The following is a 247,217-nucleotide window of genomic DNA, read 5'->3' on the forward strand; positions in this document are numbered from 1 at the left end:
CGGACATTGTAGGTCAAATATCAAACGCAGAGTGAATTCTACGTTAATAATACTTCATGTTAAAGTGACGTCGTGACGTCACACGTCGCTGATACACACGTATCATCGCGTAGAGTTCTGTGTCATTTTCGGTTGCGATACATATTTGAATTGACAGAAAAGCGATCATGACTTCGCTCCTCGCTCCAGAAATTCCAGCTCCAGGCTTTTCCTTCGATCTCTGCCAAAGGTGAAAATTTTATTCTGCTTCATAAATTCAATTGTTCTTATTTCTCGTGATAGTTGTTAGGAGCTAACCTATATGTCGATATTGCTGTGTCACACAACCCTACCAAACAATTTTCTTTTAAAATAGATTATAAATTTTTATAATATTAAAATATGTACATATATATCTCTAAGTGCTTTTATTAATCTGTGTAATAAAAGAAACAAAGCAAAATTTCAATAGAATAGAATTTTGATATAAACATCAAATTAATTTCTTCATATTATCGCTATGTCATAATATTTTAATTATTTGATTATAGTGAAACAAATCATGTTAGTTATTATAATTCTTAATTAATTATTGATTAATACTTATTATAAAGAGAAAATAATGAATGATAAATTAATCAGTAACTTTTTTAGTTACAATTTTAAAATATCTTAAAACAATACATTTTTATACACAAGGCTAGAACTTTAATGTTATTAATATTCACTTTAAAAAATATTTGGATTTATACATGTGTAATCAGAAATATATATATATATTATGTTATATATTAAATCATATATTTTTAAATTAATAGGGACAATTGCTTCTATTAATATTTATTTATTTTGTACAGGAACAATGCCTTGATCAAAAAAGGCTTTGCTGCTCCGAAAGCAGTCAAGACCGGTACTACTATTGCTGGTATAGTATACAAGGATGGCGTTATTCTTGGTGGTGATACGCGAGCCACAGAGGACACCATTGTTGCGGACAAATATAGTTTGAAAATTCACTATCTTGCTCCCAATATGTAGTGAGTGTCAACCTCTCTATGATCAATTAATGTCATAAACGATGCATTTAAATTTATTCAAATTTATTAATTGTTCAAATTTTTTATAGTTGTTGCGGAGCTGGCACAGCAGCCGACACTGAGATGACCACTGAGATGATAGCCAGCCAATTGGAGTTGCATCGCCTAAATACCGGCCGTATCGTGCCTGTGTGCACCGCGAACACACTGATTAAGCAAATGCTGTTTCGTTATCAGGGCCACATTGGTGCCGCGCTTATCCTAGGTGGTCACGATCTCGATGGACCGCAATTGTATTGCATTTATCCACATGGTTCCACCGAGAAATTGAAATACACCACTATGGGATCAGGCTCGTTGGCTGCAATGGCAGTCTTTGAAAGCAGATGGAGGCCTGATTTACCGGTAAGTGCTTTGAATTACATATGTATAATAGAATAATTTAAATCTAGAGTATAATCATTGTCATCTTAAAATTTTTAATCAGGAGGAAACTGGATTAGTGAACTTAGAGTCAAAAAATATTTATTATTAATATAATTTTATATTACATATAAGTAATTTATCATTATTATTTATTATTAAATGTATTGTGACTCGTGTTAAATATTTATATAACTTTTATATAAATTTTTTATTGTGTACGCTCTCCCCTCTTTTTATATTAAATAGCATATTAAAATTGTTCGTTATTAAAAATTCTATTTTCGAATTAAAAAATGACTGTCATCACGTTTAGGAGGAGGAGGCGAAGCAATTGGTAGCGGATGGAATTCGCGCTGGCGTGTTTAACGATTTAGCGTCAGGATCCAATGTGGATCTTTGCGTCATTCGTAAGACCGGCGTTGAATATCTGCGACCATATGACAAAGCCAGCGTGAAGGGCGAGCGACAAATCAGTTATCGTTACAAGCCCGGCACCACCGCGGTGCTTACAAAGATGGTGACGCCGATCATCGTAGAGGAGGAGACTGTGCGCACGATTCAACACGAGACGATGGACACGTCGGCATGAAATTAATTAATTTAGCGTTCTATATAAACTTAAGTTATAGTGAACTTCTTTCAAACAGTAAGTGTTGACTATAAAATCTAATCTTTAAATATTTGTAATAAAAATATTACCGGGTGTGCGCAAACAAAGAATACAATTTCTAAATGCTGGCTCGTAAAAAAAAAAAGAAAAAAGATGCTTAAACTTTTTTTAAGTGGGCTTATGTATACCCCCGCGATACTAGCAGCTTAATAAAATATTTATCATCTATACAAAGTTATAATGTTGAGTAAAGTAACAAAATAATTTGTTAAGAAAGATTGCCTTCAAGTTTATCTTGTGATCAGAAAAAGAATCAGTATAAATTTAGAATATATCCTGTACACGAGGGGCGATTTATAAATATTAGAAGAGTCCAGCAGCCTGCTTGAGCCGCTGCCTCTTCCAGGCGGGCAATTTCTCGAATTCCGCGGGTTCCATTTTGAAAATTGCAATGAAATTGTCATAGGTTAGATGCATCTCTTTGCGTCTGACGTCGACGCCGGCTGGCAGGTTCTCTGGCTCGCTCTTCAGCATTGCCGGCGGGTACTTGATGTAATTATCGAAATCCGTGGTAGCCTTCGAGGCCATCTGCGTTCTCGTTGATTGATCGCTGTCCTCTAGCGGGGCGCAGAAGACCTCGAATGACTTGTAATCCCTTAATAGATTATGATTCCAGTTCTCGAACAATCCAATAAAGGTGGCCGGTTCCAAACCTGAAAAGCGACAAAAATAAAGTACAAAATTGAATGGAGAGTTTAAGAAAGAAAGATTAAAAGTATTACTCTCTAAATATTGTTCAAAAAGGACATTTGTTAGTTATATCAAGATATTTTTGCTTTATTTTTTATCATTCGAGATTCACCTTGCTTGATCATCGAAATGGTCGTATTGCGATTTCGACCTGCGGGATGTGTGTAGAGATATATAGTAGCGTCCTCGATACACTCTTGCAATGTCTTGGCAACGGAAAATTTGCCTATCCACACCCAGATCACGCTACCGGCATCCAGCAGCCAGACGGCTTCTGGTATCAGAGAGTTCTGTCGAAATCCGAGAACTTCCTCACCCACGAAGAGTCCGTTCTCGGTGCAGCACTGAAAAAGGTGTTTGTCCAGTTCCTCACCAACTTCCTCGGTTTCCGTGCCATAAGTGCCTCTTCCTGGAGAAAAAAAAATGAAATATGAATTAATGATTTTGTGGAAACGCTCGAGAGGTATCTCTTTATACATATATGTCTCTCTCTTTTTTTGTAATTTACCTCCAAGTTCGATCCAGAAGTCATCACCCTCCTTACCCTCAGCAACGAGGGGTGCATTTCTAGGTGCAAGACGTCGTGACGCCTGTCGAGCATCGCCCGTGCTCTTGCTGCCGCACCAGACGATTGGCATCCCGGAGAAGAGGATGAACACTGCGCTGGAATCCAAGCTACTCGCCCGCAACGGACGTTCCACCGCCTTTGAAGTGTATGGCGTCGAGCCGAACACTCTGACCAGATATTTCTTTGGCGCTACGAATCAAGAAGCTTTTTAATTTAAACAATAGTTTTTAAACTTTTGTTTAAATAATAGTTTAATCAATATGGGAACTTACGCGAATCACGGTGACGTCCAGCAAGTATCTTCAGTTTGCCATCATAGATCTGCAATAGATGAGTTGGTTCTCTACCTTGGGATGCCTTCACTAATTGCGCGTTTGTCTCTTCGGATAAATGACAAGCTGCCGTCAACGCTGCATCACGATCCACCTTGATAGAATGGACACCTTCCCAACAATAAATCTGAAGAAAATATTTCATAAGTATATCCACTTTTAACAATTTGTTACAAATTATTTTGTTTTCAATTTTTAGACATTTCTCTGTCTCTCATACATATAAGATCACATAAATTAAAAGGAAATCTCAGAAAAGGGTAGGTTTTTAGCAGGATAGTTTAAAAGAAAAATTATAAACGACACGCTTAACAAAAAAATTTAATTATTTAAAATACGAAATGCGAATGATTATAATCATAGGTTTTTTTTAAAAATAATTAATTTAAAAGAATCGATAAATGTCTACGTACAATACTTCGACATCTTCGTCCCTGGCCGTACTTATACAACATCACGTAGCAGGCTTCAGCATAATAAATCCCCCTGTCGTCTTCTATCTGGACCATGCCCTCTTTCTGCTCGACCCTCCACAAGGTCCGCTCGCCGGACCCGTCGTCCACTAGTTGACACTCAGCCGCCATTCTGGGTCTTTCATTCATGTAGTCAGATTCGAAACTCACCGGCAAAGTCAGTGGTCTAGTCTTAGAAGGTTCCCAGCCTCTCAATAACGCTTTCATTTCCGCCGGTTCGTGACCTTGTATTTCGTTTTATTCATTTTATTTTTATTCAACATTGCGCGTCATTAGTCTAATCTTTGACAAAAATTTCTTGCAACTTCTATCCATTATATTTCATTGATCTTTGTTTTAAAGCAGTCATTAATTAATTTGTATCAAACAAAGCTCGTCTTATATGTGAGATTGCTAATATAAATTTTTTTATCACAATTAAGAATGTGTAAATACTTGAAAGATTGTTTTCTTCTATTTTTAGCTGAATAATAAATTTGTCTTGCATACTCTACCTTCTGTTGCTCTGGCCACCGGCATGCCGTCGCTATAATTCTTCTTCTTGACGAAACCACGCGCGTTCCTAACAGCTTCCAGTCTCTCTCTGGCGTTGACGTCGCGGCCTACCCAGGCCCAAACTCCTGCCTCGCCCCGGTCCACCAGGTATACGGAATTGGAAGTTAGATCGTCGCAAAGGATCGGTCCGGACTTCAATTCGGCGACCTTGTACTTGCCCGATTGCTCGCTGCACTTGTACAGCTTGATGGGACTCGGTGGGTTGATGCGGTGCTGACGATCAGGCGCTACCACCCTCATCGAGGGATCTAGCACGCTGCTGAATAGCTGTTTGTCCTCTTCGGGCAACGTTTGCTCGTAGCCGTCCTCAACTACCACTACGCGGCCGTTATTATTCTCTTTTCGGGACTCTAGGAGACTAGCAGCATGACGTTTGTGCAGTGGATCTGATAGAGATCCTAGCCACAGGAAGATGACACCTCTAAGAAGGTAAAAAAAATTTCTTATTTAATTGTAGCAAATTTTTGTGATTATATTCAAAGAATTGTTTTTTAAAGTTTGTCATTCTTTGTGTCTTAATTGTGAAATGACGGATTAAATTTTATTTAATATAGCGTTAAAAGGATCAAATCTGTTACTCTACTTGGAAGACGTATACTTTTTGCACACAAAAACTTTTAGTAGAGATTTCCACATATCTTTTGATAGGAAGCGAAATTATTGCTGTTACATAATTGTTTTGAATGTGTACAGAACTTCTAATGACATACTTTGTGCGAATATCCACTAGGATGACATCGCGACAACTAAAATGCTCCCAGCGGACTCCCATCAGCTCCGTTAGAATTGGCACGGCCACCCCGGAGACTCGATGAAGAGTGCAGATGGGCGGATCGTCGAAGTGCAGGTTCTCGATGATCAATCGCTGTCGGAAGTAAGCGAGGAATCGGGGACTCTCGCGGCCTTGCGCTTCCCGCATCAGGATCATCGCCGAGGCTTGCGAGTCCAACTCGGCGGCGCGAAGCGCCGCAGCACCGGATACTGTTGAATCGCAGTTGACACCAATCCAGAAGTGGATGGCACGCACCACCGAGGTATCCTTCAGCTCCTTGATCTACAAAGATTACAAGTCCTAACAATTTTATACTGGATATATTGGCCTGACAAAATTATTTTCTGAATATTAATTTATTTTTCGAGGCCAAACACTATTAATCACTTTAAATAAAAAATCGTGTACGTGTGTATGAGAAGAGAGATGAGAGTAATTTGGGTGTGTTCCATATTGAAAGTATGTTTTTTTATCTCTCTAAATATTGCAAAACTCTTTCAAAAAATAATCAAGAACTATAAAACTATTAAACTATTAAACAATTTAAATTTACCCAACTCACGGTTGCTCCTTTGTTGCCCGATGCCTCCACGGGCCTCCTTCTCGTAGAAGTTTCGAAACACTTGCACTCGCGTTACTTTTTTTCGTTCGCGACGTGCGGCGATGCCCGGGTTTTAGCTATCACAATCTTCGACGCGTTTCGGTAAAACGCGAGACTCGCGAGAGCTTATTCGCGCGCGAATAAAACCAAAGCTCCATTTTCGCGTCGCCGCTTTTTCCAAGACCCACTTTTCGCAGGGGCTTATCGAACTTGGCCGCGACGCACTGAAGTCGCCGAAGGATGCAGCGAGACGAACATTGAGCGCGATTCATCACGATCGACGAGATCAATTTCACGTGTGCGATCGCGATTACGATGTCGGTACGTGCGACGCGATCGGATTTATACGATAATTAACCGCCAAAGACGCTAATTAATACACTCGTCCTTTCGCGGACCGGCAAGAAGCACGCAACCGTTGATCACGAACAACTGAAGAATATGACTGGAGGAGCTAAACTGGCACTGCCAGGTTCGGAACGCGCAACGACCAACGACATGTCGCGACAAGTCGCAGTGATGGGGCATTGTCCACCAGGTCGTAGTGGGGGTATGTAGTCGCGACGTGATTCGCTGAACCTCGCACGTACGTTGCGTCGCGAGCTCTACAATGCCCCACCACTACGACTTGTCGCGCCGTGTCGTTGGTCGTTGCGCGTTCCGAACCTGGCAGTGCCAGTAGTAGTGAGGGTATGTAATCGCGACGTGATTCGCTGAAACCTTGGACGTACGTTGCGTCGCGAGCCCTACAATGCCCCACCACTACGACTTGTCGCGACGTGTCGTTGGTCGTTGCGCGTTCCGAACCTGGCAGTGCCAGTAGTAGTGGGGATATGTAGTCGCGACGTGATTCGCTGAACCTCGCACGTACGTTGCGTCGCGAGCTCTACAATGCCCCACCACTACGACTTGTCGCGAGGTGTCGTTGGTCGTTGCGCGTTCCGAACCTGGCAGTGCCAGTAGTGGTGAGGGTATGTAGTCGCGACGTGATTCGCTGAACCTTGGACGTACGTTGCGTCGCGAGCCCTACAATGCCCCACCACTACGACTTGTCGCGACGTGTCGTTGGTCGTTGCGCGTTCCGAACCTGGCAGTGCCAGTAGTAGTAGGGGTATGTAGTCGTGACGTGATTCGCCGAGCTCCCACGTCGCGATCCCTACAATGCCCCACCACTACGACTCGGCGCGACGTATCGTTGCGCGTTCCGAACCTGGCAGTGCCAGTCTAGCTCCACCTCCAGTGCTCTTCTTCGATTGTTCGTGATCGCGCGCTTCTTGCCGGTCCGCGAAAGGACGAGTGTATTAATTAGCGTCTTTGGCGGTTAATTATCGTATAAATCCGATTGCGTCGCACGTACCGACATCGTAATCGCGATCGCACACGTGAAGTTGATTTCGTCGATCGTGAATCTCGCTGCATCCTTCGGCGACTTCAGTGCGTCTAAAGTCGCTCTCTTGATCATCTTCGTTCGATAAGCCCCTGCGAAAAGTGGGTCTTGGAAAAAGCGGCGACGCGAAAATGAAGCTTCGGTTTTATTCGTGTGCGAATAAGCTCTCGCGAGTCTCGCGTTTTACCGAAACGCGTCGAAGATTGTGATAGCCCGGGTTTGGGCGTCGCCGCGCGTCGCGAACGAAAAAAAATAACGCGAGTGCAAGTGTTTCAAAACTTCTACGAGGAGGAGGCATCGGGCAACAAAGGAGCAACCGTGAGGTGAGTAAATTTAAATTGTTTAAGTTACATAGTTCCTGATTATTTTTTGAAAGAGTTTTGCAATTTTTATAGAGATAAAAAAACATACTTTCAATATCGAAGATATTTCTAAAATATCCTATGGTTCTAAATAACTCAGAACTCTTAACAGAACTATGATAGTATAACATAGGGGTGCCAACTTCACACACCCGAGTAATTTAAATAGATTTTATATAATTTTTAAAATTAAATAAAATATTCCTTAATTTTTAATAAAAATTTTCAAATATTAAATTATCTTTTTAAATTAAATTACTAAGCATTCATTTTCCTTTTGTTTGTTTTGTAACAAGTTCTGCAAACTGGAAGAGTTAATTTTAATGAAGAAGATAGTTTCGGAAGAATCGGAAACATGGATTTCGCGTACGAGGCATTGTTCGCGTTTGTGGTTTCTTTTGCAACGATGCAACACAATAGAAGTAAAAGTACCGGCATGCTTGGGTAAGGGAGAGGCCCGTCCTTCGCGGATACAGCATAGACGATGTAAGCCGATTCGGAGAGGAAGAGCCCCATGTTGCTGCTGGTTACGGCTGTTGCGCGCAAACCCTGCCCGACAGATATGTAAGTATGAGATGTCAAATAAAAATAATATAAATGATTAAGAATTAAATTAATTAGAATATGAAAGATAAAAGGAAAATTTATTTTAATAACAACTTTAATATTTGTTCTATAAATCCTTCAAAGTATAATAACTATCCATAAATAATTAAATAATTATCTTAAAAATATAGGTATTATAATAAAATATGATAAATTTGTTTATGTATTTTTTTAAATAAAAACATTTTAATATAATATATTTTATGTGTATTATACACATTATGGAATGTTTTATTTTAGAAAATAAATATTAAATAAATATTTTGTTAATAATAGAGTTCTTACTTCAATCTTCCAGACGCGAAAAATGCTGCTGTTCTTCGGGATGTTCCTGAAGACTTCGCCACCTGAATCATCACTGCGGTAGCTCTTGTCATCCTGCGGGATGATATTCAAATCTTCATATAGCACGTTCGTCATGTTTATCACTAACAATTCCAATTTCCTCAAAGATTTCTCTTTAAAAAAAAAATTGTCTATTCGCACTTTATTTTTCATATAAAAATCGATATTACATCATAAAATAACGATAAATCGACTCGATTTAGTAATCTTGTATCAAGAATAAAGTCAGAGAACTCGAGTACTCGAGCGAGTTCTCGAAACTGCTGCGAAAGAAATGCTGAAAAAGTGGAAATAACTCTCGAAACGGGAATTTTTCAGGATTAAACGTCGAACATCGCACGCAACAAAGTAATTAACGATAACTAATTCCGGCACGGTAACATTGTCGGGATGTTTCGCGCGGGCGAGTTCACAGGCAAACGAGCGAAGAGTTTCGCAACGGAGAAACTGCGCTCACGCTCTTCGCGAGCGGACTGAAAGCTGAAATACCAGAGCTCGCGAGGATCTTCTCTACCTTGCAGGTGCACACGAGTGCGTGTTTGACGCGCTTGTGCACGTGCTTAGAAAATAATTTGATATTAATTTAATTCAGGTATGATCTCTATATGATTTGTTTCAATGTCGTAATCTATATTTTAATATATTTATATTTATTATAATTAATTTTAATTTTAATAATTATTATTTCCTTATTACTTTAATATCTATTTAGTTATTAATTATTAAGTTAGTTATTTAACAATTAAAACTCAGCAAAATAGCTCGTTTTTTTTTCGTTTTCAATATGACGTTTATAAAAAAAAATTGTATCATAGAAAGTTCACTCAAGTGATACAGGAATCTAATTGTAAAAGGTAAATATGTAAACGAGATTTCAAAATGTATAATTATTGAACTTTTTTTTCCAATATCTGCAAATACTTGTGGATAAATTGTAAATAAGGATAAATTTTTGAAATATTTTTTTTATCGCGGATTATAATTACTATTATTTAATTTAAGTGGCAGTATAATTTTAATTTGCGATTTTTTAATTTTATCATCCTGTCTAAATAAGAAACTTTATTATGTCGCTTGTCTTTGTCTCGAGTTGATTGACCTGTAACCACATCGGATCCCGGTAAGATGGGGCCCATTACGTCGCGGCATTGTGCCGGTTTTGTTCTCTGCTGTGTATGTATGTGTGTGTGTGTGTGTGTGTGCGTTCGTGTGTGTATATATATCTATGTGTTTCATTTATACTCACGCCTTTTATACTTTTACGCACGTACGTACGCACACGCGTGACTTGGGCATCATCCGCGACGATTACCGTCACTGCGAGACAGGAAATCGCAACTGCCACCCGCATGCTCATTTTTACACGAGAATTGCGTCAAAAGGTGAAAATTCGCTGTCATTTAATCGCAAATAGTTGCGAAAATCTTCACATAAGAAGGATGAATTTTTTAGCATTTATTTAATAATATAATAGATATAAAGAAAGAGCTGACATATAATATATATCTGAATATTTAGACATAATAAGTATAAGTATATTTAAATATATATATTTATATAAAAGATTGAATTTATAAGTTAATTAAATATAATTCTCCAAAAAAAGTAATCAAAATTTATATCAGAAATTTTATTTTATTTTGTATTAGTAAAGTATATGTATATCTTGTTATTTTTTATAATTATTTTAATTTAGTCCACAGTTAAGTTAATTATCTTTAATATTATACTTGAAATCTCGTTAACACCATTTATACATATTTTTTTCTTTCTTTCTTTATTATTATTTCTATCAATTTTCCACCGTTTTTTATAGGCTTCTGTCCTCCTCTTTCATAATAGTGTTATTTGATTCTGAGTCTAGTTTCCTACTTAATTAATTATGATTATGCGAGCATTAAACAGAGCAGAAATATATGGGGAAAAGAAGGGGAAGAAATGTTTTCATAATTCTTTAATTAAATCTTTAAAAAAGAATTGAAGACACTTTCCAAAAATGGAAAAGCTTTTAAAAAACTTGAGAAATATATATTCTTCACTCGAAAACTTGTAACATCTATTGTATTTGCAGCTGATAGAAATTCAACGCAAGCGCAAGATTTATCCCTTTTCATCGGAAAACTTTCTGAAAGCTTCGCACTCACGTTCCTCTCACCATGCATCATCAAACTCGCTTTGGATGATCACTCACCCGCCTGGGGAAATCCATTGTTCTCGCTATCGCGGACATCATCGGCAATCGGGGTCCATTTAAACGCCACCTCTACCTCGCGGGGGACACGCGCGAAGGAGCAAGGATACACTTGGTTCTTCGTGTATGATGTATGATGCGTGTACGACGGCTAACTGTATATGCGAACAACTGATACTTCTTCCCGACTGAAAAGGAGACCGTACCGGTGCTGGGTCCGGAAGTGGGCCCCGGAACTCCAGCCGGCCAGCCGTGACCGGCAACAGCAGCCGCGCCGGGCCCTGGCGATCTCACCTGAGCCTGAGCACGCAACACGCACGCACACCTGTTCTCGAGCCTCCGCTGATGCCTTTCCAACGTTACTTCGCCACGGATAGATAGAGCACAAGCGGTTTTATTACACGTCCTAGAACATGTAATGAGCCCCTCGCTCGCGCGGTTTGTTCCGCTCGTTTCGTCCTATGTTAAATGCGTTTTTTATAAACACGCGAAAGATTATTAAACAGAATCGAAATAACAAGAAGTAAGAGGTTTTAAAGGGTTACCGTGCAAATTAAAATTTCGTATATGGAATATAAAGTTGATTATAAATACGAATCTAGAAGCGAAATTAAGATTTAAAAAAATGAGGATGGAAAATAATTGTAAAAAATAAAAATAGATTGTATCGTACTTATTGTATTTATCAAAACTGTTTCTCAATTGAGATACAATATTGTTTTTAGCAAGAATGAGAAATTCTTGTTTTGTTTAATGCTTCATTGTTAATATTATATATGTTAAAATATAAATTAAATAGAAGCATACATAAAGATTGTATCTCGATAGAGAAACAGTTTTAATAAATATACAATCTATTTTGTTCTCGAACGAAAAAAGAAATACTTATTAATTAAAATTTATGAAAAAGAAATTAAAAACTTACACTCTATAATTAAAACTTATACAATAAAAGGAATAAATTATATAGATATTTTTATAAAATAACATTTTTTAAGCTTTTTAATAAGATAAAACAAGAACGTATAATTTTCAAAAAAACACTTAAATTGTATATTTTAAAATATACAATTGTATAAAGTATTCTTCACTTTAATATGTAAAATTAGAAGAATTCTCTTCTTCTATAACGATTACATTTGATATAATTAAAGGCTTCTTTTAATCAGATATCGAAGATCTTAAAGATTTATTATACATATCAATGCGATTCTTGAAACAAAGTGCGCTCGGCGCACATTTTTCAATGACAGGAGACGGCGACAAAGGGATGAGGGCTTCGTCGACAAATGTCAGAGAGGTGTCTCCGTCTTCCCACCCCTCGACGACGCGGAGATCCTTCGATGGATTGGCAAAACGAGGAGTCGGATCAGTCGAGCGGTATATCGAGGTAGAAAGATGCTTCTTGCGAGAACCCCCTTTATAACGTACAACGTGCACTTTCTTTCTGGATAGTCGAGAATCTGAAGTGGGATGAGAATGATCATCCCGCGGCCAGGACGAAGGATGCTGCAGCCGCTGTCGCTCTGGACCGCAACGTTTGCTCTCAAGAAATTCAGGTAAAATTACGAAAAAAAAATTATAATTATAATAAACTTCCGAAAACATATTAAGAAACTAACTGTTTTCATAAATCATTTTTTAATTGATTAGTATAAAATGCATGAAATTATAAAATTATGCGTTTTTAATAGGTTTATCTTTTTTAGGTTGAGATTGGATCTTGCAAGAATATTAAAAACTTTACGTCCGCTTTGAAGAATCTAGAACTTGAGACGAACGACAAGGAGCTTCCAGAACTTAGGACGAGCGACGCACAAACGGATTACTTTAATGACTCTGAACCAGAGGACAACGTCCCGGTTTTCAAGACGAGGGAAATATCAACTTTTCAATTGGTGATCCAGGGAATGGAAATTTTAAATTTCCAGGTAAGGACATCCTGATTTATATCCATGATTAATTCTCAATTAATTTTTTTTAAATATTAGTACTCAAATAGTAAAGAGAATTTTAAAAATAAATAATTTATATTTAGGGTATTACAAATAATAAATAAGTATACAGGATAAAAATCAGAAAATTAAAAGAGAATTAATTTTTAATAACTCCTAAAATTATTCAATTTTACAACAGATTTATATATATTTTATTTATATTTATATGCAATGTAATTATGCTATATAAAAAGATTACTGTACAAAAAAAATTTATTCTGCAGGGTACGAGACATTCTCCAGCGGAAATCGCGCCCTACTGGAAGAAGGATTCTCGGATGTGGCTGTGGAAATCAGTGAGGCTTGCGAGAAGAATAAGAAGAACCAAAGCGAATCAAGCTGTCGCTCCTGCCAACACTTTGTATCGTGAAGATCTTTCGTAGTATATATTTTTTTATTCGATAATGTACACATAAATTTTCAGATTGTTTTTTTTTTTTTATACAAATATATTTGAATACTCTTATGCAGTTAATTTTGGTAATATCAATTAATGAAATAATACATATCAATAAAAATACAAATATTAAAACGAATTAATAATTTAAGCCACGTTAATATTTAAAGTGTAATTGAAATTCGGAAATTGTATATTAAAAGTTTTAATTTACGTTTAATTTAGTTTTAATTAATTAATTAATTTTGTTAAGTTTATTTTAATATAAAGTAAAAGATGATATAAATAATAATAATATATTTTACGCTTTACGAGTTATTTATTTTATTACACATGATACACTGTACATAGCAATAAGATTTGACATTTCTATTCTTTCTTTTTATTATCGAAGATCTAAGACAAAATTATGCAAGTTTTTTGGATAACTGTCCTTTGTTTCGATTTTATAATAAAAATAATAACTGTCATCATCATCACGTATTATCATAAAAATTATTACTAATGGAAAATAATCGAAAAAAAAAAAAAAAAAAAACGCATAATGATTCTCCATAAAGATTGAAATTGATTTCAGCCGCAAGTTTGAATGTTTTCTATCGTTAGCTCTTCCTCGAAATTCTCACCAACCTCGAAGCGCGCAAAATCGACGATCTCAGTTTCCGTCTCCACTAGCAATTGTTGTACGGAGAGAGAGGGATCAAGCAGGAATTCTTGATAGATCATGCAGGGTTCTTCGTCCACATTGTTATGCGGCTCGTCCACTTGTGGATTCCCAATCTTTTGCGGATCCATACCTATCAGGAAAAATAATCACAAGAATATTTTTTCCTTTTCTTTCTCTCCAGTTCAACTCTTTTCGATTACCTTTGCGATAAGTGAAACTTACCAATGATATGCTGACAGAGTTGTGTACTCAATTGCAGTACATTCTTCTCATTCTTGTGTTTAATAGCGACAAGAGCACCATACTTGCCAAAGGATACAGGTATGGGATTCATGGTGTTTGGATGGGTGCAACCAAACACCGTCACGTTTGGCGAATCCACACTAATGGCCAGAGCGCGTCTCAGATTGATATTCTCGCCCACATCGCCAATGGTTAGGGCGGAATGATCGCCGAGGCTCTTGCCATCCGGAGCTATCAAAGCTTTGAGATTGTCTCCGTAGAATACACTTCGCTGCACCTCATTCAAAATTCCATAGGATTTTACATGATTCAGTACAGTGGCAACTACTCTCTCTGCGAGACCATGGAATTTCTCGTTCTGTGCCACAAAGTCAGTCTCACAGTTAATTTCTGCCAATGCAGCGTATCGTTTGTCAACGATCACTGTGATAAGGCCCTGACAAGTATTGCGGCCTTCCAATTTGGCCGCCTGTGTCCAGCCATGCTGTTGCGCTTGTTCCTTCAGCCATTGTTCAGCCTAAAGCAAGAAAGGACTAAGAGATTCCATCATTTAGTCAATTAAAATTATAAAATACATGCGTAAATAATCTTATGCCTATTACCTTCATTATATCATTCTCATACAATTGCAGAGCTTTCTTGCAATTTTGCAAGGTATAACCAGTCTTTTTGCGCAGTTTTTGTAGCGGAGATTTCTTTGCCTGCCAGAGCAAGCTATTTCTGTGAAGCAAGCGGAATATCTGGGTTGGAACCATCTAGAATATATTATCAACATTATATTAATTACAGATAGTAAGTTATTTAAAGAAGTAACAATGTATTAATTTGCAATATCTTAAAGTTATAAGTGCTAATTATCATTTGAAAGTGTGAAACACAAATAAAATGTTATGCCATGAAAAAAATTTAAATTTAATCTTCTTTCGTAAAATATGCACTGTAAAAATTACAAAGTTACATGGGTTGTCTAATTTCAGGCTGCAATGATAATTAGAATGTAAATGATTTCTCCATCTAGAACATAACCTAAAAATCACATGCAAAACCTAAGATTACCTTTGACTAAAAAGTAAAGGGGAGCGAGAGGAGAGAGACGCGAAAGCAAATTATTTTAATTAGGACATTCACGAGATTCAATTACATTGAATCGATCAATCACGTTGCCTAGAAACTGCAATCGTAGCGTAAATGCAGTTTGCGATTACCGCAGATTCTGGAACGCGATTGACAAGCGAACAGAAGACACGTGTAGTCTCGTGTAAACTCAAGTTGATTTGGAAAGTAACTTTGTGAGATGTAAATACCTCAATATTTACGAGAAATTGCGCTTATTTTCCAATGTATCGCGAATATTTAGTGATGCGAACACTCACCGTGTACGGAGGTTAGAGTGACAATACAGATACAGATGGTAGCCCTGTAGTCGTTACGTCATTAGGCGGGCTATTCAAGAGTCCTTAATCGATGCAAATTTACTGTGTTTATTTCATCAAAATATTATTGCAATATTCTTAAAAATAATTGTTATAATAACACATTTAAATATATAAAATGTTATATAATATATTATTATATTTATATTATATTATATATGTTATTTATATTATATTATATTTATAATATATTATTATTTTATTTTAAAACATTATTCTTTATCATAAAAATAAAATTGAAAATTATTTAAGATCAAGATAATTAAAGATTGTGTAGTTTATAAATACAAAAACAAATTAACAAAATATAAAATTATTATATGCCCCTAAATACATTTTATAAATATTTAACTTTAAAGAAAAATTCTTGTATTTTATATATGTGTAGATTTCTATGCATTAATATGTATATAGATTTTATATTTTATTATTCAAAAATAATTAATTATTATTGTAATAAAATATCTTATGAAAAAAAAACAAACATAAATAAAATTGCCCACATTTTTATAATTTAATGATTTTATTATGCATTTTCCAGAGTTATTAAAAATCTAATAAGTATATCATTTTGCGACATTAATTGTCCTAATTACGATTAAATATGGAAAGCTCTCACGGGAAGAAAACGAAAATGCGAAAATGCCAATCCGAGGATACGATTGAAATACCAAAGATCCTTGATACAAAAGTGGAACCACTATTTTCCTTGCCATCCGATCTGATGAGTCCTAAAAGATGTAAAAGAAAAAGAGAAGAATTAATCAGGATGAAAGGAAAGGTGCAAAAATTTCATGAGAGTTCTTACATCGCAAAACGTCTTCGCGAAGAGAAGTTTCGCAGGTATAAAAAGAAGAAGAAAAAAATTTAACTTAAAATTCTTATAAATTTATATTTTCAAAAAATTCTAAAAAATTGTATTTTTATATAACACAATTGAAGTTATCTATTAAATTGAAGTTATCTATTAAAGTTATCTATTAAAGTTATTAAATTAAAATAAATTTAAAAATTTCTCTCTCTAATAAATTTTTATTAGCATTTCATTCATTTGTATTATTTTACGATAAATATTAATAATAAAATTATAGTGGAATAATATGCATTTGCAACAAAGCGATTTGAATGTATTAAGTAATGTGCATTTTTTCTGGGAAAGAGTTCGACATTTTAAACAAATCTGCTTTAGATTTATGGTAGGTTTGATAGTAAAACCAGAGTTGCCGGCAAAGGACATAGATCTAGGCGACGATAAGGATGTCAATAGATATTATTATTACATTTGCAACGGAGTTGATACGATTCATACGGCAAGCATCGAGCAGATCTTCGTCGAAGCAATACTCGACCTGGTTCCCAGCAACTTGCGCGATCAATTCCCTGATTTTGCCAATAATCTGATGATCGAAATTAAGGAAGACTTTATAAAAAACATCAAGAGGGCCATCATCGAATTTGCACTTACTGATCCTTCCGAAGAATATTCTTCAGTGGTTGGTTATTATACAAAAATCGAATATTATATTAAAAATAAGAAATTTGACTTGTTGATTTATGAAAATTATAAAAATAACTGAGAACAAATTTAATATTTTATTAATAATATTGTATTTCGCCTAAGAAAAGTAAAATGAGAAGTATAATATAAAATATTAAGCTTTCTGTACGTAGAATTTATTTTACATTTTTTTGACAAGATCTCTTATATCCTAGAATATAATTTAACCAATTACAACAAGAGTATTGTATTAATTATTTGATTAATTTAATATGTTGAATGTCGATTGAGCAAAAATTAAATTTCTTAAAAAATTTCATAAAAATTGCATTGCTAATCCTTTCAATTAATATTATAGTTTGATGCGATCGTGGAAGATCAACGATACGTTCAGCTGGATTTTCCGAAACATATAGAGCACTGTCGTGAAATTTTGCGCCTCGATTTGTATTTAATAAATCCGTGTATGCGGATGACTCTGGATCTCTGGGTTCGTGATTACAGGTATCTAATTATGTATGCAACTCGTTGTTGCGCGAGCTGTCGCTATCACATTATTTTAGCGAGAGATATCACATTTTTCAGCAAATTCCGATTAATCGATTTAGAGCATATCGTCGCTCGCAGAGAAAGTTGGGATTTAGTAAATTTTCACACCTTAATTGCACATCAGATCATTGCCAATAGACGGATTTTGAGGAAAGACTGGTACAGCGGAATTCAAGAAATATTTCTCGTGGTAATAAGATCGAGAAAAGTTTATGTTAATAACGCAACAAAAATTTATGTTAATTAATAATTTATTTTATTCGCAATTCTTATTTTTTATTCTCTTATCGTCTGTACGTAATTTAAGCTTTTATTTATTTTTAAAATTTATTTAAGTAATTATTTATCTATTAATTTGTGATTCGATAGTTGAAAGTGCTGGAAAATATAAAAAAAAACCAAATTAACAATTTATCTTAATCAGCTTCAACTCTTTCTATTCTCTCTCTCTGTCTATTTATTTAGAAACTTCACTGGAAATTATTACGACAAATAAATCCGTTTAAAGACGAGATGCATTATCAAGGACGAGAAATATATTTTCTCATCCGACTCTATCTCTTCTCTTTATCTTAATTCTATTCCTTTGCAGAACAATAGGAAGAAACTGGTGCCCAGCCCGTTACGTCGTAAGCAATTCAAACAGTTCTTCGATTGCGCCTGCAAGTTGATGGAGTCGCATCTTTTAAAAGCTTGCAAGCACTCTCTGCGGGATTTCATTAATTACGTTGTGGACGGCAAGGTGAATATACATACCTACCGCGATCGATGGACGCGAAATCATTGCCAGATGAGGAAAACGGCACGTCCGCTGTTTCCTTCCTCCGTTTATCCTGTCGTGCGCTATTGGAACATTCTGTTATTGGACACAATTTCCATCAATTTCTGTTTATCGATGCTTTCCAAGATTTGCTCGTCCGTTCTCAGCTTTGAGCTTCATATCACGCGTATAACACCTAGATGATTTCAATTAATTAAATATTTCAAAATATTAAGTTTTTACATTATTATAAGTTTCGTATTTATAAAATTATTATCATAAAAATGATTTTCTTCTTCTAAAATAAAAATGCTTTGGGAAGATTGTAGATTTTTTCGATAAATAATATATTTAAGAATATATTCAAATTAGTACTCATACATATAGAAAAGCTAGAAACTCTAAAAAGCTTTTAAAATCTTATGCAATTTTTAGGATGTAACAAGTATTTTATTCTGTAAATAAAAACTAATATTACATAGAAAATTTCATTACATAGAATAACTTCTACAATTTATAGACATTTTTATATACTTTTATTTTTAGTTTGACCTTACTCTTATAGATAAACAAGCATAAAAAATAAATATTTTTTTAGAGATTTCAATTTTTATTCTTCTATTTCAAATTGTATGTAAAGTCTTTAAAAATTAATACTTCATGAAAATGCACTCTATTTTTCATGTTTCTCCACAGCCTGTAGCTTGTCGCTTTAAGGTGAGCATTGCCATCGTCTCCAATGAGCTCGTCTTCGAGCCGTCCTTCGATAAATTTAAGGAATCGCTTTGCGACATTCTCGAGGCGATATGCAACGCTGTGAGGAATTTCGAAAAGTTGGAGACGCAACTCTACCTCGACTGGGCGGGACCTCAAGAATTCCTCAAGGTTTCACATTATTAAATCTAGAGAACCGAGTGAAAAAATAATTCCTCATTTTGAAAATTTGATCGTAAAAGATAAAAATTATAAAATAAAAGATATATTACTTTTCTCTATAAAAAATTATAATAAAAAAATTATTATAATTATTTAAAATAACGATGCAATCTATATGATAATTTGTAAATTCATAAAGTATTATATGATTGTCATTTAAACTTTTATTATAAACAGTTATGCGATTTACACAGCCGCAGATATCGCAGCCCATCGTTAACCAGCTCAAGAAACAAATAAATCAGCTGATCGATCGCGAAAGAGTCATCCCGGAGCAGAAGATGGCAGAATTGAAAAAGTGCTTATCGACTCTATTGCAAATGATTGCGATAAAACGTCTGATGACATAATTCCTGCTTTTTATTACAGATACGCACACCTTTACAACAACGAAGAACTTGGTCAGGCGGAAGCTTTCTTACGGGATGAGAACAAGAAACTGAAGGAATACGAGATGAAAATTAATTATTATCACGATCTAGCCGGAAGAATCCCGATCGAAGTCGAAAGAACGATTTTCGCGGGATTCTTCGAAGTTTCCCGTGCTCCTTTTGTCAGGACTGTCGTAGAAAACATTGAACACTTCAAAGGACTTTTAATCTGCCATCTTGTCGATAAATATCAAAATATGACCAAGAAGTAAATATTAGAAATAGATATTAAAAATTTTAATTAATTTGTCTTTTTTTCACTTGTTATATATAATTTATTATTAATTTATAATTTATGTTATACAACAGAGATTTATGTATAGCGCAGTTTCCAAAAATTATTTAATGATTAATTAATATTATATATCTTATAACGAAATTTTGTATTTGCTATCTTCTCAAGATAAAATTGGAACAGCTCAGCAAAATTTGAATTTAATATTTTATTGGTTATTGATATTTAAATATACAGAATCAGTTTTTTGAGATTGTGTCTGTATCTAGTATCATAGCGGAATATGAAGCTATCTCCAAACGAGCTCTGACCCCACCTCCCAACACTGCGGCTTTGATGGAACTCATCAAGTTCATCCGAATTACCAGTGATGTCACTATAAAAAGTCTGGAGCACAAACTGCTGAATGTGACCGAGCATATCGTGTTTCTATCCGATTACTGGTTACTCATGGAAAGCGAAATAAATAATAACAGTATGGCCTTTCAGTGGTATCACAAGATACCTCAGATCTTCGAGGATAACCGGGTGATTATCGAGAACAAGACACAGGAATATCAAGAAGCGTTGAAAGGTTGATACTCATAACAATTATTATATTATTTTTGTTGACACAATTTTATTTTAATATCTAATTAATTAAATTATTTTTATAATTAAAATTTTATTAGAAATAATTTATCTCTTCTTATTAACGATATCAATCGCGAAAAAATGTAATGCTTGACATTTTTTATTTCCATTTATGCTCACATGTTTGTAATAAATTTTATAACATTTATAACTTATACACAATTTTGTAATGCTATTTATATTTGTATACACATAATAAATTTTTGTTTTTTCTTACAGTCAGATATATAAAATTCGAAGAGGAGCTGGACTCATACGCAAAACAAGTAGAAGAAGTACAATATTGGGGAGACATTGAGGAGGTGTACCGATATCAGCGCAAGGTGCAACATCTGGAAAATCGACTGATTATGGCGATGGACAAGATCGACAAATTCAACGAGGAAGAGGGTTCCTTTGGCTGGGAGATTACACAATATCCTCTGCGAAAACGAATCGCCGACCGCCTACAACCCTTCAAGAAGCTTTTCGACAGCACTTGCGAGTATTTGACTAAATACGATAAATGGATAAACAGCACAATTGGCATCTGTAATCCTGAAGAAATTGACAACGACGTAGCACAGTATTACAGGTTAATATGAAAAAAACTATATGAATAGTATAATGATATTGCAGAAAGAGGAGAAAGAGAAAGAAAGGATAAATTATATGATAAAATTATAATTAAAGATTTTATATAGGTATATTAAAACAAAATAGAAGATAAAATGTAACAACTTTCGATGATAAAATGAAACTCATGTTTTAGGACAATTTACAAGCTGGAGAAGGCGTTCCAGGAACCGGATGTGCGGGATTTGGCGGCTACGGTTCGCGAGAGGATCGAGGACTTCAAAGAACGAATGCCGGTGGTGATGACTCTTGGAAACCCGGGAATGAAGCCACGGCACTGGGACCAAATCTCGGAGATTGTGGGCATTCCCATCAAGTTCGATCCTGATCTGACCTTGGGCAAGGTTTTGGCAATGGGATTGGACTCTTATATCGCGCAGTTTGAAAGCATCTCCGAGGCCGCCACGAAGGAGAACACTCTAGAGATGGGTATGGATAAAATGCAACGAGATTGGACCGATTTGGCCTTCACGGTAAATCCTTACAAGGACACCGGCACTTATGTTATCGCGGGTGTCGACGAGATACAGCTCCTGCTCGACGATCATATTACGAAGGCTGTCACCATCAAAAACTCGCCGTACATCAAGCCTTTCGAAACCAGGATAATGTGAGTTTAATTACAAAAAATTTTTATATTGAAGACATAATGAATTAACATATACAAAATTTTTTATATTTTATTTATATTAGTTTATTCTATTTTATTTTATCATAATTTGATTTTTCATTTATATATTATAATACTTATTTATAATAATATAATTTTAATTTATATTTCTTGTCTTGATTCGCGTTGTGCGTTATATTCGAAGCATCGAGAGACTGTCATCGCGAGGGTTATCAGTGTTACAGTTTATTCAAAATAAAATAAAATAAAATAATAATATATGTTTTAAATAATATATTATAAAACTTTCAACTCAATTAAAATTCTTAAGCCGCGGATCCCCTACGGCGCACAATTATATTACGTATGTTATATCAAGAAGTTTGTAGGCTGGTATGCTGATGGTACCATCATAATGTACATATAATGTACTGTTGATATATATGAAAGAATAATTTTTGGCGCGTTTTAAAATATTGAAAATTAAAACTTTTAAGCCGCGATTCCCATACGGCGCACAATTATATTACGTATATTATATCAAAAAGTTTGTAGGCTTGTATGCTGATGGTACCATCATTATGTGTAGATAATGTACTGTTAAAATATATAAAAGAATAATTTTTGGCGCGTTTTAAAATATTGAAAATTAAAACCTTTAAGCCGCGATTACCATACGGCGCACAATTATATTACGTGTATTATACCAAAAAGTTTATACGCTGGTATGCTGATGGTACCATCATAATGTGCATATAATGTACTTTTTAAATATATAAAAGATTAATTTTTGGCTCTTTTTAAAATATTGAAAATAAAAACTTTTTAGCCGCGATTCCCATACGGCGCACAATTATATTACGTGTATTACACTAAAAAGTTTGTACGCTGGTATGCTGATGGTACCATCATAATGTGCATATAATGTACAGTTGAAATATATAAAAGATTAATTTTTGGCTCGTTTTAAAATATTGAAAATTAAAACTTTTAAGCCGCGATTCCCATACGGCGCACAATTATATTACGTATATTATATCAAAAAGTTTATAGGCTGGTATGCTGATGGTACCATCATAATGTGCATATAATGTACTTTTGAAATATATAAAAGATTACTTTTTGGCTCGTTTTAAAATATTGAAAATAAAAACTTTTTAGCCGCGATTCCGATACGGCGCACAATTATATTACGTGTATTATACTAAAAAGTTTGTACGCTGGTATGCTGATGGTACCATCATAATGTGCATATAATGTACTTTTGAAATATATAAAAGATTAATTTTTGGCTCGTTTTAAAATACTAGTACAACACAAGCGCGCCCTACGCGCGCGCCATTCTCCGGTTTTATGTCTATTAAAAAATAATATAAAATTTGTTTAAACTCGATTAATATTTTTTCATAGAAAACAACTGATTAAAGCGTTAATTTGGTAATTAACTTTTAAAATAATATGTTAAAATATTAAAATAGTAAAATGTTGTAAAATTGTAAATAATATGTTATAATATCTTATTCTCGATTAATATTTTTTTATGGAAATCAGCTGATAACTTTCAAAAATATTAATCCAGTTTAAAGTATTATAACATATTATTAAAAACAAATATTATTATTTTTTAAATTTTATTTTAATAGTACATTGATTACAGAATTATTTGGTACCAAGCAGACACCAGCGTACAAATTTTTTAATATGATATACATAAAATAAGGATGCGTCGCACAGAGTCCGCGTCAAAAAAGTTTCAATTTCTAATATTTTAAGACGAGCCAAAAATTCATCGATTATACATTTTAATAGTACATTGATTACAGAATTATTTGGTACCAAGCAGACACCAGCGTACAAATTTTTTAATACGATAAACATAAAATAAGGATGCGTCGCACTGGGTCCGCGTCAAAAAAGTATCAATTTCTAATATTTTAAGTCGAGCCAAAAATTCATCGAATATACATTTTAATAGTACATTGATTACAGAATCTTTTGGTACCATGCAGACACCAGCGTACAAATTTTTTAATACGATAAACATAAAATAATGTTGCGTCGCACAGGGTCCGCGTCAAAAAAGTATGGATTTCTAATATTTTAAGACGAGCCAAAAATTCATCGATTACACATTTTAATAGTAAATTGATTACAGAATCATTTGGTACCATGCAGACACCAGCGTACAAATATTTTAATACGATAAACATAAAATAAGGATGCGTCGCACAGGGTCCGCGTCAAAAAAGTTTCAATTTCTAATATTTTAAGACGAGCCAAAAATTCATCGATTATACATTTTAATAGTACATTTATTACAGAATCTTTTGGTACCATGCAGACACCAGCGTACATATTTTTCAATACGATAAACTTAAAATAAGGATGCGTCATTCAGGGTCCGCGTCAAAAAAGTATCGATTTCTAATATTTTAAGACGAGCCAAAAATTCATCGATTATACATTTTAATAGTACATTTATTACAGAATCTTTTGGTACCAAACAGACACCAGCGTACAAATTTTTTAACTTGATATACATAAAATAAAGTTGCGCGCATAGGGTCAGCGGTAAAAAAGTATCGGTTTCTAATATTTTAAGACGAGCCAAAAATTCATCGATTATACATTTTAATAGTACATTGATTACAGAATCTTTTGGTACCATGCAGACACCAGCGTACAAATTGTTTAATACGATAAACATAATATAAGGATGCGTCGCACAGGGTCCGCGTCAAAAAAGTTTCAATTTCTAATATTTTAAGACGAGCCAAAAATTCATCGATTATACATTTTAATAGTACATTGATTATAGAATCATTTGGTACCAAACAGACACCAGCGTACAAATTTTTTAACTTGATATACATAAAATAAGGTTGCGCGCACAGGGTCAGCGGTAAAAAAGTATCGGTTTCTAATATTTTAAGACGAGCCAAAAATTCATCGATTATACATTTTAATAGTACATTGATTATAGAATCTTTTGGTACCATGCAGACACCAGCGTACAAATTTTTTAATACAATAAACATAATGTAAGGATGCGTCGCACAGGGTCCGCGTCAAAAAAGTATCGATTTCTAATATTTTAAGACGAGCCAAAAATTCATCGATTATACATTTTAATAGTACATTTATTACAGAATCTTTTGGTACCATGCAGACACCAGCGTAAAATTTTTTAATACGATAAACTTAAAATAAAGATGCGTCACACAGGGTCCGCGTCAAAAAAGTATCGATTTCTAATATTTTAAGACGAGCCAAAAATTCATCGATTATACATTTTAATAGTACATTGATTATAGAATCATTTGGTACCATGCAGACACCAGCGTACAAATATTTTAATACGTTAAACATAAATTAAGGATGCGTCGCACAGGGTCCGCGTCAAAAAAGTTTCAATTTCTAATATTTTAAGACGAGCCAAAAATTCATCGATTATACATTTTAATAGTACATTGATTATAGAATCATTTGTTACCAAACAGACACCAGCGTACAAATTTTTTAACTTGATATACATACAATAATGTTGCGTCGCATAGGATCAGCGGTAAAAAAGTACCGATTTCTAATATTTTAAGACGAGCCAAAAATTCATCGATTATACATTTTAATAGTACATTTATTACAGAATCTTTTGGTACCATGCAGACACCAGCGTACATATTTTTCAATACGATAAACTTAAAATAAGGATGCGTCACACAGGGTCCGCGTCAAAAAAGTATCGATTTCTAATATTTCAAAACGAGCCAAAAATTCATCGATTATACATTTTAATAGTACATTTATTACAGAATCTTTTGGTACCAAACAGACACCAGCGTACAAATTTTTTAACTTGATATACATAAAATAAGGTTGCGCGCACAGGGTCAGCGGTAAAAAAGTATCGGTTTCTAATATTTTTAGACGAACCAAAAATTCATCGATTATACATTTTAATAGTACATTGATTATAGAATCTTTTGGTACCATGCAGACACCAGCGTACAAATTTTTTAATACGATAAACATAATATAAGGATGCGTCGCACAGAGTCCGCGTCAAAAAAGTATCGAATTCTAATATTTTAAGACGAGCCAAAAATTCATCGATTATACATTTTAATAGTACATTTATTACAGAATCTTTTGGTACCATGCAGACACCAGCGTACAAATTTTTTAATACGATAAACTTAAAATAAAGATGCGTCACACAGGGTCCGCGTCAAAAAAGTATCGATTTCTAATATTTTAAGACGAGCCAAAAATTCATCGATTATACATTTTAATAGTACATTGATTATAGAATCATTTGGTACCAAACAGACACCAGCGTACAAATTTTTTAACTTGATATACATAAAATAAGGTTGCGCGCACAGGGTCAGCGGTAAAAAAGTATCGGTTTCTAATATTTTAAGACGAGCCAAAAATTCATCGATTATACATTTTAATAGTACATTGATTATAGAATCTTTTGGTACCATGCAGACACCAGCGTACAAATTTTTTAATACGATAAACATAATGTAAGGATGCGTCGCACAGGGTCCGCGTCAAAAAAGTATCGATTTCTAATATTTTAAGACGAGCCAAAAATTCATCGATTATACATTTTAATAGTACATTTATTACAGAATCTTTTGGTACCATGCAGACACCAGCGTACAAATTTTTTAATACGATAAACTTAAAATAAAGATGCGTCACACAGGGTCCGCGTCAAAAAAGTATCGATTTCTAATATTTTAAGACGAGCCAAAAATTCATCGATTATACATTTTAATAGTACATTGATTATAGAATCATTTGGTACCATGCAGACACCAGCGTACAAATATTTTAATACGATAAACATAAAATAAGGATGCGTCGCACAGGGTCCGCGTCAAAAAAGTTTCAATTTCTAATATTTCAAGACGAGCCAAAAATTCATCGATTATACATTTTAATAGTACATTGATTATAGAATCATTTGTTACCAAACAGACACCAGCGTACAAATTTTTTAACTTGATATACATACAATAATGTTGCGTCGCATAGGATCAGCGGTAAAAAAGTATCGATTTCTAATATTTTAAGACGAGCCAAAAAATCATCGATTATACATTTTAATAGTACATTTATTACAGAATCTTTTGGTACCATGCAGACACCAGCGTACATATTTTTCAATACGATAAACTTAAAATAAGGATGCGTCATTCAGGGTCCGCGTCAAAAAAGTATAGATTTCTAATATTTTAAGACGAGCCAAAAATTCATCGATTATACATTTTAATAGTACATTTATTACAGAATCTTTTGGTACCAAACAGACACCAGCGTACAAATTTTTTAACTTGATATACATAAAATAAAGTTGCGCGCATAGGGTCAGCGGTAAAAAAGTATCGGTTTCTAATATTTTAAGACGAGCCAAAAATTCATCGATTATACATTTTAATAGTACATTGATTACAGAATCTTTTGGTACCATGCAGACACCAGCGTACAAATTGTTTAATACGATAAACATAATATAAGGATGCGTCGCACAGGGTCCGCGTCAAAAAAGTTTCAATTTCTAATATTTTAAGACGAGCCAAAAATTCATCGATTATACATTTTAATAGTACATTGATTATAGAATCATTTGGTACCAAACAGACACCAGCGTACAAATTTTTTAACTTGATATACATAAAATAAGGTTGCGCGCACAGGGTCAGCGGTAAAAAAGTATCGGTTTCTAATATTTTAAGACGAGCCAAAAATTCATCGATTATACATTTTAATAGTACATTGATTATAGAATCATTTGGTACCAAACAGACACCAGCGTACAAATTTTTTAACTTGATGTACATAAAATAAGGTTGCGCGCACAGGGTCAGCGGTAAAAAAGTATCGGTTTCTAATATTTTAAGACGAGCCAAAAATTCATCGATTATACATTTTAATAGTACATTGATTATAGAATCTTTTGGTACCATGCAGACACCAGCGTACAAATTTTTTAATACGATAAACATAATATAATGATGCGTCGCACAGGCTCCGCGTCAAAAAAGTATCGATTTCTAATATTTTAAGACGAGCCAAAAATTCATCGATTATACATTTTAATAGTACATTGATTACAGAATCTTTTGGTACCATGCAGGCACCAGCGTACAAATTTTTTAATACGATAAACTTAAAATAAGGATGCGTCACACAGGGTCCGCGTCAAAAAATTATCGATTTCTAATATTTTAAGACGAGCCAAAAATTCATCGATTATACATTTGAATAGTACATTGATTACAGAATCTTTTGGTACCATGCAGACACCAGCGTACAAATTTTTTAATACGATATACATAAAATAAGGTTGCGTTCCATAGGGTCAGCGGTAAAAAAGTATCGATTTCTATTATTTTAAGACGAGCCAAAAATTCATCGATTATACATTTTAATAGTACATTGATTACAGAATCTTTTGGTACCATGTAGACACCAGCGTACAAATTTTTTAATATGATAAACATAAAATAAAAATGCGTCGCACAGGGTCCGCATCAAAAAAGTTTCGATTTCTAATATTTTAAGACGAGCCACAAATTCATCGATTATACATTTTAATAGTACATTTATTACAGAATCTTTTGGTACCATGCAGACACCAGCGTACAAATTTTTTAATACGATAAATTTAAAATAAGGATGCGTCACACAGGGTCCGCGTCAAAAAAGTATCGATTTCTAATATTTTAAGACGAGCCAAAAATTCATCGATTATACATTTTAATAGTACATTTATTACAGAATCTTTTGGTACCAAACAGACACCAGCGTACAAATTTTTTAACTTGATATACATAAAATAAAGTTGCGCGCATAGGGTCAGCGGTAAAAAAGTATCGGTTTCTAATATTTTAAGACGAGCCAAAAATTCATCGATTATACATTTTAATAGTACATTGATTATAGAATCATTTGTTACCAAACAGACACCAGCGTACAAATTTTTTAACTTGATATACATACAATAATGTTGCATCGCATAGGATCAGCGGTAAAAAAGTATCGATTTCTAATATTTTAAGACGAGCCAAAAATTCATCGATAATACATTTTAATAGTACATTTATTACAGAATCTTTTGGTACCAAACAGACACCAGCGTACAAATTTTTTAACTTGATATACATAAAATAATGTTGCGCGCATAGGGTCAGCGGTAAAAAAGTATCGGTTTCTAATATTTTAAGACGAGCCAAAAATTCATCGATTATACATTTTAATAGTACATTGATTACAGAATCTTTTGGTACCATGCAGACACCAGCGTACAAATTGTTTAATACGATAAACATAATATAAGGATGCGTCGCACAGGGTCCGCGTCAAAAAAGTTTCAATTTCTAATATTTTAAGACGAGCCAAAAATTCATCGATTATACATTTTAATAGTACATTGATTATAGAATCATTTGGTACCAAACAGACACCAGCGTACAAATTTTTTAACTTGATATACATAAAATAAGGATGCGTCACACAGGGTCCGCGTCAAAAAAGTATCGATTTCTAATATTTTAAGACGAGCCAAAAATTCATCGCTTATGCATTTTAATAGTACATTGATTATAGAATCATTTGGTACCAAACAGACACCAGCGTACAAATTTTTTAACTTGATGTACATAAAATAAGGATGCGTCACACAGGGTCCGCGTCAAAAAAGTATCGATTTCTAATATTTTAAGACGAGCCAAAAATTCATCGATTATACATTTTAATAGTACATTTATTACAGAATCTTTTGGTACCATGCAGACACCAGCGTACAAATTTTTTAATACGATAAACTTAAAATAAGGATGCGTCGCACAGGGTCCGCGTCAAAAAAGTTTCAATTTCTAATATTTTAAGACGAGCCAAAAATTCATCGATTATACATTTTAATAGTACATTGATTATAGAATCATTTGTTACCAAACAGACACCAGCGTACAAATTTTTTAACTTGATATACATAAAATAAGGTTGCGCGCACAGGGTCAGCGGTAAAAAAGTATCGGTTTCTAATATTTTAAGACGAGCCAAAAATTCATCGATTATACATTTGAATAGTACATTGATTACAGAATCTTTTGGTACCATGCAGACACCAGCGTACAAATTTTTTAATACGATAAACATAATATAATGATGCGTCGCACAGGGTCCGCGTCAAAAAAGTATCGATTTCTAATATTTTAAGACGAGCCAAAAATTCATCGATTATACATTTTAATAGTACATTGATTACAGAATCTTTTGGTACCATGCAGGCACCAGCGTACAAATTTTTTAATACGATAAACTTAAAATAAGTATGCGTCACACAGAGTCCGCGTCAAAAAAGTATCGATTTCTAATATTTTAAGACGAGCCAAAAATTCATCGATTATACATTTTAATAGTACATTGATTATAGAATCATTTGGTACCATGCAGACACCAGCGTACAAATATTTTAATACGATAAACATAAAATAAGGATGCGTCGCACAGGGTCCGCGTCAAAAAAGTTTCAATTTCTAATATTTTAAGACGAGCCAAAAATTCATCGATTATACATTTTAATAGTACATTGATTATAGAATCATTTGTTACCAAACAGACACCAGCGTACAAATTTTTTAACTTGATATACATACAATAATGTTGCGTCGCATAGGATCAGCGGTAAAAAAGTATCGATTTCTAATATTTTAAGACGAGCCAAAAATTCATCGATTATACATTTTAATAGTACATTTATTACAGAATCTTTTGGTACCATGCAGACACCAGCGTACATATTTTTCAATACGATAAACTTAAAATAAGGATGCGTCACACAGGGTCCGCGTCAAAAAAGTTTCAATTTCTAATATTTTAAGACGAGCCAAAAATTCATCGATTATACATTTTAATAGTACATTGATTATAGAATCATTTGTTACCAAACAGACACCAGCGTACAAATTTTTTAACTTGATATACATACAATAATGTTGCGTCGCATAGGATCAGCGGTAAAAAAGTATCGATTTCTAATATTTTAAGACGAGCCAAAAATTCATCGATTATACATTTTAATAGTACATTTATTACAGAATCTTTTGGTAACATGCAGACACCAGCGTACATATTTTTCAATACGATAAACTTAAAATAAGGATGCGTCATTCAGGTTCCGCGTCAAAAAAGGATCGATTTCTAATATTTTAAGACGAGCCAAAAATTCATCGATTATACATTTGAATAGTACATTTATTACAGAATCTTTTGGTACCAAACAGACACCAGCGTACAAATTTTTTAACTTGATATACATAAAATAAAGTTGCGCGCATAGGGCCAGCGGTAAAAAAGTATCGGTTTCTAATATTTTAAGACGAGCCAAAAATTCATCGATTATACATTTTAATAGTACATTGATTACAGAATCTTTTGGTACCATGCAGACACCAGCGTACAAATTGTTTAATACGAAAAACATAATATAAGGATGCGTCGCACAGGGTCCGCGTCAAAAAAGTTTCAATTTCTAATATTTTAAGACGAGCCAAAAATTCATCGATTATACATTTTAATAGTACATTTATTACAGAATCTTTTGGTACCATGCAGACACCAGCGTACAAATTTTTTAATACGATAAATTTAAAATAAGGATGCGTCACACAGGGTCCGCGTCAAAAAAGTATCGATTTCTAATATTTTAAGACGAGCCAAAAATTCATCGCTTATGCATTTTAATAGTACATTGATTATAGAATCATTTGGTACCAAACAGACACCAGCGTACAAATTTTTTAACTTGATGTACATAAAATAAGGTTGCGCGCACAGGGTCAGCGGTAAAAAAGTATCGGTTTCTAATATTTTAAGACGAGCCAAAAATTCATCGATTATACATTTTAATAGTACATTGATTATAGAATCTTTTGGTACCATGCAGACACCAGCGTACAAATTTTTTAACTTGATATACATACAATAATGTTGCGTCGCATAGGATCAGCGGTAAAAAAGTATCGATTTCTAATATTTTAAGACGAGCCAAAAATTCATCGATTATACATTTTAATAGTACATTTATTACAGAATCTTTTGGTACCATGCAGACACCAGCGTACATATTTTTCAATACGATAAACTTAAAATAAGGCTGCGTCACACAGGGTCCGCGTCAAAAAAGTATCGAATTCTAATATTTGAAGACGAGCCAAAAATTCATCGATTATACATTTTAATAGTACATTTATTACAGAATCTTTTGGTACCATGCAGACACCAGCGTACAAATTTTTTAATATGGTAAACATAAAATAAAAATGCGTCGCACAGGGTCCGCGTCAAAAAAGTTTCGATTTCTAATATTTTAAGACGAGCCAAAAATTCATCGATTATACATTTTAATAGTACATTTATTACAGAATCTTTTGGTACCATGCAGACACCAGCGTACAAATTTTTTAATACGATATACATAAAATAAGGTTGCGTCCCATAGGGTCAGCGGTAAAAAAGTATCGATTTCTATTATTTTAAGACGAGCCAAAAATTCATCGATTATACATTTTATTAGTACATTGATTACAGAATCTTTTGGTACCATGTAGACTCCAGCGTACAAATTTTTTAATATGATAAACATAAAATAATAATGCGTCGCACAGGGTCCGCGTCAAAAAAGTATCGATTTCTAATATTTTAAGACGAGCCAAAAATTCATCGATTATACATTTTAATAGTACATTGATTACAGAATTATTTGGTACCAAGCAGACACCAGCGTACAAATTTTTTAACTTGATATACATAAAATAAGGTTGCGCGCACAGGGTCAGCGGTAAAAAAGTATCGGTTTCTAATATTTTAAGACGAGCCAAAAATTCATCGATTATACATTTTAATAGTACATTGATTATAGAATCTTTTGGTACCATGCAGACACCAGCGTACAAATTTTTTAATACAATAAACATAATGTAAGGATGCGTCGCACAGGGTCCGCGTCAAAAAAGTATCGATTTCTAATATTTTAAGACGAGCCAAAAATTCATCGATTATACATTTTAATAGTACATTTATTACAGAATCTTTTGGTACCATGCAGACACCAGCGTACAAATTTTTTAATACGATAAACTTAAAATAAAGATGCGTCACACAGGGTCCGCGTCAAAAAAGTATCGATTTCTAATATTTTAAGACGAGCCAAAAATTCATCGATTATACATTTTAATAGTACATTGATTATAGAATCATTTGGTACCATGCAGACACCAGCGTACAAATATTTTAATACGATAAACATAAATTAAGGATGCGTCGCACAGGGTCCGCGTCAAAAAAGTTTCAATTTCTAATATTTTAAGACGAGCCAAAAATTCATCGATTATACATTTTAATAGTACATTGATTATAGAATCATTTGTTACCAAACAGACACCAGCGTACAAATTTTTTAACTTGATATACATACAATAATGTTGCGTCGCATAGGATCAGCGGTAAAAAAGTATCGATTTCTAATATTTTAAGACGAGCCAAAAATTCATCGATTATACATTTTAATAGTACATTTATTACAGAATCTTTTGGTACCATGCAGACACCAGCGTACATATTTTTCAATACGATAAACTTAAAATAAGGATGCGTCACACAGGGTCCGCGTCAAAAAAGTATCGATTTCTAATATTTCAAAACGAGCCAAAAATTCATCGATTATACATTTTAATAGTACATTGATTATAGAATCATTTGTTACCAAACAGACACCAGCGTACAAATTTTTTAACTTGATATACATACAATAATGTTGCGTCGCATAGGATCAGCGGTAAAAAAGTATCGATTTCTAATATTTTAAGACGAGCCAAAAATTCATCGATTATACATTTTAATAGTACATTTATTACAGAATCTTTTGGTACCATGCAGACACCAGCGTACATATTTTTCAATACGATAAACTTAAAATAAGGATGCGTCACACAGTGTCCGCGTCAAAAAAGTATCGATTTCTAATATTTCAAAACGAGCCAAAAATTCATCGATTATACATTTTAATAGTACATTTATTACAGAATCTTTTGGTACCAAACAGACACCAGCGTACAAATTTTTTAACATGATATACATAAAATAAGGTTGCGCGCACAGGGTCAGCGGTAAAAAAGTATCGGTTTCTAATATTTTTAGACGAACCAAAAATTCATCGATTATACATTTTAATAGTACATTGATTATAGAATCTTTTGGTAACATGCAGACACCAGCGTACAAATTTTTTAATACGATAAACATAATATAAGGATGCGTCGCACAGAGTCCGCGTCAAAAAAGTATCGAATTCTAATATTTTAAGACGAGCCAAAAATTCATCGATTATACATTTTAATAGTACATTTATTACAGAATCTTTTGGTACCATGCAGACACCAGCGTACAAATTTTTTAATACGATAAACTTAAAATAAAGATGCGTCACACAGGGTCCGCGTCAAAAAAGTATCGATTTCTAATATTTTAAGACGAGCCAAAAATTCATCGATTATACATTTTAATAGTACATTTATTACAGAATCTTTTGGTACCATGCAGACACCAGCGTACATATTTTTCAATACAATAAACTTAAAATAAGGATGCGTCATTCAGGGTCCGCGTCAAAAAAGTATCGATTTCTAATAATTTAATACGAGCCAAAAATTCATCGATTATACATTTTAATAGTACATTGATTATAGAATCATTTGGTACCAAACAGACACCAGCGTACAAATTTTTTAACTTGATATACATAAAATAAGGTTGCGCGCACAGGGTCAGCGGTAAAAAAGTATCGGTTTCTAATATTTTAAGACGAGCCAAAAATTCATCGATTATACATTTGAATAGTACATTGATTACAGAATCTTTTGGTACCATGCAGACACCAGCGTACAAATTTTTTAATACGATAAACATAATATAATGATGCGTCGCACAGGGTCCGCGTCAAAAAAGTATCGATTTCTAATATTTTAAGACGAGCCAAAAATTCATCGATTATACATTTTAATAGTACATTGATTACAGAATCATTTGTTACCAAACAGACACCAGCGTACAAATTTTTTAACTTGATATACATACAATAATGTTGCGTCGCATAGGATCAGCGGTAAAAAAGTATCGATTTCTAATATTTTAAGACGAGCCAAAAATTCATCGATTATACATTTTAATAGTACATTTATTACAGAATCTTTTGGTACCATGCAGACACCAGCGTACATATTTTTCAATACGATAAACTTAAAATAAGGATGCGTCATTCAGGTTCCGCGTCAAAAAAGTATCGATTTCTAATATTTTAAGACGAGCCAAAAATTCATCGATTATACATTTTAATAGTACATTTATTACAGAATCTTTTGGTACCAAACAGACACCAGCGTACAAATTTTTTAACTTGATATACATAAAATAAAGTTGCGCGCATAGGGTCAGCGGTAAAAAAGTATCGGTTTCTAATATTTTAAGACGAGCCAAAAATTCATCGATTATACATTTTAATAGTACATTGATTACAGAATCTTTTGGTACCATGCAGACACCAGCGTACAAATTGTTTAATACGATAAACATAATATAAGGATGCGTCGCACAGGGTCCGCGTCAAAAAAGTTTCAATTTCTAATATTTTAAGACGAGCCAAAAATTCATCGATTATACATTTTAATAGTACATTGATTATAGAATCATTTGGTACCAAACAGACACCAGCGTACAAATTTTTTAACTTGATATACATAAAATAAGGTTGCGCGCACAGGGTCAGCGGTAAAAAAGTATCGGTTTCTAATATTTTAAGACGAGCCAAAAATTCATCGAATATACATTTGAATAGTACATTGATTACAGAATCTTTTGGTACCATGCAGACACCAGCGTACAAATTTTTTAATACGATATACATAAAATAAGGTTGCGTTCCATAGGGTCAGCGGTAAAAAAGTATCGATTTCTATTATTTTAAGACGAGCCAAAAATTCATCGATTATACATTTTAATAGTACATTGATTACAGAATCTTTTGGTACCATGTAGACATCAGCGTACAAATTTTATAATATGATAAACATAAAATAAAAATGCGTCGCACAGGGTCCGCGTCAAAAAAGTTTCGATTTCTAATATTTTAAGACGAGCCAAAAATTCATCGATTATACATTTTAATAGTACATTTATTACAGAATCTTTTGGTACCATGCAGACACCAGCGTACAAATTTTTTAATACGATAAATTTAAAATAATGATGCGTCACACAGGGTCCGCGTCAAAAAAGTATCGATTTCTAATATTTTAAGACGAGCCAAAAATTCATCGCTTATGCATTTTAATAGTACATTGATTATAGAATCATTTGGTACCAAACAGACACCAGCGTACAAATTTTTTAACTTGATGTACATAAAATAAGGTTGCGCGCACAGGAGCAGCGGTAAAAAAGTATCGGTTTCTAATATTTTAAGACGAGCCAAAAATTCATCGATTATACATTTTAATAGTACATTGATTATAGAATCTTTTGGTACCATGCAGACACCAGCGTACAAATTTTTTAATACGATAAACATAATATAATGATGCGTCGCACAGGGTCCGCGTCAAAAAAGTATCGATTTCTAATATTTTAAGACGAGCCAAAAATTCATCGATTATACATTTTAATAGTACATTGATTACAGAATCTTTTGGTACCATGCAGGCACCAGCGTACAAATTTTTTAATACAATAAACATAATGTAAGTATGCGTCGCACAGGGTCCGCGTCAAAAAAGTAACGATTTCTAATATTTTAAGACGAGCCAAAAATTCATCGATTATACATTTTAATAGTACATTTATTACAGAATCTTTTGGTACCATGCAGACACCAGCGTACAAATTTTTTAATACAATAAACTTAAAATAAAGATGCGTCACACAGGGTCCGCGTCAAAAAAGTATCGATTTCTAATATTTCAAGACGAGCCAAAAATTCATCGATTATACATTTTAATAGTACATTTATTACAGAATCTTTTGGTACCAAACAGACACCAGCGTACAAATTTTTTAACTTGATATACATAAAATAAGGTTGCGCGCACAGGGTCAGCGGTAAAAAAGTATCGGTTTCTAATATTTTTAGACGAACCAAAAATTCATCGATTATACATTTTAATAGTACATTGATTATAGAATCTTTTGGTACCATGCAGACACCAGCGTACAAATTTTTTAATACGATAAACATAATATAAGGATGCGTCGCACAGAGTCCGCGTCAAAAAAGTATCGAATTCTAATATTTTAAGACGAGCCAAAAATTCATCGATTATACATTTTAATAGTACATTTATTACAGAATCTTTTGGTACCATGCAGACACCAGCGTACAAATTTTTTAATACGATAAACTTAAAATAAAGATGCGTCACACAGGGTCCGCGTCAAAAAAGTATCGATTTCTAATATTTCAAGACGAGCCAAAAATTCATCGATTATACATTTTAATAGTACATTTATTACAGAATCTTTTGGTACCAAACAGACACCAGCGTACAAATTTTTTAACTTGATATACATAAAATAAGGTTGCGCGCACAGGGTCAGCGGTAAAAAAGTATCGGTTTCTAATATTTTTAGACGAGCCAAAAATTCATCGATTATACATTTTAATAGTACATTGATTATAGAATCATTTGTTACCAAACAGACACCAGCGTACAAATTTTTTAACTTGATATACATACAATAATGTTGCGTCGCATAGGATCAGCGGTAAAAAAGTATCGATTTCTAATATTTTAAGACGAGCCAAAAATTCATCGATTATACATTTTAATAGTACATTTATTACAGAATCTTTTGGTACCATGCAGACACCAGCGTACATATTTTTCAATACGATAAACTTAAAATAAGGATGCGTCACACAGGGTCCGCGTCAAAAAAGTATCGAATTCTAATATTTTAAGACGAGCCAAAAATTCATCGATTATACATTTTAATAATACATTTATTACAGAATCTTTTGGTACCATGCAGACACCAGCGTACAAATTTTTTAATACGATAAACATAATATAAGGATGCGTCGCACAGGGTCCGCGTCAAAAAAGTATCGATTTCTAATATTTTAAGACGAGCCAAAAATTCATCGATTATACATTTTAATAGTACATTTATTACAGAATCTTTTGGTACCATGCAGACACCAGCGTACAAATTTTTTAATACGATAAACTTAAAATAAAGATGCGTCACACAGGGTCCGCGTCAAAAAAGTATCGATTTCTAATATTTTAAGACGAGCCAAAAATTCATCGATTATACATTTTAGTAGTACATTTATTACAGAATCTTTTGGTACCATGCAGACACCAGCGTACAAATTTTTTAATACGATAACCTTAAAATAAAGATGCGTCACACAGGGTCCGCGTCAAAAAAGTATCGATTTCTAATATTTTAAGACGAGCCAAAAATTCATCGATTATACATTTTAATAGTACATTGATTATAGAATCATTTGGTACCAAACAGACACCAGCGTACAAATTTTTTAACTTGATATACATAAAATAAGGTTGCGCGCACAGGGTCAGCGGTAAAAAAGTATCGGTTTCTAATATTTTAAGACGAGCCAAAAATTCATCGATTATACATTTTAATAGTACATTGATTATAGAATCTTTTGGTACCATGCAGACACCAGCGTACAAATTTTTTAATACGATAAACATAATGTAAGGATGCGTCGCACAGGGTCCGCGTCAAAAAAGTATCGATTTCTAATATTTTAAGACGAGCCAAAAATTCATCGATTATACATTTTAATAGTACATTTATTACAGAATCTTTTGGTACCATGCAGACACCAGCGTACAAATTTTTTAATACGATAAACTTAAAATAAAGATGCGTCACACAGGGTCCGCGTCAAAAAAGTATCGATTTCTAATATTTTAAGACGAGCCAAAAATTCATCGATTATACATTTTAATAGTACATTGATTATAGAATCATTTGGTACCATGCAGACACCAGCGTACAAGTATTTTAATACGATAAACATAAAATAAGGATGCGTCGCACAGGGTCCGCGTCAAAAAAGTATCGATTTCTAATATTTTAAGACGAGCCAAAAATTCATCGATTATACATTTTAATAGTACATTTATTACAGAATCTTTTGGTACCAAACAGACACCAGCGTACAAATTTTTTAACTTGATATACATAAAATAAAGTTGCGCGCATAGGGTCAGCGGTAAAAAAGTATCGGTTTCTAATATTTTAAGACGAGCCAAAAATTCATCGATTATACATTTTAATAGTACATTGATTATAGAATCATTTGTTACCAAACAGACACCAGCGTACAAATTTTTTAACTTGATATACATACAATAATGTTGCATCGCATAGGATCAGCGGTAAAAAAGTATCGATTTCTAATATTTTAAGACGAGCCAAAAATTCATCGATAATACATTTTAATAGTACATTTATTACAGAATCTTTTGGTACCAAACAGACACCAGCGTACAAATTTTTTAACTTGATATACATAAAATAATGTTGCGCGCATAGGGTCAGCGGTAAAAAAGTATCGGTTTCTAATATTTTAAGACGAGCCAAAAATTCATCGATTATACATTTTAATAGTACATTGATTACAGAATCTTTTGGTACCATGCAGACACCAGCGTACAAATTGTTTAATACGATAAACATAATATAAGGATGCGTCGCACAGGGTCCGCGTCAAAAAAGTTTCAATTTCTAATATTTTAAGACGAGCCAAAAATTCATCGATTATACATTTTAATAGTACATTGATTATAGAATCATTTGGTACCAAACAGACACCAGCGTACAAATTTTTTAACTTGATATACATAAAATAAGGTTGCGCGCACAGGGTCAGCGGTAAAAAAGTATCGGTTTCTAATATTTTAAGACGAGCCAAAAATTCATCGATTATACATTTTAATAGTACATTGATTATAGAATCATTTGGTACCAAACAGACACCAGCGTACAAATTTTTTAACTTGATATACATAAAATAAGGTTGCGCGCACAGGGTCAGCGGTAAAAAAGTATCGGTTTCTAATATTTTAAGACGAGCCAAAAATTCATCGATTATACATTTGAATAGTACATTGATTACAGAATCTTTTGGTACCATGCAGACACCAGCGTACAAATTTTTTAATACGATATACATAAAATAAGGTTGCGTTTCATAGGGTCAGCGGTAAAAAAGTATCGATTTCTATTATTTTAAGACGAGCCAAAAATTCATCGATTATACATTTTAATAGTACATTGATTACAGAATCTTTTGGTACCATGTAGACACCAGCGTACAAATTTTTTAATATGATAAACATAAAATAAAAATGCGTCGCACAGGGTCCGCGTCAAAAAAGTTTCGATTTCTAATATTTTAAGACGAGCCAAAAATTCATCGATTATACATTTTAATAGTACATTTATTACAGAATCTTTTGGTACCATGCAGACACCAGCGTACAAATTTTTTAATACGATAAATTTAAAATAAGGATGCGTCACACAGGGTCCGCGTCAAAAAAGTATCGATTTCTAATATTTTAAGACGAGCCAAAAATTCATCGCTTATGCATTTTAATAGTACATTGATTATAGAATCATTTGGTACCAAACAGACACCAGCGTACAAATTTTTTAACTTGATGTACATAAAATAAGGATGCGTCACACAGGGTCCGCGTCAAAAAAGTATCGATTTCTAATATTTTAAGACGAGCCAAAAATTCATCGATTATACATTTTAATAGTACATTTATTACAGAATCTTTTGGTACCATGCAGACACCAGCGTACAAATTTTTTAATACGATAAACTTAAAATAAGGATGCGTCGCACAGGGTCCGCGTCAAAAAAGTTTCAATTTCTAATATTTTAAGACGAGCCAAAAATTCATCGATTATACATTTTAATAGTACATTGATTATAGAATCATTTGTTACCAAACAGACACCAGCGTACAAATTTTTTAACTTGATATACATAAAATAAGGTTGCGCGCACAGGGTCAGCGGTAAAAAAGTATCGGTTTCTAATATTTTAAGACGAGCCAAAAATTCATCGATTATACATTTGAATAGTACATTGATTACAGAATCTTTTGGTACCATGCAGACACCAGCGTACAAATATTTTAATACGATAAACATAAAATAAGGATGCGTCGCACAGGGTCCGCGTCAAAAAAGTTTCAATTTCTAATATTTCAAGACGAGCCAAAAATTCATCGATTATACATTTTAATAGTACATTGATTATAGAATCATTTGTTACCAAACAGACACCAGCGTACAAATTTTTTAACTTGATATACATACAATAATGTTGCGTCGCATAGGATCAGCGGTAAAAAAGTATCGATTTCTAATATTTTAAGACGAGCCAAAAAATCATCGATTATACATTTTAATAGTACATTTATTACAGAATCTTTTGGTACCATGCAGACACCAGCGTACATATTTTTCAATACGATAAACTTAAAATAAGGATGCGTCATTCAGGGTCCGCGTCAAAAAAGTATAGATTTCTAATATTTTAAGACGAGCCAAAAATTCATCGATTATACATTTTAATAGTACATTTATTACAGAATCTTTTGGTACCAAACAGACACCAGCGTACAAATTTTTTAACTTGATATACATAAAATAAAGTTGCGCGCATAGGGTCAGCGGTAAAAAAGTATCGGTTTCTAATATTTTAAGACGAGCCAAAAATTCATCGATTATACATTTTAATAGTACATTGATTACAGAATCTTTTGGTACCATGCAGACACCAGCGTACAAATTGTTTAATACGATAAACATAATATAAGGATGCGTCGCACAGGGTCCGCGTCAAAAAAGTTTCAATTTCTAATATTTTAAGACGAGCCAAAAATTCATCGATTATACATTTTAATAGTACATTGATTATAGAATCATTTGGTACCAAACAGACACCAGCGTACAAATTTTTTAACTTGATATACATAAAATAAGGTTGCGCGCACAGGGTCAGCGGTAAAAAAGTATCGGTTTCTAATATTTTAAGACGAGCCAAAAATTCATCGATTATACATTTTAATAGTACATTGATTATAGAATCATTTGGTACCAAACAGACACCAGCGTACAAATTTTTTAACTTGATGTACATAAAATAAGGTTGCGCGCACAGGGTCAGCGGTAAAAAAGTATCGGTTTCTAATATTTTAAGACGAGCCAAAAATTCATCGATTATACATTTTAATAGTACATTGATTATAGAATCTTTTGGTACCATGCAGACACCAGCGTACAAATTTTTTAATACGATAAACATAATATAATGATGCGTCGCACAGGCTCCGCGTCAAAAAAGTATCGATTTCTAATATTTTAAGACGAGCCAAAAATTCATCGATTATACATTTTAATAGTACATTGATTACAGAATCTTTTGGTACCATGCAGGCACCAGCGTACAAATTTTTTAATACGATAAACTTAAAATAAGGATGCGTCACACAGGGTCCGCGTCAAAAAATTATCGATTTCTAATATTTTAAGACGAGCCAAAAATTCATCGATTATACATTTGAATAGTACATTGATTACAGAATCTTTTGGTACCATGCAGACACCAGCGTACAAATTTTTTAATACGATATACATAAAATAAGGTTGCGTTCCATAGGGTCAGCGGTAAAAAAGTATCGATTTCTATTATTTTAAGACGAGCCAAAAATTCATCGATTATACATTTTAATAGTACATTGATTACAGAATCTTTTGGTACCATGTAGACACCAGCGTACAAATTTTTTAATATGATAAACATAAAATAAAAATGCGTCGCACAGGGTCCGCATAAAAAAAGTTTCGATTTCTAATATTTTAAGACGAGCCACAAATTCATCGATTATACATTTTAATAGTACATTTATTACAGAATCTTTTGGTACCATGCAGACACCAGCGTACAAATTTTTTAATACGATAAATTTAAAATAAGGATGCGTCACACAGGGTCCGCGTCAAAAAAGTATCGATTTCTAATATTTTAAGACGAGCCAAAAATTCATCGATTATACATTTTAATAGTACATTTATTACAGAATCTTTTGGTACCAAACAGACACCAGCGTACAAATTTTTTAACTTGATATACATAAAATAAAGTTGCGCGCATAGGGTCAGCGGTAAAAAAGTATCGGTTTCTAATATTTTAAGACGAGCCAAAAATTCATCGATTATACATTTTAATAGTACATTGATTATAGAATCATTTGTTACCAAACAGACACCAGCGTACAAATTTTTTAACTTGATATACATACAATAATGTTGCATCGCATAGGATCAGCGGTAAAAAAGTATCGATTTCTAATATTTTAAGACGAGCCAAAAATTCATCGATAATACATTTTAATAGTACATTTATTACAGAATCTTTTGGTACCAAACAGACACCAGCGTACAAATTTTTTAACTTGATATACATAAAATAATGTTGCGCGCATAGGGTCAGCGGTAAAAAAGTATCGGTTTCTAATATTTTAAGACGAGCCAAAAATTCATCGATTATACATTTTAATAGTACATTGATTACAGAATCTTTTGGTACCATGCAGACACCAGCGTACAAATTGTTTAATACGATAAACATAATATAAGGATGCGTCGCACAGGTTCCGCGTCAAAAAAGTTTCAATTTCTAATATTTTAAGACGAGCCAAAAATTCATCGATTATACATTTTAATAGTACATTGATTATAGAATCATTTGGTACCAAACAGACACCAGCGTACAAATTTTTTAACTTGATATACATAAAATAAGGATGCGTCACACAGGGTCCGCGTCAAAAAAGTATCGATTTCTAATATTTTAAGACGAGCCAAAAATTCATCGCTTATGCATTTTAATAGTACATTGATTATAGAATCATTTGGTACCAAACAGACACCAGCGTACAAATTTTTTAACTTGATGTACATAAAATAAGGATGCGTCACACAGGGTCCGCGTCAAAAAAGTATCGATTTCTAATATTTTAAGACGAGCCAAAAATTCATCGATTATACATTTTAATAGTACATTTATTACAGAATCTTTTGGTACCATGCAGACACCAGCGTACAAATTTTTTAATACGATAAACTTAAAATAAGGATGCGTCGCACAGGGTCCGCGTCAAAAAAGTTTCAATTTCTAATATTTTAAGACGAGCCAAAAATTCATCGATTATACATTTTAATAGTACATTGATTATAGAATCATTTGTTACCAAACAGACACCAGCGTACAAATTTTTTAACTTGATATACATAAAATAAGGTTGCGCGCACAGGGTCAGCGGTAAAAAAGTATCGGTTTCTAATATTTTAAGACGAGCCAAAAATTCATCGATTATACATTTGAATAGTACATTGATTACAGAATCTTTTGGTACCATGCAGACACCAGCGTACAAATTTTTTAATACGATAAACATAATATAATGATGCGTCGCACAGGGTCCGCGTCAAAAAAGTATCGATTTCTAATATTTTAAGACGAGCCAAAAATTCATCGATTATACATTTTAATAGTACATTGATTACAGAATCTTTTGGTACCATGCAGGCACCAGCGTACAAATTTTTTAATACGATAAACTTAAAATAAGTATGCGTCACACAGAGTCCGCGTCAAAAAAGTATCGATTTCTAATATTTTAAGACGAGCCAAAAATTCATCGATTATACATTTTAATAGTACATTGATTATAGAATCATTTGGTACCATGCAGACACCAGCGTACAAATATTTTAATACGATAAACATAAAATAAGGATGCGTCGCACAGGGTCCGCGTCAAAAAAGTTTCAATTTCTAATATTTTAAGACGAGCCAAAAATTCATCGATTATACATTTTAATAGTACATTGATTATAGAATCATTTGTTACCAAACAGACACCAGCGTACAAATTTTTTAACTTGATATACATACAATAATGTTGCGTCGCATAGGATCAGCGGTAAAAAAGTATCGATTTCTAATATTTTAAGACGAGCCAAAAATTCATCGATTATACATTTTAATAGTACATTTATTACAGAATCTTTTGGTACCATGCAGACACCAGCGTACATATTTTTCAATACGATAAACTTAAAATAAGGATGCGTCACACAGGGTCCGCGTCAAAAAAGTTTCAATTTCTAATATTTTAAGAGCCAAAAATTCATCGATTATACATTTTAATAGTACATTGATTATAGAATCATTTGTTACCAAACAGACACCAGCGTACAAATTTTTTAACTTGATATACATACAATAATGTTGCGTCGCATAGGATCAGCGGTAAAAAAGTATCGATTTCTAATATTTTAAGACGAGCCAAAAATTCATCGATTATACATTTTAATAGTACATTTATTACAGAATCTTTTGGTAACATGCAGACACCAGCGTACATATTTTTCAATACGATAAACTTAAAATAAGGATGCGTCATTCAGGTTCCGCGTCAAAAAAGGATCGATTTCTAATATTTTAAGACGAGCCAAAAATTCATCGATTATACATTTGAATAGTACATTTATTACAGAATCTTTTGGTACCAAACAGACACCAGCGTACAAATTTTTTAACTTGATATACATAAAATAAAGTTGCGCGCATAGGGCCAGCGGTAAAAAAGTATCGGTTTCTAATATTTTAAGACGAGCCAAAAATTCATCGATTATACATTTTAATAGTACATTGATTACAGAATCTTTTGGTACCATGCAGACACCAGCGTACAAATTGTTTAATACGAAAAACATAATATAAGGATGCGTCGCACAGGGTCCGCGTCAAAAAAGTTTCAATTTCTAATATTTTAAGACGAGCCAAAAATTCATCGATTATACATTTTAATAGTACATTTATTACAGAATCTTTTGGTACCATGCAGACACCAGCGTACAAATTTTTTAATACGATAAATTTAAAATAAGGATGCGTCACACAGGGTCCGCGTCAAAAAAGTATCGAATTCTAATATTTGAAGACGAGCCAAAAATTCATCGATTATACATTTTAATAGTACATTTATTACAGAATCTTTTGGTACCATGCAGACACCAGCGTACAAATTTTTTAATATGGTAAACATAAAATAAAAATGCGTCGCACAGGGTCCGCGTCAAAAAAGTTTCGATTTCTAATATTTTAAGACGAGCCAAAAATTCATCGATTATACATTTTAATAGTACATTTATTACAGAATCTTTTGGTACCATGCAGACACCAGCGTACAAATTTTTTAATACGATATACATAAAATAAGGTTGCGTCCCATAGGGTCAGCGGTAAAAAAGTATCGATTTCTATTATTTTAAGACGAGCCAAAAATTCATCGATTATACATTTTATTAGTACATTGATTACAGAATCTTTTGGTACCATGTAGACTCCAGCGTACAAATTTTTTAATATGATAAACATAAAATAATAATGCGTCGCACAGGGTCCGCGTCAAAAAAGTATCGATTTCTAATATTTTAAGACGAGCCAAAAATTCATCGATTATACATTTTAATAGTACATTGATTACAGAATTATTTGGTACCAAGCAGACACCAGCGTACAAATTTTTTAACTTGATATACATAAAATAAGGTTGCGCGCACAGGGTCAGCGGTAAAAAAGTATCGGTTTCTAATATTTTAAGACGAGCCAAAAATTCATCGATTATACATTTTAATAGTACATTGATTATAGAATCTTTTGGTACCATGCAGACACCAGCGTACAAATTTTTTAATACAATAAACATAATGTAAGGATGCGTCGCACAGGGTCCGCGTCAAAAAAGTATCGATTTCTAATATTTTAAGACGAGCCAAAAATTCATCGATTATACATTTTAATAGTACATTTATTACAGAATCTTTTGGTACCATGCAGACACCAGCGTACAAATTTTTTAATACGATAAACTTAAAATAAAGATGCGTCACACAGGGTCCGCGTCAAAAAAGTATCGATTTCTAATATTTTAAGACGAGCCAAAAATTCATCGATTATACATTTTAATAGTACATTGATTATAGAATCATTTGGTACCATGCAGACACCAGCGTACAAATATTTTAATACGATAAACATAAATTAAGGATGCGTCGCACAGGGTCCGCGTCAAAAAAGTTTCAATTTCTAATATTTTAAGACGAGCCAAAAATTCATCGATTATACATTTTAATAGTACATTGATTATAGAATCATTTGTTACCAAACAGACACCAGCGTACAAATTTTTTAACTTGATATACATACAATAATGTTGCGTCGCATAGGATCAGCGGTAAAAAAGTATCGATTTCTAATATTTTAAGACGAGCCAAAAATTCATCGATTATACATTTTAATAGTACATTTATTACAGAATCTTTTGGTACCATGCAGACACCAGCGTACATATTTTTCAATACGATAAACTTAAAATAAGGATGCGTCACACAGGGTCCGCGTCAAAAAAGTATCGATTTCTAATATTTCAAAACGAGCCAAAAATTCATCGATTATACATTTTAATAGTACATTGATTATAGAATCATTTGTTACCAAACAGACACCAGCGTACAAATTTTTTAACTTGATATACATACAATAATGTTGCGTCGCATAGGATCAGCGGTAAAAAAGTATCGATTTCTAATATTTTAAGACGAGCCAAAAATTCATCGATTATACATTTTAATAGTACATTTATTACAGAATCTTTTGGTACCATGCAGACACCAGCGTACATATTTTTCAATACGATAAACTTAAAATAAGGATGCGTCACACAGTGTCCGCGTCAAAAAAGTATCGATTTCTAATATTTCAAAACGAGCCAAAAATTCATCGATTATACATTTTAATAGTACATTTATTACAGAATCTTTTGGTACCAAACAGACACCAGCGTACAAATTTTTTAACTTGATATACATAAAATAAGGTTGCGCGCACAGGGTCAGCGGTAAAAAAGTATCGGTTTCTAATATTTTTAGACGAACCAAAAATTCATCGATTATACATTTTAATAGTACATTGATTATAGAATCTTTTGGTAACATGCAGACACCAGCGTACAAATTTTTTAATACGATAAACATAATATAAGGATGCGTCGCACAGAGTCCGCGTCAAAAAAGTATCGAATTCTAATATTTTAAGACGAGCCAAAAATTCATCGATTATACATTTTAATAGTACATTTATTACAGAATCTTTTGGTACCATGCAGACACCAGCGTACAAATTTTTTAATACGATAAACTTAAAATAAAGATGCGTCACACAGGGTCCGCGTCAAAAAAGTATCGATTTCTAATATTTTAAGACGAGCCAAAAATTCATCGATTATACATTTTAATAGTACATTTATTACAGAATCTTTTGGTACCATGCAGACACCAGCGTACATATTTTTCAATACAATAAACTTAAAATAAGGATGCGTCATTCAGGGTCCGCGTCAAAAAAGTATCGATTTCTAATAATTTAATACGAGCCAAAAATTCATCGATTATACATTTTAATAGTACATTGATTATAGAATCATTTGGTACCAAACAGACACCAGCGTACAAATTTTTTAACTTGATATACATAAAATAAGGTTGCGCGCACAGGGTCAGCGGTAAAAAAGTATCGGTTTCTAATATTTTAAGACGAGCCAAAAATTCATCGATTATACATTTGAATAGTACATTGATTACAGAATCTTTTGGTACCATGCAGACACCAGCGTACAAATTTTTTAATACGATAAACATAATATAATGATGCGTCGCACAGGGTCCGCGTCAAAAAAGTATCGATTTCTAATATTTTAAGACGAGCCAAAAATTCATCGATTATACATTTTAATAGTACATTGATTACAGAATCATTTGTTACCAAACAGACACCAGCGTACAAATTTTTTAACTTGATATACATACAATAATGTTGCGTCGCATAGGATCAGCGGTAAAAAAGTATCGATTTCTAATATTTTAAGACGAGCCAAAAATTCATCGATTATACATTTTAATAGTACATTTATTACAGAATCTTTTGGTACCATGCAGACACCAGCGTACATATTTTTCAATACGATAAACTTAAAATAAGGATGCGTCATTCAGGTTCCGCGTCAAAAAAGTATCGATTTCTAATATTTTAAGACGAGCCAAAAATTCATCGATTATACATTTTAATAGTACATTTATTACAGAATCTTTTGGTACCAAACAGACACCAGCGTACAAATTTTTTAACTTGATATACATAAAATAAAGTTGCGCGCATAGGGTCAGCGGTAAAAAAGTATCGGTTTCTAATATTTTAAGACGAGCCAAAAATTCATCGATTATACATTTTAATAGTACATTGATTACAGAATCTTTTGGTACCATGCAGACACCAGCGTACAAATTGTTTAATACGATAAACATAATATAAGGATGCGTCGCACAGGGTCCGCGTCAAAAAGTTTCAATTTCTAATATTTTAAGACGAGCCAAAAATTCATCGATTATACATTTTAATAGTACATTGATTATAGAATCATTTGGTACCAAACAGACACCAGCGTACAAATTTTTTAACTTGATATACATAAAATAAGGTTGCGCGCACAGGGTCAGCGGTAAAAAAGTATCGGTTTCTAATATTTTAAGACGAGCCAAAAATTCATCGAATATACATTTGAATAGTACATTGATTACAGAATCTTTTGGTACCATGCAGACACCAGCGTACAAATTTTTTAATACGATATACATAAAATAAGGTTGCGTTCCATAGGGTCAGCGGTAAAAAAGTATCGATTTCTATTATTTTAAGACGAGCCAAAAATTCATCGATTATACATTTTAATAGTACATTGATTACAGAATCTTTTGGTACCATGTAGACATCAGCGTACAAATTTTATAATATGATAAACATAAAATAAAAATGCGTCGCACAGGGTCCGCGTCAAAAAAGTTTCGATTTCTAATATTTTAAGACGAGCCAAAAATTCATCGATTATACATTTTAATAGTACATTTATTACAGAATCTTTTGGTACCATGCAGACACCAGCGTACAAATTTTTTAATACGATAAATTTAAAATAATGATGCGTCACACAGGGTCCGCGTCAAAAAAGTATCGATTTCTAATATTTTAAGACGAGCCAAAAATTCATCGCTTATGCATTTTAATAGTACATTGATTATAGAATCATTTGGTACCAAACAGACACCAGCGTACAAATTTTTTAACTTGATGTACATAAAATAAGGTTGCGCACACAGGAGCAGCGGTAAAAAAGTATCGGTTTCTAATATTTTAAGACGAGCCAAAAATTCATCGATTATACATTTTAATAGTACATTGATTATAGAATCTTTTGGTACCATGCAGACACCAGCGTACAAATTTTTTAATACGATAAACATAATATAATGATGCGTCGCACAGGGTCCGCGTCAAAAAAGTATCGATTTCTAATATTTTAAGACGAGCCAAAAATTCATCGATTATACATTTTAATAGTACATTGATTACAGAATCTTTTGGTACCATGCAGGCACCAGCGTACAAATTTTTTAATACAATAAACATAATGTAAGTATGCGTCGCACAGGGTCCGCGTCAAAAAAGTAACGATTTCTAATATTTTAAGACGAGCCAAAAATTCATCGATTATACATTTTAATAGTACATTTATTACAGAATCTTTTGGTACCATGCAGACACCAGCGTACAAATTTTTTAATACAATAAACTTAAAATAAAGATGCGTCACACAGGGTCCGCGTCAAAAAAGTATCGATTTCTAATATTTCAAGACGAGCCAAAAATTCATCGATTATACATTTTAATAGTACATTTATTACAGAATCTTTTGGTACCAAACAGACACCAGCGTACAAATTTTTTAACTTGATATACATAAAATAAGGTTGCGCGCACAGGGTCAGCGGTAAAAAAGTATCGGTTTCTAATATTTTTAGACGAACCAAAAATTCATCGATTATACATTTTAATAGTACATTGATTATAGAATCTTTTGGTACCATGCAGACACCAGCGTACAAATTTTTTAATACGATAAACATAATATAAGGATGCGTCGCACAGAGTCCGCGTCAAAAAAGTATCGAATTCTAATATTTTAAGACGAGCCAAAAATTCATCGATTATACATTTTAATAGTACATTTATTACAGAATCTTTTGGTACCATGCAGACACCAGCGTACAAATTTTTTAATACGATAAACTTAAAATAAAGATGCGTCACACAGGGTCCGCGTCAAAAAAGTATCGATTTCTAATATTTCAAGACGAGCCAAAAATTCATCGATTATACATTTTAATAGTACATTTATTACAGAATCTTTTGGTACCAAACAGACACCAGCGTACAAATTTTTTAACTTGATATACATAAAATAAGGTTGCGCGCACAGGGTCAGCGGTAAAAAAGTATCGGTTTCTAATATTTTTAGACGAGCCAAAAATTCATCGATTATACATTTTAATAGTACATTGATTATAGAATCATTTGTTACCAAACAGACACCAGCGTACAAATTTTTTAACTTGATATACATACAATAATGTTGCGTCGCATAGGATCAGCGGTAAAAAAGTATCGATTTCTAATATTTTAAGACGAGCCAAAAATTCATCGATTATACATTTTAATAGTACATTTATTACAGAATCTTTTGGTACCATGCAGACACCAGCGTACATATTTTTCAATACGATAAACTTAAAATAAGGATGCGTCACACAGGGTCCGCGTCAAAAAAGTATCGAATTCTAATATTTTAAGACGAGCCAAAAATTCATCGATTATACATTTTAATAATACATTTATTACAGAATCTTTTGGTACCATGCAGACACCAGCGTACAAATTTTTTAATACGATAAACATAATATAAGGATGCGTCGCAAAGGGTCCGCGTCAAAAAAGTATCGATTTCTAATATTTTAAGACGAGCCAAAAATTCATCGATTATACATTTTAATAGTACATTTATTACAGAATCTTTTGGTACCATGCAGACACCAGCGTACAAATTTTTTAATACGATAAACTTAAAATAAAGATGCGTCACACAGGGTCCGCGTCAAAAAAGTATCGATTTCTAATATTTTAAGACGAGCCAAAAATTCATCGATTATACATTTTAGTAGTACATTTATTACAGAATCTTTTGGTACCATGCAGACACCAGCGTACAAATTTTTTAATACGATAACCTTAAAATAAAGATGCGTCACACAGGGTCCGCGTCAAAAAAGTATCGATTTCTAATATTTTAAGACGAGCCAAAAATTCATCGATTATACATTTTAATAGTACATTGATTATAGAATCATTTGGTACCAAACAGACACCAGCGTACAAATTTTTTAACTTGATATACATAAAATAAGGTTGCGCGCACAGGGTCAGCGGTAAAAAAGTATCGGTTTCTAATATTTTAAGACGAGCCAAAAATTCATCGATTATACATTTTAATAGTACATTGATTATAGAATCTTTTGGTACCATGCAGACACCAGCGTACAAATTTTTTAATACGATAAACATAATGTAAGGATGCGTCGCACAGGGTCCGCGTCAAAAAAGTATCGATTTCTAATATTTTAAGACGAGCCAAAAATTCATCGATTATACATTTTAATAGTACATTTATTACAGAATCTTTTGGTACCATGCAGACACCAGCGTACAAATTTTTTAATACGATAAACTTAAAATAAAGATGCGTCACACAGGGTCCGCGTCAAAAAAGTATCGATTTCTAATATTTTAAGACGAGCCAAAAATTCATCGATTATACATTTTAATAGTACATTGATTATAGAATCATTTGGTACCATGCAGACACCAGCGTACAAGTATTTTAATACGATAAACATAAAATAAGGATGCGTCGCACAGGGTCCGCGTCAAAAAAGTTTCAATTTCTAATATTTTAAGACGAGCCAAAAATTCATCGATTATACATTTTAATAGTACATTGATTATAGAATCATTTGTTACCAAACAGACACCAGCGTACAAATTTTTTAACTTGATATACATACAATAATGTTGCGTCGCATAGGATCAGCGGTAAAAAAGTATCGATTTCTAATATTTTAAGACGAGCCAAAAATTCATCGATTATACATTTTAATAGTACATTTATTACAGAATCTTTTGGTACCATGCAGACACCAGCGTACATATTTTTCAATACGATAAACTTAAAATAAGGATGCGTCACACAGGGTCCGCGTCAAAAAAGTATCGATTTCTAATATTTCAAGACGAGCCAAAAATTCATCGATTATACATTTTAATAGTACATTTATTACAGAATCTTTTGGTACCATGCAGACACCAGCGTACATATTTTTCAATACGATAAACTTAAAATAAGGATGCGTCATTCAGGGTCCGCGTCAAAAAAGTATAGATTTCTAATATTTTAAGACGAGCCAAAAATTCATCGATTATACATTTTAATAGTACATTTATTACAGAATCTTTTGGTACCAAACAGACACCAGCGTACAAATTTTTTAACTTGATATACATAAAATAAAGTTGCGCGCATAGGGTCAGCGGTAAAAAAGTATCGGTTTCTAATATTTTAAGACGAGCCAAAAATTCATCGATTATACATTTTAATAGTACATTGATTACAGAATCTTTTGGTACCATGCAGACACCAGCGTACAAATTGTTTAATACGATAAACATAATATAAGGATGCGTCGCACAGGGTCCGCGTCAAAAAAGTTTCAATTTCTAATATTTTAAGACGAGCCAAAAATTCATCGATTATACATTTTAATAGTACATTGATTATAGAATCATTTGGTACCAAACAGACACCAGCGTACAAATTTTTTAACTTGATATACATAAAATAAGGTTGCGCGCACAGGGTCAGCGGTAAAAAAGTATCGGTTTCTAATATTTTAAGACGAGCCAAAAATTCATCGATTATACATTTTAATAGTACATTGATTATAGAATCATTTGGTACCAAACAGACACCAGCGTACAAATTTTTTAACTTGATGTACATAAAATAAGGTTGCGCGCACAGGGTCAGCGGTAAAAAAGTATCGGTTTCTAATATTTTAAGACGAGCCAAAAATTCATCGATTATACATTTTAATAGTACATTGATTATAGAATCTTTTGGTACCATGCAGACACCAGCGTACAAATTTTTTAATACGATAAACATAATATAATGATGCGTCGCACAGGCTCCGCGTCAAAAAAGTATCGATTTCTAATATTTTAAGACGAGCCAAAAATTCATCGATTATACATTTTAATAGTACATTGATTACAGAATCTTTTGGTACCATGCAGGCACCAGCGTACAAATTTTTTAATACGATAAACTTAAAATAAGGATGCGTCACACAGGGTCCGCGTCAAAAAATTATCGATTTCTAATATTTTAAGACGAGCCAAAAATTCATCGATTATACATTTGAATAGTACATTGATTACAGAATCTTTTGGTACCATGCAGACACCAGCGTACAAATTTTTTAATACGATATACATAAAATAAGGTTGCGTTCCATAGGGTCAGCGGTAAAAAAGTATCGATTTCTATTATTTTAAGACGAGCCAAAACTTCATCGATTATACATTTTAATAGTACATTGATTACAGAATCTTTTGGTACCATGTAGACACCAGCGTACAAATTTTTTAATATGATAAACATAAAATAAAAATGCGTCGCACAGGGTCCGCATCAAAAAAGTTTCGATTTCTAATATTTTAAGACGAGCCACAAATTCATCGATTATACATTTTAATAGTACATTTATTACAGAATCTTTTGGTACCATGCAGACACCAGCGTACAAATTTTTTAATACGATAAATTTAAAATAAGGATGCGTCACACAGGGTCCGCGTCAAAAAAGTATCGATTTCTAATATTTTAAGACGAGCCAAAAATTCATCGATTATACATTTTAATAGTACATTTATTACAGAATCTTTTGGTACCAAACAGACACCAGCGTACAAATTTTTTAACTTGATATACATAAAATAAAGTTGCGCGCATAGGGTCAGCGGTAAAAAAGTATCGGTTTCTAATATTTTAAGACGAGCCAAAAATTCATCGATTATACATTTTAATAGTACATTGATTATAGAATCATTTGTTACCAAACAGACACCAGCGTACAAATTTTTTAACTTGATATACATACAATAATGTTGCATCGCATAGGATCAGCGGTAAAAAAGTATCGATTTCTAATATTTTAAGACGAGCCAAAAATTCATCGATAATACATTTTAATAGTACATTTATTACAGAATCTTTTGGTACCAAACAGACACCAGCGTACAAATTTTTTAACTTGATATACATAAAATAATGTTGCGCGCATAGGGTCAGCGGTAAAAAAGTATCGGTTTCTAATATTTTAAGACGAGCCAAAAATTCATCGATTATACATTTTAATAGTACATTGATTACAGAATCTTTTGGTACCATGCAGACACCAGCGTACAAATTGTTTAATACGATAAACATAATATAAGGATGCGTCGCACAGGGTCCGCGTCAAAAAAGTTTCAATTTCTAATATTTTAAGACGAGCCAAAAATTCATCGATTATACATTTTAATAGTACATTGATTATAGAATCATTTGGTACCAAACAGACACCAGCGTACAAATTTTTTAACTTGATATACATAAAATAAGGTTGCGCGCACAGGGTCAGCGGTAAAAAAGTATCGGTTTCTAATATTTTAAGACGAGCCAAAAATTCATCGATTATACATTTTAATAGTACATTGATTATAGAATCATTTGGTACCAAACAGACACCAGCGTACAAATTTTTTAACTTGATATACATAAAATAAGGTTGCGCGCACAGGGTCAGCGGTAAAAAAGTATCGGTTTCTAATATTTTAAGACGAGCCAAAAATTCATCGATTATACATTTGAATAGTACATTGATTACAGAATCTTTTGGTACCATGCAGACACCAGCGTACAAATTTTTTAATACGATATACATAAAATAAGGTTGCGTTTCATAGGGTCAGCGGTAAAAAAGTATCGATTTCTATTATTTTAAGACGAGCCAAAAATTCATCGATTATACATTTTAATAGTACATTGATTACAGAATCTTTTGGTACCATGTAGACACCAGCGTACAAATTTTTTAATATGATAAACATAAAATAAAAATGCGTCGCACAGGGTCCGCGTCAAAAAAGTTTCGATTTCTAATATTTTAAGACGAGCCAAAAATTCATCGATTATACATTTTAATAGTACATTTATTACAGAATCTTTTGGTACCATGCAGACACCAGCGTACAAATTTTTTAATACGATAAATTTAAAATAAGGATGCGTCACACAGGGTCCGCGTCAAAAAAGTATCGATTTCTAATATTTTAAGACGAGCCAAAAATTCATCGCTTATGCATTTTAATAGTACATTGATTATAGAATCATTTGGTACCAAACAGACACCAGCGTACAAATTTTTTAACTTGATGTACATAAAATAAGGATGCGTCACACAGGGTCCGCGTCAAAAAAGTATCGATTTCTAATATTTTAAGACGAGCCAAAAATTCATCGATTATACATTTTAATAGTACATTTATTACAGAATCTTTTGGTACCATGCAGACACCAGCGTACAAATTTTTTAATACGATAAACTTAAAATAAGGATGCGTCGCACAGGGTCCGCGTCAAAAAAGTTTCAATTTCTAATATTTTAAGACGAGCCAAAAATTCATCGATTATACATTTTAATAGTACATTGATTATAGAATCATTTGTTACCAAACAGACACCAGCGTACAAATTTTTTAACTTGATATACATAAAATAAGGTTGCGCGCACAGGGTCAGCGGTAAAAAAGTATCGGTTTCTAATATTTTAAGACGAGCCAAAAATTCATCGATTATACATTTGAATAGTACATTGATTACAGAATCTTTTGGTACCATGCAGACACCAGCGTACAAATTTTTTAATACGATAAACATAATATAATGATGCGTCGCACAGGGTCCGCGTCAAAAAAGTATCGATTTCTAATATTTTAAGACGAGCCAAAAATTCATCGATTATACATTTTAATAGTACATTGATTACAGAATCTTTTGGTACCATGCAGGCACCAGCGTACAAATTTTTTAATACGATAAACTTAAAATAAGTATGCGTCACACAGAGTCCGCGTCAAAAAAGTATCGATTTCTAATATTTTAAGACGAGCCAAAAATTCATCGATTATACATTTTAATAGTACATTGATTATAGAATCATTTGGTACCATGCAGACACCAGCGTACAAATATTTTAATACGATAAACATAAAATAAGGATGCGTCGCACAGGGTCCGCGTCAAAAAAGTTTCAATTTCTAATATTTTAAGACGAGCCAAAAATTCATCGATTATACATTTTAATAGTACATTGATTATAGAATCATTTGTTACCAAACAGACACCAGCGTACAAATTTTTTAACTTGATATACATACAATAATGTTGCGTCGCATAGGATCAGCGGTAAAAAAGTATCGATTTCTAATATTTTAAGACGAGCCAAAAATTCATCGATTATACATTTTAATAGTACATTTATTACAGAATCTTTTGGTACCATGCAGACACCAGCGTACATATTTTTCAATACGATAAACTTAAAATAAGGATGCGTCACACAGGGTCCGCGTCAAAAAAGTTTCAATTTCTAATATTTTAAGACGAGCCAAAAATTCATCGATTATACATTTTAATAGTACATTGATTATAGAATCATTTGTTACCAAACAGACACCAGCGTACAAATTTTTTAACTTGATATACATACAATAATGTTGCGTCGCATAGGATCAGCGGTAAAAAAGTATCGATTTCTAATATTTTAAGACGAGCCAAAAATTCATCGATTATACATTTTAATAGTACATTTATTACAGAATCTTTTGGTAACATGCAGACACCAGCGTACATATTTTTCAATACGATAAACTTAAAATAAGGATGCGTCATTCAGGTTCCGCGTCAAAAAAGGATCGATTTCTAATATTTTAAGACGAGCCAAAAATTCATCGATTATACATTTGAATAGTACATTTATTACAGAATCTTTTGGTACCAAACAGACACCAGCGTACAAATTTTTTAACTTGATATACATAAAATAAAGTTGCGCGCATAGGGCCAGCGGTAAAAAAGTATCGGTTTCTAATATTTTAAGACGAGCCAAAAATTCATCGATTATACATTTTAATAGTACATTGATTACAGAATCTTTTGGTACCATGCAGACACCAGCGTACAAATTGTTTAATACGAAAAACATAATATAAGGATGCGTCGCACAGGGTCCGCGTCAAAAAAGTTTCAATTTCTAATATTTTAAGACGAGCCAAAAATTCATCGATTATACATTTTAATAGTACATTTATTACAGAATCTTTTGGTACCATGCAGACACCAGCGTACAAATTTTTTAATACGATAAATTTAAAATAAGGATGCGTCACACAGGGTCCGCGTCAAAAAAGTATCGATTTCTAATATTTTAAGACGAGCCAAAAATTCATCGCTTATGCATTTTAATAGTACATTGATTATAGAATCATTTGGTACCAAACAGACACCAGCGTACAAATTTTTTAACTTGATGTACATAAAATAAGGTTGCGCGCACAGGGTCAGCGGTAAAAAAGTATCGGTTTCTAATATTTTAAGACGAGCCAAAAATTCATCGATTATACATTTTAATAGTACATTGATTATAGAATCTTTTGGTACCATGCAGACACCAGCGTACAAATTTTTTAATACGATAAACATAATGTAAGGATGCGTCGCACAGGGTCCGCGTCAAAAAAGTATCGATTTCTAATATTTTAAGACGAGCCAAAAATTCATCGATTATACATTTTAATAGTACATTTATTACAGAATCTTTTGGTACCATGCAGACACCAGCGTACAAATTTTTTAATACGATAAACATAAAATAAGGATGCGTCGCACAGGGTCCGCGTCAAAAAAGTTTTAATTTCTAATATTTTAAGACGAGCCAAAAATTCATCGATTATACATTTTAATAGTACATTGATTATAGAATCATTTGTTACCAAACAGACACCAGCGTACAAATTTTTTAACTTGATATACATACAATAATGTTGCGTCGCATAGGATCAGCGGTAAAAAAGTATCGATTTCTAATATTTTAAGACGAGCCAAAAATTCATCGATTATACATTTTAATAGTACATTTATTACAGAATCTTTTGGTACCATGCAGACACCAGCGTACATTTTTTTCAATACGATAAACTTAATATAAGGATGCGTCACACAGGGTCCGCGTCAAAAAAGTATCGATTTCTAATATTTCAAGACGAGCCAAAAATTCATCGATTATACATTTTAATAGTACATTTATTACAGAATCTTTTGGTACCAAACAGACACCAGCGTACAAATTTTTTAACTTGATATACATAAAATAAGGTTGCGCGCACAGGGTCAGCGGTAAAAAAGTATCGGTTTCTAATATTTTTAGACGAGCCAAAAATTCATCGATTATACATTTTAATAGTACATTGATTATAGAATCATTTGTTACCAAACAGACACCAGCGTACAAATTTTTTAACTTGATATACATACAATAATGTTGCGTCGCATAGGATCAGCGGTAAAAAAGTATCGATTTCTAATATTTTAAGACGAGCCAAAAATTCATCGATTATACATTTTAATAGTACATTTATTACAGAATCTTTTGGTACCATGCAGACACCAGCGTACAAATTTTTTAATACGATATACATAAAATAAGGTTGCGTCCCATAGGGTCAGCGGTAAAAAAGTATCGATTTCTATTATTTTAAGACGAGCCAAAAATTCATCGATTATACATTTTATTAGTACATTGATTACAGAATCTTTTGGTACCATGTAGACACCAGCGTACAAATTTTTTAATATGATAAACATAAAATAATAATGCGTCGCACAGGGTCCGCGTCAAAAAAGTTTCGATTTCTAATATTTTAAGACGAGCCAAAAATTCATCGATTATACATTTTAATAGTACATTTATTACAGAATCTTTTGGTACCATGCAGACACCAGCGTACAAATTTTTTAATACGATAAATTTAAAATAAGTATGCGTCACACAGGGTCCGCGTCAAAAAAGTATCGATTTCTAATATTTTAAGACAGGCCAAAAATTCATCGATTATACATTTTAATAGTACATTGATTATAGAATCATTTGGTACCAAACAGACCCCAGCGTACAAATTTTTTAACTTGATATACATAAAATAAGGTTGCGCGCACAGGGTCAGCGGTAAAAAAGTATCGGTTTCTAATATTTTAAGACGAGCCAAAAATTCATCGATTATACATTTTAATAGTACATTTATTACAGAATCTTTTGGTACCATGCAGACACCAGCGTACAAATTTTTCAATACGATAAACTTAAAATAAAGATGCGTCACACAGGGTCCGCGTCAAAAAAATATCGATTTCTAATATTTTAAGACGAGCCAAAAATTCATCGATTATACATTTTAATAGTACATTGATTACAGAATTATTTGGTACCAAGCAGACACCAGCGTACAAATTTTTTAACTTGATATACATAAAATATGGTTGCGCGCATAGGGTCAGCGGTAAATAAGTATCGGTTTCTAATATTTTAAGACGAGCCAAAAATTCATCGATTATACATTTTAATAGTACATTGATTACAGAATCTTTTGGTACCATGCAGACACCAGCGTACAAATTTTTTAATACGATAAACATAATATAAGTATGCGTCGCACAGGGTCCGCGTCAAAAAATTATCGATTTCTAATATTTTAAGACGAGCCAAAAATTCATCGATTATACATTTGAATAGTACATTGATTACAGAATCTTTTGGTACCATGCAGACACCAGCGTACAAATTTTTTAATACGATATACATAAAATAAGGTTGCGTTCCATAGGGTCAGCGGTAAAAAAGTATCGATTTCTATTATTTTAAGACGAGCCAAAAATTCATCGATTATACATTTTAATAGTACATTGATTACAGAATCTTTTGGTACCATGTAGACACCAGCGTACAAATTTTTTAATATGATAAACATAAAATAAAAATGCGTCGCACAGGGTCCGCGTCAAAAATTTTCGATTTCTAATATTTTAAGACGAGCCAAAAATTCATCGATTATACATTTTGATAGTACATTTATTACAGAATCTTTTGGTACCATGCAGACACCAGCGTACAAATTTTTTAATACGATAAATTTAAAATAAGGATGCGTCACACAGGGTCCGCGTCAAAAAAGTATCGATTTCTAATATTTTAAGACGAGCCAAAAATTCATCGCTTATGCATTTTAATAGTACATTGATTATAGAATCATTTGGTACCAAACAGACACCAGCGTACAAATTTTTTAACTTGATGTACATAAAATAAGGTTGCGCGCACAGTGTCAGCGGTAAAAAAGTATCGGTTTCTAATATTTTAAAACGAGCCAAAAATTCATCGATTATACATTTTAATAGTACATTGATTATAGAATCTTTTGGTACCATGCAGACACCAGCGTACAAATTTTTTAATACGATAAACATAATATAATGATGCGTCGCACAGGGTCCGCGTCAAAAAAGTATCGATTTCTAATATTTTAAGACGAGCCAAAAATTCATCGATTATACATTTTAATAGTACATTGATTACAGAATCTTTTGGTACCATGCAGGCACCAGCGTACAAATTTTTTAATACGATAAACTTAAAATAAGGATGCGTCACACAGGGTCCGCGTCAAAAAAGTATCGATTTCTAATATTTTATGACGAGCCAAAAATTCATCGATTATACATTTTAATAGTACATTGATTATAGAATCATTTGGTACCAAACAGACACCAGCGTACAAATTTTTTAACTTGATATACATAAAATAAGTTTGCGTCCTATAGGGTCAGCGGTAAAAAAGTATCGATTTCTAATATTTTAAGACGAGCCAAAAATTCATCGATTATACATTTTAATAGTACATTGATTACAGAATCTTTTGGTACCATGCAGACACCAGCGTACAAATTTTTTAATACGATAAACATAAAATAAGGATGCGTCGCACAGGGTCCGCGTCAAAAAAGTATCGGTTTCTAATATTTTAATTTTTGGCTCGTTTTAAAATATTGAAAATAAAGACTTTTTAGCCGCGATTCCCATACGGCGCACAATTATATTACGTGTATTATACCAAAAATTTGTACGCTAGTATGCTGATGGTACCATCATAATGTGCATATAATGTACTTTTGAAATATATAAAAGATTAATTTTTGGCTCGTTTTAAAATATTGAAAATAAAATCTTTTTAGCCGCGATTCCCATACGACGCACAATTATATTACGTGTATTATACTAAAAAGTTTGTACGCTGGTATGCTGATGGTACCATCATAATGTGCATATAATGTACAGTTGAAATATATAAAATATTAATTTTTGGCTCGTTTTAAAATATTGAAAATAAAAACTTTTTATCCGCGATTCCCATACGGCGCACAATTTTATTACGTGTATTATACTAAATAGTTTGTACGCTGGTATGCTGATGGTACCATCATAATGTGCATATAATGTACAGTTGAAATATATAAAAGATTAATTTTTGGCTCGTTTTAAAATATTGAAAATTTAAACTTTTAAGCCGCGATTCCCATACGGCGCACAATTATATTACATGTATTATACCAAAAAGTTTGTACGCTGGTATGCTGATGGTACCATCATAATGTGCATATAATGTACTTTTGAAATATATAAAAGATTAATTTTTGGCTCGTTTTAAAATATTGAAAATAAAATCTTTTTAGCCGCGATTCCCATACGGCGCACAATTATATTACGTGTATTATACCAAAAAGTTTGTACGCTGGTATGCTGATGGTACCATCATAATGTGCATATAATGTACTATTGAAATATATAAAAGATTAATTTTTGGCTCGTTTTAAAATATTGAAAATAAAAACTTTTTAGCCGCGATTCCCATACGGCGCACAATTATATTACGTGTATTAAACCAAAAAGTTTGTACGCTGGTATGCTGATGGTACCATCATAATGTGCATATAATGTACTTTTGAAGTATATAATTCATTAATTTTTGGCTCGTTTTAAAATATTGAAAATTAAAACTTTTAAGCCGCGATTTCCATACGGCGCACAATTATATTACGTATAAATTTCACATTTTTTAAAAATTTTTTATCGAATTTTTATTCTGATATAATGATAGAAGAATAAAAGATTCTTCTCTAATGATATATATACGAGGACAAGACGGCAAAATTCAGCTTTTTACAAAGTAAAGAAAATATTGTCCTATATATATAGTGTTATAAAAATTAAAATTATAATACATTTTAAATAATATTTTATAATGGGTACTTTATTAATATTTTTTGACAGAAATCAGCTGATTAAAACATCAATTTGCTAATTAAATTTTAAAATATTATGTTTCAAAAATTAAATAATAATGTTTTAAATAATATGTTATAGTTCTTTAAACTCAATATGTTATAGTTCTTTAAACTCAATTACTATTTTTTGACAGTTATCAGTTGATATCTGTTAAATATATTATTCGAATTTAAAGTATTATGACATATTATTTACGGCGTTATTATTTTAATTCTTGTAACATATTTTTATTCTAAAATTTAATTTTAAAATTTGCGCTTTAATAAGCTGATTTGTGTAAAAAAATATTATTCGAGTCTAAATAAACTTTATATAATTTTTTAAAAAATATTATTTTTTTAAATTTAAAATTGAAGAATGGCACGGACCTAGCGCGTGTTGTTCTAGTATATAAAAAAAGAAAAATATAACAGCTTTTGTAATTTATAATAACAGTTTAACACTTTTGAATTTAATACGTTTTTATTGTAGCAAATGGGAGAAGACATTGCATTTGCTAGAAGATATCCTGGATCAATGGCTAAAAGTACAAGGTACGTGGATGTACCTGGAACCGATTTTCACCTCGCCTGACATCCAACAACAGATGCCGGAAGAAGGAAGAAAATTCGCACAAGTCGACAAGATATGGCGGGACATCATGAAGAATGTTTACAGTGATTCTCATGTTCTTGTCGTTGTTGAAATCGATAAAATGCTGGAACGACTGAAGAAAAGTTACGCATTATTGGAGCTTATTCAGAAAGGATTAAATGAATATTTAGAGAAGAAGAGACTATTTTTCCCGAGATTTTTCTTCCTCTCTAACGACGAGTTACTGGAAATTCTTTCCGAGACAAAGGATCCTACGCGGTAATATATTGATAATTATAAATAAATAGTAAATGTAGCAATTTAGCAATAATTATAAAATTAACAAACAACTTTTTAGTTTCTATTCTTAACCGTATCTATAATAATTTAAATTTTATATAACAAAATATTTTACATGTTCAATTTTTTGATTTCTATTTTAATTTTAATTTAAATTTTAATTTTAATAGTAGAGAGAGAAAAATTTCTTCTCTTTAATTTTTCTATACACAATGCAATTTTAATGTAAATAAAATGAGTTTATCTAAATCTGATATTTAATTCTAATGATTTCGACAATATAAAAACTATATATATAAAGATAAATTATTATGTTATTTTTCAGGGTGCAGCCACATCTGAAAAAGTGTTTCGAGGGTATAGCCCGATTAAAGTTCAACGAGGACCTGGAGATACTGGCGATGCGATCCGCGGAAGGCGAGGAGGTCGAGATTTTGATAATAATATCCACCTCTGCTGCCAGAGGACAAGTTGAGAAATGGCTAATCGAGTTAGAGGCGGAGATGCGAAAGAGCGTCCATCACATGGTGCACCAAGCGATCCTGGCGTATCATATCAAGAAAAGAACGGCCTGGGTCCTCGAATGGCCCGGTCAGACCGTCCTTTGTGTAGGTCAGACATATTGGACGCAACAAGTCGAGGAGGCTATGCTGAAAGGAGTGAACGGTTTGAAAATATATTTGGACCAGAGCCAGGAGGAGTTAAACGATATCATCCTGCTGATCAGAGGCACTCTCTCCAAGCAGAATCGTATCACATTAGGTATCACGAAATTTTCTAAAAATTTGAGAAAAAATATGTCAAAAAATATTTTTTTTAATAAGAAGAAAACATAAAGAAATAAGAATCTCTTAATATTATGGATGCTAATGGTTTTTTAGAGGCTCTGGTTACCCTGGATGTTCACAGCAAGGATGTTCTCGCGGAATTGTACAAGGAGCAAGTGATAAAAAATACCGACTTTAGATGGTTGTGTCAACTTAGATACTATTGGCTGGTGCGAACACATAATATTAAATAAATAAATATCCAATTATTTTTTAAATAACATTTCAGTAATTTAAATCTAATTTTAGGAAGACAACATGTGGGCATACATGATCAACTCGTACATACGTTATGGCTGCGAGTATCTCGGTAATACGTCTCGTTTAGTGATCACTCCCCTAACAGATCGATGCTATCGCACTCTCTTCGGTGCCCTGAGTCTTCATCTGGGCGGTGCACCTGAGGGACCAGCTGGTACCGGCAAAACGGAGACCACGAAGGACCTAGCGAAGGCGGTGGCGAAGCAGTGCGTGGTCTTCAACTGTTCCGAGGGCCTCGACTACATCGCGCTAGGCAAATTCTTTAAAGGTCTCGCTTCGTGTGGCGCCTGGTCCTGCTTCGACGAGTTTAATCGCATCGACCTGGAGGTCCTGTCGGTCGTGGCGCAACAGATCCTGACGATCCAGTGCGCCATCAACGCTGGCGCCGAAAAGATGATCTTCGAGGGTACCGAAATCTACCTCGACCCCACCTGTGCCATCTTCATCACCATGAATCCCGGCTATGCTGGCAGAACTGAGCTACCTGACAATCTCAAAGCCCTCTTTCGACCCGTTGCCATGATGGTGCCCGATTATGCCCTTATCGCGGAAAACACTCTATATTCTTATGGTTTCTATAACGGCCGACCCTTGGCCGTGAAAATCGTTACCGCTTATAAACTTTGCTCGGAGCAGCTCAGCAGTCAGCATCACTATGATTACGGTATGAGGGCCGTTAAGTCCGTGCTAATCGCCGCTGGCAACCTGAAACTTCGCTACCCCGAAGAGTCCGAGGACATTTTAATGCTAAGAAGTATTCTGGACGTTAATCTGCCGAAGTTTTTGGTCCATGATTTGCCGCTCTTCGAAGGTAAGAATTTTGCTAATTTAATGCGTGTATTATATATGTTTATTTCAGATTTAAGAAATAAAATATCGTATCATTTTTATAAACTTTACATCTTTAATATAAAATTAATCTTTTGCGGTATCAGGAATAGCCTCGGACTTATTTCCGGGTGTCATGCTACCAACGCCAGATTACACGCACATAAATGCGTGCACGCGTGATGCCTGTGCCGCAGCAAATCTGCAATGCACGAATCACTTCCTTGAGAAGATCCATCAGATTTACGAAATGATGATCGTGCGCCATGGCTTCATGATCGTCGGCTTGCCATTCGGAGGTAAAACTTCGGCCTATCGGATGCTGGCTGATTGTCTCGGTCTTCTGGAGGACAGAGGATTGATGGATGAACATCGCGTGGAGATCACCGTTATTAATCCCAAAGCTATTACGATGGGCCAGCTGTATGGACAATTCGATCCTGCCTCGCACGAATGGAGCGATGGTGTCTTGGCGGTATTCTATCGCGCCTTTGCTACTTCCGTTAATATCAACAGAAAATGGCTGGTATTCGACGGACCAGTGGACGCTCTCTGGATCGAGAACATGAACACCGTGCTAGACGACAATAAAAAACTCTGCCTCACTTCCGGAGAGATCATCATGCTCGCACCTACGACAAACCTGATTTTCGAACCTATGGATTTGGAGGTTTCATTTAATAATCATAGTTTATTAAATAAGTCTCTGTGTGAGAAATAATTATTCGTGTGGAATCTTGGTTTGTATCTGCAGAGAGTAATGCAAGTTATAAAATATAACAAACAATTAAAAATTTTATTTCTTAAAATTTAAAACTACGACACTTTTTTTAAAATGCATTATTAATACTCTTCTCATCAGGTTGCATCGCCTGCCACGGTTTCTCGATGTGGCATGATTTATATGGAGCCGGTGAGTCTGGGCTGGACGCCGCTTTTGATCTCATGGCTTAACACATTACCACCATCATTCACCGAACACATTAAGAGTCATTTGAAGGACATGTATCTACGATTTTGCCCGCCTCTGTTGCATCTGATTCGCCGTTGGGGTGCAAAAGTAAATGTCATTAAATTTATTCCCCGATATATTTAAAGCATTCAGATTTCTCTACTTGAATGCTTTAAATAGTATTTTAAAAGTTTTTATGCGTAAAAGAGAAAAAATATCGATTATTAAAAAAATATATAAAATTCGCGTGAATTAAACTTCTGGAAGAAATTTATTTTAGTTCTGCCGGAAGTTAAATTATTATAATTTTTCGTTCCTAGGAAATGATAACGATGCCGGATGCTAATCTAACACGCTCGGTTATGAATTTGTATGATTGTTTTCTCGATGATTTTTACGACGAAAAATACGTGAACACTCTTTCAGACTTGGACAGGAAAGCGCAAGTGGAGGTGAGTCTAAATTATATAATTTTCCATAAAATTATTTATTTATATTTAAATTTATTTATTCTTAATTTAATCACAATTATAAAAAATTAGTTTTATTATAATACTTCATTAAATAACATAATTAATTACGTTAATAAAGTAATAATCAACACACATTTATTGAGTTCAATTTTATTATTTATATCTCCATCTAATCTCCATGACATTTCTATCGTTTTCAAAAATTACATATGAAAAGATCTTTAAGGCAAATTGTTCGACAGGGCATTTTCTTCTTCTCGTGCATCTGGGCGATGGGCGTGACGTTGATGGTCAACTACCGCGAGTGGTTCAGTGCGCTCTTCAGGGCGTTAGTGGACCGCGAATTTCCGGAGGAAGTGCGGCAACGCTTCGGCATCTCGCCGGAAATTGGCAATCCAGAGAAACCATACGTAGTGCCTTTACCGAGCACCGGTTCGGTCTTTGATTACAAATACATCAAGGAGGGTAGGGGTAGGTGGCAACCTTGGCTAGAGGATCTGAAGGACGTTCCGCCGATCCCCAGGGACATACCGGTTAACCAGATTATCATCTCAACGGTGGAGACCGTCCGTTATTTTCATCTCTTCCATTATCTCGTTCGCCATCACAAACCGATCCTTCTGGTCGGACCGACCGGCACTGGAAAATCCGTCTACATCATGGAGTTCCTGCTAAAGAGAAACAACCCCGAAGTCTTCAAGCCGCTCTTCGTGATATTCTCGGCGCAGACGACAGCTAATCAGACGCAGGATATCATTATGAGCAAGCTGGACCGGAGGAGGAAAGGTTTGTGTGATCTCGGTTTGAAGTTAATCTTATTAGAATTTATATTTATAAGATACAGAGAAAAGTTATTTTTACAAATTATTTAAATATTCTTTTGGATTTCATTATTAAAATCATGCGTGTAATCATGTGATTTTGTACTTTTATTGCGATATAAATATCAAATAAGATAAGAATTATTTTTTTGTTTCTTAGCTATTGTTATAATCTCAGTTATTATCGTCTAATAATTATTTGTGATAAGGATTGTACGGTGCGCCTCCCGGTCAACACTGGGTAGTTTTCGTGGACGACGTATCGATGCCGCAAAAGGAAGAATATGGTGCCCAGCCGCCCATCGAACTTCTACGTCAATGGCTAGATCACTGGACCTGGTACGATCGGAAGGAGGTAGTGCCCATCAAACTTGTGGATGTTCAGCTGATATGTGCGATGGGACCGCCCGCGAGCGGACGTGACGTCACGCCAAGATTTAAGCGACACTTTGTCGTCCTGGCGATTCCAGAGTTCGACGACGGTGTCTTAATTACTATTTTTGGCAGAATCACCTCCTGGCATTTCGTCACACGCGGTTTCCCGGAATTCTTCGAACCGTGCGTGAATCATATAGTTCACGGTACCCTTGATATATACAAAGAGATTAGAAAGAACCTTCTGCCGACCCCCGCCAAGTCGCATTATCTGTTTAATCTACGTGATTTCTCACGCGTTATCCAAGGCGTGCTGCTCTCGGACCCTGAAGTCATCACCGACGTGGTAAGAGATCAAATAATTGAAGATAAAAATAATATTTTCTATTACACAAAAATACTCGTCTTTTAATTCGCTTTTTTATCTCTATTAAGTTAATTTCTATTAATTTATTTTATCTATACTAGAACAACACAAGCGCGAACCATTCTTTGATTTTGTATTAAAAAGAATGATATTTTTAAAAAAATTATATCAAGTTTGTTTAAACTAGATTAATATTTTTTAAAGAAATTAGTTGATTAAATCGTTAATTTGCTAATTAAATTTTAAAATAAAAATATGTTATAAGAATTAAAATAATAATGTTGTAAATAATATGTCATAATACTTTAAACTCGACTAATATTTTTGATAGTTATCAGCTGATTTCTGTCAAAAAATATTAATCGCGCGATAAGATATTATAACATATTACCATTTTAATATTTTTAACATATTATTATTTCAAAATTTAATTACCAAATTAACGCTTTATTAATATTTTTTGACAGAAATCAGCTGGTTAAAGTGTTAATTTGCTAATTAAATTTTAAAATAATAATATGTCATAAAAATTAAAATTATATAATACATTTTAAATAATATGTTATAATACTTTAAACTCGATTAATATTTTTGACAGTTATCAGCTGATTTCTGTCAAAAAGTATTAATCGTGGATAATGTGCTATAACATATAATAATTAACGCTTTATTCATATTTTTTTACAGAAATTAGCAGCTTAAAGCGTTAATTTGTTAATTAAATTTTAAAATAATATGTTGTTATAAAAATTAAAATAAATATATGTTTTAAATAATATGTTATAATATAATACTTTAGATTTTATATGCAGAATTAAATTAACATATTTTTTTATTTATCTAATCAATTTTTAAGATTTCTATGAAGCGTTTGTGGGTACACGAGATACTACGAGTTTATGGAGATCGATTGATTGATGAAGCCGACAGTAAATGGCTGATACAACAAATTCGAAGAAGCATGCAGACTTACATGTATGACGATATGGATCAATTGTTCGAAGATTTAGTGGATGAGCCTTACGCGCAGGTGACGGAAGTGCATCTGCGCAATCTCGTTTACTGTGACTTTCACGATCCGATTGCCGAACGGAAATTGTATATAGAAATTCAAGATTGGGATGCTCTTGCCGAAGCTGTGGAGGAATATCTCAGCGAGTACAACGATATCTCGAAAACGCCCATGGATTTGGTGCTCTTCAGGTATATTCTCAATCATTAGCGGATCCTGACGTCGATAATAGGGGGGGGGGTTTGCAAAATTAATTTATTTATTATTTTTGGTTTCATGATTAGCTTTTATTCCAGGCTCAACGACGTCGATAGTTCTTTAATATTTGTTTTTCTTGATTTATATTTTTTAAACAAATTCAGCAAAACTGTTTCTTTTAATTTGCAAGGGGGGGGAGGTTAACCCTCCCCCCCAGGATCCGCCAGTGTATATATATATATATTATATAGATATAAAGAATTTCTCGCCTAATTATTTTCATGCAACGAAATTATCTCATTATTTCGTCCTATGTCTGACTTAATCTATACTTAACTCCTTGAATGTGTAATGAGTATAATTTCCAGTGTATCTTATACATACATATTGTATATATATTATATAGATATAAAGAATTTCGCCTAATTATTTTCGTGCAACAAAATTATCTCATTATTTCGTCCTATGTCTGACTTAATCTATACTTAACTTCTTGAATGCGTAATGAGTATAATTTCCAGTGTATCTTATACTTTTATATATATATATATATATATATATATATATATATATGTATATTATATAGATATAAAGAATTTCTCGCCTAATTATTTTCATGCAACGAAATTATCTCATCATTTTGTCCTATGTCTGACTTCATCTACACTTAACTCCTTGAATGCGTAATGAGTATAATTTCCAGTGTATCTTATACATACATATTGCATATATTATATAGATATAAAGAATTTCGCCTAATTATTTTCGTGCAACGAAATTATCTCATCATTTCGTCCTATGTCTGACTTAATCTATACTTAACTCCTTGAATGCGTAATGAGTATAATTTACAGTGTATCTTATATATATACATATATATATATATATATATGTATAATATATATATAAAATATATATATAAAATATATATATATATAAAAGTATAAGATACACTGTAAATTATACTCATTACGCATTCAAGGAGTTAAGTGTAGATGAAGTCAGACATAGGATGAAATGATGAGATAATTTCGTTGCACGAAAATAATTAGGCGAAATTCTTTATATCTATATAATATATACAATATGTATGTATAAGATACATTGTAAATTATACTCATTACGCATTCAAGGAGTTAAGTGTAGATGAAGTCAGACATAGGACGAAATGATGAGATAATTTTGTTGTACGAAAATAATTAGGCGAAATTCTTTGTATCTATATAATATGTATATATAATATATATTATATCTATATATTATATCTATATAATATATATTATATAGATACAAAGAATTTCGCCTAATTATTTTCGTACAACAAAATTATCTCATCATTTCGTCCTATGTCTGACTTAATCTATACTTAACTCCTTGAATGCGTAATGAGTATAATTTACAATGTATCTTATACATACATATTGTATAAATTATACAAATATAAAGAATTTCGCCTAATTATTTTCGTGCAACGAAATTATCTGATCATTTCATCCTATGTCTGACTTAATCTACACTTAACTCCTTGAATGCGTAATAAGTATAATTTACAGTGTATCTTATACATATATATATATAAAAAATATATATATATATATAATATATATATATATAAAAGTATAAGATACACTGTAAATTATACTCATTACGCGTTCAAGGAGTTAAGTATAGATTAAGTCAGACATAGGATGAAATGATGAGATAATTTCGTTGCACGAAAATAATTAGGCGAAATTCTTTGTATCTATATAATATATATAATATATATTATATCTATATATTATATTGTATCTATATTATATATATATAATATATATTATATCTATATATTATATCTATATAATATATATTATATAGATACAAAGAATTTCGCCTAATTATTTTCGTACAACAAAATTATCTCCGGATCCGACAGTGTTCTCAATTAATATCGAAAAAAATAAAATCATAATAATGATTTATGAAATCAAACAGTATTATAAAAATATGAGAAATACAAAAATTTTTTAAATTTAATTCAGATTTTTCAAGAATTTATAGAATTATTAATATGACCGAATTATATCAATCGTTGGAGATAATTTAAATTTAAAATATAAAATATGATTATGTATTAATTTATGTCATTTCTTATAATAACGGTTTGAACAGTTTTTTCGATCGCTTTTGGAAAATATAATATATAAATAATTTAAGAGATAATTTAATTTTTTTTAGATTCGCGATAGAGCATCTCTCAAAGATCTGTCGGGTGATGATGCAGCCGCGTAGTCACGCACTTTTAGTCGGTATGGGCGGTTCTGGTCGACAGTCCCTAACAAAGCTGGCAGCTCATATATCCGACTACGAGCTCTTTCAAGTGCAGATATCTCAGCAGTACGGCATGATGGAATGGCATGAGGACCTGAAGAATATCTTACGCAAGAGCGCCGCGAGTGACCTGCACGCAGTCTTCCTTTTTATGGACACACAGATCAAGGAGGAGGCCTTTCTAGAAGATATCAGTAATCTCCTTAATTCTGGTGAAGTGCCTAATCTTTTTGCGGCCGATGAGAAGTCCGAGATCTGCGAGAAAATGCGCATCATTGATCGGCAAAGAGACAGGTATTATTTTTCTCGTAAAATAAATAAAATATTCTGTTTATTAAATAATTTAATCAGATTAAATATATATAGCAGTAATATTAATGTCTCTCTCTCTCTCTCTCTCTCTCTCTCTCTCTCTCTCTCTCTCTCTCTCTCTCTCTCTCTCTCTTGGGTATTACAAATGCAAATTCGCATATTCATTAAATTTAGAACAATGATATTATTTGAGTAATTAATAATTAATACAGTGCTCTTCACAAAATAATAAAAATAAGAGAGAGGAATGTGTGTTTTTATTATCTTATTAGTTTATCGAAATATTTTCTATATAAAACTTTCAATATAATTTTTCGATGCTAAAAATGCATTTGGAGAATGATGAATCTTCTTGGTGAACGTTTTTAGATCTGTACAAACAGACGGCAGTCCGGTGGCGCTCTTCAACTTCTTCGTACAGACGGTTCGCGAACACTTGCACGTGGTGGTAACGATGTCGCCGATCGGCGATAGCTTTCGCACACGGATCCGCAAGTTTCCTGCGCTGGTGAACTGTTGCACCATCGACTGGCTGCATCCGTGGCCTAAAGACGCCTTGCTAGCGGTCGCGACGCAATTTCTCAGCGAGATCGACATGCCGCAGGACGAGCGTCACGCCTGTATCGAGATGTGTCAGTACTTCCATACGTCCACGCAAGACTTGACCAGGGAATACCTGAGACAACTGAATCGTCACAATTACGTCACGCCGACGTCCTATCTCGAATTAATCAACACGTTCAAAGATCTGCTAGGTCGGAAGAGAAAAGAAGTGGTACAGGGTAAGAAGCGATACGAGGCTGGTCTTGGCAGGCTGGATAACACGCGCAAGGAAGTTGGAAGGATGCAGCAGATCCTGGTGGCTCTGCGACCGAAACTGCTAGTGGCTGCCAAGGACGTGGAAGGTATGTTCCTGGACGTGCAACGACAGAGCGAGGAAGCTAGCGCGATGGAGCAGGTTGTTCAAAAAGACGAGGAAGCTGCTATGGTGAGAGCAGGTCTCATTTACAGTCTCTAAGTACAATTTACAAATTGCAGTATTATAATTAATTAATTTATTTTAATTAATTTTTTATTTTATTGTCGTTTGATTAATATTAATAACGATTGTTTTATTTATTTAATTTTTAATGTCTCACATTTAAGACTTTATTATAACATTGATCAAAATTTCTGTCTTTTAAATTCAGTGCATCTCTGTTCTGAATTTGATCCACTGACCTGCAATTAATGCTAAAATAATTATGTAATTAGATATTTTACTTTATATTTTGAGAAAATGACTAATTATATATAATTTGTGTGCAATTTTGTATCAGATCGTTGCCGCGGAGGCCAAAGAGATTCGTGCCGAATGTGATGCAGATCTACAGGAAGTGATGCCGATCCTGGATGCGGCAAATGCAGCTCTGAACACTCTGACTCCGCAGGATATTCAGATCGTCAAGTCCATGAAGCGGCCACCGGCCGGCGTGCGATTGGTCATGGAAGCAGTTTGCATATTGAAGGTAAATAAAATAATTATGGAGTAAATAATATATATATTTTATTCTCAGAAAAAAAAATTAGAAAATTATATATTGTTTTTGTCAATCTTTCGATGTAGTTTTATTTTGTATAAATAACGTATAATTATATAATATCTAATTAAAAATATGACTATATAAATATGCGATAATAAAATATAAACATATACTACAACAATATAATAATATATATGTATAATAAACAGTACAATACTAAACAAATATGTATACTATTAATATATAATTATGATTAAATGTACAAACTTATATTTAACAAAGTTTGATTTAAAATTCGTGCAATTTTTCCTCACATAAAAATTCACTTAAAAATCTCAGGACGTCAAGCCTGAAAAAGTACAAGGCCCGGAAGGTGTGATCGATGACTACTGGAAAGCGTCACTTCGCATTCTGGGTGATATACGATTTTTGGAGTCTCTATTAAATTATGATAAGGACAACATTCCGGAGCGGATTATGACAAAGATTCGCACGACGATCTTGACGAATCCCAACTTCGATCCCGAACGAATCAGACAGGTATCGACCGCTTGCGAGGGTCTTTGTCGCTGGGTATTCGCGCTTTCGGAATATGACAAGGTCGCCAAAGTAGTAGCGCCGAAGAAACAGGCTCTGGCCAAAGCTGAGGCCGATTATTCCGCGGCGATGGACCAGCTGAAGCTGAAGAGGAATCAGCTGCAGGAAGTGCGAGATCGACTGGCCAGGTTAGAGACTCTGTTGGCTCAACGAAAAGCAGAATACCAAACGATGACCGTTGAGGTGAAAGAGTGCGAGGAAAAGCTGAGAAGAGCCGAAGAACTCATCGGGGGTCTCGGTGGCGAATACACCAGATGGTCCGAGACTGCCAAGTAATGATTTTAAATTATTCAAGCCACTTTCTTGCATATATCTTAAAACGATTTAATTTTTTTTTTCCTTTAAATATATAGATAGTAATATTCTGGTTCTTTCGTTGATAATAAATATATGGCCTTTTTTAACTTATATTTTTAATGTTGAAGATTGTGATTAATGTAGAAGGGTTTTTAGTCTAATTAAATTAAATTACTTAAAGTCTTGAAAACAATTTTAAATAGATATAAAATTAATATTTGAGAGGGATGCATAAAATTTCAAAGTAATTTTTTTATTCATATTTCTACCTTGAATAATAATACTCTAAACGATTCGAAACTTTTCTCCAGATCGCTCGGAGAACGCTATCACAAATTAACGGGCGATATTCTGATCGGTTCCGGGGCAGTAGCCTACCTTGGCGTCTTCACAATGCAATATCGGCAGCGGCAGGTGGAGAACTGGGTGAAGTTCTGCACCGATCTTAAGGTTGTTTGCACGCAAGACTTTCAACTCACGCAGGTGTTGGGTGATCCGGTGCAAATCCGCGCCTGGAATATATTTGGCTTACCGAGCGATCTGTTCTCCATCGACAACGCCATAATCGTCACGAATTCGCGTCGCTGGCCGCTGATGATTGATCCGCAGGGTCAAGCAAATAAGTGGGTGAAGAATATGGAGAAGGCGTCTAATTTGCACGTCGTAAGACTCACACAGCCGGGCTACATGAGAATCCTGGAGAATGCTGTACAATTCGGGCAACCTGTGTTATTGGAGAACATAGGCGAGGAATTGGACGCGACTCTGGAACCGTTGTTGATGAAACAGACCTTTAAATCCGGTGGCGCGTTATGCATCAAGATCGGCGACAGCATCATCGAGTATTCCGACAAATTTCGGCAAGTTTATTAATCAATTTAATTTAATTGTTTCCTTTTTTTTCTTGGAATCACTTTTTCTAATTAATCTTCTTCTATCTTTTTAATTAATTTTTTAGAAGTATTTTGCACGTATAAAATTTATTTAAAAATTTACTAATAAAAATCTGCGTAGATTTTACATCACTACGAAATTACGGAATCCACATTATTTGCCGGAAGTAGTGGTGAAGGTAACTCTGTTGAACTTTATGATCACTCCAATCGGCTTGGACGATCAACTTCTAGGCATAGTTGTTGCGAAAGAAAAACCCGAACTAGAGTCCGAGAAGAATCAACTAATAGTTCAAGGAGCGGCTAATAAAAAGTATATAAAATATTTTTCTATACTCTATTTTATATAAAATGTCAAATAATAAACTTTGCAATCACGAAATTACTATCATTTTTTATTAATAAAATTAATATAATTTCCTCGTAATAATAAGTAAATACGAATTAATAAAATTTATTTTACATATAAAAATATTAATATTTTATAGTTTTATTGTTCAATTTGAAATTACCTTCGATCGGCGATATTTCGCAATGTATTTCCGCAGAATGTTAAAGGAGATAGAGAATAAGATTCTCGAGGTACTATCCGCGGCCAAGGAGAATATCCTCGAGGATGAAACGGCTATTAGCGTGTTGAGTTCGTCGAAGAATCTGGCCAACGAGATTCAGACTAAACAAACTGCTGCCGAGATAACCGAGAAGTCCATTGACGCGGCGAGATTGCAGTACACGCCGATTGCAGTCTACAGCACTGTTCTTTTCTTCACGATTGGTGAGCAAAAATACAAGCAAAAAGATCTACCGAATTTGCAGGAACACGCTTAATTTAATTCAATCGCATCTTATGAGTCGAAAACACGAGGATTAAATGTATATAATATAAAAATTGCATTATTCTAATTAGCAAGGATTTTAATTTTAATAATATATATGTTTAAAATACGATATAAACTTTCCCCCCCTTAAAATAATAGATTTTTTCAATTTTTTTATTTAGCTGGAATTTTCTTTTATTTCCGAGTTTTCTAAAAATTTTGCAAGGTACTTCTTTTTCCTGCAAAATCTCTTTTCGTAGTTATGTTGGCGAACATCGATCCAATGTACCAGTATTCCCTCGCCTGGTTCGTCAATCTCTTCAAGAACACGATCGAGAACACGCCACCAGTAGAAAACATAAAACAACGATTGAAGGACCTTACCAGATGTTTCACCTATTCTCTGTACGTCAACATATGTCGCTCGCTCTTCGAGAAAGACAAGCTGCTCTTTTCGCTCTTGCTATCGGTGAACTTGCTGAACAAGCAGGGCCAGTTTTCGATGGCCCAGTGGATGTTCCTGCTGACCGGCGGCGTCGGTCTCGAGAATCCCTTTGCTAATCCTACCGAATGGTTACCTGCAAGATCCTGGGATGAACTGTGTCGATTGGATGATGTGCCAGGATTCGCGGTAAATTTTTTCGAATAAATATAAATCAACATCATAACATTAAAGCAATAACAATTTTTATTAGGTACCTATTAAAAAATTAATAGAATTTCATAAAATTCTTCTGTTTAAAAGCTGTTTAGAAGCATTGAAAACTAGTGTCTTTATTAATTCTTTATCAATTATTTATTAAAATTTATTACAATTTTTTTAGAAACTTAATTGAGAGAATATATCAAAATGTAAAATTTTAATTATTACAAGCTGATTGCCATTTTACTTTTGTATTTTATCGTTTAGGGAATAAAAGATTCTTATACAAAAAGTATCGACGAGTGGAAAAAGGTGTTTGATCACAAGGAGCCTCATATTTTGTCTTTTCCTGCTCCTTGGAATAAATTGAGCAGCTTTGAAAAAATGCTGGTGCTTCGTTGCATTCGACCTGACAAAGTCATACCGGCGGTGCAATTATTTGTTGAAGGTAAAGTAGTGAAAACGAAGAGACACGATAATAGCAGCTATTCAAATCCAAGAATAAGTTGACCTGGACCAAAAATAGTACAAAGAATTTAAAACATCTCGCGATCGAGAAAACAAAATTAAATTTTTTGCAAAACTCACCCTTCTATTATATGTATAACGCGCGCTATATCTATTATTTCTCTTTTTTATAATATTTGAGGGAAATCCAACGTAATTTATTTGTTTGATAGAGCAATTAGGACATCAGTACATCGTGCCGCCGCCTTTCGATCTGGCAGCCTCTTTCGCTGATTCGCACTCTTGCATCCCGCTAATATTCGTCCTGACACCCGGCGCGGATCCCATGGCGATTCTGTTAAAGTTCGCCGACGATCAGGGATTCGGTGCCAGCAGACTGTTCTCATTATCCCTAGGCCAAGGGCAAGAGGTCATCGCCGAGGGTCTCATCGACGAAGGCGTGAAAAATGGCACTTGGGTAGTGCTGCAAAACTGCCACGTTACTAAGACCTTTATGCCTATCTTGGAAAAAGTAACTTTCCGATCATATATAAATCTAATTTATTGAAAAGGATTTAATAGAAAATACTAAATTAATTTTAGTTAAAAGCTCGATGCAACTTCTTTGAAATTATATGTGTGTGAAAAAGATTTATCGAATTTTAGTTTTAATTAAAATTTTTACAAATGTGTATACACAATTAAAATTTTAAGAGAACCTATCAAAATATCTTTATTAAATTAAAAAATTTTAATTTTTACACAAATATTTTAGAAATTATAGTTTCAACGAAAAAAGTTTTTTCATTTTCTAATAAATTTCTTTTTTCTTTTTTTTATATTTTTATTTGATTGTATTTAGATATGCGAGAGTTTTACGAAAGAAACTGTGCATCCTGACTTCCGACTGTGGTTGACGAGTTATCCGGTCGCACATTTTCCGATCAGTGTCCTTCAAAACGGCGTGAAAATGACAAACGAGCCTCCGAAAGGATTACGCGCGAATATTTTGCGATCTTTTCATCAGGTAGAAACAATTTTCTTCATTCCGTCCATGAAGGAGATAAGAGATTAAGAGCTAAGAGATTCGATTATATGTTGCGGTAGGACCCGATTTGCGATCCCGAATTCTTCGATAAGTCAAAGCAACGAGAGATCTTCAAACGGTTGCTCTTCTCGCTTTGCTTCTTTCACGCCATCGTGCAGGAAAGACGAAAATTCGGACCGATCGGTTGGAACAATCAGTACGAATTCAACGAGACAGATTTGCGTATCAGCGTTCTGCAGCTCAAGATCTTGCTCGACCAATACGATGATGTTCAGTTCACCGCATTGAAGTATCTAACGGGTATTCAAATAATATTTTTTTGTTCTTTTGGTATCTAAATTCATATTTATACTCTTCATGAAAATGCAAGCATTTATTAAAAATTAAGATTAAAAAATAACAGCCATTTAGTTTAATTATTTAGAATTGAGTTAAAATTAATCTTTTTCCAAGGCGAGTGCAATTATGGCGGCCGTGTGACCGACGAGTGGGACCGACGGATCTTGAACACGATCCTGGCGCGATTCTATTGCAAGGACGTGATCGTAATCGATCGGAAATATCTGTTCGATCCCAGTGGCCTTTATTACATACCGCCAATTAGCGAGTATAATCAATTCTTGGACTACGTGAGAGAATTGCCAATGACAACCGCACCCAGTGTCTTCGGCATGCACGAGAACGCCGACATCATCAAAGATCAACAGGAGACCTACTTAATGATGTCCTCCATTGTGACTACTCAGGTATACCGAGCACACATCTCTTATATTAATTTTGTAAAGATATTTTAATTTTCTTCATAAAAAGCTTTAATAATTTCTGCTTTGACTGAATATAAATTGGAAAATTTAGATTTAATTTTTTTTCTTATACATATATATTAGATTCTTATCTTTATTTATATAATTAATTTCTTATCTCGAATATGTATATGATGGAATAATGAAAATTCTTGTTGTCCTTTCTTTGCGCAGAATAATGAGCAATTCAAAGTAAGTAATGTTTATTTAAGAAAATATATGTATTTCCCTGATGAATTGATGACTTAAATAACGGAATCGTTTAATTTTTATGCAATTAACTAAAAAAGTCAAAAAACGAAATATTATTATTCCGATCTATTATTATAGAAATCCTCGAAAGTATAACATTAAAATAGAATTAATAATCCGAGAAAAAAATCCTTATAAAAATTTTATTTCTTGCTTTCTACAAAGAAATTTCACACTATTATTTAATTTAAAAATGATCAAACTTCACTGTTCAAACTTAACTGTATGAAAAGAATGCAATATCTATCATATAAAATTAATAAATTTCCCAATCGAGTTTATATTCATCAATTTAAGTTCACCAAAGTCTATTTGTAATAGTTATCAAAACTTCTTAATAGTATTAAATTATTGCGGTTCAGAGATCTCATCAAAAGTTTGTGAGTCATTTTTGTGTCAGGAAAATCCTTTAATTCTCGTCAGGATACCGGCCAGGCGGAAATAGATACTGAGAAATCGCCGGACGAGATCGTTCATGGCGTCGCGTCCGACGTTTTGTCGAAGTTGCCGCAGGATTTCGACCTGGTGGCTGCTCTCGACAGATATCCCACGCTATATCAGCAAAGTATGAACACTGTATTGGTTCAAGAGATGGGCAGATACAATAAACTCTTACAGACCATCAGAAGCAGCCTTATAAACATCCAAAAAGCGATCAAAGGTAAAAATTGATCATCTTTCAGTTTTTCGTAGATATTTTACAGTTTCTTGTTTTCAGGTCTTATAATTATGAATCCCGAACTTGAGGAAGTTTATTTGTCCATTATTATCGGCAGGATACCCAAGATGTGGATGACGAACTCTTATCCCTCTCTGAAACCGCTTGGCAGCTATGTATACGATTTTTTGAAAAGGCTGAACTTTCTGCAGGTAAATTTAAAAGAAAATAATATGGATTGTACATATTAAAAACGTTTTATTTGTCGCGTAAAAATTTATTTAAAATTATTTTTTTAATCACATTAGCTTTTAATTGAGGAAACGATAGTTTCAAAATTATATTTTGTATGTTGGCATGTACTTTTTACATTGCAAGACTGTTAAATATTATATTTTAACTACATGATTATAAAATGATACATAATTGTATGTTATTTTAGACTTGGTATCTGGAAGGTCCTCCAACATCTTTTTGGATTTCTGGTTTCTTCTTCACACAAGCATTTTTGACAGGCGCCCGTCAGAATTACGCAAGAAAATATTCCATACCCATTGATCTACTGATTTATGATTTCTTTCCATTGAAGGAGACTGTTTTCAATAAGCCACCAGTCGATGGAATGTACATTTACGGATTATTTCTCGATGGAGCTCGTTTCGATATGACAACGATGAAGCTCGATGAATCCTTTCCGAAAATACTTTACGATACTGTGCCGTGTGTAAGCGAACCTTATGCAAATTTTAATTTTTTACGATGCTTTTTCGAATAATTTACAGATAAGACAATGCAGCCGAAAAATATTATGGAAAACGTTTAAAAAAATATGAAGTAGACAAAAAGGAAAATGACTTAATCTCACGTTTTCAGATCTGGCTGATGCCGGTGACGAAAGACCAGATACAGAATGGGGACACATACACGTGTCCTGTTTATAAGACCAGCGAGCGGAAAGGTGTTCTGTCAACCACCGGTCATTCTACCAATTTCGTCATTGCGATCTTGTTGCCGACGTCACATCCGTTAGAACACTGGATTTTGCGAGGTACCGCTATGCTGTGTCAATTGTCGGACTAATTTTAGGATTGATCATGCTTATTATTTTCAAGTCAAAGTTATCAAAAGATTGAAATCTTTAAAAAACTCTTTGTCTTAAAAAATTTACGCCATAATTAATCTTTCTGTTTAATTTCAACATCAAAAACTATACCTTTAGAGACAAATGTTTGCTTTGATAAATTTAAGATATAATAATTAATTTACCTTCAGCGTTAAATTTCTTATACTCCCGTATGATTAAGAAAAATATATAAATTTATCTTTTAATTTTCTTAAGCTTTTAGTAACCGTAAAATGCTATTCGTGTTATAGTTATATAGATCCTGTACTAGTATTACACAATATAAAGACTAGAAAAGAAGCAAATTTCTTCTTTTCATAAATATAAATAATTATTATAACACACAATAGAAATTTTAGATTAGCAAATTAGTACTTTTATACAAGCATATATACATATTTAATATATTTCACAAAATTATATAAAGATTGTAATTTTCCATTATCAGAATTTCATGCGTATACAAATAAATCTTTACACAAATAATCCATGAACAGCACTAATTGTAATAATTTTTTCAATAAACAATATCAATATATAGGACGTAATTTAAAATATTATTTTCTGAAACAGAACACAGCTCTGAAATTCGAACGGATCGATCGCCTTTTCGTTAATTAAACCCATCAGAAATTCTCGAACTCTCATTGATCTCCATTCGCCTTGGCATCGTCGTCGTCTTCGTCGTCATCGTCATGAACAGCATTTTCGCGGATGCTTCTCTTCGTGTTACCCCCGCGCTCCGTGTTGCACAGTTGCCGGTATTTATTATGTGGGATGTGGCGCTTTCTCGCGAGGGGGTGGTGCAGGGTGGAAGGGGGTGAGGTTGGCGGCACCCTGTCTACCCGGACCGAGATCGCCGGAGGCTCGTTGCCTAGCGACCCCGTATTGATCTCACCCCGTATCTCGCCACTACCCCTGTCCCGCGCGAGCTCTCACGGGGAGAGAGGGAGGGTAGGGGGATGAAAGTAGGGGTACTTTCCCCTTTCCCCTTCGCAACCCTTCCTTCATCTGTGTTGCTCTTTCTCTCCCGTTCTTTATCTCTTTCTCTCTCTGTCTCTCCTCCCTATCTCCCTTTCTCCCTCTCTCACTCTCTTTTTCTCGATTATTATATACGCGGAGAACGAATCTTTCTTTCTCTATTTCGCTGTATAATTTTACATTTCGCGTGTTTCTCGATATCGCACTTGTTCCGGGAATCTAGTGGAGGTATTCCTTAGCAAAAAAAAAGTGAATGATTATCTCTCTCTCTCTATCTACCCTTTCTATCTTCTTTTTGCGTCTTTTTTCTTTCTTTAACCTGGGACATCTCTTCAGCTTCCACGAAACTTTTTTGATCAGGTATTTTCCATTTTTACAGTTAAGTTTATTAGTTTATAGTTATATAATTGTTTATAATTTACAATTAACACAAATATTATTAATTTCTATCATTTATATAATATTTAAGCTTTCATCTTATAAATATTTCGCGATTATATCACAATTTTTTTTTCATTTGTCCTTGGTTGTCTTTTCTCTAATTTCTGTTTTTTTTTTTACCTTATTTTATTGTTATTTTGCTATTTCATTTCCTTATATCTTCTCTTACTTCTTTCTCTTTAATCTGTTTATCTTATCCATCTTTCATCTTAACATTTTTCTTTTGAACGCGAAATACCATCGCGCTCGAATTAAACTGCGACTTGATTCATGAAGAAAATATATGATTATACTCGCAATATATATTGGATATAGTGCTTTCCATTCCCTCTCAATCCTCTTATTCCTTATCCGATGTGAAATTTCTTTCATTTCGAAATATCTTGTAACTACGAAGTCCAATTAAGTCAACTGTGCGTAAATACGAGCTGTTTCCTTTAAAACAAGTACAATAGTAATTATAATATTACTATTGTAGTTGTGCTGGATCTTTATTATCTTTAATATTTTTTTATTATCTTTAATATTATATTTATAATTGTCGAATATATACGATATGGAGATCACACTGATAATTTTGTTTTAAATTTCTTCTTGATACGTATATCTGATGACTTTAATTTTATCCAAGACATAAAATTAAACAATCAAAGGAGTTTGCAAGATATCGAGTATTACGAAATAAAAATTAGCATATATATATTTAGTTTTAATGAAAAATATCGCGAAAATATTAATTACCTTTAATGCAGTTTTCGTCAAAAGAAAAATTTTCCTATTTCTAATATATATTTATCTTAAATCTCATATAATATTTTAAATATTTTTTTCTGAAAATCTCTATATGTATATTAAAGTAATTTTAAAAAAAATATATCATTTTGAAAAACAGCATTTACAATTTCTCGTCTCTGCTATCTTGCTGTTGGGACGATCAAAGAGTTAATAATCGCGTTAACAGGCAATCAACTCGATTGAGATCGGTTGCGGTGGCCTAAGAACACATCGCTTGAATGGAAGTGAGGCTCCCGATACAGAGGAGGGTCGCGGAGGGTGAAAACTCACGAGGGCGAAACTCTCCCTCCCTGCATTTCGCGTGCACTGATCCTCCTCGCATCGTCCCTGCACCACCAAGCTCTCTTCCTATTGGCAAAGTGACCTTCATCCAAATTTCTTTGTTGCGCCTACACTTCGGATGGTCGATGGAGCGAGGAAATTCGCGACAGCATGACCGTAAGACAGGGAAGGGGGATGACACCAGAAATGGCGGCTCCCTTTTACCTTCGACACGAGGAACGAGAAGTTCAAGACGAATGGCAATTTTATCCGAATTACAGTTAATACCGAGATCGTTTGCCAATTTTTGGGGCAACAGGTAAAACAAATTATAATGAAATAATAATTATTCCTATCGAAATTTGCTGACTGCTCGCAAATACGAAATTTTAATATATTTTATGATATTTTTACTTATTGTGTGCAATTATTATTAAAATTTATATAGATTGTTGTTAATTTTCTCAATAACTGAATAATAATAACAATTATTAATACTGGAATTTAATTCGAGCAAAATTGTTTATTGGAAAAGATTTTTGCGTTATTTTATACTATATTTAATGAGATATCTTTATTGCTGACATTTTTTAAATTCTTTTTGCGTTCAAGTCTCCGCTGATTATGAGGTTGCAACAGGTGGTAAAATAATTTTTAATGTAAAAAATTTGTAAATATAACTTTTATATGAAAAATACGGAATAGCTCATATTATAATTAGTATTCTTTCGCTTAAACTTCCGAAACAATTATGGAGTTCTCTGAAACCGACAAGAGTTGCATGATTTATGTTGATGGGGAAAGGTTCATCTTGGCGCGTATATCGTTTTTTCTGAATCATGAGGAAATAATGCGGGAGAATAAGGGATCATTATATTAATTTTCATGCAACGATTAATCTTTCTGCCGGTTAGATAATACTGTAAGCCTTTGTTGATGAAAGCAGTAGCGGAATATAGAAAGAGATGAATAACTGGAGCTGCAATTTTTTATTAAGATAAATGAAATGCCAACAAATGCAATTAACATGCAATATCTCATAATTAAATTATAATATGTTTAGAAATATTTTACTAGACTTTCACAATGACAAAGAATAATCATATAAGTTTTCATTCTCTCTTTATAATTATTTGGATTATTTCATAAATTAATAAAATTAGAAACTTTTCGATCACGTCTTGTATAATATTTTTGCAAATCAATTATTATAGTATATAAAATGATATTAAATTACAGTACATCAAATTAATAGAATGTTGATAGAAAAATTGTATTTGTCAAAAATGCATTTATATATAGTTTCGCTTATCTGAAAATAAAGTATGTTAGTTCTAAAAAATACGGTTGGTAAATATTTGATTGATATAAAAATCAGACATTGTTGTAGGAATCATATTAGGAAGTTAAGACACGCAATAAATTGATCGTTTCACGCATACACTTTATTTTGCATTGTTTCTTTATATAATAATTTATAATGTAAATTATAACTTGTAATTTTTTTTTTAATATTATTCTAATTTTTGTTGTATTATTTTACATTGTACATATTTATTTTAAAGAATTTTTAAATATTGCATATTGTATATTTTTGGAAATTTAGAATTTAAAATCGAAATCTGAACATTTTTATACTTTCGCTAATAAAAGAATTGAGCTATCAGTTGCCAAGATTTTTAAATCTTGCAATTTTTTAATCTTCTTATTAGTTATTAGAGCGCTAAAATCCTAATCCTTGGAATCATATAAAAAATCTTAGAACCTTTAAAGTCGAAGAAGAAAGGGAGAGATATATTTTTCAGATTTAGATAAATTTTTTACTTCCGAAAAAGAGAAAGAGAAAGCTCGTGAAAGTTTAAACTCTCCGTCGTTATTTTATATTTAGAATTTTCACAATTTTGGCTAAAATTTTTCGATTGTACAGATTTCGATTTTGATTTATAGATTATAAAATTACAAAATTCTTCCTGAAAGAAAAAAAAAAAAAAAACGTACACACACACAAATACACACGTCGACAGAAATCACGAATCGAGAGAGCGAGACGTCGGGATGAGATATCGATCCTGAATAATGGCGGACGCGCAACAACGACGACAACAATGATCATGGAAGTCGTCGATGGCGGCGGTGGTCCAGGAGGGATGCTGCGGGAAGGTTGCCAGGCAACGTGCGTCCACCCTTAAACCGCGCAGCATCCCCACCGCCACCGGCATCTCTCCCTTCGCCGCCCTTTCGTCTCGGTCGATACAACCAACAGCCGCGTCCTCGTCCTCTACGTCCCGGGAATTCCCCGATTTTCATTTAGGAGCTTTTCAGCTTTAAACCCGACCTCGACTATCCCCATTCGTTCATCGGAGAGACGCTTGCTTTCCACCATTGGCCATTCCACCCACTCCTTTTCTCTTTCTGTTTTGATGCTTGACAGGCTTGACGCAGAAAACAGCAGATATCCAGATTAAATAAATTTTTGATGCTCGATAAATTAATTCTCTTTGATTAATAACGATCCCCAGAATATTATAAAAAAAGAGTTAAAATTTACAAGAGAATATATTATTATTTCGATTTTATACTACTTTAAATTTCAAGAGATAAATTACATTATTTTTAATGGATCTCTTTATAGAGTCCTATAAAATAATTTCAGTAGATATATAAAAACACAGTGATGGAACGGCGATGCTGGAAAGCTCGTGTATTAAAAATATTAAGTTTAATTTAGGATTAATAAGCTCGAGTAATAATTATTAAGCATAGCGCTTACCGATTATTAATCAAATTAAAAGCTGATAAATATTATGTTGACATGTAATAATTTAATAATAATAATTGAACAATAATATTAAAATAATTATGAAATAATTTTCATAGATAATAAATAGTGTGTCGAGAAAATATTGTTACTTAATAAATTTAAAGAAGAGGAGGCAGACGTAATACAATAATTAATAATTAGATTTACATTCTCAAGTTTCTAGACAAGTAGAAATGGAAAGGCTACCGTTGACTTTTATTACTAACCTTGCGTAACAGAAATTGTTTTTGAGAGATACTCGACGAATTTAAATCGATTACTCTCGACGAAGATCGTTGAATTTGGTCCGCTCTTGGCATTCACCGCGTGCCTTATGAATTTTGAAAAGTTGGCACATGGAAGCCCGCAGTGAACGCAAGGAGCACAGACTCACACTTCTTCTTCCCTTCAGACATTATCCGGCAGAATCTCGTTGAAATTCGTTACAGGTTCCGGAGACTATAATTCAGTAGCGATCCTGGAAGGCACACTTTATCATTCTTGAAAACATTTCTGTCCTTTTCATCCTTTCGATGTACTAAAAAAATATTTTTTTCTCGCACATACGGTAGACTTTTTAATGAAATAATTATCACAGTAAATGATTGTTTCTCATTCACCTCTTTTTTTCACTTGTATTTAACCCACACGTATTTAAGCGAAAAAAAAAAAAAACATAATCCGGAAAGTTCTTGCAACATACTTTTTACAAACTTGATTTAATTTGACACAATCACGAAAGTAGAATCATGTGACGGATACGAGATAAACATTTTACATTGGAAATAATTACAATCTGTTTTTCACAAAATTATTATTGTAATTAAAGGAGCGGACAGTTTGTATTTATGGAGCATGGGTTTTCGTTTTTTTAACATAAAATTTTGTTTGTTACACATTAAAGTAACGTCTTCTTAATTTTAATGGGAGTGGGTTTGGATTACATCTGACATTACATGGGTTACATCGCACAGAGACTCGAAGCGAGCATGATGAACGCCGAAACTGCACTATGGGACGTTCACCCTGCGCGGTGCCCTCGGTCAAGGGGGGGTCGATGCCGTGAGGGAGATCGTGGAGGGGAGACAGTTCGTCACAGTGCTAACGTAACTTATTGCTTATTTCGCGGGGGGTGCACGGCTCCGTGATCGAGGGGTGACGGGATGATAGGAGCAGCTGACGTTGGGGTTCCATTGTGTCCGTAGATATTCGCATAATCAAAAAATCCACCCTCCTCCACCCTCCCTTTTTTCCCTGTCCCTGCTGCTGACCGATCCTTACGCACTTTTCACGCGGAACATATGGGATACTACGACTAGCATCGTGATCCTGATTGATAGTTTCACAGGACAGCGGTTACTCGAGATTCATGCATTAATGACGTTTTTTTCGGTCGTTGAACCCGAGTTAATATAATGATGTCTGTCGTGTAGAAATCTTTACTTCCTCGGTCTTTTCACATATTTTTAACATTCCTTGCTATTTATTTCCTCTCACTTGAAAAATGAAGATATGAAGTCAGTCGAATCGTGATTAATATTTTATAATAATTTAGATTAATATTAAACTTTTATAATATACATATTAAATTACATGACACTTTTTAATTTAATTTAGCAATTAATATAAAAAAATAAAAGTATGTATTTTATAAAAAATACAGAAACATTCCGCGATATAGTTATCTCTTAAAATATTTTCTGAAATTTATTTACCAAAACTTTTTTTAAAATCCATGCAAACCCGAGAAAAGGTAAAATTTTTTATTTAAGGATAGAGCGAAAAAATAAAGGGAACAGTCGTTTCGCTATTTTTTCCACTTGGAGGGATTTGCTAGATTTAAAAGGCGCGTGTATTCTCGGAGGGTGAGTCTTTGACGGCTACAATTGCTCGAAGCCCTGAAGGCTAATTCATATCTATCGCAGAGAAATAGTGGGACAGAGGGGGACGACGAAGGGGAGGGAGGGAGTGTTGCTTGGTCTCCACGACACAATGGGGCATTCCCTCGAAAGGCTGGGACTTGGTCGGCCGGAGTTGTGGGTCAGGGTTACCTTCGCACACGCGCGCACGATAGAGAGAGAGGGAGAAGAAGAGGGTTTAAACGTAATCCTGACGAGCAGGGGGATGGGAATTTAATAGAAAGATATTTAAATGTCTCTGACATGTGACATCTGCGCGACGCAGGACGATGCCCTGTTATCGGCGAGAAAAAGTTCTCGGATGAGAAGAAGGACAAAGGCCGACAGATACATGAACTGGAAATAATTTCAAAGTTAGTCAGTTCGAGATAAATCGATACTGAATAAAAATAAAGCATTTACTTATTATTATTTTCTGAAATAATTAGTATTTTATCAAAATTACTGTGTTAAAGATAATATATTACTGATTGTGATTTCGTATAAATTATTATACAAACACAAAAAAAATAGATTTTATACAAATATATGCAATAATATTTTTGGCAAGTAAGTTGCTAATTGTTTTGTAAAATAGTATTAATTTAAAATAGTGAAAAAGCGGTAGTTTGAAATTATTATTTACTATGTGTGTTGTTGTTATATATACACAAATTAATTGAAATTTTAAATAAATATTTAAATATATAAAAAAATAAATTTCGATGAAAGGATATCTCATTGTTAGCATTAGTTTGGTGAAAATGATTTAATCGATGACGAAACTGTCGGTGATTGTTTCTGAAGTTCTCGAAGAGTTAGAGAAGACGAGGGATGTAAAAGGATAGGAGGGTGTGTAATCGGGCGTGGCGGTATAAAGCTAATTATAAGTGCTGTAAAGTCACAGGGGTAAGAACGACGCTGACGCGATCGAGATGTATCGACCTCGTCGAGATGCTTTCTTAACTTTCACATAACTTTCCAATAGTTTTATCAAGATTAATAAAAGATAAACGTAATAATAGCGATTTATAAATATAAAACATATATTTATGTAAATCCGTCAATAATCTGTCTCTATTTTATATAAACTAGTACATCTAATAATTTAATTTTTACATATTTCGAAATTGTTTTTAGCGCCGCGTTTTTTATCGTTAATATTTTTTTTCTTGTTCTTTTGTATAGTAAAAGTATCTTGTAATAAATGCGTCGCGCTATAAAAGCACATTTAATTAATATTTTTTTTTACAAAAACAAAATTTATGAATACTATTATATTAAAATAGTATTAAAATAGTAATATTTTAAATTCATAAATTAATCGTCAACAGAAATAAATCTTAGAATTCATATATTCGTGTCATCCTCGATCTTATAAAGATTTTATTCTCTCTTACCATCAAGTCTCTCGTCCTTCTATCGAGATTCGGAGGAATCGGCGAAATTCCTTGGTTTTTTCCAGGGATGATACCTGAATGGCCCGCGTCCTGCGATCCTCGTGACGTAAGCGAGCACGTGCACGTCGCGGCACCCCTGCTCAGGTGGGGTTGGAAACGTCACGGATACACCAATCCTCCCTTGAAGGCAACACGCCTTCACCCCATCGATCCTGGCGAACCTACTTCCATTCATGAGAGGTTCGGGCCGACGAACCGCATGGTTCTATCTGGTATCTGGAACAAACCAATGCATTCCTCGCGATGAAAAAGAGAGTGAAGATTAATATGCCGCTAGTTCATCTGTGATCCTAGGTCAGTATTCTTCATAATGATGATCGAGGATATTCCTTTAAGTCAACGTCGCACGAACCCAGTTCTCGCTTCTCACTATCTTTAATCTAAATCCTTGGCTTTCGAATTCAAATCTTTAGTTATCAACTCTCAATTCTAATCATCAATTAGAAAGTTTCGATTTTTAGCTTTTTCAGCCTTGAATATTAAATATGAATTATGATGTTCACTTTAAGCAACCTGCTAATTAAATAATAATATTTATTGACTACATTGATTTTCAGTAAAAAAACAAACTACATATATAATAATTAAATTCCGCTCTCATCTAGGAAGAGCTTTATTGCAAAAGTGGGAATAAATTTTTACCGCACCTCATTTTTTCTGCGCACAAATACAACTATAATGATTTTTTTACAAACGTATTAATTATTTTAATAATTAAAATTTTTTTTAATTCAATCTTTTTTAATTTGTATTATTTTTGGCTTTCAAAAAATATTGTTCTACTAAAAGTTGATTTTTCCTATATTATACTCTATTCAGGAATTTATATTTTTATTTTCGATTCGTCATTGACTCTCGTTTAGATAATTCTTTTAATTTTTGTCTTAATTTCTTTAATATACTCGTTGTGATACGTACAACGATATGGCGGGTGACAGAGACATTGTGTCCTTTTGCGTCGATTATGGCACGACAATATGTTCGCGGCGCGTGCAAAATGCTATAAATAGGAATCCGCTTGCGAGAACCTCGATCGAGCCCGTCAGCTGATCACATATTGACAGTTCGATAAGTTGTCGCGCGGGAGCATAGCTTCAACCATCGAAACTGTTCCGCGTGCAATTAGTCGCGCCTCCGCTTCGCGAGGACAACGGAATCCTGCTTTCATGAGGATCGATTAAACGTTCATCGATAAACGTCGTCTCGCCAGAAATAAAGTGGTCGTTCAGCTCTAGAAACGTTCGCGCTTAAAAATATTTTGCTATGAAAGACAAGTTTGCTATTTAATATTACTGCCTTTATTTAATTTTATTAAAATTAAAATAGTATTGAACAAACTTTATTCGTAAAAATAAGAAAATAAAATTTTGATATAAATAAGAAGGATTGATAAATTTCCATTAAAAAATTAATTAATTGATAATTATTAAAAATAATTAAAATATGTTTGATTATAATTAATTACTATTAAATTATGTCGGATATACAAATTGAAAGATCACAGAGACGAACCTGTTCGTCGAACATCGAGGGGGCTTAGGGCGGAAGTCGGAGAGCCTGAAGAGCGACAAATCGACGCGCGAGAAATCGCGATCGCGAGGACCAGCTCGCTGGAATCAGTTTCGTTACAGAAAATTACGAAAATGGTAATTAGGCACAAGGTAGCAGCGACGTGTGTCGGCTACGGCTTATTCATACTTCGTAGCCATGGCGATCCTGCACTACTGATAAAACAACAGTACACACCATAATGTACTTACGCGGAATAGGGGGAACACCTTGTGTACCGGGTGTTGCAAAAATCGTACATGAAAAAGAGGAATCGTCGCGAAATCGCTTTTACAACTCTGCGAAATTCGAGGATCCAACGTATCTCAAATATCAACAGTATAAAAAATTAATTTTAACAATGCAAAGACACTATTTTTTTTTTATGTTTAATTTTTATTTCAAATAAATTTTACATAATTATTTCTCATTATTTTATTTGATGCGCGCGTGCAAGAATTAATATTGTCATTAGACGAGTTAAAAGATTTATTTAGTCTCTCTTTTGGAATATATTAAGGGATGTTGTTCAAAGCAAAGGGTATAATCACGTATAAAAGGGCGCTGCCATTCCCAGATGAATAATTTTCCGGACCGCAATAGTTTCAGCTTCGTTACGACATATGGTGAATTGATGCGCGCAGTGCGCTTTGATCGAAATTCACAAGCCATATGTCGTCTCTTCTTGAATGAGCTCTAATTAAGAATTCAATATCCTTGAATGTGTCTATTTCGAAACAAACAACAAGTTAAATCCAAGAAGATTTGTTCTCCAAAAGCTTACGACATTTTGCTCGAGCTACTACTGTAAAAGTCGTCTGAGAAAAGAACAATGTAGCAAATGACATCCACGTGCGTGCATTCGATAAGAAGCGATAGCGGACCAATCACCCGGTAGATATCGCGGTCGAAAGTCTAGTCGGAACGAGTGGAAGATTGTTCGATTGATAGAAATCTCGAGTTACGAAATTATATGATTATACGTTATTAATACACCATTGAAATTTCCGACAAGAAAGAAAATACATATAGTAAAAAGGTTAACAAATTAATAAAATTGATAAAATGACAAAATCGAAATGATTCTTTCATTATCATCAAGAGACAAGTGATAAAAGACACATTTAAAAAATGTTTTAATTGTCAATGTGATTATAGGTGGATTCTAATTTTAAGAAAAAAAAGATAGAATTAAAAAAAATTTTTATTTTGTCAAAATATAAATTTAGATTATAATATAATAAAATATTAAAAGCTAGAATATTTAAGTAGGAAATTTCAAAAATTCACTCTTCCTGTTTTATATCGAATAATCCATCACAACACCAATTAATCATCGTTGAATAGTATATAAGCAACTTGAAAAATCGAGAAAAAGTAACCCTATTATCATCACAGTTATTTATATAAACAAAATTCACATGCAATAAAATCTCTATTTATAAAAAAGAAAGTTAATCAAAAAGAATATATTTGATAAAAAATACTAAATAAAAATAAATAAAAAAAGCACAATTAGCTACAAAAAATAATGACACTTTTGAAAGCACTTGACAGCTAAAAAGCGCAAAATAAATTACTCGAGATTTAATTAAACGATAAAAAATATCGCGATCGATAAATCGATTCGAGAAGCAGCGATCGATGCTAATTGAAGCACTCGATCAAACAATCGAAAGCGGGCTAATTAATCAAACGAACGGAGGGGTTGAAGACGCGAACGAGAGGCGCGATTACGACCGGCGAGGGAACTCGATGACGAAAGGACCTTCGGGATCAGGATCGGATATGCGACTGGCATTACCTGGTGGCCACTCGCTTCCTCTTCTTTGTCTCCTAGTCTCTCTTTTTCTCTTTCTCTCTCTCTCTCTCTCTCTCTCTCTCTCTCTCTCTCTCTCTCTCTCTCTCTCTCTCTCTCTCTCTCTCTCTCTCTCTCTCTCTCTCTCTCACTCTCTCTCTCTCACTCTCTCTCTCTCACTCTCTCTCTCTCTCTCTCTCTCTCTCTCTCTCTCTCTCTCTCTCTCTCTCTCTCTCTCTCTCTCTCTCTCTCTCTCTCTCTCTCTCTCTCTCTCTCTCTCTCTCTCTCTCTCTTTTTCTCTCTAGATCTTGCTTCTCTGTGGATACAGCGCAATCCTCCTTGTAGCAGCGGCGACAGGATCGCGCGAGGATCCACCCATCCATCCAAGGATCTATTCCGCAGGATAACGATGTCAGGATGGCAGGAACGTTGCGTCACAAGATAGGCGGTTCAATGACGATGACGATGACGATGACAACGACGCTTGTCGGCGCGTCGGCTTGAGTAGAAGAGCGACGTCGGCGGCGACGACGGCGAAGAGAAGAGAAGAAGAAGAAGAGGAGGAAGAGTAGAAGGGGTCGTTTTCGCCGAACAACGATGACGGCGGCGGCGACGGCGGCGACGGCGGCGGCGGCGGCGGCAGGACGATGTTGTTGGTTTGATGGTCGCGGGACCACTGCGCCCTCTCCGTCTTCGCCCACCTAGCCCTGCCCCTCGGTATCAACCCCTAGTGCCCGTCCCCTCGCCCCGAGCTGCCCCGGAAATCCCCGGTCCCCCCGCCGTCGTCCATCGGTGTCCCCACCCCTGTCGAGTTTCCACCCCTGCGCGCGAGATATTATGTATGTATACCCCCCGGTTCCGGTACCGCCGCCGCGCCGGAGGGTAGAAGGAGGCGACGAGTCCCCGCCACCCCCGAAAAGCGTTTCTGCCGCCCCTGGCGCGCATTTTCCATCCTACGACGAGATAGACAGAGTACATCGCCGACTTGGAGGATCGAGAGAAGGGAGGAAAAGGATGAAGAAGGGTGGGAGAAATGAGAATGTGCTTCTTCGAGGCGCAAGCGTCACCCAGAAAATCAAGGCATCGTCGCCGTCGCCGTCGTCGTCGTCGTCGTGGAGGTGCTTTCCGAGAGTGGCGGTCGAGAACCCGTCTGGTCTCACCTGGACAGCAGTGAGGGGGACGATGGGAGTAGCGGGAGGAACGTACGTCGTAGGGTCAGATTGCCCCATCTTCGTTCAAGGGCGTACGACCTCCCCCTTCTACGAGCAACCTTCAACGCAGAGAGAAGAGAGAGACCCGGGACTCCTTCCTTCCTTCCTAATTCCTCGCCTATCTTCCCCTCTCGCTCTTCTTTCTCTCTTCAACCTCTGCCACTCATTTCTTCTTTGTTCTCTGGCAGCTCCCTTTCTGTCGGTGGGGTAACATGTTTTTCTACGCGATCTCGTTTTATCTTACTTCTTCTCTCTCATTCCCCTTTCAGTTTCCTCTTCTTCCACTCCGCGTAACCAGGAAAATGAGATCCTGTGCGCGCAGTTTTTCTTCCCTTTGCTCATCTTTCGAATTCTACGCGCGTGTGAGTGTCTACTACCGACGGTCACGAGGTCTCTTTCCGGTTGTAAGAGAAACAGAGGAGGGAGGACAAAAGGGGCGAGAGCGAGAGTGGATTTCGGACGATGGAATTTTCGATGAATGAGTGATTAAGATGTCGATAATTTTCTAATTTCACATGTACCTAATCAATATTGTCGATCAGCTGAAACTACTTCGATCTCAACGCATTTTGATGTAATCATCTTCATTCATCTTCCCCTATTTTTTTTTTCAGATTCCTTCGAGTTCGACAGTGTCCTCTTCCTGTCGAAAACAAAGTAGAAAGTTTCGCCGGATTATAAGCCCCGTCGAATATCGCGGCGCAAAATATTCACGATTTTTCCGCGGGATTACTTTCCGTAAATTCTTTCACAAATAACTCCGCCAGCGTTTTTGTATCGCGCACAAAAAAACTGCGCAATCGATAAACGTTGTTGCACAAATACGAAAACATGATCATTGAATTGAATCAAACGAAATTGTAACTAAATTTGTTCAAACATAATATTAAGTAAAGCTGTGTATAAAAAAGAGATTATTATCATATAAATATAATATTACGCCAAATTGCGCAAAAATTAAAAAGATTTCTGTGATATTTAAGGAAAGAGAGAATGTGTGTAAAACAATTTTAAATCTTGCAAGCATTAATATATCGTAATACAAGCTAATAAACATATCATTCTCTATGACTGCAGTTTAGCCTGTCGACATGAGATGAGCCACGATCAACGGGATTATCTTAATCTTGTTGTGAGGAGGACATCCCGACTCGAGAAAATCGAATTCTGGTAGCAGAACGACCTCGGGGACCATAAAAGTCCTCGGACGACATGGACGAGGTCGCTCTAATAGCCACCTGCTGTTAGACGACCAGAATCCCTGTGGCTCCTGCGGAGAGTCGACTTTAAGCCGACCAGATTTAAGAATTCCAAAGAGAAAGAAGGAGGCAAGAGTTTTCGATCATCGAAAAAGAATACATTACTGATAATAAAAGTATATTATTTCTTAGAAAAGAACTAATAAAAAAATAATTAATTATATATAACATAAAATAAGTAATAAATAAAAAAAATATTAAATACAAATTTTTATAGTCAGAGAGAAAAATGCTAAAGTATAAAAAATTAATAATAAAATTTTTAAGAATATAACTCTAATAAAATCGTAAACATAGAAGGAATTTAAGATAGAAATAGATAGTGTTGCATACATTTTTTAAGTAGCTAACAAAATAAATAAAAATTTCCATGTATTACAATAAAAATAAATTATTTTTAAGTATCGTGAATATCTCAACATCGAAATGTGTCGGGAAGCATCGCGTTTTCTAAAATGTGACTAAAAAGTAGAAGTCCCATGTAATAATCGGACCGGATTTGAAACAGATTGAATCAAGATCGTTTTCGAAGGCATAAAAAAAGTGCCGCGACAAGGGGAAGTTTCCATGACAATTGGCGGATCTCCAGGGTGGTGGCGATTCGCTAGAGTGAACATCACTGAATCTAAGGAACTATTTTTTTATGTTTTTATTTTTTATCCTAAATTAAATTGTCCGGAAGCTTTTTTATCCTAAATTAAATTGCCCGGAAGTCGTTATCGAAGCTCTCTCAATGAACGATACGATGTGTGTGACGATCGTCCGTCTGGGAGAAGGAATTGGCTCGGGATTTCGGGCCAATCCCGAATCACACCGTTAGTTGGTCCCTCTGTCGATTTTCGCCTGTCACGTAGGATTATTTATCTCTGTCTAAAATCGAAACTCGATGAAATCCCGATTGTCGAGTTATCGTTCGGGATACATTGACTTGCTATTAAGCTCGCTGCTCCATTGGGACTCATTTGACCCATTTTCCATTTTTAAATCACGTCAATCCCATAGACAGATACCCTATATCGAAAATTTATTACATTTTCAACTTTTTTTAAATAAAAATTTATATAATACACAAAACTAGATATTTTTATGCATAATAAAATTTTTATATATAATAAAAGATTTTTTAATGATAAAAAGAATAATTTGATATATTTTATAATCGTGAATGTATATATAAAATAACAGACTTAGTGAGAGAAACTGTAATAGTAAACGTAATAGCCATATTTTTATTTTATCTTGTCATATTTTCATTTATTTTATTTTCATTTCTATTATATCTCAATATCGTTATTTTTCACTGTCATTAATATTATTTTTATTGAAATATTTAAAGCCCATTTACAGATCAAGGATGATCGACGAGGAAGATGTGTAAGAGGCCCGTTAATTTTTTCAATCTTTGTTTCGCTCGTCTCGACGAAACTCGGCCAAGCTTCGGGGCCCACAACACGTGCACGCATAGCCGCAATCTTTCGAGCGCGTGCAAGTCTTGAAGGGGTGGCTGAATGAAGCCGAGGACTGGTCTCTCTCTCTCTCTCTGTCTCTCTCTCTCTGTTGATAGTGGCGTGTGGCGTGGCGTGGCGTGGCGTGGCATGCCACGGGTCGATAGAATTCGGGCCACGGCCTCCGAAGCTATACCCTTCCAACGGAGGAGGGAAGCTTCCGCGGGGTTGAGAGGACGGAGGATCGGAAGACTCGAATACGAGGACTGAAAAGGTGCGGAAAGTGAGCGACGCTCGCTTCGAGAAGGAAGCGGATATATCCTCGCAAGCTACGTCGTGGGGGATGAAGAAACGGGGAAAGGAGAGGTAGCTCCTGGCGGGATGAAAGCCCGGAGGTTCCTTTGGAGAAGAAGCGAGAGAGGCGAGAGAGTACGAAGGCGAGGGGAGGAGGAAAAGCAAGAGAGAGGGAGACGTCAGGGAAAAAGAGAGCATCGGTATCCCGCGATACAGATACGCGAATGAAGAGCAAGGTAGGTAGAAAGAAGAGGAAGGAAGAAAAAAGAGAAGTGGACGCCGAGAAGCAACGAGGAGAACGCTGGCGGTTAAACATGAAGGGGATTGCGAAGGGATGAAAACGGAAGGAGCGAGCGAGAGGGGGAGAAAGAGAGACAGAGAGACAAGGTGATGGGAAGGAGGGAGGAAACGGGATGCTGGGGTCGCTAGGCAACCCCCGTTAAGCGATAGAGGTGCACTCTCGGTACACCCTTATTGCCTTTCCAATTTCGGTAGTTCCCATGCACTATGCCTCCCCTTTGTCCCCCCCTCCTCTCACCGTATCCCGATGCCGACTGTCAAGACTGCATTCGGGGCCTAACATTCGGCCGGAATCAATAAAAGAGTCTCTATCGGCCGATCCGCTCTTTTTCTGATTAACCTTCTCGCAACAAAGGGGTGACATACGCGCCGGGGGCCTGTGCGTACACATAAGTAAGGGGAATACTGCCGCGATCGGGGGAAAGATCGAGATCATCATCTGTATTTTTAGAATATTTAAAATAATAACATAATCAATATTTAAATTTTTTATAATAAATGATGAAAAATTATTTTTGTACGTAAAACTATGTACGTATAACGCAGAACGTTACAATATAAATATATTAAATTAAAATAAAAATAAAATTTCATAAACACAATACATATAATAAAAAATATACATAAAACTGTGTTAAAAATATTATACATGTATATATGACACATGCAGAAATAATATTAAAATTTATATAACATATATAAAACTTTGCACAACACACACACTTTTTTAAAATCTCTCGTTTAATCCGATCTCCGATTTGCATCGAGATCGATGCTCGATCGTCAGGGCGCTCACCTTTCCCTTCTCTCCACCCCCCTTGGAGAAGGCACGCGGGAGTTGACGGTAGCGTGCAACTCTCGAGTGTGTTGTTCCGACGGTGAAAATCCGCCCCGAGACTGCACGGCGTCACACCGTCTAGCTCCATCGGGACGCCGACCTCCCACCCCGCAATTGGTCCAGGAGGGAGAGATAAAATTCGGGATCAGCTGGAACTCGCCGGAGGCCAGCAACCCCTACGGATGGCATGAGGGGTGAGGTGGTTAAGAAAGGTCTATCGTTGCCCCTATCGCTGCTCTAAAGGGAAAGAGAAAACACTCGAGAAAATAACATTCTGTCACACTTCTGGGGGAGCTTCTAAAAGGTGCATTTCTTGTACTTCTCGATTAATCCTGTCAAAGTTCTTTCGTTCTTCACGAAGAACGTAATCGCGCGGTCAATGTTTATTTAGAGAATTTCCTTTATTATTATTTCTCTATTTAGCGCTATTTTTATTGCATCTGCAATCATTAATTAGTTTGTATCTATTAATATACTACTTAGTTAAACGATTTTTAATCTTTTACGACCTTGTGCGAGAGAGCTGTGAATCACGTAATCTATTTTTAAACCTTAATACTTTTGCAATAGTAGATTTTCAGTTTTTTAAAAGATAATAAATGAAAAATTAAAGTACACGTAATTAAGATCTTTATAAATATCCAAAATCCACGGACAATCTTAAAGATATGTTAATAATTGAGCTGCCGTGTCAAAGTTTTAATTCACGCTCTCGTAAAGCGAATCTTCCCACCCTATTCGCGACTTCCACGTGCTTCTCATTATCATTCTGTTGTTCCTTGTCCATTCCTTGTTGTGAAAAGAGAAGAAGGAAAGACGACGAACGTTCTCGCTTCTCGTAGGACTCTCATCCTTTTCATCATAAGAGGATTTAATTAAATAACGAAAACCGAGTGGCACAGAGGAAAAGGAGGGGGAGAAAACTCAACGAAAGAGAGAGAGGAAGAGAAGTGAAAAAGGATAACGAGAAGGGGGATGAAGACAGAAAGATAGAAAAAGAGAGAGAAAGAAAAAAAAAATAGAAACAGGGGAAACGGCGAGAAGGCCGCGGGGCGACGAGGGGGCACGAACGCTGGACGAGCCCTTTTCCCCTTTCCCACCCTACCTCACCCATCCATCGATCGATAATGCGATCCGGCAGCCGAAGGGTGCACCGGACGAAGAGTTGCAGAAATAAGGGCTGCTGCCATTTCTGATCCGGCGTACTACCTTCGCTCTCTCTCTCTCTCTCTCTCTCTCTTTCTCTTCTTCGTTTTCCTTCCCCTCCAACTCTGCTAAATGCAGAGATGCAACTGTTTTGAAACTCGGAATATTAAAAAACATTGATATTTTAGCCATCAAATTATGAACATAAAAATATTTTTTCATCAAATAAGATATAATATACAAATATCATTTGTTTTTATACTATCTGTATATTATATTCATATAAAGAATATTTACAATATAATATAGTCATAATAAAAAATTATATCTATATATTGTAATATTTTTTATATGCTTATTTATATATATTTTCAGATTTTATAACAATTATAGCATTACACTTACGCTATATTTTTTTCTTTAATATTATTCGTATTAATGTTTATTAATGTTTCAACAATGAAATCACATTTGTTGCATCAATGCTTTTTAAATGCCATCGACTCTTGAATATCGAATAATATCGATGGCCTCCAGAAAAGAATACGTGTATCTTTAGGTATCGATCGATTCTTCCCTCGTCCTCCCCCTCACCTGGCCGTTGCTCCGGAGAGAAGATAGACTCGAAGGTGCCAGCATCCAGCATCCACCGGCCGGTCGGTCGGCCATCAACAAGGTTACTCACTTTCCTCGCGTGCATTTGTGCGTACGTGCGTGCGTACTAGCCACTCTCGCGTGAGTGCACGCGTGCCTCCGCTTCGAAGGGGGAAGAGTAATGGATTGCCGCGAGCGGAAGAGGAAGCGAGAGGGAGGAAATGCATTTATTTATATTATTTATGGGATCGCGGATGATGCACCGAGAACGTACATTTGCTTCAAAATGCACAAAGGGGGTAGATTAATTGGAAGTAGGATAAAAATATGACTACAACGTGTTTGCGTAAACATTGAGAGCATCAGGAATATGAAATATAAAATTCGCGAAACGAAGAAAGATTAAACGAGAGTGAGAAGAGGATTATTAAAATGTAACATGCATTAATGATGCAAGCAGATTTATTTAGAGAAGCTTTTGTAAGCAAATTGTTTGTGTAAAAATATAATAATCTAATAATAGAAATCTATTATGTATAGCAAATATATACAGAAGCGCAGAGTAATAATATTTCTTCAGACACCAATCTTTAAATTAATAACGCATATAAATCTGTACGAAACGAATGCATAAGTAAAATGACCAAAGATACAAGTTAAGAGCTGAAATATAATATCACGAGAGAAGAAGATAGAGAGAGAAAGAGACCATCTTTTAAAGGAAAATCCTTTTAATCTTAGCGGGATTTCCGGGAGAGTAGAATAAAAAGAGGTGCACGATAGAAATAAAATATGTAAGAAGTCATAATTAGTTAAAAGTAATGAGCTAAAGAGAAAAAGAAAGAAAGAGAAGAGGAGAGAAAGAGGGATGTTATAGATACCGAGAAGGCGAGAGGGAGATGTTGGCGATGTATGTGGCGGTGGCTGCGGGCTATGTCGGTGCTGGTGGCGATAACTAGAGGGGTGCGCAGATCGATGGAGCAGTGACGTCACGGGGCGCGGGATGCTGCGTCGCCATGGTGACCGCCAACGGACCCGGCCACCCTCTCCGCGAAAGTATATAACGTACTACTACGTTCGACCAGAGCGCGACCAGCGAGCTTGAAATTTTATTAAATTTCATTTGCGCGTCGCGCGTTCTCTGTCTCTCCCTGTTCCTCCTTCTCTCAGTCTTTTCGCTCGTGGATCTCGCGGATGCTGCGAAGGCTCGTCATTTCTCCTCGCGAGGAAAGGCGTGCCGAGGAGAGACGAACGAATGGAAAGATTCGCGACGAAGAAACGCATGGCGAAGAGAAATAAAATTTCAGCGGAATAGTCGGGAAAGTTATAGAAAAATCAATGACGAGTAGGTAAAAAAGTTTGACGAGGAAGGTAAAAAAAAAAAAAAAAAAAAGCGCGAGGAAGGAGAGCAAAAACAGCAAATGTCAAAAGTAAATGGATACGCAATGAGAAAATTTGCGATGAAAAATTTGTCAGGAAAAAATACGCGAGTCACGAGTAATGTAAAAACATGCGCGACGAGAAAATGCCTGACGAAGAAAATTTATGTCCCGCGAGAATGCATAACGAGAAATTTGCGATGAGAAAATTCACGCCGAGGAAATATGTAATGAGGAAATGCACGCCGGAAGACACACTAGCGAAGAAAAATACACGTCGTGATTGAAAAAAATCTGAATTTCCATCGAGTAAACATTCTTCTCGCGGAGAAAGAATGCCTGACGGAAAAACGCATGGCAGATTCAAAAATTATTGAAAAAATTGACTTTGCACCCAATTGAAAATTTGTGATGTTTCGCACGAAATAAATAAAACAAAGCCCTGTATTTTACAATTTGCCTTCTCGTGGGAAATTGAAGAGATCTCTCATTTGATTAATTTCATCATTTACTAATTATACATCCCGTCATCGATCTCTTTCTAATTAATAATAAATATATTTTTTATATCATAGATTTATATAGATTTAAACACTTATGTAGAGACTTATCTATAGACATGTATATATTTATTAATAATCTCTATTTTATTATATTATAAATATTTAAATATATGTTTAATACATGTAGATAAATAATTAATATAATTTTAGTCATAAAAATTTATAAATTCTATCTCTCTTTTTATGTATCTGCAAGTTTATATTAAACTGGATCTAAGGAAACTAAAATATGCCACGATCAATGATATCTTCGTTCTGATATACCGTCCAATAATATCCAGGATCTATTTGGCGAACAGATGCCTTCGCAATAATATCTCGAAATAATGTTCGAAAAGCGTTCCCCAATTCTCTTGCGTGTCCTTGAAAGAACAACAAAAAGCTCAGATGAATTTTCCTCCTTAGCAAAGTGTTCTCATTATTTTTCCGCGTTTTTCAGAGCTAAAAATAACGGCGATGTACAGGAGGATTCGTCGCGCATCGTCCGACGAAGAACTCGATTAGCGTAATTCAAGATTCCGATTCTGCGTCTTTATTTTCCTCGGAGCGCTACGAGAAACGAAGTAAGAGCGAAGCTCATTCCTCTCTTGTCCCTCTTCTTCGTTAATCTTCCGCCAAGAAGCTTTTTTTTTTTATTCCTCCCCGCGTGTCGTTGAATTTACGAGAAAAATGACGAAGCGAGTGTCTCCTTGCGTTCCCCCGACACAAGGAATCGCAGGATATCGCTCCCTCTAAAAGTTTCTTCTTTCCGAATTACATCCTTTTTATTTTTAAGAGAATAGAACGTTGAAGGCGTTAATGTCGTTTAATGATGAAAAAATTAAGGCGGTAATTTAAGTTTAATACGTTGATTTATTAATATTTGTCGAAAGTTTTCTTTTCTGCGAAGGTCGACTTTCACATCAAAAATCACACATTCGCCCTTTTTTCTTAAGATAAATCTATAAAATCTGTATAGTAACTCACCATTCTGTAGTCTCTCATTATTTCGTACTATTCTATATTCAACGCAATTGATCGTACAATTGTCACGTGGTTTACGCAATAATCCAGGATAATCCCGATCTGAGTATTTATTTCTGTGGAAAAGTAAGTCTGCGAATCGATTGACAGCATCATCAATTAAATTCGAACGTTACTTTATCCTCGCCCTTCACCCTTATATCGCGATTTATACCAGCTTCCACGAGCCTGACTGTAACACTATTTTAATTCGACGCTATTTTGATTCAGCTGTTTCTGACCGAGGTTAAATATTGCTGACCCGGGACGCATCCCATTGCGGTCCTTTCATTTTTCACATCGGATCTTTCCGCGATATATAGAGAGGTAAAATACGAAAAAGAAAAAGAATTCCTCTTCTTTCTCTCAGTCGGCAATAAAATCATAAAGTAAATAGTATATAGTATTTTTATATTTATGACGCTTCGAGACAATAAATTTTTTTTAGTTTAATTATTTTGAAATCAATTAATCCTCGCTCTCCATTTCTTTTATAATGTTTTATACAACCTTTTTTTATTTTATACATTTATGTTATTACAATTTATGAAGAAAATATTTTTACAACTAAATTAATTCATACATTATTCTAATTTGCTCACTACGTTAAGCTAATTTAATAAATTAATTTCAATTATTAATTGTAAAAAGAGAAATATTGCCAAGATGATTTTCGATTCTCAAAAACGAAATTCATCCCATTTTGCATAATGATTTTTGCATCGCATGCAGCGATACACATTGCATCGCTTCGCTCACGGCGACACCCAATGTCGATGAGGGTTGGAAAGGGAGACGATAGAGGGGAGAGAGAGTGTGTGAGGGAAAGAGAGAGAGAGGGGCGAGGGGGAGGGAATATTCTCCGGAACGGATACGATTGGGAAAACTGTCGATAGCGGACGGCAGGCAGCCTCGCTCGCGGGATGATCCGTGGACCAAATTCGAGCCGGGCCGGAGACGACGACGACGACGACGATTCCCTCGCCCGCCTTTGTTCCCCTCCCCCTCTACCGCCACCGCCCTTTGCGACATCGCTCATCATCGTCCCCCTCGTCGCAATAAGTGGCCTCGCGGTCGGCTTTAACATGCAAAACGGGCCGCGTACCGAAATGCAATTAAAATGCAAAGCACTGAGAAGAGAAGGAAAAAGAGGGTGAGAGAAAGAAGGACGGGAGAAAGAGAGATAACAATGAGTAAGAGAGAAATCGAAATTTTATTTACTTGTTTCTCTCTCTCTCTCTCATTCTCTTTTTATCTCTTTCACTCTTTAAATAAAAGCCGCGACAGTCTAATTAAAATTAATTGCGTCCTAGATCTTTTAGCGAGAATATCGCGAGGACTTGTGTTAATTATTTAACTTGGATTAATTATTTAACATACCTTTCCTTCTCTTCCCCTCTCTTTCGATAAACGACCATTTATCGGGAGTTAATTTTGACGGTGGGATTGAAGCTGCGATGAGATTGAAAGCACACCGAGTTAAGTCGCAAGCTGAGGTATTCTGCTGAAAATCTTAAAAATGTCTTATATGTGACAATGTCAATAATCGATTATCAAATTTATCATGTGAATAAAAAATTTGATAATCAATTATTCATTGGTACGCAAGTACAAGAAAAGAACAGATAATAAATATTTCGGCATTTATTTCCTAATTTTTTATATAAATGTGTGAAAATTTTTTAAAAATATACATAATACAATATATATTTCGTTCAGATATATGATATTATATTTACATTATATTCCATGTTATGTTTTTCATCAAATAGCTAAACTTTGAGAACTAAGTGTTGCTTTGACTGGTTCTCGTTACAAGTTACAAATTAAAGTAAACAATTCGTAAGTAAACAAAATCAAGCATCTTAAATACAACACCACAATATAAAATGAGATTTTCAAGACAAATTCATCGGGTAAGATAAGGAAGGGGGTGGGAGGGTAGAAGATAGAGAGTAACGAAAAGAGACATCCGAAGATAAACGAAGAGGGGAAGAGCGCGAGATGACGGAAGGCGAGGAGGAAGAAAGGGGGTGGAACGCGAGAGGGTTGGTTTGTGATGGTCGACGGTAATGCGCACATGGAGAGGCACACGTAAGGAGAAGAAGGAGCGGAGAAAGGTTCCGTGGGAAGCGCAGAGGGATGACGCGGCGGGTGGGTAGGGAGGGAGGGGGCGCGTTTGGTCCGGGAGCTCGCCGGGGGATGCTGTATTGATCGCGAGAGCGGGCTAAAGTAAGCCGAGGCTCGTTGGCACGGAGGGTTGCCTTGGCAACCCTCGTCGTCCCTCATCCCTCAGGACTCCGAACCGCCCGTCGGTCCGAAAACCACCCCCGAACGCCGACCACCACCCTCTCTCTCTCTCTCTCTCTCCTCTCTGCCTCACTCTCTTCTTCTCATTCGCTCTCGCTCTCGCTCTCCTTCTCTGTCATCGGATTCGCGATCTATACGTGCCGAACGGTAGATACGATGCACGTGTGTATATGCGTATAAGCGTATGCGAGAGAGATCCTTTTTCCCTCTCGGTTTTCCTTCAGCTTTCCTTCCGACCGCTCCTCGACACGCGTTCTTCCGCTCGGAAATAATCGGGACAAAACCTGTTTCCTGATAACGTAATCAAAGGCGATACCGGCTGCGTTTAATTCTCTCTAGGTAATTTCTTTCGTTCCGCTTGAAATTTATATGTTGCAAATATATTAAAGATCAAGAAACAAATACACATAGAAGGAAAGAATTGGGGTAGGTTCTGGAAACGATAAGAATCGTTTAACTCTTCCAAAATAATTGCTCTGAGTTGCTTAAAGTTTATGAAGTAATATGCATAAAATGTTAATAAAAATACATGATATAATATTAAGAAGCAAATCGTGAAATTGATTCTATTTCATAATAATGTGGCCAAAGATAATTAATAACAATATTTTACCTTTAAAATCTTTAATATATCTTTGAACGATTTAAAATTAATAAACAATGTATTGTTATAAGAAGGCTCAAACATGTGAGATAATATATAGATATAATTGTTTTTTTAATGACCGCTAAAAAATATATTGGAAATTATGAGTATCTTCAGAAACTATGAAGAAATATCGTTGATATAATCCTCTATGATCAATGAAAATCAATTGTAGTACATATTTTTCTTAATGGATACGGATGCTGAAGTGATCAATTTTGCGCTGTATTTCAAAACAGATGCGCTTGCAATTATTTTCGAGCGATCTCAGGATATATTTCTCGGTGCGAAGGAAGCGATAAATCTTCCAACACTGTGGATGCTGCTCGACCCAGAAAGATCTCGCGCGTATCTCGCGAGCGAACAAAGCACATTGACGCGTAATAATTTAATCCTTTTGCTCTTCGACGTGTTACACGAGAACAAAAATCTAGATATTATTGCATATAAACGCACACTTGCGTGTTTTTTAAATTATTTATATTTTTGTGTTTAGAGAAGAAAGAATTCTTATATTTCTTCTTTTTTTCTCATACAATATTTATTAAATTGAATTTTACTAAAAAAATAAACATGTATATAATTTTATTTATGATGAAAATATTGTATATATGCCTTATTAGTTTATTTTAGACCTCAAACCTTTTTTCTCAATTTTAGATTTCTTTATATGTATTTGTAATATATAATATCTACAAAACATTTGCAAAGATGAATCAATATTCAATATAAGATAAATAATTTAATTACAATATTAAAACAAAAACTCTGTTTTAAATGCCTATTTATATTTTAGACGTTTCCAAGAATTTATTTTGCGTATAAAACATCCGCCAGTCATCTCCAAATACTTACGCGCGAGCATTAATTATTTTTGTTTCCTTCTGCAATAATAAAGTACGCTAGTCGGCACAACAACCCCTATTTAATCCCTTCGATTAATTTATGCGATGCCGAAGTTACGATCATCTCTCGCGCGGCGCTCAGGTTCTCCGGTAATATTACGTCGCATTGTGTTTACAGTAAACAAACACACTCAATCTAGGCAAAAGAGTACAACTAACCACAGTCGTGTGTTTGTGTTCGTGCTGCGTGGGTGAAACGCGGAAGGAGGGAGAAAAGGGGAGGTATGATTCACACGCAAAGAAGGTGGAAGAGAAATTGGGAAGAGGATTGTCGCCGAATTGTCTCGGCATCCCCGCGATGCTCATAGTATTTTTCCACGTGCAAATGCGTGTCCGTTTAATCATATTCAATGACAACGTACGTACGGGCTATAAACACGGCATATAATAAATCGGACAAAGCAGAAAACGCTGTGTAAAAAGAGGACGTGAAATTTATTAAATTTGCGACATTGAGAGAATTAATTTCTTTACAAGAGTCAAAAATGGAAAATCTCTTGTTTAATAGAATAATAAATATATGTAGTATTTGGAAATGGAATAGAGAGAAAATAAAGGAACAAAAATATTGTGTGTATAATATGTATAGCAGAGTAAATATTTTAACAATGATATAATAAATAATGTTGCAATGTTTCAATTACATTAATGAATATCAATCAATTTATAAATTTATAATAACAAATTTTTTAATCACATTATTTAGAATTAATATTATCCTATAAGTAAGTGAATGATGAATAGTTTAATTATTAATATATATATATATATATATATATATATAATAATAATAATAATTGTTCCGTAACAAAATAATATATATTTTCTTATTCAGCAATTTTGGAGCAAAATTCTGATTCATAAAAATTTAAATCAATAGTTTGTCTTGTTTTGTTTATTTTAATTATTAATTTTTGAATCGTGTCTCTTCTTCAACAGTTTTTTAATTTTCATCTTTTCAAATCTCCACTCCGTCAAAGAATTTGTACGCAAGAATAATTCTTATTGCAAATTAAAACTAAATGCGCAGCATCTCTTTGCATGCAATATATATCGGGCATCTAGCGACTTCTCTTGCTTCTCTTACAAAGACACGAGTTTCCTTTCCCGATGGTAACAAAATATGTTCCAAGAAGATCTTTAACTAGACCCGCCAGGGTACGCCAGCCGATGGGTCCAGCGCAGCATCCCTCGATCGCAACGGACGCACCCTTGTATACGATGGCCGAACTAATTTAGGGGTTGCGCTCTCCTCCTGCGCAGGAGCTGCCAAACAACGAAGGAGACGCGTGTGTGCTCCCGATGTGCTTCGCTCGGGCGTGATAATTTTGTCAAAAACGGATCTACATCGACCATTTTATCGAAAGACGAGAGATTTTTCGAAAACGATCGAATATCACGCAAAACGGAGACGGACTCTGCGGATGGAAAAAAATCTCCGAACAATTCGCGAGATTTTTTTCCCATATCGGTCATCGAGACTCGATTCCTGCTGAATGAAAATGGCTGTGATTGGCTCCGAGTGATTTTGGATAACAGGATAATAAAAGGCACCGCACGAGGCAATCCCCGCGATCGGGAAATCCTCGAAATCCGGTTATCCGTAACTGTTGTCGAAAAAGTGCGGAGAAGCACGGACGGAGGAGATGATTCGGTGCTGCGCGCCGATGCGCGAAAAGCGTTGCTGATTGCCGTATTCTGCACCCCGCGGGGCAACGCGCGGGGGCTGGAGAAAAAATCGTCGTCGGTAAGTGTTCCACTTGCTATTGATTGCGTTAGACTGGCCGATGACGCCCCGCGAATGGCGGTGGTCGCTCGCTAATAAAATGCGAAAATGAGAAAAGAAATATTTATTCGCACGAAGATCAAGAATATATGTATAAATATGAAATTTGAAACAAAATTCTAAAAATTATTTTTATCGAGTAAGGCAAGGATTTATCTTGCAAAACATACAAATATTAAAAAAAAATTGATTTCATAAAATTGATTCACGCGAAATTGAAAATTTGCGGAACAAAAATATGTTCGAAGTATGTTTGGAAATAAAACAATTTTGCGCAATAATGAAATAAATTTCAGCGAGAACGAGAAATTATTTACGACAAATGTGAAAATAATTAACTGCATCAAATATAATAAATTATGTAATGCAATCAGCATTAATAATTTATTTATAGAAACTAGGAAAAAAATTTTGACGAAATAAATTCGAAATTAAGGACTTTTATATTTAAAAAAAATGCAAAGCTGTGGAATTTGCAAATATAGGGATTGAATAGAGAGAAGAGGAAGAATTGGCCGGTTAAATCGAGAGAGTGAAAAGAATGAGATCCTACGACGGCGAGAGCAGCTCAACAGAGGACGACGACCGCAGGGAAGGCCTACCGGAAGCACATCTGCAACAAGGATCCTGGCAACGCTCGGCATCACATCCTACCTGGGCCTGGGAGCATCGCAACGTCGTAAGTAACGATTGTGTAGGAGACGCATAAAAAATAACAAATGAGAAATGACACAAAAATGTTTCAGCATCCACTGCCTCCACAATCGGCAGCGGCCCTCGAATCTGTATATTCGACACCAGGAGGTTCACATCCAGGTGTCTCGGGCCCACCGGCGGCGTATTCGTCGGAACACCCTCAAAGTGCACCAGGACGAAGGACTCCGTTGGGTGCCGTGGGCCTCGGTGGTTTTTACTTTCAACAACAACCTCAACCGCACGCTTCGTCGAGCGCGTTGTCCGACGAGAATCGACCGGACGAGAGGTTTACTTTCAATTTAATTACGTTTCCAAATTTCAATCTAAATGAAAAATGAAGCCACTTGGCAATTTGCAAGATTAAAATAAAATTAAAAAAAAAAGTTTAACTCGAAATTGCATAAAATTGGGCGAAATATGTATTTGTAAGAAAAAATGCGTATAATTAATAATAATTCTGACGCACCGTGATTTTTTTTCAGACCAACAGCTTCGCGATTAAACTGCCCATCGAAATCGAAGACGACTCGTCAAGGAAAGAGCGTAAGGTTGAATATTAATGCGCGAGAACGTAGAAGGATGCACGATTTAAATGACGCCCTAGACGAACTTCGCTCTGTCATCCCTTACGCACACAGTCCTTCCGTGAGAAAGCTATCGAAAATAGCCACCCTTCTCCTGGCGAAAAATTACATCCTTATGCAAGGTAAATAAGGAGTCCACATCTAACACGAGATACCATCGTTAATAAATTTCAAAAATAAGATTTTTCAAACACAAATCTCTTATGAAAAAATTAAATTATAATTATATGTTCAATTATAATACTTATTAAAATTTTGTGTGCAAATACAATTGTTATTCATTGTTGAAATAATACTGCAGAAGCTCTTGAGATCTTTCAAGTGTGTAAAGTATCTAAACTATATCATTTCATAACGCTTATCATATGATTTTAATTAATTAATGACAAATGAATCGCTGGCGCAGGAAACGCGTTGGAGGAGCTTCGGAGAGTGATAGCCGTTCTGCAATCGCCGCATGCACACACCACCGCCCTCCCACCCACACCGGTCTCCTACGATCTCCTGCAGGGATTCCCTGGCAAGTTATTCCAGGGGGTGCAGGAGTTGCAAGGGCTTTCTACGAACGATCCTCCAATCGTGACCGGTCCTCCGACCGACGGTACAGTCGCTAGCGGAGAGTCGAATTGAAGAATCAATTATTATTTCCTCCTACTTTTCTCGCGATCCGCTCCAAGAATCCTCGCGAAGAAACGTAACTCGTGCGAGAATGCAAGCCATTAAATTAAACTGGTAAAATTTCTATAGAATAGCAAGAGGAGAGGAGATTCAAAGTATTTGCAAATCTTTCAGGCCTAAGTCTAAGATTGATAAGTATAAGTGTGTACGAGAGTCTCTTAAGCTGATGAAGAAGTATTAATTAAGTACTTTTGAAAATGGGAGAATGCCTTTTTTTGGCTATATGAAAGTATTAATTATTAGAGTACTATTGAAACGCAAATTAACTTCCCTTAAGAGGAAAAAAGAGGTGGATTAATCTTTTTTAAATATTAATATAAATAATTTATATTTATCTAAAAATGAAAACGTGGAAGAATAAATTACAGCATCTTATTTTTTTCCGTAAAAATAACGAGATGCATAAAATCAAATAAAGCAAACGGAGAAGAGATAAAAACTCAAAATAATCAAAAGTTAATTAAAGAGACATTAAAAGATAAGAATTAATTAACTAATATTTTAAAAAATTTTTCTTTCTTCTACGGAAAAAAAATAAAATGTACGATAATTTCGAGATTTCCATTAAGCGAATTAATTCAGATTCATTTTGAAGTCCGAATGAAGGTCGGGCGAAATTACTATGAAAGTATTGCGAAAGTATTAGCGATATAAGCAAATGATACTGTCACGATCGTAAAGTCAATGAAGCAGCAATAAGACGATGGTGCGTTTTCGTCTCTCTGACAATCTCGCAAAGATAGCATTTCGATCATAGAAGATTACATAATCACTTCAGCATTGAAAGAAATTCGAACAAGTAGAAAGTCCGTTTTAAGATTTGCAAAGATAAAAATATACATGAGATCGAGAGAAAGTAGTGATGATTTAATTATCGCTCAGAATTTTTAATTTTTGAAGTAGAAGGCCGGAAGGACGAAAACGTCGCCAGGACTTGGAATACGAAGAGTTTCCAAGTCTCGTCGAGAAACACGATAGTCAATATTAGTATGTGATAAGTGTCGAGGAGTTCTAGTCTATATACAACATAAAGATATATTGAATATTCATATACACATATACAATATATATATATATATATATATATATACATATACATATATATTTAATAATCTAAACAAGGCATCGATTTACGACTTATTTATATACTTAAGAGTCTACTATACAATGTGCCACAGTAAGGATTTATCTACTTACAATTAGAGAAGCGAATAAGTAAGCAAGTGCGATGGGAGGAGAGAAAGAGAAAAAACATGTGAGATTGGAAAAAAGAAAAAAAAACTATTTACTGTGCTATTTGTGAGAAATATTGTGCGATTCTTTTTTTCGCAATGCCGTCATTTCTCGGGGGGCAAAAATAAGGATGAGGTAGCATCTCAGAAGGATATACTTGTTGTAGAGCGTAGATAATAATTGTTTAGTGCTCTCAAATAAAATCTATTTAAGAGAATCTCAATATCCGACGAACGTCAAATTATCAAGATTTTCATATTTTATATAGCTTATTTTATTTTGATTAATTGTTTCTTCGTTTTTTATTCTAATTCTAATTTTATTTTATATCATATCTTACTTTATTTTTTATTTCCAATTAAACAGCTATTTTTTATTATAATATTATAAATAAATTATTTTTTAAATGACATTTGTTATCATTATTCTACTTTTTTAAAGACGCTACTTTGTCTTTGAATTGTGTTTTTCGAACAAGATCCACCCAAAATTTGCGGAATTAAGGACAGTGCTATCTCGCAATGTTCTTTATGAGATAATACATTTTATTTCATCTTTGTGGCTTCAATTAAAAATAACTATTTGGCGATCGATTTATTGGAACAAAATAGCAGTTCATTTCCGACTTCAAAAGTTGCCGCCTTTAAAGTGGCGCTGGTTGCCGCCTGTAGACTGTAAGCAGCGTAAGCCTCTCTTCAAGGTCATAGCCTGATCATCCAAGCTACGTCATGGTTTCAAAAATACCACTTGAAATCTATTAAATGGACTTGGTCGGTACTAGGGTGTTTGTGAAAAAAGTACGCAGAAGGTTGATCAGATCCTATACGCAAGTGATAACTAATCATTAGGAAGCAGCAATGTGGAGGTGGGGACGATCAGCAATCGTCTTGTGGCGCCATCAAGCCATGCTGGTCTAGCATCGTGCTGGGCTCTCATTCGGTCGCCTTCAGTGTTGGCAAGAGAACCTGATCGCCACGATCAGAGGCAAATCGTGCCGTTTGTGCGTGCGTGCCCCTATCAAGATGGCTTTGTCCGTTGCGACGCCGTTGTGATATCATTCCGGACGACGAGGGGAGTCCGATTAATCGGATTACTCCAAAGTGCCGAAGGGAATCGTCAGCACGACGACAATCATCATCATCACGACGACGACAACGAGAAGAAGGAAGGTGGCAGCTAACAACGTCTTCAGCGACGCGGAGATGTGACGCTTGTCGGCGAACCGGTGAGTGCAAGTGAGTTTCTTCACTTTTCTGACCAGTGTGACCTGATCGACCTTTTTCGACAAGTATAATAGGTGAGCTCCTTCAAAACCGGAATCTCACGATGGCGTAGCTGCTGATGACGAGAGAGTAAGAGAGTGAGAGGAGCAATTTTTGAAGAGGTGGGAGAAAGAGAGGGAAAGAGAGAGAGTCAGTAAAAGAGAGGGAGAGAGAGAAAGAGAGAGTCAGAGAAAAAGAGAGAGAGAAAGAGAGAAAGGTGTTGTTGAAGATACAATATTAATCGTCTAGATACTTGCGAAACAAAGTAGCTAAAGAGGTTTCTCATGGCTGTGCCACTTTGCCATGATCAGGACTCTGTAGGTGTAGATATAGTACTGTGTGGATAGAGACACTCAGTTGGTAACAGTTCCCCGATTCTTTCGTGAGATAGGAAATTTACAGAAAAAAAAATATTGTGTTGTATATGTCGTCGAAGGACCGGAGTGTTTGTAATAATAACTGTCGTTAAATATATTACGAGTTATCTCTTGCTTTTTCATGATTGCATATCAACAATTTCTTCAGTAATTTTGGATTAGGAGTATCTTGAAGCAGAACAAAAAACTTCATTATTAGCTAACTAAAATTTCGGAGCAGAAAATAAAGTTCCAATAGTAGTCATTTTGTGGAGCACAAAAATATTTTGGAGCAGAGGGAAAAAGTTTCCTTATATATTGGAGTAGAAAAGTATTTTGAAACAGAAAAGGTTTCCTTATTAATGATTCAGGAACAAAAGAATATTATTATTATTACTAATAATTTTGGATCAAAAGAAGTATTTATCTTACACCAGCTTCGCCTTGAATTTATTAGTCTGACATTAAGTTTATAATGTTGAGCTTAGCTCGCTAATATAATAGGATATTTAATATAGAATAAAGATATTCGTAAAAGTATATCTTATATAAATGTGTATATAGCACTCGAGATAAATAGACATGCAGTAAAGAGTTTCTATCTGGGTAAGTACGTCAACAAAATTCCCGATAGTGCTTATGTGCGTTTATGTTTACAATATTTTAAGCGTTGCATAAGACTTAAATTATACTTGAAGATTACGCTCGCTTGATTTCATGAAAATTGGTCATTTGAAGCGGAGAATTTAAATGTTCCAGAATTTAAATGCCAGAGTTCGAAAATATGCGAAAAACAATTTCCGTCCTTTAACTCTTAATCACAATTTCGGAAGATTTCTATGAATTAATTTCAAATATTTATTTTGATTGACCTCTATCATGTATGTAGTTGTGCGAGTAAAGCGGCAAGTATGTGGCTGATGTCTCTAGACTCGTATTTACTCAACAATATCGAACATAATAGGGCGAACATCTTGCTGAGTAACTGAATCAGAATACGAAGCAAAACATAAAGCATACTATTACACGCACTTAGAAAATAATCTATAAGCAGTCAGGAAAAATGAAAAGACGGGAAGAGAGTAGTAATAGGGGCGTGATGTTACGAGATGCTTTTGTTCTTTCATTAATATCATAGTGTGTGCATTATAGTAATTAATTTCTTTATCCCTCTTTATTATATTTTTAATTATGAACCGACTAAATTATTTATATGCACATTATTATTATGAATAGTAACTTTGATTGTTTGATATTTTTCGTAACAAATGAGAAAGCTAGTCTTACTTCTCCGATTAGATAAAAGACATGATTGCTATTGATTCCCATCTGTATATCTGGATTCCACTGATAAGTAATCCAAAGTGGGTTTTCTTCGCCCTTTGGGGCTGTATCTATGTGTGTTTTACCTTGATAGAATAACTCCAAAAGTGGCTAATGACGTTTGTGAAATAAATAAATTTCATATAATATATTGGAATTTCTGTCAAAGATTTTTGTACTTACTTTAATTAAATAAAAAAATTGCAGCAATTTCATGAAATTTAACAGTAAAATAATATTAATTATAATTTTCTTATAAAAAGAATTCAATATTTTAAGGAAATAATTTTTCTCAAGAAAATTAAGATAATATAAATATATATATTGCTGTAATAGAACTGCTTTTAATTAATGATTTTAAAGTATAAGTTTTTTTTTAAATATGCTCTTTTTAATTTTCAAAATAGATCATAGGAGATGGTACATAAATCGTAATGAAAATTAAACAACAATTATAACGAGATGTATAAAATATAATATAAGAGATATATAAAAGATGTTTTAATTGCAATATAGACTGCAATTTCCTCGAATCGATAACATCACTATATTTTACGTTGAACTCGTCATTGCATCCATCTCGTCGAAATGCACGTGGACGATCATATCTATCGCATGTGAGATATACACGTGCTCCGTGGGAAATCCAGGCACATATAGTAACGCCTGTGTATGTATCGCGATCGTAAATAATGAATGTAATTGCGCGAGGGTCGTGGATTAACCGAACGCTTTGTCGCATAAAATTGTTGCATTGGTGTCAAAAAAGTCGATTTCGATCAATTACCATCTCTAGAAATTAATACTTTTCTTGCTTATTCATTGCATATTAAATCTGTTGTTACGTGAAAATATCCGATAAAATCGAAAATTTACTGTTTATCAAAATTCTTAATAGTGTTCACAATTTAAAATAAATAAGATACATTTTCTTGTTTGTGATTTATTATTTGTATTATAATTTATATATATATTATTTATGTTAGATAATAAATCAAATAATATCTTTCCATATGTGCTTATTTGACATATAACTTTTTAAAAAATATATATAAAAAGTTGTAATCCTACATTTTGAAGAAAATCGATATAATTTCAATCTCATGTTGAATAAATATCTAGGAAAATTTTCCGGGTTATCGCACGGCGTGTGACTTTAAGTATGAAATATATAACGGCGTTGCCGCACTTCCGGCGTGCTTATCTCGCAGGTAACACTCGTGACGTACGTATACATATATGTACATGTTGCAAAATCGGCCTGGTCCGAGCACAATTGAAATGCACCTACACAAAATGCAACCCGTCAAGAATCTCGCATTATACGTATAAAATCGGTACATAATTTATATTCAAAAAAATTATTTAGAGAAAGATTTAAATAGTTTAATACTTAATATATAAATCGTATTTTGAATCAAACAAAAATAAATATTTTTGATATAATGAATTAATTTTAAGAGTACAATTTTTTTGGTCAATATATATACATAATTTTATAAATGTAATAAATTGTTAAAAATGAAAATACAACTAGAATAAGTTAAAAAAAAAAAATTAGAATAAATACAGACATATTATATTAGAAAATTCAAATTCGCGATGTCGCAAAGATTGATTGAATCATTATTAATTGAGTTTGGAAAGTTCAGCGATGAGAGTCAGCGCTGTGCAAACTTAAATTCGCGTTTAACTTTCGTTCAAAGTCATCCTTCGGTTAATTTTTAATCGGGGGGTTATCCCGGCGCGTACATAAGCGAAGAAAATTATTGGCGTTGCAGGTCAAGGTGCGTCGATTGATGAAATTATCGGTGGCAAGGGTCGCATGACAGATCACAGGACAATCCAAGTCGTGAATAAAGAACGCATTGTCCGTCGTGTTGAGTGAAAAAAAAACGATGAATAAAGTTTCTGAATTTGAGATTACGCATTGCAAGCATGTGCGAATATAGTATGTCGCCGCCGTCTTATCAGCGGAATTGGTGCTAGCTAAATGAAGACTGTGTATCGTGTTATTATATTCTTGTTATTCTTTAAATAATACATTTAAACAATAAAATCTAATATTTTAACAAATGTAATAATTTTAAATATTTAAATGATAATTAAACGTGTATATCTTTTATTTTTAATAATATATATATTAATTAAATATAAAACATTTTTAAAAGATTTAAGAATAAATATTTTTTATTTTATTTTGATTCAAATTATATATAGAACAATCTGTTTCTATTGTATTAGTCTTTAAGGGCAGATCTCTTTTGTAATTAATTTCTTCAACATTTTCTTTGAGAGGGAATCGATGTTGAAAGGACCGGAAGATGTGACATTAAAAAATAATGCTGGCTTCACAAAGTATGAAATCATTTTTTGTTCACAATGTGGTGTGCTCGAATTGTGGGCGTGGAAAATGAATGAAAAAGAAATGTCAGCCTCTAGCGTGGGAGGTAAAACTGGTTCGTCGAAGAAGCTGTTGCTTCTACTCGACCGTCGCATTATCTCGTTATTGTGTAGATCGCTTTCCTGATCGAAAGGGAGGGAGGGGAGGGGAAAATAAAAAGATTAAGAAAAATAGAGGACTAGAGATAATTTCTTATCTGGTCTCGTAAGCTAATAGTATGACAATTTCATTAAAATTGTTCTCTTTAAAAACTGTGCATATAATCCATATTATTAATTCTTATACATGTTTCTTAATTAAAATTTATGCTTCTATCATTGAGATGTGTCAAGAATTATCATTGTTTTAAAATTTTCTTCTCAAATGTCATTCCTTTATAAAATTATGAAAAATTTTGCTAGTAATTTATTAAAACTTGTTCTTATATGTATGTATATTATATTATATATATACTTATAGAGATATCTAATTAATTTACTGCAACTATAAATTGCAATTTTTTTTTCCTCGATTTATCGATCTGTCTCAATCTTTCTTGAAATTGCATTTCATCAAGGATGCAATTATAGCGAAAAATCTCTCCGACACTTTTATCGCTTTATTTATCGGAATTTCGCGATTATTTACATCGAGATGATGCGATGCAAAAAATATTTCGAGCAAACATACTTGCACGAGGAAGCGTGGGCGCGGAAGTACCGAGTGCAATATATCGAAACAAGCTGCATACGCATAAAGAAGAGTAAAGGGAAGGAGATTGAAAGAGAGACAAAGAGAGAGAGAGAGAGAGAGAGAGAGAGAGAGAGAGAGAGAGAGAGAGAGAGAGAGAGAGAGAGAGGAGAAGGAGACGAAAAAGGAAAAGAAAAAGAGAAAGAGACGAAAACAAAGCAAACGCAGCCGCCGAGGCAACACAATGGCGCATCGACCCGCCAAAACTCATGCCGCGCCAGCAGCCGAATGCGCAGAAACACGAGCGCGTCGTGTCTCTTCGAAACAATGAATATTTTTACTCCTTCCCACCCTTCGACTCACCCTCCGCCTTCGCGCTATCTGGTATATTGATCGTTTCCCGAACGAAAATCGATCGGCTGCACCAAATTTCCGAGCGAAAATTTCCGGCCTGCCCGGGACGTCTCTCTCTATCTCTCTTTCGCTTCTCCTCCGATATTTTCCCAATTTTAATTGCAATTTTAACCTGATGCTCGCTAAATTTCGGAAACCGAAAGAGAAATCATCCCTTGTAATTTTCTAATAAATATTTTTTATCAATTTTTTAGCATATATAGGTTTAGTATTTATATTAAATTTTATTTACCCTTTACAAAACTTGATTTAACTTTTTTTCATTTTCGCTTCTAAAAATCTTACTCGATGCCCACCAATTTTCTTCTAAACTTCACTTAACTTCCATCAAATTCCCTGCTAAATTCAACCGGCTCATCAAATCGGCTCGGAATTGATGGGGAAATTCATCGACTGTGTGAATGGCACGCATTAAATCCAAGACTCGTATACATATATCGACCACTCCTCGTTACAATCCTCATTTCCGAAATCGCAAAGCTGTCGCACGGCCAGTCTAACTCTCTCCGCTCGCGGGGTTCTTCGCGGGCCCCCCGGTCCACGATGCGCTCCCTTCTCCCTTCCTTTCGAAGCGCGCGGGGTCAGATCGAGCGAGAAGTACTCGCTCCAGGATGGATGGAAGGAAGATCAGGTACCGTGGTTGTCCTGGCAACCGGCATTGATCCTTCCCCTCTTGTTCTACCGCCCCTGTACCCTCCTCTTCTCGCCTACCCGTTATTGCCGTACCCCCGTTCCACCCCCTTTTTCCCTTCCCCCATTTCTCCACTCCTTCGTCCTCCCCCTCCAACCCCTCATTCACTAATGCACTCGGGCACGCAATATATACGCACACACACATATATATATACATATATATAATATATATATACACGAATACCGATCATTCCTCTCGCTCGTCCTCGTGGTAACCCCATGACTCCTTGTTTTGTTCTCTTCTTCTTTCTTGGACACAGAGTCGCAGTTTTCTTATTCTTGAGCCTCTAATCTTGAATATTCAGATTCAGCGTATTAACGGTACACCGTGTATAATTCCGTCGTACTTATCCTTATTTATGCGTTTTTTATGTGCGGTACCTTTGCCCTACCAGTCATCTGCATCTTTATTTTTTTATATAATTTCCGAAGAGTCGGTTCCTTTATTTGATCTAAATTCCTTTCTCATGTTTCCCTTTTTTTAAATATAATTATTGACAGGTGATAAGAATGTATAGAACAAAATCGGTATAAAAAGTTAAATCATTCGAGGAATCAAGAAATTAAGGAATGGCGAAACTAGATGATAATTAAATAATTCTTAGCTACGACACGCGAAAGTGCTTTTCCGATGACAAGATAAATATATGCATTATAATTATGATACATAACTTTCTATTATCACGTGCCACATATATGCTTATTATTTTCATATTAACTAGCAAACAACGATGCCATTAAGAGAGTCTTCATCTCTCTTCCAATTTACAATTTTACTCACCCTGTTATTATAAGCTTTTCAATCTTAATATTAATTCGTCGTTTGTAAGTGAAAAATTAAATGTGCAAGTATATTATGTGAATATCTCATCTTTCTAAATAAATTCTCGCGCGATTTATAATTCTGTTAAAATAAAATTTGTTTAAACGGAGAGAAATCCAGAAAATCTATGTTAAAATTTATTCGGTTTCTCAATTATTGTTAAACATTATCTTTAGCAACATTTTTTAACACTTCTGACCCGGACTTGACAGTATCAATCATACCTCGTCTTCGTCTCTCGACCAATGAGATGCGAGAATGGAAGATTGGACCAAACGAGACAGACAGACAGAGCGAGATGAAAAAGGGGGAAGGGAGAATGAGTTGGTTGCGATGGAAAGGGAGAGAAAAGGGGGGCTGGGGGAGAGTGCTCGCTAAAGGTAGAACTGGTCGTGAACAGAGCGGTTGCCAAGCAACCGATATTGTTCCCATTGTTGCGGGCGTAGCGTAAATATTTGAGGCAAACTCGGGGGTCACAAAACTCACCCACCCTCTCGCACCCCCTCTCGCTCTTTCCTCGTATTTCTTTGGCTCTTCCTTTTTTTCTCATTTTCTCGAAAGTTATCAAGGTGTGTCTCGTAAATCCTCGAAAGCTCCTAATGATACCCATCGCAGATTGCATATCGAAGTATATGGTACTCTCTTCTTATAGAATCCAACCCCTTATTGTCATCTCCAATGCTTTTGCGTCAAATTAATTGAAATTCATCCACCAGAATGACAAAAGAGAGATGTGGAAAAGCGCAGTTATTCGCTTGCACATTTAAATGCATCAAGATATCTAGTATATATTTCTTTTCTCAGTTTAAAATTTTCAAAAAAATAGCTTTCTTTATTACTTGGAGTGAAATAATCATATGGCTTCAACTATTTGAGCATAAGATAACATTTTTTAATTTAGACATATTAAGAAGTTTGAATGTACGTTTTATAACATAGAATGTGCATTTATTTCACAAAAATTTGTGATATTTTACTTTGCAAACTACTTCTTCGCTATATAATCTACTTATTTTAAAAACTAGATTTTAATACTATTTCTACATTAAAAAAAAATTAAAAATTATATTTTGCACAAGAATCTCTTTAATTACTTTATCAAATAGGTATGTTAATTTTTTCCATGTACAATTCACAAGCAAGGAATAAAAAAATTTTACAGTTTTCAATATACGATTCGCTTTCGCGATCCACGTAGAAATTCTTGAATGGACTTTGCACGCGTTGTTTTGAGAGCGTCACAGCGACGATCGGGGTAGCGCGGGGAAAAAGTGTTTGTTTACAGGCATTTATTTCGGCAGTCCCCTGCGGAAGCATATAAACGTATTATACGTACGTCGTTGAGACTAACACTGCTGACCCCGCGGGTCAACCCTGCGGTTGCGAGAGATTATGGAATTGTCAACTTTCAAATCGTGCAACGAGAGCGCTCTCCTGACTTTCGGGAAAGAAGCCTTTTTTTCTCTCTCTCTCCGGCATCGAGTACTTGATTAAGAATTTATCGAAATGTTATAAAACTGATAACAGTCTATATTTCGCTCGAGATATTCATAAATTGTTAATAAGAGTCCTAAATTGTATGAGATTTACCAAAATTAAATCTAGCAAGATTATGATAATTTTAATATATTTCGTTTATTCTATTTTATTGTATAGTTTCTTTATATAAAAAAGAATTTTTGAATATTATAGTATCTTATTTCACAATTATCGTGATAATCTAAAATTACTATATAAACGAGATTTTTCAAAAATAAATTTAATAGAATAGTAAGATGTAAAAAGTATTCTCTGTATTTGCTAGTTATTAAGTAATCTCGAATAATAATTTGGACCTTAGAGAGAAATTAAAAATTATAATATAAGTTATAATTAAAAATTATAATAATTAATATAAAAATTTCTCGTAATTAAAATGTTTGCCTTCACGCTAATTGCATTATTATGAATAATGCATAATATTATAATGATCGCATTTCCTAATAATTTTATCTTTCGCTGCGTCAACGCCTTTCTCCCCGATACATCGCGATATCCTCTCGAGAGGACTTGAAATTAGGAATGGTCAGTTACACGGGAAATGGAGTCTGTCGCCTCTCGCCCCGCTTCTCGAGTTACCCCGGCGGCTTTACACGTGGTGACGTCCGCCTCTGGGACACGCTATTGACGTGCAACGTCGGGACGCCTCTTGAACCCTCGATCCATCCCCGCGTTCAACTCTCTACCAACCCCCCCGTCCTCATCGCTCTCAAAGCGCATCTATGCACCGGGTAATATCGCTTTATTACCGAGAATTATCAAGAAAAAAACGCAAGCTGGCTACGGGAGGCTCGCTTTTTCCATTGTTTACGGAATAATGAGAAATTATCTCGAAAGATTTGAGATTTAAGCGAATAGAGACGCATTTCTTGTAGCTATAGAGTATATTAAAAAATAGTATCTTCTTAAATTTTTAGAATTATCATGTAAGAATAATTAGAATAATATGATAAATATTATATAACTTTCAGTAGTTACAGACAGTTAATAGTCGGCCCGTGGGTTCCAAATGTTCAATCTAGGATTCTCATAATTTAATTTTAACTTTGGGAATTTTAACTAATTTTAATATTCTAGAATTCTTCTATTTTTAATGACAACGTTTTTCAATCGGTAAAAAATTTCACATTATACTACAATCAATAAAATTTTAGCATTAAATGTGCAAGTATCTGCGAAAAAACCATATATATTTTACTTTGAGTAATATTGGCGAGTAATAATTAATAAAAATACATTAACCGTTTGAATAAATTTTAATTAAAAATAAAAGTTGAAAGAGAATATATATACACGTATGCATATATTTTTTCAATTAAATTAAATAGATTAAATTTATATTAAATTAAAAAAAGTTTTTCCTCGTATTGATGAATAAGTTGTATAATTCATACTTTTCGATTTCTCGTTAATTTATTTCTATAAAAAACAATCCATTTACAAGTTCAGTGAATATTCCCAAGTTCGATATTATAGAATCGTCATGTTTGATATCGCAATTTCCCTGCGCTTTTTCGAAGATAAACGCACTGACAGTACTCCTTTTGCGCTCTGGCCTCGTTGCCTCTAAAATTGATGCGGTTTCGACATCATTCCCTCTAACAATGGCCGTGTTGCGAAAGTTTCGCAACTCGGCACGGCACAACCGAACCGAGCCGAGCCGAACCGAGCCAGCAATCTCAGTATGATTTTGTGCAACTGCCGATGCCGTTCGTTCTACTTGTATTCTATCTTACCGGTCGTCCTGGACTGCGAACTTTCACATTCGAGAAAAAGCGCCGACAGCTATAATCAACCACACATAGTTGATTCGTGATCAAACAACCGATCGAACAATATTTTAAAATCATCCCTCACGATCGTTTACCATTTCTCGTTCACAATTCGTTTACTCTTCCGCGCCAAAATTGAATTAATATATACCCAGCAATGGCTTTCAGTAAAATAAATATAAATTAAAGTTTCATATATTTTCTTGTAATCTCAATTATAAATATAACTTTTTATCTTGTGAATCGAGAAAAATAAAGAGAAGGACTTTGTGAATTTGCTTACTTTTGTTCTTTCCAATCTGTGATGGAAAATATATTCGATGAATCTTTCTATAAATTTTCTTTTATTTTACGAAATTATATTTTCTTATGAAAAAAATATTTGTTTATTAAAAGAACATTTATAAAAAGACAGTACATAAAGTTATAGACGACAACTTTTAATCTTTGATTTATTCGGTAGTTTGACAGCAAGAATCCGTATTTCTCTTAAACTCGATATTGCACGCGAGACATTTAGACGAAGCAAGGGGATATTTTTCATTCAGAATTTCAAATCCTCGTATAAGACGGCCGAAGGATAATGCGGCCGTCGTGTCCGCTTATACCACCACCTACGGAGGTCGCTCGGTTGGCGGGAAATGTGGGTCAGCCCTCGTTCTCCTTGGGAATCTCGTACGTCATGAATAAATAGACATTTCGTGCGCCGGTGAGCTCGGCGATCTGCACTTTTGAACGTAACACAATATGGAAAAGATCGCGAGAGTAAGAATAAAAAAAAAATACATATATATTAATTAAATGAGTCAAATTCGTTCAAACTCTTCGAATTTCTTGGCTTTAAAATACTATTAAAATGATAAATGTTATTTTAAAATAATATTGAGGCATTTGATTTCAATTATAATAATTGTATACTTTATTATTTTGCATGTTATATTTAATTATATTTATAATATTATATATGAAGTATATAGTATTAAATATTTTTCTCGAAAAAGATCTTGCAAAGATGAAAAAATATGCAAAGCATGTAAAACTCTCGAAATAATGAATAATATTGTTAAAAAAATATAAGTTAAGAAATATATTTTTTGAAAATACAACTAAATGAAAATAAAATGGTGATATAAATATAATCCATTATTTTTCGAATTACTTTATCTAAAAATATAAAAATGATTGAAATGATAAAAAATTACACAGATATTTTAATATAAAAATATCTACATTCTCATTTTTTAATTTTAGAAAATTAATGCTTTTATTGATTAATCATCGTGCTTTCATCCATTGCATTATAAATGGCTACGAAAGTGTTAAGAGCATTAGACTCTTAAGAGAGTTGCTTCCACCTTCCACGTGACGAGTCGCCGTCACGATATGTAGTACGCGCATCGCGATACTATTCGTGTGCGGATGCAGGCGCGGGGGCGGTGGATGTGACGAAACGCTGTAGAATTTTCAAGCGACGTCATGCTGACGTCAAATACGCGTCCCGACGTCTATCCCAAAGCACGGTATATCTAACGAGTGGTCCAGATCACGTTACGCTTATAAATTATTTCCGCATGTTGCAAATATAAATCTTGAAATAATAATAGCGTCGAAAAGAAATCATGAAGTATTTAAAAAATCGATCTCTTTTTCGAGCATTTTAATTTAATTTCTTTAGAATCATAATAGAATCATAATAGTTAAATTAAAACAGTAAATTGGAAAATTATGATAAATTATTCAAAGTAAATGAGGATTTTTAATTCGAGGTCGTAATAATGTGTAATAATATATAAAGAGAAATGAATAAAGCTCGCAAAAGAGAGTATGTAGAAATAAATATAAAATACTTTTTTAAAAAATTACAATAAAAAAATGATTAGTTTTAACAGAATAGTAATTATTTTAAATTTATTTGATTTATTGTTAGAAAGAGTTAGTTATTTTTTATATTCCGATTATATTGTTAATTGTAACTTAGGCGGCGACCGTTATTACAAAGATGTAAGGAAGGTACACGGTGACCGTGGAAGTGAGGAGGCTCGTCTGACCTCGCTATTACATTATCCCGTTAAGCAGGAGTTCGTCTCGTGCCCTGCCTGTACCTCGCTAGAATCTTTCGCCGCTTTCCTTTTCTCCTTAACCGTCTGACTTGCGACTGCACAGACTATTTTGACTTTGAAAAATTGAAGATTACAAGAGCCGAGAAATTCTTTCATTCTAAAATTTCAGCTACCAAAGAGTTGCTTCCGTTTTTAATTCAATTTACAAAAACTCGAACTGCACTTGGAAAAGTTAAGAAATTATAGATAGAAAGAGAGATTTAATATAAATTTTAAAATTATATATTTTACTAATAATTTAGACTATTTTCCTTTCTGTTTTCAAATTTCAAAAAAGGATTTTACAATTAAAATTATATCTTTCAAGCTATTTTCTTTCTCTCCTTAGCGTCTGACCACAAGCGTTTTGAACTACTTAAAATTCAAGAAAATGGATATATTATCCTAAAATTCGAAAAATTTAAAATCTTTTAAAAACCAAAGATTTGGAAATATCATGTATCCGAAAGTTCTTTCACAAGAGTTCTAAAATTTAATGTTTAAAATCTCGAGTTCAAAGATTGAAGAGTATTCTGGAAAATTGGAAGATCTAAATCTACGATCACTTCTAATTTATGGATTTCGAAATTTTTGTGCAAAGATAAAATAAAATGAATAAAAGTTTAAAAGTTTTTTTGTTATATTTAAAGAAGAACAAGTAATTATTTAAATTTCAAGAGACTTTGAAATCGGAAATTTGCGAATTCTCGAATTCTCCGGGTAAAGGCTTCACTTTGCTCATATCAAACGTACGAATTAAATATTCTGAAATTCTAACTAGTCAGAGATTCTGGAGAGAGCGAGGAATCGAGCGGATCCTCGCGAGGGAGTACGTTGTACTCTCGAGCGAATGAGCGAGTAGATTGTAGTACCGTGACACACGTAATAATACCTCCTCGCCCGTTATATCTTCCCACATTTCTCTCTCTCCAGTTCCATTACTACACATCTCTTCCCCTTCACCCTCTCCTCACCCTCGTGCAGCAGTATCGATGTCGTTGGTTACATTCCGCGCCTGGACCGCGAATTGAATGAGCGCGTCGGTAGTCCTCGTATTGGACATGCAATCAGTGCACGAGGATACCGTATGTCATTCGAATCCGCAACAAACGATCGGGCTTGAAAATTCAGCGACTGCGAAATCTCAAACTCGAAAAGTCTTCAAACGTTCTGAAAGTCTCAACTTCGAGAATTTAAGGATTTTAAAATTATAAATTTGAACGCTTCAGATATGTTAAAGTCACCTGTTCAAAGATCAAAGGATACGAATTTAAAAAATCTAATTTGCTCTAAAAATTTAAAATTTTTGAAATTTTTTTGAAACTTTCGAAATTAAAAATTTAAATAATTCAAAAACTTGAGATTTCTGTTAGTAAAACAATTTTAAATTGCTTAAATCATAAAATGCAAAGAGTTTAAAAAATTCTCTATAAGATCATAAAAAATTTCAATTTTAAGAGACTGAAAGTCAGATATCCGATTTTAAAATCCGAGCGCTCGCTAATCCTAAGATTACCGATTTGGATCGAGGACTCTTAAAGATCACTAAACGTCCCTTCGTGAATGGCGCGTTAAACGGCCTCTTAATAGCGTCCAGCTGGCGTTACGTAGTCGGTTGTCGTCCTGGCGATTGTTACGGCACTGAAATGCTATAGCATTATGGAAGCAGAAGGCCCATGGTATGTATGCACGTGGGCTGCTATAGCGCTACACTGCGGTGGGATCGATTCGGCTGGAGGTGGGTGGAACCACCCTCTCAAGCCGCCCACCCCCATTTACAAGCCTCAATATACACCCCCGCGGCGCACCCCGTCCGTTTGTCTGTCTCCTTCGCACCCCTTTTCCCTCCGCGAAATATCTGCAGTTTGTCTCGAATAGTCCCGCCATTTCTCTCTTCTTTTTTCCTCTCGTCATTCTTCCCCCGCGTTCTCTCATCTATCTCTCCGACTCTCTGGTCGTTCGTCGTGTTGCTTTCTTGTTAGCGGGTAGAAGAGCAGATTTTTCGCCACCCTTACCTGCGGAATTTCTGATTTACTTTCTTTCCACGAACAGAATTTCTGACTGCAAGAGTGCTTATTATGCAATCAGAGTCTTGCGAAAGTTACCTGTAGACATTATTTAACGTTTGATACGTATTTAAGTGGAAAACGTAAATTTTGTTGGCGATAAATGTATGATTCTTAGCCTAATATTATTTTAAACTGGTATATTATTTTTATATTCTTACAGTATAGTGAATATTTTTTCCATCAGACTAAAAACTAATTAAAAACAGAACAGAGATTAAGTAAAAATAAATTAATTATTAAAATAAAATTAGAACAAAATTAACTAGAAAACAAGATAAATTAACGAGAAAAAATGAGTAGGTATGTCAAATATTTCGCTTTCAATTCAGCTGCAAGTGTTCTTAAGCCGAAGGAATCTTTGTGAATATGTGATTAGAAAGGGTGAATATACTCTTCTCTATATGTATATATAGAATTCTCTTCCCTTTGTTAGATGCAATTCCATCAATGCGAAAGTGCATAGCCACACGATCGATCGTACATAGTTCGATAAGTCCCAATCGACATGCGTCAATAATTCAGATTAAGTTCCGACACCTTGGGCAGCCGGATTTCGTTACTAATTGCCTCATAATGTTATCACGGGGTATCTCTTCTAACTACTTACCGTCAAATTAAAATTTCAATCAAGAAAAATTCACTTTATAAGTTTAAGATGACTCACAATCAGTCTTCGAATTAATCGCTAATATAAAATTAAATGTTAAAAAAGTTTGAGAAATTTTATAAAGTAATATTAACTATTGGAATTTCTCTAAATTAGAATTTTATTTTACAGTTACAATTTTCGATAACAAAAATTTCTTAATTACTCTACGCATGTGTTTAATTAAATCTGTAAATAGAATATGACAGTAAATAGAACAATATATATATGACAGTCTATATATATATATATATAGATCATTCTGAAGACCCAACTTGCATCTTTTTTTTTTAAATTGACAATAAATTAAATATTCTTAAATAAAACAAGCTTACTGGAAATTCGTGTAATTTAACACGCGTGAATCTCCATTTGAGCGTTTGTTTTCGCGTCTTATATTCATCGACAGCTGCTTAGAAAACACCGGCCACATGCAGCGACGATATTAAGGGTTGCCTCGTAACGTTCACTCCTTTCACTTCAGGCGAATGGAGTCACGAAACGGAGAGCGGAGAGGAGGTGGAAAGGGATATATGTACGAAGGCGACGGTTTGATCGGAGCTTGATACGGATTTTCGTGGGAAAGAGAGGAGCTCGGGCTCCGTTGCGCTCCGGTTTCCGCAAAGCCGAGAAAAAAAAAAGAGCGAGGGTAGAAGCGAGAGAGATGGCGAGAAAGGGTGGCTCATACGTAGGGAAAGGAGATAAAAATGCTACGGGTGGGTGAAGGTGAAAGAGAAAGAGAGACAGCCGACATCAAAGCGGTTTTACGACACTGGCAGACGGCGCGATATTACATACGACGCTTTCTATGTATTGAGAAAGCTTTCTCTCCTTCCCCTTCTCCTCCTCGTCCTTTTTTCGCCCTTTTTAATTATGTTTCGCGTCTCCTCTTCCGCATGCGTTCTTAATGCATTATCTTTTTATATGCATCGTGTATGTATATATTTCCGTTTACAGATTTTTTCTAAGAGGATGGAATTTCCATATAAGAGAGAGAGAGTTCTTAAATTTACTAAAGTCTAAACTCTCCCGAACGCTTTTAAAAGAACGGTTCTCTTTTTTACAGAGTCTTTAGTAAAATTGTGTCTTATAAATTGTGAAATTTGAGAAATAGATATGTCTCGTAATTATAATACATATTTATTTTCTAAATCTGTTTCATTAAATAATTTTTTTCAAACATCCTTCAAGTCCTAAAAATTGTTAGTCTGTTTATCTACATCTGTTACGAATTAAATAAGAGTAGTGGTTTATCACACTAACATTTACTACTGGCGTATCCTTAGAAAAACGTGAATCATTCTCCTCTGGTCCATTAAAAAATTTGTACTCGGTGTCAATTGTTCTTTAAAAAAACCATTATAAAAACCAGATATACAATATGGGTTTAAAATGAAAGACGAGAAAAATTTTTGTAAATAAAATTATAGGAAGATTAATCTGTTTATTTATCTACGGGTTTCCGGTAAAATTCTACACCCTGTAGCGATACAAAACGCACGTCGATGGAACGTGTGCGCGGCGTGCCAGCCAGTCGGTGTTCACGAAGGAGAGTAACGAGCAACCGGCAATATGTGGGCCTTACCAACACACAGAGAAATACACACACACACACACACACATATCCACACAAAACATCGCTTTGGCATAATAAGAGCGAGGGAACGGGACATAATGCAGAGCCACCACCTCCGCTCCTATAATAGTGGCCTCCCTGGAAGCTACGGAATGTTACCACCCTCCCCGTCTTCGGCATCTCGGGACTGGCCCTTTTCCCGTCCCCCTATTCCTCCTTCTCACGCGGAAGATTCCGGGAACACAGGAGCGACGTAAACACGTTAGTATATCATTAGATGATGATCAAACGTGCGGCTACGATCGAGTTTCTGAGAGTACCAAAAATCCTTATATCTAATATTTCGAAAATGTGAATAAAATAATAAAGTTTTTTTTTTCTTCGAACAACTTTTATGTTACTAATATCCTTAATTTGATACTGCAGCTTGATATTTTGAATAAACTATTTCTTTTTATTTACGAATTAAATTATACAATAAAATAATTCTTGTAATATCACATGTCATATCACTCAAATAAATTATTATATTTTATATATTTAATTATATTATATATTAAATAAATTATACATTAAATTATTTAAAAAATTTGATCATGTTTTAAAAGAATTTTATTTAGATTTTAAGATTAATCGATTTTAAAATTAATTGGTGTTGCTTAATAATATGATAATTAATTCAAATTAATTAATGTAATAATTAATAGAAATTAATAAATATATTAGCAAAGCCATTCAGAGCCATCACGATGGTATCTCATAATGCTATGGCAAGTAAACAAACTGATAGAAAAGAGAGAAGAAAAATCTCGAAAGCGTGATTCTAACACGAGTGTGAATTAATGCGATACACCAAAAGAAAGAGAGATCGCGATCGCGCACGATTTCAATTCTGCGCTCTTGATTGTCTTTAAATAGAAAGCAATTAATATTGGATAGCCAAGACGGCGCTTCAAGATGGTGCGCAGGAGATAAACAGAAGCAGAGCCGAATAGCATTCTATTAAGTATACATCGTGACTGCTCGTTCTATTCAATTCAATTAGATGAAGCATCAAGTTAGCGACGACTAGCATCCTCAACGCGAATTATTTCTAAACGCGGTTGCTCGAAGATGCGAGAGTGAGCGAGAAATTTCTTACAGGGTTCCTTCATTCTTCTGTAATTATTTTATTTTATTATAGCACACAAATGTGCTTATCCGAATGTCTGTTTTTGAAATAATTGCGTGAAAATTCGAGGAAAAAAATATTTTGCGCTATTATTTGATACTGCTATTGATTAGTACTATTATTTAGATGTCATTCTGTATTTAAATTAAATGTATCATATATTCAGTAACCAAACTCAAAAATAGACAATCATATTTAGCTTAAGATTTGTCGCAAAGCGACTTTGCGCTTATGGCGGATCAATACTCATGCGAAAGCCGATTAATAATGGGTATGAATTCTCTGCTGCTCGTTATATATACTGACAAGGGACATGTCACAACTGTCCGGAACCGATTTGATTCTTCTTCAAATATGTTGTTAAATACACAAATCTAAAAGACACGTATTTTTTTATATGTGCGAATATTGAGTTTTAAGGGGTGAAACACCCCTTTAAAGAAAAACGGTATTTTTCTTTAGGATCGAATATGTGGTAAACTATAAGAGGTAGAAAAAAAGACGTACAACAAATTTTAATGGCTTGAAGAGTACTTTAAAGTTATATGAACAAAAATTTTTTATTTTTATTTTTTTTTAAATACCCCCATCACTTAATTTTTTTTTTCAAAATAAAAAAATTTTGTTCATATAACTTTAAAGTACTCTTCAAGCCATTAAAATTTGTTGTACGTCTTTTTTTTCTACCTCTTATAGTTTACCAGATATTCGATCCTAAAGAAAAATACCGTTTTTCTTTAAAGGGGTGTTTCACCCCTTAAAACTCAATATCCGCACATATAAAAAAATACGTGTCTTTTAGATTTGTGTATTTAACAACATATTTGAAGAAGAATCAAATCGGTTCCGGACAGTTGTGACATGTCCCTTGTGAGATTTATAATTTTTATAAAAATACTGGGAATTCTTTCGAAATATCTTAAGCTATGCTAAACTTCCAAGAGGAAGACTCTGCTTACGTGCCTTTTAATTTCGCAGCTGCTATCCGATTCTTATCTTCTTGTACTTAAATTGAACGTATCCTCTCTTTGTATCGAATAATTAAATTCAGAATGAGACGATCATTTAAACACGTTCGTAAAAAATGACTTAATTATTAATACAACGTATTAGTAATCCTAAAACAATTCTCCGTGTTATTTATTAAAATTTTTCTGTTATCTTTGCAAAGACAAGAACACTCTCTGGAGAATTCATATCTCAAGATATCATATCTTCCAGCTGCTTAAACAATTCCGTAAGAGAAATCTCCGTTCGCTTTCTATATATGCTATCCGATTCTCGTCATTTAAAACAAAAAAATGCATATTTCACTGATTCGATATTGAGCGAAATTGAACGTCAGTGAATTCAACGTTAAGCAGTCACACGCATTTAGCATCGGAGTAATTTTGCAGCAACAGAGAGCGGATCAATACTCGTGCGAACGCCGATCAATAATCCCGCTAACCTTTGACTAGGTGGTTATACCAAAATTCTCCGTCTTTCGTTGAGGACGAGATGTCGGGCCGACGAGATATCCCTTCGGGAAGAGATACCTTCGTCTTCTGTTAAAATTCCAAGAGAAGGAACTCGACTCGCCTCTCTTCTAGTATCGCACAGCGTATAGCGACAATTACAGTGCTCGCCCCGCGCAAGCGCTGCGCTCTCTCGTTCGTTGAACCGTTCGTGAGAGAACCGCTCAAACGTATACATATGTGTGCACGTGTGTGTATATATATGTATGCTTGTGCGTCGGACAAAAAGAAAAAAAATGTAGATTAAAGAGAAAGAGAGAGAGAGAGAGAGAGAGAGAAAGAGACAAAGATGAAAAAAAAAGGAGACAGGCAACACAATGCCACGTCAATTCCGGTACCGGCATTATTTTCGCAGATTTATAATCTAGAAATATTTTCAAAATTATATATAACAGTAATAATGAAACAGTGATGGTAATAATATTATATTTACTTGGGTTCCTCAAGATGAAATTTTCTTCGATTAATTTCGAGTCAATTTTGCATTATGATAAATGTCCACTCTTTAACAAGGAATATCGTTCTATTCTTTATACATTACATTTATATTACACATTTTCTCTCTAGCATTCTGTTTCAAAAAGACGACTATTGAAGAGTACACTAATCGATCGCGATCAAGTTGGCCTGAGACCAACTTTCTGCTTAGTCTTCTCGAGCTAAAGAGAATTACGCATCTTCAGCAAGGTCTTCAGTCGATAGATAAACGTGTTCCGGAAGAGTATTTCGAAATTCGATGAGTTTTTACATATAATTTAACAAATATCATGCGTGTGTATCGATAAAGAATATCATCACCTCTGTAAACGTGTGTATTATCATATATATCTCTCTTACGTCAATCAATTTATTATAAGTTATTATTATGTGTCATTATTATGCACACTTAATATGTATTTCATATTTGTTTCCCTCTATTTTCGACCACTTTTACAAGAATCGAAAAAAATATAAAGTTTTTAAAGTCAGTAAATTTTTAACGATCAAACACACATTTGCTATGTCTTTTGATTGAAATTAAATATTCTATATTAATTATTCATGTATTATTTATATAGGAATCTATATGTCACATTTGTATGCCAGGATTTATTCATATATTAAATATTTATATATTCTAAATATTTTTATTTTATTACACACAAATATATCGTTTTTTTTAAATTTTGTGCAAGTTAAAAGTAGAAAATTTTAGTCAAATATCAAACAATATATTGACAGAAGTAAAATGTCAAAAAATTTGTATTAGTTTATATTATATATATATAATTATTAATTATATCTATATTATTATATTTATTATATATATATATATATATATTAATATACATATATAAATATATATGTAAATTTATATTATTCATTTATCTACAAATTATTTATTCCAAATCTAATTTAACTATTTATTTTGTTGATTACAAATTATTGTAGATGATTATTTGTTTTAGTTTAAACAAATTGTTTCTGTTATTAAGTTTGTATAGATTGATTCATTCCGTTCATACCAAATTACTGTAATTAATGAATTATATATAGATTATACATGCTACGCATCAGCTTCTTCGCGAATAAACTTTACTCTTCCTCGTCGATGCATCACCGCCACATCATTGGCATAATTAGAATAAATGCATCATCGGTTATAAAACTGTCAATCTGCATCGTACATTTGAAAGCATAATCTGGAAGAATGTAGTTGAGATATTTATTTTATGTTAAAGAATAAAATTCCATTAATTATAAAATGCAATGCAAAGTATTATCATCTTTCTCCGAAGGAAGAGAGCACTGTTTCGAGAAAAAATTGTTTGTTTTATCCTTTTCTGTACAAAAAAAATCCAATTTAATTGAAAGAAAAAGAAAAACGCATTTCGAAATTAAAATATCATAAAAACATGGAAGAGTAAAGTGATGTCCCCGATGACTAATCCGATGATCTACCGGGTGTGCTCGGAGAATCGCTGCGTTCTTCTGCGCGGCACATTGCGTGTGCATATATCGTTATATTATGGATTCACCAACACACGCGTCGACGAGACGAGTCGAGTCGAGCCGAGTCGAGTCGATTCGAGCGGATCCGACGAGATCGCGGCGTCGGCGTCGCTCGGCGTCATCGACGAAGCCGCGCGACGCCGACGCCGCCTCCGCTCACTCTGCTCCGAGCTGTCAAACGCGCCACACACAACCTGGTCGAGCTCCACTCACATCACATTTACTTCGGTTCCTCTGATACACTCTTTGCCTTGTGTCTTCTCATCGTCTCAGAGCTCTTCGTCGTTTCCGGAACAGCGTCAGTCGCTTTCTTAGCTCGTCAGCAGACCGAGATTCTTCGACTTCCGGATAGAAAGTTCTGATTCTCCACGTTCTTCACGTCGGTTTACTTCAAGCTGATTTCCTCTTCGAGCTCGACGCCGAAAGTCCTCTGTACCTCTCGACTTCTCGTCTTCGACGATCTTATCGATCGCATAATCCCAGCCGCACATCGGACGAATCTCAGTTCTGTGCGGTTTCCATGGGAGAGCCGGCGCGCCGGTAGATCCCTCTCTCCTTCTCGGTCGGACGTGTCCTTGGGATCGCTTGCTCGCTCCTTGCGAATGTCGTCGAGCAACTCGTTGTCCTCCTCGCTCAAGGACACACTTGATCCTGAGATGAGAAATGCCTGTTGCCGGCGTTTCGCGGCTCATCATCGCGAACCGGAGGATGGCAGCCGGAGTCGCGAGACGACTTAAGATCCCCTGAGACCACAGCTCAGATTCGGCCCTCGAAGATTACGGCTTATCAAAGTCGGAGAGCGAGAATTGGACCAAGCTGGAGGAAGAATCGTGCAACTTCAAGGTAAAAGCTTCCCTCTGACAGGGGTCCATCGTGGGGTTAGAGTATCGCTGTCCCCCATCGTCTCCCTCTCTTTCTCCTCCGTACCGGCCGGCTTTGAATCAATAATCTCCGACCAAGATTATATGTAGACTCTCCTGTAATATCTTGTATTTTTGACCATGAAAAGATCAAAAATATCGAGGAAAAGGGATTTTCGAAATTGATTTTTCTTTTTGCATCGATGTGTTCTGTTTCTCTATCTTTTGTTTCGCTCTCGTTCTCTTCTGGGTCTAGCAGCGGTGCGCGATATCAGTGCGCGGATTATTGATTTCTCCATTCTCTCTCTCTCTCTCTCTCTCTCTCTCTCTCTCTCTCTCTCTCTCTCTCTCTCTCTCTCTCTCTCTCTCTCTCTCTCTCTCTCTCTGGCTTGCTTATGTTATTTTCGCGAAAATGGTAGAGCGCGATGATCGTTGATTATAATAACGGTGATATCACTTATCTTTCAGAAGAAAGATAAGGGCAGAAGAAGTCACGGTTCCCGCGGTGCACGTAACGACCCAATTAATCTTTATTTCATGTATATTAGTTTAGCGTCTCAATTTTGTTTGATATCATTTATTTTACTTTAGTATATGTTAGTATTTATATTTTATTTTAACATTTGCAGTATTTAAAAAAAAATGTTTGTAATATATATTTTCTATTCTTGATATATTTTTAACATATTTGACATTTTTAACTAATATATTTCTACATTTCGGTAGATCTTCTTGTTAATTTATTTATATGTAATTTTCATATAATATATGAAAATAATAAAATTGTTATAATTTTTTTAAATTTGATATTTACAGAATTGTTATATTTTTATTTTAGTAACCTTTTAATATTTATGTGTGATACGTCACAGCTACTTGTTTGAGGATTTAATTATTTTATGGAGAGGGGAAAGAGCTTCATTTAGAGAAAAGATTAATTGCTACGTTTTCGTCGAAAAATGATCCTTAATAATTCTTGACCTAAACTTGGCGTTTACAGATGGCAGAAACACCCGAGATGGAATCGCCTTCGGCCCGTCAGGACTGTCTCGTTGAGGCCCAAGAGGATTCCACCTCAGTGGAGCCTGAAGCGGAAAGCGTATTATCTCCAAGCAAGACGATGACGACGACGATGACGGCGGCAACGACGCCAGCGACAGAAGCTGAGGACAGCGCGCGAGATTCTCGCGAGGACTTGGTGTGCGAGAGACTGGACAAAGAACCGGAAAATCAAGGATCTCAGGAGAAACAATTGAGCGATTATCCTTGCCTCCGGAAACTGGAAGAAGAGAGAGACATGGATCTAAAGTTGGAAAAAGAGAGCGGCAAAATGGAGAAAAATTTAGATATTGATTTCGACATGGTGTCGACGAAAGATTCTCTCCAAGAACCTGAAGAGTCTTTGAAGATGCCTGATTCTCCGAATGTAGAGGATGAGGAAGATAGAATTGGAAAGAAGAGGTCGACCGGGAGTGACTTTCTGCCAATCGGCGCGGAGATCAAGAGGGTTGGCGTCGAGATCTCGGAGGAAGAGGCGACCCAAATGAGAAACGACGTCAGAAGATTGTCGCCAGTATTAGTGAGTTTGCGGGAGAGAACCTTGGGCGAAGTTTTCCTGTCTTCGCAATCCTGTCTCTTCGGGGACGAGATTGACGGGAAGACGTCGCGGAGTAATGACGTCCCGCAAGAATCATTTGTGAAGAACGATTCTAAAATTGAGGATGTCGATCAAGGCGGAAAGCGGCATGTCGACGAGGAGGAAACGGTCATCAAGATCGGCACGAGTCTTTCAGATTGCGCAAACGAGAAGCAGAATTATGATGAGGAGATGCTCGGTGTCGACGTAGCTTCTCCGGTTCCCTCTAGGTCCGATAATTCGGACGAAATGAATCAGAACGACGTCAACAACGCGAATGTCAGGAGCGTATCCTGCACGCCGACCAAGAACGAAGCAACGTCGAGTCCTGCGTCGAGTCCCGTTTGTCGACATTTAGCTGTTGTACTGAACCGCATCAAGGAGGAAGATATGAAAGAAGACAAACTGACTGATGAAAATGTCGACGAGAGTATCTGGAACGTCGATGAAGGTTCTCTGCATTCTAAAAGAAGAAGAAATTCCGTCGAGGAAGATTGTGATTCGTCTTCGGAGATTTCGAAAACCAGCGAGAGAAGCCCGAAGAAAGTACGGTGGCAAAATAATTCCTGCCCGATGACGAGATCGAAGAAGTGCGAGCTGACGGAAGGTAGTCAAAGTCCAGATCGTAATCTGATACTAAAGACGTGCAAGGTAGTGCTGGAGCGAATAAAAAGCGAGCTCGAACAATCTCAAGGAGAGGAATCCCACGTCGAGGAATTCGAAGCGCTGAAAAGATCCGAAAGAGAAGAATTCGCGCCTGTTGCGGTGATTGGCAAGCTGGAGGTAGACGAGGAGGTGGTACTGGCGAGCTCATCGCCCTCGGGTGAGAATAGCCGTGCGTTTAACGAATTGGTCTCGTTGGAGACGACGCCGAGCTCGCCGGAAGAGGGAGAGACGACGCCGGAAGAAACATCGGTCGACGTCGGCGCCGAAGGTGTCGACACCGAGACGGAAACCGAGACCGGCTCCGACAGCTCGGAGGTGTCTCCCATGACAAACATCCGGGAGCTACGCGACGTCGACATGGCGCCCGAGCATCAGCTGCCCTGCTCCGAGGAAGGGCCGCTGTGCTGCGTCGAAGCAATGGCGCCGATCATGACGAGGTTGGAAGCCGAACGACCGGAAGCGTATACGGAGGACTCTGCTGAAAGTCTGACATTGGCTACCGGTGCCAGAGACGAAGTTAGATCCGATGGAAGCGATTCCGGTCTAGGGAATGAGATTTCTGGTGATCCTGGACCGGCGCCCGCACCGGAGAGCGACTCGGAGACCTCTTTTCTCGACAGACTGCCGGACGATATCCTATCCGACAAGGAGAAAGGTAGGAAGTCTTCTTTTTTCCTTTGAATTTTTTCATTTAAAACATTATCAAGATTTTTTCACGTAATTTCGAAAATAATTGTGTTTGAAATTTAATTAGAACAAATTAATTATTCTTCTGACTTTAATGAAAATATCAAAAATGTTGATGATATATGTGAACTAGTTTAGATTTTGACAAATTGGATATACAAATTATTATATCACTCGCTTAATTTTCAAACGCTTTAAAAATTATTTCATTTTGACTTTTATTCTATATCCTTTTATTCGTCACTTTTTTATTCATTAATTACGAGATACTGTATATCAGATGCTATTTTATTCAGCGTTTAATTTTGAAAGTGTTCAGTACTTTATTTATTCAGTGTCTGAATTGTTATTCGTGTATGCATGAACCATGTTTTATTATTTATTCGTTTTTTATAAAAGATTCTCTACTTTGTTTTATTCCATGATTATATTCGATTTTTAAATTGTTAACCAAAATTTTATTTATTCAACGTTTGCATTGTTATTCGCATGAAGAATATTTTATTATTTATTCTGTCTCTACAAAAACTTATTGTACAAAATAATTGAAAATTGTACAAAATAATTATTCTCTATTGCTAGTACACGATCATTTAATTTAAACAAGTTAAAAAGATTATTATGAGGTTAAAAATTTCAAGAAAAATTAAAAAAAAAATTAGATCGTTTTAAAAGATCTTACGAAAGTTTATATGCTTGCAAAAGTTTTAAATTTAAAAGCAAGAATTCTTCTTGCCAGTTTAATCTCGCAGTTGCGCCGGTCGAAGATATCCAGCGAGCGAGCGAGGAGCGCGCAACTCGATAAGCCTTGCATCGATTGTCAACACGCGACACACCGGGTGTTCCAAAAGCGTAAACCGTGAATTCATAAAAAAATGAATAAAAACCTTTTCAATCAAAAAATTGTCAATCAATCGATCTATCCCAAATGAATATCTTCCTTTACAGTAAGAATCCGCTATATATATTTATTTTTTCATTAATTGATAAAATATATACTATTATATCTTGAGAAAAAAACTTTTTCGTTGACAAGAATTTTCTTTTCGAAATTTCACACAATATATATTGTTGACTAGGGAAGATTGCTCTTTTTATCGACAAATGTGTAAAAATCGCGTCGGCGACTGTAAGACAGAATTCTGCATGCTACATTTCGTGACACGATATGTTTCTTTCAGGCGTGAATCAACTAGATGGCTTCGCGCCGTCTTCTGGCACGCCTGAGACCTCGGGCCAGGCGCCCCTGACAAGTTTCCGGACACTTCCAGCCAAGAGCAATTTGAAGCGCAGGCTGACCGACTGCATGGAGGGCGATGAGTCGCGAAGCAACCCCGATGAGCCCGTAAAGAAAAAGCGCAACATCCAGTTCGATGCAGTGACAGTTTATTACTTTCCCAGGACGCAGGGCTTCACCTGCGTACCTTCCCAGGTGAGTCTTAAACTCTTCTCTCCTTTTTTTTTCACTTTTAAGCAGCAACTTTATGCGTGTCTTCTCTATCTAAATATTTTCTATCTCCATTTCGAATACCTTTTTATATTTTTAATTCGCTTATTAGATGTTGTATCTAAATTCTGTGTATTTTTATACCATTGCTCTGATAGAATAAAATGTATTTATTTATTTATTTATTCAGCTCTTATTTATGCAACTTTATTCGTTCTCTTTGTAATCGTATATACTTTATATTGCCGATTGTTCATGTTGTTTTCAGGGAATTATCCTTGTGATAAAATAAATTCCCGCGCGGGATAAGCTCAAATCTATACTGTGTAATGTATTGTCAGTTATCTATTATTTATTTTCTATTTATCTTTTTTCTTAGCACATAAATATCTAATTAATAAATATATATACGTAAATTAAAAAAAGAGATTTTATTTGATTGTCTTATTACATTACAAATCAAAAAATTTTATTTATATTCATAAATAAATAATAAATGTCTTAAAAAATTTCTTGTAATAAGAAAATATGTTTAATATTATTTTAAAATATCACGAGAATGTTAGCCGTTGAATTTATATAAGGTATATAAGATTATGTAAAATAAATTTCTTTTTCTTTTTCTTTCGCTTTCATGCAAGACATCCTGTTTGAATTTCTCCCTCCAATATATCATTTACGATACCATTCAATCATAACACGATAATGGTCACCATTGAATTTGTATAAGAAACACGATTCTACTTTTTTGTGTGCCATTACTTTACAATAAAATTTTATAGCATCGTGATATGATGTCTTTTATTGATTCCAGCCATAAGGGATTCCGTTAGCTGTAAAAAAGTAAACGGACAAATTTTCTCACCGATGTGACATAATATCACGGCACTATTCGTTTTATTGCTAATATATAGAGTGTATTTATTTTTATTTATGGACATTTATTATTATTATTATTATTTAGTATTAAAATATTTCATTGAAATCATGTTCCCTTACAATATGTACGTCTGTCATTATAAAAAGACAAAAAAAAAATCTCTTTTAAAGATACCTTTTCACAAAGAGAGAGAGAGAGAGAGAGAGAAAAACCATTCGCAAAGTACATAAAAAAATATTTACAACGTAATCGATTTTTTTTAAATTTTAGGGCGGCAGTACTCTGGGGATGAGCGCCACACACACACACGCCGAGAGATTTTCATTGTCGGAACATGCGGCTGAACAGAGACGAATCCATCGCGCGCATCTCGCGCAATTGCGCTCCGAGCGCAACTGCGCGACCAGCTGCGTAACCGAGACGGCGTCGAGCTCGGAGGATCCGAGCGACGACACCGACGAGGAGCCGAGCGACACCGAGGAGCTCGACATCGACAGCTATTACTTCCTGCAGCCGGTGCCGACGTGGCAGCGCCGGGTGATGCTGAGGAACGCCGGAGTGCGGAGGATAGACGCCGTCGAGAAGGATGAATGTCGCGACATACGCGCTAGCAGAGAGCACTGCGGATGCGGCTGCAAAGGATACTGCGACCCTGAAAGCTGCCCTTGCAGCAGGGCCAGCGTCAAGTGTCAAGTAAGTGTCGCGGGAAAATATAATTGGAACCAATTTATATTTATTTTTTATGAGATACTCATTCTATATTCTCAATCATTTTGAGAAAAAAGAGACTCCGTCAGATATGTGTGTGAGATTTAAGAAATTGTGATCCTCGGTGGATGTAAAGTGAAAAATTAAAGAGTATCTGACCTACTTTCTTAAAAACTCCAGAGGAGTGTAGATTTAATTTCCCTTCTATGAGATTAATATTTTATGCGTAATTTGGATTTAATCTTTTAAAGTTCTTGAGAAACCACTGACTCCTCTAGTGATTAATCTTTCCGTTTATTAACACATTCAGTTCAGATTAGTTTTACTGACAAATCTGAGGATTAATAGATTAAATCGATTTTTTCTTAGCATGAAAATTAACAGAGGACATTATTTAAGAGAGCTTAAGAGAATAGGTTAAAAATAATCAAAAAATTTAATTAATTTTTACCTTAAAAAATGTTTAAAAGGTTTCGATATATTGTAATTATCGAAAGAAAAAGCAATCGATAAATTTATTGAGTCCATTTAAAAAGGGCATGGAGTATATATTATCTTTATACCTTCGCAACCAATCAATTAATGCTTAAAAAATATTCAACTGATCGAAAAAGTTTGTTACATTAAAAATTGAAATAAAAAATCATAAAATTACATTATGAAAGGAAAAGACTAAATCAAGCATACAGAAACAGCCTACAAAAATTATAGAAGAGAGATCAATAAATTGATATGAACCCCCTTAAATATCAGCGCCCGATTTTTCATCGAATTCGACTTTTAGGTGGACCGACCGGGATTCCCTTGCGGCTGCACGCGAGACGGTTGCGCAAACAGCTCTGGCAGAATCGAATTTAATCCGGTGCGTGTGCGAACGCACTTTATTCACACGCTAATGCGACTCGAGCTGGAGAAGAAGCAGCGCGAGGAGGAGGTCGGCGGCGAGCACGCGGATCAGGTTGCGGACAATCAGCGGCAGGGCGGCAGGGACTCCCTAGGGATGGATATCGCCGGCAGGAGCAGCGACGCGTGCGCGATCCCGGGTCCCGGGGGCGGAGGGGGATTCACGACCTTGCACTACGAGACGGGTCACGAGGGCGGCGTGGTGACGGCGGGCTGCCAGCCGGAAGTGCCCGGCACGAGGGAGGACAGTTTAGACCTGTACGCGATTAGGGACGATTGTTACGCGAGCGAGGACGCGGTGGACGGCAGTCAATCGGTCGCGGTGCAGCGGAAGCTGCATCCCGAATTCGGCCAGGCCTTCCAGAGTTTCTCGACGGGCGCGCAAAACGGCGGGCCAGGCGGCGCCGGGAGCGGCATGAGCTTCCAGCAATCCTCGTATCAGGATTACGTGAATTCGCCGTACGCGAATCTACCGTCCACGTCGCGGGTCTCGCAATTCCAGCCGCCGCAATTTCAATCCTCGCCTAATCCGGCCGCGTTCGCGCACTACGGGCCCTACGGCGGCACCCAGGATCCCGCGAACGCCGCTCTTCAGGGTAATTGCACCGCGCAGCTCCATCAAGTGTCGGCGCCACCGCCACCGGGTCAGCAGCAACAGCAGCAGCAGCAGCAACAACACTCGTCCTACGACACGACCGTGTTCGCGCAGGATGAGGCTGCGAATACAGCGCAGTATACGAATCTCACTAATTCGGTACCGCCGATGAACGCGACGACGGTGGTGCAGCAGATGCAGAGCAAGCTCGAGCCCTTCTCGGAGCTGCTCAGCGGCAGATACTCGTACTACGGCGAGATGCACGAACCGCAGCAGCATCACGGTACTTACGGAGCTCATGGTGCTCACGCAGCTGCAGCCGGCAAGATCGCGGAGATGGTAGTCGAACCCGGCCAGGTCACCGGCGAGCAACAGCCCGAGAGCACCTCCGAGGATTGTGACGAGAACTTTGGCGAGATTATCAAAAAGTCGATGGTCGAGACCGTGTCCGTTTAAGATGGGGAACAGATCCATTTGAATAAACGCATCGAAAATGCGTAAACCGCAAGTACATACGTAAAAAACTTTTTTAACGCTCGAAAGAGTTTATTTTCTTCGAGCTCTTTGTTCAGGAGGGAATTATGTCCGAATATAATTATCCGGAGGTCGATGAATAATACTCCGATATACCCCGATACAGATCCTGTCGCGATAATCCCGAAAACGAGGACTTGGAGGGCGATTTTTGGAATTTACTAATGATTTATTCGCGCCTTGCGCGATAATAAAGATAATGGTGCCCTCCGAAGGAAAAGAAAGGGGCCATAGAATCAGACTGACGAGGAGATTCGAAAGGAAATCATTAGAGAATTTTGCGGCTACGACGTGTGCGTCCGCCCGGGATGGAGAGACTCGTAAACGTCATCGTCGACATCCTCGTCGATTTCTGCAGAAACGAGATATCGGCTGAACCGCTTGACTTCGCAAACTAGAGAGACGATTCACGATTTTTATTGCAATCGAGAACTGATTTTTTGTTGTTGTTTGCGGTAAAAGCTAATGTAATGATTACAAGATTGTGAAATTAAGTGATTCATATCAGATATAGGTCGACGACGACGAAAATCTGAGCTCGCACGGTTCCAAGATGATTCGATTCTTCGAGCTTCGAGTTCTCGTCGAGAATCTTCAAGAGTGATCCGTAAGCAATGATGAAGAAAAGATTTCAACGAGGTTGTGACCAAGAAATAACATGGGATCAGCTTATAGGTTGCAGTTTATAATATCTAACTTTAATACTTTTAAGCGTAGGACCGAAAGCGGGTCTTTTTAAACTAGCCTCGAATCCAAGGGGCTGCTGTCCATAGTTGATATCTATCTAGAGCGAATCTGCTAGCTCTAATTCGAAAGAACCGTTCTGGAATGTATAGTCAACTTTTGTCAACGTTTGTATTATTTATTCAATCGTATTTTATATAGAAGTTTAATATTTTTAATACAATATTTTTTACTTTATATACAATTAATTCAATATTTTTATATATTAAAATTTATATGATACTCTTATATAATATTTATACGTAGAGGAAAATATGTGTATAATTTATTCAATATATATTTTATAACAAAATTTATCAAATAAAATTTTAGAAACTAAGATTCAGATTAGATTAATTAATCTCAATTTTTTATATTCAAAGTATTAGCGTTAATAAATATTGTAAAAAAAACTGTGTGCTGGAAAAGACGTTGCAATTTTTGACAGAAACGATATTTCAGAATAACTGCGGATCTTTCGACTTATTAGAGCAGCAAAACATGTCGTTCTAGAGCGATATTTCGAGACAACAGCATTTGGCTGAGATTGCCTCTCAAAAACGGCAAACGCAACAATAGCAACAACAAAGTAAAAACAAAAAAAAAGTATATACACGATACATTCGTAGATGAGCGTTACAATGCGAGCGATTGTGATACTTGTACGAAGGAAAAAAAAAAAAAAAAAAAAAAAAGAAAAAGAAATGGTGCGATTTGTCACCAAGTTCATCGGTTAAGAAACAAATTATGCGGAACTTTTTTACGCCGATCAATCACAGAAATTGCGAGTGTTTTGATGGTGATTATCTCGACGACAAAGCGCGGATTTCGACTTTTTTCTCTCGCGAGTATTCAGCGCAAATTAATGCGCGAGGAAATCCGGAAAATGTCAAACGCATCGAGCGCCTGAAAAATATTTTTTTCGGATAAATGCATTTTTTTATGCGAATGCAATTCTTTATATTTAAAATTATATATATATATAAATTTATAATAATATATTATATAAAACGAGGAGAAAGAGAGAGAAAAAAAAAATATATATATACTCTATATATACTATATATAAAATTATACATATATATATCACGTATATAAAAATGTATATAATTGTTAATTCTTTATTTTTATAAATGATATTATTTCATCGTCATGACCACCATTCGATGAAGAATCTAAAAATTTATTTGTTTGCTCTAGAAATTGAAGTAAGTTAATCTTATATGCGTTGCCAGCGTGTTTCTAAAAAATTTTTCTATAATTATAATTATATATAATTATAATTATATATAAATTATATATAATTATAATTATATACATATACATAGATATACAGCGATTATGTAGTATATTTCTATTATTTGGCGCTCGATAGATTTGAAATTTTCCATTTTAAATTGTTAATACACATCACATGTACAATTGTAATTAATATTACAAATGTATATGTAATAATATATACAATATTAACACATTTGTAATTAATTTTATGGTGCCTATGTAATTATATACATATACGATCATGCGATCTCTTCTCTAAATAAAGGAGGCTTTCCGAAAGTGTGAACGGGTAAAATTTAAAAAACGATCAAGAAGAAGAAGCTGAAGAGAAAGGAAGAAATTTGCGCTTGCGCTCGGCTTCTCGCGAAGAAACGAACGACGTCGAAAGAGAAAAGCTCGCAAAGGGCACAACGTAACATCATTATCATCATCATCATCACGCCAACTATTATCTTTTGCACGCCCATCATCCTCAATCAATCCAACCAATCAATCGCCCCGTAGAAGATATATCGACAGAAACGGACCTCTCTTTAGCGCATCCCGGGACGTTGATCGCTGTGTCAACGATTAATTGAAATAATATATATATAAATATATAAATATATATAAATATAAGCGAATGTAAACGATACGACGATAGTATTAAATTTATACACGTCCACACACTCACACACAAACATATATATATATATATATACGCGTACATACATACAGACATACAGACACTCGAAGCCGGACGTGTCAACTTTTCCGCGAAGCATTTTTTCTTTTCTTCTTTGTTTTCTTTTTCTTTTTCGCTCCATAATCGCACTGTCATACCTTACTGTGTTCATCATCGGTAATCGGTGCCTAATAAAACGAGCGAAAGGTAAAAATGGCTAAAGAAAAAAAATGGCGAAAAAAGAAGAAAGAAAAAAAAAAGAAAGAGAGAGAGAAAAGAAAGGGCGAGTAGGGCATCAGAGATGAAACGCGGAGGTTTTGCCCAAAATGCAAAAGAGATGTGACACGTCCGCGCGCATGGCATTGAAAAAAAAATAAAATAAAATAAAACATATAAAAATTATACACGTATGTAAGTAACTTTTAGAGTATTTGAGTAAAAAAGAGGCATACATAGTTGATAGCGTTTTATTAAATGTTGTGAAAAACGTCTCTCATCTGTCTGTCGTCTAAATGTCTGTCGTTTAAGTGTCTTCTATCTTCGTATTCTTGATGCGCGTTTAGCGTTAAAAAAACGACTCGACAAACTATATCTTTTTTCTCAAGACAGAAAATTTGTGGATTTAAGAATTTACACTTCAATAGAATAAAAAATCATTTCTATTTATACAATCTTCATCAAACTTTGATGACATAAATTTTGAATCGAGCAACCACCTTTAATGCTAAAAGCGCGTTAAGAAGATCTATATGTCTTACCATCTTTTATCGACAGAAATTCCCAACTTTAGAAAAAAAAAGTTTCGTCCTTCTTCCCTTCATCATTCCCTTTTAGAACATTTATGATAGTTTTTTTTAAATATGTGTGGTTTAGGTTTCTTTCTTTATTTAATCATTTTTAAATCATTTAAATTATTAAATTATTTATGAAGAAATATTCGTTAGTGCATATCATTATTTTTTTAAGTATTTAATCAATTTGGATTATTATCATTATAATCAAATTGAGAAAATATCAGAATTAAATATAAAATGAATAAAATTCAGATTAAATAAAATTCGCAAACAAAAACGGGGGTAGAGAATAATTTTGACAGAAAAAAAATTTAGAGATTATCATTAAGATTATATTTTCTCAACGAACAATTTCAAAAATGGAAAAACTGTCGTAGCTCTATTCTCTTCAGAAACCAGCAACGAAAATGGCAAAGTGATATAGCGATTCTAAACATGGCGCGTAAAGTCCCTCTCTCTTCACGGCATCAACACAATCGTGAAACTTTCAACGAAGCCTCGGATATGACTAAACCGATGGTAAGCCACCGCCATTTGCGATACAGTTAACCGAAGTTATAAAAATAGAACAATTTAGATTGCAAATGAACAGGATTAGGCTTTCATATAATTTTTTACAAAAAAATGGGTTTCTCTTAAATTAATATATTTGATTTACTATATACGATTCACTTTTTTTCCAAGTTTTTCACGTGCATAAAAAAATATTCCATTCATAAACTTAAAGTCTGCCTAAAATTGTTATTTTCTCGCTGTTTTGTTTCCAATGTCAAAAAAAGATTAATTATTTTTACAATCTTAATTATTTCATTAATTTCACAACTTATAAGCTTCAATTATTAAATACCTGGACAATAAAAATTCGAATAAAATATTCATTAAATTAAAATCTTGCTCAAATTGGTTAAAAAACGATATTTTTTCTTAAAGTCTCTTTTTAAACCTAGGCCTCATTTTAGCCATTAAGCATCGGGCTTGGAGGTGCATCGATCCAGCTCTGAGAACACTCTCCTCGGTAAAACGAGGGGACCACCACCGTTACAACAAATGGCGGTACCGTCGTATCTTACCTCCTGCCTTCCCCCTCTCACCACCACCCCATGTCTCGTCTGGTGGGAAAAAGTTCGTCACACACCTCCGGCACATCTCCGGCGTGACGACGGTTAACCACACAGTCGCACAGCGAGATTCGACTCGCGAGGGAACCTCGACTCCTCTTGGTTGGCGCGTCGCGACTCGCGTGCCCTATTCCTCCCTTCATTTTTTTTCACAAGCTGAAGCCAGGAGCCCGTGGTACCCCCCTGGTCTCTGATCCCTCGTACCGTACCGTTCCAATCGTTCTCGGGGAACGGCATTCGCTCAAGAGAGAGAGAGAGAGAGAGAGAGAGAGAGAGAGAGAGAGAGAGAGAGAGAGAGAGAGAGAGAAAGAGACGTCGCCACCGTCCGTCCTCGCTTGTGTTTGCGAGAGTATCTACCTCGATACAGCAATCGTTCGACAAATGTATTGAAGTGAAATTCGAACCTCGAGAATTATTCGGTGTCGTGAAGTGAGTGAAGTTTCGAGGGACGATTTCGGTATGTCAGAGAGAGAAGGAGAGAGAGAGAGAGGGAAAGAAGAGCAACGACGTGCCCGAAGGTGTCGTTGACGTTTCGTGTGTCAGTGTCCTCTCTTCGCTATCTCGTTCTCAAGCACCAGCTTTCGTGGAGTTCTCGCACTCGAAGAAAGCATTCCGAGGAGGAAGATTCAAGTATCACGAAGACATTTGGGAATGCAGTGTAAACTATATTCCTGAAATCCAACAAAACTATATAATCGATACTAAAGCCCTAGTTATCCTTCCTAACATAGGATATCCCTATCCGTCCACTATAATCCTATGTCCCTAGATCCCTATAATCTTTATCCTATTGCACACTCTATGCGTTTCTTCTCTTTTCTAATACAATCATAATCCAGATATTATAGAGAATTATTACTCCGCAATTATTACTCAACCATCACCTCTACACTTTCTTCTTTTTTATATGTATACATTATACATACCATATTGGCTGTAGCCAATATTACTACCACAGTCGCTCTATTCAATTACTATTTTCATAATCATCTTTCTTTTCTATTTATTTCTCTCGCATAAGTTCCTTTCAATATTACTATCTTTTTTTTTCTTCTCTTCATTATCCTTGCTTCGAAGAAATTTCAATAATAATAGCTCTTGATTTGCCCAATACTCTTTAAAAGACCAATAAAAAGAAGAAGAAAAAGCTACTCTTCAACATCAATCGTGGGTCGTGGCGCGATGCTGGATGACAGATTAGGCTGGGAACGGCTGTCACAGGCGGAATCCCTCGGGAATCTTCCCGTTCGGGAAGCAGAGCTCGACACAGAATGACGAGTTCGTGTTGCTGTTGCCGGAAGCGAGGCCGCGAAGAAGAGCGACGAGCAACCCGGCGACGAAGACGACGACGACGAGCGAGTTCGGGGTCCTCTAGCGCTAGCGGAGGGCTATGAGCGCTGACAATGGGGACGAATCCTTGGTAATTATCATACCTTTCTCTTTTTTTGTCATCGCGTTTTACGTCCTGTTTCTCACAAACAAATATTGCGCCTTTCATCTACAGCTGTTTGATTATTATATACGTTACACTTTTTTTATTATTTATTGCAGATATTTATGCTAAATTCTCAGGAATACGAAAATATATTTTAATATAATTCTATTCTATTTTTATTTTTTCTCTTCTTATTTTTTCTTTTCATTTTTACATTTGTTTGTTGCAATATTTTTATAATGATTCTTGTGTACTATAAGTTATCTTGACGTGGCTTCTAAGATATGAAAATGTATTCCAAGCCTATTCTGCTCTATTCTCTTTCTATCTCTTTCTGTTTTTTTTACTCCATCTTTCTTGCCATCACATGGAAAGATTGTGGCTGGATTTGAAAGCCCGTTCCTGGCGTAACGCGGTCACGAACCGTGCATTTTCGTGGTCAGAGATACGACGCCTCAAGATCGATAGAAACTACAGCCCTGGAATTAGTTTGTTACTATTGTTTCTATTTCGGCGCGTTTGCTAATAATTTTATCAATAAAATTTAATATAAAATTTTTTAATTTAGTAATTATAAATTCGCACGCGATAAAAAAAAATATATATATATCGAAATAGATAATAATTTTTATATCCAAAGAACTTATTTTCTTTTTCTTTAAATATCATCAATTATAAATTATATTCAAAAAAGACATTTTAGAATGTCTGATGTTCTCTATAAATTTCTTTAAGAAACAATTACAAGAAAATACAAGTTAATTAATGTATATAAGATAAGTGAAAAAAATGTTTACATCATTTTAATTCTTGGTACAATTTATGCAAAAGATTTAAAACAAGGAAAACAGTTTGTGGAGAATTTAATCGATATAAAAATTGTATCATTATTTAGTTACATAATTAAATGGCAGTTAAGCCGAACCAAGAGTTTGACAGTCGACTAGCTCCGCTGATCGATTTCTATACCTTCACTTCCGTCGTCGCTTTTCGACGACTTTTACGCGCGGCCAAGCCTTTCTGTACACATCACACTTCGCACACAACTCATAATTCGTATCTTTATTGCATCCGCTCTCGACGCAGTTGCATAAAATGTCTTCTCTATTTCGCGTTTCAACGTTTCGCAACTTTTCGCGCAATTTGTAGCTAGTAAGATTGCAACAATTCCTAAATCACAATCGCAGTTTCACAGTCACATGGCACGTTTCCTCGCGCGCGCCCTTATCTTGGTGTCTCTACCTTAAATGTCAAGGATTGCACAGCTCGTCGTCAGCGTGTGCGCGATGACTATTGACGAAACGTTTCCGTAACGATGGCTCGTAATAGAAGATTAAGAGGGAATATATTACCCTCGGCGAGACAGCTTGGCATTGGACCTTGACATGTTCGCGCTTCCATGAATATTGACTTATCACACGAGTCCTTCAACGCGCCCGCGAAACCTTCCTGTCCTTATTGTGTATGTCGTTTGCGTTTGCGACAGATGCCCATCCTGAATCAACGACGTCGTTTTACCTCGTTATCGTATCGGAAAGCGGAAAGCTGCGTAAATATCAGGTGTAAATATCAGAATTATCGCTGCGATTTCTATCGATTGAGCGATTTCTTTCCAACGAAAACGTCAAATTATAGGAATCAATTTTTAAGCGATTAAACATGAAGAGGTTTTGACGTAAATTGAGCCTTAAAAATAATAAAAGTATAACATTATCTTCGAACAATCTCATGTAAACTTTTTTCATAAAAATGTTGAAAAATCTAGATATTAAATAATACACAATATAAAATTTCAAATATATTAAATTTATTATATCTTAACGCGTTTAATTATTATAATTCTCAAAATATATATCAACGATCAATTTCTAATTCTAAAATTAGATAAACTAATTATAATGAGGATAAGTTCTGAATCGTCTGATGAATCTTTCACTTTCCAAAAATGTTTCGGCACAGTAAATCGGAAAAGCGCAGTGTTCCAATTTGGAAATCCGCGGTGAGTCGGTTTATCCGCTTCGGCGAATCGCGTTTTGCGAGACTTTGCGAGACGTTTACGGGAATGCAAAGTAATACGTGTCAGGTCTAACGAGGCGCGTCGCGGAATGTAACCAGAAGGAAAATGCGTAAGAAAAATTATAGTCGGATCGCAAATATGGGTATTGGAATAGAGCTAGGCATTCGTCCGAAACGATCGCGTGATCTCGAGAAACAAATACATATTCAATTGAGCCTATAATTAGAGGAAATTAATATTTATACGACATGCTTATACGTTTATAATTTTTTAAAAAATTATATAGTGTACTATTTTGTTATAATATCTAAAAAATAACTTGACATAATATATATAAAATAATAATATAATATAATGTTGGAAATTATTCTCATATATATGCAAGAGATACGGAGATTTTACCATCCTAAAAATTATATTATAATTTTAGACAGAAATATATAATCTGACATTTTGATAAAATTTTATCGTTTATCGCATGTTACAGTTTTAGAGAGAAACCGCGATAGCTTGTGCCATGATATCGGGATACTTTCGCGATTCCGAGTTGCGAGAAAAATTGCGTTGAATGGAAGGAGCATGAGTCGCAGAAAGGAAAAGAGATTCCTCTCGTTTTGTGGCGCGAATTCAGAATGGATATATCCGCCTTTCTCACCACGAGACGTGAGAAGATCGATTCGAGCGAGTATATAACTGGAACGTACACACAGTTCCTGCACACCTTGTATCTTATCTTCAATTGGAGCAATCATTCTATTCGCGCGGAGATGTATTCTATTTCAAACTCAACGTCGTGTGGAGAAATGTCTTGTGACTGAGATTACCGAAGCGAGATCAACCGAGAGAAACATAAAGGAGGATAGGCCTTTACAGTCTCGATAAAAAACTTACAATAGCCCCGATCCGAGTATTAGGTCCACTTAAAGAGATTAACAGGTTTTTTTTTCACATTCGAAGAAAGCCAAGTGATCCTCAATGCAATGATCGTGACAATTATTGGATGACTCAAACCTCTCTTTAAAGTTCGCGAGACTAAACTAATTTAATTTTACGAAGACGTTACTTAAGGAGCTGGAAACCGAATTAGATACACGATATTATCTTTCTTTGTATATATATATATATATATATATATATATATATACCTGCGCTTGTTAAAAATTTATACATTATATAATTAGATTTTGTTTCAATTATAGATTTATGTTTATTATACATTGTTAAATAAAATTTTAATTTCACTTAAAAATATATATACTCGCGATATTATTTAAAGAAACGCAGAAAATGCCGTGTATGGCTTAGACGGATGTGCGAAACATTTGTAGAACGAACTAATCAAAGAAACTTTGTTCTTCATCCGTCTCAAGTATTGTTGATTCTCTTGGCTGGAACCACTATTATACACACAAAAGCCAATCATTTATACAAATGTTTGATCATCGGCAGCTCTCGCCAGCATTCCACGGAGCCCAATTGCTTGTTTGAATGCAACACATGTGACATACTTGTGCTTGAGGTTGCAACCCACGTAAGGAAACGTAACATACATTTCAAGTATAATGTGTATGTGTACATACACATATACATATAGAAAATAAAGAAGTTAATTATCGTGTAAAAAATATTTTCCACAGATATCAGTCGTTGCACAAGTCGCGCAAAATCTATTTTACTTTTCTCATACAAAGTTGAAGATATTAATTATCTTTTTCTTGACATAATAATTTATCATTTATGTTAATTTTATCTATATTTTAAAAATTAATTTTATTTATATCTTATGTTATATAAACAAACTTTTTTAATTATTTTAAGAATTAAAGAATAGGAAAATGTATCAAAATATATTTTTGCAAACAATAAGTTTATAAATTAAATCTTGCAGTAATCCATCACATTTGCATTCTTTGTACGAATTGCAAATATATTCTGCGCAGCATTACGAAACAGAATTTTGTAGCACAAAGTACGATACTTTTGGACGTGATTCCGATCGATTAGCCGTGTATTCAGCTCCATCCGGATTGAACTTTAACTCTGACTCGGAGACCTGACCGACTTGAAACCGCTAACTGTTTCGACGAGTTCGACCTTGACTTCAATATATCGCTTCCGTCAGCGGTTCTCGAAGAAAAACAGCCTCGTAATCACGATAATATCATCCCGTCTGACTACGCGCAACTTTAACCCCTGACTGTCAGTTTCGATTTCTTATCTACCACTGTCATGCAGATCATATTTCATTCTTTGAAAAATTAAGTATATCGCAAAGGAAAATTTATAAAATCGAGTCAACATATATATAAATCAGTTGTAATTATAATATATTACCGTAGGCATAATTTTGTTTTTAATATATATAATTTAAATTGATATTAAAGAGTGAAATTAAAATACAGATAGAAATATGATTAAAAATTCAGAATAATCCAATGTTTTTATAATAAAAAAAAAAAAACAGCTCGGTGGAGATTTGTTTGTACGTTTCGATCACCCACGAAATGCTGCAACTCTTCAAGGTCTCTCGTTGAAAATAATCGCGATGATTTCGCGCGTGGACGACGTATTAGAATACGTGGGTTTCTTATGTAAATTCGCGGCTATTGTGTGTCGTCGAATTGGACCGCTCGACTGCGAGATTTAATTGCGTTCGTGGAGTTCAATTATCGTGTGTCTCATTGTGAGTCGGCGCGGACGAAAGTAAAACGATGGGAGCATCAAGTTCTCTCGAGTTTCTACACTTTCGCTAATCAAGCGATTTTTCTGCCGTCTCGAATTGAATGAAACGAGAAATTGAACAATGTGTGTGTGTGTGTATGTGTGTGTGTGTGACGCGAGTCAAATAGACTGCATGCAATGAAGTCTCTATCATTAGCGCTCGGATTTATTCACAGCTACGCAAACATATAAGTATCTTAATCACCGTATATAAAACATCCGATATAAATTTTACCGAGTAATATATTCCACGATGATTTATGGACGCCTTATATATTTATACTTATTTATATTCTTTTATCAACATGTACGTAGTCTTATATCAATGTTCATCGAATTAAATTCACTTTGATTTTTAAGTAACGGAGTTCATACATATATCAAAATCAACACGAGATAACATTTAGATGGATTGACTACCACTGATCGAGCACGTGTTTCGCGGCATTTGTTCCCATTTGAAAGCGGAGAGAATTCATTTCTATCTCGACAGCTTCTATACACATGCACATTATACGCCAGAGTCTGGAATCTCTTTCTCTCTCTCCTCTTTCCTTTCTCTCTAAGCAATCTCAACGTCTTAAACTTAAAGGTGGTTCTAGCATCGAGACATTCATCACGCGTTTATGTTTTTACGCTCTTTCTCTCATAATTCTCTAAAAGATAAAGCAATTAATTGTTAAAATGCTTAATACTTTTTTTAAGTCTTGTTAATCTTTTTTTTATTTTTATGTACTAAAAAGAAACTATGATGCTTTCTTTTTCTTTCTTATTTCGCGAGTGCAAATTACGCTGAAGATAATATTCTGGTCACGGAACAAAAGCGAGTTCAGCAGCCATTTGTATAAATATGTTAATCTAGAGTCCTATCCCGCATCTAGAATTTCTTCGGCTTTATGATGAAGATTCTCGTTTGAGACACGCTTTCTTTCTCTCAAAAAAACGCAGAGAAAAATAAGTGGTTTACCAACGTCTCGAGGTGAACGAACATCGATTCGCCGAGGGCGAAATTTTTACCAAAATCGCGGCTTCTCTCAGAGTTGTATCCGCGAATACACGTGCGCGAATACACTGCGAAAGTAAACGATTTCATCAACTGCTCGGTTGCTCAGGTGTGACATCTAGCAAGAGGTCAAGTCAGAAATCTGTGACAGTGTTAGCATTAATCTCCCTTTAAATATAAGAATTATTAAAAATAATACTAGAGAAGAATATAATTAATTATAAAAATTAATTTAAAAATATTAAATTTTAAAATTATTTTTTAAAAATATATATTTATATATAAAAATATATATTTGTGTGCATTACAATATACATATAGTTTTCAAAAATAATTTAAAATTTAATATTTGGAATAAAGCAAAGAAAAATTTATTTTTATATTAATTTAATATGTATAATTTTAATATTTTAATTAAATATTTGAAGTAAAATATTTTATAATAATCAGTTTTTTACGTAATATGTAATGTGTGTGTGTGTGTGTGTGTATATATGTATATATATATATATATATATGCATTACATATTATATATAAAACTGATTATGAAATAATTTTATTACGAATATTTGATTAAAGTATTAAAATATTATAAATATTAAATTAATATATGTAACAGTCAAGTTTTCTTTATTTTATTCCTAAGAAACGTAACTCGTGTTTATTTTGCAATATTCGCTTTGTATTAGTAGTTTCGATAAGATTAAAAATTAACGAGGCTTCCGAACGCGCATATCAATTCGTCCGCCTCATCCCACGAGATAACGATGACGTTGCGATGACGCAACGACAACGCAGCGCCTCCTTCTCACGTCACGAACGCGTCATGAATAACGTCACGAGTACCCTTAGATAACGAAAGAAATTAACGGCGATCGTTACTGCCTGCTCGAATTCAGATCCGAGAGTTCCGCTGGAAATTTACAACCGCCTTTAAAGACATCCATTTTTATACGATCGAGATATTTTGTCGCAACAATCAAAGATCACACTACTTCCTCAAGAGCGAGTTGATAAAATTCGCAATCTCAATGCACTTAACTTTGTCAAAGTAATTCTACACTTAAAAATATTACAAAAGCATTTATCTAATATAATTTAAATATTAAAATTCAATAGTATCTATTTTATAATTAATTGGAATCAAATTATTGCATAAATTTTTACAGAAACTCTTAATTTACATTCTTAATAAGTAGAATTATATTAAAAATTCTTAAATTGAAAATTTTAATTATTAAATACAATTATTACTAAAATTATTAAGGGAAAAACTTGTACGACGACTTAGAAACATCTATCTTTTTCTATTTTTTTGTATATGTTTGTAACGCCTTTGTTAAAAGATACTGGAAAAAGCAGCTGCTAGCATCTGTGACGCTTATTCCCTACGGTTTAATTTCATGGCAACCGTCTGGGATTCCGCTACCCTTACAATGTCGCTCTTTCTCCCTGAGAGACGGTATAGGTACATATGGGGAGAATTTGATGACTCAGACCGTCGTTTTATGGGGATGCGAGAGAGTGTCTCGCATGAAAAGAGATTTTCGCAGTCCCTATTCGTCTTTAGCAATTGACTAGAGGAACATGTATTGCAGTAACATTATCAGATTTTAACGAAGATTTAAAATAAACTTGATTTGCGTAAAAATTTACGAAAGAAATAATCAATCATTGATCGAAACATTTCAATTATCAAGAAAAATTGCAATAAAAATATCTCGTTTCACAATAATATAATATAAATAATATTCGTATATAATTTTGATATCGATCCTTGGAATTTATACAACCGATACTGAAATCGATGTCGATCAGCGAGACAAATTAAATTTACACGATCATCTTTAGATGAAGACGCAATTACGCGTAATCATGAAAGACCTCCGTTCATGCTTCCAGAATTGTGTGTAGAAAGCGTAAAGGAGCCTCATCAAAGGCTCGCAAACGGTCATGCATGTGTGCGTCTGTCATGTGCCGCATATCCTGCAGCCGTCCCCGTTGGGGCGAACAGAACTTTAGTTCCTGCATTTTATATCCTTTATCCGCATAGAATCCTTCAAACGATTATTGACCACCGATAATAAATTCATTCATGTATATCGAAATTGCGCCAGTTTATTTCCGCCTCTTTAGAAATCATTATAAAGAGACCAGCAAATGTAAGTAAATTTTATTTCTAATTATTATATATATCAGAATGATAACTTCTTCCGTTTATTCAACAAAATTATATTCATAAAAAATAAACTTTAAAAAGTTTTAAAAATCTTAAACAATTAATTTAATTAATTTCTCCGAAATAAATTAAATTGACAATTGAGGTGAAATGACTGCGATTTTGGAGCAGTTTTATTTGAGAATTTCAAAAAATTTTTAGAATTTACTTTTTGGAGCAATTCCAAGATCGATCCCTACCCTCGGCTATTTTTTAACCCGGGATTCGAAATGTCGGCAACACGTTCCTGACCGTAGTAGCGGTGGCGTGGTCAGTGCATCCTCGATTGCACGTTGCAACGCGCCGCCGTCAGTCGTCAGTCAGCGTCAGGACGGCGAACGGTGCGGTCGTTTCGCCTCCGTCTGCTCTTTTGAACCGGTCGAATAGTTGCAACTAATTCCGATTCAGGTGATCACACACGCGGACACCTCGCACCTGGCTCGGATCACGATCCGCAGGTAACAAAATTCGGAGCAGCTGTCCTTTCAGTTTCGCGCGCGAGTCACTTCGTCGAGTCGTCGTCGACGATTAAGAGACGCTGAGGTCATCGGGCGTGTTTGTAATTGAAAACCAAAGAATTTTACTACTGTAATCGGAACAAAAGATTCTCCGTTGGAGAACTCGGATGGAAAGTTTTCAATCAGTGTGTTTCTTAATTTCTATTAAATAATATTTGACAATTTGCGTGTGAGGAACATTTTTAGAAACTTGCGATTTTAAAATCACTTTTTAAAAATTAATTTAATTCTGCGATTTAAAGATCGCGCAAAATTCTTTAAATTTTTATTAATATTATATACTAAAATTATTGAACGAAAATGTTGTCTTTTCTTTCAATTGTGGCTCGAGTCACGCATTGAAGCACGTACTTTGTTCGTGTTTATAATCGATCCAGCTGCAAAATGATTCATAAAATTCAGAGAAGTAATAAAAAATTTTATAATTCTGTTTTTCTATATATGTAAAGTAATGCGATTCGTTTTTCTTTGAAATCGAGTCTATTCTCGTGGAGCGATCAATATTTTACATCGATTATCAACTGAAACTTTGTTATCGCTGTTTACTTCTCATATGACGTACTATAGTGTCCAATCTTCATTCATAATTTTAAAAGTGATCTAAATATAGCGCTCTTTCTGAAAGGCCAAAATTTATCAATGAGAAGAAAGATAGAAGAATAATAATAGTCATAGATTTTTATCAATAAAAAATTAATAATGAAAAGTAATTATGATAAACAAGTGACAAGTGTAGAAATCATCGAAAATTTGACATAAAAAGTTATATCTATTAGAAATAAAAATGGTAAGCTTAGTTACTTTTCTAAATAATATTTTCATATTTAAAAAAAATTTAAGAAAAAATTTCTCTTTTCGCTTTATATCGCATATCACACAAATATTTAATAACAAAACATCTAGAATCTTTTATAAAGTGCAATTGTCCTTGGAAAGCGCGCTTCGAACGTTGAAAAATAATTTTACGAGAATATGGCACATATTCATTCAATATTATTCTTTATATATCACATCTAGTACATTGTGTTTTACTCGGCCGATGTAATCATTTGGATATCATTTCCGCTGTCGATTTCGCAGCTATTTCGAGATCGTACATCTCAGAGCTTCCTAATTCAAAGACAACAATCGTTTCATTTAACTTTGATTTTAACAATCTATTTTCACAAATATACGCTTCATATATTTCACTTTCGAGATTTCGAAAAATTTTCACGCCTCTTTTACAGAATTAATAAGATCGACGAATAATGTCGAAAGAGGTGAAAAATCACGCGGTAAAAATGTGTTTCTCTGTTCGAATAACATTAGGCTTGGTCGCAAAAACACCTTGAAAGACTCTAACCAGTTATTGTTGAGTCGTGCGAGCATACGCATACACATGCGCATACGTGCACGTGCAAATGTCTCACGCATGAACGTAACGAATGACTAACCGAGTAACCCATTAGTTAGGCATTCGTTTCCCAATTCGCCGACATATTCTTATTTCAATGTTAACTTCAGTCTCGGTGTTAACTGAATTAAACACGTGATTTTTTTCACACTTTTGTCAAATATTTATATCTAAAAAAAGATTAAAAGTAGCAAGTTTTGAGTAATATATCTAGATAAATAATATTTTCTTAAATATAAAAAATTTAAAAAAATATGATTACACTTACTAAAAATAACCTGAATATTATCTTAATATTAAAAACAATATTTGTATTTATATTTATATTTATATAGCAGAGAAAGAGAATATAAATCATATTTTTTTATCGTCGTTATTAATCTCATTGACAATGTTCATCCCTGTCGAGGTAAATATCACAGGAAGGCGTCTATTGACATTCGTAAAATATCTCCACACCCAAAAAATCGATAGCCCGTAGCTAGAGAAAAATTTGTCATCCGTGCACTATGGATGCATAGAAGGATGGGGACAGCGATTATTATTAATGGCGGATTTAGGGTCCGACACGGGAATAGGAGCAATTAGGTTGCTTCCCATCACGGATGAAGGGTTTTACATCGACGCCATTAAAGCTATTAAATATGAGAGAGAAGAGAGAGAGAGAGAGAGAGAGAGAGACAAGCGCAAAATGCTTGATATGGGTTAAGAGCTTCCTGCTGCCGCGAAATGAGCCACGATGCCTCCCTTTATGGACAATACCTGCGTTGCATAATGCATTTCAATTGCATGTGCTCTCCTCGAGAGATGAGCTCTAGCACTATGTCACTGCAACATGCGTTGCAGTGCGAGATCTGTCATTAATCATAGTTAAAATAAAAATCAATTCGACAAATACCTTTTGTGCCATCGAAAAAAATTAATTTAAAATTATTCTTCATCCAGCCATGTATTTATTCTAATATTCATTCTAATAGCCAATGTTTGTTATGATAAAGCTAAAGGAAAAAGAATTTTAATTATTATACTAAATAATGTCATTGTAACGCGAGGAGAGAAAACCATAAGAGAACCGTAATTTCTTCTCAAAATTATTTACAGGCAAATACGAATAAAATTAAAAAAATTAATATAATGTGTAGCTAAATTTTATTTAAATGTGACAAAATTGACTTGATTTTAAAAAGGACAATATATACCATGGGTGTTTTTCGGAGTTTGTATTACGAATATTTTTAACCGAGAAATTGATGTATGATTTGTATCGCGTTTTTGGAGAAAGGTAAAGGTCGACAAACACACGCCTAGTCTCTCTCGTGTTATGATGTCGCGACGCGATGGACGGGGCGTTTGTTTTATCGTTTTATCGTTTGTCAGAACGAGGCGTCGACGGACATCGACGCATTTATCTATGTGTATTCTACTTAATCGTACTGCGTCAAATAGGGCCAATCTCGCTGTCATAGAACGTCTCTCTCATTCGTACCAGCCGACGAAATCCAATCGCGAGCGATAATCGAATTTCGACGATCGAGTACCTCGAGCGAAAGAGGAACCCAATCAGAGAGTCCAGTGCATATTTTCCCTCTCTCTTTCTCTCTCTTTCAATTTTTCTTTTTCTCTCCATAGTTAAAGTATAAGTCAGCAGTTATCTCGTTTGCATAGTGAAAGAGTATTTTTTGGGAAGCTAATCAGAGAATATTCTGAGCGATAATTTCAATTTTTTTTCGTGAGACAACATGTTCCCTGGATACTCTAGAATTTTTATTTTCTGATGGGATATTTCAAGAACAAGATATATCTCTGGATACGTTTTTCTAAAGATAGTCCAAGCATTCTAAAATAATTTTACGTCCTTCAATGCATAATAATATGTGCTTTCTTTTCTCGAGAGTTAGATTATATTTTAAAAATATTTTATGAATATTCTTTTTGAAAGATTAAAAATCGATCTGCTGCATGAAAATATCGTTCCTATATTCTCCACAATCGATTCGCGGAATGAAAATTATCATCCATTAGCTGAACGAAACGCAACAACGACCAATGTAATTGACAATTGAGAAGATTAATACGTCACATTTTCACATGGTAAAGACTACATGACCCATATGTATTTAACCCTTGATATTGAAATTATATCTGACAGGCAGGCTTATCAGAACGGCAATTTCCATCTTGCGAGAGAAACGATTCAATCATCAAACTAATCAAAAATAAATTGAATATCAATAATTATCATAATGTCAATAATTGTACATTATTTACGAATTCTGTCATATAATTATGTTATATTATGTATAACATATTTTTTATTGTTATATATATTATTCTCTCCATCCTGTCATTTTAATTATTTAATTATAACCAAATTGTACTATACCCTTGTAAAGTGAAAAGCGTAACCATTTTACGTTTTCGCGATATAGTTTGCTTTAGTTTCGACAAAACAGCATTTGATGCACTACGGCCTTTTCAGCTTTTAACGCTGCCTCGTGTGTTGGCCTTTAACTTCGAAAGGTAATGGACACAGTCAGGGGTCTTCTTGCATATGATCGCCTACGCATACCGGAAGTATAGATACGCACGTCACCTTTGACCTTTTCGATCTAATTAATTAAAGAACTATTGATAAGCGGAGGTGTATTTTTCATTCGCGAAATAAGATGTTCTTAGTAGATTTGTTTTCTTTGTCTCTCTCTCTCTCTCTCTCTCTCTCTCTCTCTCTGTGTAAGCTCTCAAGTATAAGAATGATTATCTCGATAAGTCAATGTATCACTATGTCTCTGTTCCTCAGGGTCGCAAGTGTTGTACATATTTATATGATTGTTATCGATAACTAAATCAATTCATTTTAAAATATACTTGAAAATGTTTAGATTATTCTCTTTAAATATAAAAGTTTTAATTCATACACATATTTTATAAATATAATTTCTTCAGATATATTCAGAATAATAATTATTAATATGTAGAAATTATGGAATGTTTAGGAGCAAATTCAAATTTAATTTTGAAAAATGAATAATTTAGATTTGTTTCTCTGAATGTTTCGATAAGACTTTAGATATTTAAAATAAAAGTAAAAATAAAAAATCCTCTGAAGGATAAATTAGCAAACGAATCAATTATAAAGAAATATTTAGAAACTTGTAATCCAAATCTATATAAATGAAGAAACAAAAATAAGTAATGCACATATTTATGCCAAAGAAAAGGAAAAATATAAAAAAATTGACTATTATGCTAAAATTATGACAAAATTACACTTGATTTTATAAAGTAACGACGAAGTGACTCGGCGAATCTCGCTTATCAAGACGCGCTCATGCTCAATCGATGGAAATTTTAAACTTCAGCTGCAGCTGTCGAAGAAGACTCGCTTCTCGCCCGACACAATGATACGCTCCTGCATCCCGAGCGAGCGATCGCGCGCGATTGTCACCGTCGTCATCATCGACACCGAGGTGTGATGACGCGACGTCGATAGACGATTTAGTTCGTCGGCGACGGGCGTCACGAGAGCTCGCGCCGCATCGTAGTTCTCCGGAGGAAAATCGCGTCCAAAAGAAGAGCACCAGAGAAAAAGAAGAGGAAGAGGAAAAGAAGAGGAAAAAACGCAGAGAAAAAAAAGATACCGAGGGCTGACATTAACGAGCTAGGAGGGTAGAAAGGGGCACAGCGGAGCCAAGAGGGTAAAACACCCCCGTGGATGCTGTGGCCGGTGTTGGGGGGGGATGACGGGCTGAGCCCCACAGCGTCGCCCGCGGCGACTGGCGCTGTCCCCCCCGCCAAGGGAGTAAACAAACTGGCTCCCCTGCTGCTCTGCGCTCCCTGCAAGCCCAGCGGTCACCGGAAGTGCCAAAGTTCTACCCAGTGGTACGTGCAACAGGTAAAGAAACCACCCGGACGGATGGCTGTATCCCCTGTATACGATGTGTCGGCTTCGTTCCGCTTCGTTTCACCGATGACTCGCGTTTGTCACACGTGCATCTCTCGAAGGAGCAAGTGGTCTTGTTTGTAAGCCCTGACGGTACTGCGAGATGATAACGTATCGAGCGCGATAAAATCATTTTGTTTTGTGTATGTGCTCTGACGTGATTTTATAGTCTCAGTTTACTCTTATTTGATTTATGAGCGTTTTTGTCGTCAAGTGTGCTTGATGTAATCGTTTGTTATATTTTTCTTATAGGGTGTGTTGTGTATAATGTTCTCTCGATGATAGAACGCGCTTTCGATAAACATTCGAGTAAAATAGAATTAATCGGAAAATTCTTTAATGAATCTAGTCATAAATCTAATTATTTATTTATTCAAATCTGACTCTGAATAAAATTTTATTCAATCTATCAGAGAGATTTATGAAAATAAATTGAAAGCGTTAAAAATTTCTATCTAATCTAGAGAATATATTTTTCTTCACGATACACACTCTATATATGCATGTGACTTGCTAGAAATATTATTTTTAAAGATAAAAGAATATTATATAATGTTAAGATGTGCACAAAGAGAAAAAAGTAATTTTCAATTTTTTTTTCGTTGCTTTCATCATCGTCCTTAGGCTAATGCATGATAAACAGGATATAATTTATGTGCGATAGATGCATTGTCGCAATTATATCAATCTTCATGCCCGAAACCTTGAAAGTAATGAATGTAGTGTTTTCGAATTGCATTGCATACATATACATCAATTCTCATACATATACATATATGATAGCTTTCACACGTGCATGATTGTTCAATCAGGGTCAGAGTGTCATCGAAACTGTATCGTCCAGCGAAAGGAAAAAAAGCGATCGTTCTGCGAAATAATTAAATGTACAATCATTCAGTCGAGGAAATTTTTTTTTGCAAAAATAATTGAAAACAAATCTTTTTGTTAATTTTTTAAATCAAAATTTTTAATTGTGACTTGTTTTATTTTGTATTATTATCATTAAGAGTCAGAAATATCGTTTCGATCTCGAAATTTATTAGACAAATGTCAAAATGATAAGATAAAAATTTTGTATACGTTTTTGACTATCAGAGCCATAAGTCTAGATAAATTGACAAAAAGTCGATACAGCTGGCGTCAAAAATATTTTCAACCATCTGCGTTTCTGCTCCCGAACAGTCACGTTCCGCGTTGCAGTTTCGCGCCGATTTCATGGTGGCGTTTCGCGGGAATTTGACGGGGAATAATGGGGTGTATTTTAGGATCGCGCAGAGAGAAAGAGCGAGAGAGAGATAAAGAGAGAAAGAGAGAGACGGACCGTTGACCCCGGCGGGACATTTTCGAGATTCCGCGACGCCGTCGCGGGACTAGATTTGCCATTTGCGCGACAAATGTTTCAGAAACGTCTCGAGACGACGATGAATAATCTTGCTATACTGTCGCCAATTTACTTATAGTCGCGATGATCGCGTGAATTTTGCATTCGTTCTCGATCGATTCCCGACGTGCGCGAATCACGTCTGTACATCCTTGATATATTTAGTCGTTTACGGCGACTTGCATTAAAATTCGGATACTTTGCTGCTGGGAAGTCATTGCTCCCGATTGTTAGTGGTCGCGAAATTATTTCCCTTTACTTATGCATTCAATCATTTATTTTAAATACACGTACTATCTGCTTTAGAATAAAAGTTATTCTGCATCTATAAATTTTTTGTATCTCCCTCTTAAAATAAATCATAATTTGGATCGATCGCCTTTCCTGTGAGATATTTATTTTTGACATTTACATTTAAGAATTTTCTCTCAAGCAACTACATATTTAATTTGTCCTCTGACATTTATATACTTCATTTGCTTCAACAAATAAAAGAGTTATATTTTTCTATTATATTTCTATAATATAAATATAAATATAAATATTATATAATATTAACGAAGGAGAAAGAGAAAACGTTTCGAGAGGCAAATAACGTAATCGATTAATAATATCACATAAATCTATGGGACTTACATTACGGGAAATTCTCTTAATTATGGTTAACCTCGATCGAGCGGTATTCGACATGTCGCTTTGCGTAAGGACTGGCCTCGCGATCCGACTCGTGCTGTTTACAGCGGAACAATGGTGAATCGACACTCGAGGGAAGCGATTCCCAAGGACGAGCACAGGTACGAGGACCTCGAGTCACGCTCGGGTTCCTCCTGTGAGCGGGTCTAATTGCCTGGCCGTTCCGGGGCGTGAGCGGGTGGACTTGGAGGCCCCCAGCTTCTCTCGAGAGTCTCGTTCGCTCGCAACGCGACGCGATCGACATTTCTCGCCGTTTAAACTTTTAAAGCTAACCTTGCTAAATAATAATTAAATTGCACGAGAAATTTATCTATCCGGATTAATCAGTTTAAGAGATTTTTTAAAGAGAAATTCTTTTTTCTTTTTGTTAAAGTTTACTTGGAAATTTTATTAATGCAATATCACGACTAAACTGAATTGATCAGAAATAATTTACATCGAATCATAAAATATAAGACAAATTAAATGTAGTTAATTAATAAATATAAAATTTGATTTTAATGTATTGACGTTAATATTTTATTGGAAGAAATAATTTTACGATTATTACAAGCAAAATAACCATTTTAACTTTCTCATTTAATTAATTATTACTTCATTTTATAATTTCACATTGACTTTACGTCTCAGCACAAATTCGCTTTTCTTTTCGAATTCAATCTATAATTTTACACATGCAAATTTACAATAAACTATAATTCTTCTATTTCTTTTAAATAGTACCTAAGAGGAAGTAATATTTTATTGATGAATGCAAGAGAAACAGGTATAATGTAGCTCTACAGTTTCCAACTGCGTTTTTTTTACCGCGAAGTAGTAGTTTCTTTTCTCAGAGATGCGAAGAAAATCAAGGTAGCAATAACATGCTTTTCTTTCCGTCAGCCGCTTTTGATCGCTGCTTAGAATTGTCTGAATGTACGGCTTCAGTTGCAATCTCTTATGTCGACGCAAATTCGCATTTGTTACGCCCGATTCTGACATTAAGCTCTCTCACGGCTTCTCTCAGACCTGCTTTATTTACGGAATTTCAATGCCAAGCAAATAAGAGTGAGATGTCTCGCATTCCATATATATTCCATAATCAATCATAACAAAGTCTCTTGAACACAAACGATTGCTGTATTGATATGTATTTGTAGAATTATTTATTTAATAAATTATTATTTTTCACAGACTCTATTGAATTAATTTGCTTCAAATTAATTAAATCCTCGACTCTCGTAAAATGAATATATTGACATTTTAATTTGCGATATTTTTGAATTGTCATTAAAATCTTACATTAATATTTCGCAGAAACAATAATCGATAGTTATTTTTTAGCGATTGTTTGAAAACGTTTCGCGAGAAACATTGCTAATTATACGATCTCTTTTTTTCGCGATGATTAGCCGAGACATCTTAGCTAACTATCTTCACCATACGCGTTTATCATATGCATTGTCATTATGTGAGTAAGACCGTATATTTATCAAGCTGAAATTAATTATGCAAACCAGTTGATATAGACTGTCATTGTTAAGGAACACTTTTGCATGTATACACACATGTTAGTGAATACATATTTACTAAGTATGGACATGATTCATAGATTTTATGATTTATTCATTAAATCAAAAGTCAAGGATTAATAACAATTTTTTTTAAATAATTCTAATTTAACGAATAGATATCGTTGACTTTTAACGCTTTTCTCATGTTTTTTTATATTATTTTTATTCTTGTTTTGCATAATAAGATTCTGTTAAAGAAAATATTTCTTTAACTGATATAAATACTTAATAATTCAAAAGGTAATAAAAAAGCTTGCTGGAAATGACAGAGCATATCTGAAAAAAATTAATATTCAGTAAAGACCCATCCTCGAGAAGGATTTATCAATTGAATAAAAATCATTTTATAAATATATTAATAGTAATAATTAACTTTGATTGTCAATTATTAATATAATATGCATTAATATAATATTGCGTTAATTAATACATTGACATGAATATTACTTTTATGGAAAATTTTATTCTCTTAACTCAATTTAGTTATTACCGAATAATAATAATAATAATTTTGACATTTTATTATTGTAGAGTAAATAAAAAATAATAATTATAATGAATCGACTAAATCATAAGAAAGGGATTGTCAAACATCTCTGTCTTCTCCAGCTGGAGATTGTACAGATTGTCCCGTTCAATCGTTATGCTGTATCTATTAATTCGCGGCAGGAGATGACAGATGGCTCCGTGAAATAAAGAGCGTAAATCATCCCCCGATACGCTTCTTCATTATCAGTTTCATTAGTGTCAGCAACATCTACTGATACGAATTGTTCACGACGAAGTTCAACATTCGATCTTTTGTTTTTGCAGCCCACGTGGCGTTTATGGGGCGAGGAGAGGTGCGACGGCGTTATATACACGGTGTACCTGAAGAAGGTCCGCTACCACCGGCCTACAAGGAGTCTCTCGGCATCGGTAAGCATTTTCTATTTCAAAACATTTATGTTTTTTTCGCCTTAGTGTTTAAAAATTTTTTTTTATTGCAAAAAATGCACATTTCCTGCGACTTTTTAACTTTCTGATTGGTTTCTGACAAAAAAATCCCAAGTAATAATTTTCGTAAATTAAACTCAATTATGCCTTCATTGGAAGAACTTTCGGCAGAAAATCGTACAATTTCTTTCGATGCGTAGGATTCTGACGACGAGATTTCGCACTTGGAATGGGAAACGGTGAGGGTGCGTTTCCTGAAAGCCGGGACGGTGCAGCGGCTGGTCGAGAGCCTGGCAAACGACGACGGCGAGTTGGAGTCTACCTACATAAACGTCTTCCTGGCGACTTATCGGGCGTTCACGACGCCGTGTGAAGTCCTCGAGCTGCTACTCGCGCGATACGACGCCTTGGACGAGAACGCCGGCTGCGAGCAGCATCGCAAGACCCTCGTCCAGGCCCTGCACGTCTGGCTGGACGCATATCCGGGCGACTGGAAGTCACCCCCTAACCACCCCCTCCTCACCAGGCTCCTCGACTTCACGCATCGGCGCCTGCTCGGCTCTGAACTTGAGCTTAAGGCCAGGCACAGGCTGCACCGCTTTCAGCGCGAGGATCAGATAGGTAACGTGAAACTTTCGCTTTTTTTCGATAAGTCGTAAACTTGAAGAAACTGATACGGCACCATGAGAACTTCAAATACGAAGGAACCGGAAAGGGTTGATGTCGATAACCGCGGCAAGATTTCTGTGACGTTACAAATACAATTCGTTCTAAAATATTTATTCAAAATAAATAATATAACACGGACTGATCGTTCTATTTTCATGTTTAAATAAGAAAGATAAAATTCATATTTTTATATGATCGTGTTAAAACGAATTTAAAGCAATGACTTTGAAGCATATTACCTTGTATTTAAATGAATCTATAAGCATATATGTATATGTGACCTCGAATGGAAATTCTGACAACAGATTGGAGAGGTGCCGCTTATGCAATAGGATTGTAATGACTCATATATCGTTTTATTTACCGTGAATTCGCTGAATCGTGATAAGCGAGCAAAACATCCGTCAGAGTGTTACGTTACAGGTGTATATATCGTCGAGGAGAAAGATCGTATATTACGGGCCATTAAACCGTACAACCCCCTATTATGATTATTTATAACTTTCTCTTCGAAATTATATAGGAAAAACGTATAAAAGTAACGATGGATAGACTCTACTCTATGCACATTAGCTGGATATAACTAGATCTTGTAATTCGTTACGATAATATATTTTCAGAATGCAGAAAATATTAAACGGTGGTATTTAGCGCGGTATGAACAGTATTACGAAATAATAAGCCTATCGAATGCATAATAGAAAGAGTCTGAATGTTAGTGGCAGTGAAAGGCCAATCAGACAGCTTGCGCTCGCACAAAGGCGTCTGCTTCCTACATAAATTGAGGGTCCACCATTCTGTTTGGACTGCCATAACCAACAGGGCTCACCTTTCACTCTCTCAGATATCGCTTAAAAACTATCGAATAGTTCCAAAAATTCCAAATTAGAGGCCGGTTCTGGTATTCAAAGTATCAGAAAATATGCTCCGAAAAATCTGCTCGAAAGAAACTCTTGTTTGCATTGATTTACATAAATAAAAAGCTAATTTACAAAAATTTATATAAAAAAAAAATACATTCGATTCTATAATTAAAGTCCCAATCTCGTTAAAATAATAAAGTTTGTAAATTAATTTGAATTACTTTTTTAAATTAAATAAATATCAATTTTAAACAATTAATTTTGAAATCAATTTTGTTCAGTAAAAAAAATTAAATTGAATCAAATTTTATCGTGTATAGTTTTTATTAAATTTGAATTAAATTTAGATTAATCTTAATTCAATTTTCTCTCTCTTTTCTCAGATTCTTGCATGGTATACGACAATGGTCGGCTACCTATGCGCGGTTCCCCGGATCCGATGTCGGATCACTGGGGAAACTACATCTTCCCCGAGGTGCCCCACCGTCACTTTGCCGAGCAGCTGACACGAATGGATGCCGAGGTATTCAAGAAGCTGGTCGCCCATCAATGCCTCGGCGCTGTCTGGTCTAGAAAAGATCGTTCCAGGAGCCACGAGGCCGCCACGGTGGTGGCAACCGTGAATCAATTCAATGCCGTATCTCTACGCGTCATCTCGACAATCCTGACGGACGCGTCGCTCAAGTCGCAGGAGCGCGCCAGGATCCTCGAGACGTGGATCGACATCGCGCAGGAATTACGCATTCTGAAGAACTTTAGTAGCTTAAAGGCGATCGTCTCCGGTCTTCAGAGCAATCCGGTGTATCGATTGGAAAAATGCTGGCAATGCATGCCTAGGGAGAAGCACGAGCTCTTTCGGGAACTTGAGAGGATATTCTCCGAGGAAAATAATGCCTGGACGCAGAGGGAACTGCTTATCAAGGAGGGCACCGCGAAGTTCGCTGACACTGCCGGCAGGAGCGACAGGCATTTACAGAAGCTCTTTCAAAAACAAAATACTAACGCGGGCGTAAGTGTCATGATGTTTTTTTAAACATTTTTAATTTTTAATTCTTAGCTTTGTCGAATCAATGATATCTAAGTTAATATATGTATATTTGCTTTTTAATAAAATTAGAAAATTTAATTTTAAAATTATAATCAGAAAATTATAATATACTTAAATTATATTTAACATCAGTTTAAAAATATTTTTTAAATAGACTAAACTATAAAAATTAATATCTAGATAGGCAAATATATTTGATTCTAAATTCTACACTATTCGTGTGTTTCAATCTTGAAATTTCTCAAAACTTTCTTTCAGAATATTAGCTACGGCACGATACCATATCTGGGCACTTTTCTGACTGATCTAACAATGATCGATACGGCAATACCGGATGCGATAGCGGATGGTCTCATCAATTTCGACAAGAGACGGAAAGAGTTCGAAGTGCTCGCGAGGATACGGCTTTTACAGGGTGCGGCGAACGCGTATAACTTTAACACGGATCCCATGTTCGATCGTTGGTTCCATTCGGTAGTGGTATTGGATGACCGGGAAGCTTACAAGCTCAGCTGTCAAATCGAGTCACCACCGGCAGGCAACACTCTCAACAATCGTGGCAAAAAGAAACAAGTCAGCATCTTTAATTAAATATTTTAATTTGATTTCTATGAGATATTTGTCATATGAATTTCTCAAAATTATTTAATCTAATTACGTCGATCGAACCACATTTTATCTCCAAAATTATATAAGGCAAATAAATTGAGCACGTGCTTTAGATATTTATATTTTGTTATGCGAATCCATTTTCATTTGATCTTATGATAAACGAGAACTGAATTGTTTTATATCTTTCAGAATCATCAGGGTCATCGGAAAAACGACTCGATCGCATCGACGTCGAGCTCCAGCAGTTCCCAGTTCTACTGCGACCTGGACTCTCTGCCGAGTTCGCCTCACAATTCGTTGGACCGAAGAACCTCGCCCTCGCAAATGTCCAGTTCGTCCTCGAGTTCATCTCTACCTTCTCTCGACGTGTCTTTGAGCTCCGGCGGAAATGGCAACCATCAAAGCCGTCTGGCGCCCCCAGCAGGCACTGTACCGGCTAACGGAAGCACCCCCAATCTCGCTGGACTGTCCAGTCCCAGTCACTCGCACAAGAGTTCGCCGGATTTTTACATTATCAAGGTTACTATGGAGACGGATAACGTGGAGACGCAGGGCGTGGTGCTTTACAAGTCCATCATGTTGTCTAACAACGAGCGGACGCCACAGGTGATCCGAAACGCCATGCTGAAACTCAGCATCGAGGGTAATCCCGATCAGTACACCCTGGCGCAGGTGCTACCCGATCGGGAGATGGTGCTACCAACCTCGGCCAACGTCTACTACGCTGTAAATACCGCGCACAATCTTAATTTCATATTGAGACCGAGGAGAGAGCCCAACGACGCGACCTCGGACAGTCCCAGAAGCAAGGGCAACGGTCACAATCACAAACGGTAGTCGTGAACAGCCGTTACCTCAACGTCATTAAACATTCGTAAGATTGGAGAACGATCTTCCAAGTCCGCTGATAACGCAAGCGGGCACAGTTTCGTACAGTTACGCGAGATTAGAGACTCAAATTAAAGTCGATCGAGGTAATTGTGATAGAAAATAAATGTGATGTCGGAACGTATTGCAATAATGAATCAAATATTAATAAGCTATAATATTACGCAAGATGTAACAATGTTATGATATTATTAATATCAGGATAATATAATATTAGAGAAAGTGTTAGTAGCATCTTCTTAATTAACACTACACTCGGTAATATTAATTAGTAGTTACTATTATTAATCAATATATGTTATCGCGATTGATTAGTAATATTAACAGTACCAATTATATAATTAATATTATTAATAAAATACATATCGTTAAATCAAAATATTACAACTCATTTTCGCCATCGTAATTTAAAAACGATTTATAATTAACAATTTTTATAAAATATACTCATCGCGAAAAATAGCGACCGATTGGTCAATCACGATTACCTCGATCGATCGCACATCTTCTCTTTCAACGTGTATCGAAATTGGTGAGGAAAGAAGCGAATCTCACCGTTAATTAAACACTTTGTTTATTAATTATTTAATTAATTTACCATGACAGCTCGGCTCTTTCGCTTCCCGATGCGATGCAAATGATCGAGCGACGCCTAAGTACGATTAAGCATAGTCATACGACCGGAAATGCGTAAACGCATGCACGATTAGAATCGTACTCAAACACACATATATGTATATTTAATTGCGCGATCGGGAGCTACTCTATCATTATTTTAGACGCGCGTCTATTTAGCGTGAGTCACACATGCGAGGTTCTTATCGATGCCACGATGACGCAACAAACAAGCACAAGGTATTCTTGCCGCTTTAACATCGCATTTAATATCAGAGCGTTTGTAATGTTAAGCGCGATTTCTCTCCGATCTCGATCTTGTTATTTGCCCAATTCGTTTTGATAAAAGTTCACTGAAACGTAGCGTGAGAGATAATTGGAGATTTATAAATATATATACATCGCTTCCTTTTTATTCTTTATTGTAGTTACATTTAGCGCTAAATACGATGTGATCCCGAGTGATATTTATCTGACATAAACATGATATTATATAAAAACATTATTGTATTTAAATAACTAGGACCAAGCTAATCTTGCTATCTCTTTTCGTTTATTATTGAAAAGCCATATTTTACATTAAAATATGGTCTCTTATTCTTACGACTGTTATCTGTCTGATTTATACATATAGTTTGGACGATATTACGAAACGCGATATAGTTGTGTCAGAATAATGCACAAAGAGTGTTTTCGTTGTTGTAAGACAGCGGTGTTTAGCATTAAATGTATAATAAGAATAACGGGCACTTATACGATAGAACTTTGCGCGTGTGTGTACGTGTATATACACTATACATTATAATACGTGTTTTTTTCACGAAAACGAAAACGAGATTATAGATAGTTAAAATGGGACGAGCGACTCGCCTCCGTTTCCGGCGACGGATCATTGTGATCCTTGTGAATAATTGTAACTTTTGCATAGCGCGCGGTAAACTCGACCAAGCAAAAGCAAGGGGCCACGTGTGCTCTCGTGTGAAAACTGTCAATTATTATATGTCGCTATTCTCTCGTGTATTTTAAACGAAAAAAAAAAAAAAAAAAAAAAAACTGGAACCGCGAGATTAGAGAACTGCCGCTGTCGTACATTCTGTCCTTTTGTCCTTTTCGCGAATTTGCGAATTGCGCGAAGGCAAAGAAAAAATTCTGTGATAAAAGAATCTCTTTTTTTTTTCTGCAACGAAATAGAGAAGGAAGGTCGACCGCCACTGATCAGACAAATCCACTCTTTCTAATATATTACTCTAATATATACTAGAGAGCTTGGAAAAAGTGTCCAAGAACGAAGAAAAATCTTATTTTGTCGCCCCAGTCGCGCGAGGGGTCGGAAATAGAAATAAACGACTGCTAGACAAGTCTATATATTTTTTCATCGAAAAATTTTGCACAGGAAAAGTTTCATTTTATCTTAGTAAGATAAAATACTGTCGCAAAAATCAGACAAATTAATTTTTTTCCATTGTCTTGGAACAATTGAGAACATTTTATTGAAGAAACAATTAGTTAATTAGAAGAATATTATAAAATTGATATTATTATTTTATTTATAACTTTATTTATAACTTTTGTATAATAATTAATTTTTAAATTCGTAGGAATTTATAGCGTAAAACGGCGAGAATATGTTTTCAATATGTTTCGCATTAAAAATTGTAACATATGCATATATTTTAAACATGTTTTTTTGAAAAAATTCATGTTAAAAGAAATTGCTTTTGTAAATATTTGTACATAAAACAAATCGAAAACAAAATCAATATGCTTCATAAGTTTGAAGTAGAGACTGTCACGATATGTGTTAAATTCTTTAATTAATTAATAATTAAACATTTTAGAAAGCATTTGAAGTTTACACAATTGTATATTATAAAGATACTATTAAATCGTATCAAATAATTAATAATAATAATATTTCATCATCGAATAATAAAACCTGCAGGATCGAAATCAAATATATCTCCTCTCTGATTTTAAATGTGAATAATTTCAAATAATTTCAATTAAATTTTGAAGCAATGGACCTTTTTTTTTTTTTTTTACGTCTCGTTTATGATATCAATCGATACCCCATTACTGGAAGCGAGCGCTAAATAATGAACGACTCAATTTGTCTGAAAAAGTGAACTTATCTGGTTTTTGCCGGCGGACCTTCGTCGAATCGAATCGAAATCCATGTGTGTTAATCAGTTAATCAAGAATCATTCCATTTCGCCGTATCGGCCAGTCAGTTGATACATTTTTTTACGAAACTGCGCAAGATACGAAAAAAAGAAAATAAAACCGAAAGAGAAAAAACGAGAAAGAGCGAAAAAACACAAATGTGGTCGAGTATCCCGACGATACTTAGCTCGAATAAGGTTTCCCCGAGACGTTAGTCTTACGCAATTTTTTGTACTTACTTCCCTTCTCGCTCGTATCTGTTTGTCTAATTAGCTGTATATTTCTCACGTAGACGACTCCTCGGAAAAAATAAAAAAAAAAAAATAAAAAAAAAACGAAGAGAGGAGAGTGAGATCGCCAGGACGAAGCGAAGCTGTATGTAGTACGCGACCTGACAAAAGAGAATAGATGGCCTACACTTTTACACGTTGTGTGCGTTTTTATCACCTTCCTCGGTCGTAAAGCTACTGTGATTCGACGCCCCGTCGATTTCTATTCTTTACTCCGCCGCTTTTTATCTCCCGTTAACCCGTTTAACGATCTCATGAACGAAAACTCCTGCTTCCCTCCCTTTTTCATCAATTTCACGTATTTCCGCATCGAATATATTAGACACCGTTTATACCGGTTTAAAATACGTTAACGAGAAAAGAGGAAATGCATTCTAAAAACGGCGATAAAAAGGAAAGTCACATTTAAGGAGATATCTTAAGATCACTTTTGCTCGCTCGAGGAAGGATTCAAGATCAATATCGTGAATCGTAAGAGATGAAGAACTATTTCACAGATCCTTCGCGGCTTTTATCTTATTGAAAGATCGAACCGATCGGTATCTCGCGGAATGATTTCTCGTGGCCGACGAGTGGACTTCCGGCGTGTCGGCACATCCGACACGCGAACCTGTTGATCTCCCGCCGCAAGGTGAGAATATTCGAACTTACAGGCCGATAAAAGGGCTCCAAGTAGAACGAAATTAATGGTTTCGTCTGCCGGTTCACGACCTCCGTCCTGACAAGAAGGATTGTACCGATCATTCTAATGGCTTTACGCGATATACTCAGAAACATGATTAAGTGAAATAAAGTGGAAGGCGTACGGTTGGGTGGTCATTATTTCAGACGGCAAGAATTTATCAAGCTTTTTTTCAAGTGCCTCTAATATTTTCATCAAGTAGAGTAGCGGAAAAAATTCAAGCGAATCATTTAAAAAAATTAAACATGTTACAAACACAATAAATTATCAAATAAAGTGATGAATATTTAAATTTCAGTATATACTTTTAATTTAATTTCCTTATATTTTTAAATATCTGACTCATTAAATTATTATCATTGCATCTAACATAAGTTCTGATATTGCGACATTTAAATTTGAACACAATTTATCTTTATCCAGAGATAATTCAAAGTTACTTCCGTCAAACATTATCTCGATATGTGTTAATCTAAACGTGGAAAGAGTCACCCAGATACCTAGATTGTTATCAGCGTAATACGTTTCGCGCAAAGTGGTTCAAGGCCGAGCCAACGACGTCAGAGAAGTAGTGAACCGGAGAAATTTGGATATATGCATTCTGGCAATGGGTTTAATTAATTGATATCGAATATGAATTCCTTCTCGCCATATGTGGCAAACGATCTATACATACAGCAAATACCTCTTTACCGCAACGAATACGTCATAATTACCTCTAAAATTAAATCCGCGTCGCATTATTTTCGCAACAGATCTTTACGTCTCATTTGTCATTAATAATGTTAATTAATATTTGCGTGAAAAATTAATATTTTTTTCTCACGTACGAGAGATAGATAAATGATTGATTTGATGGCTAAATCAAATATTAATAAATAATTAATATAAAAAAACTTATTTAAAAAAATAGATATATAAAATAAACAATTAAAAAAAAACAAAATATCATTAATGAATCTAACAAATAATTCTATTTTTTATAAGAATTTATAATAATATAATATTAAAAGAAAAGATATATATATATGTATATACACATATATAATTAAAAAATTGTAATAATAAAGAATGAAATATAAAACATATAGAATATAGCTTTTTGAAGATAGCGTTATTAAGCGAGCATAATATACGACTCTCTGTCCTTCTTTTAGAAAGATCAGCAATATCGCGCCGATATCGAAACAACAGCTTCGTCGCACCCCCCGTCACCAGGAAGCTACCCTCCAATCAAGCATCGACACCCCGCGCTTGCTCGGGGGTGGTTTTCTCGGAGGCCGGCAGACGTCGCGACGTCCATCGCTTCACCTATTACCCTTCCCATCCCCCTCGACGAGCCGGTGAACTCGAAGGCAACCCCCGGCGATGAGCCAGTCGTGAGCTTCGTGCCGTGGTTGTTGCTGGGGCGATGCGCCTGGCGCATCGACCGACGTGCGCGTCCGCAGCAGCAGCAGCAGCAGCGAGTAGTGCATCGCGCGTCGCACTATTGCATTCATTTTCCGTCGCCGTCGTCGTCGTCGTCGTCGCCGTCATCGTCATCGTCGTCGTCGTCGTTGGTGCCGAACTCGCTGGAACGACGACGCTCGCACGCGAGCGCGTCGCCGCGGCCTCGAGATGAGAGACGTGAGTGCCTTCGATCGGTCCACCTTCTCTCTCTGTCTCTCTATCTACTCCTCTCTCTTTCTCTCTCTGTCTCTCTATCTCTGTCTCCACCTTCTCGAGCTTCCGTGTGTCGCGTGAAGGAATAGACAACGTAGAATTAGCCATCTTTGAAAGCTTCCGTGCTACTTTCTGTCGACTTGTGACTCTATAAGGGATGTGTGCGTTGTATGTTACCCTTCTCTCTTTCTCTCTCCCTCTCTCTAAATCGCGGGCGCTGCTTTCGCATCACCTATTCTTTCGCGGGAACAGGACTTTGTCAATCATTACACACAGAATTATTTAGATTCCGCAAATATGTGACAATAATTATATTAATTAGTTTTGTTGTTGCGTGTCGAAGATAACACACGGGTCAGGAGCAGCAATTGTCGCCTTGAAAAAATATTGCCACTGATATAAATTTACGAGGGTGATGTCAACCCTCTGGAAATATAGTGTTAGGTCTAGGGGGTTCACAATATTAAATCGCAATATTTATGATTCGAAAATTGTCTGTTAATTAGTTACAAATCAAGTTATGTATATAGTTAGGTTTCGTTGAAGTTGTTTTTCTTTGCGGTTAGGAGCTTTCAACGTCGAGAGACGTTCCGATTCTAAAAATATATATCAGCAGTCGAACTTATGTGGTAATTGGCTTGGAGGTTGTGGGGTAGCATCAAGTGTTGCCTTGAAAAATATTGCCACTGGCAATAATCGCTTGCAGAAGCTAAGATCGTGACGTGCCAGCTTTATAAATGTCGAGCTAAGTCGGAGATGCGAAGATATCTCAATATCTTTTGACAAGTTTAAGTATAAGTATGATTAACATATTTCAATTCAGCAAACCAAAATTGTAATATTCTTCTATAACAGGATTCGCGTGTCCTTATAATATTATTGCAATTAAAATTCTCATTTATCTTAATGTCGAGATTCAAAACAACTTGTTCCTTTGAAAAGCATCATACTAATAATCTATTCTGAAAGGTGAGATTATTCTATTCCCCAAAGACAAAAGATTTGCGTCATATTCAAGTTCAGAATCAAATTAGAACAAACACAACCCGAGGAAAGCTTCAAGAATGTTTCAAGAACAATCTAAATCCGTCACCCGATATTTCGGCCTTCTTTCCGACGTGTTATAATCGTTTATTGTCTTCGTTATCGTTCTCGTTCACCATCGATCCCGATTCTTCGAGAAAACCGCTGACGCGTTTCGCTAAAAATTTGATAGGGTTAAGGGCGGTTCCTCGACTCGGCCTCGGCCAAGAAGAAGGCAAAGCCTGTGCACAACCTCCCCTTCCTCCCTCTCTCACTCTCTCGCTCTCTCTCGTAACACTTTTCAGCCCTCGACCTCGTGGCCGAGGATCGATCCCCGTGACGTGCTGCGTGAGCACACCCTCGTGTAGATGGAGAAAAAAAGGCGGCCGCTCGCGGTCGCGTTAATAACTAATAACGGCCGTATGCATGTTATACGTATGTATGTGTAGTTGGCAGACGCCGACACGCGACGCCTTCCTTCTCTCGCCCTTTTTCCAGGGCCTCGCGACACTCGTACTTTTGCTACTCGTGCGAGCACGTGCCACGTGAACGTAATCGAGTGACTCGCCGAGAGAGCGAGCTATCCTCCCGGGGATAGCAGGATGGAAAATGTTTCGTGGATTATAGTGCCGGAGACAATGTTCCTTCAATGTGCTAGAAACCGCAAAAACAAAACAACTTTTCCTTCGAGAAATATTAAGGTATGGATCACTTTCCATTTTCTGAATTTCGATTCAAGAACAAGAGCATTCAAAGTATTCAAGAATATAAAAAAAGTTTTTTCATAGGCGATTACAAATAAATTATATCTTTGTAAAATTTTGATTTGAAAAAAATAACTTGAATTGATTCAAAATATTTATAAAAAAAAACACGTAATGCGTGTAAAATCATTTTCGTTTAATTTTCGAGAAATATAGTTTTGTTTTGCCAACATATACATACGCTTTTTTACACACTTTATAAAAAAGTTTGAATGTGCTACGAATAGCTTGCAAGATCTTTAATATCTGCAAAGTACGTAGTTGTAAAGTAGCTCGTTTATTTGTTACTTGATGGAGCGCACCTCGATCTTTCGACGAGAGAATAAACTTGAAAAGCAAGGATCAATGATATTTTTTTTACACGCCATTTTATATTGTAAAAAACATAACGAAGAAAAAAGTTCTACGTTAATATTGGAAATATATTAGCTATATGAATATTCTAATTAAAGGGGACAATCTTTCTTAATTAAACTTCATGGAACAGCTCGCTCTCTCAATGAATCATTCAAGTATCATAAGCTACATAAACCATAAAATATACCGACAAATATGTATTGTATTAAAAGTAACTCAAAACTTTATATCTCCGTATAGAATAAAATTAAAAAAATTTAATTATTCGCAAACATACATAAAAATATAATATTTTCGATTGTCTCGTATTATAATCTATAATTCCAAAAATTGCTCCGAAACTTTTCTTGAAATAATAAATGAGAGAGAAAGAGAGACTTTAATAATAATTTAAAAGATGTATATGTGATTTATGTTATATACATATGTTACATTTGTGTGTGGCAAGTATAACAAACTCGACGAAGCTGTCGGTTTTTTTCATCACTTTGTTAACATACACACAATTTCGCTTCCTCATCTCAGAATGTGTACATTAACAGAGCTCGAGTTGCTTATTGGACTGAATATCTAGTTTACACGGTACACGTGGCACACGTATAAACGCCACAAATGTAACTTGGACAGTTCCGACCTGTTCTGTGTCCAGTAAATTCTGAATACACGCGCGTGACACAGTGACGTTGAACGTCACGGGAAATTGGATTCGATCTCCGTGGCCATCCTCTCGCTCGGGGATGAAATATCTTCGTTGCGTATTTCCATAAAATTTAAAAAAAGATTGTCTAAAAGAAGTGCCTTGTGCACAATTTATTTAATTCCAACGAAAAATTAATTTTCGTTGGAATACACGCATTAATAACATCTCGCGTTCGGCTCTTATATGCCTATCTATATATATATTTAAAAAAAGATGTCTCTCTGACGCGATATGTACAAATATTCCGTTTCTTTGTAGATTAAAAAAATATAACAGTATTCGATAAAATTGCAAGCTATTTTTTTTGTGTGTTTTATGGATTGCCAAACTATCCTTGTCAACGCTGACGTTTTACAGTTATCGCGCAATTTTTATCCTGCTTCCTGAAAGATAGAGTTCCTTCATCATCTTTCTAAGATCTGACAGCAAATAAGGACGCAAAAATAAGTCATTGTGGAGGACGCCATCATTGATCGCGTTGCTTATAAATGTCTCTCCCCGTATTATTTATAGATGGATTCGCCGGCCGTTTATACTGGATTATCGAATGTATCGTTCACTGGATTGCGTCGATAATTTTGGATTTTTAATACAATTTTTAATATACCTTATATGCGTCCTTCATCGAAATTGATCGAAATTATCAATATACTCGAAGAATTGCATTCGGATTAATTAGATTAGATCGTCGAGTTCGCCAGTTCGATAAAACGGCGTTAAAAAAGAATCCAATGATTATCAAGTATTAAATACGCGGAATGCTCGGAGCGAAATTTTATATATACCTACACCGTGTCGCGAATGTTTAACCCAACTCGCAGCAAGTACTATGATAAAGCTCTCGGTTGCGATATCGCGATATCGTGATCCAAATAAATTACACCAGATGCTTTTGGGACTAAGTGCATTTCATAAGGAATTTACTTAGACCCGCGGACATATACGTTTCGTTGAATATTCAACATTGCGACGTGCACTGCCACGCAATGCAGTGGCGATTCGCGTTGGCGCAAGAAATAAGAGGAAATATAAGGGGGATGAAAAGGGGGAAGAAAGTGAGTTCGCGTGAAAAGATGCCGACTATTTTCCCTAAGCAATCTGTGCTCTAAGCCTCGCTTTTTACGTGACACAAAGTTGAAAAAATTAACGATTGCCATGCTGATAGAGAAAATTACATCTTTAGAATGCCATTCTAGAAAACACTATTACTTGTCTAGCAATCATTTCGTAGCCTTGAGATTTTCAATTTATTCTCTGTAATCTTAAGTCTAGAAAAAAATTAGCAAAATTGATGATCATTAGTTTACCAAGCAGGCATTTAGTTGAAATGTTCTAAGTATGCGTATATGAAAAATTATTGATTATTTAATCATAAATTGGTATAATAATGAGTTATATCGCGTCCATTATTTTGTAACTATATATTTATTAGTGTTATTTTATTATTGTTATATCTATTTATTATTATTAATTTAATCTCTCATTAAAATGTCAGTTCCATTTAGTTCATATCTATTCCTTTTATTTTCCAACAATAGCTAAATGTAATAATTAGAATAGAAAGTAAAAAAAATTTATTTAATTTATTTTTAATTAATAAATATTCCATTTACATCTCATATATATTATATCGTTTACATCTTGTAATTTTAAATCTAATTTTTCTTTCGGATTCTAACATAAGATTCGGCATATTAATCTCACAGATCTGTCCGTCGAGATAACAGCGACAAGAAAAAAAATTCAATTAACAAATCGACGAAAAAACGACATGGCGTATCGAAACATATTCATAAGCCGCCACGCGACGGCAATTTATTTCCGCGAAGCAGAAACTCGCTCTTGCCCGCATCATTCGAGATACCGATCTCGGTTCGTGACCAATTTCGCTTTTCACACTTCATCGAGCTCGTTAATCGACCCCCGGAATCTCGCCCGGCCAGCCGGACGAGAGAACAAAAATTGCCGTTATTTCTATCGAAATATGTAGTTTGAACCCTCGTTCGAGCTGTATATATATCCATTGCAAAACGGAAACAAGAAAAAAAAACGCAAAAAATAAAAAATCTTTTTAAGGAAGACGACAAATGAATTTTTCGCGAAACCCACACGGGATGAATCGAAAAAAAGATACCGATGACAGATCCCGCAAATCATCCTTCGAGTGGTGCCCTTGAGGGAGGGTCGCATTCGTGACTGAATTTGCACGCACATGTGCACGCGGCTATTGCTTTTGCACGAAACGCGGAAGGGGGGTTTTTAGGTTCGCTTCCTCGCTCGGTTGTTCGTTCGTGCAATGCACAGTCGTGCGATGTCGGGGCGATTGGGTTCGATAGGACGACCTGGCGTATTTATAGACGTATGTATGCACAATACTAGCCGTGGGCGCTGCGAGTAACCCGCGCGCAATTTGCACACATTAAACCGATCACATGTTTCGGCCGGGTAATCCGTGAATTCTATCCCGATTAAAATCTCCGATGCACTATTCAATTGTTCCCGCGAAATTGTATTTTGTAATAGTATCAATGGATTAATTGGATTAATAGAATGACTTCGTCATCTGACCGAGATTTGACATGGAAAAGAGAGGAATTTAAAGATAAAAAAAATTATTTATAACATTATTAATATTAATTAATCTGTAAAGAATAAATCTGTATTTTCTTTAATATCGAGTCAGTTTTGGCATAATTTTAATTATCGAGATATTTAATCCTTAGAAACCAAGAGGAATCGATTTTTCGACTCTAGACTGCAATGGTCTCAGCTTTCTGTTAGAATATCACTTTGGCGTATATTTAAAAAAATCTCAGTCGAGAAAAGTAAAGAGAAATCATAAAAAATTGAAAGTTCCAAGATTGTAAGAAACGCAATTCCAATTCCTATCAAAATTTGACATATTCATACGTAAATATATAGATGCAAAATTTATATACATATATATGTGTTTAAATTTCAGAATCACATTTTACCTTGATATTGCTGTGCAAGCAGTTATAGAACGCGATTTATGGGGATTGTTAAACAAACAATTTCTCACGACGACTGCTCATTAACAACGATATCGGTCAGTGTCGTCTCCCGTTGCAGCGTGAGGACGCGACGTCGCGACTGCGATCGCAATATTTCATACGGCATGCCCGCGACTTAACGATGCACTCGCAGTATTATCCACCGACGTAGGAGCGCGATGAGACTCAGGTGTCCGGAGGTGAATCCGCGCGATCGCTCCGCATCGCGTTCCGATTTCCGCGGAAATTTCCGCGTGGAAAATTCATGTCGTTCCACATCGGTCATCCTCCGTCCGCCCCTCCCTCTCTCGCCCCCTTTCCGGCCTTTCCTCCTCGCACCGCGAATGCAATATCCGCCGAATGGCGTCTGAAATTACCCCCTTCGACGTGCATGCTCGAGTGTTACGTTTAATATTGGAGAGAATCGTGGAATACTTGCGGGAAGAATGCACAACTCGCGCCGACTGCAGTTTCGGAAATTAATCGAAAGTTCGATGAAATATCTCCGCTCTTAATTAAATCCGATTTTTAATTCCCTTTTCATGCGGTGCATTCTTCCCTTTTTGCTTTTACTCTTCCAAAGCGCGGAGGTCTTTTTTCATTTCAAAAAAGGTGTTTGTAAACAATTAAAAGTATAGATCTGTTATTGGTAATTTATTATCCATTACTTGTTGCATATATGCGTATCGAGATTTGATAAGTTGAAAGTTCAATGAAAATTTTAAAAGTCCAGTGCGCGACAATCATCTAATTCAATTTTTTAACATCTCGAGAAAATTAATTACAATGTATCTAAAAATTTAATCTCTTTAAGATTAACTGCCTCAAGTCTTGAAAAAAATTGAATTACATCGTGTTGCGCCAAGCTTAATAATTTCTTTATTGCTCCACGTGCTGTAGAAAACGTCTCGATTTAAATGCTTTATTTCAGTTCTCTTAGTCTTCCTAATCGCTTAATTTCTCGGATACAGTCGGCGTACAATAATTCCGCGTTTCACGCTGTAAGGAAGGCAAACACTTAATGCGCTGCAGCAGCTAACAGTGCATCCGATCGGTTCCTTTATCGGAGCGATGCCTATGAACCAGAATTATTTTTAGAATAACCGGTATATATACGGTCAATAGATGCCGATGGTGGATCAGTTCGACGTGACGTGATGGAGTGCAGTTAAAAAATCGTTAATTGACTCGAACAAATTCCGGACTCTGGCCGCGCAGAGTTACCGCAAAATTCAACGCGCTTCATATTTCGCTCGATAAACGCGACGACGGATTTTTTTGGAGAGGAAGACGTTTAAAAATGTATCTAGAGAGATACTATACCTCTTTATAAATTATTTGAGCAGAATTGTACACGTGTATTTTAATGTTTAAAATTGCCGGAAATGGATTCGCGACATTTTTGCGGCATGCAAGAAGAAATAATATAAAAATGGCAAAAGATTTTGCGGTTAAATAGCTGAGAGGTTTGAAATTTCATGGGTATATAGAATCATCCTTTGACTTTCCTTTATACGACAAGAGGAAGAAGAATTCCGCGCTTACGCTTCTGCGGAATAGTTTCCGAGAGAATCGACGACGTCCTTATTTCGCTCCGTCGCCTCCGTCTGTTCTTGAAAAAGCCGAGAGAATCGCGCGAGAGGATTAACTGCAATCACAACGCCGGCGATTGTGACGTGACGGGAATGTAATGCAATTACATTCGAGAGCGAGTGCGAATTTGCGATTCACCTCCCGTTTCGCCTTTTCGCCTTTTCGCCTTTTCGTCGCTACAATGCAACGCGATAAATCTTTGCGAATCGCGAACACTTAACGAGCCACCGAACATATATTAAAGTATATATATATATATCGCGCGGCGAATAATGTGAATATACGAAACACTATTCCTAGCAAAATTCAGAGTCCACTAACTTGAAAAATGTTGGCTGCAAGCCATGTGTTTAAGAGTCATTTATAACGTCCAAAAAATTTATTTCCGTCAAATTATCACTTAATTAAATATCTTTTTTTTATTCTACGTATTAATTTCTATTTATTTCGCGCGATTAAAAGATGAAAAGGGAGAGAGATGTTACTTTCGCGAATCGTGTTAAATGGGTTAATTTTATTCTACTGTGTCGGAGAGATGTAACTTCATTTTCGTCGAGATTTGCATTTCTTTGGACACGTCCGACGGATACGTCTCGATTTGCATAAAAGCGCGCACTCCGCGAAAGTTTCTCTCTCTCTTTTGTCAACGTTATACAAAAATGCGGCCGAAATGTAAATTTTTTTACGATTTATCGACGAAGTGGGCGACGTCGTCGGATGTCTTTTGTGCCGCGCGCGCTACCGTGTAATCGATATACATATATCGTATATTAATCGTGGGAAAGGGGGATACACGAAAAATCACTCTTTCATATTATATATATCTCGCACACGTGCGCATGGTCGCTCAACATTTTTTGAAAGAAAATAAAATGACGCTCGACATGTGTATCGCGTCACCTTTCACCTTTATCGGGCCACTTTAGTTATCATTGGCCGCGCCGCCTCGAAAATGATCCATCCCGCGACAGTATCTCGATAAATTCACCCCGCGCGCCGTCTGAATTCTAAACACATCTCACGTAACGTAAGTTATATGTATGGTATACGTTATATATGGCGAGAAAACCACCCCGTTCCAATTTTAATCGCGGCTCTTAACTTGAAATACACGTTTTTAGTTTGGAAAGTTTAATTTACTTCGGGAAACACACATACTTTTTCAGGTATATGCGCTTCTGAATTATTTTACACTTGTTCCAGTAAGGCACATATTTTCTTTTTATTAAATTATAATATAATATGCAATGTATACATTCGTTTTCATTTTAAATCTCATGTATAACTTTATTTCTATTTATCTTAATTTTCTTATTTTAATTTTAGTTTCTTATTTTATGTGTGTATGCAGGGGAGGAGAGAGTGTAATATTTCTATCTTTTCTAAATTATTTCATTGATTTATGTTAAAGCCGCTTCTTGAGACAAACTATCATCTGGCTCCTCTATTGCACACAATTTTTCATATAGACGTAGCAGAGAGTATTTTGCCTTGGAAACGAAGAAACCGAGTCTATTTTGGCGTCATCGAGCTAATGCACGACATGAACCTCGCTTATAATAACTATACTCCGCTTTAATGCGAGCTCTCTAATCGTGGCTGTTACGTGGAACACACGTATACGTGTACTATAACCGAATATAGTAGCAAAGTTATAGCGGTCACGTCGGCCAGGTGACGTGTAATGAGAGGGGGGAGGGGAAGGGAAGGGTACAGGTGTAATGTCGACTGAATGAAGTCGGCTTTAGGTGTTCAGCCGCGGTATTGATCGGTCCACCCTCGTACATGACGGGACACACGACACAACCATCACACATCCCCAAAGTCACCCACCGCCCGCTTCTCCAGCGCGACCACCCCAGGAACGTCCGCCGGGGGCGACTTCCAACCCCGTTCTGTCCTCCCTCCCCTCCCCCCTCGCCGGCAAACGGAGCCTTTCTCAGTGTCAAGGTTGAATCGAGCCGCCTCGTGATAGGCGAAACGATTGTTGGCGAACGTGAAGAATTAGGGAATACATTGTGCGACACGAGGTATTAAGCCTGTCGAAGTAGACTGCGACCCTCTTTCTTTCTTAGGAAATGACTCAATCTTGAGGTCTCGTTGTACAAATGGCAGTGGAGAGAGAAAGGACAGAAATTTAATTCCGAAGCAAATGGAGCTCTTCAGCAATCTTATCTCATCCTTTTTTTTAAGTATAATACTGATTGTTGAAAAATGTATTGTGAGAATTTTCTTAGAGAGCTATTATAATATTACAAAATTAGTTAACTATTTTAGTAATATTATTTAATTAATAAATGCTGCTATCGCATTTTATAAAAATAACAAAATAAAAGTAAGATAAAAAGTTGTGTAGAGTTGCACATTTCGAAGTACATATTTTATATGTGTAATTAGCAATTGATAAATTCTTTCTTCATGCAAATTAATATGATAATTGCATTAAAATTACAAAAATTGATCCAATATTTTACTTAAACTTTTATATTTTGCTTAGTATTTCAGAAATCAATATTAATAAATTACACACAAATTTTACCTAATCCTTTTAAAAAAAAATTATCTTATTATTTGGAATAATTTCTCTACTCGACATCTATTGACAAATAATTTTATAAATTATTTTGATATTAATTCATTTATTCCAAGTGTTGAAAGACTCTCATAAAATTCGAAAAATTGTTGTTTTTTCGAGAAAAACGGGATGATATCAACTAAAACATTCAGGTTGTCTGTTATGTTATCAATGACGATAATCTCTGGGGCCAACTTTGGACCTTCTTCCGGCGATAAAGGAAGACTTCCTGAAACCATTAAGAACGTAACAGCGGGTTTGTCGTAGAAAATGATGCCATTACCGGAACCGCAGGTCTCACGTTAAAGATGCTATCTAGAAACGCTAGACGGTCACGACAAGGAAGTTTCTCCCCCCGCGATGGATTTAATTGTCTCGTTATTCCCGTCTCTAGTGGGAATCGATAACATAATCGGTTCGTGTCACGACAGCCCGATGATAATAGTGGAAAAAACACGATCGATTGCGGTGTAAAAATAAATCGCGAATATTCGTATACTGTCCACTGTGTGGTGAACACACACGACCTGACCGTCTGGGAAACATTCAAGTAAATGTCCTCAATCTGTCCGAAAAAAGAGTCTCAATCAATCAATGTCTTCTAGACTAGACATTTTTAATTATAAATTTTCTTGTGCATTCTTGTGCATTTCGGCGTTTAAAGTTTTACATCATTTTCTCATGTTTATCTATATTTTCTAAAATAATTTCTAGATTGTGTGTGCGATGATTAATTATATAGCAATGTAGACGTTTAATTCGCGCTCTATTAATTTGTAATTTCGCTCTATTAAATCATCATCATTATGGATAACTAATTATTGAAATTTTAATGAGGAATTAATATAAAAACGTAATTATTCCTCTAGAATACTTAAATATATGTAGAAGAAAATTTCGCAATTTTACGGAAAATTATATTGAAAATTGCAAACGGCAATTTTCTCGAAAGTAAATTTCTGTGGAAGACGATCTAGCAATTTTTAAATAAATTGCGCTAGAAAAGTGTGTGTGCGCGAGTGACTTTCCAGTATATTGACTTTTTCTTATGCGAGAAAATTTTCTACTTTTGCAGCTAAAACGTTCCTGGCATATCAATTCTGCGAGAAACTCGCGCGTTTCCGCACGACGAGGAGCGACTTCCGCGAAAGAGACCTTCGTAATAAAATTTTCAATCGCTAATGTGGCATTTGAATGTCGAGGCAGTTTCTTTGCTAACACGAAAATGTCTCCCGAGAGCCCGCGGTGTCTCCTGACTTATTTACGAGAATCTCGATCGATCTCGACCGGTATCCCTGAAATTCAGGCCGTGGCTTTTAACGTTTAAGCTGCTTCGAGCGTTCGAGTCAGGAATTGCCATGCTTAACCTTATAATGTATTAATGTAGAAACGTGCGTAAAATATCTTGTCTATTGGAGTTTAAAGAATCATCAAGTATTTTTGAACAAAGCTGTTCTATTCTGAAATAAAACGACGACGGTTGAAAAGAATTTTCCATTCAATAATTTTATATCCAGAAGTTTCATTTTTGTATCTCTTATTTCGATATCAATCTCACATTATTGTTAATTATGGAAATATAAGAACGAGTCTAAAAATTCAAGAAAATTATTTCCATATATAAAATTAAATTCTACTCTGAGGAAATACATTAAATTGAATAAGCTTTTTCAAATTAATTTAATTAAATCGGAATATCAAATCCACCGAATGTTTTACGTTTACAAACTACTTCTGAACAAAAAAATTCTTTACTTAATTATCTTCGCACAACTCAAAGCCTTAATGTCATTAATTTCGATATGAGAGGCAAAGAGAAAAGATCCCCTTTAACTCCCCCTTACTAAATGCACCCTCGCTTCTCCGCATCCACGATTAATTAACGAATCGAAATGGCGTGTCGCGGCCGACAGGTGTGACCGAAGGAGGACCGATCGCCAGCCGAGGAGGCATGGCTAGCAGCACGGAAGACTACGGTTCCGAGCTGCAGGAGTTGCAGTGGGGAGGCGGCGGTACCACAACCGGCAGCGGTGCCGCGCACTTCCTGCGCGGCGGCGGCGGCGGTTCTCACTACCTGCGGAGCGGCACCGGCGGCTGCTACGAGGCCGAGGACCTCGAGTCGTCCAGCACCGCCGCCCGTCATCATGGCGGTCAACATCGCGGCTACTACAGTCCACCCGGCACCAGCTACACCATCGTCGAAAGGCCGCCCAGCGCGCCCCATCATCACTCGTCGCATGCGACCCCCTACAGATCCCACCGGGGTCACGGAACCGCCGGAAAAGGCGGCGGCGGCGGCGGCGGCACCGGTGCCATCTCCCCGGAACAGGTGCTCAGGTATGACGCTAAAGATAAATACGTAGGCCGGTATTCATAGTCCGATCTTATATTTAAGATCGTCTTAAGTCCGAGCTTGAGATGCTATGCAGCCATTTGATTGGTTGAATGGGATCTTAAGTCAACCTCTGACCAGACTTAAGATGATCTTAAATATAAGATCGGACTATGAATACCGGCCGTAGTATCGAAATTCAATTACGTCAATGATTTTCAACCGAGGGGTGTTTCGGTGGGTTCGGCACGATATAATGTTCTCGTGATTTGAGGTGTGACGTACACGGAGTATGTTAATTAATATTATATTATTATAATTAATATTAATCAGAGAAATTCTCATAAAATTCTTGATTTTCAAGGTAAATTCTAAGAGAAAATTCTCTCTGTATACATTTTCTAGAAAATTGGATATTCCTTTTCTCTCTTTTGATTTAAATCCAAACCATCGACACGATACGCATAAATGAATGAAACAATTAAAAAGTAACTGTCGACTCTTGCAGATTGTTCGGCAACAGCGTCGCGGAACGGCGTCAGGGCGATCGTCGATCCCCGGCGTCCAGCCCGGCGAGCGTGACGGCCGTACGTGGCACGCCCGTTTCCGGTGGCTCGCAGCAGCAACAGCAGCAGCAGCAATCGCAGCAGTCGCAGCAGCAGCAACAGCAGACGAACGCCGGGAATCCGCCCACGTCGCCGATCGCGCAGCCGCTCAGTCTGCAGGAACTCACCGTAAGGACAATCACCATGACGAGAGATCCGCCGGACTCTCACCATGGCTTTGGCATCTGCGTGAAGGGTGGCAAGGACGCAGGTGAGATCCGAAGTACCTTCAGGCTACCCCCGTCGCCGTACTTCGTGCCTCGAGAACGAGGTACTTTTTATCCCAACAGCGGTTTAAACTCTCTATTCTCATTAATTTCTCCGCACTTTCTTCAGATTTTCAAGTCAAGTCAAGCCTCACGTTATTTATACAAGCCGTGTCGCGTACGTCGAATGCTGCTGTTATGGCTCCGAATTATGGCGAGTCGTCTGGTCGTCCCGTCGCGGTTCCACGGGTCGTCTAACTGTAAAGAAGTCCGACCGGCGCTTCCGCTCGGCACAAGTTCGTGTTTCACGCGAAAATTTATCCGGTCGAAAGTATAATATTTATATGCGGTAAATTGGAATTTATATCCTTTTCGCGCGATAAATCGTACGGTATCTCCCGACTCTATAATTTTATAGATTTGTAATATTAAAATTTAATATCATAAATTTGTATTTCCCTTTTATAGAGATCATTATAAATGAAAAAGAAATCAATTATATCAAGCATCGATAATAATGTTAATCTCCGTGAGAGATATGCGATGCCAATTTGATACTATATACTTTTTTAATATCATAAAATTACCATTTTAATCTTTTTTATGGTAGTACTTCTATGGTAATGTTAGTATAAAAGTTTTATATCTTAGATGAGAAGGTTTTTAGATGAGAAAAAGATTACGATTTCTCTCTCTCAATTATGGGTAATGTTAAAAAAAAAAACTGTGATACCGTACATCCAAGAATAGAATAAAAATCAACGGTCTGTTGAATAATGATCCGACTTGTAATTACGTGTAGATCCTTTATCTTTCCTTCTTTTCAAATTCAATATTTAATATCAAAGTTTCGCGAGTCGAGCGGTACGCCAGATGACTCGCTTGTCACTTATCGCTGGCAACTTGTATCTTTGATTACTGTTTCTTTTTCGTGCTGCGTGCCTAAGTCACCTCGGTTGGCACTCATATCGTGTCTCGACACCTTGCGCTTGTACGTGCTTCAGCATAAATTGGCGAACCGTTCTTGTCCTCGCGACGGAATATAATTAATATAAAATTGTCACCTTATCGTTTTCATTACTCGCGATAGCGTGTTAGATAACCAAAAGATAAAAAAATATTTATACCATTTACGTATCTATTTTTATCAAGTATATTGTCGTACATTTCTCAAAGAAACACACATAAATTATAATATCATGATTATTTTTATATTTAATTACATTATATTGAATTATTTATAGAAAAATAATTCAGTTAATTTATTTCACGTTGTTTCTCGTCTTTTTAAACATTATAAATTTTTACACCGTATCATGAAGTTTATGAAATAATAATTAAATGCAGGAATCAGTAATTATATAATCCGAAAATAATTACTGTTTACTTTACACAGATAAACGGTTCTAAATGTTTATTCGTAATACATGCGAATTCGAATCAAAATTTATACGATCGATTAACATCTACGATAGAAAATGAATTTTCTCGTCGCGAGGACGATACTCGAAAGCGGAGGAAAACATTTTCACGACCGTTAAGCATCGTTTTCCACCGTAATGACGATTGTTTGCACGCAAACTCGATAGAGAAGGAACGAACGCGTTTTGCACAGATCTCTCCCATTTCCTTATTTTTTTTCCTCCTCTTGTAGAGGTGGAATTCCGGTCGGTTTGCCGTTCGATAGTTGATGTGATAACGAGCTATCGACCTATCGAAACGTGATTGCGCCGGAAATCCAACAACCGGAGTTCGTCGGTTCACCTAATCTTTCTGGAAAATTCAATTGCCGGAAGAAATAAAAGTTTTGCACATTGATTAACAACTGTTCTTTATCATTGTAATTTATCAATCAATTCTTCTTTATCCTATCTTTTCATGCCACTTGCGCATAATTTAAAAAAAATATAATACAATAATAATAGAGAAAGAGAGAGATAATTAATTTTTTAGCAAAAATAAAATACTTAAAATTTTTATAACAAAATATAAAAAATGTTTATTATAGCGTTTATTATAGCGTTAAAATCATTTTTTTTATAGAAAAAGAAGATGCTAACTTGATTTAAATGTATTTGGTTGGTAGTCATTGCAGTTAAAATATTTAACAATAAGTATAATATGTATTAATTGTAATATTTAAATCAAATATGCGTCGTATTTAAAATACGTATTCTAAATATGGTTTATTTGACTTAAATATTTAAATATTTCAACTAAAAAAGTGATAACCAACTAAACACATTTAGACAAGTTAATGACTTTTTTCTCAATGTACAAAAATAATTCACTTTTTTCATCAACTATTAAGTATATTTTTTTCAATATATTCTCTCTAAAATTTTAATATTTTTAAAAATATTTCATAAGTCATATGTTTTTAAACACGCGTTTTCTAGAAAGATTTCTCAATTGATGAATGAGAAGGATCTGCGCGAGGCAAAAATGTACACTAGAGTGCCGTCTTAAAATCGTTAAAATAACAAAAGAGAGAAGATCCGGTTTCACGGTCTACAGCCTCTTAATCCTCGCAGTTTCAAAAATAAATCAGACTGTCACAGATATGCACACACATACCCACACAATGCAATGATCTAAAAATATTAAACTAGTTTATTGTATACGTTCTTTTTAATCTACGAATAAAATATTTTTGTGGTGTGTATTAGAAATAATATTTATATTTATCATTCGATCGCACAAATTTACATAATATATGTACATACTAAGAATATGTAAGAATATATTTTTTTATTATATATTTTAAACTTTAAAAAAATTTAAAGAAATTAGAAAAATATTGAGTTAGAAAAACAAACTACAGTGCAATGAGTCTGCAACCATGACCATTATAATAATATTGCTGGCGAGACTGCGAGTGTTAAATCTCATGCTTAATCACGCACGCGATGTTGCACAGATGCGCGCTGCGAAATCATTGCTTGACAAGCTTTATCATCACCAAGAGATCGAGCGTGAAACCACAAATTCGAAAAGACGGCTCTCAAGAGAGAACGTTTTTGCCTCTTGCACGGATCGCGACACTAAAATCCGTTTCAGACGATGCTGAAATTCCCAGAGAGTTGTACAAAAATATGTTCGCTCCTATCATCAATTTCTTTTTTTTTTTTTTTTTTCACATTATTGGGTTTTATCGTTTCTCAAGCATAAAGATCTCTATCGCGATAAACTTTAAATGCTACTAATTATTTTCTTGAACAAATTTATCTAAAATTTGGTAACTTGAAATATAAAAGCTAGAATTAATTTTTAAATTAATTCACAATTTAATTTGATTCACAACATTGCCTCTCTTGTTTTAAATATATTATAAATTGAGACAAATATTTTATATATTTATATATAAAATTGGGTACTTTCGAATAATTTATATTTAAGCTTATTATCATTTATGCTATTATATTAATAATATTATTACTAAAAATGCTAAAACTAGCGCAAGCTTTATAATTCGAGTCTAATCAAATTACTTCCGCAATAATGCTTTGTGGAAAGCTTATTGAACCCGACGTGAATCTTCCTGGGAATTTCGCCATCGTCCGCGACCAAGCGGTTAAGATCGAGAATAAGCCAACTTGCGTTGTGTCATTCTTATTTTCTGTTTCGCTGTACCAGAAGCGCAGTCAGGTAATTCAACGAGAGAAAGGAGGGTTTATAACGCATCGCACTACACGAGTATCTGTCAGAAAGCTACTTCTTCTCTCTAGACGTCTCTCTGGCACAGTTCATTGCATGAGTGTACAATACATACATACATATATATATATATATATATATATATATATATATATGCGCATTGTGTATGAGTGCGTAGAGAAGAGCTTAATCGTTTGTAACAAAGTGTACGCTCTGCGTAAAGCACAGCGTCAGAAGCAAGAGAAAAAAAATTTCAAATTTTTAAATAAAAAAAAATATATAATAAAATTCAATAATATAAAATATTTTTTTCTGCAATTTTTTAATTTGAATATAATCGTACAATTTTTTCTAAAAATAATTTTTCTATACAAGATGTTTTTTTTTCTATGCAAAAATTTAAATCGAGAATTTAAGATAAAAAATTAGAAAAAATATATCAATTTAAAAAAACTCGTCAAAATTAGCTATCAATTTTTATTGGAGATATTTGGTGATATAAAAAGTAACTATACAAACTACTTTTATCTCGACATTAGATTTGCTCTCTCATCACTCAAAAAGTTATGTCAATTTCAACTTGATGGAAATGATAATATGCACACAAACCCACAATGTCGCATGAACTGCATAAATGCAGTACCAGCGTGCTATTCGATGTACTATCATGTTTCCTAACTTTTGCTTTGACACGAATTATATCACCACACGTATACATATTATGTTCTACTATAATAAAGCCAGAGTCACATTTTCAAAAAGTAACTTTAAATTGCAAAAATGCAAGAAATAAAAATTAAATTGGTAGATTAAATTTCGGTAGAGATCTTTAAAAAAAAATTACGATATTATTTTGATATAATTTGAGTTGAAAATATATTATAAAGAGAGAGCGCACATTTTTGAGAAAATTTATCAAATCTTATTATTCTTTTCACCTGGTCGAAGAGATTTCAAATAATTTCGAATATTGAAATTGAGTTTAGAAAGATAAATCCTCGAGATTCGACTTTCAAGTGAGTCAAATATTTTGAGAGAAGCATAAAAAACCGATAAAAATATTTCCCTACATTTTTGTAATATTTATCAAGTATAGATCGGAAAAGTAAGATGGTCGTGAATTATTAGCGAATTACTCCAATAAATTCCACCTTCGCACGTTTTTTATCTGCCTTTTTCATCTGAATTTTTTATCCCACGTGGATATCGAGTAAACATTACGCGCACGGCATATTATTATATGTAATTATATTATCTTATACTCCAATTAACCGTAAAGCAAAATAAATATTAAAAATAATAATATAAATCTTGTACTTATTTCGTGCTAAAAAATATATCCAAACCGATTGTCGGGGTATATTTCAGATTCGCAGCTACAATAACTCGGAAGCAGTCGAATTCGACAAATCTCACTTTTGTTACGCTACAAAAGCATTTCTTTTTATTAAATCATTTATGGATTTATTGTCCCAGCGCGCGGATCATATTAAAAAATGCATAGAAAATTTATGAATTTTTTCGGCTTCTACCAGTTGTTATGGATTATCATTTTTCCATTTATTTGGAATAAAGTACAATCTATACATCAAACACACACACACATACACAAAATAAATACACACACATAATATATATAATATTAATATCGTAAATGCATAACTCGAGCATGATGCACATCATGCAATGCAATTAACGTTTTCTCTTCGAAAGATTTATGTGCATGCCTTTCTTTCTCTGTCACGCGAGTACATGTATGTATACACACGTGCATCGTGTCACACAGAGACGCACATCGTTTTCTCGTATTCACTTTGATGCATCCGCGTACTTTTTTCTTCATTCTCTTATTTTCACGATATTTCTACCCATGGCGTTTATCGTATCCGCTTCAACAAGTATCTCGGGGAAGTTTGCCAGCTTTACCAGAAAGTCAACTCCCTTTTACAAAGCAGTCAACAGGTTTCTCGGTACCATATATTGTCAGATGATTTATCTTCTTTTTAGTAAAAACAATATCTCTGTTGCTTCGAGACAAATTATGTTGTGTATTTTCCATATCAAAATTTTTATATACAAATTTAAAATATAATCTTGTCACACATTTAAAAATCTTACTTTTGTGTGCCGCAATATAATTTAATTTTTTATTATAATTCGCCTAAAAAAAATAAGTATATTTTTTTAATGCAAGAAATTTCATCGCTTAATTATTTTTTTTTATGAAAATATTTCCCAAAATCAAAAACACTTTGTCGTAAAATATTATTCGCGCATTACCTGCAATTCTTTTTTTCATTAAAAGCACAAAATCCCTTTTGTATTGAATGAATTTATCCGCGAGATTCGTTCGGACGATTTGTCGCGTCATGGGTGGAAGATTTTAATTGGCATCAATATCGCCGGAATACACCGGCGAGGCAGCTTACCGGTCTGATGGAAAGTCTGCCAACTGTTCTCAGGGGTGGGTGTCTACATTTCGAGGGTGGAGGAGGGTTCGGTGGCCGAACGAGCTGGACTTAGGCCAGGAGACACAATCTTGGAGGTTAACGGCACACCCTTCCGCGCGGTCACTCACGAGGAGGCCCTCAAAGTAAGTCCGCAACTTTTCTTACTTCACCGCCATCATTTTCGATTCACTTCTTGACCCATCTACCCTTCCCCCTGCCTACGTCCATCCACTATCTCCTAATTTTGGCAGTTCCATTAACGCCCGCCGCTTTTCAAGCCTTTGTTTTAACTTTAACACGAAGAGATACGAACGAGAAGATAATGAGAATTCCTGACGCATTGTTTTCTTTTATAATTCCCTTTTTTCTTTTTCCTCTCCATCTTATCTTCTTAATGTGTATTGTTAAATATTAAAAATTGTAGAACAAATAATTATTTACAAAATAAATATAGTCTCTATTTTAGTATCTTAAGTCTCACAATATATATTTCGAATCTAATTTCCGAATTAATAATATTATTTCAAATATCAGTTTAAAGTATCTTAATTCTTGGAATATATAAATTTACATTAAGATACTTTAATAAATAATTCCACTTCAAACACAAGTTTAAATTAGCCCGAAAGGCAGAATAAATTATAAAAAGTTTGTTTTCTCGTCACATTTAGATTCGCGAATGCTTTAACGTTTGCCATCTCAATGAGTGATAATTAAAAACTTTTTTTCCGGAAAAGAAGGACAAAAATGAGCGATTAGAGCCGTTCCAATTAAGAGTTTCTAAATCCGGTTTTCCAAGTAATCGCGCGAATGCAGCTTTATATTTATGACCGACCTTAAGAACCGTCTCATCGATCCTCGTTCTAAGTCCGGCTCTCAACCGGATTAGAGGATCTAGGGAGAAACGTCAAGCATCCCTAAATCCGCGAGCAAATAACCGGACCGCTCTCGAAATCAACCGTTTCTTATTCTTACTCCTTTTGTCATCATCAGTGCTTCTCAACCCTTTCATCGTTCGTATCAGCCTTTCGAGATTTAGCCACTTTACCGCTACTCCTTTATAATCACCGTTAATTGATGGAAAAAAAGATAAACATATACGCGGAAAAATTTTAGTGAAATCTTTTGCTAATAATATCGGTCTTGAAATTTGTTGCAAAAGTTCCAATTTTTATAAAATGATTTTATCTACGTAATTGTAATAACGCGTTAAAGAGACACAATTTCCTTTTAAAGTGCGCTATGTAAAATATTTGCGATTTTTCAAGTTTCGACATGAGCTGTTGCAAACCTTTTCATACTAGAGCATCGCCGAAGAACACCCTTTGATCCGTAGGGTAAACCGCTCAAAGGAATATCATTGTTACCCCCTAGCACGCTCGATGTTCAGAAGTGGCAAACACTAAGCGGATATATTCGCGCATATAAAGTTAAGCATCGCTCTCTCTGTCTCTTCCTCTCTTTCTTTCTTTCTCTCTCTTGTGCCGATATAAGTGGCAAGACTAAAGAGAGAAGCGAGAAACATTCCACATAAATCTAAATTCAAAATTGAGAAACTTCAAACTCTAGAGCCAATTTGAAATTAAACTTTAAGATCGAGAAAGTTTTCAACTTAAATTAGTGCCATAGTGAAAGACGCGCGCAGGTCAATTTTGAGTAAAATTTTTAGATCGACAACGCGATGAGCAATCTTGAGCTAAACAACAATAGGAAAGAACGCAAAAATTAAAGTTAAAACTAAAAATTTTCGTATAAAAATTTTGTCTTAAGACAAAATTCAAAATCTGAAAATTTTGAACGAGACACTACATTTGACCTTTTAATATTGCTGAAGAATCTTTGGTGAATCCCACGTTTCTTTCGACCAGATACCGACCACCCATTATTCTCGACAGTCTTTGTTTTAAGCCACAGCGGAAGCAGCGGAATCATTTACACCAGAGGGATTACTCGCGGCAATTCCTTCCACTCGAATAACTTGCCTATAGTAACGGTTCTCTTCAATCCTTCATACAACCTGTCAATGATTGCTGCGCGTTTCTACTCGCCTGTATCAAACATGACGAGATAATTCGAACCTTCTCGAGATTTTCAATTCTCAATATTTCATTTTAATCAATGAAATTTTATTTAATTTTTTAAATTATTTATTTATTTATTCAATTAATATAATTTTTATTTTTAGAGAAGTTACCGACTACCAGAACTTTAAAAAATAAAAAATAAAGACATTTTTATTTCATAAATTTTTCAGAATTATATAAAAATACATTTTATAAAATTAATATTAGTATTAATTTTATAAAAATGTTTGTAATGTTGAAGCTCTAAAAATATAAGTAGCAAGAATTTTAAATTCTTTTTATTTAATATAATCTTATGTATTTATCTAATTTTTATTTATATTCTACTAAATATTTTTCTATTCAATGCTAGTTAATTCTCGTATTTACATAGAACTTTGGATTTTGTCTCACTGTTTGCGCGGTGCGATTTTTCATGTAGGCGGCGAAAATCGATCAATACACGCATAGAACGAAAGCCAGGATATAGGTCGAGTTCTACAGACTTAGGCCGACGGTATTCCGGAAAAATTGCTATCACAGGAAGGGGTCGAACGAATGGGTCGTGGTGATCTATATCCACTCCTGTGATTACCCTCCCTCACATATATTTCTATAGATACATTTCTACAGAGTTCGACTCTAGAATCGATCGACTGTATATCCTCGATCTTAATGTAAACTTTATGTGACTTATTTAAGTAAATATAAAGCAAGTCCGTATATGTTAATTTCTTTCCTTCTTTCCTTTTCTCCTCTGTAACTTATTTCATGTGCGTGCTATTTATCGAATTTTTATTCTCATTATCATAATTTCTAAATTAAAAACCCTTATCAAATCCCAATTATATATACATATATTACACCAGATTGTATTCACGATTATTTTATGTTAGATGAAATAATAAAGATATTATAAATTTATTATAAAATTAATCTACATTAATTAGAATTAGTCAATTTTTAAGAAATATTGCACAAATTATATCTGCAATATTTGAAAGAAAAATTTTCTTCGGCTTCAATAACTATTATTTCAAAATAGGACATATATTATTTTTTAAATGAATCTCAATATATCTATATCAACTATATATGTATGTGTGTATATATGTCTATAATGCGTGAAACTTTAGTAATTTCTCTCTTCCATCATTTAGTATTTTAAAAATATTTAAATATTAAAATAAAATATTGTAAAAATAAAATAGACGCGATTAAATGGATTAATACTTTAATGGCTTATTTCGTTTATTTCTATCAACGTTTATTTCTATCATATATCTTTATCGCTATTTCATTGATTCAAATTCAATTATATCAATCTCGCGAAATTCGATAAAATTTCCAGGATGTCTTCGTCATCTTTTATTCAATGAAATATTTCATGCTTTCGCGACAGCTAAATAAGATAATTAATATCCACTTGATGTGTGAAAATAATCTTTTTATTTCGCAAATTGACTCAGATTCAAAGCATATTTCCTTGTATCGTCTGCATTAAACAACATTTGCTTATAGTTTATAGTCATTGTCAATTTCGTATTATGCTAATTTTTCGTAAACTTAATTTTTGTCCGTCGAAATGGCAATCATTTCGATGATTTTCTCCGATGTCATTCGCGGGATTCGCGGGATTCGCGGGATTCGCGGGATTTACGGAAGAAGGACACGGTTCTTTAAAGGTATCGATCAATGTGTAAACAGGATCAAATTACTGTGTATTCACCATCGTGAGAGGCTGTAAAGGATAACGGTGGCGGCGAGACTCGTTATCTCATAATGGCACGTCGAGAAGCTCCCAAGGAGATGCGTACAAACAACACGTTCGAGCGAGGCTGCTTTTTTTCCGTCCTTTACCCCCTCGAACCACGACTACGACGACGACTACGACGACGATGACGACGACGACGACGTGGCGGCGCCAGGCGTCCCGGCGCCCTCCGGCCAACCCCCTCGTCTCATTTATTCTCTTTACATAATACACAAAGCTTCCGCGCGCGAATGCTACTGCTGCTGCTCTTCTTCAAAAAGGAAAAGAGTGACCAATAACTGAACGCTATTTACTTTGCCTCGAAATTTTCAATTATTCAGAATCCTGTTAAAATGAGAATTCGTAATATTATATGTGCGTGTTTTGACTACCTTATATATATATTTTTCTTTTAAAAATTTTAAAAATTATCTCCACAGTAATAATATTTAGTAATAATATTCCAAGATATTTTTCTTGAATCAAACATAAGAAGGAAAAACTTTCGCAGACTTCGTCTATGAAAGCTTACTCTAGAACGTCGGAAACTATAACTTTTATAGTTCATCAGTGACTACGCAATCGGGATCGATTCGGCTGACCCAGAAAGCACATATCTTGTCGGCAAAAATGATCAGAACGATGTCTATCAGATAGCTTCAACTTCCGGATCGGTCATAGATAGCTGCTTACTGCCGACCGAAAATATGACTGTATACCGTGAGTGCTGGAAATAGCGGGTGTCAAACTTCGAGTACGACAAAGATAGTTTCGAACTTGTCTCACCAAACGGACTGTTTCTACTTCTTTTCTCATAAATTATTTAGTCATTCCGGCCAGAGGTAGATGTCAATCACGAAATCGGCAAATGACTCATCTATATGTCTTCTTGACAGTTAATCTAATATTAATTTTCCTCGATATAATATGTAATAACACGCCGTGAAAAGAGGCTATTATAAATCAGACTGATATGAAAGTTTCAAGTTATAGAAATTCTTAAAATTGATCGACGATATTGAATGCTGTTAGTCGATAAATAAGATATATTAAAAATTATATTTATAATAGAGATTAAAAGAGAAATAATGAAAGTGTAAAAAATTACAAATTAAAATTGTTGGTAAAAGATAATTAAAAATATAAAAATTAATTTACATATCAAGACAATAAAAATTTAAGACATCGCGACAAAGAGAAACATTTACAAATCAATAATCTAAATTTGTTAATAAAAAATAAACTATTTCGAGCTTAAAAATCGACGAAAGGTTTGATTTTAGAAATAGAGATGAGCAGAGTTTTGGAAATTCCATTTGACAGCATCTTTCGTATGTAAAATAGTATATCTAATTTACATAATACAATTCGGAGAGCACAAAGTTGGATGGTGAAACAGACAGAGAGACGGTTTACGATGTTTCCAAGAAAGCATCCATGGGATCGGGTAGCGAGAGCATTTACGAAATGCGATTCCGCCATCGGGCGTATCGTTGCGAAAATGAAATGACATTTTTATGTTTCCTCGGCACATCCGACGTTGTATAACTACGAGCGGAAACTTCTCCGCGTATTCGGGCGAAAAGAATCTTCCTCGCGCTTCGCGAGGAGATGCTGCGAGAGTCTCGTATCTTGCGAACCGCGAGAGATCCTAAAGGACGTGATCCGGGCTGGGTCAAGGATAGGGTAGGATGTGACGTCACAGGCTCTGCCAGGAGGATCGATATCCTGGCTGCCGAGTGGCGTCATCGACGCGAAACGCGACTGTCGTTCTCTTTTCTCGTCAACATTATTCTCTTATTTCAACTGTATAAACGCGGTCCATTTTAAAAAGTTCTATCGCTTTTCGTCAACTCTCCCGCTGCGCATTTTCCTAAGAAATTGATTGTAAAAAGTGTCGAACTTTTTTTTAGAAATAACATAGCATTAGTAAACAAATATTTACATATTAAGTGCTGAATAAAGTAAAAAATATCTTGCAAAGTTTTCAAAAATTAAATGATATATAGTACAATTTTGAAATTTTGCGTAAACTTCAAAATTCTTAAGAATTTAAATATTTTAATATTAAATTTTACGAGTTATATAAATATATTGATATTAAATAAAAAGTTAAATAATTTGACCAAAAAAATATTCGACAAACTTTGATATTCACAGAAGTTTGTTAATTCTCAAAAAATCCCACAAGTTCTTGAAAGATCTTGTTAATATTTCTGGCTAAAAAACATATATTCATTAAATATTTTAATGAATATTTTCATCAATTACAATATTTATAGAAAATATCATTCAGCTCCTGCACACAAATTCAACCTCTTAATTAAATCACAACCCCTAAGTTTTTTCACATATTCGGCATTGCAATGGGTATGTATCACGATATTGTATATTATTTCTCGCATTTCAACAGATGCTAAAGGCCTGCAGGACCTTGAGCATGACGGTGCGAGGGCCCGCGCTGGACCCCCGCTGCCGGGGCGGTCACCCCGGCTGGTCGTCGTCGGGTCGACAGCAGTCCTGCAGCTGGATGGACCGCCAAGGTCGTCCAGCGTCCCCGCCACCCCTTCATTCACCCCGCGATTCTCGCTACGGTCCGAGGACGCGAAAAGTTGAGTTGTGCATCGAACCCGGCCAGTCCCTGGGCCTGATGATCCGGGGTGGTCTCGAATACGGCCTCGGAATTTACGTCACGGGCGTCGACAAGGACAGCGTCGCCGATCGCGCCGGCCTCCTCGTGAGAATTATTAGCTTTTTCTACTAGATTTTAATTTTTCATTTCCAACTATATTTTTATTATCATTTTTAATAATCTTCTCCGCATGACTCTCTTTCTCTTTATATATTAATTGTATTAAATATTAATTTTGAATCATATATTCTATTCTGCATAATATATAAATTATTTATTATTTTTTAATAAGTAGTCAATTAAATGAATGTTACTTAATTATGTATTTACTCATTTATACATTAGTTTTTAATAATTTATATAATAACTATTAATTTTATGACGATGTTGATTTGGTTATTCGAGAATGTCAACACTCCTACGTTCAATCTTAACTCTAATATGAGGCGCTTTCGAATAATCGCAGGTGGGCGATCAAATCATCGAGGTAAACGGACAAAATTTCGAGGAGGCCACGCACGACGAAGCTGTCCAGATACTGAAGACCAACAAGAGGATGAGTCTACTGATACGCGATGTCGGCAAAGTTCCCCATTCCTGTACCACCAGTCAACCTATAGTAATCCCGACCGCCCGATATCCCGAGCACGATCCTTTGCTTCTAGAAAGTCCCGGGAATCATCGACCACCCAGTCCCGCGTAAGTCGCAAATATATTTTTTATCAACTTTTATTAATTTTAATTTTTTTGAATAATTTATTTATGGTATATAATATATATAGATTAAAAAATAAAAAAACTTTATTTTATATCCCTGTATCACAATTTATGTATGTGTAGTTTTTATATTGTCTTATGATTTTCATATTTAAAATATTTAAATGTGCTACTACACAAGAAGACAAAAATTGGAGAAAAAAATCTTTTAATCTTTTAAATTAAAAACTTTTAAATCCTTACAATAATTCTAATTTAATGGTAACGATAGTATTATAGGCGGCTACAGTAAAATCGTAATTCATCTGTCAGAATAATGAAAGAATAATATTAGCATATGGTTAATTAAATCATGAATCAATAAATAATATACGTTCAATAAAATCTGTTTAATTAAAATCAACACATGTATCGGTATATTCTCGGGACAAATATTACGTAAATCATTTCCAGTTTAAATTTCAACACACGATATCTAATTACTAAATCAAAAATTAATTAATCTACCGCAAGAAATAAGTTTAAATGAATTAAATAATTTTTCACACACATACACATATACACACGCATACACTTTAAGTTAATTCATTTTTACCTAACATTATATCCGATTGATTTTAAATTAAAATCAAGGAGTAGCACAAACGAGTGGAGACATCGAAGTGGCGTTCATACAGTTTCGGCAGCCACCGCCGCCATGGTGGAGGAAAAGGCAAGAGTCGTCCTTGCCAGGAGCGAGCGAGCCGCGCTCTCTCAACTTCTGGCGGACTACAGGACGAGAAGGCTTACGATAGAAGATCTGGTGGTCAGTCTGGCGGATTTGCTCAACACTCATGAGAAGCTGACATTACTGACAGAGCTCAGGGAGCTCGTCGACAACAAGGACAGAGCGGCCTTCGATGACCTCGTCTATCGACCCCGAATAGCGATGGCCAGGGTAAGTTTTCAAATAAGTTGTGCGATAATTTTTGTGAGTCAAAAGCTTTGAGAATATTCAGAATAAAAAAATTATTGGAGCTTGCAAAGTTAGAGAGCTTATATGTGCCCGAAATTGTACACAATTCTAGTTATATTATATTATAAATGTAGTGAAAATATCTTCTCTCTTTTTCTGTTTCTTTTTCTCTCTATGACAAAATGTATAACAAATATATGCGCGTCTCACAGATTTATGTATTATTTATATCAACATATGGAAACACATTTAAAATTATAATTAGTATTCTGATATTAATCAATTCAAATATATAGCGTGAAAAGACTGGAAATGCACTGCCACATTATCGTTAACATAACATAATAAATTGTGAAATTTGAAAAAATGCAATATAAAAATATATTTTTACTTGAGAGAAACAGAGAAAGAAGAAGGAGAGAGAGAGAGAGAGAGGATTTTAATTTTTATTAAAGTCCATATGTTTGCTTTTATGCTATAATTTGCTTTTTAAATGTAAATGATTAAACTGTAGAATTTATATAATCCCCCCATTTTTAAAACATGAACTAACGGGTTCTTTGAGACATGGGAATATTTTTTTAGAAGAAGCTAATACTCTCGACGATTTAAAAAATTTATAGTCTAACATTTATATAAATTATCTTATAGTCTAACGTCATTTCATTAAAACGTGTCGCACGATTAGAAAGAAAAAAATCGTTTTCCAAAGAAAATCAAAAGTCTAGCTCAAGATGATTTTTAAGACGGCGCTTTTTGTCTTTTCTTCCCCTTTTAGAGAAAAGGCGACCGCGCTCACTCGGATTTGATAGTGACTCCCTCGCTACACGATCTTCCGGTAAGTTGAACTTAGCCTCACGATACTCTATTCATATCCCCCGAGCTTACAAAGTACACTGACACATTTACACGCGTCTAAGCTCTCTGCGGATCACACGCGCGTTTGCGCGCATTGTGTTACGTATATACGAGCACAGAAGGAACACCACCACAAACGTACACACATTTTTATTATTCTCATCTCTTTATAATGATGTATGGAATACCGACTTTTTCTCTCTCTTTTTCTCTCACTCACTGTTCTGTGGATCTCTGTTCACCTTAATTATTAAGACATTAGAAGAATCGCTTTGCATTCCCACCCCCTTTTTTTTTTGTCGATGGACTTTCACGGGGAAAACCGCAAGGAAATATTTCCCGAAAGTTCCTCGTCATCGCGCGCACGCGTTCTTATTAATCCAGACTAATTGCGCCGTTGGAAAAATTATCATCTCGCCGAGAACGAGCGAAATTGTGTGAAACAAAGAAAAGTCAATCTCAAGAGAAATATTTAACGATTCATAATTTATAACAAAAACGCCGTAATTCATAATAGAGAATAATAATTCACAATAACTGCCTCTCCTTTTTAAACGAAAAATATAATTTATCTGAATATTTTATATTAGTCATTTTATTTTGACTGACATTTTATAAGACACAAATTTGAAAAAATTATTCATACATAAATTATAATACAAATAAAAATTAATAACTATCGTTTTTCTAATACAGATAGCTCGAAAAATAATTTTCACGCAAAATAATATCATATTCTGATAAATTTCGAATGACAATTCATAATCATTCTTATCACATATTATATGCAACAAATTGCGGCGAAATAACGAGAAAGACTTTCAACGTGAAATTAATATAAGGTACAAAAGATCCTTGAAGAGGATCGATATGAACGACAAGTATTAAATTGAACATTCGGCAACGAGTTATCGTTCGTTATCGGTGATCGACACAGATGCGACTGGCAGTTGAAGAAAAATGGAAATCCGCGATCGAGTATCGATTGGAGAGGTGCGAGGGAAAACGGAGAACGCCAGGCAAATACAGGAAGACGCTCTCCCAGGGAGAATACAGGGAGTCTCTTGGCAGGGAATTCGTGATAATCTCCTGGAGATTGTTCGCAAAAGAATCGCTTCACATCGCTCTCGATCGAAAGAAAGAGAGAGAGAGCGCGCGCAGGCGTATCGATCGTCATCACGATCGATTCTAATTTCCGCGTTTGATCGTTCCGGTCTGTCGTATCTTCACTCCTCGAGCAAAAGCATGACTCGTCTGTCAGGAAAATGACTTGCAATCCCCCTTCGTCTCTTTCTCTCTATCTCTCTCCTTCTCTTTCTCTCCGAGGATAACAGCTGCTTGACGACAATAAATAAAAAAATAAAAAAAAAACGCTCGCTCTTGTTCAAGGAAATATCAAGTCTGTTGGATAAACGACATGCCGACAATCAACTTTGATTTCTATTACGTCACACAATATAACCCTGATAAAACTCGTCTAATGTCGCATTTTATGGAAGATTTTTAAATGCCACACAGAGGCTTTTATATTCTTTTTTAATGAAAACAATATATACGGGTACTCTCTAGTTTTTTAGCAGATTAAGTTTGATATAATAACACGGAAAAATGCAGAGAAAAATCATACCACTTAAGTTAATATGCATCTATTCTTTTTTCATATCCTCTTTTTCTTCCCGTTTTAATTTAATTTTTGAAAGCAAATGCTTTTCATTGTATATATTTTGTATAATTTCCTATATTATTATATAATAATAAGATTAGTCGTAGTCAATCGATTAGTAATTTGTTGCGTATTAATTAATTATACTATTTATTTAATTGGTGCGACATTTGTCTAAATGAATTTTGTTCGTCTAAGCGCAGCTTTTTTTCTCGGCCTATCTTTCTCTTCTTTTCTCTTTCTCTAGAATTATGCGCATTCTCTACTTCTATTTTCTATCATCACCTATCTTCTTCTTCTTCTCTTGGCTTTTATTATTCACTGCTAGCGCTATTTTATTTTTACAGTCTTGCTTATATGTATATCTGCGCTATCTTGCTCCCTGCGATTAATTAATGTTTGTCGACAATTTGAAAATTATTGATTCCTTCGATGTTAATCTTAATTTATTATCTTTTTTTGCATAATTAGAAAGAAATATATTCAATTAACGATATCTTACAATCGGAGGAATCGATAGCGAATAATTGAAGAAAAGAACATCGGATGCATAATTATAATTATAAATGAGAGAGATTGAATAAAAATATAAGAAATACTATATTGCGCATTACGCTCTTATAATATTGCGTAACACGCCACACTTAAATTATAATTATAATTATGCTTTAATAGTAAATTTTACTACATTTTATATACGATTGCCGCTCTCTCTTTACTGCAATTAAAACCAAGGTTTCTAATTAAAATTTCTCATTATGAGAAGACGCGCTCTTGCACATGCATTTTTTCCCTTCTCATTGTTAGTCGGATACGATCTGTTAGATGCCTGCTGTTAAAAAACGGATAAGTAGAAAGCTGCTGTGCTCGCCATCTTCCTCCCTCCTTCTCTCGCTAGAGGCAAGAACACAACGGGAAACATTCGTTCCGTTTCGCGATCTCGTGAAAAATCGAGCCGAATTGCGATCACGAATTGCGAGAATATAAAGGCCGAAAAAATACAACACATCGCACGAATATTACATACAAAACAATGCGACTGCCCGTTTGCGAGTGATCGACGCTTGATTTACGACGCTAAACCGACCGGAAAAAGACTGCGGATCGTTTGTGGATCATTTTCTGGCAAAATCGGTAAATGCCTTGGAGAAGCGTCAGCATACTTCGGTATAAAGCGTCGTAAATCAAGTGTCAGCTGCATACACGGAGACAAATATTACCGGGCGACGCGCGACAAGTCGATCGATGATGAATTATTGTTCGATTGCTAATTTCGTCGATAATTTGCTAAAGTATCGCAATGGATAATGTGCCAGATGGGCACGATTCAATTGATTGATGCCCGAGGTTAATAAACCGTATGAAATTCTGATATATTTCTTTTAAGTGAATGAAAAAATCGAATGAATAAATAATATTTATCACGCGCATTTAAGTTATTAAATATATTACTAATATTTTATTAGGCGTTATTACATTTTATTAGAAATTTATTTATTATTTCTATAATTTTAATTATATTGCGTTTTTTGTCAATTTTATTTTATTGTATATTTAATTATATATATGTACATATATCTCATTTATTTGGATCAACATTTTTATTTTTTCTTATATTATTATTATACCAACTCTTAATTTTTGTTATATATGTATATATATTTCACATATTTAATAATTTAAATAAATATCGTTTACTATATTTTATATTGATTTTGTTTTACTATATATACCCTTATTTTTCATCAAACTTTTGACCTATCTTTTTCCTATCGCAATTATTAACTTATTACTTTAGAGATATAAGAAAAAATGAAAATATACTATTCACTGACCCGTTTCAACTGACGAACGAATTTGCGGATTATCGTCGATAAAAATCGGACTCTGAAAGCCACGGAAGCGCGACAATTCCCTGTATCATCCAATCAGCGTCCCGATAAAATCATCGATCGGTCAGTCGCCCCTCGTTCGAAAAGAGAAAGAAAGAAAGAAAGAAAGAAAGCACTCTCTTCTTTTTTTACGCGGTATGGGAAAGGGGACACGGCATGACAGGACATCTGATTTCTCGCAGAGGGGTGTGTCCGGTGGTTCTTGCCGTCCGGGACGACTGGTGGACGTCGAGGGAGACCCTCTAGGAGTAACGGGCCCTCTTCTACCGCGGGATAACCAGGAGTATAGATCGCCGAGCGAGGACAGCGGTCTCGGGGCCGACATGCCCAGGACCAGGTCGACCGCATGATCTCTTTAACGCCGGAAGGACGGCGATCCGCCATTTCGTAATCGGCGTCCGCGATCTTTGCGCGCGTCAGAAAAAGATCGTTTAATTTCAAGCTATTATACACGAGTTCGGGTTCGGTAAGAAAAAAAATTCTTCGCAACCGTTCCGAGAAAATTGCGAACGAAATGACGAGATGCTGGCTGGAAAATGGCGGCAGCGGTCCTTCCAGCGTTAATTTCTACCAACCCCCCTCCCCCTTCAATTTTCGCGTTAAGATCATCCCGTTTTTTTTTTTAACAAGAAGTACACCGAAGCACACTCTCTTGCAATCACTTTCATCCGAATAAGTACGAGTTTAATTAAGTACTGCTTATACAGGATGTCTGAACTTCGATATACAATAAAAGTATGAAAATTAAATTCCTCTTCAATAAAATTAAATTGAATTTCAGACTTTCTTTTCCAAATATTTAACGAAGAGTATTATAAATAGCAAATTAAAGAGCAAACTGCGTATGATTATAAGACATTCCGTATAGCGAGCAATAATTCACTTTTAAGAAGGTCACGTGGCGTTTCTGTCGTAGCGACCAAAAGATTGACAAACAGCTGATTACACTTTATTTCGTTCGGCGAGCAGTCATGTTCGCGAAAGAGCTAGATTCGCGAAGTTCGACCGAGAGGATCGCAGGTTGGCTAAAAAAGATCTCATAGCGGCTTCCAAGCAGGGAAGGATTAATATAATGGCGTTTCTCTGTAGGATACGCGATACATTGATACTTCATTTCCTACTCTCACATCGTTCCTGTTCCCTCATCCCTCTCCCTATCCGCATCCGCTCCATCAAGATCAACATCCCGACCCCTCTCTTCAGCATTCTCAAACCAGTAGCTGAGAACCCAGGTATGTAAACAGATAGACTGAATACGTACAGGGCACTTCAGCAACAGTTCAATGCACCTCACCTTCACTACTTATCGAGACACTAATGACTGGCACTTTCGCTTTTGATAAAAAGGAGCACGGCTAATCGCCTCTCATTATTGCATTATTAATTTTTAATATGAGAATATCGAAAAGAGATAATCCGAAAAATGATTTTTACCACTCATCGAAACGTTTCTTATTCGCTGTGTGTCATTTACATTGCAAATTATATACATATTTTATAGAAAATATATACTGTGTCAAATTAATTAATTTCTATCGAAAGTTGATTATAATAATTTTAATATTATTGTGCAGTATTTAACTCTTTCGCTTGACGAAACAGAGAGAGAGATACATATATTGTCTCGCTAGATTTGTTAAAAATCTTCTTGCATTTATTCGAATTTATTTAAAAGCTTATTAACATATAATAGTATACATATGATTTCACTTTTAGCCTTGTAACTATATCTATGCCGACACACATGACAAATATCTATAGATTCAAGAAGCTTTACGAAAGTAGGATTTTGAGGTTTGTCGCTTTGTTCAAATCTCTGAGCGCGAAGGGCGAATCACCGCAAAGGTTTTTTTTTCCACGTGGCGGTGCGTGGGAAGGAAATCGATAATTGAGGTGGATTTAATCGCGAGTACACGACAGTTTTCATTTCTTGTTCTCATTTCCTCTCGCGATACACGTCCAACGCGACATGTCGCTTCGCGACGATGGCTATATGGACTTTCGATTTCGCAGTAGGAAATAGCTGTTGCGCCGACGAGTGTGTGAAAACGTCCCACGATTATTATTAACAGAAGAGGAAAAATATATTTATCACTTCAATTAATATGTAAGCACACACAATGGAATATTTATAATTAATCTTAATGAAAGATCTTTTCATATGAGAAATATTATTGAAACAGGAGGCGTTTGATATTCATTTGTGCAACTATTATTAACGTAAATAAAAATGAATAATTCGCACGGATAAAAAATTCTAATAAAATTTTAATTAAATTATTATAAATTATTCCATCAATCATTAATATAGATAGAGATGAAATAATTAGCAGAAATAAAAAATGGTAAATTATTCATCACAATTACTATCACTAGCAGATGTAGAATAATGAAAATTAAAAAAACTTTAATAAAAGTTTTCCCGTTCTATTTATAAATCTTTATTCTAAAATTATATATATGCCTACCGCGCGTAATAAAAATTATATCACTACACTTGAATTTAAATAAAACTAAAATAAATATCAAAAATATGTAAAAATATTTTTAATTTTCATTAAATATTTTTCATTTATTTAAATAGATAAGATCATATTTTCTTCAAATATTATATAATTATATATTTAGAAATAATATATTGAATTATAGATATTTTAATAGATAATTTAATAGACTGTTTTTCCGCCTCTATTTCTTTGTCGTATAAATAAAGAACAAAATACATGAAAAAAATCGAAAAATATTCGCGTTTCTTTCTGTCACGGTTTATTCTGCCACGTTATTCTTGAATCTACTTTCTCCGTGAATGCACGAAATCTGCATTGAATTGTATGAAAGTAAATTTTGCGGGATCGATAGCGAACGTGACTGTCGACGAGATATGGTTCCGGATATGGCGCGCGGAAAATGAAATTCCGTGAGCGAGCTTTCATAGCTTTCACGTTAGTTCGCTCGCTTCGATAACGGACAAGGCTAGTGAGAACGTATACTGCTTTTGATCCTATGAGTCTCCCTGATTTCAATATACGCCCATGTGTCTTTGTGTTTGTCGATCTAATCTCTCTCTACCTCAATTTCTGTTCCTTTTGTCGCGCGGACTGACGGACATTCTACGAACTTTCTTTCCGAGATAAAAACCGCTTTCTTTGACTCTGAAAGAAACTTTGCATTTCACCGCGCTATATTAAAGAAAAATCACATTTTTTATACATTTCGAGATCCTGCATTATTTAAAAAAAGTAATGGGAAAAAATTTTATGATAAATAATTATATACGTATAATTATTAAATTTTTCATAAAAATTTTCGCAAATTTTAAACTTGAGTAATTTGTACAGCTTAATTTGTATTCAAATTTTTAAAAATAAATATAATTACTAATTAATTTAATGTTGAATATAATCTTGTAATGAAAATTTGCTTTGATAAAATACAAAAAAGCATGAAAAGATATTCCTTAGCTACCGTAATTTCTTCTTCCCTAAATAAGAGAATTATTTTATTGTGACGATATGTACCACAGAAAAGATCGAGGGAGACTTTCCCAATTCTGACATTATAAAACATGTCTCGCAATATACAGAATGTCTTGGGCGGAAGTGAATAAACGGGAATATAATCCTTAAAAAAATTTCATCTCAAAAACCTTATCGAGTCTCTCCACTCTTTCTTTTATTTTTAAATTAAAATCTTAATTAATTCTTAATTAATCGAATGAGTATCCGTAATTAAGATCAATTTAAATTTACGATCACTCATCTCTGTCTCAACGGGACACGTATTACAGCTTATTAACTCATTTGTCATCGGTCATAATTAATTTAATATCTTGACACATCAATGAATATACCGCCTAATGTTGTTTGCGCGTAATAATCGCTTCTGTCCGAACGAAAGTTTGTACGTATTGTGTGATTACGTACTATCACATACTATCAGATGAAATAAAAAAATGTGAGAAAATATTTATCTTATCTTACGTTTTTATATAGTCTGGTCAGTATTGGCCAGAAATTTATAACTTACGTTTATTTTGGTTAGTATGGACATTAAAAACATCTCGTGTACATTGTTCGTATCAAAATTATTGTTTATAAACACTAGCAAAATATCTTTTGATCTCACATCATTTTATGATAATTTTGCTTTAACTAATATAAAGCCAAATTATTAATATGGATGGATGAGCTATAAAAAAATTAGGATAAAATCGCATTATAAAATAAGTTATGCATTATAAAAATAAGTTACAATATATACAAGAAATAATCAGCGCGTCTTTTAGAAAATTAATTAGTAGATAAAATCTGCTATGTAACTGTAACATTTCATATCTTTATTTGATACATATTGAAAAAAATCTGTAAGTATCTATATTGCTCTCTCGCAATCGATTTATATAATACTTGATCCTGAACGGACAGAGTAAGGAGGAAGAAATAATCTTTTATTAATTAGTTTAATTTAATTAATTTTATTTATCTCATACGCACAATAAATTGATAAATAATCATATTTATATTCAGAATAAAATATTCAGCCTAATTTGTTTTAACTCATCTCCATCCATGTTAAGATAACGGATTTATCTAAAAAATCTACATCCATCTAATCTCTATAAATCTACAATCTACATCTATAATCTACATTAAATCTACATCTCTATAAATCCATTATCTTCAAATAAAATGAAAGTTCGTCACTCACCAATCGATGCACAACAGCGGAATTGACGAAGCTGTAACATACAAATAAAAGATCCAAATATATCAGTGCGCTCAAAATAATGAATATTTTAAAAAATTATTATTGTATGCACCGAATTTTATATTCAACGCATACAATAATAAACAGATATCTAATGAAATAATTTTTATAAATTCTAAAAAATTTTTTAATAGAAATTCTTTTATAGAATTTATAGAGAGCGTCGATACTTTTTGTACATACCTATTACAAAATTATTAATTAATTGTTCGAAAGTCTCGAAACTATCGAGTAATTTATGTAACAATAATAGGTATGTATAAAATGCATCAATTTCTTCTTTTCTGTCAAAGAAATGAAATATTGTAGAGCAAAAAAAAAAAATAGCATAGTTTATTGAAAGTAAACAGTGCATAAAAAAGTAATTTAAAAAATCTATGCTGCCTGCGATCTGAAGTCAATCACGCTGAACGACCGCAATGTATATCGGAAATGACGTAATTCAGAAACAAACTATATTAATCGTGGCTACAGAAATCGCGGCCTGATGGTCGGCGCCTCGTAACCTTCATGTGCTCCATACTGCTTTCTATCTTTTCTGTGTGGGTCCGCCTGTACGATCTCTTTACTTTAAGTCATTCTCGAAAGCAAATCAATATTTGTTTGCCGTTGATCAATCATCGACTGATCTCGATCATTCATCAAAAGTTGTCTCGTTTCTCAAACCATCTCGTTACGCAGCTTCATTTCCGTAACTTTAGATATGTTTGAATGAAAATCTCAATATAATATTTGAATATATTTAAATATATATTTCTAAAAAAACATTGATCACTCAAATCAAATGCAGAATCGTTGAGCAACTTGGAGTAAATAGTGAATTATATCTGGTGCTCCCCCAAAATGGAACGATGCTCCTGTGTATAGCTGCGCTTATTCTGAACTTTAGCGATGTCATCTGCCAAAGTGCTTCCGTTATAGAATATATAATGTTCGAGACGAAGGGTTGGTTGGCTCGTGATGGAACTATCTAGGACTATCAAGTTCGCTTTGCGAACGTCTCCTTGAGTCAAAAATTCGAAGTGACTTTCGGAATTAGCTGTCGGCTGTCGACAAATCGCAAATCAAGTTCCAAAATTCGCGAATTTCGCAAACTTCCATTCGATCACCTCCCCTTTGTTTCCGATCGGGGCGATTAATCTTCGTCTGAGGAATCGTCCCGATAACACCAATAAGCGATAATAGATGAGGCACGCGATTGATACGTGCGGTCGCGGGGCGGGCGGTTCTGAAATGAAAATTTTGCCAATTGCAGAGTGGGCTGCAGGAGGGCGCAGCAGCACCAAGTGACGACCTCCGACCTCGCCCTCTCCAACGATGACGAGTGCGACAATCAGGTACTGCGGGCGTATTCTTTACGGACCATCGCGTTACGGTGATGCTAGTAATTAAAGGGAGCGAGTGAAACATTTGGAAATAAAATTAAAAAATTTTTAATACTTGAAGAGAAACTTTTTTAAATTTAAATAATATTAAATGGATTTTTTTCTTAATTAGCATAACATCTACTTTTACGCAATTTTATTTAATTGTATACAGTTTTAATTTTATTTATAAAGATATAAATGATTAAAAATCATAAAATGCTCCGTTATAAAATTACTATAGGAACACCGTATAGATGAAAGGGTTCGAAGGGATACGTCTAAAAAGTCGGAAATCGCGATTTTTTTGTCCCTGGCGAAAAGTTATGTTGCCGATATGTTTGTAGAAAGAAAAAAACTTTCTCGGGATCAGACGATATAAGAGAAACACGGTTGTCCTTTTTTTCCAGGATTACGATGACGAGATTGAAAACGGACGAGGTCGCAGACACAGCTCTCCGGGCGGATCGCGAGGTAATTCCAGGGATTACGGCCATCACCTGCATCCGGACAATTTGGTGAGTCCACCAGCACAAACTCGATCATCGAACGTGACACTTTGAAACACCCCCTGTATTCTCCCCCGTTGCCATTAAAAAATTCCGATCGTGCACTGGAAAGTAAGAGTTTGCTCAACTCTTTAAATAATTGTATGTTTAAATCAGTACAAATTGTTTTCAATAAAAATTAAAATTTCATATGCGCACACAAATTTTAAGAAATTGATATATAAGTGTGAGAAATAAAATTTAAATCTCTGCACTATCTCCTTAAATTTTATTTTATGTTAAAATATTATAAATTTATTTTAATTATATATAACATTTAATTTATACATTTTTATTCGATTGCCATTTTACTCCTCAAAGCGATCGGAATATTTTTAGCAGCTGAAGATTTTCATTCCAAGACTTATCGTAATAGTTTTTATCATATAGAGTAACAAAAGAGCCAAAATATGAATTAGCTCATCCCCCCTTAAAAAGTATAGATAGATCTAGTATATTCTAGAAAAGATAGAAGATAATAATTTCTAGAAGACGATTCTCTCTTATAGAATTAGCTAATAGGCGATCATACAGCGATGATTTCTCAGGGAGAAAAATCGAGAATAATTTAATAATTCAAATTGTGCCCTGCTTACGTCTACCTGGTATTTAATGCACGTTGTAAATTGATCCGAATTGCATAAATAATTATACAAACACGAATTAGTGTTTACAGAACAGTTAAGTATCGTGTTGCACACAGGCAACAGGTAAATCTTAGATGCTTGCATATCTAATACAAAATGCATCGTAAACAAACGTCGATTCAATTAATTTTGCATAAATATTATATATGAAATATGTCCTACAAATTTTATACACATACAAGTTTTGTAATAAGTATTCAAATTTTCTAATAAATATGCAATGAGTACATCAGTTAATAAATATAGAATTAAATAATTATTATATTAGGTAAATTATATCTTATTAATTTCTAAAAAATATCTCTTGCTTGTTTCAAGAATTTCAAGTCTCGAGAAAAATGTATTGTTTTTTTATATAATTTTTTTAGTTTACTCGGCTAATTCAATATGTAGTTTAATTTCTCTAAATTCTGCCAGGAATAGATAAACGAAAATCCGACTGCACACGTGCAAAATCGGATTTCCACCGAGCAACCTCATTTAAATTCACATGTAATGCACTCGCGCAACGTCCCGCAATACAGCGTTAATTTAAGCACTTTATTTATGCACGTTGGCTAGAGTACAGTTATATTTACGGCGCAATGTATACAGGATACATTATAATATTTTAGGAGTAGATTCACTCAGCAAAATTAAAATCAATTTTTTCTCTGAGAAAATATCGAAATGGAATACGAGCTTCTCGCAAATTTAAAGCTTCAAAGATAATAAATAATAGGTACTTTATTCTTCTTACTTGGACTTAAAAAAAATCTTAACAGATTTTTATACAAGATCGTAAAATATTGCATTTAATCAAATTTTTGCTATCGCAAAATTGACTTAAAATTTATCAAATAATTATAAACATATTTCTGTAGATTCTTCCACATGTTATGATATATCATGTATATATTTTTTATTTTCATGTCTATGCAATTATATTTTTCATTATTTTATATCTAATCGTTGAAAAGACCACTTTCTGCATTTTACATTGTTTACGTTCTGATTTTCTATAATCGTCCGTTATATATTTTTATTTATAGTTATTTCATTTTAATTTTTTTACAATCTTTGCATTTTGCTCTTATTTGAACGATCTATTAAAATATCATGAAGTTATAAAGATACTTCGTGTTTGTATTTGTGTTGTGTCAAGTGATGCAGCTGCAAATTTTCCACAATGAATCCCTGAGAGACAATCGCATGATCGCGCCAATATCGACGTGTAATGTTGTTATAGACGTAGGTTCAAAGTGGTAGATTAACTCGCCTAATTGCGGTATATAACGATCGTTATAGACAATTATAGTAACCCATATAGAATACAATTTGAGCCCGTCGCGCTAAATTTCTCATAATTATTTCTGCGCGTTTTATTTCTACGATTTAAATATTTAATTCTATGGCAATGACCGCCATTAATCCGACATCAATCCGACAATGAAGATAGATAGGTAAGCTTTAAAATTTAAAATTTTAAAGCTTATTTAAAAGCTAAAACTTTAAAAGCCAATCTCAGACCCTCCGATTTAACGAATCTCATTTTATTTAATTTTCTTTTTTCCGCATGTGACACTTTCAATCAATTTTTTGGAGCTTGAGAGAAATGATTGTATTGAAAACTTCTTAAGAAATGCGAAAGAAATGAAAGATTAACCACATCTTAATAATAACACGCAAAAGGAGGTCGCGGAGAGAATTATAGCGAATTCACGACGTATGAGGAGGTTCAATCATTCAGGTAGAAGAACGCGAGATGATCGGAACAGGTGCATTGGTACGAAACAGACCAATGAAAGACCAGCTCGGTCAGCCACAGTATTATCAACGTCACTGACGAGAGATAGTTTCACCTGAAAAGTGCCCACAATCGTTTCGTTCTCCTCGGGAGAATAACGTCTTCTACCGATTATTACGTCGTCTTTCGTCGGAAAAAATACGGATTACCTTCTCGAAGGCAGGTGTGTAGAACGCGATAATAAAGAAACCGCAACTCTCTTTATGAAGGATTATAACTATATCTGCTCCTCTGAAATTCTCCAACAGAGTCACGATAGAAAGAAAATGCCAATCATTGAAATTTCCTTTTCGAGTTCGAAGAAATTTGCAGCCTAACCAATCATATATTTTGCAGATATATATTATTTATCTCTAGATAATTAATAACACTTGCGAATTTAATATAATTGCCAATATTAATTTTACACATTTGTCAATATTAATTTTAAACATTTATATTAATAATTCTAATTTTGTTATATAATTTTAATTTTTGTTAATAAAATTTACTTATTTAATAATTGATCTTAATCTGTTTGTCGTATTTTTAATTACATATATAATAAAAATATTATTTTTTAAATACAGGAAACATCAATACATACAAATTTTATTTTTATGTCACTTGTCAAGTTATTCTATAATAGTTAGAGAAAGTTAATTATCATTTTAAATCTCTCATATCAAACATACATAATTAAATATCTCTTTAGAGATTCAATCGCATAATATATTTCTCTCTCTCTCTCTCTCAAATATAAAAAAAAATGTTATCTCATCATTAGTCTTCGATTCTCGGTTACAGTATCGTGCAGAAAGAAAGAAAGAAAGAGCGAGAGAAAAAGTGCAGACACGTTACACGCGAGAAGTAAAGGCGATATGCAATTGAGATAATCGAGAGAATAGGTTGCAGTATGAGATGGACGACCGTGTTCGAAAAGAATCAGAAACCGATGCCGAGGTCGGCTCGATATAATTAAGATAATAATGACGAGTTTCGTAGTCGTAATGCCGTACTCGAGGTCGTTATCCCGATTGGATGCCATCCTCGAGGATTTATATTTGCCGATATCTATATTTATTCGAACGCGGCCCATAATAACTGCCGGTCTATAATGATGAAGATAAAATGGAAGGTATAATTTTAGGAAATTTTTTTATATCAATAAAATCCCTATATATATTTATTTTAAGGTGATTTAAAGTAGATTTAATATTTTATCCAAAAATTCTATAAAATCCTTTGCAAGCAATTGTGATAAATCTCTTTCTCTATATTAAACAATAAAAATATATTTAAAAATTATACATATTTTTTAAATTTAGATTTAAAAATCTATATCAGAATTATAAAAAATACAAGTAACGTATATCTATTTACATATTGTATAGTGTCGTCAATTATTGTATAGATAAAAAAGTTTCATAGTTTCAAATAGAAATCTTAATTATTCTTCATTCTTAAAAAAAGTGTTTACAAAATATTTAATATGTTGTAAAAGAAATCGTTTTAAAATAGCGTATGCGTATAAGAAGGCTGTGCATGTCATATCGAAATAGCATTCGATGAAATGCCGCTCTCGAGGAATTTAAAGATTTCACATTGAGCGTGCATCTGAGCAAAAAGCCGCCTCAGAGGGTTAATCAACATGCCGAGGAGAAATTATAAATCGTTATCGGAAACTCCGTCGAAAAATCGCATCGCGAAGTTAATCATAGTGCAATGCACAATATACAGGGTGTTCTAGAAATTTAACACAAATCACTATTCATATATCATTTCATCATAAAAATAAATTTTTTCTTATCACCAAAAGATTATTTTATATAAAGATATTTTCAAATTTTTAATTGCAAATATCGATGGATAATTAATCTGCATATTTTCCAATTTTTAATCTATCACAAATAAATTACATATAGACAACAAATAAAATTATAATTAATTCTTTAAATACTATTTATTAATTTATAAAAAAATGGATCAGAAATTTGGATTTTTCAAAGAATCCATAGATAAAAATTAACTTGTGAACACCCCATATATATTTCGCAGCTTTTCTCGATGCCGCGTCCTTATTGTCTCTTTCCGTTTTTCTCTTCTTCACAATGCAGCCGTGCTCATATTATTGCGAATAAAGAGGGAGGAAAACTCAATGAAGGATTTTCGATAAACGAGGACGGAGCAAACAGTATATAGCAAAAAATAGTAAAAGATCTCACTATTCGTCTCACTGTTCATCCCTCCCGCCGATCGATATCACGATAATCGTTCTACGCGAAAATCCCCCGCAGATTGTTCTCGTAATAGCGATGGATTAAAAGCAAGTCTATTCGCTCGTGCGCGCAATTTGCCAAGCAATTTGGATTCAAAAATCTTGCCGTATCAACGGGAAAAAAGTTATAATTCTGCTGTAAGATAAAGATATACAAAATTAGATGTAATTTTTTGCAATAAAAAGAAAATAAAGACCTATATATTTTCACTTATATCTCGTAAAAAATTCTCGCGATTCTCTCTCTTTCTAATTCTATTATTATTTCACATAATGTAATAGCTAAAATAATCACGTTTATTGTTAAAAGTGATTGAAATGTGAGCGCTGGATTTTTCCAATCACGGGTCATGCATAATGCATCACACTATGTGACTTTTTATAACCAAATTATAAGTTTTATTCCGATAAATCTCTTTAATTAATAAATCATTGTGATATTAAATAAATTAACATTGTGATATTAAATAAATTAAGTCTGATTTCACACATTTGTAATTAATCTGTAATGCAATTTATAACTCAATGCGACTTAAATGCGCAGGCACCATGTATAAAATTTATTCAACATTGAGAAAAATGTCGTGGAGTCTCGTTTCATTCATATTTCAGACATCGTACAATGTTCATTTACAAAACTTTCTGAAAGTTCTTCGGTCATTTAATACAATGCGCATTTAATGTAACTGCATGATTTACGTAGAAATGACGGTCATTCCCGAAATGGAACGAAGGAAGAAGGGAAGATAGAAACGTCATCTCATTAGAACCGACTAACTAAGGCGCTCGTTTACATTAATGAGGTTCCGCTATTAGTCACTCGCTTAAGGTGGCCTAAAACTGGCTTACAAATCGATTACGTAAATTTATTTCTCTCAATGAACGATAAAGAAGTTCTCATTTATAAGTTATAATTGACATTGTAAAATGGATAGAGGGAGGGGGATGTCATTTAATTGGACTTGTAGTTATTGATTGTAAAATCAATTAACAATCATAATTTTATGAGCATATTTTCAGTTCATTTTTATTTTATTGTCTTCGGAAAAAATTAGATGAGTTCTTTTATAGATGTTATGCGTTAAAAAGAATCAATGATTAATATATCATCATTGTGGTAGTACAAAATGTACGATAATATATATAATAAAGTATAATAATTTACTATATATATAAATAAGAGATGTCGAAAGATTTCTCAATTAAGAACACAAATGAATAATCAAGATTCTTATCTTAACGAGATCCTTACATCTAGTGGCAATTATTAATTTCTTAATAATAACACGTATCGCTGGTACAAGAGATTATACGTATTAATTATACGCTAATTAAAAAACCATCAAGTGTCCGGTCGAAATTGACCCTGTCTTTTTCAGCATCGCCAAGTAACAATTCAAGATCTTATCATCGCGAAACTGCACGATAATGATTCCGTTCTTAAAGCGCGTTACGGTGCTTATAGGGCTCCGCGGTTTCATTCACGAACAGAACTTCGGAGGTTCGCGTCATAAGTCATATGTTCTTGGCGAGGATGCTGCGCCAAATCGCCTCTCGACTAATTACACCTAACGACTGCGATCGATCAGAAGCACGGAGGACGTGTTCTTCGAAGTGTGTGTTGCCGACATATACATATATCTTCGGCCCGATCTTCGCAGTCGATGATTGCCGCCGTTCTAAAGCCGAACTCGCTCTTCCGCATGACCGATCAACTCGCCAGATGTGCAAAGCGATAATATCTCTTAGATATCTTCATAAATAGATATCTTCATAGATTTTCTTTCAACGGTGGAACGGCGATCGAATTATGGAGTCGATTTCTATTTCTCCAAGTTTGCATCAATTTTCATACGTTTTTTATTATCTTTTTATCGTAAATTAAAAACTTTTATTATATTACAGTTAAAAAAATATTTATATATGTATATAGTTAATTATTAAATTTAATTAAGATATGTAATTATTAAATTATATATAATTGTTAGAAAATTAAAATATTTCATCGATTTAAAATTAGAAAAAATTTATCAGTTTTTTTTTTCAGTTTAGTGAAATTTTCAATAAAATTTAATTTGTAAATTTAGCTTAAAGTACATTTCATTTTTAACGAAATCTAAATTAAATCATTAAAATATATAATTTAAAAAATTTAAACATCTCTATGATAAAAAAAATATACAAGTATTAATTTATCAGATAAATTCCTTTTAAATCCCTCGAAACTTTAAGATGGCAAAGCGACAGAAAGTTTGACGAATAGTTGGTCATCGAGAGGGTTCTCTTTGTGGCAGACAAGTAGAAAGGCGGCGAAAAGGGTATACACGAGGTACTCCGCGCTTTCTCTCTTTCTCTCTCGTGGAAACCCCGGAGCAGCCTGGAGCGGCATCGGTCAGAGCTTGTCCTGGAGCGCCTGGCGCAGCTCCTCGGTGGCCTTGGCCACATCCTGACTCTGCCGATGTGAGTGCATCTCCGAGCGCACCGAGTGCTGCACCGACGAGTTGGACCGCCGCACGGAATTGCCGCTGCCGAACTTAGGCCGCGGAATCCGCACGCGTTGAACGTCACTTAGCCACGACTCCATAATTTCCTTATCCTGGGAAGAAAATAATGACGCGCGTTTATAGCGACGATAAGCGCTATATAACTGGATGACCGTGATTTAGAGTCGATTAGACGGAAGGGAATTTGAATTCGTTTGTAGAGCTGAGCCAAGAAATGGAGCGAGAATGAATTATAATGGCTTTTGCACGTAGAGGATTTTGCGGAGGATTTTTATAAATAAATTCCAAGCAAGTTGCAAATTGTTTAGGATTTTAGCATTTCCTTGATTTCTTCCTCTGAAGAAAGCAGTGACGTTCATATTGATTAGCGTCGTTAGCGAATCGATTAGAGTTTGTTAGAACTGAGCTAAGGAATTTAAAAGGAGACATTTGATTCTTTTGGAAAAAAGTAGTGAATTAAACTAATAAGTGTTAAAGTGATATATGGAGAACTGATAATGAGTTTCTTTTGAAAAGAAAGTAATAATGCGTGTTTGAAGCAAAATGATTAGCATTAACGAGTTTTGAGCGAACGAGAAGGAGCTTAAAGGTACTACAATAGAACTAAGAAAATAAATTAAGAGCAGAAGAAAATATTGAACGCAATAAATGTAAAATTTAGTATAATTTAAAAGCTATGAATTTTGAAATCTGTGAATGATTTATAAAGTGAATGTATATTAGCAGTTTAGACTCCGTCAACTCTAGAATGTGTATCTTTTACAATTTATGAACTATAATTATAATAATATTATAATTTATATATATATTTAATATAAAACTAACTGTAATTTAAAATATTAAAAGAAAGAAAAAAGATAAAATGATGGAGAGAAGCATATTTTCTCTTTATCAACAATCTTTCTTATAAATCTATTTCAATCTATCTATGATCTTGAACGATAAAGTTTTGCGGCTGATACTGGATATAGATACATATCTAGAAATCGAAAATTTTATGATATCAAGTATGTTTATGAAGATTGAAAGGACGTACGAACCATAAAGTAAGAAAAATAACTCGACCTCTGAGATTTTATAATATTGTTTACGTTTAGTCGTATCGAAAATGACGGAGAATAAGAAAATACGTTACAAAGTCTAAATAAAACGATTTTTCGAGATGTGTAACAACAAATAACTTTTAAATATTCATACACCTTACAATTTAATCTCGAATAAATAGTGTTACTATATAAATTTTTAATATATTTATCGATTTTTGCTTCGATAAGTGAAAGCTATTATAACTTTTAAGAATTTCAATATTTCGTACGTTAAATAGAGTCCAGAAGTTCTACATTCGTACATCCTAAAATTGTGGAATTTATTTTTAAACGAAGTTCACTCTTCTCGCGAGAATTTATATTTCAAGATCACGCGATTAGAATATTTCTCGCAAAGGTATAGACGTAGAATCTAACAAGTTTTACGGCTACAATTCTCTATTATCGACTACCGTTTGCTGCGTGTATACACGTGCACCTGCGTGTATGTGCACACAGGATTATTATCGGTCCGTCTTCGCTTAATGATCTCGCCGCAGTTGGGTTTCATCAAGCGCGACGCGGTTTCCTAATCGAAGCGGCGTAATTACACGAAATGCGAACTAGAGCTTCTCCATATTGTGCAACATTTTAGATGATAACTGAAGGTAAATAATAATATGGCCAATTATCTGAATATAAGAAAAGTGTCCCAAAAATTTTTTAAAATACTCTTCTATATTTTCGATAGTTTAAAAATATTAAATAAAAAATGTAAAACATCTGCTTTCATAAAATTTATAGAAAAAAAGAATTGAACATGTCAAATCTAGTTAAATGAATATTTAAATATTGAAAAGTATCAAATAATTCATGTTTTCTTTGAAAAGGAAAAAGTTTTGCGGAATAAAAATGTTTTCGATGAAAACGAGATTCCGACTCTCGTCTCTTCTAGTATTTTTTTGTCGAAGTTAAAACCGGTAAATCCATGTTATTCCTTTAATAGCAGAAGTTATCTAGATGTGCCAGTTATCTTGTTTCAGTCGACGGGACACATTCACCGAGCACTGTGATAAATCAACCGATACGTTGACAAAACTGAATTTGTCTGGTTCTCATAGCTTGGTGAATTATCACCATTATCATGCCACTTTTGAAATCTGCATTATTTAAAAGCAACGTATTTTAAACGCGAGAGTGTCACGTTTTTCACTCCGGAAAAAATTACCGTGCCACGACAATGCTAGGCAATTCGTTTGCAATTTCAAAGGCCGCGTAAACAACAAAGGCGGAAGGCGTGATTTACATCACCGCGAATGTAACGTCACTATACTATAAATATTAATCGTTTAATTCATATAGAACATTTTTCTGTGCGAAAAACATTTCCTGTATGAAAAAAACATTTTATATATTTCTCTGCCAGAGCTCTCGTTTTATACGAAAGATATTTGTAAAATGTAAAATGCAAAATATGGAAAATAGGAAAAGATACACATACATAGAATTAATCGGTCGTGATAAGAAAGTATCGATAAATGAAAATAATCATGTAACACACGTGTAGTGTTAAAATATTTGCAGAGGGAAAGTTGGAAAAGGCTAAGAGTTTAAGATATATCTTAGGATATGTTAGAAATGAGAAAGTTTGATTAGAGCGTTTATGGTATAAATATTCAGATAAATGCATTTTTAAATTTCTATTAAACCCAACCTTCCCAAAGCTCAAATCCTGATAAATACCTGCTAACAGATCGCTCCAGATGATTAAGGTTCAATCGCGATCCACGAGGACCACAGTAGTTTCTAAATCGTGCTTGCGAAACAGGACGACGTATCAACGCGACGAAATCGTGATCGATCGAGAGAAACGTTCGATTCGCTGGTGGCTGCGCGACTGATTCAGGAGTCGGACATAAAGTCGTGGCTGACGCAGGTTTACGTTTACCTGATCGAGAGAGTGAGTCAGGCCGGGAGAGAGAGAGGAAGAAAGAAAGAGAGAGGGAGATAATGAGAACAACAAATAAAAGGAACGGAGAAGGAAGAGAAACCATGACGAGGCGAGCAAGAAAAGGAGGATCGAATCGAAGATGCGAGAAGAGAGGGGAGGACAGGTAACAACAGGTGAGAGAAGGTCAGGCACGTAGGCGGCAACAGAAGGCAACGCTTCCGGGCCCAGAAATAGAAGAAGGCCCCGATTATTGAAACTTTGATCTTATGCGTTACGATATTTTTTTTATACAAATGCAAGAAAGAAAAATACAGATGATTCTGGAAAGGATTTTAAAAGATCCGCCAACGTTGCTCTCGGGCCCAAATATTGCGATTACATCCCTAAGACCGGCTTCGACACAACGTTGCCAGATTGGCGGGCCGCATCGCGAATACAGGTTACAGTTCTCTTGAAAGATGGTATCCTCTCTTCAGGGCTGCGTCTGATAACAGGGGCGTATTGGAGTGACCCGGTGGCTTAAGCAATTATTTAATTAATATTCAATCGCAATTGCGCGACTCGGAAAATCGGGGCCCATTGTGCGCGCAAAGAGAGGGAAAGAAATGCATATGCATTGACATGTACGCGGCTGATGATATAACAAAGTGGATATCGCGTGACACAGTGTTCTTTTTAACCATTTTACCGGATGTACCGAGATAATCAGCGGTAATTATAAATAATCGGAAGCATTTCCTCTCTCTTTCTCTTTTCTTTTTTCTTTCTATAATATGCTGCAATTTTTAAAAAATTTTAGCATGAATAATTTTTAGTACTTATTAGCTTGGAATAATATAGGAATTATATATGTACATATATATGTATAATGTATTGCAAGGATATAATTTTTGAGCTGTATTTTTTATGTATCAGACTTCAATTTCTACGAGAATAGGATTTAATGCAAAGTGTTAATGTGAGAATTATAATGTATACGAATGCGCTGGAAGTTCGTCGAACTTTCACGCATTGCGTCAGTCTTGAAACCAGTTCGTGAGTGACACCTACGCATGTAGATCGACATGATCCATGTTCGTTCGCCATAGTCAACAATCTGCAGATCGACGAGTTAGGTGTGGTCGATACACGACTAATAAAGAATTCTTATCTCTGTTTAACTGGGATTACCGCTTGCTTATCGGTTCCACATTTTTTTAGCGTTGTCTCCGCAAAAATTTTCGCTTTCAAGATAATTGCATTGAAAGTAGGTAACAAATATTGTTTTAAAAAATTCTACAACTTTGCGTGTTTCTTTTATCATTATAATAGATAAATTTTCCAATTTTTAGAGAGTTATCGGTGAGAAATTAGAAAATCTAATGATAGAATAATTTATAACGTCTCAATTCATTAGCATGCTAGTTTATTAATATCTTAAAATATATATAATGCCTTTTTTACTAATTATTAACTAGCATGTTAATAAATTAAAGACAATGTTTTTTGCAATAGTTGAATTTTAAATAACGGCTATTTTTTCGATATATGTTATCACGTTATAACAAGAAGAACATTATTTATTATGGTTCCCGCGGATACGAGAGGAACAAGAACGACCGGTTGTTCGATTACTCCAATTTTTTCAGAAACGAAACTTCTTCGCCGACTGCTTAACCGCAGAATCTCTTTGAACGCGATGCGACAATTGACCCACATTCGTAAAATATCGTAAAATATCGGGTCTTCCTTCTCGGGTTCCAGTTCGGGGGCCTCCCGACGCCCCGTGTTTTATTCTACGTGATCCACGTACATAACGGAACGTCGTCGTCCCGAAACTTTCTCCGACGACGGCGGACCCATTAATAACCGGCAATGATTATTATTTCCTGCTGTTGCCGTCGCAGACTGAGGTTACTAGGTGACCACGAATACGCGATTTGAATTTAGAACAGCATCGACTGAGGTCGAGTTCGCAAAACTTTTATAATTACGGTATTAAATCCAAATATTATCTATTTGTGTTTTCCGCTGCTTTCCCGATATTTAAAATTAATGTTTTGAGAATTTCGATCTTGATAAAAATCAACCGAATATTTAACAAACAATGTTTTTTCTCACAAATGCAGATTCCTTAAAAAGATTTGACAAGATCTGTTTTCATGGCAAAAAGCAACTTCAAAATTTTTTTAACGAAAGCAAAAAATCAAATAAAGTAATATCTTTTAATCTTCTTAGAGATCGTCAAGTTAATAACTACATATAAAAAATTTCTCGTCTTCTTTGCCTTGATCTCTTCGTAATGATCGTCAGATGTAGTAATGCTTGCGGAAATTACAGTCTGGTGTAACTAATAATAAGACACTATGAAACGAACTTTGTATCATATAACTGGTTTCATACGATATCTTGGGTAGTTAGGGAGTCGTGCTCCAGTTAAGATGGCAACAATCGGACCCACCGCGCCGTTACGCGTCCCCGCGCAAAACGATCATAAACGCGTGTCGATCATTCAAGTCCCATAATCACTCCCAAGAGCAAGACCGAAAGAAAGAGAAATATACCGTCCGGTATAGCGCTTTCTAAGTATCGTTTTTCTCGCATGATCATAATTCTCTCGAGAGACCGGTAAACCGAGTGCTACAAGCTTGTTTTACCGTAATGCGCGACGAAATAAATCTTTGAGAAACATTTACGAGCAACTAAAAGCAAGTACGTTGCTCCAAATATCTTGTATAAAAAATAGCAAGATAATAAAATAGAGAAATATAACCTAATTTGAAAAATATAACTTTATTGTGCAAGTAATTACTGTGGCTGCCCGATAAAGACGGAAATCTTGCGGAAAGATTGACTTTAGAATAAGAAATTCACTCAACAGTTAGGTAAAATTAAAGATAAAGCAAATAAGAGAGATTAAAGTGGAGACAAGACTATACAATTCCTTTATATAGTTTCTTAATATAAGTTTGATTGTGTTTATTACTTGCAATTTCGGAGAGCAAGAATATAAAACATAATCAAGCTTATTCAGGAGATTAAAAATACACTATGGGGGTGTCGAAAAAAAAAAAACAACGTATCAACCTTACATTTATTTCAATTAGAAAATATAATTTCAAAATTTTATTAAAAAATAAAAGGAGGACAAAATACAATTTTATTATACAGACTTAACTTAATTAATTTAAACGACAATTCCGAAATTTGTATTTAAAATCAATATTATGACGCAGAAATATTTCCTGTATAAGGGGTTGATACGTCTGATCTACAAATCCTTTTACACAAACACGTCCCTTCTTCGAATATTCACCCTTATTCATCTCGATTCGACGTTCGCGCCCGCATCGTTCGCGATGTTCGCGTGCACATGTAAATTAGCATAAAGACAGCATAAGGGGTGGACGTGGGTGCTAATATGAGGCATTTCCGGTTGTGTTACGCGCGAACGTGCGACGCAGGAAAGCGACGGGTGTTGCGAGGGTAGCGACGCCGAGATGATCGGTAACGGGAGACGGGGCGCCGGCGAGCGGGATCGCGATTTGGAGGAAGATGACGAGCTCGAGAGCAGGGAGGAAAGGAGCTCGGAGAGTGGAGGTGGTGGGGGTTTCGGTGGTTGGAGGTCCCACTTGCTCGGTGGGCTAACGCAACGCGTCAAATCCTGGTACTGGGGCGCCAGGCCCCTCGTAAGTTTTCCCCTATCCAGAGAACACAATCTTTTTCTCTCTCTTTCTCTCTCTTTTTCTTTTTATTTTTCTCTCAGACACGCACGATTTTACTCTCTCGTTTCTTTTTTCTTCTTCTTGTCGTTTCTTTTATCTCATGCTCTCGGTCGCCATTTGACATTTTGCACTGTCTCGCGGAAAAATGAGAGGACAAGGGCATCTAGGGGAAAAAAGAGGAAAATATCTCGGAAGGGAAATTTAACAAGTTTCGACCAAAAATTAAGTTTGGAGATCTTTTTAATTTCTCTCTTCTTGTTAGATATATTTTATAATATATTCTTCTAACCTTATTTAATTTTTAATTTAATATTCAACAGAATAGTTGAAATTTGTATTAATCTTTTGCATAAATGGATTTGATATTCTATAATCATATTATGATATCATTCTGTTATTCTACATTATTATAAAATTCTATTTTAATCTTGTTAATCTTAAATTTTTATTTTTATATTATTATCGATTTTCATCTCAATTTTTCTTTTTAATTTCTCTGATTTAAATTCCTGGTTCTAATTTTAATTTTTAATATTGATTATAATTTTATTTAAGATTTATTTTATTTTTAAAAAATATGCAATTCATTCTTTGTGGACGCTTTTGAAAGGGTAAAAACATAAATACGATATCGATTCAATAATCGAATATGCCTTCATCAAAAAGAAGAGGGTGTAATCAGTGCAACGAGTAGCGATTTTCATATCGAAGAAAACGTGGAGAACTCCTTCCATCCGGATCTCGCCGGAAGTGTCGATAACATCTCGGCGAAAAATTACAATGCGAAGCGAAATCGTAATCGAGTCCATCGCGGAATTGCTTAACGTATTCAATATGACATCATAATAGATAGAGAAATTATTATATTATTGTAAATTTTTCCGTATATTTTATTTTTCCAACTATATTTCATTATTTATAAGAGAGATGTATATTCCCTCTGCTATTTTTATAATTTACGATCTCTGAAATGTCAAAAAGTTTATTTTTTATCATTTTATTTGTATTACTATTTATTTATTCAAATAAAACTAATTTTTATTCCTTAAAAATTATTCAAAATTATTAACTACGATTGATAATAAATCAAATTTTCATTTTCTTATAATACGAATGATCGCGCTATACACATTTAAATTCTGAATTATAACGATATATAATGGACAAGATGAAATAGAACTGCAGCGTACAGTAATCAAGTCTCGCAATAAAAATCACATTATACTGAAACAACGAGACATCGTAAACTTCCGGTGAGGTCGCAGTTGCATCTGTCGCATTTGAAATATCCGGGTCGGAAAATGGTATAGGAAAAAAAAAAAATAATTCGCGAGTAATGCAAAAAATTGAAAATGGATAAAAAATACAATTAATTGATAATTGAATTATTTCAACAATATATACAATAAACGAAAAATGATTATAGAACATTATATTTTCCGAAAAGATTTATTCATTTTTTTTCGCGGGATATTCATAATATGACTAAAAAGAGAGATGGAAGGGGATAAATAACATAGATAAACGCAACGCGGCGCGAAAATTAAAGGTCGATTCGAGCTATTAAAAACATTTTCTCACATAGGCATGAATTCTCTTTCCTAATTAAATTTCTCTTTTTCTCTTTCTCTCTCACACACACACACACACACACACACACACACACACACACACACACACACACACACACACACACACACACGTCATACGATCAAGTGTCCTTGTGCTCCTAGAGCTAGCGAGATTAGTCGACATAGCGTTAGGTGTTGTACGTGTTTTTTATCTTAGATGTCTTGCACATGCTACTTTTTACGATTTGTCCTTAAGCACGATCACTATTTTATAATTATACGTATATACAGAGCGTCTCATCTGTCTCATGTCGAATTTCGACCATAGATTCAGACGAATTTGAAGCTAATTTTTCTCTCGTAGAAATTTCAAGAAAACTCCAATTAAAACGTAAACTCAATAATAAAATTTAGAAAATTAATAAGAAATTAAATAAAAGGAATTATCTCCATAATAAACGACAAAAATAATATAATCTTGTTTCTTCATTTAAATCAATTTTACATCTTGTGTTTCTCCTCACAATTTCTATTTCTTTTTAACAATTTCAGTTAAGTGTTTAATACTATAAACTTAATACTATAAATTTAATTGCTATAAACGGTGAGAAGAGAAAATTGCAATGCGGCATAATCCCCCTTTATCGTGAAATCTTTACTAAGTAAATAGTTGTCTTCAACTTCGTCACACCGAGTCTATCGTTGAAATTTGATTGGATGAGACTTTCTATATATGCACATATATTATACGTACGGGCACGGGGATGTATATGCGCTATATATTCACATAGATGTTTTAGCATGCACGATCACTTTACTCACATAAAAAAACAGAGAAGAACTTTCGCGATTTGGTTAAACAGAAATCTTGCAAGATAGTTGTATTTAATGGTATTAATTGCTTAAATAATTAATCAACAGAGATGTTAGAAAGATTCTTTTTAGCGGCCTGTGTGTATAAAAATAAATAATTCCACATGCGAAAGAACTTGATCTCAAATTAAAAGAAAACATTGTACTAAAACGAAGTCAATTACATCAGGATGCATCCGGTGAGAGAAATTCTATTTCACTCGGGATTAATCTAGCTTCACGGAACTTTTCTCGGTTAATACGTAATGTATTGAGATAAAAAACTTTTGCAATGTAAGTTTTCTTGTGTAAATTCGAGAATCAGAGGTGGACGCGTCAAGCAGAAAGAGAAACTTTGGATCAAACGAAAAAAATCGTGCAAACCATCAATGTGGCAAGAGCAGGACTCATTGTCCCGATGTGTGTGCACGCGTGCGTACATGCGTGCGTATTCGCATTGCCGCTTGAGCATACTTTCACCGTTCTCGCTTCACGTTTCTCTCGAGGAAACAAGTTGATCTAATTAACTCGATCTTTACGCCTTTCGGCCGTGAACTCGGCAAATTAGATAACTGATAAGGGACGCGAAAAATTAATTACTTTTTCGTAGTGTTATTAATTAATTAATTAGAATAGTCATATTATAATCTATGTATAATCTATTTGATTCAGTTAGAATGTCGTAAACCCTGTACAATTTTAGCGTAATTGATTAGCATAATCGAAATTTGATATTGGAGTAATTTAAATGTAATCAAATTATTTTCATAGAACACACATGTTAAGTAAAGTTTAGTCCAATAGGGGAGCCTACCATTTTTATATAATTTAATGAGTAACTTATTTAAAGACTAATGTCGAAGAGTAAAGAGTTGCATTTAAATAGCGATTTTACTTATGTATAGTGTGATAATTTCTTATCGATCATTATCGCTCCAATTGCATGAGTGTCGAGTGATAATTAAAAAAAGTTTAAAAAATATAGTTCAAGAAAAATGATCGGGATCTTTTCTATTACATCTTCTAATATAACTTTTTAAATCAATATATTACATAAAAATAAAATATTTATATTATGTATAATATAAGTAACTTATTTTATATTTTTCAATATGTTTTCCATACATTATTACATTTTGTGCATTTTTCTTTATGATGAAACAGAAAAGACTCGATATAATTGTTCTTAGCGGAGTGAGAGATTAGTATCGCAGAATTAGTCGTACACTGAGTCAGTTTATTAGTTAGTCAGATTATTAGTATCGTTGATAACAAGTGTCGCGATTGGAAATATCTCTGCTATCGATGTGTCGTTTCTGCTGCGCACTCGAACGACGGTAAGCCGATTGTACGGAATCGGTGCCGATGGGTGGCGACAAATATTGAGCGACAATTAGTTGTGTGATAAAGACAACACCACCGCCCCACCACACCACAACCACCACTCTATCTCTATCTCTCCGAGCACCACCAACACCCAACTGCTACCAGCCTGCCATCAGCAAGCATGACTCAATTTTTCGATATATATATATATATATATATATATATATATATACACACACACACAAACATATATGTATATATATACATATATTCTTGTGTGGTCTATATATACGTACATATATTATAAACATATTGATATGTATAGCCGTACACTCGCGTATGTGTACATTATATGTTTGCGCGCCAGCACATATAATTTCACATACATGCACATAGATGATGTAATATTGCACGCAAGGAAAAGCGGAACGGAACAATGGAGTCGAATCGAATGCAAAAAAAATGGGTAGAACTGTGTTGAGAAAGAATTTTTGCTCTTTTTTCATTATTAAACTGTATTTTCCCATTTCTCTCGATTATTGAATTTCTTTTAATTGAATTCAAAATGCGAGAAAACTTAAAAATTGCACTATTATACTTTTAAAATATCTTCTTTTTTATGAAAAGTTTACTATTCATTAAAATAATAGAATGAAAATAGACTTTCTCCCTACTATAATATATCCTTTTCTATTTCTTCACTACTATTTCTATTTAATGTCCACAGCACGCTAGATAAGGCATGCGAGAAAAAAAAAGTATCGAGAGGATAGAATTGGAATGCACCACAAATATGCATCCGTTTCAAATACACTTCTCTCTATCAGCTTCCGATCAGCACTTTCGCATTTTACATCGGAATTAACATTTCGCGGAGGAATGTGGTTGAAAATTGCGAGAGTTCGAGAATTACGGCGTTTTCAACGCGCCTATATTTCTATTTCGTATACCGGAAGCTGCGTGAAGATCACCAGAACGCTCTTCCACTGCAGCGTGCACGCGAATACGCTAGCAGAAGCCTTTTTAGCTCTTGTGTCTATCATCGTGTGCGTGTGTTTGTGTGCATATGTATGTATGCATCGAGATAACTTTTCGGATACGCTGCAACAGCCATGTGCGATTTATTTTGAATGATCACATATACATAAATCTCTCTCTTTAAATAAAATTACGAATCTAAATTATATTAGATGAACAATATTATAATTTTCAACTTGTAAGATTATTATTGTGTATCTTAAATAATTGTCAAATTTAAAATATAAACATAATTTAAATTTAATCTTATATAATAATTGCTTATTAAATTTATTTTATTTAAACGTATAACTTGGAAAATTTAATAATTTTAGAATTTTTAAATTCAAGAAGAATTAGGCTTCTATTATATGTATATATTGGACTTATTTATTATATTTATAGTTTGATAGAAAATTCAAAAATTTGAGAATTTATATATCGAAAGATCATTCGTACTTTGATGACAAAATACAAGTGCGTAATCAATTGATTTCCGGTTGCTGACGCGAATCCGATGTAAGGGCAGAGGGGTCTGGTGCTTGACTATCGTTTGAATACAAATTATATCCGTTCCAGGAGCTCGCGCACAAGCTCTCGCGGAGCTTTGACATGCAGGAGGCGCAGCTGCTGGAGGAGGGCGGTTCCGGCGGCGGGCCCGCCGGAAGTGGAACCGCGGGAGGCCCGCCGCGGCGGCATCATAGTGTACAGCGACTGACCCGCAGCGAGATGTCAGAACGACGAGAGGAGGACGGCGCCCTCGTGGTGCCCGATCATCAGGGCAACCTGCGCATCACCGTGAAAAAGACCAAATCGATTCTGGGCATCGCCATTGAAGGCGGCGCCAACACCAAGCACCCACTGCCCCGGATCATCAACATACACGTAAGTTTTTTTTTTTTTTTTTTTTTTTTCCAAAAATTACCGATTAAAAGAAGTTAGACAAAAAATCGGAACCGAAGTTCGAAAAAATATTGGATTGCGAAGAAAGATTCAAGTGAAGCCAGATATCGGTTTACAGGATAATTAAAATGAGATTTTGAAGAAAGTTTGTGTAAAGTTGGAACATGTTGAGAAAATGTTAATAGAAGAAAATTAAAACAAGACTAGATATGTAAGGCTAATAATGCTGGATATAATTATCTTTGTGTTTTATCTGTATATGTATAAATGAATATGCTTTTATCTTCAAGTTAATAAATTCAATGCTTAATTATTTAAGGATATTTAATAATGGAAATTTAAAAATGGCAGAAAATTTTGTAAACATTCTTGGGATATAAATGCAAGCCTTATAAAGCATCCCATATAAATAATTATGCGTAGTACGTTAATGATACTAATTAATATTTCATAAATCTTTTTAATAAACTCCATTACGGCAAAATATTATCTCATATATTACGTTCGTTAAACAAGGTACACTCGATTTAAATGAAGTTCTGCTCCGCCGAAATGCACAGTTAATAATCTGCGTCGGGTGAATTTATTGCCGGCGCCATTTACGACGGCATAAACAATATTATCCCATAAATATGACTAACGCATGTGTGGTAATTCGTTGCAGGACAATGGAGCAGCTTACGAGGCTGGCGGCCTCGAAGTCGGCCAGCTCATCCTTGAAGTCAATGGTCAGAAAGTTGAAGGTAATGTTAGCAAGAAAATTTTGTATTTTTTTATAATACGCTAATTATTTTTTATCATAAGTCTAGGATTCTAAATATTCTAAGATTGAAAATTTTTTTGAACAATAGTAATAAAATTCCAATTCAATTTGATCACAAAATATAACTTTTGAAGTGATATAAATTCTTTTTCTTCTCAACAAATAATAATTAATTAAAAAATTAATTATATAAGATTCAAAAATTTATACAAAATTTAATTCCGGACAACGATTAATTGTGCATTACTTGCAGGACTTCATCATCAAGAGGTCGCGCGACTGATCGCCGAATCGTTCGCACGTCGCGATCGCAACGAGATCGAGTTTTTGGTGGTCGAGGCGAAGAAGAGCAACTTGGAGCCGAAGCCGACGGCGCTTATATTCCTGGAAGCGTAGCAAGAATCTCCCACCTCCGAGCCGGAACCATCATAGCTCAGTCTGACGAAAGCTCGGCCAGCGGCGATTCAGCTCGAGCGTCGTTGAATCCGATCGAAATTCGAATCGAAAGACTATAATCAAAAGAATCTCGAAGAGAGTCTCTCTTCAGATTCTCCATTCGGATTGCCGAGCTTGTCGATCAGCTGCTAATTGATTAACCTGGCCCTGGTGGTGGGAATTCTACTTTACTTCACAAAAACAAGCAAAATTTCGCGAGGAGAGAAGAGCGAAGAAGACGCGAAGGAGGTCTGGACCGGCGTTGCCAGATATTCTGATATTCCGACTCTTTGATAGGCCGCTTTGAAAACCCGGAACCTGTGCTAACGAGACAAGAAATCCTGGAAAGTTCCTGACAAGTCGTGTACTCGCTCGGACTTTTTCTGCCCTCGCGATTGACTGAGGATCGCGCGCGAAATCGGCATAAAACTACCGCGCGAACAAGAGTTACCTTACTGTGTATATATATACATACCGCTATTGTACATATTCTTACAAACAGACAGTTCGATAGAAGAAGCAAATAGTCATATATATCACGAGGGAAACTGGTGAAATCCGAGGATTCCCGGCAACGCCGGTCCCGATCTCCAATCGGAACTGTTCACCAATCAATTGCGCGATCATCGTCGCGATGCAGCTCGATAAAGCGAAACGCGAGTGCATTGGTTATTTTTTTCGCAAAACCTCGAAGAGACAAAAAAAAGGAAGAAATATCACATATATATTTTATTTTTCATCGTCGATGGTTATTTCGAGGATTAAAAAAAAGCGAAGGATCGTGCAATGTGCCAAACTAACTAACGCGAGCCGTACATACTAATAAAGCTATAATCGATAAGAGATTGATTTGGAGAGAAGAAGAAGAGGAGGAAGGAAAAAACTTTCGAAGAAACGCGTGAAGAGATATGTCACGCGCGATCGGCAAAATGTGCAAGAAAATGCAACGAGAGAGAGTGCGGACCTACATGCTCACAGTGTAGCTGCGTGAATGATTACCTCACAGATACTCATAGACAAACATACACACATACACACATACACACAACACTCACGTTTAACACGAATATTATAATTGCGCGAAATCCGAGTTTCGACGACGGAAATTCGTGTCGACTCGAGTCGAGATTAATAATCTCGCGACGTTGATTATATATATAATTATGAGAATTATGGCAGACATTTGTATCCAAAAGGTAGAAGGATGCAAGTCTTGAAGGATACAAGTCCTACTTTGAGAGAAGTTTGGAAAGTTCTGAAATTATGTTAGCACGATTCAAATAAACTTAAAATTTTAGATACATTAAATAACACAGCTAAATACATATATATAAACCAAAGAAATTGAATTACATTAAATCAAATAAATACAAAATAGATAAAATTTTAACAGTTCTTAACTTGGAATTTATTTCTGATAATTCTGGACTTGCTTCTTTCTGCTTCCTGGATATGATTAAGTAGATCAAGATTCTCGTTAATTCGAATGATTAGGTGTCATTCGGCTGGTTCTCGAAATCGCGCCTAATAACGCTTAGTAGTCTGTTAAATGTTACTGTATAGATTATAGATTAAAGTTGACGTAGTTGATAGACGTTGATTCGTCGTTAGGACGTTACGCGTTGTTCGTTTATTGTGTTGTCAGTTGTGTGTTAGACAATTTTTCCCCTCTCGGACACGCGATATATTTGCGCGAATAAACGCATACAAATTAATCTAATTATCTTGGCGTAATTTTTTACATTAAAATTTGTTGAAATTAAATGAACAATAAGACATATTTTGTTACATCTCTATTTGCTGAGATTAATTTGTCAACACTGATTTAGTTAATTAATTTTCCTATTAAAATGTCTACATTTTGAAATTACATTTTCCTAGTTTGATTTTTAATATTTTCGGCCAAAAAATTGAATTGCTAATAAAAATAAAAATTGAATCAATATTTAATAAAAATTAAAGTGGAAAAGATAAGCCATTATTTTATACATCTTGTATGCGCGACAGATATATCTCGCGATCCGAGAAAGGGTTAATATATAATCTTTTTTTGACTGTCGAGTATAGCCGAAATACGTCGATGATCGTCATCGAAACGGAATTAACGACGATCTTGATCGAGATCGAAATGATTGTTACATTGCGGACGTTGTTAAGGCTTAAAAGAAATATATTATTCACGTACACACTATGTACACACATATTTATATATACATGTACATATAATTATATTATGGTAATGAAAAATTACCGTAGTGGAATTGCAAATTGTACCTATCTACTAGGCGTCTCAAGCGTCTCGCGCCGAAAGGAAAATAATTTAAAAATAAAAAGAAAATTTTAAAAATAATAAAAGCGTACACGCGCGGTATTTTCAAAGACAAACTATAAAAAATTAGAGGTGCATACAACATAGTAAGGGTCTGATCGAATTCGAGTTTAAGCGAAGAGAAATCGCGGACGATCCTAAGGACCGAGAATCTCGGAAAAGGTTCCTTGATATCAAATTTATAATCTTAGGAAAAAATCTGCATCTGATTCACACAAATAAAATAAAAAATATATCTTTTATATTTTATTTTTATACTTAAAATTAAGTATATTATTTTAAATATATTTTCTATGTTATTATAGATTTTTGCTCGAATATTTATCTTATTTGTAGTTGAGAGAAGCGGAAAAGATAAAATTATTAAAAAAAGAATCTATTATATCTTTTTTTTTCTTTTGCTACTAATTAATTACTAATAGTTATAAAACAATATAGTAATTATAAAACAAAAAAATCAAAGCTTACTCTTCCTCCTCGAATCAGAAAAATTTATCTGAGCAACAAGATACTAAATGCATTCATTTTTGCGAATGTACATTATTCTGACGAGTAGATGAAAATCACGAAATAATTCGAATAACTGAATTTCGAAGATACAAAAAATTATTAAGTATTATGTTCATATAGGTAAACGATAAAAAGAACGGAGAGAATGAATAATAATGAATCATGTATTTTAATACGATAATTGCTCATCTCAAGAAAACAATTCGATCGTTCGCGATTTTTCCGATCAAAACAAAAATAAAAAGTTAAAACTGTAAGAATATACGCGTGCGAACAATTGTGCTGTTGTATGAATGCCAAATCGAGCCACAAACGAGCAAAGGGAAATACTTAACTACAGTATCTATAGGCGATTAATCTCTTGCCACATGGTACAATACATGAAAATATTATGTATATATATAAATTCTACATATTCTTTTACAATTAGACTTGCATATAAAGTATAATTAAAGCTTTGATTATATTTTTATTAAATATATAGTAAATTAAACATTTAAATTAAATTAAATTAAATTTGAGATAAAAGACTCGAAGAGAAATTTTCATTATACTTGATTAAATTTAATTTGCAAAAATTGTTTTCGTTCTTATGCTGTAATAATAAATATTTCCTTCTTAATCGAGAAATCCAATCATACACATATTGTAAGAGATTAATAGCCAAAGATTTCAGCAAATGTGCCAAAAAGTTTGCGCTTAATTACACCGATCAACGATAATGGCGGTTTCAGCTGGTATCGTCACGTCGGAAAAGAAGAAGAAAGGCAACAACAAGAGAAGGATTTCCCGGAGCATAAATCTTTTCTTGGCTATTCTTTTGTAGCACGCACACGGGAGCATAATGAGTCGCTTTAAACACTATGTCGCAAATGACAAGACGAGCGGGAAGTATAGAGAAAGGGAGAAAAAAGCGAAATGAGCTAATGAGAAAGCAGAGTTTGCACCTCTCATTTCCCTTCGAACGAGAGAAAAGGAATGATAATTTGTCTCGTTAGATTAAGACGTGACTTATTCAAAAGGATCGAAGTGCCCGACTCGAATGACGAGAAAGGACGAGGGGTGGCTCGAGGATTTCGGAAAGTGATGGGGAAAAAGCACTACGCACGAGGGGACTTGACAGATCAAATAAGATGAGATATTTTTGTAAAGCTTTCGATGTACCGCAATCCCAGAAAAACGTTTCAAAGATCTCAGCTGACATATCCGATAATGCCTTATCGCTTTTAAAAATCGAAAACTATTAGGGAACGCGCTATGCGAGAAAAGACAAAGAACCGGAATTGTGAGACACATTTGATACACAACCCTGATCCATTTCCCGCCTTCCGAGAGAAACAAATCGCGAGACACTCGGTAGCGCTTCAAAATGATTATATATACATATATAAGAATGCAATGTGAGACTAATCGTTAAAAAAATCTATCTCTTCTTTTTCAAAGCTTTTTCAAGTCTCATTTAAAACCTTCTTTAACTATAAAGTTAAAGGAAGATTTAAGAAAAAGATAAGATAGAGATAATTAAAACAACGCGATGTAAAGAGAGAAAGGTTAAATTGTGCAAGACACCAACATTAAGCAGAGTATTAATTAATTAGCATCGCGAATTTCTAAGTAGTTAAAACATCTATTTATTTTGGCATGCATACAAGCACGAAATTTTCGATCCGCGAAATTATACAACTTCGTTTACGCACTAATTAAGCTGTGCTCTAATTTAATCCTGAGTGAGCTCTAATAATACTTTCTAACCGATAGTTTTCTCATATAAAGTAAATGGGTTAATTTTCCTCAATTTTCCTCGAAAATCTCGTTTAAGATGAAAGAGCTAAAGCTATATATTTAAATTTAAAATTGTGGAAGCCACTTTCGCGATATATTTCAAGATATATATGATAAATTATTTAATTTTATTAATGCGCTCCTGTCTTTTTTGACAAAATAACATGTTAAAGTTTTTCCAACAAATAGGATCCCTGATCCTAATAACTTTAATGCGTAATCTCTTATCCTTCCATATAAAAAAGACCAATCCATTATCATTTAATGATTGGATATAAAACCAACACTTAAATTAACAATTATAAAGTCTCGCGTATTTCCTAGCTCTTATTTATTTATCGCAGAAAGAAAGAGGGAGGGAAAGGAAGAGAAGCGGAAAAAATATTAAAAGAAATATATGCTATTATCATGTCACACGAGATTATTATTTTTTTTTTTTACTTATTGCATTATAATTTATAGTTTATATATAGTATTGAACGGATACATGGCGTAGCAAATATTCATATAACTTGAATTAATATAAAAAATGTGATATAAAAAATATACATTAATAAAATTTGAATTATTCATATAATTTGAAAATTAAAATAATTTTTTTTTAATCAGGAAAGTAGTGATAATTTCTTTTTCAATATTGTTATTTATGATTTGACGTGATAAAAGTCATAAAAGTCCGCGTGACAAGGCAATAGCGCGTCCCATCATTAAAACTGTCACGTAAAAAGAAATCAGTATAATTATAATCGTAATTTACTATTGTACATACGTAAGATCTCGTTCATACGCGTTTCATAGATCATCTCTTTTGCAATCAAATTTATACATCCCCGACGCATACGTACATGGTACATCCACCCACCCACATACACAAACAGGCGGATACAAGATGCATGGATCAAAGCGAAATCAGCGCGCCGGATTGCGTTAACTATGAATAATTCGTCACTTTATTGTACGCCTCGAGGAAAAATGTTGTTGCAAAAAAAATAAATAAGAAAAATTAAAATAAATCACTCCACATACACACACGACCACATAAAGCCACGTGCCAGAAGGCGATTGTGACACGTGAAAGCGTAGCGCGTAGCTCACGACACGGCATGGCACGTGCGAATGCGCGCTGCCATTATTATTATTGTTCTTATCTTATGATGATTATGGTGATTATTATTACTACGATGATGACGATTATTATTACTATAATTGAATAAAACGTTCACCACGAAAATCATTTGTCGCTCTATAAAAAAAAATCTATCTCTCTTAAAAAATTCCCTCTCTCCTCTTTGCTTCTTCCTGTCTTGAATATTAATATTTTTCAAATGCTATCTAAATAATATTCAATGCTTAAGATATTCAAAAATAGATTAAATAATTAGATAAACATTTGCACTATAAATCTATTTCTTAATAACTTTAATTTTTATGTAATGAGTTTGATATATATAATATTGTATCGAATAATTTATTTTTTAATTGAAATTACTTTTCAGGAGATGTTAAAAATATTTTTTTGTAATTATCATTTTCTCACGTTTATTCGCAAAACAACTTTAAGAGTCCACTTCCTCATTTTCTCCAAGATAAAGCAAATAAAACGAAGATCTGTTTTATGTTGAAATTTTTACATGCGAATTTTTCGCGAAAAGCGTTTGCTTTGGTTCGCAGCAAAAGCAGCTATATGTTTGTTTTCATTTGCGTCATTCGCCCGCCGTGGGATTTGGAGGTAGCGTTTGACGTAAAGAAGAAGAAAGCCAAAGCTCCCTCGCGCTGTGCTATATTTTAACGCGCGCCATAAAACGTCGACCAGTAATTATCGATCGCACTAAAATTGTATATATCACGAGTCGTCTCGTCCGAATTATTCTGTCAATTTTCTCAACAAGTGGCAGTGTCTTATAAATGCAAATGAAATTTTTATTTTCGACTTATCGCTTCTTTTTATAATTTGTTTAAAATTAATAATAAAATAAGATAAAGAAGAAAGAAAAAGTGGCAAACACAGAAATAACAACAATAATAATTAATATAAAAAAGAATGATATCCAGTCATTTCTTAATAATTTTTTTAATAATCTTTAAGATAAAATTTTTTTTCATGACTTAATTATTTAATAATAATAGTAATATCAGATATATATATTTATTAAAAAAGAAAGAACGCTTTTTGCTTGCAAAGCACATATACTGTTTAGAAAATAAATTCGTACGGCAAAAATAGAAATATGTTCTCCTATTGAGAATGATAAAAGCGTAACATGCGCAGGAACGCCGAAATTAGAAGTCCTCCCACACAAATTTCTCTTCACAGTTTATATGAAGCGCGATATGTAACTCTCGTTGTCAGCTGATCGATAAAGAGGGACAAGTCTTTTACGCAACGAAACGAATGCGCACGTAACGCATAATCCTGTTAAGGTTCATGCGAGGGTCGTAGATTGCCGCAAATTTCATTGAATTCACGAATTCATGTCTGCAAAGATTTGTTTCCGAAAAAAAATTTGCTTTATAATCGGAAACTGAACTCCACTTTAAGTAAAATTAAATTAAATTAAAAATAAACGAAATCGTAAGCGCATTGAATTAGAATTAAATACAATTTTTTATGAAATTAAATCTGATATTTTTTAAATTATTTAACATTCTATGCTATTTAGAATTTTGTCATCAATTCACTTGCAAGAATTATTATTAATTTAATGTAAAGAATAAAATGTGTGATCGCGTTTGATCGATAAATTCTTTTGAGGGCGAAACGGATGGAAGTATCAGCACCTTTCCTCAAACGTGCAGCAAAAAACGAAACGGAGGGGAATTAGAAATGCAATTTGACTAAGCTTCCATTGAGTTTGTGAATTAAACGAGCCGTGACCAGCCGCACATGTCGATCTAATATTCAACAACACGTGCAAGCGAGAGTTTCTCGAGGGTGGAATCCGTTCGCACGTTATTTCGCGGTTAGGTGTCTGTTGAAATTGCTACAAAAATGCAATTATAATAATTCGCTATAGAAACTTATTATACTTCGTCCGATCTGTTTGGTTATTATATTTTACTAACTGACTTCACACACAGAAGTACTTTTTACAATTTTACGAGTATTCAATTTTCTTAGTAAATATTTGATTCTAAAAATTAGCTTCTTTTTCTTATATAAATAAATTTCTAATTTTATATTTAACATTAGATTTGTTAGCTCTCAAGAGAGTGAAATTCTCTGAAGAGACCCTAAGAAATTTTTAATTTATTTAATATTATAAAAATATTTAAAAGTTCTTTATTTGTGATTCTTGAATAAGCTTCAAACCTATAGATATATAAAAAAACTCATTTTTAATAGTTGATCGTTAATCAATTGTAAATTGAATACACATCTTGATCCTCTCCTAGCTTCTAAAGGAAAAGCACGTGTTCGCGGCAGATGTGATTTCTCGCGTGTCACAATCCTCGATTGTTGTCGCTTGCTGAGGGAAGATTTCAAGGCGCTCCAAAGCGTCTTTCTTGATTCACGAACAATGGGGATCGACGATAACCGGTGTAAATTCGAAGCGACAGACTTGGAGTCCCGACTGTTTCCGTCGCGGAAACGCAGATGTGCGTTTACGAGCATGGGCGCGTGCCGATCACAATGGATCGATTACGGATCTCTCATAGATCGAACAATAAAGCTTGTCTTACTAGATGAAGGAAGACCCTAACCGACAAAGGGAAAAGAGAGAGACCAATTTCCCGAAAGATGGACCATGTTTTTCAATAGATATTTAGAAACTCGGAAAAGATCTCCCGTAAAATCACCGCTAACAGCATAATAGAGTTTTAATTTATTAGATATTTAATTTATTAAATAATAGATATTTAGTTAATTAAGTTACATGTAGTTGACCGCTAAAGGCCTACAGATGTTGTTTTTTGATTTCTCTATCCCGCATCGATCCTATGTCATTCTTTATCCCGCGTGATCCTCGCGAAAACCCGAAAATTCTCAGCTGTCGGCTTCAGCTGCCCGGATCAGTGACGAAGAAGAAAAGAGAATCAGCGTGGAAGTGTAGGGACGAGCGGATCGAACGAGGGGGGCAGAACCGGCACGAACGCGGGCACGAATCTATCGTAGGATACGAGGGTACGCGGGACCCCCGAGAGGTGTGCCCCTGCACACGTATAGTAGGGTAGTTTCCCCCTCGAAACTACCACCGGCCGCTTCCGGGTGCGGAATTCACGGCTTATAGCCTGCTTGTCAATGCCTGCGGAGCAGCAGCAGCAAAAGCAGGCGTCATCAGGCATCAGCGTCGGCAACCAGGCGACCTGGTGCGGCACACGCCGGCGAATCGCCGACACGAGCGGTTGCTCTTTCGATCGTGTACGCCGCGATTTATGGTCTCGTTTAGTCGCGCCGATAGATGTTAAATATCGAGATGGACTATCAAACGCAGTGTTAGAAAATACGATCATCTAGTATAGTAACAGTAATATATGAAGTGTTAAGATATTTTCGAGCCAATATATATCAATTAATGCAACGTCTAAAGAGTACTTTGTTAAGCAAAATATTCAAATGATTTTAATATTAATATATTTTTTTATCTATTAATTATAAGTTAAGAAGACAGTGTCGTGTTCACAGCAACGTCTTTTACTTGTCGATGCAAGTGGAATCATCATCGTAATCGTCGAACAGTATTAGGAGATTTCTTGTACTTGTACGTGCAAGCTAAGTGTATCAAGTGCGATGTGTTTAAAATGACGTGTTACATTATTTTTCTTTTACCATCCAATTTGAGAATATCAATCAATATAATGTCTTGACAAATCTCAAAGTAAAGATTTTTTTTAAGTCTATTTAAGAAAAAAAATTGACTGGAAAAGTATGAATGTAGTCTCTTAAAACTTTTGTTTATAGTGTTAACATTTTTTAAAATTGTAAGAAAAAAAAGTAAAAACATTATTTTTGATACTGATTAAATTGCCATTGAAAG

The 247,217-nt window shown here is 34.8% G+C and overlaps 10 protein-coding genes and 1 pseudogene across 34 annotated transcripts; 8 read left to right on the forward strand and 3 right to left on the reverse strand.

Annotated features, from left to right (window-relative positions):
• Nucleotides 1-68: 68 nt before the first annotated feature.
• On the forward strand, nucleotides 69-2,031 carry Prosbeta2 (Proteasome beta2 subunit). Its single transcript, XM_083054888.1, has 4 exons — nucleotides 69-229; nucleotides 837-1,016; nucleotides 1,106-1,421; nucleotides 1,756-2,031. Exons 1-4 carry the CDS (start codon nucleotides 168-170, stop codon nucleotides 2,029-2,031), a joined length of 834 nt encoding a protein of 277 aa, XP_082911014.1. The 5' UTR covers nucleotides 69-167.
• Nucleotides 2,032-2,407: 376 nt separating this feature from the next.
• Qua (villin like protein quail) lies at nucleotides 2,408-11,258 on the reverse strand. 2 transcript variants are annotated; one of them, XM_083054878.1, is made up of 10 exons: nucleotides 10,995-11,258; nucleotides 8,744-8,836; nucleotides 8,285-8,401; nucleotides 5,441-5,784; nucleotides 4,670-5,151; nucleotides 4,116-4,399; nucleotides 3,643-3,829; nucleotides 3,311-3,559; nucleotides 2,915-3,211; nucleotides 2,408-2,765 (listed from the first exon to the last, which is right to left on the reverse strand). In XM_083054878.1, exons 1-10 carry the CDS (start codon nucleotides 11,034-11,036, stop codon nucleotides 2,416-2,418), a joined length of 2,445 nt encoding a protein of 814 aa, XP_082911004.1. In that variant the 5' UTR covers nucleotides 11,037-11,258; the 3' UTR covers nucleotides 2,408-2,415. The 2 variants fall into 2 exon arrangements, with proteins under 2 accessions (XP_082911004.1, XP_082911003.1); XM_083054877.1 differs by lacking the exon at nucleotides 10,995-11,258 and having other exon boundaries at nucleotides 8,744-9,566.
• A 154-nt stretch (nucleotides 11,259-11,412) lies between these two features.
• On the forward strand, nucleotides 11,413-13,456 carry LOC145945537 (uncharacterized; annotated as a pseudogene). Its single transcript, XR_014426872.1, has 5 exons — nucleotides 11,413-11,432; nucleotides 12,182-12,374; nucleotides 12,450-12,553; nucleotides 12,704-12,925; nucleotides 13,216-13,456. The product of XR_014426872.1 is annotated as an uncharacterized LOC145945537 (transcript).
• A 242-nt stretch (nucleotides 13,457-13,698) lies between these two features.
• Nucleotides 13,699-15,694, reverse strand: Mefts (elongation factor Ts, mitochondrial). 4 transcript variants are annotated; one of them, XM_083054245.1, is made up of 4 exons: nucleotides 15,672-15,694; nucleotides 14,901-15,053; nucleotides 14,278-14,815; nucleotides 13,699-14,185 (listed from the first exon to the last, which is right to left on the reverse strand). In XM_083054245.1, the coding sequence occupies exons 2-4, from the start codon at nucleotides 15,051-15,053 to the stop codon at nucleotides 13,962-13,964; spliced, it is 915 nt and encodes a 304-aa protein (XP_082910371.1). In that variant the 5' UTR covers nucleotides 15,672-15,694; the 3' UTR covers nucleotides 13,699-13,961. The 4 variants fall into 4 exon arrangements, with proteins under 4 accessions (XP_082910371.1, XP_082910372.1, XP_082910370.1 ...); XM_083054246.1 differs by lacking the exon at nucleotides 15,672-15,694 and adding an exon at nucleotides 15,504-15,611; XM_083054244.1 differs by lacking the exon at nucleotides 15,672-15,694 and adding an exon at nucleotides 15,355-15,493.
• A 641-nt stretch (nucleotides 15,695-16,335) lies between these two features.
• Nucleotides 16,336-18,572, forward strand: LOC145945318 (dynein axonemal heavy chain 7). Its single transcript, XM_083054241.1, is given in 6 exon segments — nucleotides 16,336-16,574; nucleotides 16,921-17,224; nucleotides 17,588-17,733; nucleotides 17,815-17,968; nucleotides 18,371-18,522; nucleotides 18,524-18,572. Coding segments are annotated over 6 exon segments (1,044 nt in total).
• Nucleotides 18,573-20,461: 1,889 nt separating this feature from the next.
• On the forward strand, nucleotides 20,462-82,640 carry Dhc36c (Dynein heavy chain at 36C). The gene is given in 31 exon segments (XM_083054240.1): nucleotides 20,462-20,714; nucleotides 20,993-21,347; nucleotides 21,525-21,998; nucleotides 64,176-64,556; nucleotides 64,903-65,339; nucleotides 65,459-65,574; nucleotides 65,654-66,476; nucleotides 66,601-67,163; nucleotides 67,356-67,553; nucleotides 67,766-67,897; nucleotides 68,161-68,704; nucleotides 68,949-69,460; nucleotides 70,338-70,714; nucleotides 70,891-70,917; nucleotides 72,888-73,295; nucleotides 73,683-74,301; nucleotides 74,633-74,821; nucleotides 75,176-75,705; nucleotides 76,042-76,590; nucleotides 76,745-76,936; nucleotides 77,172-77,398; nucleotides 77,702-78,072; nucleotides 78,352-78,532; nucleotides 78,765-79,063; nucleotides 79,394-79,558; nucleotides 79,639-79,879; nucleotides 80,033-80,325; nucleotides 81,058-81,295; nucleotides 81,353-81,504; nucleotides 81,735-82,016; nucleotides 82,166-82,640. Coding segments are annotated over 31 exon segments (10,320 nt in total). The 5' UTR covers nucleotides 20,462-20,476; the 3' UTR covers nucleotides 82,373-82,640.
• Nucleotides 82,641-109,555: 26,915 nt separating this feature from the next.
• On the forward strand, nucleotides 109,556-113,586 carry Oli (basic helix-loop-helix family member olig). Of its 2 annotated transcripts, none has more exons than XM_083054488.1 (5): nucleotides 109,556-110,036; nucleotides 110,561-110,754; nucleotides 110,822-111,057; nucleotides 111,254-111,477; nucleotides 111,762-113,586. In XM_083054488.1, the coding sequence occupies exons 2-5, from the start codon at nucleotides 110,617-110,619 to the stop codon at nucleotides 111,983-111,985; spliced, it is 822 nt and encodes a 273-aa protein (XP_082910614.1). In that variant the 5' UTR covers nucleotides 109,556-110,036; nucleotides 110,561-110,616; the 3' UTR covers nucleotides 111,986-113,586. The 2 variants fall into 2 exon arrangements, with proteins under 2 accessions (XP_082910614.1, XP_082910615.1); XM_083054489.1 differs by having other exon boundaries at nucleotides 110,572-110,754.
• A 607-nt stretch (nucleotides 113,587-114,193) lies between these two features.
• On the forward strand, nucleotides 114,194-145,954 carry Axud1 (AXIN1 up-regulated 1). 3 transcript variants are annotated; one of them, XM_083054480.1, is made up of 5 exons: nucleotides 114,194-114,501; nucleotides 137,452-139,408; nucleotides 140,622-140,872; nucleotides 142,038-142,460; nucleotides 143,260-145,954. In XM_083054480.1, exons 2-5 carry the CDS (start codon nucleotides 137,452-137,454, stop codon nucleotides 144,427-144,429), a joined length of 3,801 nt encoding a protein of 1,266 aa, XP_082910606.1. In that variant the 5' UTR covers nucleotides 114,194-114,501; the 3' UTR covers nucleotides 144,430-145,954. The 3 variants fall into 3 exon arrangements, with proteins under 3 accessions (XP_082910606.1, XP_082910605.1, XP_082910607.1); XM_083054479.1 differs by having other exon boundaries at nucleotides 114,194-114,491; XM_083054481.1 differs by lacking the exon at nucleotides 114,194-114,501 and adding an exon at nucleotides 135,727-136,434.
• Nucleotides 145,955-149,102: 3,148 nt separating this feature from the next.
• Nucleotides 149,103-176,181, forward strand: Rgl (Ral guanine nucleotide dissociation stimulator-like). Of its 5 annotated transcripts, XM_083054485.1 has the most exons (8): nucleotides 149,103-149,745; nucleotides 150,212-150,507; nucleotides 163,756-164,288; nucleotides 168,777-168,881; nucleotides 169,100-169,520; nucleotides 170,815-171,440; nucleotides 171,738-172,052; nucleotides 172,281-176,181. In XM_083054485.1, exons 3-8 carry the CDS (start codon nucleotides 164,109-164,111, stop codon nucleotides 172,926-172,928), a joined length of 2,295 nt encoding a protein of 764 aa, XP_082910611.1. In that variant the 5' UTR covers nucleotides 149,103-149,745; nucleotides 150,212-150,507; nucleotides 163,756-164,108; the 3' UTR covers nucleotides 172,929-176,181. The 5 variants fall into 5 exon arrangements, with proteins under 5 accessions (XP_082910611.1, XP_082910608.1, XP_082910612.1 ...); XM_083054482.1 differs by having other exon boundaries at nucleotides 149,103-150,507; XM_083054483.1 differs by lacking the exons at nucleotides 149,103-149,745; nucleotides 150,212-150,507 and adding an exon at nucleotides 158,592-158,940.
• A 1,937-nt stretch (nucleotides 176,182-178,118) lies between these two features.
• Dysc (whirlin protein dyschronic) lies at nucleotides 178,119-243,472 on the forward strand. 13 transcript variants are annotated; one of them, XM_083054751.1, is made up of 16 exons: nucleotides 178,119-180,115; nucleotides 190,331-190,754; nucleotides 191,258-191,625; nucleotides 195,197-195,208; nucleotides 197,680-197,810; nucleotides 203,897-204,220; nucleotides 204,582-204,814; nucleotides 205,466-205,769; nucleotides 206,566-206,625; nucleotides 210,383-210,537; nucleotides 216,223-216,304; nucleotides 216,742-216,849; nucleotides 230,493-230,717; nucleotides 236,099-236,404; nucleotides 237,087-237,165; nucleotides 237,439-243,472. In XM_083054751.1, the coding sequence occupies exons 2-16, from the start codon at nucleotides 190,369-190,371 to the stop codon at nucleotides 237,579-237,581; spliced, it is 2,916 nt and encodes a 971-aa protein (XP_082910877.1). In that variant the 5' UTR covers nucleotides 178,119-180,115; nucleotides 190,331-190,368; the 3' UTR covers nucleotides 237,582-243,472. The 13 variants fall into 13 exon arrangements, with proteins under 13 accessions (XP_082910877.1, XP_082910881.1, XP_082910884.1 ...); XM_083054755.1 differs by having other exon boundaries at nucleotides 191,258-191,565; XM_083054758.1 differs by lacking the exon at nucleotides 230,493-230,717.
• On the reverse strand, nucleotides 222,032-227,201 carry LOC145945671 (uncharacterized). Its single transcript, XM_083054763.1, has 2 exons — nucleotides 226,842-227,201; nucleotides 222,032-224,165 (listed from the first exon to the last, which is right to left on the reverse strand). Exon 2 carries the CDS (start codon nucleotides 224,151-224,153, stop codon nucleotides 223,962-223,964), a length of 192 nt encoding a protein of 63 aa, XP_082910889.1. The 5' UTR covers nucleotides 224,154-224,165; nucleotides 226,842-227,201; the 3' UTR covers nucleotides 222,032-223,961.
• Nucleotides 243,473-247,217: the final 3,745 nt, after the last annotated feature.

This window comes from Prenolepis imparis, unplaced genomic scaffold (assembly GCF_030444845.1).
Source record: "Prenolepis imparis isolate NDT839.2.m4 unplaced genomic scaffold, iyPreImpa1.0 SCAF_14, whole genome shotgun sequence".
NCBI lineage: Eukaryota > Metazoa > Arthropoda > Insecta > Hymenoptera > Formicidae > Prenolepis > Prenolepis imparis.

What these genes read in the sequence shown, in the direction of transcription:
- Prosbeta2 (XM_083054888.1), top strand. Translation starts at nt 168, where the DNA reads ATGACTTCGCTCCTCGCTCCAGAAATTCCAGCTCCAGGCTTTTCCTTC. An exon ending in TCCTTCGATCTCTGCCAAAG is followed by an intron (nt 230 to 836) that starts GTGAAAATTTTA and finishes TATTTTGTACAG; the next exon opens with GAACAATGCCTTGATCAAAA. An exon ending in TATCTTGCTCCCAATATGTA is followed by an intron (nt 1,017 to 1,105) that starts GTGAGTGTCAAC and finishes AATTTTTTATAG; the next exon opens with TTGTTGCGGAGCTGGCACAG.
- Qua (XM_083054877.1), bottom strand. Translation starts at nt 8,956, where the DNA reads ATGAAAAATAAAGTGCGAATAGACAATTTTTTTTTTAAAGAGAAATCT. An exon ending in TCCCTTACCCAAGCATGCCG is followed by an intron (nt 5,785 to 8,284) that starts GTACTTTTACTT and finishes TAATCTTTGTAG; the next exon opens with ATCAAGGAGCTGAAGGATAC. An exon ending in GGTGGCCAGAGCAACAGAAG is followed by an intron (nt 4,400 to 4,669) that starts GTAGAGTATGCA and finishes ACGAAATACAAG; the next exon opens with GTCACGAACCGGCGGAAATG.
- Mefts (XM_083054245.1), bottom strand. Translation starts at nt 15,053, where the DNA reads ATGGTTCCAACCCAGATATTCCGCTTGCTTCACAGAAATAGCTTGCTC. An exon ending in ATGAGAATGATATAATGAAG is followed by an intron (nt 14,816 to 14,900) that starts GTAATAGGCATA and finishes TTCTTGCTTTAG; the next exon opens with GCTGAACAATGGCTGAAGGA. An exon ending in ACTCTGTCAGCATATCATTG is followed by an intron (nt 14,186 to 14,277) that starts GTAAGTTTCACT and finishes TTTTCCTGATAG; the next exon opens with GTATGGATCCGCAAAAGATT.
- Oli (XM_083054488.1), top strand. Translation starts at nt 110,617, where the DNA reads ATGAGATCCTACGACGGCGAGAGCAGCTCAACAGAGGACGACGACCGC. An exon ending in CCTGGGAGCATCGCAACGTC is followed by an intron (nt 110,755 to 110,821) that starts GTAAGTAACGAT and finishes AAAATGTTTCAG; the next exon opens with CATCCACTGCCTCCACAATC. An exon ending in GAGAATCGACCGGACGAGAG is followed by an intron (nt 111,058 to 111,253) that starts GTTTACTTTCAA and finishes ATTTTTTTTCAG; the next exon opens with ACCAACAGCTTCGCGATTAA.
- Axud1 (XM_083054480.1), top strand. Translation starts at nt 137,452, where the DNA reads ATGGCAGAAACACCCGAGATGGAATCGCCTTCGGCCCGTCAGGACTGT. An exon ending in CCTATCCGACAAGGAGAAAG is followed by an intron (nt 139,409 to 140,621) that starts GTAGGAAGTCTT and finishes TGTTTCTTTCAG; the next exon opens with GCGTGAATCAACTAGATGGC. An exon ending in TCACCTGCGTACCTTCCCAG is followed by an intron (nt 140,873 to 142,037) that starts GTGAGTCTTAAA and finishes TTTAAATTTTAG; the next exon opens with GGCGGCAGTACTCTGGGGAT.
- Rgl (XM_083054482.1), top strand. Translation starts at nt 164,109, where the DNA reads ATGCTGTGGCCGGTGTTGGGGGGGGATGACGGGCTGAGCCCCACAGCG. An exon ending in CCCAGTGGTACGTGCAACAG is followed by an intron (nt 164,289 to 168,776) that starts GTAAAGAAACCA and finishes TTGTTTTTGCAG; the next exon opens with CCCACGTGGCGTTTATGGGG. An exon ending in ATCGTGGCAAAAAGAAACAA is followed by an intron (nt 172,053 to 172,280) that starts GTCAGCATCTTT and finishes TATATCTTTCAG; the next exon opens with AATCATCAGGGTCATCGGAA.
- Dysc (XM_083054749.1), top strand. Translation starts at nt 190,369, where the DNA reads ATGGCTAGCAGCACGGAAGACTACGGTTCCGAGCTGCAGGAGTTGCAG. An exon ending in ACTGGGGCGCCAGGCCCCTC is followed by an intron (nt 230,718 to 236,098) that starts GTAAGTTTTCCC and finishes TATCCGTTCCAG; the next exon opens with GAGCTCGCGCACAAGCTCTC. An exon ending in CAATGGTCAGAAAGTTGAAG is followed by an intron (nt 237,166 to 237,438) that starts GTAATGTTAGCA and finishes CATTACTTGCAG; the next exon opens with GACTTCATCATCAAGAGGTC.
- LOC145945671 (XM_083054763.1), bottom strand. Translation starts at nt 224,153, where the DNA reads ATGGAGTCGTGGCTAAGTGACGTTCAACGCGTGCGGATTCCGCGGCCT.